The sequence below is a fragment of the Manacus candei genome, unplaced genomic scaffold, assembly GCF_025592945.1.
Source record: "Manacus candei isolate 608988 ecotype Guabito, Panama unplaced genomic scaffold, ASM2559294v1 h1tg000021l, whole genome shotgun sequence".
NCBI lineage: Eukaryota > Metazoa > Chordata > Aves > Passeriformes > Pipridae > Manacus > Manacus candei.
Window position 1 is genome coordinate 556,759 of NW_026138069.1, and position 276,855 is coordinate 833,613.

The 276,855-nt window shown below is 40.7% G+C and overlaps 1 protein-coding gene across 2 annotated transcripts; it reads left to right on the plus strand.

Moving 5' to 3' along the window:
• Positions 1-82,608: 82,608 nt before the first annotated feature.
• RAPGEF5 (Rap guanine nucleotide exchange factor 5) lies at positions 82,609-242,414 on the plus strand. 2 transcript variants are annotated; one of them, XM_051785914.1, is made up of 26 exons: positions 82,609-82,852; positions 111,835-111,885; positions 112,590-112,696; positions 113,706-113,827; positions 115,156-115,324; positions 120,181-120,247; positions 127,500-127,548; positions 144,193-144,269; positions 150,302-150,427; positions 177,249-177,352; positions 177,698-177,786; positions 205,483-205,561; positions 207,522-207,666; positions 209,219-209,316; positions 210,082-210,112; positions 211,053-211,131; positions 214,110-214,259; positions 216,885-216,982; positions 218,731-218,853; positions 219,973-220,151; positions 223,480-223,570; positions 226,212-226,262; positions 227,303-227,390; positions 230,738-230,802; positions 235,332-235,386; positions 238,723-242,414. In XM_051785914.1, the coding sequence occupies exons 1-26, from the start codon at positions 82,673-82,675 to the stop codon at positions 238,839-238,841; spliced, it is 2,592 nt and encodes an 863-aa protein (XP_051641874.1). In that variant the 5' UTR covers positions 82,609-82,672; the 3' UTR covers positions 238,842-242,414. The 2 variants fall into 2 exon arrangements, with proteins under 2 accessions (XP_051641874.1, XP_051641875.1); XM_051785915.1 differs by lacking the exons at positions 82,609-82,852; positions 111,835-111,885; positions 112,590-112,696; ... (2 more) ...; positions 120,181-120,247; positions 177,249-177,352.
• Positions 242,415-276,855: the final 34,441 nt, after the last annotated feature.

Sequence of the window (276,855 nt, forward strand, 5' to 3'; positions counted from 1 at the left end):
AGTCTTGATGATGTGTGTAGTTACATTTTAAGAGTGAAATAAAAGCAAGTTTCAACTGTTGTTCCTCACATAAAAGTCTCTAAGCCTTCAGTTATTATTTTCTCATTTTGGGGTTTTGTTTACTTTTTTATATGAATGTCCATGTGACTTTTCAGAAGTACAAAGTATACTTACATGCTCCAGTGGAAGTTGCTCATTAATGCCTTAGAAACTCCATTTGATAATCTAGGACAAAGCATAGCATTCAAGGGAAGAAGGAACTGGAATTTACACAACAGCATTAAAATACTTCTTCTATTGCTGGGGACAGTTTCTTATGGAAAATCACTTATTTAATTGGTACTGTACATAATAGAAATACTTTGCACTGATCTATCTATAATAATGGTTAAAGTTTGTGGAGTGCTTAAAGGAGGTCAATTAATCCACAGTGTACTACACTGAGTTACACTGATTTATCAGTAGTCACGTTGTTCAAAATGTATTAAGCCCTGAACAAACAGCACTTGCTCATGAGTTAGATACAGGTCAGAAGATCTGCCTGGTATTTGAAATGCATGAGTAGTATTGCTGAGACTCTAAGTTGTAGTTTCTAGATACCAAGGAATTTCTTTCCTGCATAACATCTCTGTAATGCTGCCGATTACTGTTCTTTTTATTTCTATTGCACTTCATTTCACTGTGCAGGTTATTTTTTTCCTTGGCATTTATAGTATCAACCAGATGGCTGCATTCTGACATGTGAAACCTTCCTAAGGTGTGATTTCAGAAATTCTCAGTGTTTATCCAGCTTTTTCTTCTGTCTGAGAAATGAGAATTACTCCTGTAGGTTTCTGTAGGAGCAAAGGGTCCAGTTCTGAATGTTCTAAAAAATCTCTCCTCTCACACTTTCCACACATGAAATCGTTCCTGATTGCAGTCAAATGTGAGTTTATAGCCAGGGAGCCAATCCAGAATCATCCCATGTGTCAGTATCTTGTTTTCTAGGATCAGTGTGCAACTCACTGACCTGTTCTGGAACAGGTACTGTTTCTTCTAGAATTGCTCTGCCCAGGAGCAAGCCCATGCCACTTTTGCTCCTGATAACCTGGGAGAATTGTAGAGAGGAAGCTGTTTTCAGGAGAGATGGTTGACAACAGCATGGAAATGGTAGTGCCACTAAAGAATTCAACAAACTGCAGAGCTGTCACGGTCAAAGCTTGTCTCCCCTCTTCTGTCGGCTGTCAGGCACATGTCTGCAAGGAGCCCTACCGTGGGGCAAGGTAAAACACAGCAGCAGGAGACCTTGCTTGCTGAATGCTGTGAGTCAACTAAATGGCTACATAAATGACATTCCTAAATAGAAAAAAAAGGTATTTTAGTAAAGAGAATTACTAGGGTTACAGTATGTTCCACTTTGATTTGTGTGTTTGCTTTGATTTGTGTGTTTCTCTTTCTAATGATCTCCACTATGCTACAGTATTAAGACAAACCACTGATGCTTATTGGGGGATTATGACTTTAAATAGTACTGTTGATAGTAAGAGATGAAATACAAATGGAAATATGGTGTTCTTCTATGAAAGTGCTAGATTTTGTGTGGAAGAAAATGCCAATTGTCAGAAGACTGTTCAAGAGGGATCATGACAGTGACTGAGCAAATAACTTCCAAATGTCTTGAATGAGGTTGGAAAGCTGATGTCCCCTGACATATTTTTGGTTGAATTCCTCAAAGCTTAAAATGAGGGAACTTGAGTTCCTACAGATCTTGTAAAGAATGTCAGAGTTCTTTGTAGTGTTAAACCAAGCTGCCCTGTGCTGTATTTGAAGTGAACAGGTTGAACAGGTCAGTAATACCCTGTGTTCATGTTTCTCATAAGCAAACATTGCTTTGACAAGCTGCATGTCACTGAAGACCGATGGAGCACTTGACTAACAGCCTGTTGCTTTTGTGGCTTTGCAAGTTCTTTGGTTCTCTGTTGGTTGTTTGCCAGGGAACTGCAGAGCTCTTTGGGGATTTTTTGGTGGAAAACTGGGGATTGCTCATTTTTCTTTCCTTAAGGAAAACATGCATCATTTTTAAACAAGACTAGGTCTTATTACAATAAGACCTAATTTTCTTTCTTTGAGTACATCATATGCAAATACCATGGATTTCCTTGCCTTCAGCTAAATCAGAGGTCTAAAGGAAAAATGCATGCTTACCTTTAAATTATGTCCTGGTTTTCAGCTTTATCTGCTTCATTTCAAGAAGAAGAATCATGCCATGGTCTTCTCTAGTCAACTTCCAGGCATGCAGGCGGGCAGTCCTAGGAGAAAGAGGTCCTAAGGATAACTGTTCTTGGGGAATATCTGAATGGTACAAGTCACTTTAAGTAGACACATCTTCAAGTCAAAATGATTTCAGGCATTTTAATGCTGGAATGGGAACATCGTGACACTTGACAGTGAAACTAGATTTGCACTAGGAGCACTTTGCTGTTGTGACTGCACCAATAAATGGCATCAGGAAGCAATTCCACGAACTTTTCTTATGGAATGAAAGTAACTGTTGCTTTGTCTCTATCACAGTGCTGTGTGTGGTGTGGTGGGTACCTCTTCATAGGGCTACATCAGGCACCAGATCAGAGAACTGGATGAGTTAGGAATACCCCAATGGCCTTTGGTCTTTCACAAGCACACTTTCACAGTACCTGCATGCTGTTATCTGGCTTATTTGTGAGCATTACCCACTGTGGCAACACGCTGTTTTGACAAGGATCCCATTTGATGAGTATTGTGTTTTGAATTTTGTAGGGCTGTACTTCTAAAGAAAATCTCCTTCCCCTTTTAAAAATGAACTGAGTGTAAATTCCACTTGTGTTCAAGGAACCTTTTTGTTCCCTTTGAACTCTCTAAGCATAAAAGATGAAAATTCAAAGAAATTGTATGACGAAGCAGAAAAGTGAGGGGAAGTCACGGGGGAAGATGAAGAAGCTGAAAAGAGAACACAGTGAGGAGCCTGAGTGTATGGGAGGTACTGAATGGTGTAAGTATTTATCTTTATTGTTTGCAATTTTTAACATAGTACATTAGACGTAGATTGTGTTTTACAAAGCATTCAAAAGGCAAGTTCTCCCTCCAAGGAGCTTGCTCAATGCAAAAGGAAACTGAAGGGGTGCCAATGTTTATCCATAATCACACTCATGAAAGCATACCAAGTCTAGTTCAGCTTAGTAAATAGAGGATCTATTCAACTCTTATATAACAGTTCATATGTTGCTCAATGAGATATCTGTATATCTAAATGTGTTTACACTTGTTCATGACCAATGTTTTTGTGCCCATAATCTCATTACCAGACTTGTCTTGCTTGGTTTGACATGTAGCCATGCATCCTCATTTCTTTTACTGGTGATTACCTTTCTGTGACATTGTAAATTACCTACACATAACCCAAGTCACTTAATGAAATTTTTGTGTTTTTTCCTCGATAGCAGCAGTTTCTCTCTGCATTGAGAACAGAAGTTGGGTGGTATCAGCAGTTATTTTTGCCAGTGTATGCATAATGATGCAAGAGAGAGTATTTCTCATCCTTCGGGGAGTTTTATTTCTACCTCAGAGCTTAGAATAGGGAAATAATGCTGAGTGTGGGTATTTGTAACTTATATCCTGTCTAAGTACAATGAGACATGTAGACTGTCCAGCTGGAGGGCTATCTTTTACATAATCTATAACATGGTAGTACTGCTTAACAGGACCACTGACAAAGTAACTCTCCTATCAGAATCAAATGCAAGGCTCCAGTGCATTCCTTTTGGGAGATAACTTTTCAGTAGTACTTTATATGTGTTGAAATTTTGTCTTAGCAGATGTGTAACTAGAAAACCAAAATGCGCTATGCTTGTGCAGTGTTGTGTTGTGTTGTGTGCTTTTATAAAAGTTTTCTAGCTCAAGGGTACAGTGGAGCTGCTGTGGAGTTTGCCACTTTAGTCATATATTTGGCCTTACAATCTTGTTGAGAAACCTGAATATCACTACTCAGTGCTGTACGCATTGGGGGTTTTGGGTCTTTCTTCCTTTCTGGGTGAGTTCCAGCAAATTCCTTTACTCTTCTAAACTGAATTCATGAGCGGGAACCTACTTACTATAGCTGGAGCTCTTTCTAATGACATGCCAGTGCACTATAACAGCATTAGTAGGTTATGCTCAATCTGTGATATTCACTCTTCCCACACTGATGTTATTGAAGCAAAAGTATCCTGGGGGCCAGGTTGGCTATAAAGACTTTGATCTCATCACCAGAGGATTTGTGTGGTCTAGGTCCAACTAGCTTTTTCCTTTGGATGGCCAATTAGGTGGTCTAATGCTTTTTGTTTAGATTGCTCAACCAGGATGTGGGAGATGTTAATCATATCCCTTCCCTATTTAAAGGGATTATGAACCCAGATTTACTCCTTTACAGGAAAGTCCCCCAACTCCAAAGTGTCTTGGCTAAGATGTTCTTCTATCCCTCCTCTTAAGGTGAACCTTTTTTGTCTCAAAGAGGAGATCAGGAGCCTGTGTGCCACCTTGGTAGGTTGACTGGGATTCCAGGGGAAGTTTGCTCAAATATGAAGTACGAGAAATTCGGACCTCAGGCAGAAATAGAAAGTGATTCCCAGGGAGCACTCTGACCTCAGAGCTGTTGAGTAAGCCTGGGCATGGGTAAAGGCTTCGCTTTCTCCATGGACTGCCTTTCGGAAGGAAGAGCTGGTCTGTATGGTGAAACCCAGGAAGATTGGATGTCAGACCCTCCCTGGCAAAGGATCCTGGCTGCCTGACAGAGATGCCTGCTTCCTGAGAGGGAAAAGCTCCTCTCCCTGGAGTTTCTTACAGGCTGGTGCAAGAGCTCCTCATACAACCCACCAGCTCTCGCACACCCCTTCCTTAGCAGTGGCTCTACCCATGCCTGGGAGGGGAACACCACAGCTCTGCCTACTCTGGTCAGGCGCTTCTCTCTGTAAAGTCCCCTGATATCGCTCATCCAAAATGCAGAATGTACTCCATTTCCTCTGCTGATGTTAAAAATACGTGTGAGACCAAAAGTTAAAAATAAAAACCAGAAGCAGTCAAGTTCAACTGCTTTGATACGAAACTAACCCCCAGCCCTTCCCTATGCCTGAAGCTACCTCTGACAATGGCAGTTTTGGTGTGGAGAAGGAACTTGTTGGATATCTCCTTTTGTACTTTAGCTCAGCATCATCAACTGTCACTCCCTGCTGCTCTTACTTTGATTGTCATTGTTACTTACCAGTGCTCAAATCTTGGGATTTCTATGGTCTACTTTTTTCTGATACTTCTTGTCTGGACTTGTCAGCACTTTGAAAGTGCCTAGACTTTCAAAACATGTCTATGTGAAGGCAGCAAAGGGTATTCTCTTTATTCCCTATGAATACAGTAACCATTGGTAAACATGAACAGAGAGCAAAGGCCTCAGTCAGAATTACAGGCATTTTTAAGAAAGGATAAAACTAAACTTTTGTGTTTCATTTCACAGTGTTTTCCTTATGCATTTCCAATAGTTTATGCAGATTTTCTGGTGAGCAGTCGCATATTTTATACATTTTGTAAAATTACTACTTTCTAAAATTGGATTTTCTGCTATTTTTTTCAAAGTAATATAGAAGATATTCCATAGAGACTGCTATGCTGTTACCAGCTGCATGCTAAATCTCCCAAATGGCTATTTAGTAAAATCTACTGCTTTCTGTGTAACATTTAGCATGTGGGTCCATAACTGTTACAAGTCGATATGGAAACACTGGTGTGCTGCCCCCAGGCTTATTTATTATTCAAATCTAGTTAAAACTCTTTCAACGAGACCTGCTAACTCCTGGGAAGTGGGAACACGCTAACAAATGAGTACAAATGTGGGAAAGATGCTACCAAAAAGAGTGTCACTGCCAGTCTGTAGTCCGACTTGTGCCACGAGTCACTTTTTCTCACTGTGTCCCATATGTGTCAGTGCTGGTGTTTGAGCCATTATATCAGACTGGGGAGGGGATCTAGTTGGAAAATTCCACCAAAGGAATTTAATAGTTTTCATTAGGATCTGTTCTGTGATCTGGGTGATGGTCTGTCTGCCCAAACACTTGTGTCAGTATGAAGAAGCAAACTGCAATGCCTGAGTCCTGGGATAGTATTAGTAACAAATAATAAAAATCACTGTGGTTTTGTGTTGAGCATGAAAAATGTTATACCTCATCTCAGCATTCACATTTCACACCTCCAAAGCAGTGCATACTCTTGAAAACATATTAAAAAAAAGAGAAAGTTGTAACACATTGATGTGGTCATCACTTTTTATTAACAGACAAAGCTAGTAGCTAAAGTCAATTTGAATTCATGAAGACTTTTGTCTCCCCGCCTGCTTTCAATTCCATACAATGTTATGGACATTATTATTATTATTGTTATTGTTATTGTTATTGTTATTGTTATTATTCCCTGAGTGGCCTTTTTGTTCAGCTCTGCCCCCTTGCCCATGGAAAGCCATTGCACATGTTTTGAACTGTTGTAACTCCACGGATTTTGACAGGACTTCTCTTGTCTGATGAAAGAGCAAAGAGAGTCATGATGAAGAGTTTTGCAGCCACAGACTATTGTCACTGCATGCTTTGCCATCTGAATAGGTAAGTCCACAGCTGACAATTTTTCTGCTAAGCAATGTGATGGAGTTGCAAGACTCTTTAGACTGCAAAGTTCATGGCTCCTAACCTCCAGAAAGCAGAGCTTTTGAAAGGAATGTTGATTTGTGAATGTCTGGTTTAACCAGAGCTCCCAGTGCCCTTGGGTCTACTGAGAACCTCTGCAGAATAAAAAACCTGCAAACAGTCAGTAAAACAAAGCTGACTTTCCTGGCTTCTGATGATGACAAAAAAATGCATGGAAGGCTTCTTTAACTTCTCTAGAATTCCATTACTTTTTGTTTGGTGTTTGATATCTTCCTTATTATGTCCCTATTGAGAAAATATTTGTAAATCATTGCCAAGAACTAGTCAGAGGGGTAATGAAAATATTTACTTCTCAGAAGGTTAAGATTGGTGTCACACAGATAAAAGCTGTTTTAAAACTTTCTCAAGGGCATGGTAAAATTACTTGTAAGAGAGTGAACTCAATGGCAACATTTCTATGGAATTCATTATGAAACAGGCACTGTCTTATATGTAAAAGGAAAGACCAAAAAAGTGGGAAATTACTTCTACCCTCCCTCCTACTATAAAATGTACAATTATGTATGTGCAAATTCTTCACTCTCTTCTGAGCCTCAGCTCCTTCTTGTCAAGCTTTGAGAAAACGTTTTTAAAAGCAATACCATCGGAACCAAGGCTAGCATAGTAAAAAATAGATCTAATTTTTGGTGATACCACAAGGAGGAAAACAAGTTAGATCTTATCAGAAAAGGAGTAATTTCTAGCTGCAAATATTAGATTAGGAATTTCTAGCTGCTTGAAGTCCTTTGCTTGCTATTGATGCAGGACACTTCTTTTTGCCAGGGCACAAAGTCACTCTGCCTGTTCTGCCACTTCTTCCTTCGAGTTAGTCCCTTAAGCACTAGTAATCTTGACTTAGTTTGGAGTAACTCCTTTTAAGGTGTGAAGATTATTTCTTTTTAATTTCCAAAAAAGGTTGCAACACTTCTAATCTGTTCAATAAGGGTCTTTTCCTGAATAGCTCCTCCTGACATCTTTAGGAATCTGTAACCCCACAGTTCTATGTCTCTTGATACATCTGACGTTTGCTCTTAATTCCCTACTGATGCATATACTTTTTGTAGCCCCAAACCCCTCTCCTGCACTTAGGTTCTATTTCACCAAATGTGTTTCCCCCAAATCAACTTTTGCCTAGGATGTTCCTTTTTGTGGTATTGCATGCGATATGTAAAAAAAGCATGATTTCTTCAGCTATGTCCCATGCCTATATAATAGACAGAGTTGTACTACATTGTGGTATAGTCAGCTGTACTGTGTGTCAACTATACCAACAGTAACAGAAACAAGGGGATACCAGAATTGGTTCACCCACTGGGAGGAGAGAACATTCCCACTCCTTGGATTCAAGCTTCCTTGAGCTGAGTCATAGCAAAGCTGCAGAAAACTCACGTGGTGTTTCAAGGACTCAAACAAAGCGGGAATCAACTCCTCTCCCTGCTGTGGGACAGACAGCAACTATGATCACACTTCACTCTGTAGTGGAGAAACTCTGGCAGAGGGGTGGTCTCTAATGTAAGTTTTACCCTTGGCTCTGAAAGGAGTGTGATAGCTTGGCAGTTGGACATTCAAGAGAGGCCAAGCAAAAACTGAAACATGACTGTGCTTGTACAGAAGAGGAATTCTCAAATGCTTTCTTCCACTTCTCTTAGCTCAAGTTTTTCTTTTCCGCTGTGGTCAAAACAGTAACTGTCTCACAAGCAATAACCCCAATCAGCTGCAGACATTTGCCTCTGATAATGTCTTTATATCGCACACATTTCCTGTCAGGATACACTGTCTTTCTCACCACAGCTATAGTTAGTAGGATTGATACTCTGAGTGGCTAAAAATTTGCTCTGTATCCTCTTATGAACCCTCTGGTCTTTGAGGGTCACCTCTTGAATGCATTCTTACTACTACTACCCCTTCCAATGTCTCCTTTCAGCTTCAGGAGCACTCAGTTGCAAGTGGTCTCTGCATCTATCTCCTGCAGTGTGGTTTCTGTGTCTGTCTCCCGTTTTGGGTCCCAAAGATCTTTCCTTATCTGATCCACCTTTTCTAGGAGGACTGGCTCCCCTCCATTCCTGAGCCATCTGTCTGCAGCTTTTCTGTCTTAGTAGAGGATGCAATGTAGCTTGAAGTCAGTGCTGCTGCAGCATACCCAAAAAACAGTGAAAGCTGTATTATCTCCAAGGTGCCAAGGACTCCTCTGCAGTGGTTTGAATCCCGTGCTGGACCTGACAACCACTACCTTGCAAGGACCAGTGCCGCCACTTCAGGAGGTAAGAGTTGCAACTGGTGCACAGTCCTCTACGGAGAGGAAGAGAGAGGGAAGTGTTTGGTTTGAACTTGGTGTGTGTGGAGGCAGCAAAGGACAGGGAGTGCCTGGGGATTTGTTTGGAAGTAGGCCACAGGGACAGAGGGAGGTTTTGTCCACGAACTATATGAAGAGTCAGTCACTGTCAGCATCACCAGCCTCCTGTGGGATGTGTGGTGGATGCACCCCAGCAGAGACATGGTTACATCACCCTAAGTGCCAGATGCATCCTTCATTGTGTTGTCTCATTGGAGAAGTTATTGTTGGGAAAACACCAGCAGTTCATGGCAGGTTGGTCCTTTCTTTTCCTCTCAGAGGAAGGACTGTCAGTGATGATGGATGCAGGACAGTCTCCTTGCACAAGAAGGCAGGAAACGGTGTAGAGTTTGAAACTTGGCTGCACAGGGCCTTTTCAGGGCAGTCTGATCTGAGATACCATATAGTGAACAAGGTTCTAACCAAAATACCCTCGTGAAAGGAGGTCAGTTGAGGATGCACTGCCAGGTGTGGAAGTTTGAATGGGTGTTAGAACTCCTGGGTCAGATTTTGCTGTCCTGATTTCTGGTTGACAGGTGTTATAATAGAAGCACTAGTTGTTTCAATGTAATTACCTGGGTTATAAGCATAGATTCCAGTAAACACAGACTCCATAGGATCAGGGAAGGTCAGGGAAGATTCTGCTTCATTTAGTCTTTGTTCAAGACAACAATTAAATCCACATAGAAGGTGAAATATATGCTTAAGATCCACTGAAATTGAATCCATGCTTTAAATGTTTTCTTGATACTTCTTAATCCAGTCATTGTTTCATTTATTACCTCATGAAATCCTTTTCTCTAGACTAAGCTGGAATTACAGCCCTGTGATTTAGGGACTAAATTTTATACCTAAGTGTCTAAAAATAACAAATTAGCTGTTATAAACCCAAGTTATACAACTTGGCTTTGCACTGCTGCTGCACACAATGAAGGAACAACAGAAAAAAAAAGAAAGAAAAATTATTAGGAGAGATGTTTGCCCTCCAGCTGGACTATGTTCTTGTAAAAGCGATAATCTGCGTCAAAGTGATCTAAACAGAGCAACCAGCAAAGGGAATTAAAACTGTCATTCTTTTACACAGAATACCACTCAATAAGAATGCAGAACAGCTGTAAGCTAAATGGGCCATATAATGCTTCATTTTTCATGATGTCCTTTTTACAGACTTCACAATAGTGTTACTAGCCTATGGCTCTTGTCTGGTAATTAAATGGTTTGTGCTGGTAAATTATTTCTGCCATTTAAAAATTTATTTTTCATATTTTCTTGAAAAACAAGCAGGATAACCTGTAACTTGTAACTGCTTTTGGAATGTGAATTGCTTTTTAAGTCTTCTGAGAAAAGAAAACACCACTCCAGGCCCCAGTCCTAAAAAAAGGATAAAACTGAAACAAACTTATTTGTTTTTTACATGCATGATTTTAGAGAACAAGTTTTGCTTATTATTCTTTATATATACATATAAAAATATATGTATAAATATGTTAATGTCTATTTTATAAATGAAATTTAAAAAAAAAAAAAAAAAAGATAAAACTTCCCCAAACAATTCAGTCAAAGCCTATTTTCCTTTTGGCCTGGCTGCTTAAGTAGTTTTAGAAAAGATCTTGGCAAGTGAAGAAGGTAAAGTATTTCCATTTTAAAGTGCTTTATCTTTCATCCATTTTCACTATCATTTCAGGGAAGTTTACAGAAACTATTTCCTGTACTTTCTTAGAGTTGTGAAAACACATCCCTCTGACCCTCACTCTGCAAAAAAGATCCTCTTCAGTCCCTGCATTGAATGGATCTTACTTTGACAAAGATTTTAATTGCCTTCTCCTTTGGATTTGAAGATGCAGATAACATACTGGTGCTGCTGTGCAAGATAGATAAGGAAATGCTCTTGTTACTACTGCTCCAAGATGGAAAGAAAATACCCTTCCCATCCCTTTGGACAGAATGGCAGTGGAAGTGCAGGCTGCTGCACCAGCCCGGGTGCTGGTGTGCACGGTGCTACTGAAGGGGCTGTTCGGGAATATTCTGCCTAGAGATGGGAAGAGTGAAAGGATCCTCACCTCTTTTCTCCCCTCTCCACTTGAGCCTCCTCAGACAAACTCACCACCTTTCTACTCTATTTTCCAGCCTCTCAAAGAAGGGAACTCAATTATCCAGTCCCATTTGTCCACTTCTGTTCTGTACTGCAGGTGGTTTCACAGCACGAATCCTGTCAGGAGGATACAACAGCAGTATTGCCACTCTCATACTATGCATTAAACAAACATCCCAGGGAGCAGGAGGCTAATTATATAATGAATGTTTTTTTTCTTCCTACATTTGCTTTACTGTGTTTGAGCCTGTTATTGAGGTTGTTATTCAAACTCCTCTCCATGAACAGAAGCCTTGACAATTGCTTCTTTTTTATAATTATCAGTAGTGTTATTATTAGTGAAAGTCCAGTCAATCTTAAGGTCTCTGAAGTATTATGGCTTTAATAATGGTACCACACATATTAGAACTCTTAATAAAGTACTGGGAGCTCATGAGGCTCTAGAGTGAGTAAGACTTAAACAAATGCTTGCCCTCAGTGTGCCTGTAGTAATTTTCCCTGAAGATAAATTGCCTAAGGAGGAAAATACAACAGAATTAGAACTGCTATTTTATTTCAGAATAAAATATGCAGAGAACATTTCTGTCTCAGCAAAGTTAAACATCCTGTCAAGCAAGTGCAAAGACCTCAGGCCCCACCTCAACTGAGGAAACATCTTTGCTGGCATCAGTCTAGTATAGGTTGGTTTCTCTCTGTAAAATCTCAAATATTTCTTTTATCTTTCTGCCATTGATGGAACTCATGCACAGTAAGGATAAATGAGAGTCACGTAACTTTCAAGAATTGAAAATATCTCAAGAAAACTATAATTTTTCTTGGCTGCATTTAGAGTCCTCGGCTGTGTGAGAGAGTCTGGGATTCTCCATTCAGTAATGTTCCTAGTGTGTTTGGGAATTAGTGATCTATTGGGCAGTGATTTTCAAAAGCATAAATTACAGCACGGGGGCCATCTCCCATGGTTGTTACAACTGGTCCTGATTGGATTTCTGAAGGCAAGGTGTTTCCTTTGCTCTTCTCTGCACTGACGCCCAGACTGATGTGGTGGTCCTGGTGGTAAGAGCCCTGGTCTCCTTAGAGCACTCACTTTGGCACAACCTCACAACCCTCACTGATGAGGAAGTGGGTGAGTATGGGTGATCTGCCCTCTGGGTAAGACCAGGAGCAGACTGGGAGCCTAAACTCACCATGGTGTGTCCTTTTTACACCTGAGCATTTTGACTTGCTGCTTTGCTGTTGTGCCCTTTTGCCAGTGTCTTTCTCCGACTGGACCAAACTGGTTCTTTGGGTGCTGCTGTCACACTTAGGAAAGACCGCAAAGATTTGACCCTCACATCAAGTTGTGAAATAAAAGACTAGAGCTATTTGGGACAACTGGTATAACCTCAGCTCTATGGCATCTTCCAAAAGCAAAGGAATGGCAATGCAAGTGAATTTTGATGTGTGTTCATCCTAACAAAAAACCACCAACAAACAGAAACACATGGTGAGGTATGGATTTCAGATGAAACAGTTTCCAGATCTGGTTCATGTCTGTGCTGCTGAGGAGGCAAAAGAGAGGGGGAAGAAGATGAACAGGGATGGGAATAAGCAATGTGGGACCGGAGGGATTATTGCTATCTTTTAGTTTTGACATAGATCATTCCTTAACATATGGTAAGCTATAACCTCTGTTTTAATTAGCGCTGAAGAAAGGGCTTCTTTTCAGAGCAGACTCATAAGAGCAGAAGATACATGCAGCTTTGAGCTTGCGTGCAGAGCTGTACCAAGGAGAGACTCCAGTGAAGTCACGGTGGTCCGTGTATGACCTCTGGCAGTCTGAGTAGGAAACTATGTTGCTCAGGCAGATCAGAAACCAGGGACTGAGCCAGAGGTCTTACTTTGCTACATCTGTGAGTATGCATGCATGCCTAACGGTTGCAAAGTTGAGTTTAACTCACTCCGGTGATTTCATCTGTAAGGACTGCTGACGCTTCCTGCAACCAGTTTCTTGGCTCATCATCAGTCAGTGGCCCAACACCAAAAGGGTGTTCTAACATGTTGCCGCTGTTTGTCAGCAGAAATTTGGGGAGAAAAACCCACCAGCACTGTCCATTTTAGTTTGAGGAAATGTCAGAATGCTGAACAACAAGGCTTAAAACAAAAAGCAGCAACAAAGAAAGTGATTGTTCGCCATGACTGACTGTAGTGGGTTGACCTTGGCTGGATGCCCAGTGCCACCAAACAGCTCTATCATTCCCCAACTGGACAGGGGAGAGACAGTACGATGGAAAGGGGCTCATAGGTTGAGATAAGGCAGTTTACTAAAGCAAAATGTGAAAGTTTGTGCTCGCACATGTGAAGCAGAAAATAACAAGGTTTATTCTCTACTTCCCATCAGCGGCGATGTCCGGCCATGTCCGGGGAGCACAGGCCCTATGAGAAGTGGCTGAGGGAGCTGAGCTGTTTAGCCTGGAGAAGAGGAGGCTCAGGAGAGACCTTATCACTCTCTACAACTACCTGAAAGGAGGCTGGAAAGAGGTGGTGGTTGGTCTCTTCTCCCAAGCAACCAGCAGTAGGACAAGAGGGCACAGTCTTAAGCTGTGCCAGGGGAGGTTTAGGTTAGACATTAGAAAGAAATTCTTTACAGAGAGAGTGATCGGACATTGGAATGGAGGTAGTAGAGTCACTGTCCCTGGAGGTGTTTAAGAAGAGACTGGATGTGGCACTTAGTGCCATAGTCTAGTTGACATGGTGGTGTTGGGTCATGGGTTGGACTTGATGATCTCAGAGGTCTTTTCCAATACTATTGATTCTGTGATTCTGTAATATGAGTTAAAGGGTTTTTTCAGACTTTTAGCCTGTCCTGCTCACCTTTTAGGAAATGTTGATTTTCCCTAAACCCTTCAGATGGACCTACAGAATGTTTTTGTTTTCACTGTTTGATGTTACACGACGGTCTTGAGAACCCATCCAGAAGTAAATCTCACATCAGTGGCAGTCTATAACTCACTGGGAATTTATATAATTCACCAGAATATCCACCCCCCTACTCCACCCTGGTTTTATAACCCAAGATACAGACAACAGGCAGCAGGTAAATACAAAAAGGAGCCTAAGTAAAATAAACAGCATAAATAAAACCTATATATAATTAAATAAGAGAAAAGGGAAAGGTGGTACACAGTAATGTTGAAGGTAGGTGTCATTACATGACCTAGTCATCTCAGAGATCTGACTAATTGCAGTCTATTTCTGGATCATTTGTGTGACAGGCAGCATGAAATGGTACTTAGGTACCCTTCATTGCTCCCTAGCACCATTTAAGTTAATCACACAGGAGAGAACATTCAGATAGCATCCTATCCTCACAATGTCTTTCTTGAGGATGAGTCTTATTCCTATCTCTTTTTTGACTCCATGAGGTGAAAGGTCAAATTAGGCAATCATCTTGGAAACACACTCCACTGCTCCCGTGCCATTGCTCTAGTTCTCAGAAAAGCTAAGACAGGATTTATTAGAAGGTATATCATATTTTTGGAGGGATCTCCCCCTAAAAATACCACAGAGTATAGAGCTGTGGTGACAGGAGATTTTCTTCCTCACATTTTTTTTTTCTCGTGGAAAAGCTGGTGATTCAGGTCTGCATTACCATGAATTTAAACTACTGTACATATTGAAGGGCTCTTCTGTGGACTTAGGACCATGCCACAGGAGCTGCCATAGAAAGATCAGTGCCAAAAAGCACTTCACAAAAAGAGGAATAATGTCATCTCTACTTCCATTTTTGCTACACAAGACAACATGAGGTATCTCTTTTTAAGCAATCGCCTTATTCCTAGATGCTCAGATTGTTAAATGAAGGCAGGAAGGAAGGTGAAGGCAGCAGCCCAAAGCCCAGATTTTCCTGACTCACAGCTGTGTTCTGGCTGTGTCCTCTAGCTGCTTTCACGGAAGTAACGTTTTCTGCTGAGTCACGGTATGTATGACAAGGCATTTTCCCCTTGTGATTAATCCCTTCTCTAAGAACAAACCTGCTTCTGATTTCTGCTCTCTCCTGCCCTAGGGAAAGTGCCTGGGTCATGGAAAAAGTGGATCTTCCTCTATTTTATATCATTTCCCCCTTTTTCCTGGCTAGTGCTCACACCCTGCCTTATCTGTGGGATATGGGAATAACCACAGCTGCCTTAGGGAACCTCCAGTTATCCCATTTACTATCCATCTTATTAACCAACCTCTGCTGAGGATGTCTGTAAATGTTCTTTATGGGGATTTTCTTTGGCACAAACTGCTATGGTAGCACAGTGCTTGTAGTATTCCTGCTGCCTTTGCTGCTCTTACTGTATGTTGCAACAGCTTGCACAGCCAGTTTCCACACACTGTCACAGGTTAAATCACTCTTGGCATCAGTGGATAAGCTTTCTGGAGCCTGCAGCCCAGCCTCAACCAAGGCAGGACAGGAATCCGGGTCCTGAGCTGTGTTTTCTCACTCAAGTGTTTGGAAACCTTTTGGACTCGACATCTCTGGACTGACCTCACTAGGGCCACTGAGGAGCATATCGACCTCCAAAGTCACAGAGCTAGAGGCACCTATTTTCAGCAAAAGCAAACAGTGTGTGCTGAAGCAGGTTAGGTTCAAAAGTAAACCATGGGGTTCAAATCCTACTTTTAATAAACCAGGTGCCAATATGGGCCAGTGATTTATTTTTCAATTTATTGCATGTTTCAGAGAGCAAAGGGTCAGATTTGTACTTTTTGGATAAGGTTTTTTGAAAAGCCTGTCCAGTGAAATCTGAGAGCTTGCCTGTAATAACGTAGATAATGCTACAGGACAACAGCATGCATCAGGCACAAGAAGGAACCACAACTTGGCCAAACGTTGCAGACTGGAGGCCTGTGTTTGTCAAGAGTGTTGTCATTTCTGACACAGGAGGGGAAAGGCAAAGCTGCTTTCAGTTAGAGACTTGTGGCCAGGGCTTGATTAAAAGTTTAAAAAATGCAGAGCAGTACAAGTGGGAAATCCTAGGGAAAAATAAGCATTTGTATGCACATTGAAGAGCTGTCACAATTTAGCTGTACTTGAAACATAATCTTTAATTTCCTTTGTACAAAGCCAGTGTTACAATATCTCTTTTGTCATATTCCCCTGCTCTCTGCAGCTGGTCAGTCCTGACACAAGGAACAGCTGTCACAACACTGCTACAAACAGAAGGTTAGGATAAATGGATATCTGGATGTGAGCTGAATCTACTCTATCTGAGGTCTGCAGTAAGGCTATCTGGCCAGGAAGGTGGGGAAAATGTAAATGAAATTTGGAGATTGTGAAATTTCCAAATATCCTAAATATTAACAGAAGAAGAAACAGATTGGATTTTTTTCATTTTTTTTTTTTTGACATTAGACCACCCTTGACAAACATTGGATGTCAGACCATCAGAGAACTGTAGAATCATTTAGGTTGGAAAAGATCATCAAGTCCAAGGGCTAACCCAGCACTGCCAAGTCCACCACTAAACCACGTCCCCAAGTGCCACATCTACACATCTTTTAAATACCTCCAGGAATGGTGACTCAACCACTTCCCTGGGCAGCTTGTTCCAACGCCTCACAATCCTTTTGGTGAAGAAATATTTCCTAATATCCAGTTTAAACCTCTGCTGGTGCAACTTGAGGCCATTTCCTCTTGTCCTGTCACTTGTTACTTGGGGGGAAGAGACCAACATCTACCCGGCTACACCCTCCTTTCAGGTAGTTGTAGAAAGCTATAAGGTCCCCACTGAGCCTCCCTTTCTCAGCTGCTCAGCTCCCTCCCTCAGCTGCTCCTCATAGGACATGCAGTCCCTTTACCAGCTCTGTTTCTCTTCTCTGGACACACTCTAGCACCTGCCTTTCTTGTAGTGAGGGGCCCAAAACTGAGCACAAGATTCAAGGTGTGTCCTCACCAGTGCCCTGGTCCTGCTGACCACACTATTTCTGATACAAGCCCAGATGCCATTGATTTTCTTGGTCACCTGGGCACTCTGCTGGCCCGTGTTCAGCTGGCTGTTGACCAGCACCTCAAGGTACTTTTCCAATGGGCAGCTTTCCAGACTACCTCAAGCCTGTAGCGCTATGTGGGGTTGTTGCAACCCAGGTGCAGGACTCAGCACTTCACCCTGTTGAACCTCATATGATTGGCCTTGGCCCATCAATGCCTCCGCAGAGACTTCCTACCCTCCAGCAGATCAACGCTCCTGCCCAACTCATCTGCAAACTTACTGAGGGTGCACTTGATCTCCTCATCCAGGTCATTGATAAATATGTTAAACTGGCCTGGCCCCAACACTGAGCGCTGAGGAACCACTTGTGACTGACCACCAATAACTTCAAGAGGCAACAACTTCAAAGCAATGAACTAGTGTAAAATGTCACTTGAAGAGGTGTGTCAAGTTAACAGAATTCCCCTGGGCAGCCTGTAGAGTTGCAGCAAAATGTGCTGCTGCTGCTGCTGCAGAGGCTTGTGTAGCTCTGCTGAAAGTACTGCTGCTGCTTTCACATCCTGTTAGATTTCAGGAAGCCTCTCTCAGTCTCCCTGAACATGAATGACACAGTTTCAATCTCAGTTCTTTGCAGATGTTTTGTTTCATTTCAGAGTTAAAAGAGAATGAAACAGAGAAGCCAAAAAGGCTGAAATGCCAAAGCTGGCTGAAATGCTGGAGGCACTTACTGTATTTCCTGGAAAGCCAGTGAAGAGAAAAAAGGTAATGTTATCCCCTTATATCCCTTCCCAACTTTCTATTATCTGATTTTTCACAGTTTGAAGATGACTCACAGACCCAAAGGTGTTCAGCGCCTCTTGAGAGCTGTGGCTAGAGAGTATAACAGCAAGGGCACTAAAGGGAAAATGCCAAGAGAACACAGAAGGGGCAAGAGCTGTTAGTCAAAGCTTTCCAGGATTGTGCAGGGTCCTCTCTCACTTCCTTTTTCTGTGAAGGAGACCATGACGAACTTCCCATGTGTGAAGAAATAGCAATGCCCAGCTGACTCTGTGGCTGCTAGCTGTAGAGATATTACAATAATGAATCAAACTGGTAGCGCCTGGAAGTTAGCTACAGCTGGTCTCTTCATTGTACAGGCAGGGAATTGAAAGTACAAGCTGTCTTGTCCAAAGACACACAGCAAATTAGTGTCAAAGCCCACATGAAAATCCTTGAGGCCAAATGATATTTCAAATGCCCACATTACCAATTATATACGTGATCAAAAGTATTTCACTGGCATTTTGCATGCACATGTCTTTCCTGATAATTCAAACCATGCAACAATTTAAATTATGTCTAATGTTAGAAGTAGAGGTAAGAAAACCTTAGGCCTGGAGGTTAATCATAAAATGCAATGAACCTGAACCCAAGGGTAATTTGCTACCTGTTTTCTAGAGATGGTGTTTCAATGACCAGGGCTTCTTAAAGGAATAACCATAACTGATGCTTAATCTGCTGAATGCAAATATGCAGATTTTGCCCTGGTAGCATAGGCTAAGAGAGAGCCCAGATATCTCTAATAAGAAAAGCGGCAGAGCACATTGCAACTACATAGCAGATTTTTCTCAGCATCACCAGAACTCTGTTATAGTTGGTGAACAGATGTTTGGATTTTAAACACATATTCATGAGGATTGTGATAGGTATTTTGTCATAGCACTAAATGCTATGCTAAATTCTTCCAGCTTCAGGGTTTGCTACAAGCCACACTTGTTCCCTACAGCTTTTAAAAGATACTGTTTGTGAATTTTCTCTGGTAACACAGACTGTATCTCAAACTAGTGGGGTTTTAATAGACTTCCAGGTCTTGCAGGCTAGAAATGCAGGTGGTACTGTCTGAAAAAACTTATAGGAATTACAGCTGGAAAATATTTAGCTTGCAAGCACCATCACATTCCTCTCTGCAGTTGTGTATTCAGAAGTCTGTCACTGCAAGTCTAATCTTTCTTTTATTTTGTTTTTAATAATATTTTTTTTTGCTGCAATGTCATAGAGTTATAGACACCAGGCAAAACTGAACAAGACCCTGCAAGTGTTTTGGGTTTGTTTGGAAGAATGTGGAACATGGCTGTTTCTCCCGAGTGTGGCTGACTGCTTTATCCCAGTATCACTTCTTCCAGCTTCCCTCTTATTTCCTTACCATGTACCACACTATGTAACCACAGCTTTTCAGACTGGTTTTGGGGCTTTGGGCCTTTCACTAGAAAAGTTTTTTGATTTCTTCATCTTTTCCCCAAAGCTGTCATCTTTCCTAATTTCCTTGTACATCCAGGAGTGCCTATTTTAACGCTGACTGACTTTGTGTCACACTGTTGATCTTTGCTGCTGAAATGTTAACCTTCCTGTTCTTACGAATAATTTTCACACAGAAAAACTTCCTCTTGGTCGACAACAAGGGTTAATTGAAAAATAAATTCAGTAAGGCATATTCTAGGGAGAGAAGGGAAGGTGCCCCAGCACTGGGAAGTGGTGCAAAACTCCTCCAGTTCTTGGTGAAATTCACTGAGGGTTTTGGCAGCAGGAGAAATTTCCAAGTGAAACTGGCCTGGCTCACTGCCATCTCTTTGGCTGTTGATGTTTTTGCTAGATTTCCTTGGAATCAGTGAGATCATAGCCCCTAAGCACTGCAGCTTCCCAGCAGGGTCTGGTCACTAAGACTTTTATAATATTTAGGTTAATATAATTGAAATAAAAACCAAACTACATATACCAATATCCCCTCTGGAATAGGATGACCTTTTTCTGCAGTGATCTGAAAGCTGTGTACTCCTGCCATGTGTCCCTGTTTGACTGCTTTTTTTGTTTTTCAATAGTGATGGGGGCTATGTCTCAGTGTCCTTAAGATGGTAACCTTAAGAGATAACCAACCCATAGGAATCAAGATTTTGTATAAGATTAATTATATCAAAGAACACAACTCTGGCAGTCAGGACTTCAGTTCTGGTGTCTCATTCAGTGAATCCTACTACTCAGAAACCATGTTTTCAATAGCTTCCGAAATTATTTTGGAGTCACCGTCTTAGGAAAGACTTTCTTACTCCACTCTACAGGAAATGATGCCTTGGAATAATTTGCTGGAAACAGTGGTGTAGCAGAAGCAGAATGTTACTGGGTCACTGTACTGCCCCCCAACAAGCTAGTCTTTCCACTTCTGAATGTGTTATGGTGTTTCTCTGGAATAAATTATACTCAGGTATTTCTAATCAATGTAGCAGACATTAAAATAGCTGGCTAGTTTGCATACAGAAGACATATGGCTATTTCTGTGAGCAGTTAGGAAGTGAACAAATTGCTCCACCAGAGTTTTAGTGAAGCAAGTCATGTACCAAGGCAGCACAGGGCCCTGAAAGGTTACCAAGCATTCCTAGTGTCCTCATCACATCTAAGTCTCAGTTATAGAGAGAAGAAAATGCTCCCTAATAACACGCAGGGGTGTTACCTTAGTCCCTTTCCTTGTGTACTTTTTTCCAGCCTTCTTTTTCTTGTGTGGCAGAATCAAATTGCAGTAAAAAGTCTCTCTGTTCGCCAAAGGTTTACTGGACCAGCAGATGTTGTGATCTTTCTCTCTGACTTACTAAATTTCCCTGGGCTGTACCCCACTGGACAGTACTGACAGCTGGGGAAACACGTGTATGTGAATCACAGAATCAATAGGGTTCGAAAAGACCTCTGAGTTCGGAGTCCAACCCGTGGCTGAACACCTCCATATCAACAAGACCATGGCACTAAGTGCCACGTCCAGTCTTTCCTTAAACACCTCCAGAGATGATGACTCCACCACCTCCCTGGGCAGTACATTCCAATGTCTAATCACTCTTTCTGTGAAGAACTTCTTTCTAATGTCTAACCTAAACTTCCCCTGGCACAGCTTGAGACTGTGTCCTTTTGTCCTATCACTAGTTGCCGGGAGAGGAGGCTGACCCCCACCTGGCTACAACCTCCTTTCAGGTAGTTGTAGAGATTGATGAGGTCACCCCTGAGCCTCATCTTTTCCAGGCTAAACAACCCCAGCTCTCTCAGCTGCTCCTCATAGGACTTACCCACTAGACCCTTCACCAGCTTTGTTGGCTTTCTCTGGACTCTGGGTTTTAACTTGTAATTAGGCTGAATAATACAGCTTTTTTACTCTATTTTTATTCTCTCTTTTGTTGCTCTGAATACTGATGTAACAGTGACATCACGTTGTGTGTTGAGCTACCTGTTGTTCCACCATGATTCACATGCTAACAGCTGTTCTGCTTTGACCCTACTGGCTGTGTCAGGCTGTGAAGGCAGAGATATTTCCCAGGAACAGCTTAATGTGCTTTGAGGAGATCTACATGTTCTATTTGTTAGAAGCCTGACTCATTCATTTCTTTGGCAAAACCCCACCAAACTCCATGGCTTTTGGAAAATGCCTCCCTTGTTTAGAAGGAAAAAAAGCAAAACCCATCAACAGTTGGTGAGTTGCCAAACTATTCCATTACTATGAGATAAAATAGTACAAGTATCACTCTTGGGCTGACTGTGGAAAAAATAATGTCGATAGAATGAAGCACATTTCCAACATGGAATACAGCATTAGTCAGCTACAAGTATGCTGTGTGTTCTGGAAGGGAGTTCAGAGCTTTTTGCAGGGAAACAAAAAGCTACACGTTCACATTAATCTGTGGGCAGGCTAGGAGAAGACCAGCCTGACCTCCTTTAACCTCTACTTAGCAAGGGTAAAAACCTTCCAGTTCTTTGCCTTTGAGGCTCTAGGAAGGAAAGTTACTGGAAATTGAAAGCAGAAGCAAAAGTATTCCACTAGGAACCCATACCAGTGATTTTTGCAGTAAATGTAATGACTGAGGTAATTGCATGGTGAAGAAGCTCTCCTGAACATCTTCTGACAGAACATTCACGGTAGCATGAGATAAAGCAGGAAGTGCAAAACTCCTAGAAATCTGGGGAGTTAATTGAGTACTTATCCTATACTTGGTATTGCCATGACTAGTTCAAAAGCTTAGGTATAGCAGGATACAGCTATCTAAAATATAAAACTTATCTTCTTGGTGTTAAGGTCTGACCGTTGCCCTGTACCTTAGGGTTTAAAAACGTGCTGCTAGAACAGATTTTCAATACTGTGTGTACTCTTTCCATCAGGCAGGGAATGGAGAAGCACATGACAACACTCTCTTTCTTGGAATTTGCAGTTGATCTTTGGTACTAACAGTATTTTGTATTAAATTTCTTGGACAAAATAAAGGGATACGAAATGCACTGAAGACTAAACTGCCTGTGGAAGATTGCCATGAAGAAAGGCTGCCGAGACCAGCATCTGTCTTTGTGTATGGCCTCCCCAGGTTTAATTTATTCCTCTGCTACAGAGCTGGGCAAATGGTCCTTTCAAGCAGCTCAGTTTCAGTTTCCCCACCAAATGTGTATTTTCTCCAGAATGACTTGTTTGTCCTGTATCTCCTGGGAAAGCAGGTGAATTTTCTGGGGGATGGCCGTGATATACTCCCACAGCTTCTGCCTGTGGACTCTGCAAGGCCTCTGCTCTGAGAGAAGGGCACGGGAAACTGGGGAAGGGGACAGCAATGGGGCTGGAGCAAGGGGAGAAGGCTGTAGAAGGCAGCAGTAGATGAAAGGCATGGGGGTACAGCCCCAGTCTGGGGAAATGCTAAAGCATTTGCAAGGTGCTGAGTTTTTTAGCTGCACCAGAGTTATATTAGATAGCGTTTTAGAACCATCTGAAGTACAAGGAACGTGAAATGGTCTCCGATACAATGCAAAACCAATTATCCCCAAATGAGTTACTTGATTTGAAAAATTACTCATTTTTTTGGCAGTGGAAAACAACTTGGGGGAAAACTTTTTTAAAAAAGAAATATATCAATCTCTCAGAATACTTTACATTTCTTAGGAATGGCGTGGAACTTCTGGATCGAATGAAGAGAGTTTTAAAAATAGCAAAATGAACTCCTACTTCTAAAAGCTAATCAGTAGTCTTATGCCAGGAAAGACTTTATCAAACTTACATGAGGTCCTCTCTGGCTGCTGAGTGATAACTGCCTAGGAAGTACTAAGAATAAAGAAAATTTCCCAAGTTCTATTTAAATAGCAGAACTCATGGTTGGCCAAAATGGTTGAAACATTTTTCTTACCTTAAGATACTTCTGAGTTATTTTTACTTTCTTACCTAGCACAATATTGCTACAAAAACTGCCTAGCAAGTTTTTAGAAAGAGTCTTTATTCTATAAATTTACTTTAACATCTTGGGAATTCTCTGGCTACAAATTTTGATGAGCAAAAACAAACAATTGGCACTTAGTCTTTGTGCTGATTCTTGCTTTGTAGTGCAGCATTAGGTTCACTATTTAATAGACCTGTTATTCTTCTTTCTGCTCCAGCACCTGCAAAAGTCCTATGAGGACTCTTGAATAAGACACCCTGTCTGATACACTGTGTTAAGGAGGTACGACACTGTATACAAGAAATGCAACCTGAAGTTTATATTTTGAGAAAGGTTTTGTATGCTTGTTAGAATCTGTATAATATTAACAGCCAGTTTAGGTATATTGTAATTATCTTGAGTTTAATCCCTAAAAATCTTACTAGACTAGCTGTATTAAAGTAATTATTTTGGAAACAACAGAGAAGGAGGGGAAAATTCAACTGTTTTTTGAAAAAGTGTAGTAGCTAGTTAGTGTGGGAAGTTATGCAGAAATCAGTTTAAGAGAGACGTGACGGATGGGAATTGTGGTGCTTGTTACCTATGTTCTCGCATTAGGGCATGCGTTATTGGGCTTGTTCATCAAATTGTAAAATTTATAGCTTGTGCAATCCATGCAATTTGTTCCTTTTAAATTCCCTCCCTTCAAGTCTCAATGATAGTGTGTTCCAGTAAACCAACAGCAGAGATTTTTTTTCCTTCCTGGTATTTGTCTGAAGCTTCAAATAATGTTATTTTAGCCTTTAAAAATTGAAAGCAGCCAATAGTAGTTGGACACATCTCTCATTACAAAGTTGGCAGACTACGCTGTGAAATCCCACGCACATACCTCTGCCAAGTGGAGAGTGAAAGCGAAATGAGGGCAGGAGAGCCACCACTATAATGTAGAGCTGGCTGATGAGAGGTGCGTCAGCAGAATGACTCTCACTTGACACAAGTAGGTGACTGTGGGGGGCCATGTAAAAACAGTTAGGTTTATTTCTCCCCAGGGCTTTATTCACTTCTGGAAATTATATGTAAAAAGGAAGAAGCAGACTTGGAATGAAGTCTGAAGGAACATTGTTTGAAAGTCTCCTTGTGCTGTAACCACCTTCCCTGGAAGAGAGGTCCCCAAGGGTTGATTTGTTTCTGCAGAGTGGTCTTGACCCTTTTAAAAAGAACAAAACAATGTTGAAAAAAAAATTTTTTTTACTTTTTTTTTTCTGTATCTTCTTGTTTAGGCTTAGTCCTTTGAGCATTTTAAAGCATCATCTTCCCTGAAGTATTTTGTAATCATTTAGGTACCAATTATACACTACATATTAAGGATACAGTAGCTGCCCTTCCAGGTTTAGGACATAAAATGAAGGTGTTCAAAAATGACCCTCCTCCCAGTCAAACCCCAAACTTCATACTGAGAGACATGTTTAGTTCAAAATAAAAAATAAATGAAAGAACTTATTTTGAAGAACTTACAGAAACATATTAATTCCTATGATTCCTCAAAGACTTTATTTCCTTGGTGGTTTTTCCTGGAAGTTACCACCACTAAGGAAGGATTTAGTCATGGTCCTTTTGTTACTTTCTGTAGTAAAGAAGGTAAACCATTGGCAGTGTCTTGTCTGAGGAGTCCCTGTAGGCCACTGATAATCACCAGGCTTTAAAAGCTAAAACAACAGTGGTGGTTTTCATTTTTCAGATACCTAGAACCAAAGTCATTGTAGTGTTCAGCACCTTCATGAAGAAACTGTGATATCTGAAGGAACGGAGACATTATCAGAAGAGAGGAGGACATGATTCTTCTGCCATTAATTTATTTGTATCTGAAGCTGTCTTGAAAACATTTTATTTCATGAATGAGGCAACTTTAGTGAATGAAATATATTAAACATTTTATGAAGAATGTTCCTATTTTTGGTCCAGTCTAAGTAAAGCCTCAGTAAAAGCTCTTTGACTTCAGTTTCCCATGGGAATAATATCAGTGCAATAGTTTTCCTCAGACAAATTAATATTTTGAGGTTTTAGAAGGCTATGGTGCAAATCCTGTTGCGGTTAGCACCTCTCCACCATTCCAGGTACAGAAAACTTCAGGAAAGACACGGATGGTGATAGGTGAGAGAGGGATCAGTTGTTAAACAAACAGTGAGAGTGCTGAGCAGCTGTTCCCTCACCCCAGCAGCACTCATCCTGGACTATGCATGAAGTGAGAATCCCTTGGAGAAAACAGCTCATGTTCCTGAGTAAAGGGCTCACAATGTATAAACTCAGGAGGATCCTCATCACCCAGGCCTGCTGATATACTTCTAACCCACTTACCTAAGTGGTATGTAATATTCACCATGGAGAGTAGACATGGTCTTGATGAGGATGAACCTTGATAGCATCTCTATAAAATACTTTTTAGAGGCTTCATACGCATGTGATTTCATTTGAATCAAAATCCTTTTCCAAGTAAAGATAATGCTTTAAAAACAGCTAAGAACCCTTTCTTTAAAAAAGCAGTGATATTGGTTTTCATTTCTTTTCTAATGAATATGGAAAAGCTGATATTTTCATTCAAATACATCCTTTTTTTTCTCATTTCCTACCTTAACCCTGTGGAGTGGGTTGGCCAAGATTCTCCCCATTTAGTGGAGGATCTCTTGGATGACTCTGAGACCAGGATTTGCAAGAACTGATGCCCGAAAGTTAACCAGTTAGTGAAGCTGAAAAGCTGAGAAACTGAAAACTGTAAAAGCAGAAGCAATCTAGCTCAAGAAGTCATAGTTACTCAACTTTCACTTTGCAATGTCAGTCTTTACTTCACTGGTTACTTCTCATTATTATGTATTTTCCTAGAGCAAACAGGCCCTATAATTTTATTTTGGTGACTCCTTTCATTCCAAAGTAAAACTAAAATTTTGGAGAGCAAATTATTAAGAAATTATTATGTATACTGTACTTGGCATAGCACGTAAAATATAACTGAAAAAAATCAATTTATTTTTCAACCTGTTATCATGTTTTTTAGCTAATTTTTGTTACCACTGACAATAGAGCACAGACAGTTAATTGTTAGAAATTTATAAAAAAAGAAAATCACTATACGCCATTAATAGGGTCAAGACAGATCCTTCTCTTTGCCATGGCACTGACTTTCACTGAGTGGAGATTAAAAGAGCACATGAATTGGTTGGACCACCTTTAGGCAGACTAGCCCATTGCCAACCATGCAAAGTAGAAAAATAAACAATAAAATATGGTTATTATTTCTGCTGTTCTTCTCTTAAACAGATGACATCAAAGTAAGGGGAAGTAGGAAGTCTCCCACATTAGTCAATCTTGTAGATCAACAAAAGCTTTATTCTATTTGCAATAGTATTCTATTGCAAATTTCCTTTAACCACAGTGGGATTTGCTAAGTATTTTGCTCTTACCTCATCCAAAGAATGGTATTGCAAAAAGTAGGGCAGAAATTCTGAAAGATGGATATCCTGTTTCACTTGGGGTAAGGAAAAGCATGCTGATATAAAGAAATGAAAGCAAGTTATGTGATGATGGATTCTGCAATTAAGTCAAGAAAACAATAGTGAAGTGAAACCACAAGTTAGCCTGAAAAAAAAGTTTCTGCCTGGTGTTTTGTTTTATTAAGATATGTTATTTTAAAAAATACTCAGTATCTTGTCATATACCTAATTGCTGATCAGTTTTACTGATTTGGAAGACTACTTCAGCTGTCTGTAAGACTCTTCTACTCAAAATTGGATTTCTTGTCAAGAACTTCCATTGTCTTAAACTTTATGTCTTTTTGATTATCTAAAACATTTGATCACAAAACTTTGTTTTAAAGTGCTTTTTTCTCTAGTTTGAACAGTGGCATGATACACTGAAATAAATTTTCTAGTTTAATGAATATATAACTTTTTCAATTGCCCTTCTGAGACATGATTTTGAGGGATCAGCCTTTGTTAGAGGAACAGTCTCTGCCTGCATAAGTGCAAAAATGGTACCCAGTGTGGGGATGTGAAGCCTGTGCAGATACTGGAGACAGCATGTGCTGGTACTGAAGACATTTCTCTGTGTGGCAAATTCACAATGCTGTGACCCTGTTCCTCTGTTGTTTCTGATGTCTGATCTCTGTCTTGTGTGTGCTATGTCCACATTGTCTGTGCAGAGCTTTTGCAGGATCTCTTTCTGGTGCCCTTACCCTGGCTGAGCTCTGCTGCTATGGGAACACACTACCAGCAGAGAAGCAGAATGACCACCACCACTGCAAATACTCTATTTTCCAGGTATTTTCTGATCTGAGATCTTATTATATCATAGAATCATAGAACGTTAAGGGGTTGGAAGAGACCTTAAAGATCATCTAGTCACAACCCTGCCTGCCATGGGCAGGGATACCTCCCACTAGACCAGGCTGCTCAAGACCTTATCCAACCTGGCTTTGAACACTGCCAGGGTTGAGGCATCTACAACCACCCTGGGTAACCTGTTCCAGTGTCTCACTGCCCTCACAGGAAAAAGCTTCCTCCTAATATCTAACCTAAATTTCCCCTCTTTCAATTTGTACCCATTACTCCTTGTCCTATCATGAAGAGTCCCTTTCCAGCTTCCCTGTAGGGCCCCCTGAGACACTGGAAGGCTGCTATGAGGTCTCTACGGAACCTTCTCTTCTCCAGGCTGAACAGCACCAACTTTCTCAGCCTGTCTTCACCAGGGAGGTGCTCCAATCCTTTTATCAACTTGATGGCCCTCCTCTGGACTTGCTCCAACAGTTCCATGTCCTTTTTATGCTGGGGACACCAGAACTGGGTGCAATACTCCAGGTGGGCTCTCACCACAATGGAATAGAGGGGGAGAATCACTGCCTTTGACCTCCTGGCCATGCTCCTTTTGATGCAGCCCGGGATATGGTTCACTTTCTGGGCTGTGAGCGCACACTGCTGGCTCGTTTTGAGTTTTTCATCATCCATCATCCCCAAGTCCTTCTCCACAGGGCTGCTCTCAATCACTTGTCTGCCCAGCCTGTAGGTGTGCCTGGGAATGCCACAATCCAGGTATAGGACCTTGCACTTTGTTTTGCTGAACTTCATGAGGTTTGCATCGGCCAACCTCTCAAACCTGTTGACCGCCCTGGACAGCTTGGTACAGTCAGCAAACTTGCTGAGAGTGCCCTCAATCCCACTGTCCGTGTCACTGACAGAAATGTTGAACAGTATCTGCCCCGGTACTGACCCCTGGGGGACACTGCTCATCACTGGTCTCCACGTGGACAATGAGATCTTACCGCAACTCCTTGCATGTGGCCATCCAGCGAGTTCTTTATGCACAGGGTTGTCCATCCATCAAATCCATGTTTCTCCAATTTAGAGACATGGATGTCACGCAGGACAGTGTCAAATGCTTTGCATAAGTCCAGGTAGATCATGCCAATTGCTCTGCCCCATCCAGCAATGCTGTAACCGTCACAGAAAGTCACCAAATTTTTCAGGCATATTTCCCCTTTGTAAAGCCATGTTGGCTGTTACTAATCACCTTGTTTTCCGTGTGCCTTAGCATAGTTTCCAGGAAAATCTACTCCATGACATTGCCTGGAACAGAGGTGAGACTGACTGGTCTGTAGTTCCCCAGGTCTTCCACTTTCCCCTTTCTAAAAATGGGGTTATTTTTCCTTTTTTCCAGTCATTAGGGACTTCACCTGACTGTACAATTTTTCAAAAATTATACATAGTGGCTTAGGAGCTTCATCTGCCAGTTCACTCAGGATCCGCAGATTAATCTCATCGGGTCCCATGGACTTGTGCACATTCAGGTTCCTTAGATGATCTCAGACCAGATCCTCTCCTACAGTGGGCTTAAGGTCTTCATTCTCCCAGTCCCTGCATTTGCGTTTCCTGACTTGGAGCGTGGGTAGAGCACTTGCCATCGAAGACTGAGGCATAAAAGTCATTGAGAACCTCAGCCTTCTCTTTGTCTAGGGTAGCCAGGTCTCCCATTTCCTTCTGGAGATGGCCCACTTTATACCTAGTCTTTTCTTTTTCTTGCAACATATCTATAGAAGCCCTTCCTGTTATCCTTAATATCCCTGGCCAGACTCAATTCTAACTGGGCCTTGGCTTCCCTAGCCAACTACGGAACCATTGCTCTAATCATTTGTTGACCCACCAGATTCATCTGTCCTGGGATTTGGAGGATTGATGAAAAAATGACTGGAGCTTCAGAGCCCTTTTCTTCTCCCAGGGCTCTGTAGTCCCTCTTCTCACACTGCTGCCAGCTATATTGCCAGCTCCCAACTTGGAACACCAATATTGTATAGTAATCGGTGAGTTTGACTAGACTTGGCAGCTTTTTGGTAAAGTCCCTGATCCAGGCTCCTGGTAGGCAACATACCTCCCCTGAAAGAGGGTCAGGCTGACAGATGAGTGCCTAATATAATATATTTTTTATATATGTAAAATAATAGATTTATTAATTATATGTATAATAATATATAAAGCATATAATGTAACAACAATATATTGTACATGAATATAAATTATATGTTACAATAACTTGTACATATATTAAAAATGTGTATTTCAACAAACCATTTCCTCTTTATACTGTAAGCACATATCCTGCAATTGCAATGAAGGTTTCAGGCATGACTGGCATTTGATGAAACTTTTCATGGAATTATGAAACTGGTACTGGAAAAATTTTAGTTTGGGAATTTCCCTAAACATCAGAGAACAACAGCCTACATCAGATCTCAGTAAAACCCACTGAAGAATTTGCATACAGTTGTAGAGGAAAGAACAGTACAGTGCAACAAGTATGACTCCAATGGCTCTTCCATCATCACAATTTCATTTTTTCCACAACTCATTAAAAAAACCCCAAAGGGCCTCTTTCAGACCACACTAGTCTTAAACATTCATGAAGTTTAAGCAGATGATTGCTCCGGAGAGCGGCAAGAGAAAAGCCTATGTGTAAGGTGTGTTCTGGCACTGGTGAGGGGCACAGATGGATCATGCTTACTAGCAGGTGTCCCCAGGAGTAGTGGTATCTGACCAGAGTCAATTAGGCTACAGCGACCTCTAGTTTTTGTCGGCACTGGTGCCAGCACAGAGGCTGTCCCCAGATCACAGCAGAAACCAAAGGGAGTGCCCATTTGTCATGGTCCCATAATATTAAGGACAGGCATAGTTCTCGGAAGGATATGAGAGAAAGAACATTTTGATGCTAAAAGTGCTCACATGAGTCTGTCTAGGAATCAGACATCCAGTCACAGCTCTGAACCTCGAGTCACTCTTGAACACTCAAGTCACACTTGAACACTTGAGTCACACTTGAGTCACATTTGAACTTTGCAAGGAACAGTGTGTGTGTGTGTGTCTGTTCATTTTTAGATATCACCTGATTATTTTTTTTTCTGCCAAGTACTGTATGCAGGAAACAGTTTTCTTTGATAAGATCCTCATTTAAAAACCTAAATATGACTTTATTTTCAATCCATTGTAATTTCCCCTTTTGTTATTTAAATAATTTGTTACATTGGTATCGTTTGTCTTTCACATTTATGACCCAAATGTAATAAAAATATCATCTGAATGTAAAAGAAGTATTAGACAGAGGAACCTGTTTTCTGTGTTTTAGAGAACATTGAAGGATTACTTAAGAAGTGATAATCTTTAAATTTTGAAAAATAATGTGACTTGGGGAAAAAATCACACTTAAGGAGTTAAATGTCAGTGCACAAAAAAGAAAAATAGTGCCTAAACATTAATATAATTGACTGTGTTTTATTTAATTGATGAAGATCCCATTCCTTTAGCAAAGAGGCCATGCCCACATACACACTTTACAAAGTTTACTTTACTTTTCTCCTCTTTTAACAAGTGGCTTCACAAAAGCTGCTGCAAGTCTAATGTGGAACTGTACTGGCACTAGAAGAACAAGTTAACTGATTCAATGCATTGTTTATCTCACTCAGTTATGGGTCTGGGGTGTACTGGTGAGATTTAGAAATAGGTCTGGGAAAAGCATCAGGACTAAGTGCAAAGCTGTGCACAGCAAAGAGGAATTCTGTATTGCAGGGGGTCCCAGTTGGGCTCATTCCCATGAGTGACCCCTTTGCTCAGCAGTGGACCCTAAAGGAACTATTGTCCCTGCATTCCTGTGACAGCCTATTGTCTTCAGTTGACAAAATATTTAAGGTTGATTCTTACATTTTGTTGAAAGAGAGACTATGTTCTCCTTGAACCTAGCTGTATTGGACTAAAAGAAGACCATCCTGATGCCACATACAGTGTGTGAAACCCAGGGTCTCAGCACTGACTCTTCCCACAAGCTTTCCACTTGGCCCCAGCCAACAATGTCTCCCTCTCTGCTCTGCTGTTCAGGTAAAGGCAATGAAAAGAAAACTGGCAGAAGTAGTTTACTGCATTAAACAAGAAATAAAACCTCTCAATATCTTAATGAGGACACACAGATACAGTTACCTGATGCCTCATCTAATCCAGTTTATTAGTGTATATATCTACCAAAATTGTCTGGGATGGTCTGTAGAAGCAGGCCTAGATAAAGCACCGATGAAGTCTTTCAACTGGTTTATGTGGTGCAAAGGAAACAATCTGTCTTAAAAACGTTTTTGAGACTCAGAGCTTGCTATCTTGCTCTTCTCTTATCCCAGAACTAGGCATCTCATCAGGTGAGTCAGACATGATTTGTCTTTGAACAATCTATGTTCCTAATTATCCATGACTTTCATGTGGCTGGAAATGATTTACAAGAGGACTTACTCTTGTCCTTACCTGGACCTAAGACAAAGCTCTTCAGCCTGCATTTCCCTGGAATGAAGATAACCATGATGTGATTTTTCTAAACATTAGGAATCTCCCCCAGTCACATTGACCTTTCAAAGATGAGAGAGAGGGGCCACACAGGAACAACCTCCTGTCTGATTCTGTGGACTTCTATCTGTGCAATTGGCTCCAATACTCCAGTCCTCAACTGGGAGCATCCGTTTTTCCTGCTGAGGCCCTCAGTGCGTTTATAGGCTGCAATTGCCTTGACCCCTCTCACTGGGACCTCCACCCACACACCCGCTGATCATGGGACCAGGAGAGATCTCTTAAGTGCAGGCCCAGGCTATGAGTCCCTTCCTGAGCTATATTGCAACTGTAGGACCTATTCAGTCCTGTTTTGTGGTGGTCATGAGTAATTATTTGGATTTCCTGAGTTGACCTGGGATCTGAGTTGTTACCTGATGGTCATGGGACAGGACCTGTTGCTGTTAGTGTTCCTGCTCAGGGGCTGCAGGACAGCCCTCCTCTTGCTGCCTCCTGACATACTCCCACAGACTAGGCATTGGGATCAGGGAAATGGGAGACCAGACGGCAGATCTTACTGCTGCAATCTAAGGCCAGAAAGGAAAGTGCAGGATACTTCTGCCTACTCTCTGTCTTGTAACTATGTTCCCTGTCCCACTACACAGCATGGCTGTGTTTTCCTTTGATTCCTTTTTGCTGCCAGTGTGCTTACAGAAGACCTTCTTGCTGACCAACACGACCTCTTATGTGTTCTAACCTAGATGAGCTTTGGCCTTCATAGCTTCAATCCTGTGAATTCAAGCAAAGTTTCAATACTCCTCCTGGGCAGCATGTCTCTGCATCTGCCATCTGTGTGCCTTTCTTTTGCATTTGAGCTCAGCCAGGAGCTGTCTGACTCTTTCATGGCCCCCTTATCCCATGTTTGGTTCCCTCACATCAGAATGGGCTTTAATTAGTTCAGAACTCTCCTCAGTTCTCATCAAGGTTAATTGGGAACTCTGGAGTAATTTCAGTGCAAGCCAAGTTTATTTCCAGCCTTTCCCATAAATTATATGCCCCTTGCTGAGCAGAGACTGGAACATGTGAGAGATCAGTTCACTAAAAAAGATATTATGAGATGGTAAAGGAACTAGTTGTAAACAGAACTATCAGTGCAAAAACATAGTATGGGTTATCAGCGTGATTCCTATGGTTAAAATGCTAGTCTTACCTAATGCTGTCTCTTCTAATCCACAAGCAGAGCTGCAATGTTATTATACACAGGGAATATTGTAGGTTTTCAGTAGTTTCAGTCTCTTCATCCTCTAACATAAACCCAAATGTTGCTAGCCATAGGGCCAGTTCCCATCACACGTCATGGGCTGGGATAGCTCTCTTGAATACAGCTGAGGGTGGTAGGAGCTTGAGCAGGGTTGCATGGTCCCTGCTGCCTGTCTCTGCATGTGGTGGTGGCCAGTTGGCATGCTCAGGATGCAGCTGTGGCTCTGCTGCATGCCAAGTCCCTGCTGGGACAGTACAGTGCTCACTGGGGAGCAAGGGCTTCAAACCCTCTTCTCCCAGGTACAAACCTTGTGCAGCTGCTGTAGCTCATCCTTGGGTGTTTACAGGAGCAGCTGCTTGCTCTTTGCTGGACCGGCCTGTGGACCACGGCAATGTAGTGTTTGCAGGGGCTTCGTCAAAAGCTTGTTACAAGTTACTAACTGATGAGGCAGCTGAGCCTTAGTATAGCTTTACACAAATCCTAACCCATAATCAAGATTTAATGTGAACCTTTATGGGAGAAGCCCTTATTGTTAGAAAGATGAGGTGAGATTGATTTCCTGCCCATCTCCTGTTGCAATGAAGTCCCCCCAGTTCTGAAAACACTGAGCCTGACCCAGTCCTTGTTTTATGGGGAAAAAACCCCCATGTTTTACAGCAATATATATACCACCACATCTTTTCAACAAGAAGTATTTTGACATCAGGGAAATCTAGTGGTTAGAGAAAACATGAACCCTTCCGGTTTGGGAGCAACAGCAGCATGTGATGTGCTTGGCTGTGTTCAGAAGAGGGGATTGGGAAAATGTCTGATTTCACATATTTGCTTTACACTAGTTTATGGGCATGGTGCAGACTAGTGACTCTCACATCCACACAATGGTGTTCTCAGGGATTCCTGGACAATGCCTCAGGTGTCAGCTAAGTAGAACTGGGAATACTAAGAAGTTGCAACAGGCCAAATTTGTGCACAGCTGAAAGATGATAAAGCAACCGGGAATAAGGGCAAAATAGGTTTTATTTAATTGAAATAATGTTGAACAGATGCTTTTGATTGCTTATGGTGAATTCCATGGAAATATTTTTCATTTGTTATTAGCCCAATTTGTGTGAATAACAGCTATTTAAAGAAAAAAATAAAGAATTAAAAAAACCTTCTTATAATCTATTAAAAAATCTCTCAGGGGATTTGAAGAGGTAATATGTACTTAATGGAGGGACTAAAAATACCAGTGCATGTAATTACAGCAGGAAAAAATTCCCAAAGCTGATTTACAGACCATCTCCAAAAGAGTAGGCAGTAAGGCACCCTTACTGAGAGGTGGGAAATGGAGGAGAATAGGTTTTATATTACATCCTTCACATGCCTTCTGACAGGGCCCTTCCAGCCCCACTCCTCATGGGGTCATGGGCTTTCTTTTAACCCCAGCCATCCAGGTAAGAGGACCCATCCTTTGAACAGATGGCTAATACAGCCAGCATTTCCACTTACTGTCAGCATTGGCTCTGTGGCAGCTGCTTCCCAGTCCCACCATACCCGGAGCTCCAGACTTTTTCTCTTTTTTCCCAACCCTGAAGGTCCGTGGTGCCATAGCCAAAGAACCCAGCAACTGTCAGAGGAGCAGTCTTTCAATTATTTGTTTGAGAACTTATTTCTTGAAATATGTTTCTTATGCCTCAGTCTAGAATATTGCTGTGGCTGGAAGGCATCACCCCTGTCTGGTTGTTTCACTTAACCACCAGATGAGTCCTTGGTAGTGCTTGATGGCAGGTGTATTCTGGTGGCAGCTTCTAAATCAGAAGAGAGATTCAGCCACCCAAGCTACAAATCCAAGTTTGAATTGCACGAAACTCCATTTTCTCATTTTCTATAGTCAAAACTCTGTTTTTTATTAAAAAGGTGGGTTTTAAAAATTTATTATTAGAAACCAGGTGTGTGGTGGAATTGCTTGGTTTTTGTTTGTTTGTTTGTTTGTTTGTTTTTCAATTGTGCTTTGGAGCACTGCCTGACTTTTACTTTTTTGTGAATGCTGCTCAGTGGTACCATAGCCAAACACCTGTCTGCATGTCAGAGAAGCAGTCTTTCAATTACCTGTTTGAGGATTTGTAAGTATGTTTCTGATGGCTTAGTTCAGAAATAGGGTGGGGTTTTTTTCATTTTAAAAACCTTGAAGTCAGTTTAATTCTCACTCTTAAAATTTTTTTTTTTTTTTTTTTTTCATAAACATGAAGAGTTTCTCTGTGTTTGGGAAGCTGCACCTCTGTGCTACCCTGTGCTGTTCCCGCTGGAGTGAGGGCGAACTGCGGTCGAGCCAAAGGTTTATCCCCACCCAGTAGCTTCCACTGGACTGACCCCGCTCCCGGTCCCGCTCCGCGGGCACCGCCAGAGCGGCGGCACCAGGGGGCGCCCGCCGGCCGCTCCATCCATCCCGGCTTCTCCATCCATCCCGGCCTCTCCATCCATCCCGGCTTCTCCATCCATCCATCCCGGTCTCTCCATCCATCCCGGCTTCTCCATCCATCCCGGCTTCTCCATCCATCCCGGCCGCTCCATCCATCCCGGCTTCTCCATCCATCCCGGCCTCTCCATCCATCCCGGCCTCTCCATCCGTCCCGGCTTCTCCGTTCATCCTGGCCGCTTCATCCATCCCGGCCGCTCCGCCGCGGCATCCAGCTCTCCCCACGGCAACGGATAGGGATGTCCTCTGTGGGAGCGTCCCCTGCCTTCCAGAGTCTTGTAACCGGGGGGGTTATTTCTCCAGCAGGGTTCAAAGAGAAGACGAAGTTTAGTTTAATGAAAACCAGATCGTGCCACCTAATGCTAAAGATAAACAGGAATAACAAGCATATAGGTTACAAGAAAGCAGACAGTGAGGTTATGGTGAGGAGATAGGAATCTAAATATCGAATAGTTATAAATAATACTTTCAATGGTATAATTTACAAACTAAACATTACTAAAACACCAGCCCAAAATGGCCAAAATTTTCCCAAGTGCCTGATGAATTGTTACTCAGCCAAGCACATCCTCAGGGTTTTATTTGTCACAGGATGACTGATCAGTGGTTAAAGATTTGGCTTCTTTAAGTATTTAAGGTCAGAAAACAAAATCATGCCTCTCATTGGTACAAGTTACCCAAGGTGATGAGTCAGGCACATGGCTTCCCTGAGTGAACAGTGAGCAAGACAGCTCTCCACTCCTGTACTGAAACACAAGGAACTTTAGGAAAAGTTTCCCTCGAAAGATGTGATCCAGTCACAAAATCTAGGCCAAACTTTATAGAACATTACATGAATAAATAGAGGCAAGAGGATTTAAAGGGGGTTGAAAGAAATCTTCTGGATTAATTAAAAAGCTTTTTTTGCCCATTTCTCTTCCAATGAATAGGCTATAAGTGATGGAGGAGGGGAAAAACCTAGAAAGATTTACTTGACAAAAATGCCAAGTAGACTGTATTAACATAGACCAATAGAAAGCCATTGAAAACAAATTAAATTATGCAGAGATAAGTTTAAAGTTAATCTTTTCAGCTATGCCCTTTGGTCAAACGCTGAATCATTTATGATCAGAGTTGGTGCTTTATTGAGCTCTCTGAGGTGCTGAGCTCCCTCCTTAATTTTCAGCTTGGAGAAGTTACTGGAGCTGGTGGGCAAAAGAAAAGACATTCAAGATGTGCAGTATTAAAAATTCTGTATAAAATAATATTTCCGTGTTAAAATTAAAATCAAAATTAAAATGGAAAACTTCCAAAACTTTCCAATGCTATTGGAAATATATCAGGCTTGTTCTTTTTGTGGCTTGATGGCATAATTCCTGTCCAGTTGTTTGGCTCATGTACCAGAGGAATCCTTGGTCATGCTTGATCAGAGGTATGTTCTGTTGGCAGCTTCTATAAAGAGGGGAGATTCAGCCACCCAAGCTACAAATCCAACTTAGTATGGCAGGAAATCACAATTTCTCACTTTTTGTATCCCAAACTTTCGTTTTTATTATAAAACTTTTTTTTAATTGTTCTGTGGAATGTCACCTGAATTTTTAAAAGGGAATAGTTAAAAATTTGCTAGAAATAGAGAAATTTCTCATAAAAAAGTAAAGTATTTCAACTATCCATGAAAAAATTTTAACAAAACTTCTGGCTGCCTCTGGCATTTGCTCCCTTATTTGCCTATTATCCTGTGCAAATTCAAGGAGAAACACAAAATTGCTATATTTTTAAACGTAGATAAAACTGAAACAAAATCTATAGGTGTTAGTGATATGGATGATGTGTTTGGATTTAAATTTTCAAAGCACAAACCAACTACCTGGCTATTTATTGCTGCCAAATTAATATGCAGAAAAAAAAGAAGTGATTCTTAACTCCGGAAGATGGATTAGGAGTATGCAAAGCAGACAGCAAGGCTGGGAGTTAGGCTGCAGGTCCTTGGGTGATCCAAGGCAAGGCTCCATTGCTATCATGACTAATAGAGCTATAAGGCGACTGTTACAGACTGTAGCAGATCCATTGGTTCCAGATATGCTCAACAATCAGTATGCAGATATGCTAATTTACAGTATATTACTCAAATTAAAGGATGTTTCTATGCTCCGCTAATAGTTCCAAAAGATTATTATTTTCTAGTTAGTGAAAAAGACAAAGCCATACCCTGAGTGGTGGAGAAGCTTTATTTCTATGGAGCTTTGTGATTACATTCTTGAACAGTTCTGCATTAATTCAAAATGGTTTATAATCCACCAGGACCAGATTTGAATACCACATGTGCCAAGCCAAAAACACTGTGGTGGAACACAAGCTGGTGAGCAAGCCATATTAGGCAGAAACTATGTGATGAAGATAGAAAAGAAATTAAGGTAGGCCGGAAAGCACAAGGGGGCTGTGGATAGGGATTTAAGTGAACACTTTAAGTGACGATCTGCAACTGGAGCATGGGAAATGCCAGAATGTAACATCATAATGTAGAGTTGCATAGTATACAAATCAGTTCATGTATTATATTGCAGATTATAATTATGCAACATTATGATACCAATTTTATGCATTATAATATTTTGTAATATTGTTGTAATTACATAATTGTAGCAAATTATAATGTTACATTATGCTAATACATAAGTCATTAAGACCCTAGAGCACATGAAGCAGTGCTGCAAAATTCTGGTTTTCCTTTCTGATGTGTTTGATGGCATATTTGAGTGATCCCCACTTAATGGGACCAAAATCACCAACATCAATATATTGTCACTTCACCCTCTCACTTGTGTTTCATAAGCTTCTGCTTAGCTCTGGTTCTAGATGTATATGGAAAAACGATCTGCAGCTGCCAGCAAAAGCCCCTATATATAATATGTGTAATATTTATGGTCCTGAGGTCCCAGCACACAGCTGGCTCTAGGGTGGCTGAAATGGCAGGACAAACCTAGGCATGTTGTTCCTCTGTCCTCATTTTTCTGCATAGCTGGTAAGCCCTCAGCCACCGGCTCCCTGTAAACCTCCTATTAAGGAAGGTACGCTTTGCTCCAGGCACTTGGAATGCATGAATCATTCTTACTCTATGCCTTAAATGCAAGATTATTATTATTTAAATCTAAGATGGCTTATTAGTAAAATTATTCAATAAACACTGCTGCATAATTCATTACATACGCTGGGAGCTTTTAAGTCTAATGTCCCACATAATGTACTGTGTGCCTTCAGTGGAATACAAAAAAATACAGAGAGTTGTGCTTCTTTTAATTAGTGTTGGCCAAATCATTAAATCATCACTGCTATTTCCCTAGTTCTCTTCTACCAGTCAGTGCAGTTTCCCATTTGGGCCCTCAGATTTCTGGAGATAATGCAGGTGGAAGGTTGCAGCAGTCAGTAATGTTTCATCAGTGCTTTGTGATAGTGATGAGAGCCTTGGTCAGATCCCTCTAATGTGTTCACTCTCCATGTTCATCACTGACGTAATCTGCTTACCATAATAGACCCTCATGGTTATATGCTGGGATATTTCAGGGAAGTGTTCAATTTTTAAAATTTTTTTTCCTATGTAAGTTGTGAGTTGCCTCCCCACATAATAAGTTACTTGGAGACTGTTTCAAATGGGAAAACAGATATTGCTACTTCCACCATTTTTTTCTATATTCTTTCAAATAATTTAATTTTTAAAGGTCAGAAGCTCTGAGGATGTGTGATTAGTGCTAGAACTCGTTGAGATGATAATAATATTAAGAGTAAATTAATTTTTAGGTCAGCTATGTTACTGATGGTCGCCATGATACAGTAAGAAGTTGCCATATTCCCAGGACAGAAACTCCGATGATTATGTTCAGAAAACTTAAATTCTACTAACTCTAGTATTTCCTATCAACTAGATGCCTCTGTCCTCAGATCAAAGTAGAAAAGCAATGAAAATAAGAGAATAAGGTCCCTATGGGCTTCCTCTACGGAGGCAGAAGTTGAAACTTCTAAACTGTGGACTGTGTTTAAGCCAACAAAGCTATTAAGATAATCCAAGCACCTCCATAGAGAGACTTCCTCTGGAATAACCTCCTGGTTTACAGCTTGTTTGGTTTCTTCTGTCTGAGTCTTTATGTTTCTTTGACGAGTTCTGGAGAGCTGCATCTAGCCTTGTTTGGCTGGTGTGCTACAGCCAGGGACCCTGGGGCAGAGCCAGAGAGGTGAGAAGGGTGCGACTGTGAATGATAGTTGTGAACTCTTCCTCTAGGGAGGGAGGGCACATGAAGGAAGAAGAAAGACTGTATCTGAAGAGATGAAAACTAACATGATTTGTGAAAGGAATCCATGTCTGAGCTATACATCACTGTTTTGCTTTCTGGTCTCGACTATGTCCTCCTACAGCTTCTGCTGACATACTGTACCGCCAGTCTGAAGAGGAACATACTGATAGGTCAAGTTGCTCAGCCAGCTATTGGATTTCTGACTGACTGCTGTGCTTATGGTTGTGCATCCTGCAGATTGTTACTGGTATGTAATTCACCTGTGTGAGGCAAGCCACAAAGAGAACAAACTCTTTCAGGATATCATGAAAACCAAACTGTAAATAGCATTGAATAAACATCTTTAGTACATTTATGATTTTGCAGTAAAGTTAATAAAAAGTCGGGCCTTAGAAAACCGAGATTTAACTTTGATTAGAATTAAATGAGCAATTTCATGCTGGTGGGTGCAGGTAACAGTTATTAATTATTCATTTGATCCATTTCAGAGTGTTTTGTTCCTTGCAGAAACAGAGTTGTAGTAGCAAGGCCCCAGCCGTCTCTGCATTGGATATTTATGATATTCTGTTGTGTTGGGTAGTTCTGGTTGCACTGCTGAATACTGATTTTATTTTAGGAATGTTGCTGCTTCAACTCCATCCAGGAAAGGAAAGCCAGACTGCAGTCCTTTGTCCCTTGGTTCAATTTCCTTGATTGCCTCTCCTCACCTTTCAGAACAGTGATGCATGAAAGATGCTTTGGCTGAATGACTCATATTTGAAACCTGTCTTTATTATTTTGTCGATAAAGAAGCTGAGCAGTCACTGTGTTGAAACCTGGCAGTCTTATGCTACCATCAGCAGCAACAGCCACAAGGCAATCCAGCGCTTCCAAAAGCCTCATCCAAAATGTGTGATTTGTTTAGCATGGTAGTCATGCATGCAGGCCAGTATAGCAGGACTATGTACAGTCTTCCATCACAGCCACAATGGAGGGAAAAACAGAAACAACTCTTTTCCCTTAGGGAGGCAGCAGTTCATAAATGAAGATGATTTCCTGGACCACATTTTCTTCTTTCTGCCAAATACCACGCTCACTGGAAGGAGCTGTCACAGATTAATTGATGAGATTAGTAGGCTCAGTAACAACAGTCTGGCTACAGGACTGGAAATACTGATGCCAGCATTATGGGAACATATAAATTAAAAAATATTCACAGGAACTTAATGCACCGAACTAGCACTTAAAGAAACACCTAAGCACAGATTCCCTAAGTTCTCACAGAAGGAGCCAGCCCATGGAGCTTGCCACCTGGTAGGACAACCAAATTCAGATAGATTTCACATTTTCTGAATATCTGCTTTTATTCCTAACATCTTATCTCCTCTCACTCCACCTCCCTAAAATTGTTTCTCATTATTTGCTGTTGGGAAGATAAATAAAAAATAATTAATTGTAACCCACAAAGTGCTGAATAAAGATCAAAGAAATATTACTGTGAAAACTGGAGACATCTCTGACACTGGCAAAGGTACAGACTTTGAAGGGAGAGTTAATATTTTTCTTAGACTGGTGGATGGAGTTGAGAGAAGATTTCAGGCAGGCACACAAATGGTTCTTATTTTCTCCTTCTTTATGTAGAGGGGGAAATTACTTTAATCTACTATTTGTTTTTACAGATGTAAATGTATCTGAGAAGGGCTGAAAGAAGAAAATACTATTTTTTTCCCTATGCTTTGATAAACTAATTTGAGTGGAAACACCATTTGGGGGTCAAGCATGACCTGGCTGACCTTGTCTGACTGCCTAAGAAAATGCAAAATAGCAGTTCAGGATTTTTTTTTCTTTCCTCTTTTGTAAGTGAGTTATTTAGAAGCCCTGAGAAACACCTATTATTCTATTTTAGAAGGATAGGAAGAATTGTTGCACTCAGGAAAAAAAATATGCAGGGACCTTCAGGAATATCCTATTCTGTCAGTACTTTTGGTGCATTTTGCCTCCATGTTAATTGTTATTTATTGCACTCTTGTTCTTACTACAGCATTTTCTACTGAATTTATTTTAGACTGTAGAAGTTATTTAGCCCATAAACACAGGTTTTAGGGATGTTTTTAGACATCATTAAGCCTATACTGATGGCTGCTTTCAAGGTAAACATAAAATTCTTGTAGCTGGCTGAATAGCCTCTTGGGAGTCCATTATAGGTAGATTTTCTGCTTAAAATAGGTGTTCTGGGTTTTAATAACCAGAACAGGCTGATCTACAAGAGTCTGGTATTTTTTGTTGTTGGAAGTTTCTTTAAACCTCAATTGTGATAGAACTCATTATTCATTTGAGATGGCATTAGAATACATTAATATTAAAATATTTAAATATAGAACAAAGAGTTTGAAAAGTTACAGAGATTGATCACGCGAGATGCAACACTGGTGCTTCATTAGTTGTGGGTCTCTGCACTGCCAGGCTGAGGTACTTCTCTCACCTAATTAGCAATTTTTTTCTTTAATGCTGACTGGACTGTATTCAGGCTGTGTTCTGTACAATCTATGTAATAATGGCTCCTGTCAATAGCCTGATTTGCACATGTAAAATTGGAGTACTCTTCACCTATAAACTACAGCAATCTAGAATCCTGCAAAAATAAAAAGTCTTCACATGGCTCGATTTTTCTCCTTGCCAGAATTTCATCTTTCCAGGAGGTTTCAAGGTATGTTGGTGACATAGTTCATTCCAATACAAGAAAAAAGGCTTTCCAAAAAATTAAGGTTTTTGGAGTTAGCCTAAAATTTGGGAATCATGGCATCAGTGGAGTGAGAGATGAATGGCATCTTCTCTAACAAGGCCACATTTTTTTGCTTTTTTGGTGTCAGACTCATCTTGTACACAGAGAGAGGAGGTTTCTCAGCTTCCGGAGAAGCTTGACCCATCCTGAATCAATAATCTGTGGCATACCCAGCTCACCTTGTTCACAGCTCTAAGGCAGGGTAGAGAAATCCCTCCTCTCCTGGGGAATGTTCTGCTCCCAGAGCAGCCTGCAGTGGTGGATTCAGGGCAGGAGATGGGTGCTAATGACTCAGCAAATGGCTGGAAGTCTTTAAACCCAGTAGTACTGCTAACATGGCCATATGGTCTAGAGCCATGTGTAGAACCATGTAGGAGAAGCCATTTTTCTAACTGTAGGCAATATCCAGAGTTTTGCCAGGGGAAAAAGAAAGATGAGGTTTCAAGCAGTTAGGCCCTTTGCCGTGTGCAGCATTGAGGAGGACCTGTGTAACTATTCTGAAACATTTACGTGTTGACAAGTGCGAATCAATTAGCTCATTAACAAATGTGCTTTTTGTTCTGAAATCTTGTCCAGCAGATAAGCTAGACAATGGTCATCTCGTAGACTGCTGTCAGAAGCAGATGATATTAGGTGCTGCTCCTGGGATGTGTGAGCTGGACAGGCTTCAGCATCAGTGTACAGGGAGTGACAGAGTCCCATGGGACCACGGTGCCTTAACACTTTCAAGACTGCTCTCACTTAAGCCAGGCACTATTAGAAAGAGACAGAGGAGAACTGAAGCCTGTCAGCAGTGGGCTGGGAGCAGCAGAGGGCAGGGGGTGTCACCACAGAGGTGACAGCTATCTCGTGGTGTAGTAGGCTCACCGTGTAAATGTTGCTCTTACAGTACTTGGAGTTTCCCTTGATTCTCAATTTCGGACCACAAATGTAAATCTGAGCCTGGCATTCTTCCCTGTTTGTAGGGGCTTTCCTCTGGAAAACCTTCTACTTCCCGCCCATGCAATCTTCTTTGGCCTGGAGCCTGCAGGCATGATGCAACACAAACTTTCTGGGTCATTTGGGTTAAATCTACCAGGTCAGAAGGCACATATCCATATGGAGGAACATGAAATACAGTGGCTAGCAAATGGTGGAGGGGATGGGGCAGAGAGATGCCTGCCACTTCCACTCAAGGCCACCCGGAGCACCTGAAGGTCCAGAGAAGGCAAAAGCCATTCACTCACCCGTCTCTCACTGGCAGGCAGAGGCAGTGGTGGCTCCTTCCCTTTGGGGAGGAAAAACAACCATGCAGAAATTTAACTTTGTGTTTCTCTGCCTCCATTTTTTTGTGGTTTTGGACCAGTTTTAGTTTGTGATTGCATGTGATGCTGGCTTCATCTTCAAACCTTATGTGCATTTAAAAAATTGAAGTTATAAAAAGAACATCTCTGAGGTTTTAAAATATTCTTTCTGCTAGCACTTGTCACTTCCATTATAGTTGTGCCCTATTTGCCCTCTTTAAATCCTCAACAGAGTAGCTTGAGTTTTAGCATTTGCAGATGTGTCATGTTGATTCAAAGACAGCTTTAAAATAAACCTAGTGGATTCCATGCAAGCAGAAGGCTGAGTGACTTGTTCATGGCATAGGTACCTGTGAGAAAATTCTCTTCTATCAATTTATAGAAACGGCAAAAAAACTTTCGCAGGACAAGGAAACTTACAGAAAAGGATCCTTTATTTGCAGCGCTGGGTGCAGTCCCAAGCCGCCCGCCTGGAAAAGCACACGCCTCCCAGAGCCCGTGTCTTTTTTATACTCTTCAGCTACCCAATATCTTGAATATTCAGCAGGTAACAAGTATTTTACCTTAAAGGGTACTTTTCAAACCGGCGGGTGGGTGTCACCCTCCCACCTGATTGGTTCCTCACTTGATTGGTCCCACCTGATTGGATCAGGGCATACCCCCTGTACAGCTTGATTGATTGGTGACGTACCCCTCTGTACATGTACAGGGGGACCCCCCTGTACAAAAAGACACGTGGCCGATGTAAATTTTCCATCTATATATTGTATCCTACCTCGGCCGCAATATTCCCTTGGTGTACAGCCCTGACGGGGCCTTTCACCTTACAATCTTCACGAGACGCCTGAAATAAAATTAAATGGGAGGTAAGAAGGAAGTCCCAACACCCCGTTTCCCACTTACATAACTTTACTTATAATAAAACCAGATTATTTTATTTCTCATAGTACCCAAAGTGGGTAGGTGTCAGTGAATGGGCCTGATCTTGATTGCATGGGCCCTGTGGAGTTTGGGATATGACAACATACAGCTCATGCTGCCACTGGGGCCTGTTTTAGTTTTTGCTCGATGTGAGATAGTGAGGATGTTCAAATTTGTAAACATGACAGCACAGCACATTGCCCTTGAAATGCTCATGAGATATTCCCATGGCCTTTCTTTTCTACTGTTCTGGAAAGTGCAATATGCAGCTGGTGCAAATGCAGCAGCTCAGGGGTGTTAGTAGCTTAGTGGTTTACATGGTATGAAGGGTTAAAATGGATGGGAAGGCTCCCTTCTCTGCTTCCAGGCATGTGGTCTCAGATCTCAGATATGGGGAAATAAAACTTCCTGGGAAGTGGAGTCTCATGGGAAAAGTCTTCTGCTCCACAAAGCTCCCAGGTCTAAGGGGAATGGAATCAAGGCTTTTGTGCTACCCACTGCCTAAGAAATATGTGGTTTGATGCTGTCTCAGTGGACTTATCACCCAGACATTAAAAAAACACAACCATGGAACATTTTAAAGTGAGCTTTAACTTCTTTTTTTCCATCCCTTTCCCTGCCGGAGAAAGTTTCTGATTCCCAGGCCTCACTTCAGCCCATGCAGAATTATCTGGGGGATTAACTAACACAGAGAACAGTAGGATTTAGAGAAGACCCATGGGAAGGGAAGGACTGCTGAGAGGAACATTTCCAGGAGGTAGAGTATGTATAAATTTTTGCTTTTATGAGGGAAGTCTAGCACTGGTTGCAGAGGCATGGTGGTGGAGATCAGAGGAGTAGAGGGACTGAGCCAGATTCAAACTGTGCAGCCAAAAGAAACCTTGCTGGCAGGGAGGAGGGAGTCTTCAGATCCTTCCAGCACCATCAGGTCTTCACATATGTTCCCTATCAACCCCCTTCAAGAACAGTATGTGGTCAATACACTCTGCATACACTTATCTATCTTAGGTACTCAGCAGGCTAATTTGATTCAAATACCCTGCTTTTCCCCACCCCTGTGGCAGAGAAAAGGCTTTTTATCTTTTCAGTGTGACAACAACAAATTTCAGAGTCATCTTTTACGTGCCCTTTCTGTGCTGTGGTCTTATCAAAGGCTCATGGGTAACATTTGCTTGGGAAGCAAGTTAAAAAAAATTGTCAGAACATTACTAATTGCTTAAATTAAATCGGTGAAACAAAGAATTTCAAAGCTGAGGGACTCTCAAAGAGCTGCAGGTGTTTCCCTCTGACTGCTGTTTTGTTTCTTCTTTAAATTTATGATAGCTGGCAGAACTAATATCTATAGATTAAAAATCCAGTTGGTTCCTACCTTCCTTTACCCACTCCACCTCACAGTGTACTGGATTTGTCACACCTTTTCACAGGTCCATTGCACTGCACTCATGCCTGCAGAGCTGGGCACTGCTAACCAAAGTCCCGCAGGGTAGAACATGCTGTTACAGGAAAGAAAAGCCCTGGAAAATCTGCAGCTGAATGCTCTTTCTACCTCTTCTTGAGAAGTGGATCAGAAGTGTCTTTAACTGAAATGTTGAAAGCATTCGAGAATTTTTGTGCAATGTCAATTTAAAAGCTTTAGTACCCTATTCCACAGCTTCCATTGGCAGATAAGAGAGGGCTTCCCAGTTGCTTAGGACTGAGACCATATCCTTCCAGCATCTCTAGGGAGTGTGGCAGAAAAACCAGCAGGCTGCTGTAGGACATGGAAAAGTAGGAGCCTGCAGCTCTTGGCAAGATGGCTGCAGCAGAGGAGGGAGCTGCCTGTCTGTGCTGAGCTGCTTCACCTCACCGGGAGAGGAGCATTAAGCAGAGCTCCCACTGGAGTGACAGTGACACTTTTAACAGATACTTAGGCAGAGTCAGGTGCTTGTTAGTGGGGTTATTATCTGTCATGAAGAGGTGTCAGAGCAGTTAATATAGCTTACTGGGGGGAGGTAGGGATATAGCTGCTTGAAGCAACATGCACTTCTGCCTGCGTAGTGTCTGTTCCATCAGTATCTTAGCTATTTGTAGTGATTTGCTTTCTACGTTAAAGATTATACATATGAGGCTGGGCTTCGATACCAAAATAATTGCTTTCTAGCTTATAAAAATGTAGCATTGGCATAATAGAATGCTAATTACTTCAGTCACAAGAAAACCTGGAAATATTTCATTTGGCTCATGCCGATGCTGTGAATGTATTATTTTCTTCTTGACTGGAATGGGCCCAATCTTATCTAATGATAAACTAGATCCATGGGACAACACAGAAGTGCTGCTGCTCAGCAGGTGCCAGAGTTGATTGTGCGGGAACTTAGCTGCCTTCCTCTGTGAGCACAATGCTGAGAAGGTTTCTGGAGTTGCTGGAGGAGTCAAGAGGATCATTGTGACATGCAGACAGGCAATCGCCAAGAATTGCCAGTCATGCCCGGAAATCAGTGTCCTTGGGGAAAAGCAGCACAGGGAAGGCTTGAGCCAGGGGAAGATGTGTGCTTGTGTAGTGTCAGAGACATCAATGTGCAACAGAAGGCTGATGGAAAAGCCTGAAAGTGGAAGCTGGAATAGCACTCATTTTGCAAAAGCGCTTTTCTGAAATAGCATCAAAATTATTTTGCCAAATCTGAAATGTAATCCTCTTAGCAAAACTGTTGTTTGTTTGGTTCTTTTTTCCCCTGTGCAAATTAGTCTTTTTTTTTTTTTAAATAAAGGAAGCTCAGGAAAGAAAAACAATAGTGGAAGAAACTCTCATTTTCCTCCTAAATCTGAGAGTTCTGGGCCATTTTTAGGGTTTCTAAGTATCATCTAAGACAATTTGAGCACAGATGATGATGATTTTTATCTAAATCCATCATGAGGTTTTGATGTATTTTATTGTTGTTTCTTTTTTTATCAATATAATTTTTTAACAATTCTGAAGGAAAACAATTACTTAATCACTGGGTAATAACATCTGTTGAGGTTGTGAGAATAAGTCCTCAAGGATCGTGTACGCTCTTAGTCCTGTGGGTCAAATAATAATCTTTAAGCTGAGGATGCTTTTTATCATAAGATATAGGTTTCTGCTTTTTATTTTTAATCACAGGTCTGAGCTGGAATTAAGGATTTCTGAACCTGGGGACTTTTTCCATCTGAATCTCTAGGCTGAGAAAGGCCTTTGTAACCATTGTTCTACTTCTGGACATAAATCAGCCTTTTAACCTTGGGTCTACAGGTGATTAATTTATAGTGGCATTGGCACTGCTGCTGACACGTCTGCTCAGGAGGTGAACTGAGCTTTCAGGAAAGATCATGCTCTCTTCCTCCAGTGTAAGCAGGTTAATATACTTGTTTTAACAACTGATTTATAGCTTAATTCTTCATAATTTTTGTTTCCTATTGTTACTTTTCCAGATGAGACGTTATTACAGGTAAAGCCTGGGCATTGTGCAAAAAGCATTCAGGTGGGAATCAGCACAAAGTCACTAAATGTGTTTGCGTGTGTGCTTTTAAAGGTATTAAAGCAAAACTGAGTCCTGCATGCAGAAAACAAAGTAGAAGATGTGTGCTCTGCACACGTTTGGCTGAGCTTTTCCAACAACAGTATCTTTTAAGCATCCAGCAACAAGAACACAGATGTGGTTACTCTGTGAGTGTGCAGAGGATGTAACACTGCTGTTTTCTTGTTGTGCAAAGAAAACAATGAGTGTTGCCCTTCAGGTGCTCTGGTAGGGGCTCAGTGTTTGCTGGTATCCCCAGCAATTCTTGTCTTCTGCTGTAAGCTCAGTTCACATGTTCCTTTTGCAGGGCCAGGGCTAGCCCAGGGCATGGAGAAAGCAAGTGGCGCTCTGGTACTGCCAGGGGCAGTTCTGTGCTTGTCTCTTTCTACAGGAACAGTCAGTCTGGGAGAGAACAGTGGGCTTTTCTTCCCATGCTTCAGAGGTGCTAAAGGTTTGGGGTGTTTTGTTATCCAGGCTGCCCAGTGCATTCCTACAAGATGTGTGTTGTCAGACATGGATGTCTCTCCTCATTGTCTCATTTTGCCACAGAAGCAGCACAACCTTTTTTGGCCATTTTCTTTATTATTTTACTGATGAAAGATGTCCCATTATGAGCATGGCGACATCCACAGCTCTTCCTTTGTTCTTGTCCTTGTGGAATCAAATTGTGAAAAGAAAGTTCCAGGAGGTCAAGCTATGCAGTAATTAAACCCATGTTAAAGATTAAATGGAAGTGCTTTGAATGTGCTATTCTAAATTTGAATGTGCTATTCTAAATTTCATGGGGTGAACTCTGTATTTGGGAAGGAAACTTACTGTGTTTGGCTGAAGAAAATGATAAATTTTCTGGATTTTGGGGATGTGTAAGAATAGTACGGATTTGGATCCTGGATCACATAAAGCAACTAAATCTAGGAAAAAAATTCACCACATTTTTGATGGCTCTAATATCTATTAGACCTATTTTTTAAGCAGTACTTAAAAACAAATTTATCATAGCTTGCTTATTAGGATGCATGTCACATGCATCTTCATGCTGATCAGCCTGAAACAGAGGAGTTTCTCAGCTGATAATCTGCTGTGCCACAAGAAGGTCAGGTTAGAAGTCAAGGCTCCAGGGATTAAATTGTGGTCCCTTTGAAATCGATAGGCATCTTGCCAATCACTTTGAGTTCTGCTCTGTTTTACTGTTTCACATGGATTCTATTCTTGATTCTTATCAGTGATTTGCTGTGGGACTTCAGCAAGTTATTTAACTTTTCTTGTTTTGCCTTCTCCAGCAGTTTTTCACAACCATTTATGTTATATATAACACAATAAGATCAACATGTAAATACATTAGATATATGTGTAGTATTAAAACCATTGAGATTCCTCTCACTGCTCTCCTGATTTTCTCTTCAGGATTGTGGGTAGGAAAGGCCAAAGATATTTCCTACACTGAGAAATATTATTTTTGTATAAGAATATTTTTCATTCTCTGGGTAATTTTCTGAACTCCTTTCCATACGTTGAGATTAGCAGCAGGGCTGAATGAGCAGAGCCTAAGAATTTCATTTGGGACTTGGTGCACGTACCAGGATGCTGATGGGAAACATGTGCAGATCAAGCTCTATAGCAGCAAGTTTTCTCCAGGTGCTGCAGGACACAAGTATCACTTGTGCAGAGAGCAGAAGCCATGCTATTCCCTAAGAACTGCTTATTTCTCCAGAGGCACTTCTTGTATCTAAGATAATCAAACTGCTGCCTGCAGTGGAAAGGAGCATTACTTCTGTTTCACACCATCTTTAGCTGCACATCACACTGCTTCTTCTCAAGCCAGGCACCTAGTATGCCCTGGCTTGGTAAGTTGGTTGGTGTGATGGAAAAGAGAGCCATCAAAACTGATGAGAGCATGGTGGAGAGCAGGACCATCCCAGGGGAGCATGGCACTAACATGTGAAATCATGCTCCCAGCGTTATGGTGAAATTCAAACTCTATTTTTTAAGGTGCTTGTGTGCCTGAAATCAAAGGAAGCTAAGCACTTGAATACCTTTGACTACATCTATGCTGCTAGAGGCATCTGCCCTGAGTAGCAATCCTTCATTCCCAGGTGAAGGTGTAAACTGGCTCATGTCCACAGACCAGCATGAGGGGACATCTCCGGGTTTGCGTGGTCCCCCTGAGGAGCAAGTAAAATGGGCCATGTCCTGGTCATCCCACGGGGATGCTGCACTGCTGATGGATGAACTCTTTCTCTACAGAACGAGGTAGCATCACTCATCTTCCCTTAATTACTAGAGCATGGTGTTGCCTGAAATAAGCTTGGGCATTGTCTTGGAAGGCACAATCAGGCCAGGAAGCCTGCTGAAAGTTCAACAATATGGGCTGGGCTCAAGTTCATGTCCTGGCCCTGTTTAGTTCCATAGTATCTGTGTTTTGCTTATGACCTAGGATGTTATTGTTCTGCAGTACCTTTGCAGTTCAGTGCCTCAGTGCTGCATCACAGCCTGCCAGCTGCTGTTGCAGTAGTATGACACCAGGTTGTACAGCTTGTATATCCTATGAAGTGGCAGTCGGGCATACATGGGGTGTTTTCAGGTTGCAAAGCCTGCTAGAGTAGTGTTGGAAGGTTGACATGGAAGGAATGAGCCAAATTAGTAATGATTTCTTTCATGCTTTCAGATTATGGGAAATTATTTCCAGCTGGACTGAGCCAGCTTTTGGTGCATTTATGAAGTGTGGGTCATCAGGGGATCGAGGGACTGAATTAGGAAATTACATTATTTGCAGCATAAGTGCCCATAACTTTGTGTTGTTAGGTCTTTCCATACCCTGGATCCTGGAATAGATGGGAAGTGCTGTGTAAGTGCTACACAAAAAGGGGTGAGGGCAGCAGGACTGCAGGGGAAGCTGGAGAGAGAGCTTGCTCTGCACACTGCTGTAAGGTTCCAGGGATGCCTGTGGCCATCTGCTTGCACATCTGACCCATTTATCTCTCTTTGCTTAAACTGAGCGAGAGCAGCCACACTGCCCCCCTCTCTGACAGGACCTGCAGGTGCTGCTCCACAACCCAGAGAAAGAAGTCCACATTTACGGAAAGTCCTTTTCCCTCCCTTTCCTTTCCCTTTTAAGGCTCTTGGCCAAGATGTGTGATTCTTATCTGGTCTCTGCAGAGCCTTGAAGTGAGGTCATTCAGGAAGTTTAATTAATCCTGTACAATTGTCGCTACATCCTTGGCTGCACATTGTACTAGGGCCCAGCCCACCACTACAATGCATCTTACGACAGCTGAACATCTGTTTAAAAACTGTTTGCCAAGAAGTAGTACTTGCTAAGCCTCATTTTCCCTCTGGCTGTATGTATGCAGCTCATCACAGTATTGTATAAACAATGTTAAGAGAAAAAACAGAATTTCCCCTTGCTCTCCAGATCAACTGGTAAAGCAAGCTAAAATTATCTGGGAAAGGCTGGTTCTGAAATATCGGTGGCAAATAAATGGGCTGCCCTTTTATTTGCCTGCTCAGCTTATTTCTGAGGCTGGCACCATCTGAGACACTGAACTGAGAGCTGGTGCTGCAGGACATCCACAGATGCTGGGGTGGATTCCTCAGGGGCTTCAGTCCCTGACCACTGCTACTCCCCTCAGCAGTGGGACCTTGCATGTGCCCAAGGCTGTGCACTCTTCCACTCCTCACCCTCTGAGTGCAGTGAAGGACAAGGTGTTTCTGTTGCTCCTGAGAGTGGTGGAATGTTGCACACACATGTACACATACACATGTATATAGATACTCACACACAGAGATACCGTCTTAGTTCTTCCCAGCCTCCCAGGACAGCCTTTAAAAATTATACTCTGGAAGAGGAGAAAAGAAGAGAGAGACTGATAATGAAGGGGTGGAGTTGCAAGTCCCTTGCAGGGAGAAAGAGAATAACAGATGCTGGTAGAGGAAGGGTGCCAGGGGTGCAGGAACCAGTGGAAATATGGAGCAAGTAATACCAAATGCCATAGGGGCGGAGTAAAGATGAAGGGGCACATAGAAGGCACCGGGACAGGATGTGCCTTTATCTGACAGAATAGTAAAGTATTCTTGGTGCCATCTTATCTGTCTTTTACCTTTATTTGCTCCTATCCCTCTCAATTTCCACCTAACATCTTAGTGGATGTGTGTAAGAATATGAAGAAGCCTAGGAGAAAATCCTACAAGGAGTTGCATTTTCTAATGGTGGGGAGGTATTGAGGCCTGAAATGATCCAGCTCATCTTTCAAGGAGAAGCAAAACTCATCCCAGCTTCTGCAGGCAGGAGACCTAATGTGCTGTGCCCCAGAGTCCGTTCACTTGAGCTAACTGCTCCAGTTCAAGGAAGGTGGAGGTGGGCTGGTGTGGTCCCTCAGCCCCCCTACACACAACGGTGCCACACCAGCCCTGCTGGCCTCTGGCCCCTCACTGGTACAGAAGAGGTTCGCCTAGAAGTGAATTGACATGAAAATTGTCTAATTTGGCATCTCTGATGAATAATGGATGGGAGAGTTAATGTAGTAAAAGAAAGACTTTATGAATCTCTGGAGGTAATAATCCATGCTTCCAATTTCCCAAATGGTCTTGCCTTTTGAGTCAGTAATGAAATCTATTTTTCATAGTTTGGCCTTTTTGAGTTACCTGATTTGTTTCATTCTTTGCATTTGTTAAAAAAAATCTAAATTGCTTTCTTCGAGGTTTTGCAGAGTGATTGTGCAGTTGAAGGGGCAGAGAGGTGTATTTACATGCAGGCAGAGTCTTCACATTTATTAATCCTGGGATACTAAAATTTAGTTCCACACATGGACAATATTTTATTCTAGAATAATAATGCTGCTTTATCTTGAGATAAGTTCTTCTTCCTCTGATATCATATTGCCCTTTCTTAGACTTATTAAAGAATAAAATTCAAAAATAACAACATATAATAGTTAATTTAATTTTCTTAATTTACAAACTTGTCTTGTAAATACAGGCAAGCTCTAAGCAGTAAATAGTTGACCTAGCCTGCAGTATATAAATGTATCTTCTATAATTATGATAATACATATAATTATGTGTATATCTAATTACCTGTATCATCTTCGAAGAACTGAGATCTGTATTGGCTTCATGCACAGAAAGATGCTTGCCATGCATCAAACAAAACATCAGGGGAGCAGAGCTTTCCAAACGTTCTCTGTGTGCAGATATTAAATGGATGGCTTAGGTGGTTGAATTGCTGGTCTCACCACAGCATAGAGGCATAACTGTGTGGCCAGGGACCACTACTAGGCCAAGATGTTTGCTGGCAAAAGGTGTGTGTCTGCTACCATGTTTACGACACCTCTCTGGAGGACAAACCCAAACCCCATCATCCCTCTAGGGATGCCTCACTTGTTTTGAACTTTAGGCATCTTGCTTTTTAGGTATACTAGAGACCTTTACACTCAGCTTTTTGCGTAAGGAACATGTGAACGCCAATTTAAAGGAAGGTTCGAATACTAAGGAGGACTAGAGGTGATATTTTCCTAGGAGGGTTGATTTATTGGTAGCTTTCTAGCCAGTATTTTCCTGCCACAGCACAATCCTCCCAAGTACACTTACGAGACTGCATGGGTTGCATTTTAGGGTGTTTATATGTCTTACCTTTTGACATTGGCACGGATGTGTCCTGCTCTGATATTTCTGCAGAGCTCTCAGGAGCCAGTGTAGTCTGGGTATGCATCTTTCATAGTGTAATAACTCCCCTGTTGTCCATGCCACTGTTCTGTAGTACTTCTTTTCATGTTTTGTGTGTCTCGGAGCTGCCTAAGCTTGCTTCACTCTGAGTAGCTGGCACTGTTTTATGGCTTGTGTGGAAATTGTAGGCAAGGGAGAACTGCTTTCTGCACGTGTAATGTACCTCTTGTTTGTATAAGAAAACTTTGTTTTCCCTGGTTTGGGGTAGAACTTAAGGTCAGGAAGAGATGGCAGGTGCTAAAAGCAGCATTTTTAAAGTTTAAAGGCCAAATTCTGTCCTGATATTACATCCTGTCTTTATTCAGATCTCACGGTTGAAGCCAAAGGGGATTGTAGTGGCACAGTCAAATACACTAGCCCAGAAATAAATAACAGCTGGCACTGATGTACACAATATCATATTTCTTCAAAGGGCTTACCAGACATTAACTAATTAACTCAACAGTGTTTTTATTTAATGAGTTCTGAGTACCAGTGCACTCACAGAAGAAGTCTATTCTCTAAGCACTGTTCTCTGAAGAACACTGCCTTTTGTATTAAGTGCCACATGCAATAGTATTTTATTGATTACTGTTTTTCTCCTACACTGCCTTAGGGGTTTCGTGTACCAATAGGCTGGAGAATTGGCTTTACCTTTGCATTGTGTTAGGTGCCATGTTGTGGTTTGCTAGTGCTTGACATTTCCATTTAAATAGTGTTTAAAACTCCATGAATTCTCACAGAAATGGAAAAAAGAAAGAAGTAACTAACAAAAATCAGACTTAGGTAAAGGTATCGAGTCTCCTGTCTCAGAATGGCTCAGTCTGCTGCAGTGTGTTGGGTATTTTAGCATAGTGGCTTGTACATTTGAAATAAAGCTGGGTTTAGATGAGCTTTGGCTCCAGGCTGAATCTTTTGTCTTTCCTAGGTGCTGCCTAGGCCTGCCAAGTTTGTTCCTCTCCCTCACCTGACACCAAGAACAACCCCCTAAGGCTGCCTGCTACACTTCAGGGCTCAGCAACCTTATTGCCTTGCTGTTTGCTGCTGTCTGAACAATCCTTGGCCCTGGCAAGAATGATGCAGCTGCCTTGGGGTGGGAGTGGGGGAAATGACCCATGGGGAGTGCCTGCTGGCATCTGTCTGACCTCGGGGCCGACTTCCCATCCTGCTCAGGGCAGTGGTTTTGCAGCTGGGCGAGGGTCAGACGCACCACATGCAGCAGGAAAAGCGTCTCGGTAGGCATCCGTTTTTGCTGATTGCTCAGAGTCACGTTTTTATCTGTGCATGCAGAGCTGTAGTTATCAGCCATTGCCTCCAAATAACTTGGGAACAAGACAGATTGGAGGCTTCCACCAGACAAGTTAAATTGCGCATCAGATCAGTTGAGATTCTGCTCATTTAACAGCTAAGGTTTGGTTTATGTGGTTGCAGTGCCACTGACACACCTCCTGATTTATAGTTACAAAAACCATTGAGCTGCTAAGCTTTCTAAAAGCTTTATAAATGTGTAATATGGAGAAGATTGATCAAAAATGTATTTTGGATTTAAGTGGCATTACATACTCTGGTTGTATATTTTCTAATAATAGTTCGTCCTTATTTCTCCTAACCTCTCATATAAAGAACTCTCTAGCAGGTGTCTTTCTGCTATTCAAATCTACTGTCAGGCCTTGTTTTGGCTTGAGCAGTTTTATGTGATTGGTTTGCCCCAAGCGCCTTAGCACTCCTTTTTCCTATTTTATCTCCCTAATCCCCAGCCCTTTTTGGTTGCTTTTTGCTGAATTTGTACTGACTAAAGGTGGCTGGATAACAGTCACATATATCAAAATTTCTGCTTACATGTATCATACTTACTGCCACTGAGCTCCACCACTTTTAGGTTCTGCAAACTGCCCTTTCCATGTTTTCAAAGCCTTAACTCAAGGCAGAGACAAGGAGAGAAAGGGATTTCTGTCTATTTCCCTCTTCCCTGAATGTCAAATTTGGGTTATATGTGATGAGTAAACCCAAAGGTTGAAGTTGCCCATGCTGCAGCCCCTGCATCTCCACTGTATGAAATTTGCCCTTTTACTCCAAAGCAGAGTTAGCTGGGTTCTTCAGATGAATGCCCCCAGTCATTCATTTGGGCTTTTGCATTCCCAGCAAGGTTTAAAGGACATTTTTATTTTTGCACACTTGGATCACAGCACCTGATTATGTTTCCTCTGAAAGCAACCTAGTCTGTGACCACTATGACCCCTGCAAACACCCCCAAAATGCACCATTCAAAGATGAACGTGGGGCTGTGTGGCTGCTCTGTGGTATGATCACAGTTCAAAAAAAGGATGTGCAGATCCAGCCAAGGGAGCCTAAATGATATTCGGTTTACGCTAGATACAAGCAGCAGGTTTTGTCTCCTGGTCTGGAATCACCAACTCATTTCTTTTGGACTAACCTTCATATCTCCCAACAACCAGACTGCCATTTCCCTTCTTGTAAAGGCATCTTTTTTGAGTGTGAAGCAAGTCTGTTAGGAATATGGAATTTCCAAGCGACTATTTGAGAAGAAACCAAGGGAACTAGAGGAAACACTGAGCTGGTATCTTGTGTGTACTGGAGAGCTGTACCTCCTGCTTCTTTAAGCTATGAGGACAGCCCCTGATTGCAGGGCAGTTTTTCCCTTGTGAACACAACTTTCTCCTTTCCTCTTTCACAGGATGGTGTGTTGGGTGCAACAAATGCCTACGCTGCTTAGCAAAAATGCAGCAGCCCCTCTGCCACCGAGAGGTGTGGGTCCTTCATCATCTCTGTGTTGGTGGCCTTGAAAATCTTAAGACAGCCCGTCTTGTGCTCAGTGAGGGAGACCTGACCTGCCCTGGGAAGGAAATAATCATGCAGTCTGCTCTGCCCTTGTCCGGTTTAGAGCCAGAGATGTCACTTCACCACAAAAGCGAAAAGGAAGAGGAAGGCGGAATGACCTCACCCAGCTGCAGCAGAGAGCACAAAGGGGATAATGACTGGGGATAAGCTCAGCTGCTCTGGGAACTTCCCTTCCTCAGCCTTTCTGGAGACATCATTGGTATTTCCAACCAACCAAGCAATCTTCTGTCTGATGCTTCCTGTCCACGTTGACTCACCCACCCAGCCTGGTCCAGTTCCCACTCTGACAGTGCAGCCTTCCTTTGGCAGTGGGACACCCAGGCCCGTGCACTGTACTTCCCAGGTTCCCCAACACTCCTCTTTCATGTCCTGTCACTGGCCATCTTTGGTGCCTTCTCCTGCACTTGCTGGTGCTCTGCCCAAATACAGTTCAGGGTCTCTCCTTTGGTAGTAGTTTTGGATATAGAGTCATAGAATCAAAGAATAGTTTAGTTTGGAAAAGACCTGTAAAATCATTAAGTTCAACCATTATCCCAGCACTGCCAAGTTCACCACTAAACCATGGTGTAGAAGTGCCATTTCTACACATCTTTTACATACCTCCAGGAATGGTAACTCCACCACTTCCCCTGGGCTGCCTACTCAGGTGTTTGACAACTCTTTCCATGAAGCAAGTTTTCCTAAGATCTAATATACAGCTCCTGTGGCACAACTTGAGGTTGTTTCCTCTTGTCCTAGCACTTGTTACCTGGGAAAAGAGGCTGACCCTCACCTCGCCACAACCTCCTTTCAGATAGTTGTAAAGAGCAATAAGATCTCCCCTGAGCCTCCTTGTCTTCAGGCTAAACACCCCCAGCTCCCTCAGCTGTTCCTCATGAAACCAGACCCTTCACCATCTTTGTTGCCTTTCTTTGGATGTAAAATCCATCACCTCTGTATCATAGCTATGTACTAAAAAAAAAAAAATGCAATGGATCCTACCTCTTCATCTGGGCTGCCTTCATATTCATTCTGGGCAACCAGACCCTAATTTTCATTCAATGATGAAGTATCCTCCAAGATTTTGCTCTTCCTGGGAGTCCCTTTGGTGTGCATTTGGGTGACTGAGTCTTGGTCATGAGTCTGTCCCCCTGTTTTTCACTGGAAGGTGAACACTGTCTTGGGGAAGGGCTGGTACAAGACAGTTTGTATCACACAGACATTACTACAGATAAGACAACTCCCAAAGTATCCAGATGTTTTGTGCCTTTTTTAAAAATTGAATATTAAGTAATGAATTAAAACTAGTCTTATAAAGTTCAATTTTTTCTTATAAAGTTCAATTTTTAAGAACTTCCAATTTCCTTTGATGTAGGAAAAAAAAGAAGCTTGTTTTTGGCAAAAATATCAGAATAATGATTTCTACATCCAAAGGAATTAAAACAACTAACAGGTGAGGTACATGCTCTTCAGTTGAGCATGTAGGTGTATGCTCTTCAGTTGTGAAGGAGTGCATCCCTTTGGATATCTGTTGCCTATTTTATACCCATGGATATCACTGTTTCCTTGATTGTGTTAACCTCCCAGGGTATGTGAATGTTGGCAGACCATTAGGTGTGTAAATACCAAGAGAAGAGATCAGTCTTAATTGGGGAAACTAGGAGTGGGAAATGAAATTACTTTTTGTTTTTTCTTCTCCTCCCCCCAATAGTGAAAAAGATTTCAGTCCCACGTTTGAACTAATTAGCATAGTTAATTAGAGACTTCTTTTGGTCTGTCCTGCTTGTGCATTAGTCCTGTGACAGGAATAGGAGCAGAAAGACTTATCAACTTTTTTTATATTGTCTCAGTTGATTTGCCTTTAACACACGGTGTGAAAAAAGGTATAACAGCAAAAGTATGATGAAGAAGTATGGTCAGTACTGTAACACTCAGCAGTCATTTGCAAATTGCAGTTACTAAATCTGTGGTTGTAGAGGGTTTGGCTTTAGTAAATACTAAGATGCATTCAGGTACAGGTTCTAAGGTATTTTTATACTGTGAGATCAACAACCATGTCTTGCAACATTACCGCTATTTTTTTTACGTCTTCCTTCATCCCTTCCTTGCTGCAGAGGAAAATTCTTTTTGAAGTCTTAGGACATGGTGCTTCAAAGCAAAATTATAACCTGAAACATAAAGTTCTCACAACTTGAATATCCCTGAGTCTTCTCGAGGTGATCAATTCTAATGCTATCATCACAAAGAAGATGATGAAAAAAATAATGAGCTGTCAGTCTCATCAGCTTTTTTAGGGGAGTGATAAGATAAATTGCAGAGTTAAGCAGTTCAAAGTTGGAGTAAAAATACACTTATTACCTTTTTGAAATCAGTGTATATTCCAGAAATGTCCAGCAACAAGCAGTGTGCTTTGAACAGAGCACTCTGCTGATAGATTTCTAAACCTACAGAATCAGAATTTTTATGGGAACATGTATGTGTCAAGCTCCAAAAGGTACCTCTAATAGTGAGAAAGAAATTGGTCAAGTTCATCATCAAACATCACAAAAAACCCACTCTAATCTGGATTTTCCCAAACATGGATCTGGATGTTCTGAGTGGTTTGGTCCAGCATCAGGTGTGGCTTATCCTCTCCTAAGAAGTGGTGAAGTTAAAACAAGCAATGTGTTCATTCATCAGTGAAGTACCTACAAAAATATTTGGAGCATAAGAATCCTTTTCTAAGGTAAACATATTGCAATCAAGAAGTGCTCTGTGGCTGCTGTTTCACTCTCTTGATTTGAATTCCAGCTTTGCCACTTAGATTGTGTCAAAACTTGAAATTCTGTATGGCCTTTTTCCTGGCCACTTATAACTCTCCTTCATCTCACATAAGCTTCATGTAAGAACATATATACTGGCCTAGAAATACTGGAAAGCTTGTGTTTTGTTTCCAATTTCATTTAATCTTATGCTTAATGATGTTGAAAATTCACAGAACCTCTAGAGATCTCTTGGGTTCCAGTTTTTACACTTACAGTTTGCATGGAGGTAAAATCATATGGGAAATACTCAGGAAAATGAGGTATTTTCTCTGCCATAGAAAATACCTTCCTCTGACAGCTGCAGAATCCTTGATGAGTCTTTGTCTTTCACATCCCTTTTTAGGGATGTTATCTGTGCCTGGGTGGTATATTTGTAGCAGGCTCCTGTGAGTGATTTATTTCCTACTGACTGACAAAGAGGAAGGATTATATGAAGATACTGATTGCTGAACTGTCCTGATTGCTTTGTTACTGGCACTTTGGAGAGAGCTGGGAAAGCAAGCCTGGGTAGTGGACTGGTAGCCTCAAGACTGACACTTGCTAAAGACACTAAAAAAGACACGGGGAGAGAGAGGTTTTCTTGCAGCGCATTAGGAATTGGACAGTTCCCCTGGTAACAAACTGCTGTTGAAGTCGAGTTTGCATCATTTGAAGGGTCTGTGCCCTTGAGACCAGGAGACCAGAACTTGTTCCTGCCTCTGTCCTCAGACAGAGCGGTGTGACGCTAGAGAAAGGCTTGGGGGTCACCCAAAGCAGAAACATCCTTCACAAGTTCTGCTGGTGGGCGGAAGGAATGGTTTTGTGGGGTCTGATGCCAACACAAGTTGTGACCAGTGAAGGATGAGGAGACCTTCCCTCTATATCACAATTGTGGATCAGTGCATGAGGCTTTTCACCTGCCATCTGCTGAACATGGGAATCTCTATTCCACCAGCTTTGTGCTGGCTTAAAATCTGCTTCCCCATGTAAAGTCTAGTTTCTCCTCAGTATGCATGTCTGGAAGGAAAAAAGCAGCCATATACCAATTTTGTACTATACTTCTATGCAAATTAATGACACCGTTTTTTGGGTGTCTTCCAGGGCTAAATTCTTGAGATGGATCTAGCCAGTTTGAGGGGCCAGGGATGTGTGGACTGGACTAAGAATAGTTTCTGAAGGTAAGGTCTCTTCCTCAGGACTGGGAAGGTGCGAGAAGAGCTGTCTAACAAGTGCAATGATGGTGAAATTGTTCCCATGACATGGGCAGCCACGGAAGGAAGAGGAGCCTGCTGGGCTTTTGACATCTATTTTGGGAACTGGCTGCAATTTTATCTGCCTTCAGCACAGCCCAAGCTCCTGTCTTGAATGATCTGTTTTTTCACAACAGGAGGAAGGGATTGCTCTGCTTGCTATAATAAATCTAGTGCAGAAATTTTTGGAGGTAGCATTTTGATTAGAGACAACTCCAATGGGTGAATTGTTTTAAAAATTAAGGTGGCAGATGTAGGTGTAATTATTTCTCCCTTTTCTTTGATGTGAAGATATTTAAACGTACATCTCATCCATCTAGAACTGACCTGGGGTCATTCAGATGAGGGTTACTAATGTAGTGCTGTCTCTTTTAAATCTAGCAATACCTGTAGTGACACAGCTGTGGCTCAGTAACAGCAAGCCCTTTCTAAACATGCCTGTTTTCAGGCATGTAACTGCTGCTGGAATTTCCTCCTGACTGGTTGACACTTGTCAGATCTATTGAAACCACCAGGTTTCAGCAAATCAGGAGAAAAAATATTTCCTCTTTCCTAGAATGAAAAAGTGTGGTTTTTTTGAGTAATTAAAATAACACTCCCCCCAAAAAAACACCAGACAAACAAAACCTTAAAACAAACAACAAGAGAAAAACTGAAAAAGGTTATAATTTGAAGAGGTTACCCAGAGAAGCTGTGGCCCCAACTAGGCAAAGCCATAAGTAACCTCAGCAGGAGGCTCTCTGTGTGGCTCCCAAGATCCCCTCAAGACTCAGTGGCTCTGTGATTGTATCAACTGTGAACCTTGGCAATGTGATGGCTATGTGTTCCTGAAAAATTGTTTTAGAAATACAGCATTGGTGAGAACAATGCCTGCTCAGTATTGACAGTAAGTCACATGGGTGAGGTGAGACAGGATGTTTTCTGAAACCTCCACACCATGGTGGAAGGAGCTGTTTTTTTTAATGTCAGTGTTGTACATCTGTCAAAGAAATCCCACCACGTTGTTTACTGTATGTAGTGCATGTGTATATTGCAGTACACCTCTACAATATACATTCGTAGATTATGCTCCTTACAGAGTTCCTTTAAGCACTACCTGAACTCATATTCTGTGATGCTGTGGATGCCTCTACTGGAGGGTGCCACAGAGATGGTCAGGAAATGTTCTCTGTGGGCAAAGTTCTACTTTTTCAGAGGATTGTGCTTAATTTTGCAAGGATTCAGTTTGTCAAAAGCTGTAGTAAACACCAAACACCATGGTGGCTATTTATTAGGTAGTATGTAGAGGGAGATAGTAAGAGCCATGCCCATGATGTGTGCCAGTATAGGGCAGCATATGTACCCATTGTTGATGCTAGTTCAGTGGTTTGGCTCTGTGGACCTTCAGATTTGAGCTACCTCATCTCCCTCTCAAACTCCTTCCTCCCAGAGTGATGCTTGACTGTCCACTAGGAATGAGTTGTGTGGAGAAAAAGCCTGTATTTCTCTGTGCCTGTGTCCTCATTGCAAGGTATCCTACTGTCTTCTTGGCTCCAGCTTCTTTGGAAAGGTGTAATCTTTCTAGTCGTGGCTGCCACTTGGTGGTGATTGCTGCTGGAACACTTGCTCTCCAAGCACCTCTGCAAACAAGATTTCATTTTCATGTATGTTCCTGCAATGTCTGCCTATAATTAAAGCTGAGCAGCCACTGAGCATAAGTGTGTGAATGCCAGTGCTGCAATATTCAGTTGCCTGTGTGTGATGAAGCAATCATTTTAAATATGTGAACCTTTTCCCATGGTTGACTTGACACAGCATCCAGCATCTGTATTGGCTTTTTTTGCTGCTGTTGCCTTCTAACATGATCTTGAAATTATGCAGTTAGGTCCAGAGAGTATGAACTCAGGAGCAGATATTTGAAAGACAGTCCAAACTAAACTATAAAAATTCTCTTTTGTTTCTTGGTTTTCCCTTTCACATGCCACAGCTTCTTCTTGTGTGTACCTTCACTAGGACTGGTTTAACATTTCTTTATTCTATTCTGGTTCTTCTGCCACCCACATCAGTATGGTGTCTAACTATCACATGTAGATTTGAAGGGAGAAGATAAAAAAATGAGAAAAACAGCCCTGCTAATTAACATTCCTCTAGTGATGGGAGAGAAATTGTTCTGTTAGCATTTAATTTTTGAAAAGCACTCAGTGTAAAGGTTTTGGGAGGAACTTTCTAAATAGTTTGCTTAATAAAGCAGCAATTGTGTGAGAATGAGAATAGACAATGATTGCAGAGATAATGGAATATAATTTCTGTTAAAAAAAAAAAGCCCACTATGCAAACTGAAGTCTGCAAGTGTCAAAGAGAGAATGGCATCGGTGCAGCATTGATAAACTACGCTCAGGAAAAGTAAAACAGTGGGCAATAACCATCTGCCAGTCACTGTATATTAAAAGATACATTTTTGCTGTCTTTTGAAGTTGGAACAGAATTAAAGATGTTTTACTGAACAAGATTATAGGAAAGGCCATTCCAGATAGTGGGTTCTTGCTCTGGTAGATGTGGAAATCAAAAGATACATGGGGGGGTTACCCATCCCTCTGCCTATATATATGGTAGTCATTACTCAGCTGTGCAGTCAGAGTCTGCGATAAATTAGCATGAGAAGATGAGTATGGAGAATGACTGCAGGAAGCAGCTATGGCATGTAGCTTCCCAACATTATGTGGCAATTCTTTGTTGTTAATTTTCAGAGAATTCAGTGACTGGGCAGAAACTGTTGTCAAGATCAAATTGTAATTAAAGATGTTCAGTGCCATTTCTAACAGCTTTTCTTGTGTCCTATTGTAAATAGTCCAAATAAACATAGACTGAGAAAGTGAGATAAAACATCTTTTCTCTCACTACAAAATTTTCCTACAGTTATCAGTAGCGAGCCAATTACTTAATTTCAGTAGCACCTCAAAAGCGTGAATGAACTTTGGTCTTAGCTCTTTGCTTCAGCACAAGTCTTCACAAAAACATCCAACATTGATACACATTACCAGTTGCTTCTGAACACAGGCTGAAATAAAATATGATACAGAATGTACAAAGACAGCACAGGAGAAAATGTGGGCATACTGCAACATTATGTTGGAAATATTTTTATCATAGCTGAACATCTAGTTCTCAGAAAAAAAACCAAACACACCAAAACCAAAACCAACCCCAACTTCTAGTGCATATTTTCCTTAACTTTGTATTTAAAAATATGTTTAGATCCAATTACTTCTGGTTCAGACAAAAGGAACTGGAAGAGAAAAAACATAAAAGAATGTGGGGCATTACCTTTTCAGTTTTAATAAACTCACTGGCAGCTTCAAGAAGGAATGATGAAAAATTATTCTAAAGGCAAGTTTTATCTCACATCTGATGCCACGTAAAAATAGATCTACAACAGAGACACTAAACTACACTCCTCAGTTAAAGCATAAGGAAATTCGGACTTTCCCCTGCTCTACCTATCAGTCTAAAGCTGGAGTTTATACCTAAATAATGCAATGAAGGGTGCATTAGAGGTAGCACGAGTATAGAAAAAACTCAAAAATATGTAGGGAAGGATTCCACACTGGAAGTGTATAGTAAAAAAGATGTGACTGAGCAGAGACAGACTTGCCTGTACAGAGATAAAAACAAATATTTGGATGATGGTACTGCAGCTTTTGTATTATTAAACATATACTATTTATAAATAAAATATCCCCTCCATGTTGGAGGAGTCTGCTCTTCCTAGGGAATCCAGCTGAGTCTACTTCAATGTCTTCCTTGAATCTTGTTAGGGCAGATTTTTCTGTTACTATTGTTTGCAGCGAGCACAGGACTTTATGTTGTGGAGGGGGTAGATGTATCCTTTGAAGTCTCCTTTTTTGTTGTTTTTGGGCTTGAGGGGGTTTCTTTGAAGGCTGGTGCTAATACATCTGTGAGTACGCACCCTCGTAGCTGCATTGATCTGAGTTAGCCTTGCCCAGGCAATATGAATGTCAACTTAAGGAAAGAATGATGAAATTCTTTCAACCCTCAGATGTCTGCACAAGGGTGAGAAACTGTAGAGATGCCTCCAAGGTTGTAGAGGTATGTTGGGCAAGAGGGAGGATTTGGGAAAACAAGGTAAGATTCATATACCCTCTGCTTCATGGTTAGTGCAGGGAACTTGTGCAGGCAACAAAGTGGCTGGGGAGAAGCAAGAGAGCTGAGTGAAAAAGGAATATGCCTGGCATCAGAGAATTCAATTCTCCATAGCTGGGTAAATTGGTGCATGTCCATGAACTATCTCATGTCAAAATCCCTATGTGTCCTTAAGTCACGACATGAGTACATTGGAGAGCTGAGGGCACACCAGGAGGATTCACGTGAAAAATTGGAATTCCCATGGGGAATTCCATATGCTGCCTGTGGGAGAATACTGGCATGCAGCTATGTCCCTTGGCAACCCAGAAATGCTGACCTTGGCCACCCTTGCTGGCTTACTTCCCACCTTGGTTTGAGATTTGTATTCCTTAACTATCCCTGTGCTACCACAAGCCCTCTGCAGGATGGGTGACATTGCAGGTCAGGCAACATAGTGTGAGTATGCAGGGGACTATGTATAGGGACCTTATGGATCTCAAAAGCAACATGTTTTCTATCCTTACAGGACTTCAGGGACCTTCAGGTCTTGTGGTCCATGAGGAGGCAGCATAAAGGCACCAAATAAATTCTCTTTACCTTTTGTAGTTCATCCAGCGCATATCCAGCCCAAATACCAGGTGCAGCAGGAAGCACTGTGCCCTAACTGTGGAGTTATTTCCTTCTGCCATTAAAAGAAATCTTAATGCACAGCAAGCTCCACTGAAGTGCAAGTGAAGGGCCCATTTCATAAAAGATTTAGGTACTGTTTCGGTGCACACTTTTGATTTGTACAGCAGGGAGCTTGCACTTGGGAAGAAAAAGGGGAGGGGGGGAGGACTTTGCTTTAAATTATATCTTTTTTCCTTATTCATTTTGCATTCAAAAGCCCAAATATATTTTCTCTTTCTTTCACCTTGATTTATGACCTTATAAAAATGAGATAGAATCAGCCCAGAAAGAAACAAAGGTTAGGTCTTCCCAGAGCCTGAAGCCTTTGTGCAAATCCCTGAAGAACAGCTGTGCAAATTACATTTGCTGCTATCAGATAAAGTGAAGACAGAGAGCAGTTTTTCTAACAGGATCTGGACAAGATTCCATTTTATTTTGTCATTTTGAATGCAGGTTTGATTTTGTTTGCTGGTAATCACAGCCTTTAATGTTACCTTGCCAAAAATGGCTATTCCAGGAGAACTCACATCAATCTGATATCAGTAGAGGCAGAGAGAGAAACATCCTGTTTATGTGAATGTCCCTAACAAAAGAAGTCAAGATCTAAACAGATAGAAGAGAATGCCAGTAACCATGAGACAAGCTATATGCCAGATGTTAAGTCACACTGCTTAGAGCACTACAAGAAGTTTATCAGCTATTACGTTGATGAGTGCAGCTTATGAACCTGTAGAGAAGGGAAGCAATAGTTGTAATTTGCATGATTAAAGTCTTGTGTAGTACACATTAAATCATAAATAATTTCATTTTACCTGAGTGTATAAATTAAAAGGTTACATTTTAAGGAATTAATTTTCCTTTCTTTATAAATTCATATAAAGCATTTAAAAGTAGAAATTAATTTTATTTTACAGATAAAGAGAGCCCCAGAATCACAAATCAAATTATGTTGAAAAGCACTTCTGCTCAGCACAGGGCCAGGTTCAAAGTCACAACAGGTTGCTCAGAGCCTTTAGTTAATTTTGAGTATCTCTATAGAGACAAGAATTTTTTTCCAGACAACCTCTTTATGTTGCTTAACTGTTGTCACAGTGAAATTGTTTTCCATCCAACCAACCAGAATTTCACTTGATGAAAATAGTGTCTGTTGCCTCTCATCCTTTTACTGTGCAACTTTAACAGGAGTCTGGACCCATCTTCTCTCTAGTCCTCCAAAGGCCCCGTCAGGCTGTTGTTAGCCCCCCCCCTGAAGCCATCTCTCTTCCAGGCTGAAAAAGTCCAGTTCCCAGAGCCTTATTTCACTTGGCTGGGGTTCCAGCCCCAGCTGTCTTGGTAGCCCTCTGCTGAACTCATGCAATTTTTTTGATCTCACTTCTGTTCTGGAGGATGCTGATGGAGATGTTTAACAGTGCCAGCACTGCCATTCCCATTCACACAACCAGCTGCTAATTATAATGACCCTTGAATGTTGTCTTTTGAACCCAATGGTCCAGCTTCTCATCCATATAGCATTAGTAATTTCTGAACTATGCTTAAATTCTGCTATTCTCTCTCCTGTGATGGAGATAACTTGGAGCAGAATATTCAGGACTTGCAGAATTTAACCAGTGGTCTGAATAAAATCAGATTTTGATTACTCAGCCAGCTTTCCATCTTGAGATTTTTTTTAGAAAGTAGCTGTGTTTCTCAAAGACTAATAGGGGTTTATTTTTCTTGTGTAAATCTCCTTTGGGTTTCCAGAAATCTTTGAGGAAGAGGAGTGTGGGAAAGACTAAGGCCTAAAGTGAAGGGACTGAAGCCAAGACCAGCAAAGTATGGATTTGTTCAGGGATAAGACCTGTATATACACAAAAGCATTTGTAGCTAGCAGACATTATAAGCACTCTTGCTACTCTTTGTAGTTTCACTGTTTGACTAAGGAAGGAGATATTTCCCATGCAGCAGTGCTTTCTTTCTTCAAATAAAAGATATTCACAGAAGACTTTGGATTTTGATAAAACTCGATCAGGTTGAAAAGAAATACTTGACTTTGCTTGGATTGTTGATATTAGGCAGATGTTTCAATAGTATAAAATAACCTGCTTCACTAAATTAGTAAGCAATCATTGTTTTGGATTGTATTAAAGGACACAGGAAACACTAGCAGCATTATTATAATATAAAATGACAGCATATCTGTTTGATAATCAGGTTGTGTGGTCAAAATGGAAAAATTTCCTACAGTGAACCCCAAATTTACAAAACAGTGTTTCATGTGAGCTTTTGAAATGTCAGTTTTCTATTTCAGGTAGCTTTATTACTTTCTGAAACTGTGAGACCTGTGGTGGACCACACGCTTCCTAAATTCACAATTCATGACACGGCCAGATTTCACTGTTCTGACGATCATTACTCAAAGCAGTATTGGTAGGCACTTCTTGATCCCTGTTCATTTCTGCACCGTAATCTGACAGTAATGAATGACTCTTCTGGCTCTTAATTGCCTGGCATGTAACAGTGGAAGCCTCCAAGCTACACCAAAGTCACAATTAAATCTGCCCTAAGACGTGCTGCAGATTTTAAGCTGGAATAGCCACATTGCATCCTATTGACTGCTTGAGGGTGCAGCACCTTCATGGAGGTTTAAACTAACACATTTTACTTTACAGCTGGAACATCCTAAGAACATGCATGCAGTCAATTATTGTGATTCAGCTGATGGACCACCAGTGTCATAGACACTCAGTTGTTTTCAACCTAATGCCTTTATCCATACTATTCTTATATAAACTTTGCACTGGACACCCTTTAAAAAAATGCCTATAGTGGAGCCAGTGACATAATCCAGATTGATGCATATGTAAATGGTGAGTGTTTATATAGTCTGTAGACTGTTCATAGGGGCAGTAGTGGGAAGACAGCTTAATGATTTAGAGATACCACTACAAAAAACATTTTCTTAATACTATTAAAAACATGTATTGAGATCCACACAAGGACTTAAAGGGACGTGCCAAAGAAAACAAAGTAAGAGTAAATGCAATTTAACACACCTTCAAGATGCATATGTTGTGTGACTACATCCATGCATTATCAATGTGCCCGTTGCATATTTTTCTTAGAAACTTCAGCCTCAAGAGCAAAAGTAAGGTGACATTGTAGAAAGACCTGCTTTTCTAAAAGCCTGTCAACTTGGGGTTAGATTTTAACTCTTCTCCCTACTGAGACCCTCTTGAATATGAAATGGTTTCTGGATGGGCTGTTTAAAAGATGCATAAGGAGAGTCAGATTTGGGTTGGTGATGCATTTGTAAAGTTTCCAGTGAGGGAAACAATAACCTGTAGAGAACTTCCAGTAAAAAAGTGTATGTGGAAGGGTTAGAAAACTATTTCCTATGTGGACCAAAACCTTCTGCATGGCTGAGTGTAAAAACTGCAGCAGTCACACTACACTAACTTCCATGCTGGTGTTTTGCTACTGCCTCTATATGCACTATAGCAGGCAAAAGCAGAACACTGTGAACTGGGTTTTTGAAAGCCAGGATGTAGCATTCAATCTTTCAAAAAGCAAAACATCACCAACAAAAGACAGTGATTGTGCTTTAAACCACCTGGGAGCAGAGGGAGAACACATGCTCAATCATTCAGAAAGCCAAAGCAGCCCTACATTGTTCTGCTCCTGATTTTGCCAGTGAGATGTGAAACTGAAGCAGTTGTATTGATACAGAGAAAAAGCAAATCATCTACCTTGAAGGCCTATTCGCTCCTGAGATAATTCTGTCCAGTCTGTTGTTTCTTCTCCTGAGTCTTATGCTGGGCTAAAACAGGAGAACGACAAGGGTGGGAGATGAGGGGACACAACCAGTGTGGAAGTCTCAGTGGCTTTTGAACACCTCCTGGCACCCTGCCTACACCAGCACAAGCCAGTGTTGTGCTACTAGGAGAAAAGAGCAGCAGTGCATTCTGGACAGCAGCCTGTAGAGTTGCCCCAAAGTTGTACTGCATTGGATATGCTGGAAAACAGCTACTGGAGAAGAACACAGAGCGAGTTTTATGACTGAAGGAGTAGCCACTGAAGTCAGTAGCTGGTAAACAAGGCAAATCTTTTGGAATGCGAAGTTTTGCTGTGGGATAGTAGACAAGAAATGAAGCATAAGAGGGCGTTGTTATCCAGAACTCCTGGTTATTGGTTTACACCCTTTCAGAAATAAAAGAGAAACACCAGTAAAAATGCATGAAGCCACTTGAACCCTTTGCCCTGCTGCACAGGTTGGCAGGGAAATAGGGAAGAAGGCTGTGATGCTTCCAAATGTTCCAGGAAACGAGCAATACTCAAAAAATTGGAGGAGCCGAAGTTCCTTGCATGGATGCGTGCCAGAGACAAAAGCATTGTTATAACAGCTGAAATCTGTTTCTACAGGCCCCACTGAGCAGGGCATAAGTATGTACTCAAGCTTATCCCAAGGCAGCAAGGAGCAGAAGTGTGGGCTGAAGTTCCAGCTGTGCTACTGATTGCATGTTGCAGTGGTACGATTCTCACTACACCCACAAATGGATTTGCTTTGCTTTGACATTTCTTTGCTATATCAAAAGTAATTATGTGAAGGTGACCAACCTGAATGGGAACACGGTTTTAGGTTATCTTAAACCAACGAAGGCAAAGACAGATATTTAGGATTCTACACACCTATTTAGGTGCCCTGAGCCAGCTGGTGCTATCCATATTGGACATGCTTTCCCTTTGGACATGCAGGGAAGTTGGGCTCTCAGGCTCACAAGTTCTGAATCACATTTTAATTAGATGACTAAAATGCCTATTATAAATATCTTTCTAGAAAGCAAAGTTCTTACTGTTGAGCATAATTAAGTGTTGGAATCAATTTCAAAAGTAATTTCAATTTGTCATCACTTGCAGTCTTTCAGCTGAGCATGAACGTTTGTTCTTCCCTGCTTTTGTGGGGTTCTTACACTACACATCCTGGCACTGTGCTGCACAAATTGGGTCAGGTCCATGGTGTTGTTTACTGTGTGTTCCTCCTAAGGGAAAACTGTGTACAACAGGATGGCTTCTTGTAGTGGCAAAATTTGGCATGCGTGTGAGAGCCTGCTTTTCTGAGAAGATGCATGGCAGTATTTTACAGTAATTGCAGTTTCCTGTGAACATACACTGCATGCTATAGTCAGATGATGGATGATCAAAGCATGACTTACTAAAACCAGATTATGATCTAACAGAGACAAGTTTCCTAGCCAGCCAGGAATGACTGCTCGGTGATGCTATGCAATGTCTAGATTTCAGAAAGGTGATACAAGTGACTATCCAAGTAATAACTTGGAACTTAAGTTCTGTTTTTCCAACTGCTGTACCTAGTGATTGCTTGTAGATATTGAAAAAGAGCTGTGTGAAAGTTGCTGATAAAGCTGCAGTTTTCTCTCATTATTCTTTGAGTGCCTTGCTGAAGAAAAAACTCCGACCATTTCAGATGGTATAATTTTTTTTTCTCAGGAAAAGGAACTGAGTCTCTGAGACTGCATCAAATGCTTTAGGCAGTTCCAGGAGTGTGAGTCAGTGTGCCACTGACTAGAGGAGATTTTGCATCCACTAAAATGGTTTCATATCGAAGTCCCAGATCTGAATATGCACATAAAGCCTCATTTATACAAGGCTACACTTCATCCTTGGTTATTTTATTTGTGAACTTGCTTAAGAAGAGTGGAGGACTGTTGATCATAGTTGCAGGTTGTTACCCATGCACCCAGGACACTTTGCATGCCAAATAGTGTCTTTAAAGAACAGAGCCTTCTCCTGTGTGTTCCATGTCAGCTGATTCTGTCCTGTTTACCACGATGGAGGAAAAACAACTGTTGTATTCAAAGTTCTTGGTTCATGCCCTCTCCTCAGTGTGTTAAACTTTGTGCTAGTTGCAGGTAATTGGCTCTGGGAGCCTTGATGGACTGCTGGGTATGGTGACGTCCTTTTATGCTGCTTTGCATTTCTGGTGATTATTTGATTACGAGATTTATCTCTTCAGATACAATCATCTAATTATATCATCTGTGAATCACTGGAAAGTTTGGGGTGAGATTTGTCAGTATCAGTGGAGGGATGCAGGCAGGAAGGTTTTCCAGGAGTGTGGGACAACCTCAGCTTTTATTTTCTGCAACTTAGTACTTCAGTTTCATGCCTCTGACAGGGGAGCGTATACAGTGGCAGAGAGCTGGGGAGGTGTATGCAAATGGTAGGAAGACAGAGCTGTATGGCAGTCTGTGTGCTGATTGTCAGTGGTGTCAGTGCTAATGCCCCACAAGCCCCTCATGTTGTCCTCTGGGGAAGAAGTTTGCATTTTAGCAGACCTTGGTGGTTGCTGAAGTCTTTGCGGCCAAGCCAGAAGCTCTGAACTGGTGTCCTAATGGAAGGATGGTTGTAATGTCCATAATCTTGATAGCTGGGCTGGTGAGAAGTGTCTGGCTAGCTACTTGACCAGAGATTATCTGTGACAGGTCTAAAGAAGAAAAAGGAAAGAATTTGGCAATTTTAGTCCAGCACTCTCACCAGAGTGTTGTTGAAACTGGATGAACTTCCAATTTATTTCACTACTTTCATCATATCAGTGAGTTCTTTTATACATTCTGGAGTTGGTGGCAGAATGCAAACATGATTTTACTCCCCCTTCCTTCACTGCTCCTCTCTTCTGTTGTGCCTACCAACAGGAAAACATAGTGAGGCTGAATGGTGTCCTCAGACTAAGTGCTGTGTATTCATCCATAGCAACACAGCCTCCAGAGAACAGGTTAAGCAACAAATGGCCTGTTTGTATATGGCTTACCTTAAAGTGAGTGTTTTCCCTACAACTTGGGTAGGACAAAGGTTTCAGACATGGAGTCTATCCTGCAGATCCTGAAAAAATGGTTTTAAATCAAGTATTTATAATTTTCTTGTGATGTAGCAAAAGCTAAACACTGTTTATTTAATTAAGGCATGTAGTTGATATCCAAGACAATGAATATGCAGGGCATGTGCGGTATACATTTACCCGAGAGCATTGTTAACTCTGGCTGAAGGATAATGTAAATGTTCTCTCCTGGCTTAGTTACATTTCATGCCCATTTTACAGAGGTGTGAATGAAAACCCAGTGCAAAATTTAGGTGTCTGCAGTGCAGCTGCCTAGATTTCAGCTGCTTGCCTTAATTCACTTTATAGTCAGTGGAGTTAAAAATGTCATTTCTAAGACCTGCCTTATTCAAAACACAGTGGTTGACTTCAAAATACAAACTTCTTTCTCTCCATTGACAAGAAAGGGGGTCTGGTTCTTTGGTTCATCTGTAGCTAGACTATAGATGGATAAAACTCAAAGGTGAAGAATCAATATGAGGAACTGGTTCTGTTACATTTGTCTTCATTTTGAAATGCATTTATTTGGTCTTTAATGAGATCCAATGTGCTTCAAATTTCTAAAAAAGAGTAAGTTCTCAGTCATTTCCCAAGTTGGCTCAGCTTTGTCATCAGACAAACTGTCTGATTTCACATGACCCAATTAGTTTTAATAACTTTCCATTTAGACAGCATTCTCACCTGCCAAAATAGAATTTTCCATGAATTACTAAATTAGTAATCAGTTCTTACTGACTTTCAGCTTCAGTGAAAGCTGATAGGAAGACATTCTTGGATCGTAATACAGGCATAATATAAGCTTTGAGGGACTCACTATATTTCATCCTATTTTTGTCAGCCTTCTCCAGCCACTTACATTCCTCTTTTCCCAGGTGCCTTTTATTAGCTTGTTCAAAATCTGTGGGAAGTAAACACTAACCTTTGAAAGATTCACAGCAGGTGAATCTCTCCTCTTCTGACAAGTCAGAAGGACCAAACAGTATTAGAGTCACTGCAAACCGGTAAGAGTACCTTAATACTCCATTAGTTTACTATTACCAGAAAGATCTTAATTAAACAGCAGATCAGTCTCCCAAGACAAATGCAGTTTGGCAAGAAGTGGGAAGCAGAAACGTAAATATATAATTAAATATTTTTCTCTTCTTTAGTGTCTGTTAGGGTTCCTTTTAAAATTGTTCATGAGGACTGTGTTTAGAAATAAGTACCTAGCTATAAACATCTGATTGTATTGAGGCAGTCATATATAAGGTTGGGGCAATAATGTATGTCCTAATTATTATCCTATAAGTTTGACTATTAATTGTGATATGGGAAGCTGGACTGGCTTTCAAGTTCTATTCTTCACAAATTGTGTTGCAAATGAATGAAAATACTGGAAGAAAAGGGAAGAATTGCTATTGCCTAACCACAACAGTCCAGGCAGGCTGCCATAAGAGCATTATTGAAGCTCTAATTCAATAACTAGATCCAGCTACAAATGTATTAGCTTAGCCAAGTCCTCTAGTTGGCAAAATGTCTTAAATTTCCTTTGATACATGCTGTTGTTCGGGCTGTTAGCTTACTACATCATTAGATAGTTTACGAATTGCTTGTCTGTAAGTTAATATGTTCAATATCAACTTGTTAATTGGTTAATAGGTATTTTGCTAGGAATAGCTTAATTTTTATATGAATTTATAATTTTATTTCATTACAGTTACAGATATAACACTGTTTACAATGGTAGTTTATCTAAGTTTCAGAAAACACTGTAAATATCTTGTATGCAAAGTACAAAAAAAGGTCTTTTTCCAGGGCTTCAGGGAGAGGGAACGTTTTTTCTTGAAGGCAAGGAAAATTCATCTTATGTCTTTTGCAAGTACAATGCTGTGTGTTTACTGTGACTCTTCCAGCAGGTTTTACATGGCTGCTGATGTGGCTTGTTCGGAGACTGGATCATGGGTGTCTTGTTTTACAGTTCTGGGTGCTCCAGGTAACCTAAACACATTTCAGGCAGCTAAATGCATGCAGACTCCAGAGCTAGTAGTGGTCTCATGTAGATGTACACCTTTGTAGTAAGGTTCCACTAAAACCCACCTCTCTACAAGCCAACATCCATTATCCTCCATGGATAGTCTCAACTGGATCTACCAGTTGTCATCCTAGGGCAAACTGGTTTGCTATCCAAATTTCTTTAACTCCCTGACTCCTGTTGCTTTTCAGAAGTCTCCAGGGGTGCTTGTAAACAGTTAGAGGGGACTGAAGTGGGAAGAGATTGGTATGGGCAGGACACAGACAATTTCTTCTTTTCTCCAGGTGTGTTGGATATCTCAGCACAGGGTTTTGGTCAGGCATCTCTCCTTTCCCAACCCTTCCCCTGCAATCTGCTACTTCCTTGAAGACAAGATTGCTTTGATTGTATTTTCCTACAGCCCCTTTGAACAGATGTCCCACAGGATAACTGAACAGTCAGGAATCCAAGGAGGGCTGTTGGAGTGAGACTTGAGGGCTGATCAGGCTGTAACTCTGGACACAGAATTGAAAATGCCCTTGTGTTGATCCCTTCAAAAGCCATTTATTATACCCCAGGCATATGTTTGCTGGCCTTCCTGCAATGGCAGATGTGGATGGCAGTATCTTCCTGGCCTTACACAGGTGTGCTGGAGTGAGCCCTCCCTGCTCTACCACCACCCAAAAGGAAAGGACAAAGTCACCTGGATTTGTCCACAGCCTTATTACCTCTGCTAGTGCTAGTCTGGCTGTACTTCACTCAATTTACTAGAAGGAAGTGTTATTCTTAACAAAACCAAAGAAACCTATCTAGCCACTAAGCAAACCTACACCATCCCTTGCACAGTGGAGACTGTCTACTGACTCCCCAATCAGATGTGATTTTCTCTTCCAGTCATCTGGCTCCCTATTTCTGTTCAACGGCTGTGATGCTCTTATTCAGTGGAAAAAATCAGGCACATTTAAAACAAAGCAAAAACCAGAACAAACACAAAGAAAACAAATTAAAGAAATTGTTTTACATCATTTCAATACTCATAAGATGTTGTGAGATGGTTTCATGTTTAAAATGTTAATATTATTTCTGGCAATCAATCTCATTCTTTTGTTGATTTTTCCAATCTCTCAGGAAATTGGAATGAAAATATTTTACTGATGTTACTATCCCTGGGAAAAGCTTGTCAACATGGATCCAGGTTTATTCTAGACACTCAAAATATTTGGTGTGTGGTTTTGTATTTTTCCTTCATCAGAGATTATGTGAGGCTAGGGTCTGTTCACATGGAGACAGTGAGAGATACTGACACTGTAATTAAAACAAAAGGCGACCTCAAATATCTGTGTGCACATTTATGCAAATATCCCTTTTTGCAAATGATAATACGAGAAAGTCATTGCATTACAGTAGCTCCCTCATTTGAAAGCTGAGTAGACACTAGAGGGATGTATATGCGGTAGAAATGTATCTCTGCCACACACACTTCTGTAGCAGTTCTGTGAGCATTGGGGATCAATGAAGCCTGATTTTGTATGGATTTGTGTCTTGAGGTTGAGACCCTGTCTGGACTTTGAGGTCTCTCATGAAGTGCGGCACTTTTTACCTCAGTGAAGCATTAACTGCAGCGCTTAACCGGCTGCCTATTTTCAGAATACTTTTAAGGGCTTAATAGTTTTTGGATTTCAATACTTCTCAAATGTGCTTGATGAGCTTAAGTATTTGAAGATTCAGAGAGGTCTCAGACATTCAAAGAGGCAGCACAGTGTCTTAAACACAGTTTCTACAAATTGAGGCTAAAGCATCCTCACACACATATGGAGAAGAAACAAAAAATACGAATTAAACCAGAAAACATGAATTTAAACATAAATAGGAAATTTAACAGCTATGGAAGAAAAGATAAATACGCAGATTAACCATCAATCACACAGGAGATCTTTCACTGACTGTGAGAATTTAGCTCCTAATTGCAATTCGTCTTTTTCAAAATCTCCTACATGTTCTCTTCTGTAAATGTATGTAAAGCTTCTCACATTGGACATTAAAAAAAAAAAAAAATTATGCATATGCCCACGTGCCTGGGAGTAAAGAAACTTGAATTTTGCTTGCAGCTGTCAAACTGCCTGATTTCACAGGTCCATTTATGTGTTTCTTTACAATTTTTAATTAAAAGATATTGATTTGGCATTTTGAGATTTCTGTGATTAGTTAAAAAAACAACAAACAAACTGAGCAAACTCCACTGAGGATCTTATTGGCTTTGGAGTTTAATTTTGGCCTGTAAGAGAAAGAGCAATAGCTCAATGACAACATTGTTTTGACAGAAAAGTCCAGACATGAGAGCTTTAAGAGTATTAATTTCCCTGAGAGGTCATAAGGTCCCCAGCTTCCAAGTAGGTTAAAAAGACAAATCAAACTGAAGAGTTGAGTCAGGTTCATTAGCTCTGGCAAATCAGTTACCACAGTGAATGTATTCTTCCTTGGGTTTGTATTAAAGCAAAAGTTTGCTGTGCACCAAACAATGCTTTTGGCTGTATTTACATTTGTTATGCCCTTGTCATCATGGCCCGGTGATTCTTTTAAAAGACCAAATTGCAAATGGAAATGCAAAGAGACCCATTTAGGACTATAAACGCCTGCCTGCACACCTCTCCTCTGACCAGTGCCATAATTCTGGTTCAAAAAATAGCAGCAACAAACTCAGTGGCTCAGGATGCTCCAGAGCTCTCTCATCTTTTGAGTCCTGAAGAGTCAATAGCAGGGATCATGTCCCAGTTCCATGGATGATTCATGGGCAGAACACAGGCCGAGCAGCAATTTGAAGATGCCTCGAACTTTGAAGCTTGGAAGAGGTGCTGGGAGCAGAGGCTGTTAGTGAGGTGCAGTGGGGAAAGGGTCAGACACTGAAGTGAAGAGGTTCATAGGCTGTCAAGAGAAAACTGGAGGTTGAATTAATAAAGGAAGCTTCAGACTTTTCAGCTCTGAGTCACACAAATCATGAAACTACTTGAAATATTTCACCTACTCATACATCTCCTTTATCTTTCAGCTCTTCCCTCTTTTTGGTAGTTATTCTCCTGTTCTGCAGTCTTTCAAGTCACATCCTGCACTGATCTCCTGCTTCCTCATCCCCTGTTCCCATTTTGGTATCTTTCTGTTACTGAGCCTACATTACATTTTGCAGACCTTTCACATCTCGGAAATGCTGCAAGCAGTGCTTCAGAGCTCAAGTCACTGGATATTTGGTCTATGTGATGACACAGTACTAAAACAGCTGGAAATTTTTCTTTAAAAAAAAATTACTTGAGAAACAAAATAAATGATGAGGGTTTTTTTTTTAAGTGTGGGTTACTCACATACATGCCCCTGATGTATATGGGTCTGATAATAAACTTATGCTATTTATATCCATAGCAAGTTGGTAATATTCAACATTTAAAATGCAACTGAGGTGGAAAGGAGCTAACAACTCAAAAATCTGAAGCAAGTTATTCAGCCAAAAGCAGATCCCTAGCAGCTTTGAGGTGTGAACAGGTTGGTTTTGTTTTGAAGTTTGGTGAACCAAATCAGAAAAAGGTGAGAGATGCCCAGACTTCTGCAGTGTACCTCCAGCCCACAGCATGGTGCCTGAACGGTCACCTGCCACACTTGTGCTGTGGGTGAAGTGATGAGGGGCACACATGTCCCTTCTTGGGACTGGAAAACATGCCCTGAGACTGCTGTGAGGCACTGAAGTGGTAGCGTGGTGCAAAGCCTTCCTCAGCCCTTCTCTTTTACAGGGTCACTGCACGTTATGTTTAAAGCCAGAAATAAAAATCTGCCAGGCCAAGCTTCTCCATGTCAGGAGCCTGAGAGCTGCCAGGATCTCAGAGCATGACAGAGGCAGTCTGTGATTCATATGCATTGGGCCTGGAGTAACATTTGGCAAACTAAAATTTGTAGGATACAATTCTCATGAGAGTATGGGACGGGTCCCACAGAAAGGGACCTCCTTTGATGTTCATCTGGATATCATATAGGGCGGTGGCCAGTGGCACAGCTCACCTCCTCCTGAATGGGAGAAGAGATGTTACGAAGAAAAACCTGCTTGCCTGCTTTCTGAATAGATGGGAAGAAGAAAATCAACTCAGTTTCTGAAAGGATAGGAAAGCATCGACCCCCATCCCCACTTCAGCAGGACTGCCTGGGAAGGGGAAGTGATGCTTGGCTGGTTGTACAGTGGGTGTTGTTTTGGAAAAAACTTGCTTTCTTTTAAATGCCTCCGGCCAGGTCAGGGAGAGCAACTATTCCAAACAGACTGCTGCAAGCAGCTGGCTCAGGATCAGTGCTTGTCAATGACATCTGGCTCCTGCACCCCAGTATTCCTCAATTCTACCCCTGCACTGCCTATCTTCATTCCATGCAGGGAAAACCAAAGTGGCATCTATCAGTTATTCCAACAGAGTCAAGAACTTCTAATACTTTAAGTTCAAAATAAGAGTTTATTATGCTTTGTCAGGAAATGGCTGATTCCAGATAACTCTTTTTTGCAATATCTACTTAAAAACTGATTTGAAACACATACAGGCATGAAACAGCTTGTATTGTTTTTACTGCATTTCTTTTGATTGTGGTACACCGTGGAAGAAAAACAAACACATTCAAAAAAGCAGACACTCCCAGGCTCCACATCTGCAAAGTGCAATAGAGTTGTTTAGGTCTCCAGACTCCATCCTGTATCTATTTAAACATAGACATTTCTATATTTATATGAAGGCTCTTGCAAGTGAGGGAACAAAACCTGGTCCAGACTCCACTCTGGAAGGTATATTCAAACTTGGATCTCTTGCTAGAAGCACCAGAGAGAGTGTCTCCTTGGTTTTGATTTATAACAGACCAAATTATAAGTGTTTAATCTGGAGAACTGGAAGTCTCCAATGTCTGCACATGGTCAGTGGACCTGATATTTCTTTTGTGCTACCGTTGCCGTCTGTGAGAGACAGGAAATCCAGTCATGCAGGGGTCAAACCTGTTGCAAATAGGGACTACGTTCCCTCAGAGCCCTGCTCTTTCTTCAGTGACATTTTACTGAAAGCAAGATGCTCTGAACACATTTTGGGTGCAACACACTGTTCTGTTTTTTGTTTTTTTTTTTTTTGTTTTTTTTTGTTTTTTTTTTTTTTTTTGTTTTTTTTTTTGTTTGTTTGTTTGTTTGTTTGTTTTTTTTAATGAAACCATTTTGGCAAATACTTCCTGACCAGCTCTATTTTGCTCTCTGATTCCCATCCCTTGAATGGTACAAACAAGAAATAGAGAGGCCTAGCTACTATCTACTCTTTTTTCCTGACAATTGTTAGTCCAAATTGTGTTATCTGGCAGCTGATAATTTTTAAACACATCACAGGGCATATTTATTTCTCTTCTAACAGTGTTCACAAGTTATCTTGCTTAGTTAAAAAACAAACAAAAAATCTGAGCACTGGCATAATTTTACCCTTTCTTAACATAATCAAATTACTTCTGGTTTTACCCCAGTCTGTCACATTAAGTCCCACTTTATTGAGTTGTCTGACTGCTATTTGTATTGTAGCAGTGCCTAAAGACTCAGACAAGGAACGTGGTCCTTTTGTGAAGCACATACACTAAGGATCCATTATTATTTTGGGTGTAGATACACTTCTCTTCATAATTACATCCTGAGCTGTGACAAAGCGGCTGCCAGGCAACACAACTGTCAAAACTACATTGCAGGGCATTTGGAAAGCACAAATCAAGTGAAATAATAGAAATGTTTGGACCACAAGGTATCACACAGAACAGCCAGTGCTTGTCATATTTCTTATATCTGATCAGCCTTGGCTAAAGCATCCTTATGTCATAATGCCCTTTGTCCTTGCAAAAGGGCTGGTGCTGGTGTTGCCAGTTGGGGCTCCCAGATCTCTCTGGTGTTTTGAGGTCTGCAGCACACTTTTTTGTCTAAGTTAGGGCTGCAATTGTCCTATCCCTTTTCTGTTTTTGTGTCAGCAATAGGCATCATGCAATGGGCCATATCACTCCGCTAAAACAGGTGGTTATTTTTTACACCTAACCTTTCAGATCTGGCTAATGTTATGGACAATGAGTGTTGATACCAGCAGGAAAGAGGTGGTGGCAGACTGTGGCTGGAGCAAACCCTGTCCTTTACAAGAGTACTGTGTTGGCCTGATTCATGCTGCTCATCAAATCACACAGACAGGATGCAGTTAAGCCGATTTAACGACAGACAGCTACTGAAAGGAGCAGTTCTGCTTTACCTCACTTCCAGGTTTCTGCTTTCCTCAACCCTGCAGCTGTGTGGTCACAAGGTGGATCAATTCAGCTGTCTGCCCAATGGAAAATTCATTATTTTCTGAGGTGTTATTTTTCCACCAGATCAATCAACTGAATAGAGTCTGATGGTTACCAGATCCCACGTAAGGGCTGCAAAGGGAGTACACACCATGTGTTGCAGGCAGGATCACCGTTTCACAGCAGCCTGCTGTCAAGTCAGTGTAGCCAAATGGCCAGGCTGCTGCTGCTGCATTCAGATGCCATACTGATGCTGGAAGGGGCTATTCTGTGTCTCAGAACCCCTGACAGGTTGAGCACATCTGCCATCTTTCTACTATGGGTGCCTCTGTAATCCCAGAGAAGCTGGTTTAGGGAGCACATTAGTGATGAAAAAACCTATTCCTTTTTTCCCTCAAGGTTAGTTTCATGGTTAAGCCAGTTCCCTGTGGGGCTGGAGGAGTACTAGGGTCAGTCCTGTAACCAGTGGGACCTCTTGGCTGGGACAAGGTAATGTGGCTGTGAGATTGGCTTGACTATAATGTCATTTCCTGAGACATTCAGGCATTCATGAATTCAACCTGGATGAGCAGGTCAGCCTTATTTGTAGCTCTGAGGCAGAAGATGTAAGGGAGCCCCATATTGCGATCAGCTCTCATCTAATAGAAGAATAGAGTCTGACAGAGAGAAAGCAATACCTGTACCAGAAAGCAATATCGGTATCAGAAAAGGCTGATTCCAGAGACTTAAATAAAGCCCCCATAATTCATGGAACTGAAGGAATTGGTTCCTGGCATCGAGGGCTCTCTTTCAGGGATTAGGATTACCTGAATGACTGGAAGCAAGTCATTGACCTGAACTGCTTGGTTTCTCCAGTATCAATCCTGTCATGGAGGATGAAACACTTCTTTGACTCAAGAATCCACTGCAAAAGGAACTGAGGTGGTCTTCAACCCTTGCAGACATAAACAATGTCTCTGGATCATAGGGTAACCCAGGCATGTGGGAACCCCAGGAGGCTTCCAGCCCAGGCAGGTTGAGCGCTTGGGGGGGTCACACCAGGCTGCTTGGGGCTTCTTCTAGCCTGGTCTTGACAGCCTCCAGGAGGAAGTCGAGGCCACCCGGGTCCTGGAGGAGCCCGAACCCCTCTCGTCTGGGCTCGGACCCGCCGCCTTTGAGCGGGCTGGCCGCTGTCCCCCGTGTTCTCACCGCAGGTGCGGGGTCTGTGCCGGGCGGTGGGGCCACGGCTCAGGCGGCGGTCCCCGAACGCAAAGGAGTTAACAGGACTTTCTGCCTCTTCCCGCCCGCGCCTCCTCCACCCTCCTCATTACCTGCACTTTATCACCGCGGGAGCCGCGGCGTGGAGCGGGAGCGGTGGAGGCCGGCGGGGCTTCCTGCGCCGCCCGGGACGGTGGGGCCGGGGCGTGCGGGGGAAGGTGAGCGGGCGGTGCGTGCGAAGGAGCGCCTGACCGCCCGCCCGCCCGTGTGCCTGCCTGTGGGTGGGAGCGGCGCTGGGGCTGGGGCGACGCGAGGGGAAGGCGGGCAGGCAGAGCGGGAGGGCGAGCGGGTCTGCGCGCCGCAGCCCGGCAGGGATGCGGCATGGCCGTGGGCTCCGTGAAGATGCCGTCGCCGTGTGAGGGCGCGGAGCTGGCCCGAAGCTGGAACCCCGGCGGCGGAGCCCACGAGCCGGTGCAGCTGCGGCAGAAGCTGCGGGAGCTGCCCGCGCTGCTGCGGAGCGGGCTCACGCTGCGGAGGAAGAGCGCGGCCGCCGCCGGCCGGGTGAGTCAGTGAGGGAGTCCGCGGGCGGCCCGGGCAGCGCCCCCGGCGCCTTCCCGGGGGCCGCCCCTGCCCGGCCCTGCCCGCCGGGCCGCCGAGCGGGAGGCCGCGGGCTGTCGGTGCTGGCCCTCCGCGGGGGGCGGGCGGGGACGGAAGAGGGAGAAAGGGAGGAAGGGAGGGAAGGAGGATGCCCGGGAGGCGGCGGGGCGGCACCTTGGCAGTCCCTGGGAGAGGGTGCCCGCGGGTGGCTACGGGCTCGGCCCACCGCTGCCAGCTCTGGTGAAAAATGAAATAACAGGAAGGGTGAGCGCGCGTCCCTGTCCCATCTCCGGGTCCCTCGCGTGCCCTTCCCTCCTTTTCCCCTGCTTTCCGCTGACAGGAGGCACAGCGCGGCTGTGCCCGGACACCAGTGCACACACGTGTTACAGCAGCGAACTCCAGCGTGCCCGGGAGAGTGTGAAGCCGGGATGGACACACCCGGCCCCCCGCCTCGCGTGCCTCGGGAGACCGAGGCCGTGGGATCAGATGGGCATCGCGGAGATGCCTAGCCGAATTTCACTGAAGTTCACACATTTTTCAGAAGGCTGGTGGTGCGGTTTTATAGCTCAGGCAGTGCTCCGGTGAAGTACAGCCTGACATTCCTGTGGCTGGGAACTGTGGTGGTAAGCGGCCACTCGCTCTGAGCTCTCCCTGTTGTGACTGGAGCCGTATCAGGGGAGTGGCATTGCCATCAGGTCAATGACGGGTCGATCAGGTCAAACCTTACTTGCGGGCCAAGGCTGGATTGCAACCCACCGCCTGAACACTCTAAATGAAAGGGTGGGTTTACCTGCATGGGGTTGGGTTTGTCTGTGTGATAATCAGGCGAGCTGCTGTGTGGTTTTGGTGCACTGATAAATACCTGTGCAGGGAATTAGCGGGGGGAGGTCCGCATGGTGTGTGTTTTTACCCTCATCAACTTTGCAGTACTTTGCCCATGTAAATAAATGCTTTCTCTGCATAGGGAAGTTGTAAAATATAGTAGGGTGTGAATTTCAAACTTCCTGGGTGAATGCTTTGTTATGAAAAGGTATACATGCAAGGAAGATTAATTTCTTTCCTCAAGGACATTCAACCCACAGAATAAAGTGATCTGTATGGAGATGCCTAATGATTTTTATTGTCAAGTGAATTAGTAATTTGCCTAACAAGTTGTCCATAAGAACACAGAGCCAAGTGGATTCAGTCAGTTTTAAACAGCCAGGTCTTGTTCTGCTCTAAGAAGATGTTTGCAACAGACATCTTTCTTCCAAGAAAGATGAGTCCTATCCTGAATTGAGAGTAGTTTGTTCCACTTTTAAAGCATACTACCAAAGAAGTGAAGTGTGCAGGGAGGATGAAAGAAGCAGTGCAGAACTGCTGCTGGTAACAGTGTTCATTTGCAGGCAGGTCTGAAACACTGCTTTAGCAAAACAAATTCATGAGGCTTCAGGGAGACACCATGCAGAGCAGCCTCAGCTTTACTCTCATGGCTATTCCTCACCACCACTGAAAGCATTTGACAAGTGAGCGGTACAGCAGTTACTCTGTAAATATTTGCAGTGGGTGAGTTGACATCCTGGTGAGAAGCCTGGGTAGCTCCTGGGTCATGCAGCTCCTCATTTGTGCTTGCTGAAGCCTTGGTCCCCTCTTGTTTCACACAGTCCCAGCTGATGTTCTGTGTTACAGACCAGCAAACACAGTGTGACAGATTTACTGGTGGTATCACCTATGGCTTCTCCTCCCGGTACCCTGTGGGTCATCTTGTAAAGTTTTTCTTGAACTGTCTGTCCTAGTAGGAAGAAGACTGGAGAGAGGATAGTGAGTTTGTAAGGCAGTCTGGAGTCAACTCAGCAGATCTATTAGGAAGAAATGCTTTACTGTGAGGGTGGTGAGGCACTGGAACAGGTTGCCCAGAGAAACTGTGGATGCCCCATCCCTGGAATTGTTGAAGGCCAGGTTGAATGGAGTTTTGAGCAACCTGGCCTAATGGAACATGTCCCTGCTGATGGCAGGGGAGTTGGAACTAGATGATCGTTAAGGTCCTTTCCAACCCAATCCATTCTGTGATTCTGTAATCCTGTATCAGTGGGTGATGCTGCATGGAGGTGCTGTGTGGCACCAGCAGGACCTTCAGACCAGTGTCTTGGTCCTGTGTGGAGAAGGGAAACGCTGTGCTCTGCCTTCTCTGGGTTTGCAGGGACTCTCCTGTGAGTGCCTGGTGGGGTGTTCTGAGAGGTAGATCATACTAAGAGTCCAGCAGTGTTGTCGATTCACTTGTTCCCTTTGGAGACAAAGTGGGCACCTGGAGTGCATGGAGGCTCTCTCCCACATGTGCTATTCTTCAGGGAGCAGTTTGTTTCTGTTAGTAGTACCCTGTGTTGATTCCTGTCTGCTCTATGCATGTATCTTTTCCCCTCAAAAATGGACTTTTAGGGGCATGACACTTTTCCCATATTTCTATTTAATATGAAGAATATGACAGTCATATGAAAATGACAGTATTTGGGAGAGGAAAGGGATATGTTAGAACAGTAAAATATAGCATTTTTTATACACCCCACTCCTATGGACATATTTAAACATAACTCTTAAATTTAAAAAGTCTTAAAATAAGTTTGGGGAAAGGTTGAGTAACATAAATGTGAAACAAAGATTCCTTTTTTTCCCACCTCAACAAAATATTTCAAGTTAATCCAAAGTTAATTTTCCGAGGGTTTTGTTTGCTTATGAAAAAAACATAGTCTGATCTTCCTCTCCAGTGACTTTTTCTTTGTGCTTTTTTTGCTTGTTCAAACACCAAGCTGAGAGTCTTATTTGTCCAGCTGGTTTCACCAGGAGTGTTGCTCACTTAGGTGAGCTGTTTTCAAGTAAATGCTGACCAGCTGAAATTCTGGCTTGTTTAATTTCCTTGAAAAATATTATGACCCCTGAACAGGGGGTCTGCTTCTGATGCTGACTTGCTCAGGGACTGCCTGCAGTGCAGTTTGATTCCACATCTATAAAGCACAGATAATCTACATGTGTGCATGCCTGAGGACTATGGATAATAAAATATAATGGAAGCGTTAAGGGTACTATAATTGTTTTAAGGATGTACTTCACTGCATGCTGTTCAAATACTTCCTGTGCTCCAGGGGGAAGGAAAGCATTGGGTAGTAGAGGGTAGTATACATTTAAAGAACTGATTACATTTTGCAAAGCAGTATGGGGTGGAATAAATTTTTTAATCTGTTTGGATCTCTCAGTCCTTGGCCCTTGGCACTAGACTATCTGAAAATTGTGACCGGAGATGGGGATAATTGAAAATACAGTGTGACAAAATAAGATTTCCTTCTCGGTTCAGTGACCCCAAAACTGGAGAGCAGGTAGTTGTTTTTTGCTTTCTGTGTTGGGATACATCCAATACTAATACATATAAAGAACTTGGAGGTGGAAAAACAGCTTGTAGAAAAAGTTGTAGCAACCATCCTACCTGGACATTTCTATGCTGTGTACTGAATACACTCCGGTACACTCCACTGCTTCAGTCATTTAGATTAAACTGACCTCCAGTTCCTTGGCTAGGGAAGCCCAATATTTTTTTTAAAGCTCCTGAACTTCTACCTGGATGTTGGTCTTGTCCTTGAGGATGTTTTTTTCTTAAATTCAGTCTTAGGGCAGGCACAGCACAGAGACCCAAGATGGCACCAGTGATCAGACTGCACTTGTACAGTGAGCTGTGAGGTCTAGGTTTTACTTGTCATCATCTGCTTGGAGGTTCTTTATTTCTGCTGCAGAAAATAGCAGAAAATGACCCAGTCTTTTGCTGTGGGAGTCGAGTGTGTGTCAGAGTTTGTGCAGAGGCAGAGGAGGGATCTGTTGTAGAGGGTCATTGTGCCCTGTGGGACTGTTCCCCTCTGCCACGTCCTTTCTCAAAATCTTTGGAAAGACCCTTCTGTTTTCCAGTTGGCCTCCTTGAGTTATGTGTTAAGTGTACATGTAGTAAGCATGAGTACTTTGCTTGTGAACTGTCTTTACTGCTTTTCCTGGTGCCTGCTAAAGACATTTTCTTCTCCTCCCCTTTTTTTTGTAATTAGTGATGAAATACAGTTCCCTGCCTCTGGAAGCACCAGCAGTGAGGTCCTGCAGGCACATTAGTGTAGCAGTCACTCCATCATGCCAAAAGTCCTTTTCACCACACTCAGTTGCACTCTTAATGGAGCTAATGCTGCTCCTGAGAGAGCAGAGAAGTGCTCAGAAGGAGGAGGAATTGCCTTGCACATACACAGACACACACATTTTTAATCACCTCTTCTACTTTCTGGGCTCATATTTACACACAGATAAATACTGTTATATGTGAGCAGTGATGTTGCTCTTTGTCACAGTAGTGGACCTGGAAAACCTTTTGGTTTTGGTGTCAAACCCCATTACTCTGATAGTGTGAAAGATCTTGCTGTTCGGTGCAAACCTTCGCCATGGCATGTACCTTTTGGCTTGATGGAAGTTGAAGAGATACTATGACTATTTTCTCTTCTGAGACCCTGTAATTACTTTTGTGAAGTTCCTAGAGGTCTTCAGCCAGGCAGGTGTTCTCAGACTGTCTTCACCTTAGCTCTGCTTTGAGCAACTACTTTGCTGTATGTTTATGTCAGGATGTAAACTGACTGTAGGGTTAACGGGTTGAAAATAAACCACAGGAGTTAGGGTACAGCTGCTAAAAGTCTTCATGAGTTCAGGGTGAGACTGGAGAAGTTCATGGAAGAGAAATGTGTTGAGCATACATAATCCTCATCAGGCACAGAAGGTTCCTGAGCTGAAAATAGCTGGAGGGTTGGAGAGTATTAGAGATATCTATCCTATATTCTGGCACTAGCAGTTGTTATGCTGTTGGAGACAACTCTTCTTTGGCAGGGGAAAAAAATCAAACTATATGCAATCTGTTTTAATTAAATGAAGTATCCGATCCTCTCAACCTACATTCTGCTAAGCTTTTCCTCATTTCTTGTTAGAAACTTTCAATTACAAATGTCATTCATGTAGCTGTTCTCTAATCAGTTCATTTGGCGATTGGGGAAACTCTAGTGTTGTCAATGAGGTTTTTGCCACGACATTGGAAATTGCCTGCTGGAAATACTCAGAATTTCCAGTCCTTCTTTCCATGGCTACAGTGTGGTGGTAGTTGACAGTTACGTTTTGATTGAGCCAAGCATATAGATCTGCCTGGTACCCAGGTAATCTCACAAATGACTGGCATTTATGGCAGCCCATATCCTTGTTGGCAGCTTCTCATCTTCATAGTGCCTGAGTGACCTTGTATTTCATGCTGCTGAATTACACTCTTTCCCTAATATTCCAGTTCTTGAAGTCACCTAATCTTCCTGTATGACGTTCTATTTACATAGGTTTTGACAATACCTCAAATTTTGTGCCATCAACACATTTTAGTAGCACTTTTATGCTCTTTTGACCAGTGCTGTTAATGAGAAGATAGGAAAAAAATCATGAGAACAATTTCTCTATGTTTGCCTATGTTTATATATACTATAGAGGCTTTAAATTTGACATTTCTTCTGCATTAAAAAGATGCAGTGTTGTTTTGTGTAGATGCTGTACTGACTGAAATCAGCACACAAAAATGCTAGATTGGCTCAGTGGATTGAAAGTTTTACTGTCAGGAGTATTATCAAAGTTGGCTGTTTGATATTGGTGACATTTTGATTTCAAATCTGCCATAGAGGTTCTACTCAGTAACTTAATACCCCCATCACTTTGCAGTTATTATGTGACTAAAAATAGTCATGGTAAGTAGTCTTGAATTTTTCCTATTGTAATCAGGGTTATTATGTATTCCTGTTAAATGTACTCGATTAAAGTAATTGTCTTTCACATATCATATGTAGTATCCTTAAACTTGTCAGGTCTGTGACTGGTGACATATGAAATATTAAGCAACGAGTAAAACAGCTTTAGCAACAGTGACCATGATAGATGATGGGGAATTTCAGTGTCTCTTGTGTTTATTTGCATAATTTACTTCATAGTCAGTGTTCAGGGAATTACTAAAATGAGAATACTTCTTAATTAGACCATATGTTATGACATCTGAAAAATTGTGCCTGAGTTTGATTAACTACAGTAGAATGAAATGGAAGGCAAACACACATTTGTGTCCTAGAAAGTAACCTAGTATGTTTTGCAGAACGCAAAGTTATTTTTCTTCCTGAGGCTGGGGATTAGTCTGATTGCCAGGATGATGCCCACTACCTGTGGTCTTACACTGGCAATGGGAGTGAGGCTGGCAATGCCTGGACTGACATCTCAGCTGCTTTCTAGCAGCCTTGGGAAGGCCCAGATGCAGCACTAGCTGGTGCTGCTGCCAATGTATGGGCAATAGATACCATTATGTGGCAAGTGTTCATGGAAGCTGAACACTGATCCCTTGAAACATAAAAAATGCAGCAGCTTGCTTTAAACTATGGGAGAGGTTCTGTTTCTTTTCTCTGTTTTGATCCAGAGCATATCCTGTCCCTCTTTGACCCACAGTTGCCTACCATAAACCACAGACTTGACTGCAAATTGAGCTCAGGCTGAAAATACCTTGAGCTCATTTTGCCTATGTGCTTCTTGTCTTGTATTGGTAGTAATGCCTTCAGTTAAGGACTCCAAAGGAAAGTATTGATCAACCCTGTATGTTTTTTGTAATTCTGGTTGGACAAGGATCTCACTATTTTCACTTTTGGTTTTGCTTCTGTTTCTAAGGGATATAGTCTGCTGATCCTCAGATGTGGTGCTGCTCTGTGTGGCTTGGAAACCTATCAGAGAAATCTATGTAGGAAATAATATCAACTCCATTGGAATTAAAAGGAATGTATTTGCACATTTGCAAAACTTCTGCTAGTGTTACATCTTGTTGAAAGTTTTGATTTAAATGTGAGCTGATTGTCCCCTTAGTTACATACTTACAGGGAAATAAACAAAATTTACTTTGGAAACTGTATACTTTAATTTGCTTGGTTGCAAACCTGTATTATTGGTTAATTCACTCTAGATTTCCCAGCTTCCAGGATGAATGAACAACTCTGTATTGTACAATTATGACGAACTCCATTAAGATTTGTATTCAGCTGTTATTTGTATGTCCCCAGTGGTTTGAATTCCGTTCGCACTGTGAGGAAATTGCAAAACAAGCTGTGCATTTTTATGCTGATGAAAATGCTGAAAATAGACAGTGATAGCTTTTCAAAAGGGGAAAAGAAAAAAAAAAAGAAAGCAGAATATGCCATCTTTTCAACCTAACTCACAGAAACCATTGTAATAAAACAGATTTATGTTAATTATGTAACAATTAAAGTAACATTTTACATATAGGAGAGGAAGGTCCTTGTTCTTTATACTTATGCTATGTAACTTCATACTTGTAAAATATAACTTTATACTTATACTATGTAACTTTATATTTATATTATATAACTTGCTTATTCAGTTCCAGATGAAGTGTTCCTGCCCACCCGTGGTTTCTGACCTTGTCCCAGGTGGGTGCTGGGTGTAGCAGCCAGTGTATGAAGTGATGATGTTCAGTATGCAGACTTTTGGTCTGACTCTGCTTAAGTGCTCGAGACTTCAGATGGGTTTTGCCGCGTTTCTGTGCCTGATCACCGGGCACCCAGATGCTGTAGGTCTGGTCATACAGTCATCTCCTTGGGATGTCAGTCATTTTCTGTTAGGGGTTCGTATTAATGCCCAAAAAAAGAACCTTAATGTTGGTTGGGGCTCAGTATGGTGAAAATAAAATGGGACACCTTTTAACTCTGGACAGAGTGACAGTGCCCTGTTCTTCTGTAGTCTTTTAGGGCTGTCTTAGCTGGGCCACACGTACATTGCTCTGCTCCCATCCACAAACTCCTAAACATCTTTTTCCCCAAATCAGGCTATGCAGGTCCTGTAGGGTTCATATGAATGGATCCATTTCAGTGGAATATTTTAGTTTGCTTTTTATTATCTGCTGTATAAACTTAATCCATGACTTTATCCTTTTGATTTAAACAATTTTCGTTATATCTGTGCTTTTGACATGAGTTTAAGGATAAAAAAGAAGTAATTGGGGCTCTAAAGTTAAAAGCCGTGGAAACAGGATTTGAATATTTTGAAATTCTAAGTATAAAAGGTAGTAGCTATTCATAATTGTCACTGTGTCTTTTATCTCAGTTAACTTATGGCTTGGCTAGTCTGACCTTGCAAAATGGTCTTGTATTAAGCTAGGGTCAATTATTTATTTAATAATTTTAATCCTATGGTATACCATTTTCTCTGATCATTTCCTTTTTCACAAGATATTTTCCTGGAGAGAATATTAGAGAGAGGCAAACTGATTAAAAGTCAATATATTTTTTATGGTGCAAAAAGAAAATATTCTGCTGATTGGAGGAGAAGAAAACTCTTCAATCTATAAATACCAGTGGAGCTGTATTCATAGTATCAGTAAGGATCTTTTACCTTCAGTTTTGGAACTGAATTAACCCATTAAATCTTAAAATACCAGATGATTTCTGGTTTTCCTTTTTTTAAAGATTGATTGTGAGGAATGCATCTTTCTTTTTTTTCCCCCTTGTTGGTGAGGAGGTGACCTTTCTTTCCTTCCTTCCTGAACCTCATACCTAAGTCTTTATGTGACTGAGATGTACGTGTGCTACATGAATCACAGAATCCCAGAATATGCCAACTTGGAAGGGACTCACAAGGATCATTGAGTCTAACCCTTATCCCTGCACAGGACCATCCCTAAGAGTCACACCATGTGCCTCAGAGTATCATCCAAATGCTCCTTGAACTCTGTCAGGCTGGTGCTGTGACCACTTCCCTGGGGAACCTCTTCCAGTGCCCAGCCACCCTGTGGGTGAAGAACCTTTTTCTAATATCCAATCTCAACCTCCCCTGACACAACTTAGGCCATTCCCTCAGGTCCTGTCACTGGTCATCACAGAGAAGAGATCAATGTCTGTCTCTCCTGTTCCACTCACGAGGAAGTTGTAACTGCAGTGAGGTCTCCCCTCAGTCTCTTCTTGTCCAAGCTGAACCGACCAAGTGCCCTCAGCCATTCCTCATACAGCTTCCCCTCAAGACCCTTCACCATCTTTGTTGCCCTCCTTTGGACACTCTCTAAGAGCTGAATATCTTTCTTATATTGCAGTGACCAAAACCCCACACAGTGTTCAAGATGAGGCTGCCCCAGTGCAGAGCAGAGTGTTACAATCCCCTCCCTCTACTGGCTGGCGATGCTTTGCCTGATGCCCCCCAGGACATGGTTGGCCCTCCTGGCTGCCAAGGCACTCCTTTCTGGCATCTCATTCACCAGTCTGTGTGTACATCCGGGCTTGGAGCATCCCAGGTGCAGAATCTGGCACTTCCTCTTGTTGAACTTCGATCTGGTTGTTTAACCATAGAGTGGGTTTTATATGTGTGTGTTTTACTGTGATCTGCTGGTAGCTTTTCCTGCAGCTGCCCCTTCTGAGCCTCTCTGCAGGTCATTCATGTGTCAGCATCAGAACTCTGACTGTGAAACAAGCAGCATCAAGAAAAGAGCAGTGGCTGCTTGAAATGATACCACTGGCAGGAGAAATGCTTGTCAAACTATGCCCTTCATGGTGAAGTAGACAGTATGCAGTTTGTAGGTCAGCATTGAAGAGCAGGAAATACTGCATTTTGGGTTGGAAAAAACCCTAAAAAACTCCCACAAAACTAAAAAACCCCACTAAAATCAAAACAAACAGAAAAAACAAACCTAAAAAAACCCCCCAAACACCCCCCCAAAAAAACCCCTAACCAACAAACAACTCCACAAAACAAACAAACAAACAAACAAACAAAACCCGAAAACCAACAGAAAATTGAGGTCCAGACCACTTGTGAGCATTAAGAATTTATGATGTGGCTTTGCGGAGGGAGAGGAAAGAACAGCATGTGTTTGGGGTTTGTTTATTTTTTTTTTTTTAAGATGATAAGCTTTTAGTTGTGGTTTCCTGGCCAAGTTCTGGCGAAGAGAGCTAGACCCAGTGGTCCTAAAACACTTTGTAAATACAGATGGATGTGGTAATCATTTGCTGTCATAGGCTGCTACTGTACACTGCTCCATTTCATCCCATAGGTGAATGCACTTCAGTGATATGTCAATTGATTTTTAAAATATGGAAAGAAGGGGAGAAAAACAATGCACATGCACGGTTAGCTCTGAAAGTTGCAAAGCTGTTGTTTATTGGATGGCTGAAGGAATGAGCCGAAAGTATCCTTTAGATCTGCTCTGAGTCCCAGCTCACATACAGTCCAGTGCTTTGTTGTGGTTTGTTATTTCTGCAGTGCCTGAAACCTCTTGGCCGTGAAAGCAAATCTGGGGGTATGGGCTGAGAGTCTGCTGCTGAATCAATGTTTCAGGACCAACGAAGTTGTGTGGTGTTTGTTAAGGAAAGCCAGACTCATGGGAGATGCAAGCCCTAAAGGAAAAAGAGCAGAATCTAGTAGTTAGCTGCCAAAGAAGAAAGGGGAGGACACAACCTATCCCAAGCTTAAGTATGTTTTGGCTTGAGCAGGATAAACTGTAACATCTGTCAGGGCTAGCACTGATTTGTGCATGGGAATACTTTAAAGTACTCTTCCTCGCATTTTGTTGGAAAAAAAGTAGTTAAGAAACAAAATTTATTAATCCTTTTGGATTTTACAGTTATGAACACTTTTGAAAACTTAGAATTTAATTTCTATTCACAAAGAACAGCATAATCATGTTCAAAGTTGGAATTTTGGTACTTTAAAAACTTGTATTGTGCATGCCATCTTAAGGTTATACTCTGTCATCTTGAAGAGTGTTTGCAAATGGTTAAAAGACCTCTTTATTCTTCAGTATCCACATGTATATAAGAGATTGATAAAACTGCTCAGCCTGTTAGAGCAGAGTAATTCATAAATAGTGTCTTTGTAATTGTCTTTGACAGCAATTGCTGCAGCAAAATACATAAAATGCAAAAAATAATAATAGTAGTTAAATTAATACCTCTTTATTTATATTTTTACTATTATGTTGAAGGATATAAAGAGGAACATTCAGCAGATATTTAATTTCTTGTTTTATCTCATTAAACAGACAGTCCCAAAACAAATGAGTTTCAGATTAGTTTTACCAAAGCTATTTATCTAATTATGGCTTTCTCTGCACTTGAATGAATGGCTGCAAATCAATAGGTCTCTTAGGTTGCCAGGACATGCATTAATATTGGTGAATCTCCAAGCTAAATAGCAGGAGTGATGTGTCTTGTTTTTTTCCATTGAGATGTCTGTCCTCAGTTCATACAGTGTATGCATAAACTGAGAAATTATCTGAAGGCCTGCTTAAAGAGTTTAATTTTTAAGTTCATCATTTGCAATTTAATGTGGCAATAAATATTTATGTTGTACTGGTAGAGGTTTTATTAAAAAAAACCCAAAAAACCCAAAGAAATTATTTAAGAGGAAGCTGGTGTAAATAAAAACATGTTGTAGTGGGTCAAGATGATGGTTAATCTAGTCCTATATCCATAAGTTTTAGGTTAATCTAACAGGTAATAGTTTTAGCCACAAATATAAAGTTTTTTGTGCTTTCAAAGGAGTGTGTGGGGAAATGTTGTATAGCCTGCCTCCCACACTGTTTTTTTTTTCTAGTTTCAAATAGTCAGGTACTTTATACTCTGGGGGCTTGTATATACTTGGACTTGGTTAACAGTAACCGTTCTGCTTAAAGCTTTTCATGTTACGCCTATACCAATCCAGTCTTTTAATGAATCTGGATAGTATTTTGTCTTCAGATTCACCTTGGAACAGAAATTTACGTAGCTTGTCTCTGGGGTTTGGTGAGAATGACTTTACAGGAGAAGGAAAATGAAGTTTTTTGATTTATTCTGTTGTTAGTGAGAGGCTTATTTTTTATCAGTTTTGAATATCCTGCCTTTAATTTAAGTGACCCTTCTACTGTTCCTATGAGTCAGGGAACTTTGTGTACTGTTTTATTTTTTTTTTACAGCTGTTTTTAAAGCAAGTAAGCCCAGTCTCTCTAGATGACTCTTTCCATTCTGTAATAATTTTTGTCACCTGGCTTTGAACTCTATCTGGTTCTGCAGTGTCCCTTTGAACTTGTGATGGCTTGTGCTGAATGTAATATTCTAGGTGACACTGCACCGCTGTTTTATATGAATCATGCAATTTCCTCCCTCTATCCCTCATGTAGGCTTTTCATCCTATCAGTCTGCTATCTTTTTTAGAGCTCCTGGTGGCTCTGATTACTTTTTCACTGAAATGTCTTCACAGCCATTCAGGTTGCTTTCTTTAAGTTGATATAGTTAATTTAAAGCCATATAAATTGTCAGCATTTTTGCCTTGCATGGGCATTACTTTGCATTTGATGTGCATAAACAAAATTTAGCATAGAGTTCTTTACTCACCTACCTCGACTAGGTCCATCTGAAGTTGTTTATTGACTTCTGATTGTGACTAACCAAAATCATATAAGCAAAATTTGCTTATCTTGATGCTGACATCACAAATATGTTTCATTAAACAGCATTCAGCCTAGAATACAATGTTGTAGCATCTTTGCATTTTCCTTTTCCCTGAAAACAACCTTTTTAATCCTGCTTTTGTCCTTCATTACTTCGCTGTTCCTTGATCAACTAAAATGTTTTGTCTGCACATGAAAGACTGCTTCAGCTTCCTCTGAGGAATGTTATGTGTTAGGGTGAATGCATACTATCCTTGTTGAAGCTGGAGGTACAACTGTAGAGTATTACTGTGTAAGTGGTCCCTGAACATACAAGAAAACCAGCTAATACCACATCAGTTTTGACCTTGTTACAACACACCGTGTCAAAGGCTTTCCTGTTCTTCTAAGGGATGTAGGAATATTCATGACCAGTGAAGCTCCTGTTTGGTGGGTGGATAAGCGTTTGGAAGGCTCTCCACAGACTAGTAACCAGTAACTTTTTCAAATACTCTTACAGAGCTCTGCTCAGAGATTATCTCTTGACTCTGCTACTATCAGTATTTTCTTTAAAAACTCTACTGGTGGAGCAGAGTTATTAAGATGTAGCTACCTGTCCAGTACATCAAAGAAGAAAGAGAAGAGAGGGAAAGTGCATGTTTTATTCTTTATTTTTCTGCTTAGGCAACTTTATGGCCAAACTGCTATTAGGAGCAAAACTATCTAACAGGTAAACCATCAAAGATTTTTGAAGAATGTCGCATTGCAGGCAGCTGTTCTCTATTCTTGTAAAGTTCTTCACTGAAAACAGAGACACAAAATGTCCCAATAGTGAGTGATCTTTTGCATTTAAGCAGAAAGTGTAGCTAATAGAGCAACCCTGCTATTGAATCAAAGTTGTGGTCTTATTAAAAACAATGTAAACTTATGCTCTTTGAGAATCCATTTATGCTTTGATAATCATTTATTTATTGTAGAAAAGTACCTACTTCAATTGTTTATTAGTAGTAAAAGAAGTTACAGGAAAATCTATGGTAGGATGGTGGGAGTGGATAAGGAAACATTACATTTGTCCATTCTGTAAATAAAAATAGTTCCAAAGAACTTATCCAGAGACAATAATCTCTTTTTATAAACCTGAGTTAAAAACAGTTCCCTGTCACTGAAGAGATAATGGTAAATTTTGTGAAACTTCCAAAACTGGAAACCTGATTTTAAATTTTTTTATTTGAGTTAAGCAAGAAAACAGACTGAATCTTCATCCCTTGCTTTAGCAGTTCTTGGTGTTATCTGACTTTCAGAAACAAAGCTAAATGCTGAGGGTCTGTGAGTCATCTTATTTTTGGCCAGAGCCAACTCCAGTTTCAGTGTGTGTATGCTTGTTTCTTTATACCATGACTTTTTCCCTCCTAAGTTAGTCATTGTTATCTCTTGGCACGGATAGAGAGATTAAAAACATCAGTAAGCATGAGGCATGCTAAAAACATGCAAACAAGCTTCCCATCTAATCTTCCAAACCCCAGAGTGTTCCCATTCCTATTCCTTTGTTGTTCATGAACCCATCTGATCTTTTGATCGTATCCTGATGGAGGGAGCAGGGAGGCGAATTGCAAGGCAAGGGTTTACTGACCAGGAATAGTATCCTAGAGGCCCTCTTCACCTAACTTCTGCTGCTGTGTCCAGTGTCCACAATAAACATTGTGGCATTGCACAGAGAAAAACCAGCAAACAGATTAGATAGAGGTGAAAACCCTCTTGTTTTAATATTTTTTGGAAGCTTTGCTTTTTGAAGAAGTCTCTGTGTATCTACATACCAAAAAGGTTTGTAAACTCCATTTAATTTTGCTACAGTTATTTTTGGTGGTGGAGAAGTGACCAAATAGATAGATACCCTGTAGGCTTAGGCTGGTTTGGATGAAGCTGGCAAAGCCCTTGTGGCTTTTGGTAGTGGTTCCACTGAGACAAGGACTGGTTTGAGGACACCTCTAAAAAGCTGGTGTGGGAAAGGATGGAGCAGTGAGCACGGTGATTGGGGTGAGTATCAACTGGTTCTTGAAGACAGTGTATCTCAGAATGAAGGTCTCTTACAGGAAGTGATGGTTTGCCATCAGTTTGCTCTGGTGCCAGAGTTTAACCCATGGCTCGGGTGTCCTTGCTGCAGAGTGAGCTATCAAGGTGGACAGCCTTTTGAGATTGTCATGGTGAAGGGGTTGGAAGAGTCTAAACAGATACTGCCTACTTTGGTAGGGCATCCAGGCTGCCCCAGGCTTCTTTAGTGAATTGATGAGAGCAAACTGAGTGTCCAAGCAGACTAAGATGTCACTGACATCTTGCTTTTTGTTAGTGTTTGTGGAAACACAGGTAGACCACCTCTGCTAGTCTTTGACATATCAGTCACTGTGTTGAGGAATAATGTCATAAATTAATCTTTTGGATAATTTTATTTCCCTGATTCAGTCTAAATTCTCTAACAAATTAGTGTTTTCCATGGGCACATTGCTTGAACCAGCTTTTCAAGACAGCAGTTCCCCATGTCTTCCACCTCCTACTTTGCGTAGGTCAAAAAACATTTGCTGACTTAAAATGATATTTATTAATGACTTTTAAATCTGAGTAGGCTGGTAACCAGGATACAGTGTGCAAGTGGAAGGAGGATAACAGCATACTGAAGGGATTGATGCTGCAAGCATTGGCTATGATGGAGAATATTAAAGAATAAGAAAGTTAATTCTCTTTGCCCCTAGACCTGAAAAAATGCTGTCAGTCTTTACCACTGTCCTTTTATTCCCATGGCACAAAGCACTCCTTCAAGGATCTTGGGGCTATCTCAATATCTTCTCAAGAATATTGAGAAGACTCAGTATGGTGAAGAAGAACGTGATGTGTGGTAGGTCAGGGAAGATGCAGCTTCAAGTGGCACACAGAATGCGTGAGCTGCTCCTTCATCTGGTACTCGGAAGCTCCTCAAATGTACTGTTTCATAGCACTGACTGCCAGGCCTGGCTGTCCTCGGGTGGTGGAAACGTGACCCGGTAGAAAGGCAGTGATGTGAGTCCTTTCCTCTGATTGTACTACGACATCAGCAGACTGTTCTGCTGGCTCTTTGGTTGCTTTGTTCAGGATACATTCAGCTATACTTTGGCTGTGAGTAATGCAGAGGCTATTCTACTTTTCTTTTGTATGCCCCAGTTCACACAGCTGATAAGCACACTTATGTTCACATTGTGTATTTCTGCTTCTCTCTTACATGTTCTAGTGAGTATTTCTTTAAAAATAGTTATAGTGCCACTGGTGCTGTCTTCAGTGAGGGATGAGGTACACTCCTGGGTTGTTATCTCAGATTCTGCAGGTACAGGCTGTGGATACTGCCTCATGTATGTTTTGAAACAACCTTAAAAAGGTCATCCACAACTTTCAAGCCAAAAGACTTCTGTTTCAAAATGAAAGTTTATAATCAGTTGTGTAGGAAGGCTGCTTAACAGAATTTCCCTAGACTTCAAGAACTACAGTTAAGCTTTAGCATGACCTTCTGATACGTATTTTTCTGGACTATGTCTGGTGGATGTCTGGCCTGCTCCACAGAGAGAGATGTAACCCCTAAACAGTTCCGCTGGAGGAGTAATTTTCTTTACAGCACCTGATGTACAGAGATCTTGTTGAAATCTTAGAGAATTCAATGTCTTTATCAAGAGACACATCTTACACAGACATATATGTTCAACTTCATAACATACAATTCACCTCAGATCCCTGCACTGCTATGGACTTCTTTTTTCCACTGCACAAATGTTTTTCATGCAAATTTAGACTCTAGCTTTTTTTTTTTTCTTTTACATATGACTTTGAGTATGGGAATAAGATTGACTAGGATATAGACATCATATGGTTGGACTTCTGTTGGGATGAAAAACTAGATAATAGTTGCAAAAAAAAAAATGCAATTAAAGGTTAATTAATTCAGATAATTTAATCAGATGTAAAAAGCAGAAAAAGTTTCTAATCCTTTGACTCAAATTATGAGTTGGTTTTTTTTTTCTGTCAGTGGAGTGGTATCTTTCTTGTAAAGGCAAAAATGTGCCTTTTAAGTTGTTAAAAGTCTTCATAACGCATGTAAGAAATGAAACAAAGGGATAGGAACTTTATGCTTTAAATGCCAGGTCTACTTTTGCTGGAGGGAAATTAATGACATAGTGGGGGATAAGAGACTGGTGTGGAACAAATTGAAGTAAGATTTATTTGTTTGTTTGTTTAGTTAGTTAGGCTGCCTAAAATAGTTTCTTCATATGTACTTTCTCCATGAAAGGTTTAGTGCAACACAGTTTAATACATCCTTTTTCTATGAATTTGGGTGGGGTTATCATCTCAGAGGGTGTTAGTCTTGGAGTAGTATCTTGTCAAATTTTGTGGCTTTTTGCTTAAACTTCATTTTGTTGAACATCTGAACATGTTCTAAACCTGAGGAGAGGTGCAGGGATCACCTCTGAAGGCCCATGCTGTCTTGAAAATAAATGATGATTGCGGAGAATCCTAATAATGGCAGGTTCTATTAGTGAAATTTTCAAAAATCTCTTGTTGGACCAAGGCTTTACCCTTCAAAACTGGAGGTAAAAATGAGAAAATTCCCTGGCACCTGCTGGAAAATCTCAAGAGATAAAGAATGTAATTTATATTATTTGGTTTTGATTTTACCGTACTAAGTAAAATTTGTATATGTTGGCTACCTGGCACTCGAGCAATTTTACTGTGTCAAAAAAAATTTACAAGACACTCATCTCTGTCTTACACATGTATTTTCTGATTCTGTAAGTTCTCAGTCTAGTGAAAGCTAAATTTGCCTAAGCTCCTTTAAGTGGTTGTTCATATATGCTAGACTCTTCTTCAATTTCTAATCCTATTCCATATCTAATGATTATTGTACACTAATTCCCATGTTACTCTATGTGCTAAGCAGTCAGGATTGAATTATAGGTGTGCAGTGGTTTCCAGTACACCAGCAGAGACTTTTGAACTGCCTTGTTTTTCAGGTCTCTCCCCATCTCAGAGATAACAAACCTCCCTTTGGATGTGGAGTGCACTTGAATTTTCATTTGTTCCTGCTTCAATGACCAGACTAAGGGCTTGCAAGCACAAAAAAGATGTTATCAGAGTTAGTGCAATCCCAGCCTGCAGACAGTTTGAAGGTGCTGGTAACTGAGCTCCAAGTAGTGCTGAGGCTCTGCTGAGAGCAGGTGAGAAGTTCCAGGATCTTCAATTGCTTATGTAATCCAAGTGAAAACTTTTTCTTTCTTTGCATATTGAGTGCTTTTTAGCTCTGTATAGTGAGGCCTTGACTGCTTCATGAAACTAGGATAGTTAAGCTTTAATAGTTTTCTTACAGAAAAGTAAATTACCACTGTTCTTCTGGAAGTGGTTAAGAACTCCCACTCTCCAGTCCATAGTAGGTTGGCATTGGCTTGTGCCAAGAGCTACTGTCAGTGAAATTAATATTGTTCCCAAGAGGTCACATAACAAAGTGCTGCCAATACAAACTACAGCACTGCAGATTCTCAAACTGTTAAGGCTGTAATGCAAACTCCTTTGACCAGAGCCTGTTCACCCACCCTGGGGGCCACTCCTGCTCTCTGAAAACCTCGAAAGCAAGAAAAGCAGAAGTCTGCAGTTTTACTCAAGATTTATTGCATTTTAAACGTCCTGTAGGTATACCTTCAGGCTACTCTGGGTATATAGCAGAGAGCTTGTGTGCTTCTAGCCCCTAGCTGAGAGCAGATCTTTACCAGTTGGTCTCAAAGTGCTTTAAAAGAGTGGTCACCATCATTCCCGTTGCATGGGAAGAGAAACAACTTGCTGAAGGTTGGACCACGCCATGTTCAGGAATAAAACTGAGGTACACTGAACAGTTTGGTGCTTTTCCCTGTAGGTCACTTGGTCTCTGCAAAATCAGAAAATCAGTTTCTCAGAAACAAAGAGGAAAGAATTTCAGTGTCTTGTGCCAGAAGGGATTAACTGTGCTTTAGTACTAGGAATAAGATTTGGTAAATTACTGGGTGACCTACCTTTTCTGCAGGTAGTTGTGAATTTGGCGCTCACTGGGAGCAGGGGTGTTAAATAACAGGCATATTAAAAACATACCTTGTAAAGCAATCCATGGACTGTTTGTATGCTGCCTATTAAAAAAAAAGTTGTCAGAAATATAGGCATTTTTCAAATACTAAACTAAATTGATGCTATTTACTGTGACATATTTTCATAAATCATAATCAAAGCACTGAATTTTAACTTTGTCTTTTTTGTACTTGAACATTAAATATACTGTATTTATTGAAAACTATAGAACTGGTTCTTTAACTTCAAATTGCTTCTGAATGAATTAAGATTTTAATGCATTTTCTTATTCAATAATAGATGCACTCCATATTGACATTTTTAGCTATTTGTCAGCATTGTTCACAGCTGATTTGCTGAATATTTGCTAATAGTTGAGAGGGTTTTTCCTGCGTCTGTGTTCACTGAAATATCTGCAGCAGTACTGGATATTTTTTTCCCTTCTGTTGCTTGTTAGGATTCTTGTGGCAGAGATGAGCATCCTTACAGCTGGCTTATGGGGGCAGTTCACAAGAAGGCCCTTGAGCCTGTACTGGGGAAAACTAAGTACCTTACCAATACCAATGCTGGTTTTTGCCTGACACCAGAGAGAGGGAACATTTGAACTTACATCTGTGTGATGGGTGGTTCGTAGTGACAGGTGAGATGAATCACTTAATTGATTGTCTGCTTTAAAATTTTTAATATATTTAATCTCTGACAAATGTGGATTGCTGAAGGCCAAGGTCTGGCACCATTATCTGCAGTAATGTTGACAGCTCAGGTACATCAAGTCATCAGCAATCTACACCTGGCACACTGGGTAATGTGATGGGGAAAAGTTTTGGTGGAAAGCTAACATGAAATGTGTGATTTTAAAAGCTTTTTTTAATACACAAGATGCATCTAGTAAAGTGCTTCTGGTTGCCCTGAAGCTTCACAGACTTTGTCTTTCATGCCCGATGCCGCTCATTGGAGAAGCAGAATTAAATTTTGTCTGGGAGTGATGGAGCCAGAGGGAATTACAGAATGCTTTGGCTTCTGAGGGACCTTTAGGATATTGTTTGATCGATCTCCTGGTCTGTGGAGGGCAAACTTCAAAGCCAGAGCAATTGTGCAGAATCTTGTCTGGTGAAGTTGTGAAAACTCCAGAAAGAAGATTTTATGGCCTGAGCATTTATTCTTGTGTGTGACACACAATTTCCTAATGAAATTTCTTTTTACTAATGCATGCTTTTGAGTTAGGCTGCCTAGCTTTCAGAATGCCTTTGCCAAGTTGATGTGCTATGCTGCTTCCTTTTTTTTTTAATTTGGAAATGAGAAGGTATTTTGCTGGCAACACAAGAAATATGACAACAGAGGTACTTTGAAAAGCTTTTAAGTATGCAGACAATCTGTGTTTTCCTACTCCTGATCTCTCTTTTAACTGTTTTGTTGATGTCTTCATTTAGATTTAGCTGAAAAGAAATGGTAACCTGTCACTGGGAACATCTTTTTAATTCTAGTGTGAAATATTCAGTATGCATTCCTTTGAAAGCTCCAAATAATGTACTTTTAAATTTGAACTTGCATTATTAGAAATATTGTTACATAAAATTTTAATAATGACTTAGAAACCCATCTGTTCTTATGTACTGCCCTTCAGATCAAAACCAAACCACATGCTGGTGGCCAGGGACAAAATGATAGATTGCAAAGACCATCTACTGTATTTATTAGGTGCTGAGTTTTAAAGAGAAATAAGGACAGCAGTATTGCTAAATGTTTATAGTGACAGTCTGTACAGTGCCTATTTTGTACTGAAAAAAAGGGAGAATACTACTTTCCTATGAAATGTTGCTGGCAACCAGGAACAGTAAAATGCACTGGGAAGCTTTTAAGGTGGCATTAGGAAAGGTATGGCTGAAATGGCAAACTAGAGCACAAATGCTGCGATAAAGTTTGGTTAATGAAGGAACATGAATAGACAATTAAGTGTACTCTGCGTATTTTAATGTTATATAAAGCATGATAAAAAGCAGTAAAATTTAGATTCTTCCTTTTTTCCATATTTACTGAACTGTCATTGCAAACATTGTATTAGCATATAAGTTAAAAATGTCCATTATCTTTTTATAAGACAGAGAAGAGAAAACTTATTTAAACTCTTTTTCTATATTGTAAATGATGTCTGTAGCCCGTGTAGTCTACATTTGATCTATGGAGTTAAATGAGATGGGAATCCTGTTTTGTTTAAGCTGATGCACTTAATGTGAACATGGAGTTGGAGGTGAAGTTCCCCATTACTGACACCACTGAATTTTGTATTGTCATTTTTTGTGAGCACAGTTAACTTACTTTTATGTTGACAGAGCAGAGACACTACTCTGTCAACATAAAAAGGATTTATTAGGCATGTTTTATGCCATCATTCCTTAGATAGTTTTAATTCAGCACAAACAAGTGCTTCCTCTGAGCACAGCTGTTCCTTCCTGCCTCCCTCCACGTCCCACTGCTTTTGCCCGTGCCCCTGCTGCTCGCCTTGCTGGATTGTGTTTGCATGGCTCCCCGGTGACCTGGAGGAGGGAAATAATCTGGGTTAAAATTAATCGTTATTAAATGAGTCTTTCAGCTTGGTTCAGGACATGGACACATGTGGAAGCACAAAGGAGAAAACGGTGGGAATGGGAAGTTGAATCAGGAGGTGTAGAGAGGATATGACCTACTTGTCAGCAGCCTGATTTTATGGTACTTTAATCTGATCATGGGAACTCATCATTAGCAGGAGGGTGGCCGTCTTCTTCTTTTAGTAATGTACAGTTTCTAACAAAGGCATCCCCCTCTGCCAGTTTACCACTCTTCCCTTTCTCTCAATTTGAGTAGGTGTCAGGATGCTGTAGCTTTATTTGAGACACCAGATGCACACAGAGGAGGTTTGGGGCTGTGTTGGTGCCTTCCTGGAGCTAGATTTATCCTGGGCTTTTCTCCATGGTAGGATGGAGGGAGATGGAGGAGAGACACCAACCAGCCCTACCATATTGTCTTCTGTGATATTCTTTTCTATTAACTTTTTTTGGGCACTGCAAATAAATTTTGCTCTTGGACACTAAATTATGCTAGGCTGTTGAGACTTTGAAAGTGGCTGGTTTGTGCCAGATTAACTAAAAAAGAGTTTTATTTGTAGCATAAACCCATTCAGCCATATTTAGTTTGCTAGGTTCTGGAAAATAGAGAAATGCTCCTAAATGCATAGCTTTCCTGACCGTTGCTGTCTCAGAAATAAGTCTTTAAACATAAAGAGCACTGCTTGTCTGTATAAAAAGCATCCATTTTCTTCCCACATACCTTTTTTGGGGGGGGGGGAAGTGAGAATGAACCATGAGTTGTTGATTTCCCCTTTGTGAAATAAGTTATTTTGTAAGTTCTTTTAATACAGAAAACAGATGAGACTATACTTCTTGGTTTTCTTTTATTAATGACCCATTCGGGTTTCTCCAGAGAGCTTTGCAAACTCATCTGGGAACCCTACATTGCAAGCTCTGCTGAATACAGATTTCTCTTTTTACAGCTTTTTGACCTTTTTATGCTACACATAAGTATATGAAGTTTAAGATGATCAGGAGAAGGTCTTTCCTTTATAAAGAAGATCCTTTATAAAGGGTTTTATATTTAATCTTAAATAAATATTAACGGAGAGAACTTTTCCATTGGTTGTTCTTCATTACCCGTGAATTCTGACGGTGGGTTTCCTAAGGAGCAGTGGGGGAAGGTTGTTTGTTATGAATATTGTTTGGCAAAAAGTCAGGCGTATTCTATGGTTTCATATGAATTATATCTGCTGAAATTCATCTAGTTTCCCAACCAACTCTGCTTGCTGTGCCTTAGCAACAAGAAAAAAATCTGTTGCCACGTGGAAACGGATTGGGGATTCATGACAGCACTCCCTATATCCAGCCACCCTCAAACAATGGTAGTGTTTCATCTACTAAACGCAACACCCATGTCTTATTTCTGCTTAGAACACCTATAATTTAGACAGTAGCAAGTGATGTCAAATACAAAAAATTAAAGGGTGGCAAAGTGATAAGTCATATTGTTCAGTAATTTTTTTCCCTTCCCCCACTCCTTGCCTGGCATGAGTAAGCACTGGGAATAAATGAGCGTTTACTCCTGCAGAAATTGCTGCCTTCTTGTGTTGCAGGTTGTGGAGGGTGTGCCAGGCAGGTACAGCCCAGCTTTGTTTCAGGATTCATGTTCAGATCAGGGATGAAGTGGAAACTCCCTAATTATTATAGCTGCTTGCTTTGAGCAACTCCAGCAAATCTCTTTGATGAAAAAAACCCACAGAATTTTATCAGTTGTAACAGTTGCAGTGGTTTCTGTTGCTGTTATGGCATTATCATTGTCATGGTTCATAATAAGAGAAAGAAATCTGGTTAGGATAAAAATAATTACTTTTTGATTTGTGTATGGAGTGGGAGAGAAGTGAGGGAAATTAAATAAAAACCTCTGGTGGCTTTTTAAATTTTTCCTGAGCCACTGTATTGTTAAAGCCAAATGATCAGTAAAGATAGAAAAGCATAAACAGATGATTGTTTTTGAAGGTGAATTTGGATTCAGCTTTGTTTGTGATCTTTTTCCATACGCTCTCGTGGTTGGAATGTGAGAAGTTTCCAACATGAATACTTGTGAAAGTGTATTTTAGGCTTGGATGCTAAATGCTTGCTGGATATGTGTCTGAATAAATGATTTCCTTTGTGGTCACATTAGCCAATTTAGGATTCAGGTGTTGAGTAGTTGCAAAAATCCCCCTGTCAGGGAATAGAAATGATCTCATTACCAGGTAGTCTGTGCTACACCATGTGCATTTCAAAATGAGATTTTTTTATTTAAGCTATTTATATTTAGGAAATAAAAGCACAGAAGCATTTGCTTAATTTTAAGTATATTGAGTAATCCAATTTGAAATGCACAAGTGTTACACTGAATTCTTTAGGGACATAGTGATAGTTCCCTGAAACTATGGATGATTATTTTCTTATATTTGTATATAACAAAAATGTTCCTAGAACTGCTTAACACTGTGGAGTTGATCATAGGCATGTTCGTAAAATATTTGTCCTGATCAAACAGGCAGATATTGATGAGTACGTTGTAACTGAAAACAGGTAAAGTTTGATTGCACATTGCAAACTCCTAAGCACAGACTATTGTGCTCGTATTTTAGAAACACAACCAGTTAAAAACCTAGATATTTGAAAAACATGGAGTGGAAGTTTGAACACTTTGTTAGGGAAGAAGATCCATAATTCTACCTTTTCTTATTTCTTTTAGTTTTAATGTAAATCCCACTCTAGAAGATTTCTGTCAAAGTTTTTTTTCCTTGCTAACTGCACATGAATATCAGAAGCTCTGAGAAGAAAGGCAAAACATTTCCGTTCCATATTTGAAATTATTATTTTCATGCAATTTCTGCAGCCTCTTTTGAGGTGTTACAGCATGACTTCTAGTGTAGACAGGTTGCTGGCTGCTACCACCATACTAAATCCCAGCTGAGGAAAGCACTTGAACTGGAACTCCAAGCACTCTTGCTTTCTTTCTTTCTGAGCATCATGGCAATTAAATTGCTAGCAGATGTATGGAGCATTGCTGATGCTACTGTGACTGCAGTGCTGGCAGTGGCAGAAATATCAGCAGTTGTTGGAACAGCTTGGGCAAGAGGCAAAGCACAAGCAACTTGTAGGCAAATCGTTCTCTCGATTTGAGATGAGGCCAAAGCAAAATCCCGGGTTAAAAATGAGTAGAAAATTTAAATGTATCTCTATAAGGTATGACTAAAAACATACTCTGTAGTACCATTAGCCCTTGAATAGAACATTAAGCAGGCTGTAGTAAATACACAGGGAGTTGCTATAGTGGAGCCAGTTCAGTACTCTCCTGAGTAAAGAACTAAGTCAGCATCTTACAGTAAGATAGGACTTGTTCTTTCCAGTGGAAACCAAAATGTGCTTCATTAGTATGTACACTTTACTTGTTGTGTCGTATGTCTTGGGGGCACTGCTTTCCAAACCTTTCAAAAATCAGTTTATGCTCACAAATCAGAATATTATCATCAATACCTTTGCATGTTTAGCTTTAAGTAATGTCAGAATTTCTTAACTTGTTTAAAAATAACTATCCAGTTGAAGCAATACTAATTTAAACTCAGATATAGACCTTGCATAGTAGCATCAGTCATTGATACTGTGCTTTTAGCAATCTAGCTAGAATATTTGATTCTTTGGCTGATAATTCCATTGTCATATGGAGTGTAAAGAAGTATTTCCTTCTGGTTGTTTTAATTTCTTGCTGGTCATTTTATTTTAATCCTCCCATTCTTTTCACACCATTTCTTACTCCATGTGCTTACCACAGTAAACACCTCTATAATTTTTCCCAATTTCAGGCTAAATTCTGTGATGTGTTCAGATTTGGATCCTAGCAGTCCTATCCCAAAACCTTCTCCTGGGCATCCTGTCCCAGCTGTCCTCTCCTGCCGCATATAAGTCGTGTTCCCAACCTAGAACAATGCCATCCCTGTGCCACGTTCATAGTTCAGGCTTCTGATTGTCCAGCCCAAAGCACCAACTCCCTGCTTCTTTATTCCTGCATCCCTAGCAGGGAAGCTGAAGCCACTTATGCACAGCTACTCATGTATGATGGGATAGCCCTTCTGGAGGACACCAGGTGCTCTGGATCTCCTCCACATATGATCTTGTCCCAGGACCAAACATGCTGCCACATCCCCATCCTCTCCCTGACATGGTTTGGCAAAGCTTCTCCTCAAGCTCGTGAAGAGGCACAGGGGGATGCCAGGGTGGCTGTAGCTAGAAAGCAACACTTGGCATGGGCAGTAATAACTGTTCCAAGGTAGTTTTTATGAGAGATGAGTTGTTTGCTTGATGACTAATTAATTTGCTTTAAAAGCACAGTTTGGCTCGTTTTTAGTTATTTGCAAATGTATTTTGAATCACCGTGTGTGTCAAAATAATTTGGGAGGAGCAGCCTATATTTGCTAGATACCTTCAGGGAGGAATGATGCTTTTCCCACACAGCCACCCAAAGGCTGGGGTTTTCAAAAAAGCCTGGACCCCTAATCCACTACCTCTTCCTCTCTCTTAGAGGGGACTGTCCAGTTTGTCACCAGCAGCCAAAGTAGAGTCTAATGAACAGAGGTGAACTAAATATTTATTGAGGCATGTTAAAAAAAAAAAAAAAAGGAAAAGAAACAGGTCTGTATCATGGTAGCTAGGATGTAAACTCCTAAAATTCGCTATCAATTTCAGCCTAACTGCAGTGAGTGTTTCAACATTACACAGGCTGCACTAGTATCAACAGGAAAGATAATTTTTTCTATTCCAGAAATCCACTTCCACTTTTGTTTTATTTTCTTGTAATTAGCTTCTATTTTCTTATGTTTGTAGAAATTTTGGGTGTTTGGTTTCCTGCATGACAGGCTAAATGTACTTGACCTTGCTTCCACTGGGCATACACCTTCGTTTTTGCCTTATTTCCAAGGGAAGATTCCTGTTCAGCCAAGCCAGCCTTCTGCCTTTCTTGCTTGATTTCTGACATTTGGGAGTTGCCTGCTCTTAGAAGTTTGTGTTTGAAAAGTGACCAGCACTGATGGGCACTGGCACCTGCAAAAACATTTTCCCAAGGGACCTTAATTCCCTGAGCAGCCTGAAGTCTGCTCTCCTCATGTGCAGAGTTGAGGTTTTGCTGGCACTTTTCCTCCTGTCAACAGAGATTTTAAACTGAATGGCTTTGTGGTCACTGTGGCCAAAATGGCCATCCATCTCTACTTCACTCACGAGATCCATTCTGTTGACATGCAGCAGATCAAGGAGAGCATTTTTCTGAGTCAACTCCCTTACGACCTGTTCCATAAAGTTGTCATCCAAATTTTTTAGGAATCTTCTGGCCGGGGTTGTATCTGCTGTGTGATGCTCCCAGTTAATTTCTGGCAAGTTGGAGTTCCCCATAAGGACAAGGGCAGTTGAATTGGAGGTGTCCCTTAGTTCCTCAGAGAATAATTTGTCAGTGTCATTGTCTTGGCTGTGAGGTCTGTAGCAGACTCCCATGATGACATCTGCATTATTTGTTTGCCCCTTGATTCTTACTCAGAGACTCTCAACTGCATCATTGCTAACTGTGAGCTCCATACATTCCAACCCTTCTATTATATACAGTGCCCCCCCTCTGTCTCTTCTTCCCTGCCTGTCCCTCCAGAAGACCCTGTAGCCATCCAGCAGGGTGCTCCAGTCACAGGACTCATCCCAGTAGGTTTCACGTATGCCAATGATGTCAAATCTCTGGGACTGGGCCCAAGCTTTGAGTTCCTCTTGTTTTTCCTCATACTGTGTGCGTTGGTATAGAATCATTTCAGGTGTGGTACATTGTAGTCATTACCTCGTCTGAAATGTTTTGCACAAGTCCAGGTAGGTAGCATCAGTCACTCTTCCCTTGTCTATCACTATTATAACCCTGTTGTAGAAGGCAACCAAATTTGTCCTTTTTGCTGAGTTTCATCTGATACTGTCATGTAACTTCACACTGCAGTAGCAGTATTTTCCCCGGCTGAGGCTCAACTGTCCTCTGTTAGTGCCAGTCTGGGAAAGGAGCAGGAAGGGGGGAAATCGATGTATCAGCTTTGACTGTGCTGCTGCAGGGAGTGAGGCTTGTTGAATGAAAGACTTGGACAGAAACCAAGTGAAGTGCTGGTATGTCGGGCTGCTGCAGAACAAAGATGTTAATGACATGCCGGCTAGGAAAAGTAAGTGGGATCTGAGGCAATGTTGCACACTTACAGTGTCTTTGTTGGTTATGGGAGATGGGAATTAAGCTTGTATGTTGTAATATTTCTGTATGGAGCTACTGTTATGCATGGAACTACACTACGCATTTGGGATGAGCATGGAAGGGTAAAGAGCGTTAGATGCTTCTGTGTTCCTTGTCCCTTCCCTTTCTAAAAATATAGTAACAAAAATACAGGGGGAAAAAAGCAGATGGTGCTACTGAAATATGGATTCTGTAATTCTTACAAGGTGTGAAGGATGAGGGCTTTTTTATGATTGCAATATACCAAGTGAGAATTGGATCCTTCTCAAAACGAGGAATTAATTATGCTGCTTACAAGTTGGAATAATGTGAGGGAGCACTGCATGATCTTCCGATTGTGATGCCAGTGCACCTGCATAACATCTTCTGTTCCGCTTCCAGGTTTATTTAGGCAATGTTTATTTATGTCGTATGTGGCTTGTAGTAACATAGAAGTTGCAAGTAAGCGTTCAGCATAGACAATATCTTGTCTTTTAACAGTGACAGTGAGTATCGTTGTGAGTAAAGGTTGGGTGACCTGAAGATGTTTGTCTTCTCTCTGCCTTCCAAAGTTCTGGTTCACTGTTAATTTTATAACTTTAAATCCTAGTCTTTATTGATCAGTGGTAAGGTTTTGGCATTTGCGTTTTCCTCCTCTGAAGACTTATTTATCACTTTCTGTCTCCTCAAATATGAATCCTCTCTAATTTCATTGAGTGATTTTTTTATTCTCATGTAATGTAAAGCAGAGCACAGAAACCCCGTCTTTGTCTTTTCTCTGCATAATTTTGATATTTTGTATAATTGCATTATGTCTCTTGTAATCTCTCCTTTGTAAGGTAGACACAGTCTTTTCTGTCTCTTCTCACATTAAAATTTATCCAAATCCTTTATTATTCCTACTGCTAATATTGTCTGAATCCCTTCTAATATTGGAGTATTCATTTTTTGAGATGCTGTTACCAGTGCAACATGTGGCACGTCAGAGATAACGCTGATCTACATTAGTTATCTCCCTGCTGATCACCATTTTATTCATCATTTATCCTAATTTCTTTAAACTACAGTTAAGAATTTAATTTAGAAGAGTGGTCTTCCTTGAGAAGTGTTCTGTGACCCTGAGGTGTCTTTACTGAATTGATAAAGTTTTCCTTAAGAGGATGTGTAATTACATTTTCTCCCTCTAGTACGTGCTGATTTCGATGTTGAGCTCATCATGATACTGTCTTTTCACCCAGCATTTTTCAGGTTTATCTTGAGATTCTTCACTGTCATTTCTGGTCTTTCCTTACCCAAATAATTATGTGTTGTCTACAGACTTTACCACTTCATTGCTCATCTTTTCCAGATCAAGAATAAATGTAACAAACAACACAGGATAGAGTTTACCAAACCTTTTTCCCGATGTGAAAAAAAATATTATTTGGAGATGTCAGTTAGACTACTCAGATGATTTGATAAATTCTTTTTTATTTAGATTTCAATAGCTAAAAGACTAGATTGCTGCTACTTTTTTTTTTCCTATGCAAAATCCAGAACAAAACTAATGGTCTACCAAATTATCTTACAGACCCTGTCCAGAAGAATTTCAAATCCCTATTTGGAAACTCCTTCAAATAAGGTACTTTTCAAGCTTCTTTTTAATTCCGTTTCATCAAACAGCATATTAGGAATGTGTTTGCTTTGGTTCAACCTCTTAATCATAGCTTTGAAGACACTTGTAAATGTGACCTGCAGTTAAATCCAGTTAAGAAGTTGTCATTTTGTGTGTGTGTTTATACGAATCACTTCTTTCTGTTACTGAGTTTGCAAACTGAATTGTTGTGAATTCCAATGTGCACTTGCTTCTCAGTCATTTAAATGATTGCCACTGTTTAGCTTAGTTTTACAATATTTAAGAACTTTGTTTTTGCATGTCACAAAACTTTACTTTCTCAGGACTATTTTATATGCCTTGAAAGATTCCTAAACATGGGAAACAAACAAACAAAAAAAGAAACCAGATAACATTGTTTTCCTTTCAGTTTAGTTATTTGTGTTACTAATGTGTTTGTTGGAATGTGAGGAAACATCACAATAAAAGCCCAAGGTAAATTCATCAGTAAGGAGTGGTATACAGAGTACAGGTGGAACAGAGTTTTACAGAAGATCAAGTTGGGTTCTGTTTTGATAGGCACATGTGCAGCCTTGAGGTGTAAGGTAGACATCAGGTGTGAGGAAGTAAAAAGCGTGTCCATTCTGAAAGACCATATCCTCCTGGCAATGCATGGATGAACTGATCTGTAGCTATCATAGATTCAGTTTTCAATTTCTCTTTTCATTCAGATTTATGGAGAAAGTTCTTCCTGTGCTGGGAGAGCTCTCAGGAATATTTTTACCCTACAAGCATCTGACCTGATTAAAGACAGGGTGTACCTTACTGGCATTTGCAGGTAACTCAAAATCATTTCTTTTAATCAACTTTATGGGTTTTATTTGCATTTATCTATGACCTGAGTTGACAAGAGAGTAAATTCTTCTCTGAGTGTGAGATTTTGTGTATCTTAGAAAGAATTAAAAACATTTTCTCTAAAAAATTCTTTAAAATCTCATGTGTCTTAATATCTTTTCTTATGTTACAGTGTTAGCTGTCAGAAATCAATTAATTAATTGAATTAATTATGCATTAATTAAATTGCTTATGATTTCATATACAATAGTGTTTGTCAGTTATTTTGTTGAAAAGAAAGACTATTAAATTGAGCTGTGGTCTAGAGTTATCAAAGAGATTAACTGGATTCCTAAGATTTAGTGACACAGTGATTTTGGCATGTAATTTATGGAATATTTTTGTAATGAAGTGATTTTCTATTTGTGTTGCATTACAGCATAAATGCTTCCTCCTTTTTTCAGTTATACCAAAATGTGCATTTCTCTATTATAGCACTGTTCATTCATAACTGTATTTAAGAAAAATCCACTACTTTTTAAAAAAATTATTTAAATATCTACGTTTACTAATAATGTGAAAGATTAAGTACATCCTGTAGCAGCACTCAAGGTCTTACATGTATTGTGTAGCTGTATTGCTTATGCTCAGAAAAGAAATAAAATCCTGGGGCTAAAAGTTGTATTTTGTTTAGCTCTTATGCATCTTTGGATGACCATATGCAGCACAAACTGATAAAAATATTACATATTGCAAAGTGTGCTACGTGAATTAGGGAACTTGCTCATCTGACATGAGTTCCCTCATTGTAGCTAGGGGTATCCCCTGAGACTTACCAGAGTAATTTCTTCCCTTGAAATGAGTAGGATTACAAAAATTAGCAATTGAGACAAAGGGTTTGCTCTGCTGAACAAAAAGGTTCACTTTCAATAGCTTTAAAAAGTAGCTCTTTATCATAAAAGAACATTTTAACATTACTGTAGTGTAAGAAGTGATGTTTTGCTTATTTTCAGGAGAAGCTGTGTTGGATCAGAACTGGTAGACTGGCTTTTGGAGCAATGCCCTTTTGTTAAGAGCAGATCTACAGCAGTTGGAGTGTGGCAGCTCCTTCTGGATATGGGCATTATATTATCAGGTCAGTCTTGACAGTAATTCTAGCATGAGGAAGGCTATGCATTTCTCTTGCATAGGACAAGACTCATGTTTTTGATAGGAGGAGGAAAAGAGTAAAAGCACAGATTGATCCAATTTTCTTGTCAGTTCTTTAGTTTACTATCTTTTTGGCAGGCTTACCTCTGTGACCTTTCATTTCATAAGTACCAAAGATGAATCCCTACTTTTCAGCAATTTCCTTACTTTTGCTTTTACTGAATTAGTTACCTATTACCAAGTTGCAGACTGTGTGTGTGTCTTTCTCAGCCGTTTTTTTTTTTCCTCTACAATCTAATTTAGGTTTTTCATAAGATAGCAGCTATTTAGTCACTGCAGATTGTGGTTTCACCAGATCACTTCTCTAGCTATTAGTGATTTTCCTTTCCTCTCTGTTTTCCATTATTTTAGATTACAATAGGTTGAGAGAGGATCCAGATCCTTGAGATGCTGGTGAGGTCAGGTTCTACCCTGCTGTTCCCACCTTCCCCACCAAAGTGATTGGTCCAGCTAATGTGGTTGGTGATAACTACACTGGTAACCAGCCTCTGGAAATCTGATGATTATTTTGAGGCTGGGACTACTTAGGTAGCTCAACTCAGATCATACCCCACCCTGGGGTCTGTGCTAGACGTTAACTTCTTTCTTGTGAAAAGGTGAGGTGTTATAGAAGATTTCTGCCTATGTACACTGACAGTGTACTTAAAGGTTTTCTTCAATTACACTGACGATATGTCTGGTCATGCACCCTCAACAAAGGCTGAATGATTCACTTATGCAGGAACTTATGCTTTTGGCTTTGGACTCTGTCCTTGGTTCCCAGTTCAATCCCATTTTTTTCAGGGAAGACGACTGGCACATCATCTTACCCAGGTCTAGTCTACAAATTCAGTAGCCCTGAATAGGAAGCTGGTATAATGATCCTCATTATTGAGCTTTGTTTACTCCTGCCTGACCATTAGTGACAACAGTTTAGAAACCAATGGAGATCAAGACTCAGAAGTCTAATAAGAGGAAGGTTTTTATCCCCTAATCCTGAACTGATTCTAAAATTGATTAAATAGTCAGCAGTCTTAATACTCAAATTTCAGGAGCTTGGAGATCTTCAGATTGAGGTTTTGGAGGTTTTCTGTTTGGATGTGCTGAGTTAATATGAGAGGGCAGGATTGTTCCTATGCTGAAGTTTTGGTCCTTTTGACCCGTGTGGTGGTGCAACTTGGCATTAAAGTCAAGTGCAATGCAGAATGTGGTGGGGACATGGAATCTTTACATGGTGAAGGATTAAACAGTATCTAATGTTATCTTTTCTAACAGTGGACAGACAACTCTATTTTCAAGACACTCATGCTTTCTACCAGTTCTCAGCGGATGAATGTACCTATCTTTTCTGTGAATTTGAGAAAGAGGAGGAATGGAAAAATGGAGTAAAGCTCCTACTTCAACTGCTGCCATTGTCTCCCCCCAGGATTGACATGTGTAATCTGTAAGTGTGCATATGCAGCTGTTTACAACTTTTGCTGACTATTTTATAAGTGTCTGGCCTTATAATGACACTGTTTATTCCGAAATCACCTTACAAATAAGCCGGCTTTAAAACCTTTAAAATCTTTAAAATCAACCCCAAGTTTTGCAGAGATGTGCTTTTCATCTGAGAAGATTAGTCTGGATAAATAAATGAAGGCACTTGACTTGGGGTTTTTGGCATATTGTAGTTCTTAAGCACTGGCTTACTGCCTCTAGCTTGCTGTATTATTTAGGCACATGATTTTTTTGTCTCCTCTTACGTTTGGAGCTTTGGCATGATTTTGGCAGCAGGTGTGCTGTGGAACTGATTGACTAGCAGATCAGATGCTCCTGTGATGTGTCAGGATCGGCTTTCAGAAAGATAGAGTAGATGGGTGGAAATGCAGTAGCTTCTGTCTTCTTGTTTTAGTTTTCTACTGCATGTTTGCCAGAGCTCTGTAGTATCACAGTATTATTCCTTTTTCAGAATATGCCTTTTAAGATTTTTGCTGCCCATATGTGTCCTCTTTCATGTAACTATTGGATGTTATCATATGCTCTGTGGTGATATGACTGTGCTCTTTAGAGGAGATGTTGGCTATTTAGAGGAGATAAAAGGAAATCATAGCTATTTGTGTCACAGGATAAGGCCAAAAGATAGGAAAAAGGGTGTTAGTGAGAACTTTGGAGGCTCATGACCCTTCATGCCTGAGCAAATCTGCAGGAGTAGGCCTGGATAGACAAGCTGGGTTAAATTCTTTCGTTGTCCCTAGCATGATGAATCCTCAAACCCAATATTTATACTTTAAAATGCTTTAGTTTCGTCAGCTTGAGTGAGTGTAGACAAGTGACAAGGACCCCAAGTTGGCTAGAACAGGGGACTGAGTGTAATCTTCTAAGCAGATGATTCATATAGGAGAAAACCTTTGACTATTTTTGCAAATAGAAACTCTTGTCTTCCAGCTGACTCTGTTGCTAAACAGTTTGTCTATCCCTTAAATATCAGGGAAATTTCATCTTCATTTCAATGGGAATTAGAGTTTTCCTCATTATCAATGCAAGTCAGGCCACTTTTCATGGTTCATGACTACTTGTACAAAGGCTTCAAATCAAAAAGACAAACCAGATAGGTCATATTGATGTGTTACCTGAAGGATGCTGGGTAGGAAAATGGATTGAAGACTTTTTGGGTTTGAGTTTACAGTCTACTTCGCAGTTTTATCGTTTCAGTACAACTGTCATTTCCAGTGGAGGATGATCCCTGTCACATGAATTGAACAATTATTCATTAATGTACTATTCCAGCTCCTCCTTGCTCCCATTATTCAAATTTTAGTTGAAGCTGAATTCCTTTTGGGAATATTTTCACAGAAGAATTGTTTTCTGGAGGTTTTACCTGTCAGATTGTGAAGGTGCTTTTTAAAAAAGCATATATTGAAGGAATTGAATTTTAAATAACAGTATAGTCTTGAGGGAGTGTGATATTAAAGGGGAAGGAGGGTTTTCCAGGTTCAAAATTCTTCATGCTTGATGCAAATAATACACTACTAAAACACAGTCTGAAAAGGAATAGGTGTGATGAGGTGTTTGTTAAGTTTTCTGACCAGGTTAAATAAACCCATATGCTTATTTTCATGAAGAAAGACAGCAATTCTAAAAACTCCTTCCTGCAGTGAGTGCTTGTCTTTTTTCAAATATATAAGTCATTTTACATACCATTAGAAGCATAGGATTTTTTGTAATTTGGTATTTTTATTCTCATTTTTCTGTCCTGGCTTTTTTCCTAATTTGTACTGATGGCATTCTGCATGTACATAGGGATAGAGAAATTCTTACCTTATTAATTGGATTCCCTGCTTTTGAAGAAATCAGAAGTTACTGCTTGTGGTTGTACACCAGAAGGCAACACTGGATGTCTCCTGGTGGTCCCAGAGGCTAGATGATCTCTGTCTCCTCTGCAGCTGGTGGGCAGCAGCCTTGCCTTGCCTGGACTGCTGGGTACCTCAGTGGATCTCTGAGCAGAACCATGGTACTGCTCTCCCAGAAGGAGTCTGTACACTTGAGTAGGCAGTAACAACTCTGGGGACTTCCTTTAGCAGCTGTTCTGGAAACGCCATTAAATAAACATGGCTCAGGTTTGACTTGCTGTAGGGATTCTTGATGGATTTGTATTTGTTTCTGGTCAGTTTTAGGGGTGTTACCAAATAATACTGTAGTAAGATTTACAATGAAAACACCATTCTGAAGTCTGAGATGTACTTATGTTTCCTGAATAAATGCTCCCTATATTTTGACTGTGGCAAATTCCCTACACTGGGGGGAATCCACCATGGAAAAAAATTGGGACATAGCAGATTTTCAGCATCTCACACTAATCTGAAGGCTAATGTTGTTGTAGTCCTAAGTAGGATTTAGGACTACAAGTAGTAGTAGGACTAAGACCCTGAGATCCTGTAAAATCAGATGAGATGGGACTGATGCAGAGGCCTCTTGGAGTCATTCAACACTTGATGTTAATCACAGTCAATTCTACTTGAGTAGAAAAGAAGTGAATATTGCAATAATCTAGGAACAAAAAAATCTGTATTGAAAGCTGTGCCATGGACTTCTTTACAACCATAAGTGATCACTTAGGCTCTAATCCGATGCTTCCTAAATTCTTTTCCAGTTACTGCAATGGTGTTGTACCAGGTGTTTAATCCTTGTGTGCTTCTTTTTCCTTCCTTGCAAATGGGGGTGTCTATAACAACACCTAATTCCCAAAACCACTGATGAGACTCAATTAAAGAATTCACATTTTATTCATTTCAGAAAAGTAATCATTTTTAAAAGTAATTTGGTTTTAATGCAAATAGACAGGATGAGATATTTGTTTAGTGTCTGCCTTATGGAGTTCCTGGAAAGCTTTTGCTGAACACAAACAGCTCTCAGGTATTGCATGAAGACTGATTTGTGTGCGTGCAAATCTAGGGCAAGCATCCCCACATCTCTGTCTGCTTAGCAGACTGAGCTCACAGGCCACTGAACTGTATAAGCATTAGACTGGTTTGCCTGGGCTTTGAGCTCCTGTGTGGTACCAGCCCTACTAGATCCTGGCTGTCTACTTTTGAAAAAATTAGAATGATAAATGTTGCTTTTTTCCACTGACTTGGGTGTCATAATACACTCTTCCCCTCTGATTCCGTAGAGCTCATACTAATTTTTAGTATATTAATGATTTCAGAAGTATTTGATACTTATATGCAGATGAATACTGGGAGTATTTTTAAATAGAAGATGAAGTGATAAAGGCCCAAGATGGAAATAGCTAGGCTATGTGCTGTTGTGGGTTTATAGATTGCATCTGTGTCTGTGTCTACTGAATTGCTATCTTCTGCTTCCAGTGTAGAAGAATCAGGTCCTAGTCTGGTTCTGGGAGATCAGAAGAGATCAGATGTGTAGAGAAACTTAGGCATCTAAATAGATCAGCTGTTTTAATCTTATTCCAAATTATAAGGAGAAAACCTGAATAAATCAGTCGTTGTAAATGAAAATGCATTCATTTATTTCTTTCAGGCTATTTATAACACTTAAAATATTAAATCACATTTTTTCTTTGAATACAGAAGCAGTTGTGAAAATAATTGTGATTTCTCTGAATTACCATTTTAGTCTGAATATGCTTGCCCCAAAATGAATGCATGTGTCATTCTGTGCTTTCTGACCTTAATTTTTTAATCAAGGAATGGAATTTTTGGACATGGGGTGTAAAAACCACAATATACCAGCTGAGTATTCCAAATGTGTTGCCAACTCTCTCCCTGAGGACATCAAGGCACATAAGCAATTAAATAATTTAGTCAAAGACAGAAGCTTCTACTAATACCTGGGATTTATGTTTATTACAGCAGCTGCAGTTTTGTGTATCTGCTCAGCTTGCTGACATGCCACTGCTTCTTGAATACCATGAAAAATAAAGATCTCAAGGGCATTTTCTTTTCTTCCTTCCATAGTAATAACCTATATATGCACACCTATATTGGTATCTTTCTCCCAGTTTTCAGTAAAGCTTCTGTAAGAAGCTAAAACACAGATGTTTTGGTTATGGGAATTAGACTCTTTTAAAGAAAAACACAGTGCTATCCTGTGCTGCCCATAGCAGCTTTTGTGTGGCCAGACTGTCCGTGTGGGTCAGACTTCTGAGACAGTTTCTGGCAGGGTTCTTCCTGCACTGCCCCTCTTTTGCAAAGACATGTGAAGTCTCTCTCTCTCGTGAGTAACTGTCAAGACAACCTAATAATGTTCTCAACTGTTGCTTTAGTTTGTTAATATATCTTCTTAAATGTATTATTTTCACTTTCAGTTATTCTTTCTAAATATCAAACCATACATGTCATATAGTTATTTTGATGTTGTCTGTTTTCATCTACATGAGCTTACATTCCTTAGGTGCTGCTCCACATCTTAGCAAAGCTGGGTGGTGGGCAGATGGAAAACTCTTTGCTCCGTTGATAGAGTATGTTTTTAGCAAAGCGAAATATGCAGTCTCATAAAAAACTCTGATCTAAAGGGTCCTGCATTCTTCAGTTCTTCATCATATTTTAGTAGCTGAAGAATTCTCTCACTGCTTTATGTTGGTCTGATCAAAAGAGTTCTTGACAGCAAGGGACAAAGAGTGTACTCTGTCGTTAGTGACACGATTAATTATTGTCATGTTGCAGTCATCATTTTGATGTGGAATCTCAAAGGCCCTTTTACATTAGTGCCTGTGGCTGCATAGTTCCTTACTTTCCAGGAATCAAAAGATGTTGAAACAAAATGAAAGACATGATAAAAATCTTATTTTTATTTTTTAAGGCCTGATCAAAAAATAGAAGATACGGCAGAAACCAACGCTGAAATTCTTGCTCGTCTCACTTCTGCGGTAAGGTCATTGCATCAAAGTTTGTACTGATCATGTTTGAAATATTGTCATGTTTTTGATCCCTTCAAATTAAAGACTTAGTGAATGGATGTTTGTCTATGCAGACTACTTTTTTTTGGTCTGTGGAAGGGGAAAGTTTTACTGAGGCCTTAGTGTGCAATTCCAAAGCTATTAAAATCAATCCAAGCAAGGACTGCTGCAGCCTTCTCTCTTCGAATACATGCTGTTCATAGTCCAGGACATACCAGTTTGGAGGATCATGGTAATTTTTGTGCCATGTGCTTTACACTCAGACCCTCTTGGTCAACTGTATGTCAATGTGAAGGCAATGATGGGATGGGAGGCAAAGGGAGAGAGAAGATTTCAGCAATCCTGGTGTAGATTATCATAAAATTATGAGGAGACCCACCTGGAAAAACTGAGTATCTGTCTTTCTGACTATGTTTAGCCTCAGTAAACTTCACCGTAATAAACAACAGCTTATCCTGTCTCTGCTAGAAGTTTGTACATCTTGTTTATCTTTTTGTAAGATCATTGTTCTAAGATGCAGACAGACAGGACTTCAGAAAGTTAGGCTAGATTCACTCAATTTAATGAAATCTGTATAATTTCAGTGTACTCTCAGCAGGTTTGCAGGTGATGCAAAACTTAGAGGAATAGTTGGATCGCCATCTCCAGAGGCCTTTCAAAGATGTGTAGATGGGGCACTTAAGGACATGGTTTAGTGGTGGACTTGGCAGTGCTGGGTTAACGGTTGGACTCTATGATCTCACAGGTCTTTTCAAACCTAAATAATTCTGTTGTTGTGCTGCCATTTAGAGGGACCTTTGACAGTCTGGAGAGATGGGCCAACAGGATTCTCAGGAAGATCAACAAAGGGCAATGCCATATCCTGAATCTGGGAGAAATAACCTCAGGCTTCTATACAAGCTGCTCAAAGCAACTTTGCAGAAAAGGAGTGAGGGTCCTGGTGGACAGCAGATTGAACCAGAAATGTGCCCTTGTGGCAGAGGAAGCAAGTGCCTCCTGGGCTGTGTTAGTAAGAGTGTTATCCTTAAGCTAAGGGAGATGATTGTTCTCCTCTACTCTGCACTGGTGTGCCACATGTGGAGTGTTGGGTCCAGTTCTGAACTCCAGGTACAAAAAATGGATGTACTGGAGTGTATGCAAATGACCATGAAGATGATCAGGGGATTAGAGTATCTGACTTACAGGGAGAGTCTGAGAGAACTGGGAGTGGAGCTTGGAGAACGGAAGGCCATGGAACCATGGAACAATGTGTACAAATACCTGATGGAAGGGAATGAAGAAGATGGAACCAGGCTCTTCTCGGTGACATCTTGTGACAGGAGTGGCACAAACTAAAAGAAATTCTACTTAAACATAAGCAAAAAACTTACTTACTGTGAGGGTGATCAAACAGTAGAACAGATTACAGGAGAGTGGTAGTGGAGTCTCCTCTCCATCCTTGATCCTTGGAGATGTTGAGAACTCAAATGGACACAGTTCTGAGCAACTTGCTCTGGCTGACCCTGCTTTGAGCAGTGGTTTGAATCAGATGATCTCCAGAGGTGCTTTCCTACCTCAGCCATTCTGTGATTGTATGGTTCTGTGAATGTCACACATAAATCATGGAATTAGGGTTAGTTCTGTTTTGGGTATGTGAGAAAGTGCAGAAACGAAAGTGAAAGAAGCCGTTGTTATGAAAAAGGCATGAGGACAAGAGCTATTTTAAGAAAAGTAAGTGAAGTACTATCTTGCAATTGCTGAAAAATGGAAGGGAGGGAGAATTTATCTTATATTTTTTAAAGACAAATGTCTTCACAAAAGACATTTTGTAATGTGTTTGAAAAGCCAATGGTTCTGTATACTCAACCTTACTCAAAAATAATTTAAAATGTATGACATGAGAAAAGGCTGTGTTTTAATTTTTTTATATTTTTCAATTTTTCTCTATATTCAAACTCCTTGTTTTCTTTACCTTTTGTTCTTAACTGAAAATGAAAGGTGAGCTCAAAACCTCAATATCCCCCATTTTTAGTTCCTAAGAAATAAAAAATAGAAAAACACTAAATAGTTTATGCAAAGTTATGTCTTTTGAAAAACTCAAAATCTACCAACTCTATAAAACACTGCCAGTATCCCTCAAAAGCTTTACCTCTCAAAAATAGAATAATGGGGATTTTTTCAGTTAAGAAAAAGAGAAGCACTGAACAAAACAAAGTGACTTTCTGAGTTTAAGAACTAGATCTAACTGCTGCTGGATACACTTGAGTACCATGCATATCCTCAAACACCTAATTGACAGTGAATTCAGAGTATTTCACATCTAACTTGCAAGGTCAGACCTTTGAACTACATGCTGAATTATTCCAGCAGTAGAGCACATGGACAGGGTTTTTTTTAAATGAACCATTTTATTACTGTAGCTAACTAGCTAAAGAAAAATTAGGCAGTTGCAACTCCAGATGGCCTGACCCCATCTATTGCCATGGTGATTTCAAGAAGTCTGATCTTTTCTCCTGCATTTTCTGATTTTCCACAGAACTTTGAGGGCTCTCTGTAATGATTTTCTAGTCCACCCTGGAGAGAAGGCACAAGACCAGAGCAGGATCCTCCAAACATTAACATCTGTATATGAACTTTTCCCTTTCATCCCTCTAGAATATTGCTTTTCCTCCATAGAGTAGATATGGATCTAAGGCACTCACTGCAACTTTATGGAGAGCCTTTTTACGTCCAAGGAGATTTGAACCCTCAGCTTACACCATTCAACAGTATTGAACTCCCTAGTATAAAGGTTCACATTTTTTTTTCTTTACAGACAACTTCAGAATTTATATGGGAAAAAAGGGTTCTGTAAGCAGGATCTGGAAACAAAAAGTGAAGGTATTAGCCATGGCTGGAAATGTGTTTACTATGGCTTTTTGGCTTACTGGATGTTTATGTATTTTGTACACCATCAAACCAGTCTTCCTTGAAGAATTCGTGATTCAGAATCCTGTTCATGATACCCTCCACACCAGTATTTCAGAAGTGGAAAAAAACCCCCAAACCCCTACTTCCAGACAACACTTAAGCAGTCCAAGATTACAGTTGACTTTGGAGGTTTAGAGATACAAATCCCACTGCCGTCTCTTCTGTTTTTCGTTTTGCTTTTCTTGGAATAAAACATTCTTCTCATGTCACAAGAAAGTTTCTGTGTCAGCTTTTCTTTTTAGGGGATGAAAGTCCCAAATTTTCAAACCTAAACTGATTGTGAAGATCCAGCCCAAGCAACACTGGAGGAATCTGTGTGCCTAAAATATAAATCACTCTTTTAACCTATCAAATTATATGCTGATAGCATATGCTTCATTACAACGAGGCATCGACAACACCATCAAACTTAAATTTTAAAGGCAGCTGACATGCATGCAGTGCAAAGTGCCCTTGGAAATACATTTGCATCACATAATCTCTTTGGTCATGAATTTTTAAGAAAATGCAATGATTACTCACAGGTTTAAAAAAGCATTCCAGAGCTGTCATATATCCCCTGTCATGTCCCGAAGAGCAGCTTCATATTCAATGTTTTATCTGCTAAAACCAGAGCATGGAGGGATAACTATGAGTGTTTCCGCTGCAAAGCTTTTACCTTACCTTGTGATAAAACAGAAAAGAGTGTCAGGATGTTAATGAAGTGTATCTTGAAAATGGTTTTCTGGTACTTTAAGGCATCAGCCAATACTACTTTTATTTAGAGCACATCAAACTATTGTAATTTGAGATGCAAAAATATGAACTATACTCTTCTCATTTTTCAAAACCCTGCTGTTTTAGAGACTTCTGTTGCAGGATTTAATTTTGAAATTCTGTGAGGTTTGGCACTTTGTCTTGAGATCTGAGGTCCTGTTTGGCACATTGATATCTGGAATACTGTTTCACTAAGGACTATTAAGGGCAGAAAAAAGAGAAGGGAAAAAAGTAAAGGTGGTATGCACTGTCTGCTAGATGAACAGCTATGCTTTCTATGATAAATGACCAGATTTGTGGATAAGAGAAGAGCATCAGTTGTGATTTACTTTTCAAAAATCTCTACCTCTATTCTTTGAAGACAAGACTCCCCATGTAAATATACCTTTTGTATTTAATCACGCAGAAGTATACCTGGGTACCACTCTGTATGCACACTCTTTCTGTTCAGATTGCAAAAAAACCCTGATTGAGATGTGATAACATACCAACAACACACTCAAAATGTTCTCTTTCAGATTTTCATAATATTTATGTAAATACTGTGTGCTAAGCTGACCTTTAAACTGAATCAGTTTTGACATCTGCAATGCTACTCAAAATGGGATAGTATTTAAATAGTGGTAGCTTTGTAGTAACAAGCTGTATGTATAAACCAATTTTTTTTTAATTTAGTATCTCAATATGGTAGGTGTGGTTCTTATTTGAACATATATTTTACTTTGAGTCTGCATTATTGTCTTCAATGTAATGTGCAACTATTGATCTTTTCAAACAGGCAGTAACTGAAATCCTATTAGGAAGAAGTATGATAATGTGTAGCATCTGTGCAGTGAGGAATGAATGTTGTGCATGGATTTCCATTGGTGTGATGATGCATAGGAACTGCATGTCCAACAGAGATGTCAAGTGCATTTATGCTAAAATAGACAAAAACCTATTGATTATGAAATCTGGGGACACCAATCAAATCCAGAAGGATGCTCAGCAGTACCAATTCTTTGTGATTGGAGTGAATCCTGTGAGAGAGAGCATCAAGTTGTCAGGATGGAACCCTTTGATGAAGAAACTTTTGCTTAATAATAGCACTAGAGAAATATATTTTCTCCTGCTGAAGGGTTTTGCTCAAGTTAAGTAATATTCCCGCTGCATTCCTGGCACACAGCAAGCAATGGGATATTTTGTTTAATATAGACAAAATATAGAAAAACAGCCTTTTGTGATTTTAGCACTGTCTTTCAAACTTGACAAGTGCCACCTTATATGCAAGAGTAATACTGCAAATATAACTGCAGGATGCCACAATGCTGCCTTTTCTTCTCAGCAGATGGGTTTTTCTTCACACTCATGGAGAGATTTGCATTTTTCAATTGTTTAATTGGGTTAAGTGATATGTTTACAATTGTTGCAGGTTGTAGTGTCTTCTAAGGCTAATCTTGGGATAATGTATTTATTAAATGCTAAAAGATAAAGATGAGACATCAGTGCACTGTTTCTTACTGTCAGTAACCAGTGAGAATAGACCAGAATCGAAGCATCAACATTGGTATCTCCTGCTGAGCTTAATGAGGAGAGAAGCTCTGAGCAGTGTAGTCATGAAAAGTTGTGATGGTGCTATTCAGAAACAACTTCAGCTTTTATTGAAAATCCCCCTCTCACTCTGGATAGCTTGTATGTATTATTACTAGAGTATAGTAATTGCTGCAAGCAAGCACACAAGTTGTTTTTCCATGGAAGAACTGTTCATTCCCATTTTACTTTCAGTTTATGCTTACATTAGCCATGAATAACGTTTCTCCAGACATGGGAATGGGTGTACAGGAAGGAAGGAAGGGATGGTAATACTGCCATCTTGCACAATTGTGCTGGAAACAGAATGACATTTAAGAAAACCGGGGCACTGCCTTCATATTTTCCTGCTTGGAGTGGCAGAAAACTCTTGTCCCTCTCAGTAGGGCAACATCAAGGAATAGAAAAGATCCTTGTACCTTGCAAGGACAGCAAAAAAAATCTCCTTGGTCCTTTGCCACAAGGGAAGGAAGGATGCAAGCAGAGGATGTGGCCTCTGGTATGACTGCCTTCTGACACATGTAGAGCGTACTGCTGGGTGGCTGCTGAGTGTCTGATCAGTGGGTGCTGGAGTTATCATCGTACTGAGGTGCCCTGAGTGTTTTTGTCTGTCTTTCTACACAGACCAATATAATATTAACTATTCTTCTTTCACATTTTCAAACTTTTCTTCAGAGTCATAAGAGTGGGATGTTGACAGTTAGTAGTAATTGTATTACTTGGGGGATCCTTTGTGAGCTTTGTGCCTTATTCCGACCAAACCACGTCTTGTGAATGATGTTTGAAATTTTACATGCTTTCAGAAGCTGGATGTGAAAACTCCCACTGCAGAATAACCTCGAGCTTTGCATAGGTCTGTTAGACAAGATGGCTAGTATGTGCTGTTGGAGACTTTGTACAGAGGGGTCAGACAATCCCTACAAAAAACAGTTGAAATGTCCCATTTATTTATTTATTTATTTATTTTTGATACTAGAGGCAGGCTGCCTTAGGAAAATTTGGGAAACTGGAAGAAGATGAGAGGTGTTCAGAGGATCTGAGAGTGTGGATGAGGCAGAGGAGGGAAAGAGCTGAGATGTATGCAGGAGAAAGTGTCTGGGGTGCTGTAGGCCACGTGCAAGCAGTGAGACAGATGATGGTGAAGAAATCTGAAGCATAAGAATAATGCATAGGAAAATGATAGAAAAAGAAATTATGTAAGAAGGAATAGACCTATGCAGAAAAGTGGATGTAGAGTCAAGCTGGCTAAAGAGGCAGTAGCTGGCCTTGTAGACAGTATAGGGAAAATATGAAGCATGCAGAGACAAGAGGGTGAGGAATGGAGCTGGCTAGTGTGGCAGGGCTCTGTCATCACAGACCAGTGAGATAGCCTGTAAAACTGAAAATCAGATACCTCTGACTTCTGCATGTTCATCTCAAGTGAAATTTTGGATCTGAAACAATCAGCCATGCTATTAGGAGAGGTTGTTTCCTCCTGAAAGATCCAAAAAGTTAATATCAATTATATACGTGAACCTCAGACAAACCTCAGCATGGAGAACTTGCTTATCCTGGAGTCACACGTTAAATCAGCATTACAGTGTTCTCATCAGAGGCAAACCAAATATGTAACAAGGAAAGGGAGAAACTTCAAGTGTGTACTTGTGAAACAGATATACTGTGCAAATAAATTGCAGGTCGGGCTACTGAATTGCCTGCTCCCTAAGGAATGTGTGGTATTTACATTAAATTAAATTAAAAATGAAAAAGTTGTCACAGAATGCCCAGCTGAAAAGGAAATAGATTTGCTAGGAAAACTGACTGTAGTTTCAAAACCAGATACTTGCATAATTCCACATGCAGCTGACTGCTCCAAAGAATTGACAGCTGGTATTTTGCCAGTGTTGAACTTTGTTTTGCTTGACTGTGCTAGGGACTATAACCATCCTTTCTTTTCCTGATGTTTCAGGTACAGAGAGAACTGGCTGCTGTCATTGCCTTGAAAGCAAGGAAGTCAGGTGAGTCAGGCTGAACTTTAGAGGGGGTTTTGTAACACTGCTCCCTTTTATCATCTATTGAAGTACTTGAATTGTCATTGCTGTCTTATTAACATGGGGAAAGAAAGACAGTGATGGAGAATCTGTGTATAAGCACAATGCAATTACAGTCAAGCTTCCTTTCCTCTAGCTTATCCTACACATCTAATAACCTAGCTGATAAAGTCAGTGTTTTGTGGTAAAATCATGTGACTCTGAACTTGGGTCTCTTTCTCACAAAAATCACCATTTTATCTGGGCTGGCACTTCAGGAAAGAAGCTGATGTCTTTATTTCAGTTACATTTAAGACAATAAGTTGGTAAGTTCCCTATTATTTTTTTTTATGGCTCAGTATCTCATATATTATCTTTTCCTTACACCAGTGTTTTACCTGCCCATCCAGGTGTTTTTCTTTATGCTGGAGCAAAAGGACAGCTTCATGCACAAAGGTGTCCTTTCCTGTCTAGACATTTGTATGGCTGTAAAGGAAATCTTTGTGATTGGGGCAGTAGAAGAGGAAAGATAAATGGATAATTGAAAGTCTCTGACAGTAAAAGCATTTATAGCAAATGCTGCTGTTACAATGCAAAGGCACTGAAATATGTGGTCATCTCAGCTCTGTCAGGGTTTGCTTGCACAGATGCTTCAGGAGGTGGTGTCTGCATTGCTGAGCTGGAGAGGAAGCAAGGGAGCTGTGTTTTCCGAGCACTCCATGGGAACTAACAAAACCTACTTGGCCAGACTTGACTCTATACAGGGTTAACTCTCTGATATCTTCATGTATAGAGCAGCTAATCTGCAGCAAATTGAATGTATTTCTAGAGTAAAACAGAGGTGGAGTTGCCTTAAGTTTTTTAGCAGGTTCCCAAAGCCATTCAGGTCTTCAGGAGTATTTTCACTAAGCATCTCTTGTGATCTTCAGTGATTTTTTGAGAAACCACTGGTCATGGATCTTGCACTTCTTGAGCTATTTTTTGATGTGTTAATAATACTGTGTCATAATATCTGTATATGTTTATCTGTGGCTTACAAGTACAGCACAAAATTTATAACACACAACACATGCACAACATACAACATGGTGTTTTAAATTGGAGGCATCAAGATGTGGCAGGTGATTCTGCAATATCTTTTCTTGTGAAAATGTAAGTGTGATAAAAATATTCAATACATGGTTGGATGCATTTTTGTCCAGAAATAGTAGTACCCATAGGTTACATCCACAGTCATCTGCAGATGTAAATCTGCAGAAAGAGAACACAAACATAAGTGTGAATTCAGACCTGAATTGCTTTTGTGTAGTAGCTTTGCCTCTGAAAGTGGTGTAGTAGTTGATGTTAACACCTCTCAGCTACTTGCCCTTACCTGGTATCACCCCAGTCCCACCTGATTTATAATGGCTGAACAGGGAAATCCTTCTGCCCTGATTGAGTGAAGAGAAAACCAGGCTATTTTAAATAAGGGCTCAAGGTAGTATTTTCTTTTCCTGTCAAATGGGCTAAGAGTGTAGTGCCATGTACTTTCTACTTGCTGCTTATACAGGTATAAGAAATCTCCCTGCTTCTCAGCAGGTGGGTCAGCAAATGTTATTGCTGCTACTAGCAATAAATAAGACTCTTTTCCCAAAATGAGTTGTTTTTAACCTGAATTAGCCTCTCATTTCCTTTTGCTGGATTGTTACATAAAAGGTTGTTTTAGTAGAAAATGGGCTGGGGGTTGGATTAGGAATGAGGTGCAGGAGATGAAAATGGGAGAGGAGGATATGTCTTAGAGTCTCCTTTATACTAGTGTACAACCCACATTGAGCAGGTAAAAATATTTTAGTTAAAAACCATAGCTTTAAATAAACAAAGCTCCCTATAGACTTTTGCAGTGCTGTCCAGCCTTTCCTAATACATTAATGTAAACACTTTAAATATCATTTTAGATCTGAACAAAAGATACCTCTTTAGACAGTTTAACTAGTGCATGCTTGTTGTTGAAATTTGCATTTCTTTATACCTCATCTTGGATGACTATAAAAAATGGGTACGTGATCAGGCATAACTGTAAGGTCTAAGTTAAGTTAATGCCTTTAGTACAGTAGGTACAGAGTAAATTAGGTAGTTGATTATGCTTATTTTATTGCTGATGGTTAAATTCACAGCATAGCAGTTACTGTTAGCAATCAAGCTGTGGTATGCTGTGCCTAGTGAACTGAAGCATATTTCAGAGAAAGTAATTCTGGAGCTGAAAGCCACAGCATCTTTCAAAGATATTGTTCCTCTAACCCTCTCCAAGACTCCATATAATTCCAGGAAATAAGCCTCAAAGATCAGACAAATAGTTTATTTTGGCATGAAAAGATCGAAACATGGGTAGTGGGCCAGCTGCCCTGGGTAGCTTCCAGACTGGTGTGTGAAGGCGTGGGTGCTTGGCTCATCCACCCTGGAATTCATGAGTGGGGAGGACAGGTGACAGGCATGGTCCTAACCTGCTACCTGCAGTGGATAATGCAGGTAGCATTATCCACTGCAGTTCATTAACCAAAACCTTTCCTAGAGACCAGCAGCCCAAAACTCAAAGCTGTTGTGCAGTGGTTTGGTGGTTTTTAAATTGTGGTGTTTCAAAATATTTCATCTAGATAGCTGGTTAGCGCTACCAGTAGGAGGAAAAAAAAAGAAAAAAGGTATTTTTTGTTAATGCAAAGACTATGTAATTTGTTCCTGAATTGCTTTAATTTCTGGATATTGTGCTAGAAAAACTGGCTGATTAAAGCCTTTGTCTTACTTGTCTAGGACTGCTGTAGTAATCACTATGTTGCATTGCATGGAAAGTGCTATCTATACATGCACACAAACACCACAGATCCAGCTGCAAGAGGTGAAGAGGTTCCAAGTAGGAAGGTTTGCTATGTTTGGAGGGGGGACAATATTGCCTGTGGTTACCTGTGTGAAACTGTTTTTGTTTTAAATGAAGCTGGGGTTTGCTACCTAGTATATGCATAGGTGAAGTAGTAATTACAACTGTTAGAGTTCTGGCTGTTTCAGAGATTTAAACACTGTATCTACTGACAAAAAGTTTTGAAAACCAAGGTAGACACCTGAGCCTACTGTGGAGTAGGGCAGAATATCAAGTTCTTGCTAGTACAGGATCTGACTTGATGGAGAATGTCAGCTACCAGTAAATAAAAAGCCAGTGCAGTGTGGGGTAAAATGCCTTTCCCCAACAGGCATTCTTCTGTTTTTACTGTGGGGTAGAAGAATAGGAGAAACTCATAAAGCTGACAGATGCTGAAGGAAAAATGAGGAACCTGAAAAAAACAAAAACTTCTGTGCTGTGGAAAAAGGCTCAGTGTTCGTGTTCCAGATGTGTACTGCAAGTATACCACTCTGATAGCAAGGCTGACAGAGAGGTCCTTGAGAGCCCTCATGCAGAGGGAGCTCAGCATTTTTAGCTTCTTTGCAAATAAAACTAAAACAGGGTAAAATAAAGGTCTGTAATTCGGAAGATTTGATGGACCTCAGTAACACTGTTGACTTGAAAGCACATTTATATTTAATTAGAATAAAACTCTCATGATAAAGGTGACCTAAGAGGTGGAAACGAGCTTGTGCACTTCTCTGTGGCTTATAAAAATGCATTGAAATTGTTCTTGCCTAACCTTAGAAATAAATAGATGAAATGATGTCTTCTGTGGTTTGGTAAAAGGTCTGGCGAAGCAAGTAACTGGAGCAGAAGGGAATTTTTGTCTTTAATTGCAGGCACTTGGCATTAAATTGTTGTGTTTGTTTATACCTTGCTGGCTTCTGATGGCTTCTGCAAATGTGCTGAAACATAACAGAAATGCAACCTCTAGTCTAAAGGTTTACAGAGGTTGGCATTTATCTCAATTTCTCATCATGGCTCATGACATGTTTCTTATGCGTTAGAGATGGTAGCTAAACAAGGATGAAAAGCAGCAAATAGCCTAAGGCTGAAGGCTTTAGCCAGTGGCATAGCTACACAGGTACATCTGAACTGATCAAAACCTGTCAGGTAGATGCTTTGTACTGGTGTTAATCCCCTCTACAAACAAGATGCCGAGCATTTCTGTGCATGAACCTGGCTGCACCCCATGGCATCACCCAGCAAATCCCTTTATACCTGAAAGAATTTCTATAGCTTTATTAGTGCAAAGGATCAACTGATAAGGGCATGGCTCTAGTCTTTGTATTTATGAACACAGAGGCTAATTAAGATAATAGCTGACAAAGTATGGATGAGGTAGGAAGAGGGTGACTGCAGCTTCTCCGCAGGCATTGCTGCGGCAGGGCTGTGGGTACTTTTTCCTTCCACTGTGGAGGGCAGGGCAGCCACAAAAGCCCTAGCACTTTTGTGTTGTTTTGGTCCCTCTTAAGAATGACATTCAGGTTTCCATTCTATAATTAGATACATTTTAGTCATGCCATTCTTGAATTGACTACCTCTATTGATTTTTTCAGTGACTCATTTACATTTTATTTATAATAGTTTATAATAAGGTGACTTTTGCAATGTATTAACTTCATATTTGAGATCTTCTGGATTGCCTCTACCGTATTCTGACATATATATGCATATCCACCCTTCCCCTTTTCTTTTGAATTGCTTCTGTCAGAACCTAACTGCCTATATGATTTGCTTAGTATTTTTATTTCCGTGCAGACAATTCAATATGAAGCAGTCACTGGGGCTTGAGCTTTGCCGACATGAATGAAAAGCAAGCTGTGAACAGCTATTCCTTTCCCAGTGACTGCACCACCTCTACAGCACGGCTGTCAGAGCTGATTGCGTGACTCGACTCAAACACACTCCAGGCAATGTCAGCCCGGTTAAACACATGAGAACAGTCAGACTGGGTCAGGTTAAAAGTCCATCCAGCTACGATCCTACTGTGAGTGATGAGTAGCGGATGCTTAAAGTAGAGAAACAGAGCAAGTACAAACAGTCCTTCTGATGTGTGTACTCAGCATCTACCAGCCTGTGATAGAGGGATTTTGCTGTACCCACACTGTTGTGTTAGGTAGACCTTACTGGACCTTTTCTCCATTAATTTATCAAATTGCTTTCTGAGCCTGCTTATACTCCTGACCTTCATCATCTCTTACGTCAGCAAGTCCTACAACTCACATGTGTAGTATGTGAAAGCGTATTTTTTCTTGTTTGTTTTCAACACGTACCCCACAACCCTCACTCTGTTGTGATATAGCTCTTTGGTGACAGCAAGTGGTGAATAATCCTTTCCCTGTTCATCATCATACTATTCAAGATTTTGTCCACATCTGTCATACCCCTGTGAGTTGTCTCATTTCCAAGCTATATTGGTAGTCATTCCTCATACCAAATCTAGTCCATTAAGTCTGATCATCTTTGCTATACCTATTGAATTATTTTTGAGATGGGGCAGCCAGAGCATCTTATAGTATGGCAGCAGCATGTGCTAGAGTTGACACAAAGTGAGGGTGTCAGCTTCTTATTAGGGTGGAGAGGCGGAGAGTTGTGGGAAGGAGCCCAGCAAGACTCTTTTGACAGTATTAAGCTATTTTATCATCTTAGTTAACTCAGGAAACTGCATCTTTACCATTCAGACCATTTCCCCAATCAGCACAGATCCTTGTGAGACTTCTTTATTCCACAATAATTAGCAAAAACTTTGTCATTTGGCTATCTGAATGTCTTATGTTATGTCATTTGTTTTATTTACTTGTAGAGGTGTTGTTATATAGAAAATGGACATTACAAACTTGAATTACATTTGTACACATACTTGAAAAATGAGGTTTCAAATGCATGATCAAAGGTCATTCAAGAATGGAGCAGTTCGGCATTGTGTTTAAATTTCAGACATATTAAGTACCATTGAATTTGCAGGTTTTATGAACAAGCAGATGTACAATATCTCTCACTCAAATAAGACCTTATTTTGTTACAACTTCTAATTCCTCCAAGCATCCACTTATTTAAAGCAAAAGTCACAATTAGCAAAATGTGTGAAATGAGAGTTCTTCCTCAAATGGTACTAATAGCATTCACCCTGGAGAAATGGCCACTCAAAGTGAAGGTGCAGGAGTATCGTGCTTCTGTTAGGTCATATATCTTTATATATATCTATATATATCTTTACTTTTCCTCTGCCCACTGAAATGTGGTTCAAAATAAAAGCTTCACCCAAAAACATAGCTAGCAATATTTTAAAAGTTACACTGTGCTTTAAGGATTTCATGTCTTGAAGTAAGGGAGGTAATCTTGTTTTGTTCAGCCTGGAGGAGACTGAGGGGAGACCTCATTGCAGCCTTCAATACCCTCATGAGGGGAAGTGGAGGGGCAAGTACTGATCTCCTCATTCTTGTGACCAGTGACAGGGCTCAAGGGAATGGCATGAAACTGAGTCAGGGGAGGTTTAGGTTGGATATCAGGAAAAGGTTTTTCACCTAGAGGATGGTTGAGCACTGGAACAGGCTCCCCAGGGAGGTGGTCACATCACCAAGCCTGTCTGAGTTCAAGAAGCTTTGGACAGTGCTCTCATGTACATGGTGGTGATTCTTGTGGTGTCCTGCTCAGGGCCAGGAGTTAGACTTGATGATCCTGATGGGTCCCTTCCAACTCTGCGTATTCTATGAGTCTATGATTCTAATAACATTACCTTCTTTAAGTAATCCTTTTTAAACATTTAGGCCTTATTGAAGGGAATCCCTACTTCTAGGGACCAATGTCTTGTTGCATCACATGGGATTCTTCCATTACTCCTGAGATCAAGCACACCAAGAAAATGACAACACTTAAAAAAGGCAGGGTCAGACCCCTTCTAGCCCTGGGGAATGGTGCTCCTGGTGTTGGCTGCTCAGGGACCCTATGTGTGACACAGAGCTCTGCTGTGCTGTGGCTGAATCTGTGACCACCTGCTTTGTGCCCACCCTGGGCAATGTTGGGGGTGGGAAGTGTCCTGGACAAAATCAGTGAAAGGACTACACAGTAATACTTGACAGCCTATGGGTATTCAGTAGCTGATATAAAGCAGAATGGACTCTGAGTCTTGGAAAAAGAAAGAAAAGAGATCTCTGGTGGGAATTATGATGAGAGGGATTTTGGCAGTTTTTGATTTTGTTTTTGCAGTTGTTGTAGAACTTTGTGTGTAGTTTTTTCTGTGTGATCTATAAGGTCCTCACATAGAAGAAATAGGCAATGCAGAATAGCTGCATAGGTGAAAGATATTTTGCACATATGCAAAAAGAGTTAGCACAGTACGGTGGGAAAGACGGCAGTTGTGCAAAAAAAAAAGCCATCCTCTAGGTGAGTGGGTTTTTTGCTAGGGTTTTTCTGAGAGGCATTTACAGTGAGTTCACAGAATTTGTTTATTCAAAGTCCTCTTTGTTTCCTGCTCCTTTCCTGGCAATGCCTGGGGGATGTTTCCATGGAATACAGAGCAATGTTTCACTTTGCACCAGCCTGCTCAGCAACTGCCCTTACCCTCCTGGTTTGATCTGTTCCCAGCAATCATTCTCTGATCACATAATGGGCTTTTCTCCATCCTTCCATCATCTTGTTTCAGGCAACACTGCTATAGATACATTCACTGCCATGTGATGTTTTAAAAAAATTTTTAAATATCATGCACATGAGAACAAATGTCTAAAAGTACTGGGTAAAATTAAAACTTTCTACATTCAGCCATTAAATGGTTTTCCATTTAATGGGCTACTATTTCCATTGGGCTGCTATTGGTACAAAAAAAATGCTTTTATCTGTTCCTGTAGTAATCCTAGAGTGATTGCATGTAGTTTTCAATTTTTTTTCCCTTGATAAAAAATAGGACTTCATATGTTCACAAAGTGGGCGTAAAATGTGGCTTCATCTTTGTATGCATCACAAAGGGTCAGGCATTGGAAACCAAACCTCCTCTGGCCACATGAATCAACAGTAGTTGATTATCTATTAAAAAATACCTCCCTTGTTTAGCCAGAGGTGTTTTACAAATTATGTTCTTCTAATGCACCACTACCTTGGATGAAATATGGCCCTTCAAAGCCAGATGAAAGTCTTCAGTTCTGATAAATTAAATAAATAGAAGTTCCTAACAAAACCAGTTGTACAATATTGTGAAAAGAATAGCGACCGTTATACGACTGAGCTGGGAAATACAGGTGGCTTTATTTGGTACACTAATTTTTTAATTTGCCATATCTATATACTGTAGGCAGACCTGAGCCTCGTTTAAACTGAGGTTTGTCCTTCCTGTGGTCATACAGCTGCAGTGGGAAGGAATGACGCCTTGATGGTATGTGGGTCAGCAAGACCAAATCTACGTCTGTCAGCCTCCTTTCTTACCACACTGGCTTTGCTCTGCTTAGATGGCAGATTCTGACCCTTACTGTTATCTGTCCCTTTTGATAAACTTTTCAATGAGAGGAAATGGTTTTGCATCATTTTTGGGAGTCCTGTTTCCTCTTTGAGATCTGAGAAATGGCCTGTAGCACTGAGACCCTTGGGAACTTATTTTTCTGCGTGGAAACTAAACCAGCATAATGAGTTCCTCTGTGCAAATTCAATATTAGTTCTGCATCTAAGGTCAAGCAGAAGTTAATGACCATTCTTTACATACAGAAATCAGTTATGAGACCAACATTACACTTCACTCTTTTGTAATTGTAAAATAAAATGCTGGAGTAATTTATGTTAAATTGATTTAAACCACAAAGCATAAATATTGTAGAATCCCAGATCAGTGTTTGAGGGAAAATGTCATCATTGTCACTTGTGCAATAGTTCATTCACCGATTGCATCTTTATTCTGTCCTGTGCTTGGTGCTTGCTGTGCTTTTTTAGATACAGAGGTGCTGAACAATGATGTAAGCCAGAGTCTGTCTTTAATAATTTTTGCATTTTCTTTGTTTCTTTAATTAGCTGATTTACTCAGCTGATTGCACAGCTGTCTGGGCAACACCCCCCAGGGGTCTGCCAACTGTTTCAGAGATATGTAGTGTACTCAGTGAAGGGGAATCTGTATGATAATTTGCATATATATATGCAGAAATAGTGGGAAGGAATGAGAAAGCTCAAAGGCAAATTTTGTATTACTAATAAAGGGAAACATGTAAAGGATGAGCTTAAAAAGCTTTCTCTTTTCAGTAGTTTCTGACAAAAGACTACAGTTTCATGGTAAATAAGGAACCAATTCTCAGTTGGAGGGTTTTGTTCTTGGGATTATCGCTGTCTTTTATATGCAGCTTTTGGGGTTTTCAGAGATACTCCGTGCTTGTTAGTTTTCCCCCTTTAATTTGGAAACAGAACTTGGAAAATACAGGAGCATGCACGAGGACATGGTCTGGTCTAAAATGGTCCCCAAATCTGAGGTTTGCAAAGCGTTTACTGGCTGCTCATCTTCCTTTCCATTGCTCAGCACTAGTGCTTTATGTAGCCTAGAGGATCTGGCTTTTAGTTTCCCCAGTGGTGTCAGTATGAGCTATTCATTTTTTTCCACTCTGATAAATTAATAAGCATCAGCAAACATTATAACACTGTCAAACAGCTCAGAGCTGCCATAGTAACCAGTCTCTCTAGAGCTTGCTGTATACCCTCCACAAAGAATAACAACAGATACCACAAGCTCCATTGTTCAAAATAATAGTAAAGTTTTCAAAACTCATGAAATTAGCTTAGAGTTATGTGACTTAAAAAAACGGGGGGGTGTTACTGTTTTTTTTTCTTTAAGCTTCATGTCAACAACTTCCTTTGGAAAAAACAACAACAAACCAAACCAAACCAAACAACCAAGCAAACAAACAACCCCCCAAAAACCCAGAAAACAAACCAGAAGAGAAGCATGCCTCTCAAAAAATTCGGGAGATAAGAATGCTAGAAATTGTGAGGTTCCTAGCAGCTGACAATAAATCAACTGGTGCAGGCTGCTGGCAATTCTGGAGCCTTCCCCAGGGGAATATTCTTGCAGATTCCTACAGTCTTTTCAACAGTGTTGGTTTGACAGGGACAGAAAAAAAAACCAGGGTATAATCATCCTGCAGGGATGAGGCAATGAAAATCGGTTGCCTTGTCAAATAAGCAAAGTTCTCCTGTTCAGAAGTAGGCTCTTTACCTCTTCCAAGGTGGTATGCTCTCTTATCTGTAGAGGGCATGTAGATGCCTTTTACTTACTGGCTAGAAAAAAGAGATTCTTATATGAATTTTGATCACGGTGTACTGAGAGGATTGAAATCTTAGAAAGGCCAGAGTGGTTTGATGTTCTAGGATGTTAGCAGGTTAAAGAACAACACTAGATAATAAATTAACATCCTCATTTGAAATGAAGTAGCATCACTGAGAAATGAGTGATGTAGCCTAAGGGATGACCAAGCTTTGTATGTCGAGCAGAGCTAGCTCTGGAGCAGCTGTGGGGGCAGGTGAGCCTGGCAGTGTTGGTACAGCTGGGATCCCTCATGATCAGGCTGCTACCAAGGCTATGCCTGAGGATTTGCAATGGGCTAAGCAAGTTAAGACTTAGGAGCAGCCTAGGGTAGTGCAGAGGCAAAATGCGTGTCTGCCAAGGGGGTTTATGGGCTCATTGTCCCCAAAAGGCAGTCAGTCCTGGTTGTGCAGTGGGCTTCACAGCAAGCTCAAGGGCTGAAGCTGGAAGTTGTGTGGCACAAGGGTTCTGGCAGCAACTGTAGCTTGAGGGGTGCCCTGTCCCCTGCCTGCTGCCTATTTTCTGTTCTCAACCAGTTCATCAAACCGAGGCAGATCAATAGTAATCCTTTGCCAATCCACAAGTCCCAAATGCCATATGGTAGCACAGAGAGGGAGTAGTCAGTACTGGAGGTGTGGGACAGCCAGCAGTGATGGGTGGCCAAGTTGGCTTTCTGGAATGACCATGTGGGTGCCACCCAGTTGCTTGGAGATGGACAGATGTCCCTGCCTGCTGTTCAGCAGCAAAATGGTTAACTGTGATGATAGTCCTCTCTTAAACATTTAAATAATTATCTTTCACAGTTAACACCCTATTAAGCCAAAGGGAGGAAGTTCACACCTCTCCTGGTGTTATTGTTCCAGTCTGGCTGGCTGCAGTAGCAGAATGACGCTAGTACCTTGGTTTGTGCTGTGAAGGTTATCTTTGCAGCCAGAAGGGTAGAAAGGAGAAATTTCATTTATAGAAAAGGAAGAAAGCACAATACAGCAAAGCCTCTGGGAAGACTGCAATACTGTGGGTTCCAGGAGTTGGTTTGTGTGTGGATTTTTTTTTAACTGTCCTTTCCACTTTCAGTTAGGTAAATGATTCTGCTATGTTGAGCAAGACAAAGTATTAAAATTAATTAATGTGCATTGTATTATTTTGTGACTTTAAAATCTTACTTATCAATGCGATTAATTTACCTTTGATTTGGTGGCATACAGAACAGTGTATCATGGAGGCACTGCTCTGCGGGTAGCCCTGGCCCCCTTGGCAGATTCTTCCATAGGCAGGAGAAGGTCCGCAGTGCTGCCAGTGGTTGTTGTGACCCTCACTGCATGCCAGTCTGCCTAGCATGTTTAACATGCCTGTAATGCTCCATGTTGCTGAGGAAGACAAAGTCTTTCCAATGCCTTAAATCTACATTAAATTTGTGGCGCGGCTGTAAAAGCCAGGGAGCACCGTTTGTTGGTTCCAGTGTGAGCAATGGTTGCTTTCCCTTTCCTTTAACACTCCCAGGTGATGGCTGATTCTGCTGATATAGCTGGTATAAAATGATTTACTTTTGTTTCTTATTTCTTCGTTATTTTTTTCTGCTGATTTATTGAGATGAAATGGGATTACTAAAGGATAAGGCTCTCCCCCAGAAGAACTCTCTGTTCCAACATTAGTTTACAGAAGAATCTGCTAGCAAAATCTCATCTCTGGTCTGTGGGGGCACAAGGAACTTAGATTGGATGATGGCCCTGGTGATCCTTAAGTGACCTTAAAAAGTCAACATCCTGAATTCCCTTGGCTGATTTGCAAAAGGATACATTTGAACTGCACATTAGCAAGCTGTTGCTCATTTGACATCTTTTTCTTTCTTACATGGTGACCTTTCTTCCAAAGAAGGAGAAATGCTGCAGGTAGAAAGGGAATTGGTCACTCTATTTGTTTGCATTTTTTTCCCCGTCTCTGGTCTCAAGCCTGAACCCAAACATAACATTTAATAGATACATATAGATCAGGGTAAACCATCTTTGCCTTTCCCTGTTGCTGCTGCTTTGTAAAACATGCTGGGATGTTTGTATCAGGGAGCAAAGCTGGATTTATGCTGGCAGAGAAGGAAACGTTTGGCTCAGCTCCAAAGTTCACAAGTTTTTTGTATGAACAGTTCCAGAATCAACACTTGCCTGAGAAATACTTTCCCATCCCACCCTAAATTTCCGCTCACTTTTCCTATGCTTGAATTTGCGATGGCAGAACTTTTTTATTAAAACAATAAATGGCCAACTAAGAGTAAGTGGGAAATTATCCTTGAATTCTTGTATTTTATGACAGAACTTGTGTTGCATGCACAATAGCCTGTGAGGGCAGCACCTGGGCCAACTCAAGGGGTGTCTATGAGTTGTTGTGGGGTTAGGAGGCACAACGGGTATAGAAATACTGCAGTCAATTTCTCACGCAGTACCATAAATTTCTAAATACACCAGAATATTTCAGGGAATGTGTTCTTCCTATTTTATAGATGAAGCATATAAGAAGCTTTTCCTACAGAAGCCAAGAGAATATAATTAAGGGTTGTTTCTTGTTGGTGTGGCCACTTCAGCCTTCAAGGGACCGTGTTCTTATGATGGAAAAAAAGTGTGAAGTGGTGTGACTCCTTGAGTATTGCTCTCTGGGTGTAGTTAAATGGTTCAGTTGTGGCTGGTTCTTATGGGTTTGGATAAGAGGCAAGGATGTCACAAAAATCAAGTTTACGATGGAAATTTCATAAGAAAGACACCAACTGCTCCCACTTTCCCAAGAGCTGCAAGGACATCAGTGTGACGTCTGGGACATTTTTCTTTCCTTTAAGAAAATATTTACTGATTCTTTTCTACATTCCTTACACAGTCTAAACAACATTGAAGCCAAGGAGAGCTGGGTTAAGAAAGCTGGATTAGGAACTTCTTCAGGTTTTTTAGAATCGAGCTATTAAATTGGTGATATAAACCATTATTTCTTTTTTTTTTTTAAGGTATTCTCTTAGGGTACACCCCAAACTGGGGTAATTTTCTCTTCATCTTTAAAATTGCTCATGCTAAAATTGTTCAACACCCAAAGATACCTTTGTTCACTGGGAGTCGTGAACATGTACCCTCTTTCCCTTTGTGCCGGGTAAGAGCTATTACTGCCCTCAATTCTGGGTGTTTGCTGCTTGTCATTCTTGTCATTAGCTCCTCTGCGAGATACCACCGTCCCCTCAGCACGGTGCTGCTCCTTGAATGTCTGCCTGTTTACTTTGGTCGTAGATATTCTGGGGTGTTTGCATTGGCCCTGGGCAGGGAAGGGGACACTTGTAACAGAGGCCTGTGGCAAGAAGCCAATTGGCAGCCACTAACCTTTTCCCCTGGCACAGCTGTTTGCAGAGCGCCCATCTGCTCAGCCTTGTTGGAAAAGCTGGCTGGATCAATGTAAATCACTTAAACCTGGATGCTGGTCTTGTTACTAGCAAGGTGCCACTCCTTTAAATGCTGTGATTAATAGCCAGAGTCTGTGGGGATATTTTGCCCATCATGACTACAGCAAATTGATTTTAGGAGAAATCAGAAAATTGAAAGGAGAGCTGGGGAAATGTGTTCCTGCTAATGTAGCCACAGACTTAACATTTTGAGCAATTGCTCAACCAACCAATTTTTAGCTTTTGTTAGTGCCTTCTGGCATTGCAACATTCCTCTCTCATGCAGGTTGTTCTGACTAGCATTCAGCAAAGGGATGTCTTGAACACTTTGTATTTCTCGCAGTGTCAGTGGGTAGAACAGGGTCATGCACATGTGGGAGTGTGCAAGAGGATGAGGCAGCTCTTGGGGAGGATGGCTGGGAGGTGGGTTACAAGGGAAGGGAGTGCACAGAGCCCCTACCCTGGTTGGATGGAGCATGTTGCCTTTGGAAACCCTGACCTGCACTAGGAAAGCAGGGGCCACACATGACTGTTCAGGCCATCCCACTAGTTATTGTGTCATTAGGTTGTTCCTTTTCCAAGCTGGTGTGAGAAAAAATTCCTCTTTTAAATTTAGAAAGATGGCTTAAACTCATGAAGGAAAGGATTTATTCAGTGCGCTGGATCTTTCTCTCACCGAGTTTCTGGGGAAAAAGACCCTTTGGGTTTAAATTCCATACATTTTATAGTTTCTCAAAATCCCACCCTTTTCAGATAAGTTTAATATATTCATTTTTGCCTAAAAAGGTTTCTTTTTTCTGAAAAGGGGCTTTCCCTTCCTTCCGATTGGCTGCAAGGCATGCTCTGTCAAAAATGATGGATCTTCCTTTGTTCTTAGCCCAAAGAGAGAGAAGAAACCCCTGTGTACAAAATTTCCACATGACCCTGAAAGATTTTAATTTTTAGGAACTTTTTTATTTCCCTTATCTGGCTGAAAAAGACCCTGACACCCAGTCCCATTTGGAACTTGGATATCTTACAACTCCACGATACACCTATATATAAAAACCCGTATTTTATCTCTCATACTGGGGCACGGATATGCCACAACATCTCAAGCACATTTTGATTTTGCCTAGCTTTAAATGCTTCTGGGATCTAATACCCATTATACGAGCTTTCTGTTATAGCTGTAGTCTGACCCTGTGTTTTCAACAACCACCTTGAATTTCAGAGGTTAGCTGGTAAAGTGATATGTGCAAACCCACTGGTGAAGGTTTATGTCAGAGCTCTGTTTTCCTTTGATAATGGATTTAAAAAGATCTCTGCATGGAATAAACTGTATTGACAAAATTACTTATTTACCCTTTTATAATTACATTTTTATTACTTTTTTTTTTTTGGACAGCATAACTGTGGGGGAAGAAAGAAAAATTATATCCTATATGGCATTGCAGTATCAGCAGAAATCCACAGAAAAAGAAAATAAATCCATATGCTTTATTTTGGAGGTCAAGAACACTCCAAAGTTACTTTTCTTCTAAGTTGCTGGATACTGCGTAAATGTTAGGCTGGTTTTTGTCTGCAGCAGCCCCAGAGCACCCAAGCAGACACACCAAACTGGACCTCAAGGTTCACCTTACATGTATTATCTAGGCCATGGTAAGCTGTTTGCATGTCTAAAGATTCAGTCTGAGGGCTTAGAAGAGTGTAGCTGAGGGTGCCTGCCAGCCTGCCAGCCCTTCTCCTGCTCCCTCAAGAGCTGATTTGTTCATCAATCAAATCCTGGGCTGCCTCAGCTCACAGACATAGTTTTAAGGCAAAACCCCACTCGTGATCCTTGTCTGAAAACACTGTGCTGTGGGCTGTGGCTGTTCACACACAGTGACAACCACCTCAGGTGCGTAGGGGTGAAGGAGAGAGGAGATAGGCAGGAGGAGACATACTAGCTCAGTCTTCCTACTCATCCCTCAAAGCCATGAGCCTGGTGTTTTTTTAGTAAGTGGATTTGGCAGCTCTACCACTTCAAGGACACTTTTGGTGTCACAACTGCTGTGGCTACACCAGGAAATCATTCGATGTGTACTCAAGATTGACAATATTTAAGTATGGTTCTTCTAAGTAAATGAGTACAGTGTAAAGTAAAGTTGCTTTTCATGTGTTTCATTGGCTCTTACACTCCTAACCTACCACGTGTCACATTTCAGAGTGTCTGAGGGCTTAATGTCCCACAAAATACAGCATGTGGGTGTGTTGACTGAAAGGGTATCATGGGATATAGGTAGCAAAAATGTTAATAGATGCAGCTGTTTGCAATACAGAAGACTGAGTGGTCCCTTCAAAAGAGGTTCCTTGTTTTTCTAGCTAGGTGAACTCCTCAGTCTGGTTTTGACCCTTCTGGGGATTACAAGTTTGATACAAAACTTTTTTTTTTAAAGTCTGGCAAAACTTGCTGATGTTAAGTGGTTTAAGTTATGTTAATTGAGCGAGGTTACTGGTTTCTCCTATTATGCCAGCAGCAAAGAACTTTCAATAGAACATCTTCTGCTACCATTTATTTCTGGAGATGACTCTCATGGGTAGTTGTGGTGTTTGTTGAGATTGAGATCACTTTGCTTACAAAGAATTTTCCAAGTTTGAGGTGAGGGATAAATCTGCTTATTTTGTTTAGTCTGAATTGATGTTGTGCAATATAATGGAAGTAAAGGGAGACCTGATTTTTTTATTCCTTATGAGTCATGAGGTCTTGTTAAAATGTGTGGAAAAGTGGAGTTTCCTTAAATGTCATAGTTTTATCAGGACTAACAGTAGCATGAATATAACTATTTAGTGCTGGATTTTACTACCTGGGGAAAAATAGAGTATACTGTATTTAGCATTTGTCTAAATAAGGTGCACCTTAACAGGATCTGTCCAAAATCGCTCAAGGAGTTAACTAGAATGCTGAAGATTGAACAAGGTTTCTTGAATGGTCACCCTCTTTGATCTAAACTGGGCCATGCTGCTTTGCTGCTTCTTATGATTTAAATCTGCCTGCTTCCAATGTATTCTTTCTTATTTTAGCTATCTGCCAAAATGAGGAAAACAGCAGTCAAGAAATAAGAGGACTAGAAGAGCTCAAGGATACCTCTGATGCACAGGTAAATGTGTAAGGTTAATGGAGTCTTGGGAATGTTTTTAGATCTACAAACTGAAGAACTGTTCGGTACAGCAAGCATGTAGGAAGGAGAAAGTCTGCTGGATCTCATTTTATGTGGCTATTTAGAATAAGATTGATGATTATTCTGGGAATTAATCCCATCATGTTGCAATTGGACAGCATTCTTCAGCTATCTTTCTGCTCTTTTTAGATAATACACATAGCATATACCAGATGTGAAAGTAAAATGAGATGTGTTTTAGGAGGCGAGGGCATATGACATTTTGATTGAATTTTAATCACTGTAAGTAGACATGCAATGAAATGAGGATACTTATTAGTCATTCAAGTGCAAGCAACAACCTTCTTCTTTCCTTGCCTAACTGCCCTCATTTACAACCAAAGCACACTTCTAGATATTGCTCAGAAGAAACTTAACTGCTTTTTAGAGTACTTTATTGTGGAATTGCTTACCCTTTTTAATTCTGTGAATATTATTTGATTAATCTGCAATTCATTCAGTCATTTAGTTCATGCATTCAAGCTGTGCAAGGGTAACTGCATTGCTTATTGTACTGGTACTGATTATTGCTTTTAATTTAAAACTGATTTTTCACAGTCGGGCTGTTTTTTTCTTCTTCTATTCCTCTTGCAAATGTTATGTTCCCTTGCCACCTTTTCTCCTTCCCCTACATGCAACGTGCAGTTCCTGCCACTGGTTTATCTCCCTAACATCCTGCCAAACTGAAAAGTTGTGTGCAAGAAAGACAGAATTTACACTGATGTTTGTGATCAAGCCTAGCTGAAGGGGTACAAGCCGTGTAGCCAAGTGAGTAGTACCTATTTCTTTCTAAAGGTAGGGGCTGGCTCGACCACAGTGAGCCCAGTCAGCTCTGGTAGCAGACATGGGCCATGGCAGACACCTGGAGAGTGCAGGCAGAAGGGCTTGGGACCATGTGGACATGCCAATTGCACCAGTGTGTACTTGGGCTTTTCTAGCACACTCTCAGAGTCGCGTTCAGACATGATTTTTGGAAATGACCTGCTCTTTTCTTAATTGCACACAGTTTCAAATCTACTAAAAAATAAAAGGGTAGTAGGAGCCCTAATATGTGAAAAATTTGTTACCCAACTTTGATTCCTAATTCACATCAGTGTAGGGTTGAGGATCAGTTTTGTAGAAGTCGGGTGTGCATTACAGAGATATAGAAAAGACCCAGGGGGAAATACTGACCTCACTGCCCCAAAAATCTGACTTCCTGGGTTTTTTTCTGGGGGATTTCATGTATACTTAGTTCTACTTGATTATTGTACTTACGGTTTTTTGAAAATGTTTGTTCCCATTTGTGACATTGACAACACATGCTCAAAGCTCTTAATAGCCAGCTAATAAAAATACATGGACTGATTATAAAAGCCCATAAAAATTTATTATTGGGATATTGATTCACCCAGCTTTTATTTGACTGGAAACCAGCTTCTAAAATTTGAAAGAATATGAAACATTTAAAATTTAACAGTTACTAAATGACCAGTTAACACAAGTATTCATGTGCTCTACTGGGAGGAGAGCAGAAGTGTTATCAGAGTAGTATTTGCTCAGATTTGTTTGTTAGTGCCATAAAAATGACATCCAGTGAAGAACAAATACAGTTTGTTTCAAGGGAGTGAATAATTTTTTTCACTTTAGTCAGACTGTATATGGTACTAGAGCAAAACAAGCAATCCTATCTTTTGAGGCAGTGGCATATGGTTTTAAGTTTTCAGGTTGATCAGAGGTGAAGCCAGTAATAATTATGTTGTTTTCACCAGCCACAGAAGGAGATAGAGGTACGGTGGAAAAAACCAAATCACCATAAACCTTTAACAGAGTTGAAGTGTGTGGTGTCCACTCTCAACACTTCTCTGGGACAGAGGCTTGATTTACATGGGAGTTAGCTGACAAAACTGGTAGAAGTGTGGAAAAAATTTGGTTTGGGGATTTTTAAAAGCAAGTGTGCTGTAAACAATGTCAATAAAAGATCCCATCCTGTCTGCCTAGGGATGTCTTAATTCACCTCCATGTCATTGTTACCATGTTCATTTATGACCTTTGCAGAGGGAATATTTTCCAATGGATGTGCTGAGACAGAAGTGTTGTCAGCATCTTCACTTTTTCAACCTCAGTAGTGACTAATTTGATTTAATTTCCATTAAAATTTTTTATTTCATTTCAAATATTGCATAAACACATTTAATTATAGTAATTTTGAGCCATGAATGGTAGTAAAGCCTTACTATAAAGTTCCTACATTCTTTTATCATTCATTAAATTAAAACCAGTTAAACTATGCAACTTTGTGATTTTCACCTTCACATAGGTTTGTACTTGTATCTCTAGTCTACATGACTTACAGGACTAAGCAAGGACATCTGGGCATGCAGGGTTTTAGAGAGGATGTTCCTGCACAAAATAAAATCAAAGTTGCACTTTGCAAGTAGGGTGACTTGACTTTACCCTTTTGTCTAACAGCTTCAAAAGTTTTGCTTGAAAATTAAATTTATATTGACAAGTGAAAATGACCAGTAATCAGAGACTGTCAACATCTTACAAACCAGTTTTTAGAAACTGTCATCAATTATTTAATTGACCTGGAGGTTTTCTTAGGAGTATTTAGCAGAAAGATTTGTAGTGGAAAGTCAGCATAAGTGAGGAAATCAGAATTAAAAGGGAAGGATTCATAACTTTCTTCTTAATTATGAAAAAACATGTTTAGCCTTTTGTATTTCAAATGCATTCTTTACTCCCAGAGGCAAGCATGTACAATTAATTTAATAATACCTTAACCCTCTGAGAAATTTTTTATCCTCTTGAAACCCAATAACATAATTTCTTTTTCTCTTCTCTTCAATTCTTTCAATTAATGAACTATTAGCAGAGAAGGGGACATGTTAAAATGTAATATCTCTGCTTGGTGGTTATTTGAAATAGGACAATATGATTCTTCAATGAAATTGCCAATTTGAATACAGACCATATTTGTGGCAGGGCTGGCTCACTGGGGAGGTCCCAGATGATTGGAAGTTGGTGAATGTCATGCCTATCTGCAAAAAGGGCCAGAAGGAGGACTGGGGAAACTACAGGCCCGTCAGCCTGACCTCAGTGCCTGGCAAGGTTATGGAGCAGATCATCCTCAGTGCAATCACACAGCACCTACAGGATAGACAAGGGATCAGACCCAGCCAGCAGGGGTTTAGGAAGGGCGGGTCCTGTCTGACCAACCTGATCTCCTTTTATGATCAGGTGACCCGTCTGGTGGATGAGGGTAAGGCTGTGGATGTGTCTACCTGGACTTCAGCAAAGCCTTTGACACCATCTCCCACAGCATTCTCCTGAAAAAGCTGCAGCCCACGGCTTGGACAGGGGCACCCTGTGCTGGGTTAGGAACTGGCTGGAGGGCCGGGCCCAGAGAGTGGTGGTGAACGGGGCTGCATCCAGTTGGCAGCCGGTCACTAGTGGTGTCCCCCAGGGATCAGTGTTGGGCCCAGTTCTGTTTAATATCTTTATTGATGATTTAGATGAGGGGATTGAGTTCACCATCAGCAAATTTGCAGATGACACCAAGCTAGGGGGGAGTGTCGATCACCTGGAAGGCAGGAGGGCTCTGCAGAGGGACCTGGATAGGTTGGAGAGCTGGGCTGATTCCAGCGGGATGAGGTTCAACAAGGCCAAGTGCCGAGTCCTCCACTTTGGCCACAACAACCTCATGCAGCGTTACAGGCTGGGAACAGAGTGGCTGGAGAGCAGCCAGGCAGAAAGGGACCTGGGAGTTTGGATTGACAGGAAGCTAAACATGAGCCAGCAGTGTGCCCAGGTGGCCAAGAAGGCCAATGACATCCTGACCTGGATCAGGAACAGTGTGGCCAGAAGGAGCAGGGAAGTGATTCTTCCCCTGTACTCAGCACTGGTGAGGCCACACCTCGAGTACTGTGTTCAGTTCTGGGCCCCTCAATTCAGGAAGGATATTGAGGTGCTGGAGCAGATCCAGAGAAGAGCAACGAGGCTGGTGAAGGGACTGGAGCACAAGTCCTGTGAGGAGAGGCTGAGGGAGCTGGGGTTGTTCAGCCTGGAGAAGAGGAGACTTGGGGGAGACCTCATCACTCTCTACAGCTACCTGAAAGGAGGTTGAAGCCAGGTGGAGGTTGGTCTCTTCTCCCAGGCAACTATCAGTAAGACAAGAGCGTACGGTCTTAAGCTCGTCCAGGGGAGGCTTAGGTTAGATATTAGAAAGAAATTTTTTACAGAGAGGGTAATCAGGCATTGGAATGGGCTGCCCAGGGAAGTGGTGGATTCTCCGTCCCTGGAGGTTTTTAAGATGAGACTGGATGTGGCACTTAGTGCCGTGGTCTGGTAACCACGGCGGTTTTGGATCAAGGCTTGGACTTGATGATCTCAGAGGTCTTTTCCAACCTGGCTGATTCTATGATTCTATTCTGTGATTCTATGATTAGGCAATGCAATTCCTTCTGTTCTCAGTGGGTTTCTGACCTTCAAACCAGTCACATGGGAAAGCTGGGTTCCTCAGGAGGCTGGATTCAGGAAGAGCAGAGGACATGCAGGGTACAGGCTGTATAGGCTGTATCTGAAATCCTTTCCTTCACCAGAGCTGAAGTATATGATACAGGCTTGTGAGGAGATGTCTTCATCCAGACTGGAAGAATGTAGGCATGTACAAATTTATTTCAATGAATTCAGTAAGGATGACTCTTTGTACTTGGTTGTGAGGCCTATTTTTTCCATCAGTGTTAAAGCACTTATTCGTAAACTGGATTTGTTTTCTTCTTCAGCTGAAGAAGTCTTAACCCCCACTTCCCTCTTCCTTGGAGAAACCAGTAGTCTGTTTGAGTGGGCACTCTCATACCTTCATGGGCAGGAATTTCTTAAGGCCAAAGAATTGGAGCCTGCATGGCACTATGGGTTAGCAGTCAGGGCATCAGTAGCTTTTAGGCCTGACTCACAAGATGTGTTGTGAATTTTGGAGTAGATAGCTATTCGTTTAAACTCAAGATGAATAGTAGCAAGAAAATGGTGAAGGAAGTGGGGAAAATTGTTTATTTGCAGATTGTCTTTGAAGTCTAATACCGTAGCTGTGCCATATGATGGGCCCTCCCAAAGCATATGCTGTTCCCACAGGAAACACCTGGGCTAATAAAAGCTGTGTGGTATCATCGCACCAGGTCTCAGTTATGCAGAGGCTGTTATCTATAAGCAAAGCATGGACAGTGCTATTAGCCACTGACTTTTCAGGGAGCAATTTAGCCCATATCAACTAACTTTGCAAAGGGTCTCTGTTACGCCTGCGTGCAAGCATGAATCCATCTTTATATATATATATATATGGCATTTTTAGAAAACAACCAGTGCTCAATGTTTTGGCAAAACACTACAAGCATAACTTGAATAACTGTCAGAATATTAGCCAAAAAAATAACTTTTAAAGCAAATATAATTTTTTTCCCTAAACAAAATCAAGAGAGACTGATTTGTTATTTACGGAATAAATAAAAGTGACACAACTTATCTTTTGAGTCTTGCATACGTGAAAAATGGTTGGGGTGGGAGCAGAGGGAGTTGTAGCCTGTTATTTTTAGGGTTGCCTTTTGTTGCACTTCAGTCTTTTTCCAGAGCTGTTCCTGGCTAACTTTCCCATGAGTTTTTAACCTCTTGCTCTTGTTCTCTTATGTAACAGGAAACAGGCTGACAGGAACAAATAAAACACAGCATATCTGATAGTTGCACTCAGAGGAGCGGTTGATTTAGTTAGCCCTGCCTTCTTCCCTCCAAAGTAGATACATTTGGAGATTCAGATGTGCCTCCACTCCTCTCCAGTTGTTTCCTGGGAAGCAGCGGCTTGTTTGTGTTCAGCAAGCAGCACTGAAGTACCGCAAATATGAGAAAACAGATGCATTTCTTTTAAGGTTGAAATTTGTGGCGGTGTCATGTCCTGGGATTGTGGATTTAAGTATTTGTTTGCTCTTTCTCCCACCCTTAAGGCAGGAGTTTTATGCAAGCTTCAGGGAAGAGATGACATCGGACGGATTGAGCTGGTCCAGAAGCTGGCGAGAGAGAACTGCCAGTTTTTGCAGGCGGATAGAAAATCACTGGAGAAGGCAGAACAAGTAAGACATTTCTTGTTTGGTTTTTTTTTTGTTTTCTTCTGACTGGGGAGGGAGATTTAGGTCACAAAACTGAAATAGCAAAGCTGATGGTCAGAATCCAGGGCACACATTATTCATGGAGCTGTAACTGCTCTCCTCTGGCATTTACATTTCTCTGAAGTGCGTTCAGGTCAATAATTGTCAACGCACTTAAATTATTATGTTGTCATTAGCTGTCAGTTGCTGTTATTAATATCTTAGACACATAGGATGTAGCAGATGACTTCAGGATGCTTTTTACCAAATTGTTGGGTTTTAGGGCATATTTAAATAATGTATAAGGTATATGAGTACATCAAGTACTTACTTTAAATTGTCTTAAAATTACTTTATTGCTGGTATATTTGGATGTAAGTATTGGCCGGAACTTTTCAGTGTGAATTAAAAAGAATGGTCTGGATAGGGAATTCAATGTTGTTTTTTTTCTTTTAAATTGTGTTTTCAATCAAAAGTTACACTGAAGAAAGCAGCATTCCATTGAATGCTTCTGAAAGTATTTATTCAGATGTTAATAACTGGATTGAAAATGCACTGAAACTTGACTGCTCTGCTTATAGCATGTCTCCTAATATTGTTCTCTTAGTAAAGATTTCTATTCTGATTGCATATTAATCTAAAGCTGCAGAGGATAATAACAGCAAGAAACAAAAAAAATCCCACCTAGTCCTCGTGTCTCTTGCCATTTTGTGTATATAATTTATTCCATATTCTGTTCACTGGACAGGAGAAAAAAGGCACGTGCTTTAGAAAAGAAATACTTTTCAGCTCATCTGCAAGCTCATTCCTACTGAAATAAAGCTGCACAAAGGAAAAGAGAATGATGAAATCTTATTTCAGAGCTTCATGCTGTTCTGTTCAGCAACGTATAAGGTCTGGTTTGGTGTAGTTAAATATGTAATTGTATCAGTAGGTGTGCAGAAGCAAGAAAGGTCATTAGCCAGGCTAAGTCCTCTAGATTGAATTGTTCCTCAGCTGACCCGCTAGTCATGGACATCTGGCAGAATTTCCATATATCTTTAAACTCTATCTACAAAGCACAATTAAAGGTTTAGGTACTTAAATAAAGAAGATTTTTAAACCAGGGAATGTTTCTGTTGTGTTTCAGGATTTGGAAGCAAGATTACAGATACGTGGGCATAGAGGAGAGGGGAATGTCGGGACTGATACTCCAAAAATTCAGTGGATATTTTTGCTGCTTAGTCCAGTCATTGCAAAGGGTGCTGTGGTGTCAGCTGCAGTTCTGTAGCTGCACAGATTACAGTACAGTTCCAAAAATGGAAAGGAAAAAAGCACTCAGCTTTTCTTCTCCTTTTGAAAAGTGTGGTACTTAGCAATTGCTGCTATTTAGGAGATGAGTGACTTCAGTTTAGCAGGAGCTAGAGCAATCTGCTCATATCCATCCTGAGCAGTATAATGCAGCAGTTACTGCTCTGAGGCAAGGATATGCCTTTAGACTTTGAGGATATGCTTTTAGAGGTGACAGCAAAGAGAAATGTTGTCTGAGAGACTGCAGAAGCCCAGGTCATTCCTCATCTGCCCTTTATTTCTGGGTAGGGAATGTCTTACAGCTAGTGCAGGCAATAATAAATCACGGTGTGCTTCCTCTCCCAGTCTACAATTTACTGGTTATTGTAGGGTGAGAGTGTCTCTTCCCTTCAGTCCAGGCAGCCCATGCCCAGATCTAAGAGAGATCTACAGTCCACAGTGTGGATGTATTTGCTAAGCCCCCAGCTAGACTATTGATTTCATTAGGAATAGTCTCCAAGAAGGCACTTATGAACATGGGTAAGGCTTGTCATAGCTTCTCAGTTTAGCTGACTCAGGTAAGTAGCTTTCCCTGGGAAAAATGCACACATTGCTGTGGAGGGGCGGTGGATTGCATACGTTCAGGAAGCTGTGAGCTTCCATCCCTTCCTCTCCCTCCCTTCCTCCCATGTGGTCTGAGAGCTGATCCGACGCACGTGCAGGTGTCAGGATTTGACTGGCTGGGCAGAGTTCACTGTTCCAGGCAGCGATTCCCCCTCCTTTCAAAGGAGAAAAGCAGCAGGCTGAATTGTAGTGAGTACTGCTTGGACCAGGGCTTTCAGACCTTCCCATCTCATCCTGCTGCTACAAAAGTGATGGCAGATTCATTGGCATTGGCTTACTACCCAGTCCCTTGGGCTCACTGTAAATGTTAGAGGAACAACATGTTCAGGGTGTGGTGTTCTTATTATGTGTTACATGTCCATGTGCTACACGTCTTTTTTTATTATTTTTAAAAGCATAGCTTACCTTGCTTTCTTAGAAACACGGGGTGATGGGCACTCAATGTAGGAGTGAAATGGGTATGCTCTGCATGTTTTCCACAGGACCCTCATTTCTCAGCAAGTACTCTTGCGCTAAAGCTTTCACCAGCTTTCCCTCCTGGGGAGCTCAAACTGTGTTTTCTTGGATGATCTGTCCTCCTCAAAGGGATGGCATGCAGTCTGTAAATCAGATGCCTGAACACCCTGCCAGGCTGCTCTCCCTGCACTTGGAGAGCTTGCTAGCTGGATTGGCCTCCTGGCAGCCCACGTCGAAAGCAGAAATGCTGCTGGTTTGCAGGGCTGTGTGTTTCTTTCAGCCTGGGCCAGTGTCACTGTTCAAAGCTGGGGGCTTCATAACCTGCCTGGAAGTAAAGCTGCTCTTTCTGAGATGACCAATGGGGAATTTTGCCTAAAGCAGAGTTCTAGGTTGTCCTCCTCTAGAATTATGAAAAAACCCCAAAACCCCAGCTTGAATGTGCATATGCATAATTCCTCTCTACATATACTCTGTCCCAGGCATGTGATGGTAAATGGAGTAGGGGCTACCTACTGTGGTGCTACCCACTGTGTTTCTAAAGAAGGTCTCTTCAGATTAGTACAACCTCACATGGATTTCCAACATCAGTAGCAAAAATAAATGTAGTTTAATTGTGTTTTGATGATTCTCGTACTTTCCTGTAAAGAAGGAAGTGTTCTCAGCCTAATCACAGAATTTGGTACTAACTACCCCAATAACTCTTTTTCCTGTACAGTGAATGAGGTGTGGAGTGTGATGGGGAGCTAGACTGGATGCCTAAGAGAACTGATGAGCTCTCCTGCCATTCAAGTATATAGTCATTATCTTAATCTGAGTTTGAGGACAGAAGTCAGTGATTCACTTAGAGAAGGTTGATGACATGTGGATGCAGAAGAGATTTTTGGGCAGATAAAGTAGCTAAAAGTATTCTTTAAGGTGTGGTTGTTGGAGGTCTGTGGTCCACAGAGGGCAGGCGAGGCATGGATTGATTTGGATTGACAGTTCAGAAGGAGATGAAAAATAATTATTTTTTCCCAGAAAAAGCAGATGGTCTGGAAGAGGGAAAATACGTGACAGCTGGGTGGTTCACTGGAGAAAAGCTCAGTTTGGAACTATTGTGGGTAAGAGAAGGGATTCCTTTAGTCTGGCTGTGTTCTGGAGGGTGTAAAATTGGGGTGTGTGTACGTGATGTACATGCATATATTTTTACTTCATACTTTAAGTACCCTTATCAGAAAGTCCATACTGCTTTTGTTTCAGTTTTCTGGTGTGCTCTCATTTCTCTTCAGATTTGTGGTCTGAATGAAAAAAAGAGCTTTGAAAAAGTCATATAATTTAAAAAGTTCTGTGCTCAAACTCTGTTATATGTGAGCTGCTTAATTGATTTTGGCAGTGGAAGCTGACAATGACCAGGTTAGACTGGTATATTGGAACTGGTGTTTCTCAGTAGCTCACAGTGCCAACTTCTTCTGTGGTGAATATAGTGTTTGCAAAGTGCTCTAATCATATTGGTACTGTCAGACTCATAAAGAAAAACAAAAACTAAATTACAGTGATTTTTTCCCCCCATTCCTGCTTGATAATGTGTTAGAATAAGGTGCTTAATTAAGGCACTGAACCTACCATAGGTGTTAGGTTTCCTAAACCTCAGCTTTGCTAGGGAGTAGAAAGTAAATAGTACTAAATAAGATTCTAAATAGGAAGGTAAACTTCTTCTCTTGCTGTTGAATTCCTACAATGAGATACAATGTACTGACAAATAAAGAAAACGAGATGGTTGTCTAAAACACACAGAAATTATTTTAGTATCAAATGTGGGCTAGAGTAAAAATAACTGTGCAAGCTTGCAATTCTAATTTTATCATTGCATGCAAATCACACACATAAGTCTAGGGAAAAGTAAAACTGGATATTTGTATTTTTATGTAATTTAAGTATTTCATTCCCTTTCAAAAGTTGCTTTGACAGAAAATAGATGAAAAATCTGTATTGAAATATTCAGCTATAAAATGCACCTGCTTTTTTTGAGAAGTTTGCTTATTAGTAGCATTAATTATAATATAGAAAGCAAGTTCCGTATGTAAAGCCATTTGAAGTAATTTATCATAGCTTTTTTTCCTCCAGCATACTTTTGAGATGCATTTGAGGCACATTTGCACTAAACCATAGTTTTTGAAACTCCTCTTAAGCAACTACAACTCAATTGAATAATGTATTTATAGTAGATGTGAAACTGTTTGTACAGTGTTTCCAGTTATTATTTCAATGAAGTGTTGCACTCATTAAGAAAATCACATCTGTTTATAGTGTCATTGTCTTAGTAGAGTTGGAAAAGTGCTTTTCATCCCAGCAACATGGGGAGAATATTCTTTAGATTATATTATCATTTTCATGGTCAGATCAACTGAATAAGCTGTCTACAAATTGACGGTAATGTTCAAAGGAAATTTAAGATTCTCTAAGGTGCTCATAAGAGAACTAAAGAATATTAATTTCTTTATTCAACTATATAAATTATGTTCTAGGCTGAGGCTCTTCCAGTACTTCCCTGCATTGGTGGGGAGGGGAACATTTCCTAAATCCACCCTGTAATCCCTTTACAGATTAATGTATATATTAATTAGAGTTACATACTGTTTGAAAGTATATATGTACATACAGCTTGAGTGTATTGATTCTGTGAGAGTTCAATATGAAAGAGATATATTATAGGAGGCAGGTATGTTTTCAGAAGGACAACAGATACTGAAGAACAGTTTTGTTAATTTACTGGGTACTAACTTTTGTAATCAGTGGTCTCATTAAGAAGACAGATGATTTGCTCATTGAAGCAGGTTAGTGGTTGAGCTGAAGCTGTTAAAAGGCTTACAACAACAGAAGATTAACGACTTAGAGCCTTGGGTTGTATAGATTACTCACGACCAAGGAATTTCATAAGGAAATTCCAGCTGTGACACACCAAGGTTATTTTAGGGTGCATCTACCTGTCCAACTGGAGACAAGAATGAATGTCAGGACATGTCCAGAGCTGCTGTTTTTGTTAGCTTTTGTTAGACAAAGCTGTGGCACTATACTGATATGCTGTTGGATTGATGGTCAATAATCAGGGCTCTGATGGAAAAATATTCTTTAAAACATTGATATCAAATGACATCTGAATACAGGCAGTGACTGAAATTTTACTTTCTAAAAAATTCATCACTTTTGTTGTATCTGCTCCATCTGGGACAGATCTATTGTGTATCTTGAGTGCGGATTTGCTGCTTTTCACTCTTGGCCACTACTCTACATCTCGGGCAGAACTGTGAATCAAGTGGACACAACTATACACAGTTTAGCACAACTAAACAACTACACACAACTATAGCACAACTACAGCACAGTTTTGCAGGAACTTTCATGGCTTGAATATCTATGAAGTGGTATAGATGTCTAAAGTCTTTTAAGCAGAATGGGTTTAGCTTGTTAGCCCAGGAGTTTGCTATTTCTCTTTATACCTCTTAGATCTGCCAGTATTAGCAGAGAGAGCTGTACCAGGGTAAGATGAGAGTTGGCAATTTTGTTTAAGTCTTCAACTACAAGCCAAGAAAAAAATGGATCTATCAATGAGGCTGTCAGTTTATATCTCTGTATTGAGTAAGAGTGACTAAGAGGTATGTACATGCTTGCTGCGGAGGTAAGCTGAAGTTCAAGACTCTGGTCTAAATCAGGGGAACAGGGACTTGAATCTAGTTCTGTCTTGTTCTGGAGAGAGTGTCCTATTCCAGATGGTCGATCTGTCATCTGCTGGAATGAATGCATAGCCCAAGGTGATCACCTGTTCTTTGTAAGCCAACCTCTTTATCTTCTGAGAAGAAAAGACTTCTGCAGGTCCTAGGCTTTTTTTTTTTTGGGTGCAGAACAGGCACAGGCATCTTTTTGAAATGGAAAAAGTTTCCCAGAGTTAAGGCTCCTTCTGCTCAGATGTAGGACTGGGATCATTTGCACGCTAGCAAAAGCTTTGTTTCAGTCTTTTGCAGCACTTCTATTAAAATAATGAGAAAAGTATTTTTATTTGCTATATACTTTTCAGAGGACTTACTATTCCCTTTGTTAAGTCTAATGTGGCCAGAGTTTTGGAGGAGAACGTCCTCTTGTCAGGGATGCAAAACAGTGGTGAAATTATATGGTCCTTCTCCCTGTAAAATAAAAGCTCTGCAGTCATGCTTGTGCTCGCATGATATGTTGTGAGCTTAGTGTAGGAACGCATTTACTGGAAACCTCCCTGTTTTCCTTTGAGTCAAGTTACATATTCCCACAATACTTTCCTCCAGATGCTTGACCTAGTGTTTGAAAGAAAAGAAAGCCTAATTTGCTCCTCTTTGATTTATTCAGTAACATTAAACTACTTTGTATAGAAGGAAATTCCACATACACATTTTGCACGCTGGGCTTTCTTTGGTGTGGAATGGTGACTCATTCTTGTATGGGACAATACCTTAGCTCCTGGGCTGAAAGGGGTAAAAAGGGCACATGGTATTTAGCAAGCTAAAACCTGAGACCCAGAACTTTGAATTTTTATTTTTAATAAATAACCTTCTTCAAATCTTGCTGCTTCTCTGCACCTTTGTTTACCAGGTATAAAATGGGGTCTTCAACATGTGGGACCTTGAAGGGTGCCATAAAACCTGCAGTGGTTAATGAATGTTGATGAATTGCTTTGGTATCCCTTTTAGGTGATTTGGGGATCCCAAGGAAGCTGGAAGTGGGTTGGACTTTGAACTGCTGAGGGCCAGGGAGATATTTTTTTAAATTCTTAGCATAGCTGAGGCAAGGCCAAGCGGTTTCAGTCACTATGCAGCCTCTGGGTCCTTGGGCATTGCTACAGTGGCTGTACTGCCCCAAATGCTTGTCCCCAGCCCTGGGCTGTCCCATGTAGTGCAGCTTTATGAAGAGATACAGGGAATAATGAAGCTGAAAAATAAAATAAATACACCTTTCTTGTGGGGTTATTTTCCAACTGGTTCAGTTTCCTTCACATTATGGGGATATGGATATGGGGTGAGAATGAGATATGGTGTGAGGGATGACCCATGCAGGCTCCTGATGAAATACAGCCATCCTCCTTCATTCACAAAAGCCTTGTGACTTACAAAATCCAGAAACTGAACTGTGTCAAATGAAATTTCCTTGCATTTTTTCGGCAGCCAGTATTTTAATCTAGGTCCTGTGCTTCACCATGTGGCTTCATGAAGGCATGCATGCACAAAGAAGGGTGTGAATGATGAGTGGAGGTCAGCATCCAGGAGCAGGGAAGAGGACAGGAGTGCTGTTTTTCATGGGAAGTTGGACTACACAGTTCTGGTGTGGTGGTACTCTAGTCCTGGGAACTCTGAGTAATAAAGGTGCCTAGATCTCTCTGTCAAGTTAGGGAATTTGTTACCTAAATTCAGGAAGATTAAAAAGAAAAGTTGATAATACTCTGAATATGTATCATGCAAAAGTATATTTTTTCTGAATTCTGAAATTCAAGAGAAGTAATTTTGTCCTTCACCTTTCAGTAGTGCAGATCTTTTAAGTAATTAATTGTTTTACTAGACTCTTCTCTTAGAATTGAAAACAATCAAGGATATCTGGCTTTGGCTTGTACTGTGGACCTGGCTGAGGAGAAACATACAAAACAACTGGAAAATTTTTTGATAAACTAGAAGCTGATGGCTGTCCACTACAGCATCCTCTTTGGAAGTTGTCTGAGATTTGGTAGCTGGCCCAGAGGTCAGTCATGTTAAAAGGATTCAGTGCAAAATGAAGATTTGGGCCAGTAACACAGAAGATACATGGTTAGTGTTATTACATAGGTGAACATATTTCTACATGTCAAGCTTTGCTCTTGTTTGGAGTAGAAACTACAGTGGAGCAAATTCTTTAGTACCATCTGCTTTCTATGCTAAGGTCAGCGTGGTTCCAATGGCAGGATGCTCTGAAGTCAATGAGGCCTGCGTTAGGACCTCACTGGACTAAATGCTGCCAGCATTTGTTGGTATTTGTTCCTGCAGGCATGCTCTGGAGACCACCTGGAGCATGCTGGTGTGAAGACTTAGCCTTTTCCTTATGTTCAGCTGTCTTTCCTGTACCAGAGTGGGGCTATCTGCAGTGAGGGCTTTTTGGAAAAAGGGCAGCTGTAAAGTGTTTATCTCTTCCTCCATTGCTGAAGCCACATCCACAGCAGGAATGTATTTCTTGTAGGCTTCTTCCCCCCGCCCCCCCCCCCGGATTTATTTATTTTAATCATGAGACATCTCTAAAATCTCAAAAAATTGTCCTTTTGCTATGGCCATTCTGTCACTCACTGTGCCTGCTTTTCAAAATTTAATTCAGCTCCTGCTGATGTTAATAGATATTTTTTTGTGAGAGCAGGGTATAGCCCTTAGGGTCTAATACTTTTGTCACACTGTAGCCATGGAAGGTGGTGGCATTTTGCAAGATGTGCTTGACACATGGTCACCCGTGGAGAACGCTGATTTGGTAGCAGTTAATACACCACTCGCATTCATTTTTCTTGGTTGTATGTGGCAGCTCAAAGAGCAAAGGAATGAAAACCCAGGTGATTAGTGGTATTTTTGCTGACTGTCTTCCTCTGAATCAAAGCAGGTATTCCCCTCTCCTTCCTCGATTAGTGTTCCTACTGCTGTGTGCAGCACCTCCTATGTTCTAATTCACAGCACATGAAAATGAGGTCTCAAGTGCATATGCATGGATTTTGTTTTAACTACCTAGTGAAAAGTTTTAATTAGATGTTTCATGTGGAAACATGAAACAGGGTTTGAAATTAGCAATGACCTTGTGGCCTTCCTTGAATATATTTTCTACTACCATGTGGCAGGCAGTTCCCGGTTCTTTCTGTCACTGGCTGGAACGTGAGCATCCAAGCAGGGAAGGCTCTGACATGGGGGAGCAGCAGCAGCTGCTGGTTGCAGGAAAAAGTACTTTAGCCTCATTTGGTGACTGGGAAAATAATAGGATGACCTAACTCAGGAAGAGCATGAATAGTAGCTGGTATTTCCTTTAACAGCTTGCTGAAGGTCAAATCTTCGATGGATTTCCAAGCTCTGAACCAGAATAAGCCCTGAACAGGGGGTGATGCTGAACTACATAGCCCTGTTTGATCAAGGGAAGAGCCTACAGCTCACATGCCTTTGTAGGTTGCTGTGTGTCAGCTCTGTCCCCTGGCTGATGCTGCTGTCTCACCTGGAGTGGCTGGACTGAGAGCACCATCCCTTATTTCATCTCCATTTTCCCTGGGAGGTGAGGGGAGTAGACCTGTGTGTGGTATATCAGGAGCAGCATTTCTACTTAATCTGGTGCTAGGAGAAACAAAGGAAAACCTGCTCTTTTTAGTAGAGGAGGAGACAAGCACAGAATGCAAACGTGCATCAGCTTTATAGGTTGGTTCCAATATCACAGTGTCTATTCTGTTTTTAGAGGCACTAATATTTGTTCAGTGAATACAATAACAGTTGAGGCCTTTTTACAAAATACTTTTGATATTGCAAGTAGGGGATTATTCACCACAGAAAAATTTAAAACATATATGTGGATACAAATACAGCTGTTAAATTGATTTGCTGTTTATAATATATACTGTTTGGCCACACTTAGCAAGTTAATAGAGACCTGATGTGTTCAGGGTCAGAGAAGACACTAATCAGAGCTGACTGAAGAGACAATAATTTTGGTTCTCATATGCAAAGCCTGGTTGTTCAAGCTTTGAGCTAAAAACCAGACATATTCAGGTCTGGGCTTCCTTGTGTGGATGGCAAACAGCTGGAAAGTGTACCAACACTCTGGCTTTGTCTCCTCATGTGAGAAACCTGAATCTTTTAAGTGAAATCCACACATTAGTTCAGTCTGTCTAAATAATATGCAGTACCTATATTGAGCTAATAATTTGGCTATATTGATTTCTTTTCTGTTTCTTAGATTTGATGAAGTTGTGTAAAAGAAGCATGTGGCTTCTAAACAGAACTCTATTTGCAGTGAGTTCTTTACTCCTATTTCATGCAGAGGCAGAAGAAGTAGATTAAACCTGGGCAGAAGATTTTCCTGCCTGCTTTATCATTGGCATCACAAGATTCTTCCAGTAGAGTTTGAGCAGTGCCCAGTGCCCCACTGGGAACCTATCAAATCCTGCACATTGTAGGGGATGGCCTCCTGCATCTGGGGCCTTTCTCAGGATTTCACCAAGGACATGGCAGAATCCTTCTCCACCAAGGAAGTTCTGGCACTAATGGTCCACCAGTTCTGTTTCTGTAGATATATCTGCCTATGTGTGCATATGCTGTATTTATTTATTCATTAAACAGACTGCAAATCTTGCTAAAAGCAAAGATGATCACTTACAAGGACTACTTATGGAACCTTTTTTCACTCTGAAGAAAGAACCAGTCATTTACACACAGTCTCAGTTGTTAACGTAAAGAAGGTGCTTTCTCCTGGTGACCCATCTGTTCTGACACTCCTTTCCTTCTCCTCCTCTTTTCAGATTGCATCAGGTTTTCATCTAGCAGATTCTGAAAAGTTTCAACCTCCTTTTCAGTTGTTCAGATTAAAACCTAAGTCTTGGTCATCACATTCGAGACCTATACAAACTTCTGTGCCCCTACCTTGGGGACGTCAGGCTGTGAATGTCACCTTTCCCCCTCTCCATCTAGTGCCTGCTGACAGAAAAAGCAATAGATGCAGGCTGTCTGCTCCCTGGCTTATCTTGCAGGTAACTCCATGTAGGTACACACTACCTGCCTTTCTGAAGAGGAGGGGTGAGTGGTGAAGCTGAGGTGTCAGATGGGGGCTCAGGAGCTCCCCATCCTGCACGGGCTTCCTCCAAGACCTTGGGTTAATGACCAAACATATGTGTCTCAGATCCTTGTTTGTATATGGAAGTGCCACTTCCCTGTTTTCAGGAGCACTGTGAACGTTGGCTCTCAGGATGCTTTCCCACACTGATGTGGCGTTTGAGTAGTCAGAGTGCACTGGCTGGCTGAGTGATACTATAGATAGGTTGAAGCAGCTTCCCATTTTATGTCTGAACACCTAAACCACATGAAAGTGGCTTCAGGTGGCAGATTTTTGTTGTGGGACACCCAAGTCAGGTACTTTCTTAAAAATGGCCCCTATCAATTTTTTTTTTCAGAGTGTCAGCTACAGTTTTAGTTTCAGGAGACCTCTAAAAATCTGCCTCTCTTATTTCATTTTAGAAATTTCCTTGTAGAAACGTGTGCAGAAACTGAAGGAACATGTTCCAATTTTACAAAAGAACTGTGGGTATATGTGCTAATTTGTGTGGGATCCGCAGCCATCCTTAGAACAGAGTTGCTCTGTTCTTGCACTGGGTGGCCGTATGCTCCCTGTAATTCATCTGTTCGCACTCTCCCACCCTCAGCTGTCACACAGACACACATATGTATATGTACAGATATGACTGTCTCTTCCCTGGTGCAAAACTTAGTTTTGTACTGTGTAGAGAAAAAGGCTACAGTTTCACTACACCATTTTCCTTTTCAACTGTTGTAGCAATGCACTCAAATTCTATCTCATATTTACTGGTTCATCAATTGACACATACTGTTTTCATTGCAGTGACATATAAATAGTAAATATTTGCATTAGACAAAAGCCATACAATAAATCATGCATATAACTGTTGTTTTAAAATGTATTAGTTTTTAATCCATGTGATGTTCAATATGTATTAAGGATCTCCTAAGAATAGAAACAGAAAAAAAATAGCAATTTACTCACTTAATTATGTTAGAAATTCATGTCTTACCTGCTGTAAGAAGAAATAAAGGTTTAGCATTCCAGTAAAAGTATCAAAAAGCTGTAAAAGTTGCTTGACCATGATAATGTGAAAATTGACTACAAAATCACAGGCATTTGCAATTTTCCTTGCAATTCATTAATGCTGCAGTTTCCAGTGTTCCAGTGCTCTCGTGCGTGGAAAAGATCTGCATCAAATGGTTGGATGCCCAGCCTGTTTGAAAAAAATCCTATTGATTAAGGTCTAATAATACTTCCCATCCTGGAGATTCTTCATTTGTGCAATTTTGCGAATGCAGCAGAACATGCAATAACAATATGTCCATATTGCTTTTGCGTTTATGACAAATACTTTGCTCCAATCCTTTTACTTTTCTTTCCCCATGCACAGGTTAAGTGCTTGCTATGGCAAAACTTCTTCATTTTTCTACCTTAGACAATATATTTAATGAACTTTATCTGTATTGCATTGTTAAGGGCAAGGAGCTAGGAGCTAGTTCTAGTTAGACAAGGGCTTTTACGAAAATGAAATCCTCAAAGAGTTGCTTCATCATGGGAAATCACTGCCAAATGTCATGTGAGCTCTTGCTTTCCTGGCACACACAATATAGAGAAACATTTTCATTTTTAGCATCTTGACATTCAACTTTTTGACTTCTAATGCTCCACTTTTTAGTATATGAATTTTTTAATTTCCCATTAAAATGCATTGTTATGAATTTGCTTATATTGAAATAACAATTGAGATAATATAGAGATATAGATAATTAGAGGCTTAGATCATGTTGTACAGAAGCATCTTAATAAGATCAAATAAAAAGCTGTCTTTTATTTTTAGCATAGTCTAATGTTTAATAATCTAAAGCTTAAAATCTGATGAATTGGCAGTGATTTTGTGATTTGATATTCAGAAAGAATGCATCCTGAATACCAAATGAATGAAAGTTACTGTGGACTATAATTGCTACATTTTTTCTTTTGACCTTGAAAACTGTGTTAGTTTAGTGTTTTTACACTGTTAACCTTGAAACACATTACTTGGAAAAACAGTGCTGAATGTTAGCAGGGCTTTTACTTGAGTTATCATAGGGGAGCAGTTTGAAGTTTATGGAGAGAAATTGTCTTCAAAATCTTCAAATAGCCTGAAAGTTTTGGTGATGACAACCCTTTAAATTATCATTATCCTAAAAATGTCCTGTGCTAGTGAAGCCTCATATAGCTAAAAGGAAAAGTGACTGCAGAAAGGAGTGTAAGTAATACCAGGAGGATGGGGATGCCTAAGAAGCTGCTTACCGACCCCTTCTGTTGCTGTGCAAACATGTCCTCACAAAATATCCTTGGTGCAGCATCATTTTGGTAGGTCAGGTAATCAGCTATGTGTAAAGATCATACTTTTTATGTCAAGTAAATGCTCATGAGCCCAAATCTTATCCCCCTCTTTTCTAGTTGTTAGCAGGCAGCCAATGCACCAGTACAGAGTAAGGGTATATGAAAAAACATGCTTTGCACAGGGAGATTTTTCTCTGGAATAGACAGAGGTATAAGTCAGAGACAACAGCCTAGTGTTTTCATTTTTTGTCTTTACTGAGTGGGTAGTTACACTGTAAACTGCACACTCATTACTCGCACTGGAAAAAAAATCCTAACAGATTTCAGGAACGTTAGATTCTGATCATTTGTATTTTAAGGGAGCAGATGAATACGTAAGCAACTTCTGCTTAGGATCATCTGAAAATATAATTAATTTTATGAAAAATCTAACAGAAACCTAATGTTTTAGATAGGATTTTAAAGACTTTGGCTTCACTCATCCCCTTCAAATCATTGTGGTCTCTGTTTCAGATTGCCTCCAATGCCTGTGTTAAAATTCAAGGCATCCATAAGGCACATATCCTCCTGACCTAGTGCTGTAGTTATGATGATGCATAAAATAAATCATTGCAATTACTGAGGCAGTCTCAAGCACTTAGTAACTCAGGCAATTGCTTCTTGAAACATGACTGAACTGAAGAAAGGATCATTAGTTATTTCCCTGGAGTACTTGGATATTATAACCCTCTCCACAGGGTTCTATTAAGGAGTTAAGGCCTGGCCATTTGTTCACACATCTCATTTTGTCTTTCTGTTACTCAAATGCTCTGTGACATCTGGTGAATTCCAGAGCATCTCTCTTCTTCACCCATGGCATCTCCTTACCTGTCAAAGTTCAGGTCAAATAGCAAGTGGCCAACCATGTGGAAAGGAAGAGCCCAGCAATGACAAAGTAAACAGGTTTAAGAAGTCATTTCTGGAAGGACTTACGAGATAGGGTGAATTTATGAGACGCATGACACAAAAATAGTTTCCTGAGTAAGGAGAAAGAAGTTGGTTAGATGAGATCTCGAAGTTATACATGAAAAACAGTACAAACCTGCAGAAAGCTATATAAATCATTTAAAGCCATGAAGGTCAGGAAGGAATTAAAGCTGGAAACGGGGGAAGGGAGGCCAGGATCAGAGATATGGGAGAGTTTCCATATATCTTGGGTGGCATAATAGGTGTTGGCAGTGTCTAGATAGTCTGTACTATGCAATCTGAAAGTAATGGGATGTGATGAGAGGAAGAGAATGGGATCAGAAGATATGTGTCAGTGGACAGTTGTATCCCCCAGTGGAGCCTTTGTTGGCTGAAGAAACCCCTGGGCATACAAGGGTGTATCAGAAGCTGTCAAGTGGCATCACAGTGTGGCTCTCACTCTCTCTAGGTAACACCAGGTTGCTCAAGAGGTCAAGAAGGAGGAGATACTTTGAAGGAGGAAAAAGGGAGCGACCCAAGGGAGATTTTTGGGGAACCTGGTGTCGGTGCTGCTCCTCATGGTGAATTAAAGGGATAGGGAATGAGCCTTACGTGGGCATGATAGTGGGCTGAAGAAGAGCTAGAAAAGGGTAGCAGGGAAGTACAGTAAAAGCCCAATGACTGATGGATGGGCTGAGACTTTATGGATGGGACTGGCAGTAGAGCAATATGGTTTGAGGGGGTTGTTCTGGAGAGAGCCGTCCTCTCTCCTGGGGAGGAAGAGAGGCCCTCTCAGGGAGAGGTGGTGTGTTAGATGATAGTATCAGAGCCCAGCAAGACATGCAGCAGCCTGGTTCAGGGTTGATTCAAGGGTAGATCAGATGTCCTTGTTTTGGAGGCAGCAACATCCCTCAGAAGGGAGGGGCAGATGGCTGGAGGCAGTAACAGCTCCCACGGCCCCAGCAAGATGTGCTGCTGCATGTTTGGCAGCCTTCATGCTGTCAGGAAGGCTTTTTTCCTAGTGCTGTTGTGAATGGTCTTCTGATGCAAGGGTACAAAGTGAGTTTGAGAGGCACGCTGTCATTTGCAAGGTTTCATGGTATTGATTGAGGCAAATCCTAGCAAAACATTCAACATTTGATCTTTTTTTTTCTCAATATTTCTTCCTATTCTAATGGTTAGATCTGGTTAAATCTCCCTGAGCAAAAATAACATTTTGGATTACTTCCATTAACTTTTTTGCAGAAGAGACAGTGAAATCTGGACTATGCCACACTTCTGCGCATGTTCCTCCCCAAAGGAACTGTTCCTTGTGGAGGAGACCACACAAGCACACAGATGAGTGTTTACTCAAGATGCCCTGCATCTCATTGCAGATACCATGTGATTTAACAGTTGCCATGGTAACGATGCATTTTTCATTCCATAACTTGAATAAATGTTGAGATTGTCCTTGGTTTAACTAACTTATCTCCCTTTTAAAGTTGGCCATGATTGTATTATCTAAAGAAAGCAGAGAAGAGACTCCCAACATTCATGCTGAATTTTTAGAGCATGTAGGCAGTTAAGAAGTAGGTACATGACTCCATCTGGAACAAAATAAAAGTAAAGCAATATGTGATTATTTAAAATCATAAAATGGGAGAAATATTAAATTGTACTTCATTATATGGTGTCATTGTATATGTTTCTGTAATTTTTATTTTTTGTGACACTTTTCTTCAATACATGAAATTTTAATTAAATTTATCATTTTATAGGATTATTCTTTATGTAGGCATGCAACAAAGCACTTTTCTTCTTTTTCCTTACTGTAATCTTGCAATAAAATTTCTTTATTTCTTGTGTGCTATAACCATCACTTTTGAATTGTTGCTGAAAACAGCTGGTTGTTAACCCCTCTTTCCTACCTGCCTTATTCTTTAACGTTTTCCTTTTGCTAAACGTGGACAACAAATATTTTACCAAACCAAAAAATCCTGTAATTTTCTCCTGTGCGTGTAGTGTTAGAAAATAGCATCCGTATAGAAGCAGCCTGATTTTTCTCATTTCTATAGTTGATTATTTGTTGACATCAGTGAGTATTTTGTCCTGCATGATAAATGCAGAATCAACTCTCCTGCTATTAGGTGGAAGAAGTAAGTTTTATTTTTCATTCTAACTCCTTTTTCCTTTCCTTTTTGGCAGCTTTATTGCATGTTCTATGCATTGCTATCTACCTAGGATCTGTTATCAAGACTGTGAGTGATTAGTGGCTTATCTATCTGTGAATGATTTAGATTCATGAATTAATTAGCAAGGAAAGAACCATTAGAAAGCGTTAATAGAAAGACTGGTGATCTCAGACTATTTTGGAGTGAGTTAAAACTGTCATCCAAACCCAAGAAAATTGGAGCCATTGTGATTCATGCTTTTTTCAAAAGAAATCGCTGCGTTATATCTAACTTAGCTGAAAACAACCACCAAGCCACAAGATATAAATTCTACTTTGTGACAACTACTGTTGGTCTATAAGTTAAATAAATTGTTTTGATTTTAAACATTAGCTTTGGATTTTTTTTTTACTCCTTTACTCAGTGCTTTTTCACACTAGCTGTTTGAAGACCGTGTTAAATGTCAGTGCATTTGAGAAAGTTTGATTCTGGAGTTCTTGAGAACGAGATTGAGCTTTATATAGTATTCCCAGTTTTAAGGGTTTATCTTAAGCCTTTTGTGAGACCAGAACCAGCTCCTGACCTTTGCTGAGTACTTAGCTGCATCCTTCTGTGAGCATAATGCTTCCACAAAAAGATATATGCCTTACAGTGATAAATGTAATGAGCAGCACCTCAGTTTAATAGGCAAGTTTTAATCTTCCTAGTTTGTAATTATGGCTTATAATGTGAATAGCATACATATTTTAATTTTATTTTTATTAGAGTGGTGGCATTGGCAGCACTGAGAGGTCCTATGGACATAAGTTAAGAGACAAAGGTTTCTCTAATAGACAGTAAGTGGATAAGTCAGTTTTTTTAAATAATGTTTTGCTACACACCAAGTATAAATTGGAGTGAAAGGTAAAGAAAGGAATCAGCAATCTTGTCTGTTTGACTTAGAAGTTGTATGCATCCAGAACTGGTAATTAGAGCAATATAAGGCTGACAGTGTCATATATTTACTGCCATCTGTCCTCAATTCCTTCAGGAGACCTTATTTATCGCTGCTTCCATTATAAAGGTTCTAAGGCCTTTGTACATGTGTCCTTACCAAGGTGAATATTAGTCTACATTAATAAATTAAATCCATTAATGTTAGTGAGCTGTATTCTGCAGTTTTCATTCTTGAGTGAAAGCTGTATGGGGGCTGCCAGAGAAATCAAGTTCCAGCCCTGTTAGATGTTAATCAAGTTGTTATCTATTTCCTCTTATATTCCAGTAATTTCTAGAATTTCACCCTTTTGATGTTAAGATTATTCTCAAGTATAACTTCTGTATATCTACACAATCATCTTCAATTTTATTTTCCCTGACCTATATGGTAATAGTAATATGGTTTTTCAGTCCTGGGGTATTTGGGTTAAGTCTGCAATCCTTCTTGAATCCTTGGCACTCCTCCCTCCCCTTCCTGGACAAAACATAAGTCCTGCAATTTTTATATCATCTCCCTCTTGCTTTTCACTGTAGTTAAGGCTTGACCTACTGTCACTGACATCATGGAAGACACTGTTTCAGTGTTTTCCAGTGTATCCCCCAGGTAACTGGAGTATTGAACTGTTGTTTCATCTACATACTCCTATTCTATTCTTTTCTATGCTATGCTATGCTATGCTATGCTATTAACAAAGGAGATACTTGCATCTAGTGTTTGCATTTTTGTCCTGTAGGAAACTTTACATTCTTGGGAAGAAAAAAGTTGCAATTCTGATTCTGGTGAAAATAATACAGTTGCAAAACTCTCTTAGGGCAGAAATACAGATTGAATTTTCCTGACACTTACCTTGAGACCTGGACCTCCAGGCCTGTGGAGCTCCTGGGTGGCAGGGGATGCAGAAGCCCTGCCAGCCTGGGGTGGGCAGTATGTCCAGGCAGTGGGGGAAGCCCAGCAGGCTGCTTTCTGTTCAAACTGACATGTTCTGGCATGGTTTCAGTGAATGTAGTAGTGAATCCGTATTTTTTCAGTAAAAGAAAAAAAGTTACATTGGAAAATTTGCAATCAGCTTCACATCCCACCACATTAATTGCAAGGCCACTGGAAGGGACGGTTGGCATCTGCCCCTTTTGTTCTACAGTCATGTTAATTTGCCCCGGTGTGGTGCAGGTTTTTCTAGAAATACAGATGCTCTGAGCCTGCAATTCTTCCATATACTGGTATTTTTCAAGTAAGTGCTTTCCTGCCAGCTGTGAGAGAATGATAACAATATTAATACCATCCTCACGTCTTTTCTCTCTCTCTCTCTCTCTCTCTCTCTCTGTCTCTCTCTCTCCACTCCCTCTTCCTTTTTTTTCCTTCTGCTTTTGTACTGTTACAGAGAGAAGGCCTCCTCAGTTGTCCTTGCCAAGGTGGTAGCTCTCTGTCAGGCTGTCAAACTTACCCACTAATAGCTATGAAGAGTGTGTGCTCCAAGAAAAGGAAAACCAAAATGCATAGCCTTCAATTGTTTTAAGAAGACATTTTTCATTATCCAACAGAATTGTGGAGTGTTAAGGTTATGATAACGTTGCTTCAGTGGCTGTGATACCAGTAATGGGGTTTTTTACATTGTTTTAGAAAGTGTGCCCTTTTCCCTGTGTTAAAAGTATTACTTCCTTTCATTAAAGCCCTATCCTTAAAGTGTTCTCGCCCTAAATACATTTGGAGGAAATTTGGGGGCCAATCAGGGGTATGGTCCATTTGTTCTCCATTTAGGGCATTCTTGCAGCTAACCTGCTATGACATGGCCAACACTGTGTCTTCATCTGTACTGCAACATGGCACTATCGAAGTGTGCCAAAGGAAGTGTAAACCAGGATTCCCATTTCAGTTGAGGATTTTATGCTTCTGTTGTTTTCCAAAGAACATTAAAGGTTTTTTCCTTTTTAACTGTAAACTTTCCGGTGGTTGTATTCAAAGGTCTTTTCCAACATAAATGATTCTATGATTCTGTGAAAAGCTGCATGAGGTTCCTCTTTTCTCACTTCCTTTGTCTTTCTGTAACTACACAAACTTTTTTCACGTTTTTAAGTGCCTGCACAATGAATCCCTAACCTCACTTGCCGTGGGACCCTTGCTTGGGAACCTCACACAACTGAGCTTTATTTTTTTGCCCTAGGACCTAACTGCAGCCTTTCTGCTCACATAGGGACCCGTATTTAGCAGTGCCCTATTCTCATGAGCGGTTTCTTTCTTCTTAGTAATAGGGAAAGCAGAAATAATCCTACTCTCAGCAGTTTTGGGATTACAGGCAAAAATTGAGTTCCTTGATGTATGACTGTGTAGGGATATTAATCTTTTCCCTGATGCCTGTTGTCTGTCATCTCTGTCTTACCAGCACTGTCCTTTTGACCCCTCTACAAGGATAACTCGTTATTAATGTTGCCTTTGCTGCGTATACTCAATATGCAGATGACAGCACCAACAGTTTTTCTAAAAGGGCTTGTTCTGTGCATTATGAGATGCAATATTCAAAATTGGCTTCAGCAACAAAGGATTTTGATTCTTTTTTCCATGTTGTGGCTTGTGCTCATTTCACCGCAATTTGCAAAGTTGATAAATGCAGGGAAGGTTGTGTTGAGCCGAATGTCGGCTTTTTGTTGTGCATCTCTGAGAGTGATAGCTCAGTGTGAGACCACTAGGAAGTTTCAGTACAATCCCTGGGTGCCTTTTGCTGAAGGAGGTGGTGGTCAAAAAATTTAGAGTGTTTTATGGTTTTACAGCCCAGTCAGAAGTTAGTGAGAAATCACTGTGTGAGGCATTAGTTGATTTTTGTTTCTACCAATATACTGTGAATTAGCCCATGTTTATGAAAGTGGATTTAACAACTGAAGAGAAAACCAAAAATATTAGAGTACAAAAACGAACTGGACAAAAGATGACATGAGAAAAAATAATAAAATATGTCTGTCCTATGAGCTGTATTTTATAGTGGAATAAAATAACACAGTCTTCTGTAAGATTTTTTTTTTATTCTTAAGAAAAGCTGCTCTTGATGGTCTTGCAGTCCTGTAAGGTAATTTTTCCCTTGAAATTTGGAAAAAGTGGTGATCATGCAACTACAAAACAGGCAGCTCACTGAAAACATTTTGTGTTGTGATATTTTAAATAGAGGTAGAGTAGTAAATATTTTTTTATTTTCATTTTTCTGAAATAAAAAGAGAGTAACCACTGCAGAAAAAAAATACCAGTCTCCTCTTTATATAGTTGGATTAAGCTGTGCTGGTGACTATGAAATGCTTTTGTCCTCTTGTAGTTGAAAGAAAATCAAACATCTTAATGCAGGTTTTGGTTTCTCTTGCAACGCTGTGAAATACAGTAACATATTCTGAGATGGATTATCCACAGAGATCAGAGATATTGTTGTCCATCTCCACGTTAATTGTGATCTGTTCCTTTCCATCTTCTTGTCAAATGAGGAGGAATAGCCTGCAAAGAATAGAGTAATTTTTGTATATCTGTTTGTACTTTGGTGACTTTAAATCTAATTTTGCAATTTCCACAATAATGGATTCCAGGGAAAAAGCATAGTGAAGTGTAAGCAGGTCTTTAGTCCTGATGGATGCAGTCTGGATGAGTATCTTATAGAAAGAGCTGTTAATAGAATGTTGCATTTTGTTATTTTTTTTAACTTTCTATCATGTTTGCAATATAAATATGTTTATATTTTATAGCCAGGGCTCATCTCTATTGCTAGCATTGGCAAATATCTCACATCATAAGACTTAATTTTCCATTGCTTCTAAGAGTTGTTGCATCTTATCTGTTCATTCTGAAAGGTGTCTGCTTCAGCCTATTTAATTTTCTAATGAAAAATGAAGCCAACATGGTTCAGACGCAGCTAGGAGGGAAGTTAGGGGTAAATATGTTTTGCTATGTTAAAAAAATTTCTGGCAGCAGTTCTCTGAGAAGCTCTAATGCCCTTATATTTCTGAAGTAGGATCTGAAATCCCTTTGGGGAAGAGTCTTTGGTTTTTTGCCATCTTCATAAATATTTGCCCAAATCTGACCCAAGTTGGAGGCCAAAAAATGCAGTTTGTACAAGCTCTCTAAAGAGTTTCTAGAGCTTTGAGGTTAATAGTTGAAGGCTCTGTAAGCTCTGAGCATGCTTCAGCCTGAGCTGCAAAGGGTTTTCTTTACAGCTGTACCTCTTGGCTGTTACAACCAGATGTGCTTGTAGGATATAATGAGCCTGGATGGAGGTGTAACTATCACTTTTGGTGTGTCCAATCTAGTTCTCATTCTCTCAGTGTCACACCTCAGAGGCAGGTGCTTCCAGCCTTTGCAATCGGTACAGCAGGGTCCCAACAGACAAGCACCTTTTTTTCTTAGCTTGGACCCAGTCTCAGAATGAAGTTTTAACATAGGCTGAACAAGGCAGAGGTGTTTGGGCAAAGCAGCAAGACATAGCAAAAAAAACAAAAACCAAGAAACCCCCTAAAAATTAGAAGTGGTTTTTTTTAAGAAACTACATAAAGAATACCAGCCATTTTTTTCCGGGTTTTGGGCTTGACCTTTCTGTCTTCTTCATGTTCTTGTAATTCTTCTTTTGCATGGGTAATATACACCAGAGATTGATTATAACATCCAAGCAAAAAGACACCTGCCCAGCAAAACAATCAGTCTTTGGAAATGAGGATCTTGTTATTTTGAGGCTTTTGTCCAGCTTTGTCACCTATTGGAGCACTTTCCCTGCACAGCAGTGGAAGCTTCTCTACGCTTGTACTTCTGAGCCCTCTTCCCAACTCTGCTCATGTATTTTACACCATTTGCATGGAAATATTCGTGTGCACAGGGAAACTCCATGGATTCATTGAAGGGAGCAGTCTTCTCTTTAGAACACAAACAACCCTTAGAATCATTTTCCCATACCTCTCAAGGGCATGACCTGGCACCAGCATGAAAAGACATAGAGGCAGAAGTGATCAGCCTTATCTGATTGTGTTGAGTCAGTTTTACCAAATTATGCTATGAAAACAAAATGTTCCTGCCCTCCATAGCTCATAGATGAGGCAACTTCTTTGTTATTTGATGTGATTTTGAAGCAGTTAGCCTGTGTGCAGTTGGCTTTGTTGCATGTTGTCCAAAGAAGATTCTCTTTGCCTTTGCTTTGCTTGGTTGTTTGGCAGCAGGAAAATCTGTCTGCAGACTGGATTTTCCATGCTCCATTAAGTTTATAGGTGCCTTATAGGTTATCTCTTAGTTGTTGTATTACTTTTTTATCCATTGAAACCAGAAATATGGGAGTCTCTCTGGATGTGGGGTTTGCTGGATTAGCTCTGTGTCTGGTCTCTTTTTTAAAAAAAGCAGGTGAAGAGATATTGGACAAAAGTTCTGTCATTGGGAAATGCATAGTGTGCATTGGTGCTTAGGGGTGTTCCAACTTACGTACTTCAGTAATGGGTAAGACAGATAAAGAAATAAATCCTTGCACAGGTGTTCTGTCCTTTGAAGAAATTACGTGAAAATGTGTTTTCTTTTCAGTGAAGCAGGCTTATGAATATACTGTCTGTTGCAGACCATACTGGTTTTTTTTCTATTGGAAAGCTGTTGGAAAATACAACATTTTTCAATGCTATTTTGAGCAGTGGAGGTTTCTCATAGGAAGAGGAGAGGCAGTGCATTCTGGATGTCCATTCCTCTTTTAATTACTTAAAAGGCCAAACTCAAGAATTCAAGGAACACAGAAATATCCCTGACTGATACCAAAGTTACTGGTTGCTTTGGCCAGAGATTGGATTCTTCCCTGCCAATTGCAAATAACCCTGAAAGCTAATGCCTTCCATAAGGAAGCTGGCACGCTGTGGCTGTTTTCAACACTGCATATGTACCTCTGCTTTCTTACACCCCTGTGGTAATTCAGAGGGTCATATTCCTGCTCATGCAAAGCATAACTTCCACAAGTTGAGGCCCGCTAAGCAAGGACTTCCAGCTGTTTCATTCCTATAAGCATATAAATATTTATACCACCCCAGGGTTCCTTTCATGCTGAAAATAAAGGTAGCACTTGTCTTCTGTTAAAATATATTACCCAGGAGATAAATGGCTTACCTCAGTGTTAGGAAGATGGATGAGAGGAGTGGAAAATTGGCCATAATATTGGTTGGAAGATCCACAGAGTCCAGAGGGCCTTGCTGTTTACTTGAAACTCCTGCTGGGAACTGACATAGAGGTTGATAGTGCTGTGTTTAGCTATCAACAGATGATTAATTAAAAGCTGTAATAAATGTGAAATATAATGGTTGACAGATGCAGAGCTAGCTAAATTTCCTAGTGATGGGTAATGTGCACCAGGGATTGATTACAACATCCAAGCAGGATGTGAATGGTGCTTTTGAAGGGACAGCTGAGACAGGGAGAGTCTGCACAAGGCCACATGCAAAGTGAGACAGCGATTCAACTCTGTGGTGTCTCTGGTGCTCTGCCCCTTCCTGTACTACCTCTGTGAAAGCACAAGTCCAAATGTATTCTGATCCAGGCTACTGAGAGTCATTTCCTACCCTCTGCACTGGAGTGAAATAAATGTCAGATAGGCAGTGTGGGGGGCTCAAAGCTGAGGTGCTGGTGTAGCATCACCTGAGTGAACTGTGATTCTGCTGTTGATCTGGAGCGTGACCAGTGGTAGCCTCTCTGCCTCAATTCATCTGCCCAGCCATGAAATGAGAGAGGTGGTAAGGCTGAGCTGCTGTGACCCCGCGTGGCCAGCACAGGTTGCAGATGTAAGGGTCTGAAAAAGTGATGTGAGGCTTCATTATTAATTGAAAATGTGATGAGAATGTCTCGAGTCAGTGTGCTGACTTCTAGGGACTTAGCTAGGATGCTGCCTTGCTCTTCAGTACGCGCTGCTTATCACTTGGGGGCCCCTTGCATCCTCCTTCTCATCTGCTACTGTATTTAGATGGAGCATGCTGAGAGCAGCCTGGTTTTCTTACAGCAAGAATTAATTATTTCACAGACCATTCCAGATTCTGATAAATGAAGCGTGCCTTGATGTCATTTTAGAGTAATATCTGTAGTGAAATCAGAACTTGTGAAAATACATAGGACATGTCTTTGTGTTTTGCTTTGTTCAGGTTAGTTGTTGTGGTTTGTGATATGACTAAAGGGCCTGACAACATAAAAATAACTCCTGCAGAAGTGGGAGTTTAATGAAATAATAATTATTCCCTTAAATTATTTTCAATATAAGATAGCAAAATTAAGAAATTCTCTATCCCTCTCCTTTTTTTCGCAAGTATTTATTATAGGTAATGAAAATCCAAATTGAACCCGACTGGCCTTAGTTTTGCACAATTTTTGTCTTTCCTGATAAAATAGGTTGATTTTTCTCTTCTTTGAAATTGCTAAAACAGGCAAGGACAAGAGGAAGAGCCTTATGAAAATCTCACCATTGGGGCACTTTATGCTGTTAATTCACAAAGAAGTACCCAAAAGGTTTTTTGAAAATGTTTCTGCTTAGTGAAATGCTGAAGGGGAAACACCATCATCCAGAACAACCATTGTTAATGTCCTTTCAGTGTGAGAGAGCTTTCACCCTCCCAGTGCTCCCTGTTGACTTGCTGCCAGCTGCTCATGTATGTAATGTATATGGGTGTGCTTAAAATCCATTCCCATCTATGTGGAAATAGATGGTTTGTACGAATACAGCACCATACATCACATATATGCTCCATATGTGCTGCAGTTTGGAATGTCAGTGAGCACAGGGCTATTTTAGAGGATGCCAGAGAAAGGAAAGAGAAATGGAGCAATTTATTTGTTTGGATAAATCTCTCTGTTACTGAATTGTTTTAATGCTGCGCCTGTTTCTTGTTCTTCCTCTCCTTCTCTTTTGCTGCTTCTTTCATTGCAGTTTTTCAAATATGTAGGCAACAAAAAACCATGGCCAGTGGAATGGAAGGTTACAATTATGTATCTGTATTCCTGTAATGCGGCTGCTCAGTAATGTCTCCTGGGAGTGTTACAATGAATAGCTGACATTAATTGGCTCAGTACCTGTACGTCTGACCTTGTAGAAATTTAGTAGATCAATTCTACATTGTTGTTTACTGATAAAGAAAACTTTTTCAGGGCAGAGACTGCGTCTTCACATGTCTGCCACAGTGACAACCAGAAGTAGCAGTCAGATTTACCGGGTCTTAGAATAAGAAATGAAAGAATAGAAAAAGGAGTCATAAAGCGATTTCTCTCCCTTGTTTTGTCAAGACAGATCTGTTCCTCATCAATTTTTAGCCCACTTGAAGTCTTTCTCACTGCTGGACCTACTCTTGATGCACAAATGCTGTTTTCTGTCCTTTGAGTAGTACACCTATTTTGCTTTCATAGGTGTGTTTGACATACTGAACGATATAACTAAACCAGGTCAGAATTAGAGGAACAGCACCTGGATTTACTCGCACTGCAACAGCTGCCTCTTTTGTTTCGCTCACCCTCCGGTGACTAAATCTGCCAGGAGGATCTAGCAGAGCGCTGGGAGCCGCTATTTGGCAGCCGCCGAGTTTCAATGCGCCCTGCTCAGTCAGCAACAACCTCTCATCTCCCGCACTGCTCAGTCAGCTGGCTTTGGCTGCACTGGGGATGCGGGCTGCGTGTGCACAAATGGATGATGGTTCAGCTCCATTCTGTTTGAGGGAGCACGGAGGGAGAAAGTTAGTGCCCAAACTGCAGCTTAGCCAAGATTCACACCCGGGACAGTCACTGGGCTGACCTTTCTGTGAGGGTGTTTGTTTCCCGAGTTAAAAAGTTGTTGAAAAGAAGGGAGATCTGTACACGGAGTATTTTAGGAGATGCTCAGAGGAACACATTGCACGCCTGTTCCGCTGGTTTTATTGCCTTTATTGAAGTACAGAAGGTGTATTCTGCCTCTGTGCTACTGGCGTGCTCGGGAGCACTTACCACTTTCAGACTATTGTTACCTGTCCTCTGCTTTATTTGATCGGAAGGGAATTAAAAAAGCCACCACGCTGGGGACACAGAAACCCGCACAGTCAAAGACCCTCTCCCATCCCCACTGGCTTCTGTGAATTAAAATCCAACACAGGGAGCCCAGTGCTGCTCACAAAGGGGAGCCCGTTCCTCCTCTCTGCCCCGCGGTGTAAAGAGCCCCCTCCCCAGTTTAGGCCTCCGGCAGCGGTTCCCCCCGGTTGGAGCCCGCGGCGGGACAGCAGCCGCAGCCCCAGCCCCGACCCCGGCGGGCACTGACCGCGCTCTCTCTGTCGCTTTCCCCCCCTGCGCACGGAAGGCGGACGATGGAGGCGGCGGCGAGCGGGCGCGGGAGGCGGCCGGCGCGGCGCTGGTGCTGCGGAAGGTGTGGTCACGCAGCCCGGCCCCCGAGCGGCGCGGGAGGTAAGGCTTCCGCGGCTCCGGGCGTGCGGGGCTGGGCCGGCCGGGCCGGGCTCGGCGGCGGCGGCGGCGGGCGGGGCGGTGGCCCGCGGCCCCCGGCAGGGCGATGGCCCCCGGGGGGCGCGCCTAGGGCACGGGGCGGCGGGCGCGGCGGGAGCGGGGCGCCATGGGCAGCGGCAGGGTGCGGGTGCCTGAGGCGCTGGGGGGTCGCGGCGGGGAGCGGCCGCTGCCCACCTTCGACGTGCCTTACTTCAAGTACATCGACGAGGAGGACGAGGAGGATGAGTGGAGCAGCCGCTCGCAGTCCTCTACCGAGGATGACTCCGGGGACTCTCTGCTTTCTGACAGATACGTGGTGGTGTCGGGGACGCCGGAGAAGATTTTGGAGCATCTCCTCAGCGACCTGCACTTGGAAGCCGCCCAGGACAAAGAGACGGGTAAGGAGCGAGCCTGGCGGGGAGGCGGAGGAGGCCGGGGAGCGTGTGTCCCCGGCCCCGGGCGGGAATGGGGGAGAGGTGCCGGTGCCGGTGCTGGCAGAGCGGGGCGGGCCGAGGGTCGCTGCCGGGCACCGCCGGCCGCAAGCCGCTGCCAGCCTGATGTGCAGCCCGGGGCGATGCGAGGAACCCGAGAGCGCGGCGCGGCAGCCGGGAGGTGGCGGAGCGAGGCGCCGGCCCCGGGGCAGGAGCACCGTCGTTACCGGAGCCACTCGGCAGATGCGAGCACAGCAGCAACTGGGGCCGGTCTGCGTTCGGCTTTGGCTGCCGCCTGGGTAGCGCAAGCTGTGGCGGGCTTTGTACAGCACCCATGTCTCTGCAGGCAGGGCTGCCATCCCTCGTAGCCTGCAGCTATTGATCAGGATACTTGCAGTGCACCTCATCTACTGACAAGCTACTCGTATTGACATCGCCTCAGTACTTTGACACAACTGCTTCATAGAAACGGCTTATAGCCCAGGGCACAGCGTATCGCCCGATGCTCTACTTGCATGTCTTCAATCAGAGAGTGTAGTTTATTCCAGCCTCGAGCAATTATTCTATAAGGTCGGGCTACTTGACATGCAGTTTAATTTTCAGCTGGATTTCTTGGCAGTATGCGCAGCCTGCTGTCACCAAGAGCTCATGGAGTTTATCAGAAGTGCCTGTAACCTGCAATTCATAGGTGGTTTTAATGAAAGCACCCAGGCTGGTGAGACTTTTGGAGGTCCCAAATACCGAAGAGGAGGGCAGATGGCTGTCTGTGGAGCTGTGCATTTGGTCGTCCCCAATAGGGTTAAAATGCATACTCCTGCTGCCTGTATATATCTTTCTCTACAAATGAGATTACTGAGAATAAACACACTTTAATCCTTTTAAGTGTCTGAAATTATAAATAACATCTGCGATTCCCAGAGGAACGTCTCAGAACAAGTCATTAGTTTAATGTGGGACAATAGGCATATTCCTAGTGCTAATGTGTCAATGCCCTGAAGAAACATATAGAGTGTCTGCTGGTGATATTATTACGGTGTTCCTACTGCCGCTTTTGTCTGCCTAGACATTAATATTTAGTGCTGAGAGAGGCTGTGGTTGTTTTCCTTTCACAGATGCACTCAAACTAGTTCGGAGTATAATTTACTTGAACCAGCTCATAGGTAGTGTAGTGAGGATCCTTCATTGGCCTTTTAAGGTCAAATATTGAATCCAGAATAAGTTTACCCATTAATGTTTATCACACACAGACTGGGGGACATCAGCTGCCAGTCTTTATATTCTGTTTCATCTTATTTTATAAGCTCACAATCTTGCTGGAAAACAGTGAGAATTTCACTGGTGATATTCATTATATTTTAGTGTTTGTAAATGCAAAGCCCTCCTGACATAAAGCATTAGATACATCCTCCCGTGTGCTGCCTATTCTTTTTTTCTCTTTGGTCTCTCTCCCTCCCAAAGGCTGTTCGTAAGCCTGGTCTTATTGTTAGTGAGAGGGGCTGGTAAACTGTTCTCAAAACAAATGCTAAACCACTGCCTGGTTGTCAGCAGATGGTAAAGTATTTAAAGGTTGATTAGCTTCCACTCACCTCTTCTGCCTTATCCTAACTCCTTTTAGAAAGAAACAATTAGGCTCTGCCCTGTAGCCGGGGTTAACTGGATCCCAGGGACAGAAAAAAGTAGCTGTGCCTTCATTTTTTTGCCATCACAGAGATGTGTGCTAAACCTTGCCCGGCAGCTCTTCACCCCCTCAAGGGTAGCTTCTCATGCCATTTTCTTCTGATTTTATTAATCTGGTAATATAGAACTTCATCAGAATAAAAGACTTTGGGAGTTATGTTTCCCAGTGGTTTATGAGGAGGAGGCTCCTGTAATGGTTTTTATCAGTTTGTTTTGCAGACTCAGTGACATTTGTCATGAGGAAGTATGGGATGTTGACTGTGCATATGTACCTCTTTGTGTGTGCACCTGACGGCATCCTTCTGCCATCCTTGTGTGCTTGGATTTACTGGTTTTTGTATTTTTTTCTAGTTCCAATCTGGCCCATCTTATATCAAGTTGCAGAGTTCCACAGGCTTTTATTTTAGCAGACCTAGCTTTGTGGAACAGAAAAGGACGATGTTGTACTCAGCTGCTGCTCCTGCTGTCTCTTTGCCAGTTCCAGGGTGAATTCCGTGGCCTCTCGCTTTCCCTGCAGCCCCCAATGCAGTTTGTTTATTTGTGTCTGTAAAGAACACGAGAAAGGGCTGTTCTTACATATGCTGACGCACAAGGGGCTGTTGTTCCGTTTGACCTTTTGCACTGTTTCCCAAGGAGGGATGCTCTGCATGTTATCATTCCCACCTTTTGTATACCAAATCATAACTGCAGCCCTCTATGGTTGTTAACAAAAAACTCCGCTGTCCTGGGGCTAGCATGGTCATGGAGCTTCTTATAAACGCTGACATGACTGAATGATACACCATGCATTGCTTCCAGCTATCCTCCCTTTTCTAGCCCAAGTCAGCAGGTACTGCTTGCACTTGGAAGAGTAAAGGAAGCTTTGGGGCTGGTCTGGAATAAATTTAACTAGGGACCAGCCCAGGCCTTAAGACTTCCTACAACTGCTGCTAAACCTGTAGCAAGGTACCTTAAGCACTCAGCTTAATAAACTCTGCTATAATAAACAGGTAGGGACCCAACCTGAAGATTTGTGCCATTGCCTGTGACATGATAAAGCACTGTTATAGCAGCTGAGGACACTTGAAGAAGATGCTGCAATCTGCACAGCTAGACTAGTCTGTTGCTCAGGTGACTTCTGTAGGCAGGATGTCTTGAAAGCCTGAGGTTTGCAAGACTCTTTAGGCTTAACTCAATAGCTGTTTAATGACTGAGGGCTTTTTGTGATGACTGTGTCAGGGAGTATGTGCAAGATCTTGAGACATCAGCTTAAATTTGGGCTTGCCACTAACAAAGGGTTGCTAGCTTCCATCTCGAAGTAAGTTTTTGTCTCACTGAGTTACATATAATCGGTAATGTACCAATTCCCAAGAACACTGTTCTTGTTCCCTACCATGAGATGGATGGAAATTTTAAATTTCTGTAATGAACTACTTTTCTGAGTCATCTCTCAGGTTGTTGAAATCAGTGGGGAATGTCTACTGAGTGTGTATTTTAGAGTGCAGTTTGAAGTTTTGAGAACTGAACAGAGTGAGATACTTCAAATATGTCAATATCGAGGCAGAAAAGGCAAGGCATACCTCCTGGGCTAATCCTCATCAAGGATGGGGATTTGAACAAGTAATCTCCAAGAGGCCAAATCTTAGTGTCTTAAGATCTCTAATCCCTTCCCATTGACTACAACATTTCTTTCAGATTTTCTGCAAAATCTTTTATTTCTTGGGCGTTAGCAGCATTTTCTTCTCTGGATATTATTCTGATGTAGTCTTCGGAGTATATTCTGCCTGGTCTCTATTCAAACATACTGTGTTGGCATGTGGTGATTGCATTCAACATTTGGCAGCCTCTGGAATGACATAGTGATGATCACATTCACTGCTACTTCTCCAGGCCTGTCTGGATCCCTCAGATAGTTTCCTTCCATCCACTGGGCCACCTCTCTCAGGCAGCTTAAACAGAACACTGCTGAAGTAGAACATAATCTCCCTCGTTGCATCTGCTGGCACCACCTGTCTTTTATCTCCCTGCTGCGGGATTCATTTTAGAGAATGAGTAGAGAGAAGAAGAGATTGATTTGTGAAGGTCTTTGAGAGCAAGAAGCAGTGGGAAATGGAGATCTAGAGAAAGGAAATGAGGAATGGTATGGCTGGAGCAACGTGACAGTGTCAGTCTTAACTGATGTATCTTTGTAGTGGACTGGGTGAAAGGGATTGTGGCAAGGAGGAGGCATGATATTTTTGTTAGGCTGTTGCAGACATTAGGATGGCAAATGATGGAATGCCTGGAGAAGGATTAAGGGTACAGAAAAAGAACAAATTCTCATGATGTAGCTAGAAGAGGTACAGAATATGGTCTGGATATCTTCAGAATAGGAAAAGAAAGGAGTAATGACCTTTGTGTCATGCTGTGTCATCTTATCTGAGACTGTGCATGATCCCTGGATTACTGGGAACTCTCCTCTGTCCCACAGAAGCAGTGTGGCAGCTTATGATCCTAGGTTTAGGATCATAACATAGGCCCCTCCCCCTAGGAGGGGCCTTCAGACCGTGTCCATTTGTCCTAGAAGTGCTAGGGTTACTAGTGTAAGGGTTACTTTTGTTTAGTACATTCTGTTTCTACACTTGCATCAATGACACTGCTTTGGTGTTGGACCATGACACCTCTGTGGAACTGTACATAACCTTGTATGAGAATGGTACTATCTTGCATGAACTGATCATAGTCAGCTGCTAAATGATGATGCAAAAAAAAATGGATATAGCTCTGCCTTTTCCAGGTGGCTGTATTTTATTTAATGATCCAAGAAAAAAAATCTGGTTGTTTTTTTTTTATCTTTTGTTTCTTAGCTATGATGGTTGTTGTTAGGTCTTTTGCTCACTACGCTATTTACTGATGATTAAAAGGTATTAAAAAATGTACTCCTGTGACTGACTGCCACATAGTCAATATAGGTGTATCTGATGCATGTGGACTGATGTCAACAGGAATAAATATTTGCTCAACACTTTGTGATCCTACCTTCCAGCTTTTAGGATAGATAGAACAAATGCCTGCTAACCCTTCCTCTTACCAGTCCTTTATAATGAAATGTTGTCGGTCATAATTTTGAGGGATTTTATAAACTTTCCCACAAAGTTTTAGGAAAATTTGGTGAACTGAGTGGGCTAAATGCATATTACTGCCGTGTCCATAGGAGTGGATCAAAAGTTTACTGGAGTACATGAGTGTAAGCATTGCAGAAAAGCTAAAATAATAATATATCTCAATGATCAATGTGAGAGAACCTGAGGAGGTTCTTGCAGAGGACCATTGCTTTGTGCAGTATGAGTCTAAGCTATCTCAAATTGGAGTGTCAGTAGAAGTAGGTTTAGAATAAATCAATAAAATAAATAGTAACAAATCACGAGGATCGCATATTATTCCCCAAAGACTTCTAAAGGAACTCTGATATGAAATTGCTGAACTCCTAACAGTGGTGTGTAATCTATCATATAAATCAGCTTGAGTGGCAGGGGAAGGTGGAAAATGTGATGCCAATTAAAAGAAATGGTTCTATTTGGGGAACATCTAAGTAATAAGGTTGTCATTTTACCAATACATTATTCCAGCATCAACTGGCGCTGTAGTCAAAAGAAGCAACTCAGCCTTTCCTGGCCACTCACTCTTGCCACTGTACTGTTGTTAGTGTTTAAAATGGAGGGAATTCGCCATTGGAGACTGGGTTGTGGAATGAAAATCTGAGGTAACATGATGTTCTGATGTTATTAAACAGTTGAGACTCTTGTGATAAATAAAGCCTGGTTTCACCTTTGGTAGCCATGCAAGGTTATATTCTTGTACACCCTGTTATCCCCACCTCTGTCTGTTTGAGTTGTGATAGATCAGGAAGCTGATCCAACTCAAAAATAGCCTCATGAAAGTAGTAAGAATAGGGCAGTGTAGAACTGGGAAAATAAGTTGGGAGTGGGTCCCTGCAAACTAGCCCTGTGGCTGAAGAAAGATGAAAGGAATAAAAATCTGCATGACTGCAGGATAAAATTGCAGATGGGATCCAAGTTTGAAAAATGCAAAGTAATGCGTTTTCTACCATGGAGAAGAGGAAATCCTTATTATACATATTCAACAGAAGTGCCAAATTGGCTATTATCATGCAGAAAATAGGTCTTTGGAGGTAGTGTGGGTAGTTCTTGGAAATTTTTTGATCAGCATTGGTAAAAAAGCAAATGGTATTTGGGCTAATTAGGACAGAAGACAAGCAAGAACCATAGTTATAATATTGCATAAATGTGTAATATGGTACGTATAATGTGATTCCTTCTTCTCCCCCAGCTCAGAAAGGTTGAAAATGAAGTAAAGGGAAGCAGGGGTGATTAGAGTTATAGATTAAATACATCTAAGAATAAATAGTCTAGGTCTGGTCTTCATAGGAAGGCAACTTTGGTAAAGGAGGCATATAAGATCTATAGGACTGAATTGTGTGGGGAAGGTGACATGGAAAGATTGTTCATTGTTTCTTATAATATACCAAGTGTTTTGTAACACAGTGAAATTATTTGGTTTATAAATCTTGAAGAGAAGTAATTTTCTGATATAATGGACAGCTAAACTGTGAAAGTCATTGTTGTGAGGATTTTGGGGAGGCCAAAGATCGGAAGGGTTTAAAAACAAATTAGGCAAAATCCTGGCAAAAACTTCATCACTGCAGTAATGTCGATACAACTTCCCATTTGGAAAATCTGCGCTGCCAGTTGCTGGAAGCTAAGAGGGTGTATCCTGGAAAGATAACTGTCTTTTTCTTAGTTTATTTCTTCCCCTGGGCATCCTCTTTTGGCTGCTGTCAAAGACCTGGTTCTTTTTTATTGGGGGTCTTTGATCTGACCTGGTCTATCACATGCAGCACATTGCAGTTTGAAAGGAATTAATCAGAATCCAAGATTATAATAAGATACTAGTTCTTTCAGGTAGGACAACTGAGTGAGTTATCAGTTCAGCTGGCAGCAGAGTGTGAAGAGTTTTCTGCTGAATGGCTTTGCAAATGACATTGTGGGACCTGAAGCTGGGATAAGAGAAGCAGGAGCTCTAGGGATATCATGAAGTTGGGACCAAAGCTGCCGGCGCTGAACTGGCTTCTGCTCAAATGGGAAGATCTGACATCCTGTAGTTTTCTGCCTGTACATTGCCGTGTAACCCCTTCTCCTCAGCTATACTTGGTTTGACCTTGTTCCAAGCAGGTTTAGGTATCTTAGTAGGAATCTATGTTTTCCTCTTTGATAGGATTATTTTCTGTCACAGTAGTGAGCTGAATCAGTTTGCAGAAGGAGCATCGTGTCTGGGTCTCGCTGCAGACAGTGTGTCACACGCTGCGGTGCCTAAGCTAATGGGAAATGCCAGTGAGGGGAATCTGTCTAAGGTGCAGTCTTGCGTCAGGAGCTCAGACAGTTTTTCTGAGAAATGAGGATGCAGAGCCTGAAAAGGGTTTACTTGCACTTGGGCAATAAAACTTGTTTGGGCAAACTTTCAGAAAGGCAAAGTCTGGCAATGCTGCTCCTGAATTGTCTCACCATTATGTCCAATGACTGGGTAACCAGAGTCAGCACGGGGAATGATAAACATCCTTAGTGATCGGGACTGTGTCTTCATGATCAGGACTGACTCTGTAGATACTGATGGCATTTTTTCAGTTCATCACCACAAATACTTTTATGCTGTAGAAACACCTAGCAATTTAGACCCTTTCAGGGAGAGAAAGGAACTGAGGTAACCATCAGACAAACACATGGTTTCGGGATGCCCAGCAGCACCTAGGCACCTAAATAAATGTTTTTGTACTCTGTGTAAGAATAGCTGGTAGAGCCCAAGTGTTTAGTGTTTTGTGTTTGAGTAAAATTTGCAGAAGAAAAAGCTACCTATTCTATATGACAGTCAATTAGATCATAGTATTCTTAGTTTCTCAGTCCTTTCTCTGTAATTCTATGATATATTATAGCTAGTTTGTCACCTTTTGCTATGTGAGAAAGTGATGAGGAGCTGTCATGAAAGCCTGGTGTGAAACCATTTAGTATGAAGATGTGCATTGTAGATGATATCAGGGATTTTGATGATCTTAGTTGTTTAAGCAGAAAAGAATTGGAAAGTGTAGGTCTATCAGGAGAATATTTTTAGGGGTAAGAATAATTTTCTTTTCACAGTGGAAAAGGCTTTTAACTTTTTTTTTTTGAAGTCAAAAAAGGCAGAATGTGTTCATTTGTTGTACTGCAAAATAGGTTTGGGTCATATAAGCATTTTGATGAGGTACTTGGAAGATAAGACGTTATGATACTGGGAATTTGGTAAGGTTTCTGGAAACGTGACCTTAAAGAGGTTTAATCAGTTATTTGTAACATCCATTTTCCCTAATGATATTGGAAATATAGGTGATATGAATTATCAGATCAATGGATTAAGTATTTCAAATATATGAAATTATATGTGGTGGTAGATATATCTAAATTAACAGATAAATTACTGAGATTATAAAGATACATGTTGGTATATTTGAGAAGCATTTATATAGAACTTTTTTCAGAATGGTGCTTTCAATAATTCCTAATTGTCTGGTGCTGCTAAGCAAGGAAGTATATGAAAGGGATAAAAAATACTTGCAAGATATAAAAATGCTTGTATTTTAGTGGTGAAAGGAGTAGCAGAGTTGCCTCTTAGTTTCTACCTTAGTCTGAATCCTTTCCTAATCACTCAAGTGGGGCTGGTCAGTGTCAGATGTAGCAGAAATAACTTGTGTTCCCAGGTCAGAAGGTTGGGACTGAGGGCCATAAAGTCAAAGGGGAAAACTGAGTCACTGCACAGTGGTCATGCCAAAGAGATCGCTCTCATCAAGGGAGATGTCATCTTAGAAATATGCCAGCCACTTGGGTTGATTCCCCATCTGGCTCAAATGCTACGCTGGAGGTTGGGTCAGTTCCACAGCTGCAGGTCTGAAGAATGAAGCAGGCCAGGTCCCTTCTGTTGCAACTGATGTCATACCGGCTCTAGTGAGCCATAAAGAAAGACATCAAAGACAAAGCAAGTCAACATCATCTTGGAAAAAACTCATAGCCAAATTCTGAAGTGAATCTAAACTGTGGTAACTCTTGCTGACTTCTGTCTACTAGAGATCCATTCCCAAGTGTGAAATGTATGAAGGGAGAGGACAACCCCTACTGCGAAGGTGAAATAACTTCCAGATCCTCTCAGCCCCCAGATACAGCCCTGTCTTCATGTTTTCCCAGAATAAAACATATACAGTTATCTCAAAAGTGCTGTTTCTAGTAGATGAAAAGTGAGACCTGATTTGTAAGAGGGTAGCATAAGAGGAATAGCAACAGATGGTGTGTGGGCTGGCAGGGCAGTTATCTGTGAGAGTAGGAACTGGAAATGCAAAACTGAAATATCAGTGCTGCTGCTTCTTATGAAGTGTCCACATGTCCTACTCCTTCAGCTGGATCCACAGAGTACACTGTCCTTCAGAAACCCCAACCATAGAGCCTTTCACCACAGGTCCCCCATCTTTCCTGCCTGCTTATCATTCTTACTGCTTACTCATTGCTCTCCTTTCCTTCCTTCTAAAGGCTGATCTGCAAACTTGAAAAACTGGGCACTGTCTTCAATACTCTTTTTGTGTTCCTCTTCAATCACACAGGGATTCCCCACCTGCTGTTTTAAGTAGGTGTGTTTGTACATTAATGACTCCTGTGTTGCTGTTGGCACTTAATGCAATGGCTGTTAAGATGGGAACTTGTTCTCAGGACACAGCAAAGCAGTCTTTCCTAAAAGCAGAATCTGTAATGTTATAAAACTGGGAGATGGTGCTCTGAAATTCTTTTTTTTTTTTTTTTAGAAAGCCTTTATGGAGTGGGGAAGTTTTTATGTAAGAATACTGAAAACATAAAACTGAATCTTGGCATACTTGGTGCATCTCTGAGTCCAAGAATACAGTTCACACACTGTCTTTGGGGTTTGAGTTCCAGTGCTCCAAGTTGCTATAATACAATGATTTTTTTGTGAGATTAACATTTTCTGAGAAATATAAAGAGTGCCTTCATTCCCCGCCCACAGAGTGGAAGGATGGATTCACTGCAGACCTGTGCTTTGAGGTTGTGTATTAAGAATCTGAAAGAAATCTGCTCTTCAAAGCAGCTTTTTTCCCCCTTGTGAACTAAATTTACTCTCATGCTCTTAATTCCTCCTTCCCCCACAATCCTTCTTAACATGTCCTGAGTTCAAACAGTTTCACGATACTATGGAAGTAGCAGCCTTGGTTTTTTTGTGAGCAAGAGTGGGACTGGTTTTGGCTGTAGCCAAACTACAATTATTGTTTCTTTATTAAGCTCGCTGTCGTACTGCCTGTTACTACCGTTAGGTGATGCTTGGTTGTACAGTGTACTGATGCAGTCCTTTTCTTTCCCATTTTACTACTTTCTATAAATCCCTAAGCTCAGGGGTCACCTGGGGAGATTAAGAACAAAAAGCCACAACCCAAGACCTATTTGTGAACCATTAATTAGTATAGATTTCTGCCTATTTCCCAGTGGGTAGTGCCTGATGAGGGTTTTTGTGGGCTGTTAAGCTTTCCCTTAATAGCTGCAGACTTGGAGCTGCATTACTGCATCAAATGCCTCTGCTTGCTGTATAGCTGAATAAACACCATTGCTTGAGAAAGCCTGTCTGGGGCATTGGCAAACTGGTGCCAACACACTCTGAATTATCAGGTGCAGCAGAGCTCTGCTCTGCCTTGCCCTAGTACTGGCTGCTACCTTCTCTAGCATGTCCGAGGAAATAAGAGGGGAAAGAGCAGATGTGACAACAGCTGCTGAAGGCCAGATTTGTTGTGTGCTGGAAGAGGTTTGCGGGGCATTCTGCTGTGGTTTGTGATATCTTGCTAGGTTTTGATTTTAGTGGGCAAGTCAGAAGATCAGCTTTTGGACGTAGGAATAGATGGTTGTAGTAGGAATACTTCAGTGAGAGAGGAGGGGCCTGTCTGAAAAGGAGATAATAGAGCAGAATGAGCTGAGCATAAATTCAGAAGACCTGTGTATTAATTGCAATTAGTAAACTCATAATGCAGGCTTTAAATTGCTGTTGCTTTTTTAGAGGGAAAGGTTTGATCTAGTTTGGTATAATTTTGAGGTACATAATACCTTTTAGGAGACTCTATGTGGTTGGCATTGGAGACAGTCCTGCTTGTTTTTTTAAAGTCAATTTTGATCCTTTCAGAGATTGAAGTAGGAGTGGAATTACAGCACTTTGACAGCCAAAGGTTTTTCATGAGATGTCAGTTACCCTCATGGAGTATAGCTGGCTCTGGCAGAAAGAGCTTTTCAGAATAGCATCAGTTACTGCAATAAAGTAAATTACTTGTCCTGTCTTTTAGACAAGGTGAAAACCACCAATGTGAGCTGTAGCTGTGGCAGCAGCTCATATCACTATCTCCCAAGCCAGGCTGAGATTGTGAGATGACCTTGTCTTAGTTCAGAAGTGCTTGTGAGATCCTTCCAAAACCCAACCAGTGCTCTCTCTCTGAAGTGAAAATGTAATGTTTTCAAGGACATTGAGAGCAAAAATATTCTAGGGTGAGAGTTTGGGGAAAATAGATGAATGTAAATAAAATGGCAGCATTGATGGATCTAATTTTGATGGTAGCTAATAATAAAAAACTTTGGCTTTCTTGTGGCAGCATTTGGCATGAACTGTGATTTTATTCCTTTGCTTGAACTTGAGGTTTTGATGGAGATATAAATTGCCAGAATCAGGAATGTAATCATGGAGAAATCATGCTGTCTGACTTGGGACTGCTAGAGGCTTTTATACCTCACGTTTTATTGCTTTTCAGTTTCTTCCCTCTTTTTTTTTTCCTACACCCTGCATCCCCCTCCTGCCATTATCCTTCCTCTTCCCACTGCCCACAAGGTTCTACCAATTCCACAAGCAGCCTTTCTTTAACCCTCTCCACCCCCATTTCTTAGGATTTAGGGCTGGTTGACCTCTCTCTAGGAACCACTGCAGTTAAAACCAGAAAGCCAGATCCCGGTTTTGTTCTTTTTCAGCCATGAATGTAGAGCCCTGGCATCAATACAATAATGAAACCCTTGTGTGGTTTCATTCCCTGTCCCACAGGAGCCTTGTCCATGGGATTTTGTTTGTTGTTACTGTTAGTACATCATGGGGGATACACAGCCACAAGCTGGAAGCAAACAAACAACAGTGAAAAGCAACCACAAACAAATAGCATTTGTCAGATCCTGGTTGTCAAAGGGTTTTCATTCAAAATCTTAAAGTGGCAGTGACCATGTAGCATTGCTCCAAAGTATGAAAACCACCAATAATGGGCAAATGCAAACATTTTGCCTATTAAGATGACTACAGCTTCTACTCTTAGTGTCTGTAGAGGTTAACTGCCTTCATTGCTGTCTGTAGAATTTAACTCTGTAACAGGAAGTGGGAAATTTCCATCCTGGTATGTGGCAGCAAGCAGTAGCAGAGAGGCAACAACTGTATGACTTAGCAATTAGCACACACAGGTGCATCCCACTTCCCAGCAGGTGAAACACATCCTCACCTCCACCTTCAGCTACGCAGGCATTGAACAAAGAGGCTGCTTAGAGGTGGCCAGGTAATTCTTAGGACAGACAAACAGGTGCAGACCTCTGGCCTGCCAGAGCCCGGCCTGATTGCAAGGAGGCAGCCCTAGCCCTGCTGCAGCCTCCTTGCTGTCCTCTTCCCCGACCCAGAGAAAGGATGTCCCCCAGAGCAGGGCCACAGAAAGCAAAGGGACACTATCTGTTCCCTGCTTGCTCTCCTTGTTTCTGCACTGTAGGGCTCCTGGGCCACACACAGCTTGCAAACACCTAGAAGACACCATCTGTGCTGGGGCTACAGTGCTCTGTGCAGCAGGGATGCTTGGTGGGCAGGGAGCCCTCCCCCAGGGCAGTGTGAGATCCTGAGAAGCCATTGCCATCATGGGGCCTTCTGGAACCCCGAAGTTTGCTGTGGACAGAAGCCCAAAGCACACACAAGGAGATTTTGGGATGTGGTCATTAGGGAAACCTAGGCACGCTGGGCAAGCTAAGTCTAAACTTGGGCAAAGGAAGATCTCTGCCAGCTGAAACTGGGCTTCTCCTTTTGCAAAGCCACAAGGAGACATTTTCCTGAGGTCTGTCCTGTTATGGTATCACTGGGTTGAGGGAAATTTTGTTAGGATCTCCAGCATGATGGCCCATCTCTCCAGGCAAACATCTCGTGGGTTACTTGTGCAGCTTATGTAAATATTTTGGACAGGTTTTTTTCTTCGATGTGTGAATACAGATCTTGTTAGTATTAATGAGAATCTAATCTCCCTGCTGGGGTGAGGGTTTTGACATGCAGATGGGCCATAGGGCATTTGATTTAACATCATAGTTTAAAGTATTGGAAATTTGTTCAGGGAATCGAGGTTAGTAAGATGTAATTTGGGAAGTTACAACTATGTTCTTGATTACAAAGAATGATAAATATTTAATAACAATTTTCTAAAAGCATCTGAAAAACATGAAAATGCCATCAACTTTCCAAGAAGCTGCTGTAATGGGTTTTCTTGACAAATGGAGAGCGTTCAGATCCTCCTGGAGGGTATGGTCATGTAGATCTGGGATGAGGGAGTTTACAGCAAAGCAGTTGACCAAAGTGCTGCTGTTCATAGCGTTAGAAGAAAGCCAGGGGTCCTTTGAAGAATCACAAGGGTCCTTTGAACCCCTGAGGTGAAAACTCCACTGAGGTGAATGTTTGGCAGGATTTTGTGTTCCCTAATGCAGAGAACATCAGCTCTGTATGATCAAGCTCCAAACTGAACAAAAAATTTAAAATGGAAAGTGATTGCACCACTTCCCCTGCTAATCTGTGAATCCAGAGATTCACAGCATTTGGCTTGACTATTCATGATCTATTTACTTTTTAAAATTCAGACATAGGCATGTGTGTGATGATTTATTCCTCCTTGTAATTGGATGCAGTGATTAAATGAGCTTGTGTATTATACTTCATTGTCCTTCTGGGATGTGGGCTACTGTGTGCTCAGCACAGCAGCTCCTAATGGAATTGATTCCAGCTTTTATAAATTTACTGTAATCAGTGATGTGTTTCTAAAAACTGATTTGGAAAATTGCTTTTAAATATACGTTTTTATATATGAAGCATTCATCTAGCTGTAGGGTGGTATGCAATCCTCAGAGTCTTCCTTTAAGATGCTTTGTTACCTTCTCTGACAGGCACTCTTTAAGAAATATAAATATATGCTCACTATTTTGTAACCTGAAAGCTATAGGAAGTGTTACACCTAGCAGAAGTGTTAACTGGGCTGCAGCCAAGGACAAGTGATTGCAGTCTGAGACTGTCATCACATAATTTATGATTTTCCATGGGCTAACCAGTGGTGATATAGAAAGGATACTGCTTCTTAGCAAGGAAAAAAACCCCTTTTTTAATAATTGCATTTAACAACTAATTGAATAAGCAAAGCAGTTTAATTAAAAAAAACTCAACCAAACAAACCCCAAATACCCTTTTGCAGAAAAAATGCAGAAAGGTAATGAATTGTCATTTTATATATAGAGAGAGTAATTCAGAAGCCACAGTGTTGTGCAAACACAGAGACAGTGATCTGCTCTGGGAATTTATAGTCCACTAAGAGAAAACTCAGCAACCTGGTGCAGCAGAGTGATGGGAACAGCACTGATAGGAAGCCTTGTTAGAGAAACAGGGTATGGACACAATTTGCAGAATTTTAAATAAGGAAGATATCTCAGTGATGCTAGTAGTCCCAGTGTTTGAGATTATATCCTTTAATAAAATAAAATAAAAAAACATTCCTGCCAGATGCAGCTTAAGGCACTATCACTGCATCTCCTTTGGCTGAGTTCTTTTATGTCTACAGCCATAGCTGTGCTTAATGGCAGCCTTTACTTCAGGCGCACCTGTGGAAGAGACACTATTGTCTCCCTGAAATAAAGGCTACCAGCTGTGTCTGGAGAAAGTGTCAGATACACTATGTTCCTGTGAGCAATGAGAGTAAGTTTACTCATTGCTTACAGGAACATAGTGTCTTTGACAATTTGCTGCTCTGTCTCAAATTTGGTTGAAATTTGTCAACAGATTCAAAGTTTACAGAGTTAAGGGAGAGCAAGATTGACAGACAGTTGGACAGACAATTCAGTTGCAAAAGTCACTTTCCTTTGGGGAACAAGAAAGAAAAAGAAATGCTGAGGGAAAGTAGAAAGTATGCTGTTAGCCTATTTAATTTGAAGAGGATTTGAAAAATTGTTAGGGAAAGGCAATTTGTAGAGGGATCGCCATCTGACTCACATTTGATGGTGTTGGCCAAATGCACTGGTATTGTCTGCATGGGACTGTGGAAAGATGAGCAGAAAAGGAGTGAGGGCACTGGATTTGTGCACTCAGCCTTGGCAGGTACCTCCCACCTCTCCTGAGCCCATATCTGCCTCCTTTTCTTTGCACACTGAAAAAATAAAGCACATTTTATGAAAACTGTGTTGGCACTTATGGCCTAAAAGAGCTATAGAAATGAAAGATGGCAGTGAGCACTAGTTACAGCCAGATGCTGTTACATGTAGTGGTGAAACATGGTTGTGGAGCAGATAATCCAAGAGGCACAGTTTAACACATTGTCTTGTGCGTTATTACAGTTTGTGATTTTTACCTTTATCCTTAGTATTGCATCAGACTCATATACGCTTGTACAGAAAGGTAAGGTTTACCTGTCAGCCAAGGAGATTCTTCTGTGCCCCAAGGAAATCCAGGAGACAGCTGGCTGTCTTGATGAAGAGCTAAAAACTGAACAAACAATTTCCATGAGATACAGATGCATCTCTTGCATTAAATGCTTTCCAGTGTCTGCATGAAAAGTACAGTATTTCATAAGACTTGTAAAAGAAAGATACAAAGGAAGAAAGGCATAATTTTGGACTGGTATAGTCCTGCAATCTAAGAGTTGTGTTTTGGATCTTTTTTTTTTTTGGTGACTAAATCAATAAAGAATACTAAAAATCCAAAATAATGAGAAAAGTGAGTATACACCTTTAGCAAATTACCCCAAAAGGCTTTCATCCAAAATTGCTTAGTATCTCCACTTTATTTAACTGAAATAAGTAAGGCCATCAACTACAATCTCTGAGTAATTACGGTACAGCTGAATCCAGGATCTAATGCTGAGGTCCCTAGTGAGTAAAAATAGTTTGAAAATTATCAAAATAAAGGTGTTCATTCTTAAAAGTCTAGCATTGAGCTACTGTGTATTACAAGCAGCCAAAATGCACACAAACACAGTTCTGCTACCATGGGGAAATATGCCCAAGAAGGTGTTTTACTCCCAAGCAGCTGAACTCTGGATAATATCTGTTCCTCATGTCTTACCCCTGAATGATCTTTAAACAGGGCAAGCAAGAAGCTTTGTTATTTCTTTCATTCAGCTGTCAGCACAGGGTTGTACTGACAAACACAATAGTTTGAAGTTATTAGATGTTCTTAATACAGACTATGTGCAAGACATTTTTTATTACTGTCTTACATTAAGATGTAATAGTAAGGAAAAAAGCTATCTTTAATTACATGTTAACCTGTCACTAGAATGATTTGAGTGTCTCAGTATAGCAAGTACAATTTCAGGTTTATAATTTAAGGACGTATATCATGTAAATAAGTCTACAATTAGTGTAACAATGTATTTTAACACCACTATCATGAAACTTATCAGGTTTTTTTCTTGGAACCTGTTCACCGCAAGAGGAAGCAAAATGTAGCTGCCTTATGAGCGCTCTGATGCTCTTTGTTCTGGTTTTAAGCTGTGAAGCCATGCTTCGCTGCCCTGGGTAGGGGGGAGGAAGGCAGGTGTGGAAATGTGAGATGCACGTATGGCCCTGTTTGGTTTTTGGATGTTGTGTCTCTTGTGCCATCCCTCTCCCAGCACAAGGAGGTCTCTGCTGTGTGTTATAGCTCTTTAGATAATGCATAAGTTATTTCAGAGGTGTCTGAGAAGTGTGTGCCCATCAGCCTGAAGTATTGTACACCGTGGGCAAAATGCTGGAAGTGGCATCCTTCAGTGCAGCAGGGACTCTGCAGTATGCTAATGTCTGTCTGGGTCTCCTGTGGGTTTGCAAGATGTATTCCCTCCTTCCCCATGCCCCCTGCCCAGCAGGGCCTGTAACACATGGCAGCCATGCAGCTTCTTTGCTGGGCCTTTTGCCTCCATGTGTCAGAAGATACTGGCAGGTGACTCTCTGCTTAGGAGGTTACATGACAGTGAGCCACAGCTGTGTATATGCAAGACCCTAACCTAGTGTGTGTGACCCCATACACCAAAAATATCCCACCACTTGACCTTTCATGTGCTGAATGAAGTGCACGGTCTGTTCATTAGTCTAGTGCGTGCTATTCCCATCTTCTACAGACATTTGGACCAAATCCAACAGTTCTTGCTCAGATGAAAATGCCATCATTCCCTTTATAGGCAGTTCTGCCAAATCTACAGAAGCCAGGAGTGTTTTGTCAGTGGAGGTTTTGTTGTGCTAGGCTTCCCTGAAGAGATGCTGTGATGTTTACTGCACATGTTCTAGTGCCACATGTTGGAGAGCTTGCACTGCTTAGCATATTTATGATAATTTGGCTCCCAGGGGCAAGCAAGATTCTCCTTATATCTGTTTCCCCAGGCTGAAGCACAAAGAAATTTCCCCTTGTTGCTTTGTAGGGGGAAAATAATAGATTAAACCTTCTTGCTAAACACTTTTAAAAAACATACAACACAGATCCGTACATTTCTATTCCCTTAAGGGACCAGTCCCTCTGGTCAGTATGGAAAGCAGTTAGGAGCAGGAGATGGGGATAACACTGCACACTGAAGTCTAGGCATTATACCTGACCTGCAGAGCTCTAGATGGTGCACTGCCATATATAGTTTGATCTGTCCTTTATCCATGTCATGTACCAGCATGGAATGTATTCTGGTCACTATACTGACTACAGCATAGTCATAATCTGCTGGACTGGATATTGTCCAAATACACTGGATTTTGATGCCTGTAAGTAGGTACTGAAATTAAAAATGTTTAGTCATATATATATATATATGTTATTTTTATGTTGCTAACAGAAAATTTGGGTTCATGTTCTTAGAAATGTCTCTGAAAGGTAGGCTGTTTTAAAGCATTTCACTTTGATAATCCTGAAATTAAGAACTCACAATCTTTGAAGATGTGTTGATTTTTTATATTTATATATAATATTAGATTTGAAGATTACTGTTTCCTAGGAGTGGATTTTCCAGTTCAGCAATGAGAAGGACATGCTGAATTTGAAACTTGGCTATTCTTAAATGCCATATAAGTGTTGGACAGCAAAGACAAAAAGAGTAGAGATTAAATGCACATGCCTTAGTGTTAACTTTCTGAAAGTTGAATGTCTAATTTTTTAAAGTTCCCTTTTGACTCAAATGTCTGCTGAGCTGGTACACCTGGCAAAAGACTTGAGCAGCCATGGGCACCTTAGAGTACCCACTTGGTAGGACCAGGCTTGCAGTGGCAGAGGGGACAGATGATACAGCCCCTTTCTGTGTGCTGCTGTCTGTTGCTGGCTGTGTGCTGTGCTGCCACCAGGTAACAAAAGAAGGCACAGAGGCAGTGACAGCTCTCGGTGGCACCTGGAACTTGTGCCATTGGGCTAGAGAGACTGCACCTCTTTGGGTGCTTGGGGAGGAACATGATGGCAGAGATGCAAAGATGTTAGGTGCAAGACAGAAGCAGAAAAGTAGAAGCTTGCCTTGCACTTGTTCTTGCAACTTTCACTGAGCCACAATAGTGCCTGGGGTGCCAGGCAGCGTGCAGGCTGGAGTTGCAAACCCATGAGGGCAGATCACAGCGTGCTGTGCTAAGGCAGCTGGACTCCAGGCTGAAGGATGAAAGGGAACCATTAAATCTTTTATCCTCTGTCCTGCTGCTACAGGCAATCCTGGTCTGGCTGTCTTATTTTAAGCAATCAATGGAAAGAGAGGATGGGTTTTTCTCCTAAAGTACTTTGGGAGGTGCCTGATGCAAACAAGGAATGGCTGCCTTCTGCAGCAAGACTTGTGTGAGGACTTCACATTTCACATGTGCATTAAAATACCTCCATTTACTGTCAAGTTTTACTGCACGGAAAGCTTGAGTGTTTTAGTTACAGCAGTCAAAGGCACTTTTTTAACAAAAATTGTCAATATCTTAGGGTGACTGCTATAGGCAGCGTTTTCTAATGCTTCAAAATGTGTAAGGCGTAGAGGATTTGTTCAATAATTTCAAGTAACCCCAGCCATTATAGCTGCACATTAATCACCAGGTCTCCCTCCTACCTGGAGGAAAAAGGGAGCTTCAGATTTCTATGTGGAAAAATTAGTGTCTCATTAAAGCTGGACAAGTTTGACATTTGCTCTCTGCCTGTGGCTTCAGGGCTTTCTGTCCCTCAGACAAAATAAGAAACTGCTCCAATACATGTGATAGCAGCAACTGGAATGCAACTTTAGGAGGATCTTTGACCTTACCAGACAGACTGTGTTTGATTCATTTTGCAGATGTTAAAATACTGCCAGAAGTTTCTGGGAGATGACCTTAGAAATCATTCCTAGTTCTGACTTCTGTCCTCTAATAAAAAATGTGGTTGTACAAGTTAAATATCTTGCCCTTATGTATTTTCATTTTCTAACCTAATGCCAGAAATAAATGGCTTGCTCTTTAGTCCTTTTTGAATTGATTTTTCGGTGCTTTGGTGGTTAGGTGACATAACTACTATAATTGTTTTAATACATTAGCAGCAAATTATATATTGATGTTCTTTTTTTTCATTGACCTTTCTTTCTCAACATCATTTTCATTTTTTGCTTCATGCTGTGTCCATGGTGGCATAGCACTATTAGAGGATTTGATTTTGAATTAAGGGCTAATTCTGCAAGGTCCTGAGCACCATTGCTATCTGCTAAATGCAAGGGAGGTCTGGGACCGCTCAGCACCCTCTCAGACATGAGCAATATCTTGCTAGATCAGATAGTAATGATAGCAATTTGCATTTACTGTTTGTACTCTGAGATATCTCGACATTTTTAGTAAATTGCTGTGAAATTACAGATTATTGAGAAACTCCTATCTTTGAAAAGAGTTGCCATCAAATCGTTTTTCCGTTTCTGCAGAATAAGCAATTTTCTGATTACAATTAGAACTCACAGGACCTGTGTTTGCATTGCTGAAAGGTTTCAGAGCATTGCATAGTATTATGTGAACCAAACCACACAAAGAATCTGCATGTAGCATTGTCTGCCTTGAGGTGTGGTTATAATTTTTCTCATTTTGCAGAAAGGAGTAAGAGGTGTGACAAGAATTTATTGAGCCTACAAGCCTTCAGCACCGAGAGGCTGAAAAACTTGAAAATGCTTTGCTGTAGCCGTCATTTTGTTTAATTTGAACCCAGTGACTGAATATTTAAAATAGCAAAAGTGTTTATTCCCTATAGAATAGTAAGCAATCAACATCCATTTTACTCATGCACAGGGAACTCATCTGTCTGTTTGCCCAGCTGTAACCCCATCTCATAGGGCTGCTTTTCTTGATGATTGTGAGACATGCAAGTTTTAACTATTTCTGATCAGTATGGTGTTGCTAACCCCATCAGTGAATATTTTCTGTAAAAAAAAATGATTTCCAATATGTGTGATGAGGTCAGAGGTGCATTAGTATTATTGATCCCAGCTTTTCAGTCATAGATAGGAAGATAAAAATTCCAAAGGATTCAGTTGGTTTAGCTGTTTGGGTTTTTTCCCCAAATATACTCTGAAGGATGAACCTCACAAAATAGATAGAAGTGGCTGTTCCTGAAAGGTAGGGATGATGCAGAGAGCAAATTTTGGGGTTGTTGGTGATAATTAAATTTGTAACTCTGGGTAATACTGGTAAGTGTATTAGCATAAGGGGATGTCAGGACCTGACCACATGGTCATCTCATCATCTTTGCCATAATCACAAATGGGAAATGGCATAGCTGAAGGGTTTTAGAATTTATTTTATATTGTTTAAAATACAGTTATTTCCCTCTTCATCTTTGTCAAAAATATGCTCCCCAAACACCAAAGAGACATCATTGTCACACAAAACAAAACTCAGAGTTTGCATCGATGTTTGAAAAATGCCTGTGTAGCCCCCCTTCGTATTTCATGCTGCTGGAGTTTCTACATGCTGACCATCAGTACATTGTACTCAGGTTCTAACATGCTGCAGAATGAAGAAGATCTCATGATCTCCTCCTATTTATTATATTTCTGAAAGGTAAATTGAGCAGGAAGGGCACTTAGTGATTTCCTTGGCTTGGAAAGCAGAGACTTTAGAGTGTCATATTTTTAATTCAGTGCATGAGTTTTCATCCTTTTACTGAGTTTAATTCTCTCATACACATAGTGAAAATCACAACTGCTGTGTAACATGACTAAGGGTTGCCACTACAATGCCGAGAATAGTTTTAACGTATGAGTTAACTGAATTCCAGTGGCTTGTTCATTCAAGCAATTTTTTCTCCTTTTTTTTGTTGTTGTTTTGTTTTCCCTTCAATCTCCATACATGTTTGGCCTCCACCAGCAAATCCTTGGAGAAGGCTGAATCACTACTTTGCATAAAATGGAAAAAGACTTGCATTCCAGTGCTTTATCTATATTTTCTTATAATCCGATTTAGTGTGGAATACAAGCCTGAAAAACCCTTAAATCTTTCTGTAATTCTTGCACAGCCATTCACAATGGATTTGTACTGTGCAAAGTCGAAGAGATTTGGGTTCAGAATGGTGATAAGTTTTAAAAAAAAAAGGAACAAACCCAAGATTACTTGTTTTTCTTTGCAGTTTAGCAGATTTCGCTATCAGTACCCTCTTCCCAACTAACAGTACATGAGAGACAGTCTGCAGATAAAGGAATATAGAGTCTGTATGCATGGAGTATATATGCTTATACTCCTCTGTATAGAGGAAGTTACCTTTTATAAACCACACAATTGTAAGAAAAAAGCTCAATATGTTGCATATTTTAAATCCTTTCTGTTGCCTTGTTTTGCATAGCTTCATTTTTTTTTTCTTAACAATTAAATAAGCATGTACCAGACAGAACATGGAAACAGAAATGCTATAGAGTGGAAAGAACAGTGTCTGAAAAGTTGCTCTGTAAATGAAAAAGAGAATAGTTCTTGTCATTTTAGCAGTCACAGGTTGTCACTGAGAGTGGGGAGACTAGTTTGTCTTATCTGTCAGTAGGTTTGGTTTTCTGTTTAGTTTTTTGCTTGTTTGTTTGTTGGATTTTTGTTGTTAGCCATTGAGAAACAGCATACCAAAAACTATTCAGGATGTAATAGTGTGATCAGAAAACCAGGACAAACTGGAATTTGTCTTCAAGTTGTCTCTTCTTGTGGGTATAAAGGGATTAATGACTCAGGCATTAGGAATAATTATATCTGGCATAGCTGGACAGTGAGTCTAATATTAACAATAGAGCAATAGGTGTATTCTGAATATAGTCTAAGCTGTTGGATGTGTTTGTAATGTAAATGTATATGCAGTATTGATTTAGCTGTGATGGTCTAAAGATGCTGGTTGATGCACATGCATGCTAGTAAATAATATCCAGACATACAAATTGCTGAGTGAGTAGTTAAAGAGATGTATCTATCTGTAACACTGGAATATTTCCCTACTTTTCCTTCTTTACTCATTCTATGTGATAGCTTTTTAAACATTTTCTTTTTAAAGCTGTCCTCAAATGTATTTAATCAAAAGAATTTAACTTTTAGTCCATTTGACAAAGGCATTTCCTTTAAATTAAGTCTCTTTTCGTGTTTACATTACAAGTTATTCATGTGAGGCTGCTCCACTGATGCCTTTTACCACCGTGGTAGTTAAGGAAAATGCTCAATTTTGAGAAGAGGTTACAGGTGTTGGACATGGCAATGTCCAACCGTGAAGTGTACCACCTGTCCTGATTTGTTAAATGTGTACCATGGACAATTTCTCTTTCCATATCTGTATTAATTTCTGTCCTAAGCCTTAGTAATTGATACCTTGCCTAGAGAAGAGGGTGAAGAAAGGAGAAAAGAAACTATTGGAGAATAATATTTGGTGTGTAAACCCATGTAGGAAACCCATTCTTTCCTCCTGGCATTTACAATTGCACCATCACCTTGAGTTAGTATTTGAAGAGTTGTTTTCTTGGAGAGAAAGGGTATGATCTGGTTAGAGGGGTAAGTGGACACATGAAAAGCAGCAGGGAATACTCTTGATTTTTTTTTTTAAGTAGGTGGGAACATATGATGTGTTGTTCATCCAAATATATTACCATTTACTGTCTCTGGGACCCTAGATCCTCCTGTCCCCCAAATACACCATTGTTGCTGTTGGCTATCATCACCCTATACATGCAACACAGTTCTTCTCACATAGATGTATTGCTGAGTCCTTTAGTTACCAGCTGAAAGCAAATGTTCCCTGGATATTTCACAGATGTGAGAACATCCCATATCTATATGCTGTGCTTTTCATCCCTCAGCCACCCTGAATGTGTTTTGCAGAAGAACTTGTACATCACAGAAAAGTGGGATGAGCAGTACTAACTGCTCCTGGTAAAGCTGGTGTCCATGATGCTTTATTTCACTTGGGGAAAGGAGGGGACACACAGCCTGGGAGAAACTGTCTCAGCAGAAGCTGATGTATCTTGATTATTTAATAACAAACAAGCACAGTGCCTGCTTTTTTATTATTTTTATGCCTATGGAACTCGCACTCAATTGGTGTGGTGAGATTACTGCCTAAGGCTGCCCCCAAAGAACTGCAAGAGCAGGAGCCCATTGGACACATGCTGCTCTGTTGCATGTCTTAATGAAGCTTTAAAATGCTTGAAATTGTTTTTGAAATGAATTATTGCATGGCTGCAAGTTAACTGCATACTTTGTAATAATTGCTTAGCCAAATAAAGGAAAATTGTGAGGAACAAGGAAAAGTTAGATTGATGGCTAGAAGAAAAAGATTATATAAAAAAATCATAAAGAAGAGAAATTAAAAAAAAACCCCATAGCATCACAGACTTTTACACAAAGACTTTCCTTCCAAAAGGAGCTTTTCTTTTCCAGTAATTACTGTTCATTTTATTCTGCCTGTTTGCTGCAAATCCCAGAAAAACTTTTTCTATGGGAACAATAGGGAAAATGGTCACAAATTTAGGCAGAAACTGGAACACAGTGTAAAATTTAAAAGCAGGGCTATGCGTTTCACTGCCATTCTGAGTGGGGTTATGATGGACTGTAAATTATTAATGATTTGACTGGAATTGCCTTTTTTTAACTCTTAAATCAACTGTGACTAAACAGGAAAAAGCACAAAAAGCCTTCTGTGTGTAATTGTCAGCTCAACTTGTACATTTAGAGCCCTTCCTCATTCAAATTTACTGCTCTTAGTGGCCATTAGTAACAGAATGAATAATATGCTGTGAATAAATCCTCTCATGGTTACCCTTTCTCTCAGTAGATTAAGAGCAGAAATTATAATTTGTGGACATGTGTTAGTGTCCAAAAGCATCTGACAAGTGTGCAGTTGTTTGTTTTGAACAAATTATTTTTGAAAGATTAGTACACCCTTAAGTTTTGTGTTCCTGCTATGGCATGAAAAACCATTCTGGCATGATTTTAAATTACGGGGTATTTAGGAAGAAAATACAGAAGGTAGTTACAGTGAACAGTAGGACTTTAGGGAAATACCTACAAGCTAGTGCAGGCATTTAAAAATACGAATATTATTGTAAAGTCTTTAGGTGACGTCTGGTAATAGATATTTAATCTAGCAAAAGCACTTTCATTGCTTACTTGTTAAAGTAATTTAACGGATGAGTGATGCTATTAATGGACCACATGTATAATCCAGACTTTTTTTGTTCAGAACATTCCTTTAGGGTTTAAATTTCTAAACAAGTTCAGAAGCAATTTGAAGAAATTTATCCTATATACAAGTCATGGGAAACATAATTTATGAACTTTTCTTAGCATTTCCACTGCATTTAGAGGATAAGAGAAACCACTATGTATACATGTGTGCAATTTCCAGTCAGCTGAGTGATATACCTTTTTTTGTTAGAAACTGTGACTGGAGGGATGTATGATTGAGCATGAGAGAGAGAGATGAACAGAGGGCTTAAAAACAATTGTAAGTTATCTGAACAAACATAAAATGTTAGGCTTCCCTTCACTATTTTTTGAGAGAATTGCATTAATAATGTCTGTAGCATAGTTCTTGCAAGAAGTTGTAGCAAAAAAGCAAAAAACCTCATATCATAGCAAAACCATCCTTTCTTTCCATCCTGACACTTTGGGATGCTGGAAGAATTGAAGAATTGAAGATAGACATCTGGAAAACAGATAATTGTGTAATAAAAATAAACCTATACATTGTTTTTTTATCACCTGTTAGTATGATCAAGTCATGCTATTTCGAACAATTGCAGAAGTTCATTGATAAGCATTGCAGTTTTGTTCAACTAGGACTTAATTTCTTTTCTGAACACATGGCTATGTATTGCTGAAACTCAGATATCACCTACATAGAGTAGCAAGTTAGGGAAATAATCTGTTGTAAATGTCTCTGACTTTGTGAGGATCACTGCTCAGTCACATGGTTCAAGAAAGAACTAAAATGTAGTTGTTGACTCCAAGCTCAGCTGTTTCCAAATAAATGTTTGTGAAACCTCCAACTTTAATAGTTGCATTGTATCATCCAAAAGACGTGCAACAGAATGAATAGATGACCTTTCAGATAGAGAACAAGCTGTTCACCATGTCTTTTCATTTACTGAGACAAAATACCCTTTTTATGCAGAGATAATACTTTCCATCACTTTTAACAATGTTGATGAAATATAAAGAATTTAATTGTTTTGTTTCTGAGTGAAAGGGGGATTTGCTATGCGTCTTTAGATCAGGACTCTTTCTAGACCAACTGTGTTAAATGCATTGATCTAGATAGATCTATTTTAATTTTTTAAAAAGACAATGGAGGTATTTTGAATCCCATGCTCACAGGGTGGTCTGTCATTAGCTATCCATCCATGTGATATCCGCATGATATCTGTTCTTTGAATGATTTATGGATGAATTCTTATTGCCATCCTGCACCACAGCTATAGGATCAATAATTTGCTGACAAGGAGATCCAAGGCAGCTGTAATGGAAATTGGTGTAAAGTATTGTGAAATTGCAGCCTTAGCATGAAAAGCTGCTGGGATGCCCTCGACTGCACACTCCTACACAAGCACTAACTTGGACTGGAACACATTGTAAACAAATAGTGAGTAAATCAAGATACAGAAATCAGGTCTCAGCCTCGTCTGTCCCGTATGAGGTGTGGTTTGGCCCTTAGTCTTTGTAGTTGTAAGTCCACCAGTTAAATCACAACTGAGTATAATTGGTGCTAGCTGGTACCAACTAGTTATACCGCTAGAGTGTTTTTGCTTTGCAACATAACCAGAATCACTTCTGTTATTGTTTAGCCTCTGTCCATGTTTCTATTCTTGTAGGGAAAAGCAAACCTGTTCTCTTGTGTAAAGGAACACAGTGTGGTTGCTGAAATTAAAAGAAATACACAGAACAGGAACCCCTCAAAACTTGGAAATCTTACCATTTGGGGAAGAAAAAATAAAACCAAACAGAAACATTTTAAATTTGTGGTTAAAAAGACCAATATAATTGTCTGTTTGCAGAAAAGAAAGGATTTCGTCGTGTGAACCAGATACGGATTCACTCCTAGACCATGCATCATATCTGAGTAGTTTACTAAAATTGGAAGCAAATTTGTTTCAGAATTGTATAATAATTTGAGTTGGAAGGGATCTGTGAAAGCGTTGGGTCCAACTTGTGCTGGAAATAGGTCCAGTAAGACCAGGATGCTTAGAGATTTGCACAAGCAAGCCCTGAATATACTGATGTTGGAGATTGTGCAGGTAACCTGTTGACCCTCCTCACAGAAGGAAAAGAGTGATCTAGACAATTTTTCTTTGTTGCCATCTCTGATGGTTGCCCCTTGTCATTTTGTAGCACAACTCCAGGAAAATCTGGCTCGGTTTTATCTCCAGTCTGCCATTGGATTGTTGAAGATCACCATGAGATTACTCCTGCACCCTGGCATCCTAGACCAAACCCAGTGCTTTCAGCCTCCTGCTGTGTGCAGTCAATGCTTGGAAAAATCCTAAAAATAGTGTGACATGGGAATGAGGAATGAGAAACATACACTGACATCCAAACTGACCATTCGTCCTGACAATCTGAGGTGCTTACAGCTGCAGTGTGTAGGGATGGTCTATTAGCAAGTACCTTTATAACAACGACAGAAACCAGGGGAAGAAAAAGCCCTTCTGTAATGTGATTAAATGAACCTTAGAGAAAACTTCTCAACACTTAAGTGATGCCCACAAGACTAACCAGCTAAAGATTTGAATATATTTATTTCATGGTTCTCAACTACTTGCATAGATATTAATCACAGTACATGGCAATCACAGTTTTCTCTCTCCTACTACTAAAAGCTGTTCTTCTGAATTTACAGAACAAGTTAGTGTATGGAAAAGTTGCTTTTTGTACAGCTCAGCTAACTGGGATGGTGGTGTTTGCGATAAGGACTCTTTCTTACTGATCCCTGAACTGTGACTTATTTGTGCATACCTGTGCCTGTTGGGGCTTTGGGAGCTGAGAATGTGCTTGTTAAATGAAGAGACTGATCTCTGCAGTGGCAACATATTGTTAACTTTTTGAAACTTAGTTTCATATATTCTGTATTCCTTGGACCTTATTTTTTTTTTCTTAGGGTTCCCAATTCCTGCCATGCACAGTAGCAGGAATAGATACTCTCTTCCTGCTCTCACTAATGTATTGTACCTTGGGCTTTTTTTGTCTTCCTCTGCAGAAACTCTGCTGGATGACTTCCTGCTCACATACACAGTCTTCATGACGACCGATGACTTGTGCCAGGCACTTCTGAGGCAATATCCTTTTACTGAGTGTTGTGGTCACTGGGGTCACACACTTTCTCCTAGTTTTATCTGTCGTTGAACCTTATATCAAAATTGCATGCCTGGTTTTGTTCTTTGCATAACATGATTGAGTCCTGCATGATTATTTTGAGGTTGCATGAAAAATTAGTAAGAAAAGAGAAAAATTGTCAAATATTTACTATAGCATGCTTAGAAAGTGGACTGCACTTGAGATTTTGACATCACAGCCCAAGAAATGCATGAACAAACTGGAGAAACTTCAGAAGAGAGCAATGGGAATTACCAGTATTCTAGAAAAAAGATCTACAAAGAAGACGTGAAAGAATCAGGATTGTTTTACTGAAAAAAGGGAATCTATATGTAACTGAGACAGTCTTTCAGGTACCTAAAGAGGAATAGAAGAATCTGTTCCCATATCAGTGCCAGATGGGACAAAAGGCGGTGAGAATAAATTGCTGTAAGACATTTTCATGTTAGATACTAGGAAATATTTTGGATATTTTTTTTTCCTTAAGAAAATAAATGGTGGAGTGGAAAATGTGTAAGACAGTAGAATCTTTTATATTGGAGAGTATTAAGAAGAAGAAACCAGAAAATATATTCCAGTGGTATATTTGAGCCTCTCTTAAGGTGGACTACTTGGGGTGGATTTGGATGGACTAATTTAGCTGATTTTTCAAAGTCTCTTTTTCTCCAGTCCAGTTTTCATAAGGTTTATGATACTTGGAATTTGACTCAAATCTATAGCTTCCCAGAGTTTAGGTTATATTGTATTCTTAACTCAAATGGGTTGAGGATGAAGAGATTCAAACTGGAAACATTAAATTCAAATTTGGATATGAGTTCCCCTAATTTGCACGTGCCTGTAACTAGGTATACACACACACGTACACTTATTAAAATATTTAGAATTTGCATAGCTGGGGAATCAATAAACAGAAAATTCTTGCACTGAAGTCAAATATACAAAGATAAAGCTGCCTCTGAATAAACCTGTATTGAAGCAGATGCCTAACTCATAACAACGATGCAATTTTTGTTTTTGTTTAAAGATAAATAAACTTTTATAACTGTGATGAAGTAACATTAAAGTGGGGTTAAAACCTCTCCAAGTTATGTTCATTCTTAGAATACCTACAAAGAGAAAAAGTATTTTCCAATCTCTGCTCCTTTTATCATGCAATACAGGATGTAAGTCTTAACTCATTCTGAGATAGAATTATTTTAATGTATTTCCAATGATTTCCATAAGCTATGGAGCATTGCTTAAATAAACTTGTGGCTCTAAAATAAACTTTCTTTGCTTTTTTTCCCCCCTTCTTTACCTTTTGAGATGAAAACATCATCTTTTTACCTCTTAAATGAAAGAATAGAGAAGGGATAGGAACAATGTACAAGTGGGTATTGTCTGTCATTTGGCATTTCTGCTTTGTGAATAGAGAACAGTGGTAGAAATAGTTGTTCACTCTTTTTTTATTTTAATAGTGTTATTTTTGCAGATACTGTAATTTGTGCAGACAAAAAGAAACTGACTTCCTTTGCCTGGTTTTTTTGTTATTGTTAACGATGCATTGCCCTCCTTCCCACAGACACTCACGTAGCTATCGATGTGCAGGACAAAGGTTCATTCTCAGTTCTGCAGAAAAGATATGACTCATCATTGTATAATTCCTTTTGAATTGATTTTATTTTTATAGAATCACCTCTCTAATTTGTAATGAAGAAAAATCCTGTTGGCACAGAGGATTAATTGGCGCATCTATTACTGAGAATTTCATTCCAAAAACTCGATGAAACTCCTGAAGCTCCAGACAGGATAAAACATTTAAAACTGAGCAATGTACTGAAAAAAAATCTTTCATTAGCAAATGAGATGATTGCAAAGTCTTTGCCATCAGTTAATTTTTAAGTTTATGTGAGACCTTATTATTCATTCCTTAACCTACTGCACCTATTGTGCTAAGAACCACCAAGGGAAAGAAGATGACTCTGATGTGTCCTGTAGGAAGCGGAAAGTCTTGCATTTGGTATCTCAGTGGACTTCTCTCTACAAAGACTGGTTACATGAAGATGAGCATTTAAAACAGTTTTTAAAGGTATTGAAACACTTTCTGATGCACTTCAGCACTGTCTAATTACTTACTGTGTCTAAAAAGCCACAGCAGAAAAATCTATAAAACATCTTTTTTCATACTTACATTTTTCCATGAAATCTATAATATAAAATGATTTGCATGTGGCTTCCATAAATGCTTTAAAGATGGTCAGTTTGAACAGAAAACCTGTATTATCAATACATTCAATGTCAAAAACATTAACATATGAAACTTATAGAAATCCCATGATCTCTAGAAAATGGGAAAAGTTAAGAAGATAAGAAATAAAACTACAAAGATTTGGAGGTTCCTTGGACACACTGATCATGTCTGTCAGAACAGGATCTACAGTCAGTATCCAGAGGATCACAGACTAAGAATTCTCAGGTCTCTGTAAGAAATGCTACTTTGATTGAGGAGTGAAATTGTATTCCACAGTGTTTTGCTGAGTGCACATGGAGAGCAGCACAAATTTATGTCTTTTAATAAATAAAATTTTGTCCTTACTTGTTAGCAAAGATATTCTGATATTTCTGTATAAATTCCAAAAGCTCTTGTAATTCCCTTGTAAATTTGCAAATAGCCCATTGTTGCTGACCAACATCCATCTGGTTGTTGATTTTTTAAAAAATGTATTTTTTTTCCCTGCTGGTTAAAGATGACAGTATTTTAGGAGACTTTGCAGGATCTTCCACTTTTCCTGATGAGGCTCTTTCTATGCAGATGGAGATCTTCCTAAGGGCCATGGAGGTGTGACTGTGCACTGTCACACAATTTCTCTTCTTGAAGCTTCTGTGCAATATTAATCAGCAGTAATGTTAACAATGGTTGCAGTTATACATGCAAAAACAGCGTCTAGGGTTGTAGGCTAAAATCATTCATGCAGAAATCTGTGAATATAGGAGTGTTAATTGGGCGATAGCAAACCTGATGACTCAGCTCATACATATTTGTCATTTTCTTAGAAGAGAAAGAGAAGGATCTGTGTGCAAATTCTGAAAAAGTGTAGAGAAAATATTTCCTACAATTTCAATCATGACAATGCCTTCCCCCAAAATTAGAAGAGGAGAGTTATTGGAGTTTGTGGAAAACATAACTCAATTTAAAATGTATGCAAATGTGAGGAAAGGTGACATAAAACATTTACCATTTTAAAAGTCTTAATCCAAGGAACCTGTTTATTGTCATTTTGGATAAGTGAAGATGGTGTGGTGTGTTGTCTTGCTTCAGAATGTGTTCTTCTGACCTAACCTAGATTTTATGTAACAGCCACAAGTGGTCTTTTAAATTTTGCCATTTGTAGAGAAAAGAGGATAAACATTTTGGACTCTCACTTGGTGACAGTACTAAGAGTGTTTCTCCAAAGACAAGCTGAATATTGACCAGTCTGGAAATTTAAACAGGAACATTCTCTTCTTACGGGTTTTGCATAAATATAATGATGAAAGTTGTTTTAGTAGGCTAGTGCCTGAATTGATTTAGACTGCTGATGTGATGCCTTAGATTTATGTTTGAATTGTCAGACATTTGCAGATACTGTTTTATTTTGTAGACAATATACAGAAATGTGCTAGATGATGTGTATGAATATCCCATTCTTGAGAAGGACCTGAAAGAATTTCAGAAGATACTTGGGATGCATCGCCGTCAGTAAGTATTGATTATATTTGTGATCAAGTCTCCTTTTATTTAGAGTGTAATTTATTTTTGTCACCATCTTGCTGTAATTTAGTAAAGTGATGAGTGATACAAGTAACACATTCATTTTTATGAATAATCTCTTTTTTAAACTAAAGATAAATTATTCAGTTTTCTCTGATGTTTGTTGGGCTTCACTTCCATCAATTTTATTTGCGATTACTTTCAAGAAGAGCAATACTTTGTGGAGAAGCTGGCAAAAATTCCCTCAGAAGCTGCAGTCTGTGTCTTCAGATGGTACCTTCATTTTCATTCTCTCTCTCTGCAGTTGGCAGTACTGAGAAGCAAATATCTTGTAATAGTCATCTCAGGGTTATTATTTTACTAATAATTATGGTATTTATAATAGATCTTTCCTTGGCATTTTTTTTCAACAAAGGAGTTTGTTTCCATGGTTTGACCATTGGGAAAGCAGAAGGATCTGTGTCCTTGAGGGTGACCCTGACTGCTTACCTTGGGGCCTGAGCTGTGTTTGTCTACTCCAACAGCTCGTGGGCTGACAGCATTGCTTTTCACTGTATCAATTGTGCAAGTCAAAGAAAAGCTTTCTGGCTGAGCCAGATGCCTTTAGTTTTTTCTGAAGGAGCTCTGCAGCCCTTCTGCAGTGACCATTTAGTGTTAAAAACTTTCTGATGTTGTAAACTTTGTTATAGCTAAAACTTCCTTTTCCTAAGCTTTGGCTGGAAAGAATAATTTGGATTTTCCTTTTTGTTTCAGCACTGTAGATGAGTATTCACCTCATCGAAAGGTAATGCCAACCTGATTGTTGCTGGTTGCTAGATAACTTACCATCTCACTTTCTTCCCCTTTGCCCACTTCCCTCTCTTTTCTTGGCTTCTTAACTGAAAATGACTAGTGGCCAAAAACATGACAGGACACATCAGTGAGGTTAGACCTGCAATGCTGCTTAAGGAACTTTTTTTCTTGTGAGTGCATCCTGGATATCAACTGTGTGAGCTAACCTGCAGTGGCTGTGGCAATGTTAGCATCTTAACAAGATGCTTTGAGATGTCTAAATTCAGGAGAGGTCCAGGAGTGTGTCCCCACCAAGCTGGAGAGATGTAGCAACCTGGGCAAACCAGGCTGAGCACAGGCACTGTCACACATCCATTGACATGGATGCCAGGTAAACAGAGCAAAGGGCAGACTTGTGACAGGGACAGAGAAAAAAGGAGGAACATGAATCTGTCCATTTAACTGAAGGAAGGAGATGCAGCCAAAGTTGGTGTACAAACTTCTCAGAGGTGAATTGCTGTGCTTGTCAATTTTACTGCACTGAGGCTGAAGTGTGTAATAAGCTTAAAATGTTACTGCAAAAATGTGGAAGGCAGAACATGAGATTGTAGTGAAATTGCTAAGTAGGCTGATTGGTACATGAGAAACATATATAAGAATAAGTGTATTAGAAACAGGCTTTGAACATGAGTACAGAAAATCTTGAATTGTGCAGGCTGCTTAGCCTTAGCATGTCCTGCTTCCTGCAAAATCTCCACCTTGGTCATTATTTAGTAAGGCAACTCCCAGTTTACTGGTCCAAGAAGGGGTGGGTGGATTTCCTATATGGGAACCTTTTGGCCAGACATATGGGTTGCATGCTGTGTTCTGTGAATTACTGCTTTGTAAAGGGCAGGGATGCAAAAAGTCACTGTTGTGATTTTTTTCTTTCTTTCTTTCCTACTCCCTCACAGAATAAAACCTTTTTCCACCAGTTCAGTGTAAAGGAGAACTGGCTGCAGCACAGAGGAACCCTGAATGAAATAGAAGAGAGTGAGTATAAATGAAAAAGTGGAGGACAAACTCAAAAACTATGAAATTGTTTCTCAAGGGCCTCAATGTAAATATTTTTTAACTGACAGACAGCTTTTCTACTGGACCTTAGGGACACAAAAGAAGAAATATTATGACTGTGTAAGTTTAACTTTCTGCCTCCTGCTTTGCAGTGGTAAACAGTGCTATGGTATCTCAAGGGGGTTTTGCTCTGTCTGGTTCCTCCAGCACCCCTGTTCCAGAGCTGTGTGCCTCCCAGGCTTGCTGGCAGCCCGTCCAGGTGTTATTTCTGCTCCATTTCATGCTCTCGGTCCCTTGACCTATATCTTGGTTGTGAAAGGTGCATGTATAAGCCTGTCACATGTAATGGGCCAGGATCTACTAACTCTGGGAACGTCCCTTAGTTCCTTCTCTCCTTGAAAACATCTCTGATTGGAGTGCAAGGTGCCACTTCACTTTATTGTCAGCCATTTCCATCCATCACTACTAATACTATAACACAGAGAGGCTGTCACCCTCCTGTAATGCCTGTATGAGGAAGAAGGCAGAGAGGAGAACACTCTGTACATGAGCAGGGAACAGGCAGAAGGACCTCCTACCTGGCAGTCTCACCCTTTGACAGTATATCTTTGTTTCCTACTGGGAACAAAACCCTGGAAGTTCACTTGAAGTCAGTATATTTTTAGTGCTCATTTGTAACAGAATAAAAACTGAGCTCCTTCAATGCCAAGTCTTTCTGCACAGTGCGTGTTGCTGATAGATAATTCTCTTTTTCTGTTTCAAATATAGGGGGTTTTGAGGTTTATGTTATCAAGGCTGCTTCTAAAAATGTTATTTCTGGATGAGAACCCCCACAGTCATTCTTCTTAAAAGTTGGACGTATCTTTGGGGTGATTGGGAAGGAGAGTGTACTGGCTCCAGAGAGGGGACAGGCTGTGGGACTGGGGACAAGAAAGGCAGGGCCCAACAAAGCCAGTTGTGACTGGTTAAATTGCTTTTGTCTCAGTCCTCTGAGTCCTTGAGTCCTTGAGAACAGTCCTTGAGATCATGGACTATGATGGGAGTGAAGGAATGAAATAGCAAACATGAAGTTGGAGAAGGGAGAGACAGATGCTGAGGTTGGACATCCAAGCCTGTGTGGTGGAGCGCTGCCCGACCAATGGTGCTTGTGGAGGATGGGTGTGTCCAAGCCACACCATGCCACTTGACCAGTCATTTTATCCCCTAATGAAATCATTACCAGGGAGGCTTGCAGTGGGAGCCACTTCCTCCCACTCGCATTCCCTCCTTCTCACAGAGGAGCAGCATAGGCTCCTGAAAAAGATGGCATGGTCCATCCCAGATAGAACTGGTCCATACCACAGATAGAACTTTGGAAAGGTGTGAGGGGACAATCATTATGGTGGTTGTGCTCAAGGACCTGACCTGTGGGTTGATTTAGTTCAATATTGAAGAAAGGATAGATCAATAGCCCTTTTATAAATTAACACCGCTGTCATTGTCCCTGTGCAAATGAAAGAGAAGGACATTTCAAACAAATTAACTGTAAGCAAGTTGTGTCTCTTTCTGCATAGGAGTCCAAATATTCCTGACAGATTTTTTAAAATTTATTTTTCTACCTAGTAATTTAAAGTGCAATTGGATGTCTCTGTCTTCATGAGTTGCATCCACTCTGAAGAGAGATTCTGCTGCAGGATGAGCATCCAATTCACTGTTGCCAGAGACAAACTAAAAGAGAATTATAAAATCAAATGACTTTTCTTCCCCAAGGCTCAATGTTAAGTTCCTCCTTCATTCTCATCTTCATTTTTGTTTTACTACAACAGAAAAAAAAGGTATTTTTGAGGATAGAGTTCTTAACTGCTTCTGGCATGGCTTCCTTTAATGAAGGTACCCTGAAGCCATGAAGATTTGTAGGACAAGCAAAGAGCTATTGCTCCATACATCTGTCAATAAAACTAATTTTAAAAAATACAGCATTTCTGGCGAAGAAAAGTTTTATCCTATACTGGCATGGTATCGGACTATTTACAATAAGAAGTGCTAGAGTAGAAGGAAATGGCAAGTTTAATTAAGCACCGAAGTGAGTATGAAACCAAGAGCTGTGATGATTCTGATTAGCAGATGTTGTAATTTTTGAAATATTTATGCAAGTCTGCAGGTCTGTTTCTTCCCCTTTAAGCATGGCAGCTGTATTTCAAAGAACTAGCTACAGCAAATTTGGCAAAATACGTAAACCTAAAATTCTGGCAAGCAGAGAGAGAGTACTTCCCTTTTGTAGCAGAAAAAAAACACTAGCTGAGCTGAACACTGTATTACTGCTAGGAATCTCCCTCTCAGAGCCAAACTAACTCATGGACCTCAGTGGAAGTGATGAGCCCGGGGATTTTCTGCAAACCAGTCGCTTTTATGTGTGCTGCAAGTGATTCAGGAAAAGAATTGTCAGAATTAAATGCATTGCTGTTTGGGCAGCCTCTGCTGCTGCTACCATATTCTGGCAATGCAAGTAGTTTAGATGTGTAGACAGATAAGCTATGAGGAGTGGTTGAATACCGGGGAGCACTGTTCTTGCTAAGCCTCCTGTTCCAGGTGGAAGTGGAGGTCCAAAATAATTTCTGCAGCAGATATGAAATGTACTGAAAGGACAGTGTTTTATCTGAACTGAAAAGGAAGGGGGAAAAGATGGTGACAGCTGGGTTTACAAGGAAGATAGGCAGTGATGGAGGTTGTCTGTGACAAATCCTCACAGTAGGAGGTCTTAAATAGATATTGCTGTGGGAGTCTAGGTTTCCATCTGTTTGACTCTCTCATTTCCCAGGGAGAGGAGGTGGGAAGGGGAAAAATGGTGGCGTTTATTCTTAGTTTCATGTCCTGCATCTCAGGGTGCAGCAGCTGCCCTTCCTGCAGCTGCAGCAGCCACACAGCTGAGGCATTGCCATGGTCGGGTCTGCTGAGCATGTCTTTCTTCCTTTGTGCAGTTTTCTGCCGTGTGTATATAACGGAGCACTCCTATGTCAGTGTGAAAGCTCAAGTATGCACTTCAGCTCAGGAGATACTGAAGATTGTGGCAGAAAAGATCCAGTACCCGGAGGAGGAGTTGGCACTGGTGACTGTCGCGTTCTCTGGTGGTAAATAGCTTCCCTTCATCTGATTAATTACTTTTTAGTGCATCACGTAAGGGAGAGCTGACATTTTCTGATGCAAGGATGCAGCTGTTTCTGTATGGGCCCACAGCTGGATGACCATGATGAACAATGAGGAACTCCTTCCCAGAGACTTGTTTCCATGGCAACAGCTCATTCTTGGGTACCGTGGGATACGCATCTCCTGACTGGGAAAGGGAGTGTAAAGAACTCTGTCTCCAGCAGTATTGCAAGGTTTTATTTTTTCTCCACAGATGAATCTCCTACTTTGGACTTTAAATTAATTTTAAAGGCAATGAGCATGGTTTGCTTTAAAAATATGAAAGGGAATAGCAAATACTGTATGCGTGTCTGTTTCCTCATTTACAGCATGAGTGACAAATATTATCCAGCAGAAAGGAGGAAGACATAGATTTGCATAGTTGAGATGCTGAAAGCAATCTCAGCAATATTTTGTAAGCAGTGTTGCTTACAACTGACATCTTTTACCTATTGTTTTAGTGTTAGTTGAACAGATGGACTTATTGTCTTTTTTAAGGAAGACTAGACTGATCATGGGCTGATACTAGGGGCCAGAGAAACCCCCAAGATTTTCTTTGGTGATTGACAAGTCTCAATCTCATTGGACATATTGTTTTACTTATTGTGGTGTCTTTCAGAAGCACTTTAAGTAGGTACATAGAAATGCGAAGCTGTATCTATAAAAGGGATTAGGAGTGTAGAATATCCTGACCATATTCTCAGCTAACATTAGCTGGTGTTGATCCCCTGAGACAAAGGATGCACCTTTAGATTTCTAGCACTCATTGCTACTTCTTTGTCAGTCTAGTTAAATGAAATACACTCAAATACTGGCTTGTCCTGTTTATTTATTCAACTCAGAAGTGGAAGGTCACATTTTTCTCCCCCATGCTGAGCTCAATTAAATAATCATATTTTTGAGGGCACTGATGTGGGTGGCAGGGAGCTGGTGCCCTGCTCTGGGTATTGAGAGCCTTGGCATGGAGCAGCCATATGGGAGCATTACACATAGGTGTTGTGGTCAGCCAGGCTACATTATTTCCAGGCATACTCTTTTTACCCTCGTGTGTACCCAAACTTGCCTCCAGTGCATTTCCCAGCACTGCAAAATCACTGTGCTGCTGTTGTTTTTCAGGTCTTGCTCTCCTGTTCAAGAGCAGGGCAAGTTTTGCTCTGATAGCAATAGATCTGGTGCTAACTGTTTGCTTAGCTAAAGAAAACCAACAGTTCATAAATAATGAAACACACTATTCTCTTTAGACCACATTGGTTCCTAGAAAACAATAATTAAAATGAAGGTACAGTTGGACTGTCATTTGTACATGACCACTGTAACCCCTAAAATGTTATTTAGTCACGTTGCCTGAATTAATTTGAAATGCAACAATTTCAGTCTCTTTCTTCTTATGTGTTGTGACTCCTGTGCTGTGAGTAACAAACACCAACCTGGCACTTTTTTTTTTTTTTGCTTTGTTTTTTTTGCTATTTGTGTGACTCAGAACTCTTGTCTTCAGTCCACTTAGAGGGTAGCAGTGTGAGCATTGGAGAACTCATTTTTTTTGTACTCCACTAATGGATGAGCAAGCTCTTTATTCGAAATTACCTTGAAAAATATAATGGTAATTCAACATCAATGTATCTGTTTATCAATGTGAGCATTGATAAGGGCAATAAGAGGGCAATAAGAGGGCAAACTATATGAAATTGTGTTTGGCACTCAGACTCCTCCTAGTCCTACTGCTCCCTCATGGGCAATGGAAAGTCCAAGGTAGCTGTCAACATGTTTTTAGTGTTGATGGGTCTACCATGTGTCAGGTCTCCAGAGTATTATTTGGAGCCCTCAGGAGGAGACAGTTTTCCTAGGGCAGTTTTTAAGCAGTGTTTTGGGTTTTGCTTTATTTTCCCCCATATCTTTCTCCAGTGCATCCAAGATAGCCCAGAGCTAAATCAGTACTCTGAGGTGGAGAAAAAGAAGTCCTTTCTCTTTGCTATCAGTGTGGTGTGTCCGGCTCTTTTATTCATGTTTCCCACATTAATTATTCTGGGTCTAGAAGAATTTCTGTCAATACTGAGTTATAAAAGACTCTTCAGCTGTGCTCCGTGGGGTGAATTTAATGGTGTTGGTATCCTTTAAAGTTCTTTTCCTGTTGATGAGCTGTGGCTACTGCTGACATCTCCACCTCTGGTTTTGTCTGCCAGTGACATGCAACAGCTCAGTCTCTGGAGGCTGAGACGCTCTGCTCAAAAAAAATTACTATATTTACAGTAGATACACTGTGTTGCAATGAAATGTTCTATAAGACACAGGAGGTTAGACTAGATGATTTAAGGGTTTATTTCTGTTCTATCCTGTGTGAAGTGCAGGTTGAAAGCAGAAGCAGGAAGTTTTTGTGCTCTAGTCTATCAGAGACATCTTGCCTTTATTGTGACCGAACAGGGTGGAGGTGATGGCTCCCACTGGGACTGAATTTGATGCTGTTACCTTCTTAGAAATTGATGTGGTTTTACAAATATAATTGTACCTTTTTTCTCACTTATAGCTTTTACTGCTGTTCTGAAACTTTTGTGTTTTGTTTGCCGTTTTTACAGAAAAACAAGAACTACAACCAAATGACTTGGCTATCTCAAAATCTTTGGAGTCATCCAGTCGTATGTTTGTCTACCGAAAAGATCTAACTGATTCTTTGGTAAGGATCAGTATTCTATACTTCCCATTTTTTATTTGTCTGACTCCAAATTATGAACTTAATATTCCTCTCAGAGGGCTTTTTCAATGCAGAATTTATTTCTTGCTTCCTTAGTAAAGCTTACTGAGCTGTTCTACACCTAAAAAAAAAAAATCTGTCATTGACAGAAGTTATTTGACTGAACAGTAATGGAATTTGTTCATCAGTTTCAAATAGACCAAAGCTTCTGTACAGCTTAAATCTTTCAATCTACATCAGCCTGGAAAAGCTGACCTGTGTTTGTACAGAAATGGATGGGATGAGGATTATTCAGAGCTCTTGTGACTTTTCCCCCCCACCCCGCCTGTGCCTCTGTAACACTTAAAGTGGCTGGTAGACAATCATACAAAGTGGTGGGCAAAGTCCATGGAATTACATGTAGAAATGGATGCTGTGTGAGTTCCACCAAAATTACTAGGTGTTAGTGTGACCCCAGTGTTGCGGCAGCTACATGGTCAGTCTGTGGCTGGCATATATTGCTGGTGGTGTGTCCTCTTCCTTCTGTCTGTCTGTCTCTCCATCCTCTCACTGGGGCTGGGGAGGGGAATGGACTGGGAGGAAGCAGGTCTCTTTCATCCTTCCCTCTGTCTTCAGAAACAGGGATTGCAAACTCTCTCTCTGCTGTGATTTCCCAAAACCCTAGTGAGGCAGGCACAGTCGGGCACTGAGAGAATTGCTCTTTCAATAGCTTTCTGCTAATTATGCAGACATTTCAAGGGAAGAGCAGGAACTGTATCACAACTGACTGTTATGTGTTGTCAGTAGCTCTAGGATCTGTGCATTCATCCTCAGGATGAGAAATGTCTATTTACATTTTGTTGGATCAATGTGCCCCGAAGAGCTGACATTCCGCTATCATTGTAATCTGTCATCCCCATTATCACCAGCGTTCAAGCCACTTCTGAAAATGTGAATATTAAGGGAACGTTTCCAGTGCAGACAGGTGACAGCCAACCTAGTTTCATTAGCTATGTAATAAAAATTGCAAAACTTGCTGTAACTGTCAGAAATGTAGCACCAAAGTAATGGCTTAACCGATAAGAACAATTTTTCATGTTGGCAGATGGTTCGTGTGCCAAGTTTCAGCCCGATGAGGTTAAAAAACCCAAGAGAAATGCAAAACTTTGAAAATCCAAGCTAATAGTGGAAATGTCAAATGACCCTGAGCACCAGTAGTACCACTGCTCTCCACAGTAATACACTAAGTAACTTTGATGAATCAGGACACACAGTGTTTTTATTCTTTGTTGATTATATTTGGCATAGATTAATCATAAAATGTATGGATTTATGTTATTTGTAAAAGTGGATTGGAGGGCAAGTTGTGTGTATTTATTCTAAATCTGATGTGTTTGCAGAATGATTCTTTTATCTTATAATTCAAAATTTCCTGGTGTCTGAATTCAGATTTTATTTTCTGATGTTTTCAGGGATTTTACTTTCATTATGCTGTCTGCTTGGTCAGTGTTTTATATTCAAGGTTTAGAGAAAGAGGGAGAAGGAGAATGCCTTCCTCTCCAATAGCAAACCATTGATCCTATTGACCCATTTCCCAAGCTGTTTTTGATTAGTGGGAAAAAAAACCCCTTAAAGTGTACTTAGAGAAGATGACTTATTCGGCTCTGTTTGGTACCTTAGTCCAATAGCAATTTCATTGCAGAACTTTTGGCATTTCCTGAGGATTTTTTTGCTCTTGGCTGTTTATTTAGAATCCATTTGCTGAAAATGAGGAATTGCAGCAAAGGTCTGTGAGGATTTTGGGAATCAACACCTGGGATCTTGCATTAGAATTGACAAATTTTGACTGGAGCCTCTTCAATGCAATTCATGAGGTAAGAAGCACCTCATCCACTTCCAGGTATATTACTCTCATAACAACATGATTTGGCAGCTGTCAGTAGTGGTGGGTGGTCCAAGAGATGTGTTGCAATCCTTGATACTGAAGAAAATTGTCAAAGGTTTTTAACTTTCCTGTATTGGGGCATTTCATATATCCACTGGTATACCTGGTGCATTTTATTGGATTTGCCTCAAGAGAGTAAAAGACCATGATTATTCTTCAAAAAACGGTCTGTCTGAATATGTTGTATAAGCAAAATGTCTTATGCACTTCATAGTGTTTCAGTACATACAGGACTCCACAAATAGTTGTCTTAGATACCACTTTATCCACAAAAGAATTGACAGTTTCAGCATTTTAGATGGTCATGTCACTGTTCTTGTTAGGCTTCAGTGAGATGAAAAATACTGGGCAGGCTTTACTGAGCTAATGGCCCACTTCAGGGCTCATTGGATTGTTTCAATGACTTCGATAGGTTTTGGTGTGAGCTGCTGAGTAAAATGCACAGTTAACAGTAAAAAATGTCACTTGAAAATATCATTCACTGAAAAGTATGTGGGTTTTCTGACAAAATGAATGGAAAATTCCCTTGCTTCTCATCAGATGCTTTCCATGATCTTTTATTTCAGGTTCTTTTATTCAGGTTAGACACTTCAAATTTGGAGCAGGCCAAATCTGGGGGTTTTTTGCACAGAAATGAATACCCCCACCTCTGTTGATGAAAAATTGGCTAATTTGGAAAAAAATTTGAATGGAAATTTTTCAGATTCTACAATGATCTGATATGGATACTTTTTCATACTGTAACAGAAGTAGTGAAATACAGAAAAAGATTGTTTATGTCTTATACCTGCCTGTAGCCAGAAGTGGAATTGCAGGAAATCTTACAAGAAAAGCGTATATTGCAGGACTTCCAGTCCACCTGCCATCTGTAATAGGTCTCTAGACTTTGCTAAGACAAACCTTAATCATTTGTGATTGGCTCATGGATAATGAAAAAATAGTCATTTGTGACCAGATCTTGTTTCAAAAACGTGCTTCTAAATAATTTATAGTTCATTTACATTTAAATTGTTTTTATATCCCTAATAATGCTGTCAATATCTTCCAGCAAGAGCTGATATACTTCACATTCAGCAGACAGGGCAATGCTGAAAACACTGAGAATCTCAGTCTTCTGCTTCAAAGATGCAACGAGGTCCAGCTTTGGGTTGCCACCGAGATACTCCTCTGTAACCAGCTCTGCAAACGTGTGCAGCTAGTCAAAAAGTTCATCAAGATTGCTGCCCAGTAAGTTACTAAAGCTGCAACAAAAATCCTTGAATCCACATGCTTTATTTGGGGAGGGGTAGGTGCAAAAGCAATGAAAGAAAACTAATTTGTCATCCTGTGTTTTGTTAGTGTAGTAAGCATACCTAGATAAAACAGTCCATAAATAACAATAGCAATCACTGGCCAAAACTAGACCTGGTAGAGTATATGCTGCTCAAAGCTTTCCCTGCAGTTCAGCTGCTGTATCTGCAGTGTCAACTGCAACATCCCTGGTGGTGCAGAGATAGCTCCTTTCTTAGCAGAGATAACCTGAGGACCATTTGACAGAACTATTTGAGCTGCAAAACAGTCATTTACCAAAAACTACCTGGAAACAAAAAAAAACTACTATCAACTTGAAAGCCCTACCTCTAAACTTAACTGCAGTAAGCTGGCTGCTACAAAGAGGCATTCCCTTCATAACCCTTCTAATCTTCTCTGGAATACTTTTATATATTGGAGGGGTGGGTTTCTTTATTGATTAGATTTGACAGTCTATTCTTCCACTATTCTTCCATAGTATTGAATAGTACTATACCTTGCAACAGAATACAAATATATACTATTCACAGAGAGTTCTTTTCTCTGTAATCACTCTGTCTTAGTAACCAAGGAAATGGAGCAATTTAACTGTGTGCAACCATCCTCACTTCTCTCTCCACTTGCTGGACTTCTACAATATTTGAGTATGCATGTTCATGGAAAATGTATAATTTGTTCCCTTCATCAACTGGTTTGATTTAATTTGCAAGGCACTTACATACAAAGGACTGTTCTCTGCTGAAGCAGTGCCATTGGAGAAATTAATTCTTCTAATCTAATCTAGTGTAACTCATAAATGTGATCTGATTTAGTTTGCAAGTTGTATAGTATCCAGTAATATGTTCATTTTCTGCCATATCGATGGGCAAGTTTGATCCAATTACATCAAAAGCCAGTTGGTTCTGTGTGCCTTGCTTGCACCACAGTAGCATTAATTTGCATCCCAGGAAAAATTTCATGTCTGTCCCACATGAACAAGGACATATTTGTCACCAGACTAATATGTTCCTCTATTTGAATTGATTCCATCCGGTTATGTGAAAAGCCAAAGTTATGGATACTAGATACAGTTGTCAGTAAATGGTAGACAGGGTCTCCCAGTGTATAGCAGAAGCAGCCATCATTGTAGCATGTAGATGATAAAATGAGTGTGTAGTTTTCTTGAGATTTTTTTTTAATCAGAAAAGCTGCTTTCTAAAAGAACACATTATCATATCTCATCAGTTCTGGAAGAGCTGATGAAAGAGGAACAATTAGGGTGGAAGGATGGTGTGCTGAGCACAGGACTCTCATCCTGAGGCACAAGCCAAGCAGCCCTGCTGTTTTGTTTATGACTTAAGGCAGAGAGGTAGGGAGCTGTGAACAGCTTTGGCTGCTCCCTAATCTCTGCTCCTCCATTCAGCCAGGAAGCTTTGTCTATGATTTTCCTCCTGTCAGGAGAGCACCAGGACTAAGATTTCATGTTCAACATCTGTGTGTTTCGCTGTTCAGGAATGCCTGAAGAAAATGGAAGGCTTTTACTCGAGTGTGTCAATATATAAAAGGAAGACAAAGTTTTTGAAACACAAATACATATGCTTCTGTTGATGAGTAGTCTAAAAGAGAAAACAAATGATTCATTAAAGAAAATTAATTAGCATGTTATTAGAAATTAATATCCTGAGGAGTTACAGAAACAAGTCAATGTAGGGTCAGAATAAACAGATGACAACAGCAGCCTTCTTACTCCCCACGCAGTGTCTCACTGTAAAAGACATACCTTCTCTCTACAGCCTGCTATGAGAACTGGGCCCACCCAACAGACAGTTTATGCAGGCTGCATTGGACACCTTCCTTGTTTTGAAATGAATTGTCTTTGGGAGCTGTGTGACTTTAATGATAAAAGGACTCTAAGCAACAAAGTTAGGATTAACTTTAAGACAGCTGAAGTGAAGTGAGAAATACACCATCTCAAGATAGTACACAGTGATAAGTGCAGGCTTTATAAAACTTGTAACAAGTGCTGGTGATTTTCCAGGCTAAGGCCTTGGCATGCACTTTTCCCTAATGATAAATCCCAGTGGAGACAGTGAATTCATTGGTACTTAAAATTATCCTAAAAGAGGATTCTCACTCTCACGTGCAAATGCGCATGTATATTTATAGTGGTCTTGAAAAATCTGCACGAGAAGGGGGAATCTTTTTGTTTGAAAAGAACTCAATGCTTCAGGATTTCAAATTTCCTAATGGACACTAAAATGGACTAGAAATAAGCATGGTCAAATTGTATATAGTAAAATGTCAAAGAATAGAGGTATCAAGCAAATTCCGTAGGGACCTGTACTGGAACCAGTACTAGCCACAACTAGTTTAGAGGGATATGTAAATTGAACATTAATCAGATTTTCAGACAATAAAAATGATGAAGGATTGCAAATGCACTGGAGGATAGGAAAAAAAAAAGAATTATCTAAGGAGTCTAGTGGCATGTGCAAACAACAGTAGGATAAGATTTAATTTAGATAGATGCCAAGTAATTCAGCTACGGAATGCTAATACTGAGCTGAATAAATAAATGCATGATTGTAAAGAACAGTACTCTGACAGAGGTCCTTGGGTGATAATAGATGACAAATTAAAAGGACAAAATGTGATGGTGTTTCAAATAAATAATTTGCTGTTTGTTTTATGCTTGCATAAGAGAAAGGTGTAAGAACTTCGAGCCGAAACAGTAATTATGTTTCTCCTTCCCTTCCCACTGTCTCATTACATGAGAAAGTAGTGAAGAAGGAAACACATAAGTTAAAATAAATTACAAAGAATTCAATGAAGGATAATAACAATATGGAAAAGCAGATTGCAGGCCAAGACCACAAAGAGAAATCAAATGAACCAGTAATGTACAATTTACAGAAAAGATTAAAAAGGGGAGGAAAATATTTATTATACAACAGAATAGAGGTCAGGGAATTATTCTGTATGGTAAAGGACAGCTGGGAGTAACTTGAACATTGAAAAGGGAAAATTACTTTTGACAGCAAAGGGAAAAAAATAACCTGCCAACAACAGGGTTGATGAAACACTAGAATGTTTTCTAAAAAACTTCCTAGAGACCCCATCACCTAGACTGCAGGTGGTTATGAGAGGACATTTAATGACTTTGTTATGTGGAAGATGATTGTATGTTAGTGCTGAGGGTTGAAATGAGACTCAGTAACCTAGGATACCTGTGCATTCCATTTATCTCTGATTCTGAGTACAAAAAAATCATATTTTTATTCCTCAGCTGTAAAGCCCAAAGAAATCTGAATTCATTCTTCGCTATTGTTATGGGTCTCAACACTGCATCTGTCAGCCGGCTGTCTCAGACCTGGGAGGTAAGACGCATCTTTATGTCTTTTAGACACCATCAAAACCATTTCTCACAAAGGTTGCATACTGGAGAATTACCTTCTCTTTCTAATTATTGGTTTTTCATGAGGAAATCAAACATGGAGTGAGTGTTGCTGGAAAAAATTCTCTGTGAACTGAAACCTTAGATATTAAAAAAAACCCTAAATGTGTCCTTCCAGAGTTTTAAATAAGAATAGAGCATGGAGATATTATCCTTTTAAAACAAAATAAGTCATGTAAATTATCTTAGCATTTTAAGTATGTGTCAGAAGTATATGCAAAACAGAAAGTCTTGCAAAGGTGGCTCCAAACAAACAATACTTTCTTATGGAATAATTTAATTTAAAAAATCCACTGACGTTGAAATAAACCTTCTTTAATTCTCCTATATCAGCTCTTTTGCAGCTGCTCATCTTGAACAACAAAGTTAGGAAATGGGCCATGAATAAGGAGCATACTGGAGAACAGAGATTATTTGCTAAAGAAACTACCATTACTAGACAGGGCATGGGTGTGTTTAGAGGAGGATCCCACTGAGATCTGTATTTATATTGTGGCTTTTTCATTTCCATCCAAGTGGTATCCATATTGAGTCACGGTATCCATATTGAGTCATAGTATCTGCAGGCTTACTGTGTATCTGCTGATGAACCAAAATTGGGAAAGGAGTAATTGAGTGTAATGGGATGAAGCCTTATCCCTCCTTCATGCCCCCAACACTACAAGTGGGCAGTATTGAAAAAAAAATCAATCTGTAATACAAAGTGAAGAGAAGGGCTGTGATCTTCTGCCTCAAAGACACTCTTGAGCACCAAAGACTGAAACCAAATAGAAACCTAACACTGTCCAGAGCAGAGTCTTCCCCTTTAGCTGAAACTATGCCTATGGAAACATAACTCTGTGGCTTCAACACACAGAGAAACAAGGACAGTGGCTGTTTACAGGAACTCAGATAGGCAAGTAAGAGCTAACTTTAAATAAGAGATAAAGTAAAAGTTTTAGAGAAAAATACATACCTGAGAACGATGATACAGAAACTCCTTGTCTCTGATATTTCTGAAACACCTCTCTAGGGAACATTTGCCCTGGCCTGCTGTTACAGGTTGCCTTCATCCCATTTCTCTGGGCTTTGGTAGGAGAGTGGAAGACACCAAATATCGTATCAAAGGCACTGAGTGGCAACAGTATAGATCTCTCCAGCACAGAGAAATGCAAAATTTGCTGTGTGCTGAGACCTCTGGAGCTCGTGCGCTACCGGTGGACTTCTCTCAGGAAGAACAGAATATGTTGCTTGTCGGAACAAAGAGTGCATCTGCATATGTGTCATTGTAAATATGTCATGTTTCTGTGCGTAAAATATTTATGAAGTCATGCTTTTTTTTTTATTATTCGTAAAACTTCATTGCACTGGAAATTTCAAAAGCAGAAGGTTATTTGCATTAGTAATGTGACTTCTAGAAAGTAGAGCAATGTTTATAAATTAATTATAATTACTTACACATGTAAATGAAACAACCTAAATTTAAGCAGCCATTAAGATACTAAATTACATTGGCTCCACACTTGAATTCTTAAACAAGTAGTATGCTCCCAAGCATTTTCTTCAACTTTTCTTTTTTACTGAAGAAAAGTTGACTGACTGAAGATATAAAAAAATGCAATTGCGATTCCATATGCAGTTATTTTAGCATTTTAGTCATACAGCACATCCACTTAATCTAATTGTTCTAAATCTCTTTTCTCTTGGTAGTGTTACTGGGGCTGTCAGGATCTCAGGACAAAGACTAGGCAGGATTTGTACTAAGAGGGGATATTTTTACTAGACTACCTAATATGGTTGGAAAAAAATAAACAGATTTTAAGGTACACACACCATTGTTCAAGTCCGAAATACTAGTTGCAAAATTCAAATTGTAGAACATTGTAGTGTGTAATAAGGTGAATCCGTTAAAACATCTTATAGAGAAAGGAAGTGGATGTTTGTGGAGTAGAGCAGGTGTTGGCATGTGGGGCAAGATGGTACTTTGTGTCTGGGCTCCCTTAGAAAGTGCTTTATGCACCTCCCTGTGAGATTAGGATGAGATACCAGAGGTAATCAGTTTGTTAAGGAAAGTTCTCTCTCTTTGGCACTAGCATGTGGCAGTAACCCTGGTCAGCACTGGGGTGGTGTATCAAACAGCACTGAGCGTGATGCCTGTTAATTTCTAGAACCCATATTTTAGGGGAAGATTGATTACAGCAAATTATTTAACCTGGATGTGATCACAGTTCCTGAATTCTCAGCCTGTGTTACTGCTTCCAAGTAGATACGGATATTCAGATAACTGCAGCAGGCGTGGAAGGTAGGGAAGAAAATAAAACCGGATGCTAACAAGCAGTTTCCATAAAAGAAGGATGCAGGGTCCCCGAGGCAAAGCTGTGGGGCTCAGTGCCTCACTGGCATTGCACTGAACATGGTCTGTAATTAGGGCTCTGGGAGCTGAGGAGCAGAGGTTAACTGCCTGTTGGTACTTTTAGCAGGCACTTCAGCCATGGCGGTCTCATGGAAAAAAAATGCCTCAGCATTTTTCTGCCTAAATCAACTTCTCTTTTTTTTTTTTCCCTTATCTGTTTTTCCCACTTCAGAAAATTCCTGGGAAGTTCAAGAAACTTTTCACTGAACTTGAAAGTTTGACAGTAAGTACCGCGCTGACAGCAGAAGAGCATTGCTTGCTTTACTTGCCTTCTTTCTTCCTAATTTATTGTCTTGAGCTGGAACTTGTCTTGTCAGATCCATGATTTGCCCAAGGCCACGTGGCTCTCCAGAGCTCAGAGGTGGTCTCCAAACACAAAAAGGAAGGAGGCTGTATTCCTGACAGTTGGAGGAAGGGCAGAGAGAGGCAAATGTAGTATCAGTTCCCCAGCATCAATTTGGAAGCTCTTCTTTTACTCTGGTAGTTTATTAGCCTTTATCTGAAGCAACATGCTGCAAATCAGGAGAAAAAGAGGACAGCTGAAGTTTAAAAAAAAAAAAGTCAAAATCTGAGGTAGAGGATCTTTGTCAGCGTTATCAAAGCTAAATAAACAAATGTTTCCTCTGGCTGTCATGGAAGTGGGTGGGTGGTGAGATCCCTGCCTGGAATGGGGAACATGAGATCTGGCCCTTAACAGCTGTCATGCTTCTATACTTGTAGTTTGTAGTAAATGACTGTGTTTTTAAGCTTCTGTGTGAGCTAGTGTGCAGAAATATTAATTTATATGGGAAATTTAGATGAATTTTGGAATTTGAATTGCCTACATAATGCCACTGACACACACTCCCTTATTTTTTTATTTTATTTTTTTTGTTGCTGTTTGGGGTTTATTTTGGGGGTTTTTTTAAGAAGAAATTAATCAGCAATACATTCTGGGATACCTTTCATGCTAGATATTAAGAGATTTTGCTAATAGAAATTTGTGGGGAAATTAGAGAGCAGTCCAAGTGAATCTGTTCTGCAGCTTACTCCCATTTTAGCACTGCTTCATCTAGAGGAACATAATTGCTTTTGTTCCTTTCACTGTTTATGTTTCCTGTTCAGTTTAGCATGTCACCTAGCTTAGAAAACCTTGAGCTACCTTGTTTCCCAAAGAGATCTTTTATATCTAAATCATGTTCAGATCATAAGCCCATAATGGATTTAGAATTGCTCTTTTATAGCCTATTGATTTTTCTCTCTATTACTCAAATGGTTTTGTAGGACCCTTCTCTGAATCACAAAGCTTACAGAGATGCATTCAAGAAAATGAAATCTCCGAAAATCCCCTTCATGCCCTTACTTCTGAAAGGTAATGTTAAAGCTTGGCTGCTCTCTGTTGTCATTAATTAAAATAAGTGAAAGGTGATTTTTCCTTCAGGTGGTCTTAAGATACGTATGTGACAGATATAGTGGTATCTACAGGATAGCACTTGGTCTGGATAATAAACAACTTCCTTTTAAGACAGGAGGAAGATGGCAATTTTCACACAGGTTTTTAAACTTCATGTTGTCCTGTCAGGTGTGGATAGAGCTGTGTGCCACTGCTTTGGCCACATCTTCTTCAGTGGAGAAGTGAGACCCTACAAGCCCCCGAGCGGAGCTGCACTGGGTGCACCTGCACCAGTGGCTTCGGTCATGCTCCTACTCTGACATGCCTGTTCAGAGGTACTTCCCTGCTTCTCTTGAATGAACCTACCTGGTGTCACCCAGAAGGCAGAACCTGCCCTGTCTGTCTGTCCTGAGAGGAGGGGATTTTCAAGTCTCTTGTAGATATGAAAGAGATAAATAAAAATCTTACTATCTAAAGTTATTTTTAAAAACAAAAATCTATTAAAAGAAGCTGCAACTACTTGCTAATGCAGTGAGGTGGGCAGCTAATTAAGTAGCAAGTGTTTAAAATTTTCCATTGTCTTAGGGTCATTAATTATTAACTGCCTTGTCTTTGAACATGGCAAATTCATTTGTTTATTCCTGTATTCTGAAAGCATTCTCTTTAGGCCGTGTATCCAACCTGCTGTTGCTGCTGCTGTAAAATGTTTGCAGGCAGTTCTCCAGATCAGTCGGTGACAGTTCGGGAGCCATCAGACACTTCCCCTCTTTGCACACATCAAAGCAGTTTGCATTAATTCAGATGGATACAATTATTAAGGCTTCAAAATCAATATTTTCCTGGTGTTCGGGAGTATGTCTTGACTGCAAACAAGCGCAGCAAACATAAACAAGTCACTTGTAGCAATGATGTCTGCACAGCACTACAATATGGTGTATAAGAACATGCACCTAAGCAACTTCTCTGTTTTAGCATGTACTGGAGATAGCAAGGAGACTTTGAAATTATTGCAGTAATTTCCTTCAATACAGTGGTCCATAAGGAGGTGTTGCCAAGGTTGGTAATTCCCAAAGTATTGCACAGTACAAAGGACTTTACTCCATATCAAACATCTTTGTATTAAGGTCATTTCCAAGACCAGTAAAATAGGCATGGATAGAAAACATTAGTAACTCAACAAATTACTCTATTTCAACACAAGAGGAACAAAAGTAGTTTCAATTAAAAAAATGAAGATTCTTCAATTACGAAAAATAACATCAGAGTGTCCTTTTAAAAGTTAATTAAATTTAAATGCAGAACTCTCATAGCATACAGATACAGCTTTTGAAAATCAGGCAGATTTCTCAAATGTGTAATAAAATACTGTGATATACCCTTACAACCTAGTTCAGACGCAATTTTCTGCTCCACTGAATTTATCTAGACTCTTAGTTGTTGGCTGCAAAGCAAATTTCTGTTCCTTCTGCCCTCAGAGATATACACGTTGCTTTCATTGACTTAAAAAGCTGTGTGGAATTTTCTACTTCCAGTATAAGTTTTTCATTAGAAGTGATGGACAGTTTTTAACTGCATTGATATAGAGACAAGTAATGCCTGTGTCCTGAAATCGTATCCTTTCTGTGTCCCTTTCCCTGGGTGCCCCAAAGCAGCCCAGCAGAGGAGGTGTAGAGGGTCCTGCTCCCTCCTTTCCCCCCGATTTTTAGGATGCTGCACAGGGACAGAGAGGTGCTGGAGGCATCACCAGCATACGCTGTGCTTTCTGCATTTGCTCAGGAGGGCCGGCTGGACTCTCGTGTCCAGGCTGGCATCTTACCTGCCCCAGGCAGACCCCAGTCCAGCTGCCCTGGGGGCACAGGAGCTCTCCATCACCCCTGGGAAGAGTCCCAGCCCTGGGTTTCCACCAGCACATGAAGCCGTTAGCATTCCAATTCCAAGCAATTACAAAATGCCCTTCAGGCACAGAGTGAGTCTTTGAAACCCAAGGAAATAAATTAGGTGGGCTGTTTTGGGGGAGGGTGAAGGTAGGGGTGGGTGAAGAGTGTGTGTGTGTGTGTAGGGAGAGAGGAGGTGACAAAGCATCTTCCAGCATTTGCTGTGGGTTTCCAGTCCTAAAATCCCCCAAACCCACAAGGTCCATGTGGGCATCAGAGGGAGTACTGGGGATGAGCACAGAAGAAATGCTGCGATGCACAGACTGGTGGGCTGGAGGTTGGCACCTCTGCGCAGAAGGAGATGTCCTGTTTACTGTGTGCAATTCTTCTGCTGGCAGACACAGCTGTGACTTTTAAGAAGTAGTGATATTTGAGTGCCATCTCATTACAAGAGTGCTGACTCCTCCTGGCACTCCTGGATACCCACACATCCAGGAGAGAGCTGATAGGTGGTGGTGCTCCTGCTAGTATTTTCAGTAATCTGGAGATGTACTATTGGAGTCAGACCTTCCGTCCCCATGGGAGATCTATTCATGTTCTTTGTATTTCATGCCCAAGATAGTTCTGATTTCTGTCCTAATATGCATTAGAAAAATAGAGAAAATGACCTCCAGCTACTGTTGTAATTGTAGTGTTAACTTGGCAACATTTATTTTACCTGATATTCCCCCCCCTCCAGTTCATTACACTGTGTTCAGTTCTCTTCCTGGAGTCAAATATAGACCTTTTCCTCTGACCTTTTTGTTGCCTTCGCAAATTCTCTCCCAACAACACTGCATACAAGTGTTTTTTCCTAGCCATAACACTTTGGTTTAGTGCCTTGTGTTTAACCTCTCTGGCTACCCATTGCTGTAGGGGGAGGACTTCAGAGTCAGTGTCCCACAGAGAGAGATGAAGGGGTGTCAGAGCCAGCTCCAGCATCTGGTAGCTCTGCCCCCATGGAGCTCTCTGCCTCCATGGAGCTCTGGGCTCAGGGACTGACCAATTCCAGCCCAGGCACAGTCATGGGCAGCATATCTGGACCAGTACCGCGGTGTGTGGAGAGCAGCCATGCCCCCCTGCAGGGCCATCCCTCTGGATGCCCTCCTGTGCTCCCAACCATCCCCTGTATGTTATGCACCCTGGAAGTAACACAGACCAGGTTTAATAAGAAATCCATGCTCCCTTTTGAAAATACTCTTGTTGCAATGTGTACCTAGTGTTGTTTCTAATAATCTCTGCATGTCATCATTAAAACAGACTTTTGTTCCACTGTTATAAGGTATTGTGTCAATCTTTAATGGGATACTTTCCTTTTTTTTTCCTTTTTGTTGCTGTTTAGTCATTTTATTTCTTTGCATTAAACAACAAAACCATGAAAAGTAATTATTTTTCCTTTATTTTATTTTTCAGATGTAACATTCATCCATGAAGGAAATAAAACATTTCTGGATAACCTTGTTAATTTTGAAAAGCTGGTAAGCTAATTTTGTCCTTCCTGTTTTCAAAAGACTCACGTCCTATTCTTCCCTTTCCCTTCCTTATCTTGTAAGACTAAAAGGTTTTCTTTTGGATGAATCAGGAATAAAAACGGGTAAAAAAGAACAAGCATGAGAAAACAGTCAACAGTCTATCTCCCCTGCCCTTTTCCTCTGCTCCTCTCTCTTCTCATTCCTTCCTCCTCCACTTCTCTGTAAAATGTCTAAGCCAGTAATGGCCATCACACACTCCACTCATTTTTTACTGAGTGAGATCAATTCCTTTGCACCACCTCGTGGACTATTTCTTATCAGTTAAGTTCTCCTGCTTCAGCTTTCTCTGAATTATGTTTCATTCCTTTTTTTTTCTCAAGGCTTCTCTAGTCTCTCACTTAAGAAAAGGTTCCTCTGCTTTATCCCCTGCCACTGATATGGTAATTCCAGGGATTTTGAATGAAAGAGAAGTTTTTTGATCTAGGTTAGGTGATGAAGAAAATAATGCCTGAAATTTGAATTAAACTGACTGTAAATACCACTATTTTAACTTTTATGCATAAGGGCACTTACTGACATTGTATCTTTGGCCACATTCACTCTAGACATCATATGACATCTACTCTGGCATAATATTACTGATAGAGGTTTGATTTCCCTAGTTTGCCTTTTTTTTTTATATAATATTTTCACAGCACAAAGCCAAAATTTGTATATCTGAACAGTGATGGAGTAGAGAAGTTTGGATTATTTTGGTGGTGAAGATGGTGGTGGTTTGTTTGGTTTGGTTTTTTTTTGTTGGCCCGTAGTATTTGATCAAGAAACCAAAATGTTTTTTCCCAATTGCTCTAGACATGCCACAGGACAGATGGCTGTGCCTGGTGAATTCTTCCCAACTATTTTCTCCATGTGTTTACGCTTGTTTGAGAATGAACATGCAACCATGGAGTTATTAATGAACCAGATGTTGAACTTTTTTTCACATCCTATCATAATGTACATTGTCTTTCAACTTACAACCAGATGTAGAGTTTGACTTTTGAACCTGAGCTCCTTTTTTTTGTGTTTTCTATTTGATTTCTGTACCTTTTCTTGTTGCAGAATTTAGGAGAACACTGATTTGCATTTAACGAAGGGTTTTCTTGTCCCAAGTCCATTAACTATTTGACCTTTAGGTGTTTGCATAAAACTCATTAGCATGTTCTTCTTCATTGCCTCTTGGAAGTACATCCAATTAACATGTAAATTAAACTAGCCCTTGATGCACAATAATTGTTACTAAAATCCCCCCACTGGCCCATATATTTGTTTAGTGAATATGTAGGATCTAATTCTTGTTTCAGTCTTAGCAGACCTTGTTTGTTTGTTTGTTGTTTGATCATGTATATGGTTAATGTATGCTGGGCTTGCTGGGTGAGAATTCCAGTCCTTCCTGTCACCATTGTGTCTCCAGAGGCAGTGAGAGCTTTGCTAATTGACTTCAGTGAGCCAGGATTTCACCTTTTCCATTCAAATGGATAATGGGCATTTTAAATGGCAGGGGGGAGAGTCTGAGGTGATGGTCGTGGGGTAAGGGTTATTCAGATTGACACTTCCTCCAAATTATTAGTCAGATCACGCTCTCAGAAACGAGCTGTCTCCTGCAGCCCTGTGTACATATGAATGAAGGCAATAGTGCAAGCTTAGGAAGTAAGGGCTTAGGAGAGATTTAAATATCAGTGTAGTGGAAACTCAGGCAGTGCACTGGTATTACACTGGCTCATTTGAATGTTAAGGGATTTAGTCAGTGGGCATGAACTAACAAGATGCATCACACATTATCACATATACATCAGGCCATGTTTCTTTTCTAATTATAAGGGCTTTGTCCCAAAGAACAATGTCTTCCTTGGTATTCTGCACTGAACACTGAAGTGCTGAGCACTTTCTGGCCTTTGCTGAGAAAAATTACTATTGACATTGACTCCTGCTGGGTTTGGATCAAGCCACTGAACCTCACCTGCAAATTTGCTGTTGCAGAAAAAGAATAAAAGAATTATTCTACCATAGCAGATTACTGCTTTGGGGAAGGAACTTACTGTTATAAATGAGTAGAGTTTCTACTTATGAATATCAACACAAAGATGGTTTCTTGTGTCTCTGTTTGGATCAGTATTTTGAAATATTTCATTTTTGCATTGAACATCTCGTCTGAAGGAGGACTTGTCAGTTTGAGCCATTATTTTTTCCAACTATGTTAGTTGGTTTAATAAAAGATCTTATTTCTCCCTACAGTCCCCGCTTCTTTTATATTCTTGGACCTCAACAACCCTACCATGACTGAATTTGATTTGACATGATGTGATTGCAGTGGAGACAAAGTTAATTCAAAATATAAAGAAGGAAATTTGCAAAGAGAAGAAAGTGAAATGATCTTTTGTCTCAGGAATGTTACCTAGCTTTAGCAAAAAGTGAAGGGATTGTTGTGGCTTATTTAACTCCATTTTGGGTAAAATCTAGTCTACAGGAGCATTAGGTTGATTTTTGGTACCATACTTACTTCCTCAACTGAATCTGAAGGAATAAATGAAAATATGATCTTATGCTGTTACATCTCAAGGTATTTCCATGGTATTTTCTGAGCTGCTTGGTCAGAAACCACCAAAAGGTTTTTTTCTCCAGTCAGCCACCAGCTATATCTTAGCAATGACATATCTTATCCACACTTCAGCAAACTCTAATACAGGTCAGTAGCCATTACCATTTTTGATAGCACCAGCTTACCTAGCACCTTCATCTGTAAGGACTGTGTGCTGCAGCTGAGGGTTCTCAACCCCCACCCCCCGAATATCTATGCAACCCTCAAGCCTGAGTTTTTGCAGTTAAAGGTGTGTTACTCATCACACTAACAGTATGCACGCACCTGTTTAAACAGCCAGGAGATAGCATTTGCTTTGCAGATAAATTGGCTGATTTTCTGTATTGCTTTTGGATCCCAGAGAGCTGAAAACAGAGAGAAATTCCTAATTAGGCTACTAAAGCCGGGAGATTTGGGATTCTGCTTGAAGTGTTCCACAAAGAGGTTCTTCCCTTACCAGAGCATCACCTCCAGAAGCTGATCTTGGGATGGACCCTCACACTGACTGACTACAAAGAAGAAACAGCAAAAAGTTACAGTGTCTGTGATAGTAGGGCCTCTCTTACTTCTAAAATCCAAATGCGAAGGGAAATGCTGGAAAACATCACAGTAGCAGCATTGGTGGAAGTTGTAGCTCTCCCAGTACTCACACTATTGATCAGGAAATCTAGATCATCTCATTAGAACTTCATTATAAACAGTGCAAGGACATCAGCACAAGAGATTCATGATTTCATGGCAAATGAATCACAGCGGGTAACAAGAAAAATTATTTTGATTCACTGATGAAAGGAATATGAAGTTTCCATTAAACGTGCTCTTGTGATAAGCTTTTCTGTGGAGAAGCCTTGTAAACCTCTCCCGGGGGTTGAGAGATGAGCTGTTCTGCATCGTTCTGGTCTTAAACATAGTCTGCTCAAGAGAGTTAATCCTTTCCACCTCTGATGATTTTTGAGGGAGATATGAGAAGAGCATTAGCTGTTTGCATGAGCTATCAGATCATGCCTGATAACTGCAATTTGCTTCAATTAATTACTAGATTTGGTGAAGACTTGCCACAGAAGCAGTGAAATTAGGAAAAGTAATGGTTTAAGAACTTTATGGGTAGTATCTAGGGAAAATGAACTCACTCCACTGATTTGTAGTGAACAGTCCCAGTTTTTGTAAGTCGAAGACCTGAGCCTGAATGACAAACTGAACTTAAATCCTTTATTTCTTCTGCGTAATCTAAGTGAAGATCCAATATCCCTGTTAGCACCAGCTTTTGTTAAAATAGCATACCTACAGGATAGTCTTATTTGGTACATGCCTGCGGAGATGTCAGGGTGCTTGCTCTGCAGCACTTAGGTTACGGGCTGCTTTTTTTTTGTGCTGGTTATACTGCAGAAAACTGCCTAGCTGATACTGGTACCTGATTGTGCTAGGCATTATACAAGTATATGCCAAGGGGTGTAGTCTGTGCCACAAAGAGGCTTATAGTCTAATTATACAACATGTGGAGACAGACGGAGAGGTTGCAGACTACAGAATATCCTGGATAATGCACTAAAGCTGGGGTTGAGCTCTGAGGACTCACCCAGTCCACAGGACTTCCTTGCTGTAGGCTTTCAGTTTAATAAAAGTCACTGGAACAAAAATGAGCAATTGTTTGATTATTTTCCATGACCACTTCCCATGGGCTCTTAAGGAATTGTTCTCATTTAATCAGGGTGGTACCAAGAAGACATCTAGAGTAACCCTGTTTCATCAAATGGTATCACTAAGATAAAGAGCAAAGTTTCTCCTGCTGTCTTCATTTTCTACCTTATTACAGTTTCTTTTTGCTGTACAGTGTAGGGCAAGGAGATTTCTCAGGCTTTTCTAATGACAGAATCTGTCTCAGGTTTTCGCACTAATATTTTTTGCCTTTTCTTTGCAGCACATGATTGCAGACACTGTTCGGTCTTTGAGACATTGCAGAAATAACCAATTTGGTGAGTAGCCAAAACTTCCTACTTATTTTGCATTTGTATGCCCTTGAGGGTTTGTTGGTTGTTTTGTTTTGTTTTGGTATTTTTCCTCTGTTTCTTTTTCAGTTGCTCATGTTTACTACAGCAGCAAAATGTGGACAACAATTATTTAACCAATTGGCAAGAGAGGGCATAGTTGTTGGAAGATCAGCATAACAGAAATGGATGCAGTTTTACTTTACAAAATGTTTGTAGAAACAGCTTCCAAACTTTAATAAATTATTTTCCTACAAAAATTACTACCTCTTAAAAACCCTGTGTAAGATCTGTGCCAGCTGTACTTAATAATGGAGGCCTCTGGTGTATGCTGCTGTTTCTCCCTTTCCCAGCTATGACCAAGTTAACTCAATCTCCTGCCAGTCTGTGTGTTTTGGTAATGGATTCACAGCTGTCTTGGCTTCCAGTAGCTAAAAGATGGCATTAATCACCACAGCTTTTCACTTGGCTTTTCACCAAGAACAACTGTTTGCTTATTTTGGGTTCCTAATGTCATTTCACAAAATTGGAGAAGTCCAGAAGGTATGAAGATTCTGTGGGTTTCACAAAAGTGGAGTAGAAAGAAATGGGGGGTGTTGTGTTAGTACCTGTGCTAGGGGAAGCTGCAAATAAAAGTCTGTCTGCTTTAGACACTGGAGGATCTATGCTGATGGGAACAGTTGTGAGTGCCTCAGCTGCATAGAAGACTTCTTTTTATTTGCTTTGTTTGTTTGTTTGTTTTGTTTTGTTTCATTTTGTTTCTGCCTTGCTGGCCTCCAGAGAATCCAACCCTAAGGGACCAAGTCAGAAGAACCCAGCTTGCTGTGTTCCACTGCTCACAGAGGAGAAACCTCACTTTCTCCTTCTCAGAGTTTCTTATTCTCTGTGGAGAGGTTAAATACAGGAAGGGGACAAAAGCAACACTACTTTAGGAAGTGGTTAGTTTTTAAGCCAAACCTAGTAAACATGTCATTTATTGAGGCCACTAAAACCTCTTTTTCAAAGACGAGTTCAGAACTGTGCTGCAGCCTTGGGGAAAACAGAGTCTGAATCATTTTTTTTTTCCAGCTGAATTTTCAACAGCTGTCAGTATGGGCAGCAGCAAAAAGAATAATAATCATTTTGTGTATAAATACAGGGACCTTTGAGAATTATGGTTCCTGTATTATTTTGAGATATATGTATAAGAGAGGGAGAGGGAGAGAAGGAGCAAGATGTGCCTTGAGCCTTTTATCTTTTTTTCAGATAATGAAGGAAATATTGGTTAATCCAAACCATGCCTGTAAATGAAAATATCTCTTATTTGGCATTATAAAATGTAGCACTGGTTCCTTCTAATGGTGTGAGGGTTTTTTTGCACCTTCTCTGCACATCTTTCATCACATTTTTGCCTTTTCTTTTTCCAAGTGGTTTTCTAAGTCTTGCAACAGAAATCCAAGGTTAATACCTGAGATTTACCATATAATCTGGTAGTTTGAAGTACGTGATTGTTATTTTATTTTGCTACAGACTTGATTTATTGTGAAGCTGGCATTTAAAAAGCAGTTTATACAGACATCCCTGTAGGCACTTTTTTTCCTTAAATTCATTTAGGCATGAAATGAATTCACTGAATATTTATTGAGACTTTATGGACAGTTTCCTTTTCTAGTGGGCTTATTTTGCTCTCAGAAATGTGAGTCTTTCTACTGCATCAATTCCCAGATTGGCTTAAGAGCAGCAGGCATCTCACTGTAGGAAAGAATTCAAACAAAACTAAGCAAGGAATATTATTATTGTTTATGAACTGTATCATGTGTATTAAGCTTGCAGGCCAAAGTGTTTCTGGATTAGAAACTGGTTAGGTTCCAAGTAAGACTGAAATGCCTTCTTAATGGAAATAACATGTTTATGTCCTAAATGCTGAAAACAAATAATAGCATTTCCAAAGTGAGAAAAAACAGCCCTAGAAAATAACGTAATTCAAGCTTTTGTCATTTGAGGTGTTAATGAGAAATACAAATGTTTTTCAGTATGTTCAGCACAGCTGCTGAGATCCTGTTCCCTCAGAACAAAAAGGTCATTTCTGTGTTCTGACACAGATTTATTGCATTGTCCTGTTCTCTCTGACATTGCTCAAGTTAGATGGCTGCTCCAAAATAGCTCTTTAAAATAGTTGCCCAGGAACCCTGTTAGCAGCCACATGCAGAACTGGCTGCATTCACATCCCACGTTACCCACACAGCATCATGCAGTGATCTTCAGAAACAAGGGATGGTTGATTCCTGGAAACCTCGTATAGCTGGAGAGTGTGGAGAAAAGGGTGATAATAAAACAAAGGAGAAGGAAGAAGTGTGTGAGTTAAGCTAATTGGTTCAGGGAATTTTGAGGAGTTTTCTTTGTCCATTTATGGTAATATTAAAAATTCCTTGAGGACATGGACTAGAAGCGAGCTTTCCACCTTTGCTCATTTGTCAGCAGTCATCAGTGTTGCTTTCTCTGCCTGTCTTGATGGATCTCGTGGCCATGGGCTTAGTTTTTCCTTTTCCACTTCTGCTAGTACCAGCCATGGTGGAGCATTTCACAGACAACGGGTTCCCACAAGCCCATGATGGGCATAAAGCTTGTAACAGAAAACATCTGCCATTGAAGCCACCCTTCAGTTTGTCTGTTACACAGCTAATTCCTCTTGCTGTGTAAACTCCCATGAAATGACAGCATGACTCTTACCTCTGTTACTAGATCAGAAATCAAAAGCATAACAGATCAAAACGTGAGAGCCTGTCAGAGCAGCTTTGAAGAGCTTTCGTATCCGTCTGCTGTGCTGTCACCTTTCACCGGCTCTGAAGACACTCATCCAGGGCCTGCTGTCTTCTCAACTTGTGTTAAGATTTTTTAAAAGTTAGAGTCCCATGCATGCCCACCCATGCTTAAGGCCCTGTTAAGCATGCCCACCCATGCTTAAGGCTCCGCTGTGCTGCAAGAGCAGCACAAAGGAAACCCTTAACAGAGAATTGGACTGCCTGTACTGCCAGCAGGAGTAAGTCTTCCTCTTGGGAAGAGTCAGCTTCTTGCTGTCCACTTGTCCCTTCTTTGTGCATGCTGGCTGCTCAGCACTGCATATGTATTTCTTCTCTTTTCTCTATCAAGCTGTTACCTTATGTATTGCCCTTAAACAGCATTACTGTTGAAGTGCAATGCATAAGGTTTTGCATAAGATTACTGTCTGTCTTTCTTGTGACTGTCTAGCACCTGACACATGGCACACCAGTGACTTTGCAACACAGGACAGAGAAGCAGGCAAGGCACAGCTTTCTGATCCATCCTCTTTCTCCTGTCTTGCAGGCAATGAAGTTCCTTCGAAAGAGCATCATGAGCTGAAGCCATATGTCCATCACCTGCATGTCATCGACAACCAGCAAGCTCTGTTTGAGCTTTCTCACAGGATAGAGCCACGAGTGTGAGCGTACACAGCTTCCTAAACCTTGTAACTGCAGCACTTTGAATTAAGTGAATGTTTATGCCAAGCATGTTGCTTCCCTATATAAGAACAGTTTACTGAGTTTTATCAGTAGCTCACACAACATGCGCAGGAAAATCAGGCAAGAGCCAGCAAAGGAGCTGCTCACAGAGTTGCAGGGCAAGCTTGGTGCCATTCCCACTGGTCACTGGGATGTGAGGGAGCGGAGCAGTGTCCTTTGAACTCAGGAGCTTGGTTTCTGTGAAAATATTGTTTGGTCCTGTGTAGCTTTCAATGCAGATTCTGCCAGTATTAGAATGAAAGGAATCATCATGTCACAGCAGCAAAACATTTCAGCAAGCAACATGCCGCAAGGGGATTGATTCCCAGTTCACCACATATGTACCTCACTAATTCAAGGCTGCCAAAGTATTGTTGCCAAAAATAATGTGCAATCTCTGCAGTTCCTCTGAGTCCACTGGAGCATCATATTTGAGATAAGTGCAAACAACCAAGGATGGGAATATAACAAGGCAGCGCAACCAGATGAAACTCAAGTGTGTGTCGTGTTGTGGAGATCAGCAGTAAACAGTCCATGCTGTTACGGTCCCTTTAAGAACCTGTTCATCCACACTGTAAGAGCCAATCCACTTTCATTGCAATCCATGGACACAGTTGTTTGTATACTGAAAACATGTTATTTTCTTCCTTTTCAGTTATCTCAGATTTAGCACTGGGTCCTGCAGTTAACACGTTATAAATTATTATAGCAGAAGCTTTGTTTTCTGCTTGGATTACAGCCTCTTTGATGTCTATTCAGAGGCAATGCCTACATCCACCTATATTCCTAACTCATCTCCTGGAAATACCATTTCAGCAGGTAAAACTTCACCTAACTTGCACATGCTTCTAGTTTTTAAAGAACAGAAAGGTGCACCTTACAGGGTACCACTGTAATTGCCTGCATACACACTGAGCTCTCAGCATCAGGGTCCCTTTACTGCTTTTGTCCCTCTCATACCCTTCTCCTAGCCAGTTCTCATGTAGCTACAAGTACTACATCTGGGCATGTACTGAGGCAGCATTTCTAAAGTCTTGTCTACAGTTGACCTACATCTCAAGCACCATCATAACCATAGCTCTGGTTTTCAGTGCTAAGAAGTTGCCCTGAAATAACCTAGTGAATGCTGCAGGCAGTGTGCAGAGTGCTGCACGGTCTGGCACGTGTTTGTACACTGACTCATGGCAACAGTCCTTTTGCACAGCAGGGAGGATACATAGCATCGCTTGCCCATCTCTATTGTATGTTTTCCACATGAGGAAGACTTCCAAGAAAATGCTCATTTACTAAAATATGGGAATACTGAAGTAGCATGCTCTTCATCATTGTGTTATCTCTGGTTTAAAGGGATTTTAAAAAAGCAGCTTTAACAAGTAGTCCGTGGGGGAATCTGTAGAATGCATTCAGTTTTCCCATCTGTGAAATATTGTATAGATCTATTGTAAAGGAAACAGATGTTTCAGAAATGTATTTGCTTGTACTTTGTTATTATTATCAAATACTATATGATTTTTTTTTTTTTTTAGAAAAAAAAGTCTTCTTTTTACCCAGTAAAAAGAAAAAAAAATAAACTCTTGCTGGCCATGGAGTAAAAATTTCCTATGTTCTTCTGTAGATGTGACTGCACATATTGTAAATAACTCTTTAGTGCAAACAGACCAAAACTGTTCAGATGAAGATACTAGCTGTGGTGGGCACCTTTTTGCAATGTAAGAACAAAAACCAGATGCAATTTGTTGCTTGTGTTATTGCAGTTCTTCCTCTGGCTACAACACTCAGAATTCCCACCCTAACTGCATTACCTGGGTGGTTTCCTGAGTTTTGAGCTCCCCCTTGTGAATTGTTTTTTAGTGTGGCATTATTTTTAGGAGCCTGTACGTAGACCATGCTTCTGCTCATGTGGTGTAACTCTTTAGTCCACAAATTGTTCTCTTGAAATCTGTGGGAGAGGGAGGATTAGAAGGTATTCAGGGTGAGAAAGTGACACTGTTTCTCAGTTCACTGCATTTGGCTCTGTGATAGTTTTGGGTAGTTACTGCTGATGAAGCAACAGTGATGCCAGAGAAGAATAAAAGACAAGGAAACAAAAGGGGGGGGGAATAACAATGACTCTGTGCTGTGGCTTTGATTTGAAAGCCTGCTAGAGTGACCTTGAAGGCTCCTCACTCTGCCAATTCAAAATGAAGTAAAGGGATGGGTTAACTTGTACCAGTAGGCTTCAAGCCAGCTGAGGTGTTGGCTATCTGCACCACTGTAATTTCACGCTAAATCAGCTGTTGTCTACCCCTTGCAGCTGGCATAAAATCGGTTTGAAGGCATATAGCCAGAATTAACCTTGTTATCTATGTTAGACTACTAATTAGCTAATTAGACTACTGTTTGTAACTTTAAAAACTAGTTTTTATAGTGGCCTGTATAACTTGGATACAAATTTCTGGTCGCAGGGTCCAACATGTCTGCATCAATTTCACGTTGAAAATATGGACCTTTTAACTGTTACCATAAAAGAAAGGCAAATAGCCTTAACCTGTAGCTAATGTCTAATTTAAAAAAAGGCTCTTCAGAGACTTCTTTCAACAGGTGAAGTATTGCAGAGCTTTGCTGCAGACTGGCAAGCAGTTTGAAGGTAAGGTGGCTGGGAGAAGAACTACGAGTAAACCCTGTGAAAGGGAAGGATAATACTATAGAGCCTCTGCCAGGGTCCAGCACTGGTGATATTGTGATTTATTTTTTTTTTACATCCTTCAATAATGCAATTAGGTTACATAGGATAAAATCTAATAAATCTTGTAAATTTGGTTTATCACAGTCACACCTAGGCTTAAATACTCTGCAATTTTTTTATAGTAGCTAGGAGGATCAGTTATACATAACAAAGGAAGGAGCTATGTCACTTTTTACCTCTTTGATGTGGGATTTTGTTGCAACAAATTTAGATGTTTCTATGACACAGCTTGTTGATTCCAGCACCATCTTGGATAGTAATAAATTTCATTTGCATAACAGTGGCAAAAAAAAAGAAATATGTAAATACTAAACATTTTAGCAGAGTAATATTTATTTGCATAGCCTATTTATTGTCATCTTATACACTGTTAAACACTGGGATGAAGTCAATGAGCTGAGGTAAGAACACCTGCCTGTTCTCTCTGAGTGCCATAATGGTGTCAGCTTGCATTAAAAGTAATAAAATAGAAGCCCCCAAATCAAGGTATTTACCTGACTTCTCAGGGACTACAGCTAGTAGTTATCCACCATTATGAGACCTGGTATGTATGAAATAATCTGATTTGCCAGAATCAATGTTGCCAATGTTTTCCTTTGCATATTTCATGCTTGTTTGCCTGTACATATTATTGTGTCGTGTATTTATGAGAGCTAGTAAGCAATAATTTATATGTCAAAATGGCCAAGCAATACAAGGTTAAAACTTGTAGAAGCAACTGTTATGTTTATCTTGCATTTTCCAGTGTTTTTTAATATTGCTTTTCAAAATATAAAAACTACCTTAATGAAGTCTGGGCTCTGTGCCTTCATGCCTACCACACATACTTATTGTTCCTATATGGAATATTTTACTTCCAGTCATTCAGTTCCACAAACCCTCACTGCTTTTTTTGAGGTGGATGCAGACTCACATAGAGGCTCAGGAGCCTGACCCCATTCAGAGCTGCTCGTATATCTCTGGTCAGTCAGATTTGCTGGTACCAATGTTTCAAAGCAGGAATGATGTTAATGGGGTCTCAGCTGTGCCCTGTCATCACAGTGCAGTCAAAGAGGGGCCTCGAGCTGCCATGAGAAGTCCCTGTGGGGGAGGGGAGGAGTAAATCTGTCTTCATATCCTCTGGAGGCTGCTTATTGGCACTTGATCCTCTCACTGAGGACAGCAAATGCTTTCCCTGTCATCAGTCATCCCTGATGGTGCTGTTTCCTCTCCTTCCTCTGGGCTCGTCTGCAGCAGGGAATGCAAAGCTCAAGATGGGCTACAAGTGCACTGTAACACAGCTGAGGCTTGCCCTGTCCTTCCATCCTTTCCCCTTGCAAACCCTAGGAACCAGTAAGCCAAACCTGGCTATTTCAAACAGAAATAACACCTGGTACTTAGTAGTGTGATGTCTGTTGAAAGTGCTTTACAAATTGGCAGTACTTAATCCTCTGAGTGCCTGCACCTTAAGGAGTCTTAAGCCTGACCTACAAAGTGCCAGCGTTAATATACAGATAGGGTGAATTTTAATATTAGTATTTAAAACAAGCCTAAATTGTTGACACTTCTCTGTAATGATGTTTAAAGAAACATTACAGACAGACATCCTTTTCTAGATCCAGTTGCACAAGCTGAAGAATTTACAGTCCCAGCTGTTTATCACTCCCCTTTTTTGTATATCATTGCTCTCCACAATGTAGCCCAGAAGATCAGAGGAGAGTCTCCTTAACCTATTGCCACATGTGGCTACATGCAAGCAACTAACTTTGCACCAAAGGGCTCTCCTTCCATCCATCAGCCGTGCTGGGAGATTTTCATAAGAAGCTAGAGTGATGGTATCTTTAAGATGATTTGCAAATGGGAGAGTGTAGAGCTGAGGATAGCTGCCTTACAGCTCCAGCTGTGCTAGAAGAACCACAAGATGAGGCTGCTGCACTGCAGATGTTGTCCCTTCAGACCATCTTGCTAAACTATTCAAACAAGGGTTCCTCTATCCCTGTCCACCAAAAAGATCTTGATTGGCAAAGGGCTGCCATTTAGTCTGCTCAGTGGTCTCTGAATTTTAACTGAAGTATTCGGAGAGGCTTGTGCTGAGTCATTCCTTTAGGAGCTGTATGACTGTGATAGACAGCAGGTGGGAGCAGTTTGCTTGGGGGCCAGCACTGCCCTCTGTGCAGAGCAGGACTGACCTGCATGGGGACAACTGCTCTACACTGTGTAAAAGTGACTTCCTCTTCTCAGTAGGAGGAAGCATTCAACTGGAAAAACAAACCTCCTGAATATTTGCTGTGTTTCACACACCAACAGACTTTCATGCCACCCAGAGCATATGCCCCTGAGTCCTGGTGTCTTTTGCCGTGGGTGTGGCAGCTGAGTTGCACACATAACAAAACCCAAAAAAAGGTAAGTCTTCTTCTGGCTCCACAGCTACAATGTTCACCATTTCACACTGGAGACTTGTGTGATGGCACCCTCCATGCATGGCTACAATAATACTGTGAAATGCTTGTAGTTGTATCAGAGTTAAAAGAATCAAGCAGGATAATTAATAAAGTCCAGAGAACTGAGGAGGCCTGTAATGGTGGGCCAAATGAACAACTGTTGAAGCAAGGAGAGAAGTGTTCTGCATTCCCTCTTGTCTAGAAGAAGATCTTTGGACCTTCAACATGTTTTTCTCCATTCCTTTCCTATGCCAGGGAGAGAAAGGGGCATGATCTTGAAAGCCTTGGAAAACTTCCTTTACTCTGAAGGGTGCTGATGACTTTTTTCAGGTCTGATATCCCCAGGGAAAATCCTCAGGGTAGAGTCAATCTTCCCCATTTAGAAAAACACAACAATCCTAGGGAAACCAGGCAGTTAAAACCCAGGGAAAACCTCCTTTTGGGGTTAGGAAAGAGAAGAGTCATTCAGGGGGTCACCCAAATGCAGCAGGTGAGAGGGAAGCTCTTCTTTTGTGTTGTCTGCATGGGTCTGTTTGATAGCACCTGGATATTTGGCTCCTTGGTTACATTGCAGGGAGAGGTGGGTTGTGCAGGGTTGGCTTGTAAGTAGGACTTAGAGTGTCGTTTCCTAACAAGAGGTCTTTGTGGGCTGCCTTTAGTGCTCTTTACAATCCTAGTGCCTCTAGTTCCTATTCGTAAGGTTTCAGCTCTCATCTCTGTGGTAAGAAGTCAGAGCAGTCCTGGAGGTGCTAAGAAATAGGGGATCAACATAGTTTAGTATAAAATTTGATTGGAAACCTGAACTTATCCTTTTTACCTGAAAATGTGATTCAGTAGCATAATTTGGAGGAGTATACAAGCAAGATATGAAGATGTCTTTAAGCAGAATCAGGTGAGCTAAACCACACTGAAGGACAGCCTGCCTTGATTAGATGGGTCTTAAATGATGGTTTGTGCAATAGACATAGGTTATAGATTGCTTGATCTTTCAAAGAGATTGGCTTGCAGAAAGTTGTCAGGGCTTCTAAAACTTGCAGCTTTTTGTTTTGTTCTCCTGCTGTTGCTGATACCAATGCAAGTCCTTTCCTGCCTGCAGCGTAGGAAGAGCTTTTTCAGAACAACTGTTAGTGCTCCAGGTAAGGTTATAAAGAAAAATAAAGGGAAGGAAAAATCTTGCCATTGTCTGAGCTAATCATGGAGCTGCCTCTGCAGGGAAATGGTTTAGATGAGAGTGTTACTTAGCAGTGAAAAACAGCACTGGCAGTGCTTGTCCATTTAACCTAAGTGGTGAAGTGTCCCTTGGGAAAGGTACAGCCAGCTGTGACAGATGGCTTGAAAGCAAAGAGCTGTGTTTTGCTGGAGGGAATTTACTAGCAAATGTAAACAGAGATGATTCAGACCTAGAAATGACAAAGGATGGTTGAGGATCAAGCCCCAGATCAAGCACTTCCTTGGTAAGTTATAGAGGCTTCTGACAAATGTTTGTGAGAGCTCTCTGTAACACTAGGCAAAGGTTTTGTTGCTTCACAGTGAAGCTGCTACTGAGGTCATGTGGACTTGATTCCTGCGTGGGCTTGCCCCCAGCCAAATGTGCCTGTCAATGGGAGCGACTCTGGTACAGGCAAGGGTCTGCTGAGAAAGTTGGCTCAGCAGCTCCACATGACTATCCTTCAGCCGTAAAGCCCTCAAAAGTTTGAAGTCTTCAAATTATGTCAAGCAGCTTGGAAAAACTTTCATGAAAACAAGGCCAGCTGCTGTGATAAGGATGTCTCTCCCTTTCATTTAGAAAGGCTGTGTGAAATCAAGTTGAGCTTTGGTTGATTTCCATTGGGTTTTTAAAACTCTGGATGCTCAAACTTCTGTTGCCAGGCTGAGTCTCTGGCTACACTATAAAGCAGAATATAGTCTCTCTGTCCAAACTGAAACACTTTAAAGCCGCAAATAACTGTGAACTGCTACTAAAGCTGGGCTTCGTACAAGGTCAGTCCCCTGGTTATGGTGCAGCATCAGAGACCAGCAGAGCTACTGGGTGTTGGGTGCCCTGTCATACTTACAGGGATGAAAACTGTTGTGGCTGACACCAGTTGCCAGCACTGACCTTGGCTCAAGGCTATAGCTACATGCTCCAGATTCAGGGCACACTGTTGGTTGGAGGCCACTTTCTAAGGCCAAGTAGGTGATGATGTAATAGTAGAAACTAGAGGAGAGGTATAAGACAGGATGGTAAATGAATTGAACAAGTCCAACATAGTAGAGGTAGAACAGGGGAGGACTGCTAAGGGAAAATAACATGCAAATCTGAAAACTCACACGTGTCTGAAATTCATTTAGACCCTAATTTACTGCTTATTTGATGAGGTTATTTAATATTAAGTGAGGTAATTCACTTTACTTTTAAATAAGAGTTTCTGCTGAAGACTATAATGTAGTTTAGTCAATCAAATTTAATTCTGTGCATTTTGCTAACTTGAGTTATTTCTCAAAGCAATTTGAGTGACTCCAGGGAACTTGGTCTGGCTTTATACAAGTGCAAATGAGGAAAGACTTAGGCTAAATGTTAAGGTTTTCAGAGGACACTGAGAGATACTAACATGGTGAAGGTAGGTATCATTTCCCAGAAATAAACAGACAAAAAACTGCTGGAGCCATGTGTTACTACAAGACAGGCAGAGTTTTTATTGGGGGCATCTCTGCAAAGACCACATCACCATCCTGTCCAAGAAAAGGGCTTGACTGTGGTTGGTTGAAGCAAAAACTGGTGTCAGCTGGAACAAACTTTTCCAGCAGTTAACCTGCTTTTAGCAGTATTTCCCTTTCAAAAGCTCAGATACCATTGACATCTAGTGGTGAAATCCTGTGTCTGGAGAGCCAGTTTATTGCATCAAAACTGCCAGTGTGACCTCAAGGGACTGCAGGATGTAATGCAGCGGTGAGGCTCCTCTATCATCTGCCTGGTCCACTGACCCCAGTTTATTAGATTTGTTGACTCAGATGCCCATTTAAGTGGACTGATGGGATTATCTGTTCAGCTCTTCTGTGCACGTTTCCCCATGGATTTAACTTTCAGGCTTTATGATGAGAGTGCACATTCACTTAGGATAGATGCTAATAGGAATAAAGTCTGCTGCCTTCTCGTCTGTCGGTAGCCCCTGGAGTCAGCGTCTCATCCAAAGCTGTTGGCTGCAGTGTGAGCATTTGGTCTGGGGCAGCTTCTCCAAACATGCCGCAGAGCTGTCTGGGTGTGTTTGTCAAAAGCAAGCAAATCCCCTGCCTGCTGGTTTAATGGCATGAGGCTGAATTCCCTGTTTAACCAAAGGACCAGTTTTGTGAGCCCAAGGAGTAGATTTTCTCTGGAAGGTGCTGTTGTGTAAGTGCTCCTGGCACTCTGGTGATAGTGTGTGGCTGTGTTCTCCACGTCAGTGGTACCCCCATGAGCACAGCTGTGGCCAGCCAACTGCAGCTGCCACGTGATGTCACAGGGAAGCTGTGGAATAGGAATAGATAAGACAGGGAGGCATTTTGGAGTAATTTGTGTTATAAGTTGTTGGTTGATAAGCCAATGACTGCTAAAGTGAGCAAAATTCAGAAAGGCTGAACATGTCTGGTGTTAGTCAGGGACAGCTGCAGGCTGTAGGGTCTATGGAGAGAGTCAAGATTAATCAGATTTTGTTGTGACCTGGCAAATAGGAGGACTGTGAATTAACCACATACGTATCATATAGTTGTGAAGAAGTTTACAAAAGAGTAAAATACTTGTTTAAGCTGTAGTGTTTGATAAATGTTGCCCACTCAACAAAAGCCTCCAAACATCTAATATGGAAGCGCTTTAGGAAATGCCTTCGTGAAGAGCTGACTTCAGCTGTGAGTTGGGACTAGGGAGAGCCCCAGTCAGTCATTCCCACCACTGTGTTGATGCAACTGCTCCTGAGCCTGTGCATCAAGCTGAATCATGCACCTGGGAAATGGTCATATCCAAGGCAAGTCTCCTCTACATAATAAACCTCCTATTTCAGATGCACACACAACTTGGAAATTGTGCTTTACCCTACCACTGGGCTTAATGAGTGCAGCTCATTGTGGGTTTCCCCAGAGACTAGTCACTGTGATATTGCATCTATGGTCACAGTGACAGTCTGGGGTCATAACAGGGACTGCTGACACTTGCTCTTTCCTGGACTGGGGAATAAAAGTGCTCCTGAACAGCAGCTAAAAGAAATGTCAACAGAACTTATTCATTTAGTGTCACTCAGAGGGCTTTGAAGGCAAATAGAAAATGCTCACCAATTAAGGACACCAGGAGGCAGAGAGCAGTTGCCGTTTCACAGGTGATGAAACTTCAGAGAGATGCAGAGAGAGTTGGCTAAGGTCACACAGTGCTAGGACACCACGAAGATTGATCTTCAGCCATCTCTTAGCACTTCTCTTGCTCACTAAACCAGTTATGTGCTGAACAATAGCCAATGAAGGCAGAAGAGGCAAGAGGCTGATAGACATAACTGGGAGCTGAACTGTGGCAGGGCACAGACTCCTCCTGGACGGCTGCACATGGTCTCTCTGTCTCCAGTGAATTGCCCAATTTTCTGATTGGCAGAGCAGCTGAGGTGTTGCTCACACAAGCTGTTTATTCTGTGGACTTTAAGGCTTTTCATACTTTCTTTTGAGGAAATTAGTGTGACTTAGAAAATCTTCCCCTTCTTAAGTAGAGTGTCTGTCCCAGCTGCTGAACTTTCTACAGCTCCTGCTTATCTGCTTCCCCACCCATTCCCCATGCTGGCTGATGACTGCTGGATAAGCATACTCTGAAATGGCTTTATGCATAGGGAATATGACGTGTGTGGAGATAGATGCCACAATCTGCAACTGCGAGCATGGAGGGGGCATTTTGGAAGCTGGAGAAAGGTGCAGCACCTTTCTCAGGCCCCTTGGAGCAACCTGCTTCAGCAGACACATCCCCCTCTTTCTGGGGGCTGTTTCCTCTGCGGGGCCTCCTCACTTGCTACAGGTAGGCACATCTCCAGCCTTACTGTTTTCATCTTCCTCAATGGCTTGCCAATGACAGTGGCTTATTCACTGGGTCTCTTATTCTGCCAAGATACCAACCAGCTCTTAATGGTTTGGGCTTTACCAGCATGTAGCTTGTTTGGTTTAGTTTTTCTATGAATCACTTCACTGAAAGAAGAGGGCTACTTTTTTATTCCTAGTTTGCAGAATCTCAGATTGAATTCCAACAAGCGCATACTATGGCTGAAAAACAGGTAACTTGACCTAGAAAATTATGTCCTGTCTTGTGCACAGGGTTGCACTGTCGGTTGATTGATAGATTTTTCTTTTGAGCTTTTTTCTCCTTTATGGCAGCAGTCACTTCTGGAGTCACGGGCAGTACCTGTGGGAGCAAGAACTCACTAGTGATACAGTTGAGGGAAAAGAAGTTGTTTTAACCTAGTTTCTAAAGAAAAATGTCCAATTTTTTTGCCCTTTCTTAAATTTTATTAGGTTTCCACATACTTGAGACATTTTTTACCAAATCTGGAAGAGTCATGAAAGGCTCAGAAATAATTAAGTCTGTGAGAGAACTCAACAGGCAACTGGGAGAGATGAGGGGAGGTAAAACAGGAGGCTGCAGCACTGCTCCTCATCGCTGTGGTGCTCTGCAGCCAGCAGGAAGCTAAGTCTTGCATGACGCATGTCAGTTCTTGCCCAGTGGAAATTTTGCTGGTCAAAGGAATCAACTTGTGGGCACACTTGACTTTTTGTACACCCTGCAAAGGTGATGAATTGTCTTTCAGTGTCTCAGGCAGGAGACTGACCATTTGGGAGTTCTGTAAATGACACCGATATCCTATTGTTCCTGCTACCCCGTTCCTAACTGATTGCTGCCAGTAAAACAGCAGTATCATTTTCTATATTTAATTGGAGGTGGGAGAGGGAGTAATTTTTGCTTTCTTCCTCCTTGCTTTTTATGTCTTCAGCCACTGTATGGAGAAAAGAGCAATTAGGGGAACAGAAATAGAATATCAGTCCTATTTCTACTCTGGATATTTTGCAATGTAAAGGCTAATGGACTACCTTACAGCATCTTTTCTGAAGCTCTCTTAAGGAGTGTAAGCAAAGTGCTCTAGGAAGAAAGGAGCTATGGTGGTCCTAAATGTTGTTTGACCAGGCAAAACAACTTCAATATACCATACAGGCACAAACCCGAGGCAGAGCTGCTATTGCACAAACTGGTACAAGTGTACTTTTTGAGAAAGACGTATTGGCTTGGCTTTTAAGCAAAGTGATGGTTCTAGCTGGAGCAAGTTGGGAAGGAATCATATAAAATTTTCTGTCTTGAGTTCAAATACATAACATTGAAGTAAGTTCAAATAATGTGAACTGAAATTTGTGTAGTGATCATTTTGGTTTTGGGTTTTTTTTTTGTACAAAAAGAAATAGGTAAGAAAAATCCCATCTCAGCTCAGTGTTGGTGAGTGAAAGAGGAGTCTCTCAATGCCATCTAGGGGCTCCCTTGCTTGAGAGAGTACCATCTATACTGAAGTTCCCTTTGACTGGGAGCTGGCAGTGCATTTTAGCTGCTCTTACCTTGGCAAGAGCAGTTCCAAAAATGTATATGTTCAACCTCTCTCAGATGGGAGAGCGCAATACAATATTATAGTTATGCTGTCAAAAGTTATAGGCACTTATGCCCAGTCCATGGGAGATCTCAGGTAAATCCTGTATTTGAAAACCATGTGGATCAGTATTTACTATTTCCTTAATCTAGCTGCAAACAAGGGAAGAGAAATCTTAGTTCTGGCAGGGAACTGGATCAGCATTTTCTATTTCTTCATGCGGTAGCTGGGTCTTGAACAGCCCATTCTCCCCGGTAAAATTAGTCCTCACCTCATTCTGCTCCTCTTCTATGGCCTGGCTCCACATTTGCTTTGCTGAAAGCACATGGAGAGTCAAAAAACATTTATTTGTGAGGTGGCTGTCTATGGAAGAATTCGATTTGGGGAAGTGGCATCATCATAATCATTTGAAGCAAAAGTACTGGAACAAAGGCATCATATCAGATACAACTACAGCAACACTAGTGGCAGAGGTGTCTGTGGGTTGTGATGGTTAAACTAGAAGTGTGCAACATCACAGTAAGATGTGGGTATTTGGCATCCTGGGCAATCATAGCAGAAGCTATTTTAGGCTATCTTTATTTTTATACATTAATGATTTTCCCTACTCTAATTCTGTGAGTAAGATGTAAGGCATTCTTCAGAGAGGCATCATTTTTGGGGTATTTGTGATAACCACTGTGATGTCTCTGAATAGGGGTAACCAGCAGGCTCCTACTGGCTGCTAAACATGTTCCCAGGACCACGTTTGTTCCCGGGAGTCTCTGTATGTCAAGAACCTGTGTTGTGATCAAAGCACATGTGTGCTGGACATGGCAAAAGAGTGCAGATAACATTCTATAATGAGTGTCACACTCTTTCCAACATGCTTTTTATTGATACTTTGTTAAAACAGAGATTTACTTTTATTACCAGAGACTTAAGGTTAGATTCTGTGAGATTACACACACACACAGGATTAATCTTTTACAGGGAAATGGAGTGGAGAAGTAGCCTGTGATATTTATGTATATGTATAGTTAAATTCTGTGACAGGAAATATTTAACCTTGAGCTTAGTATGGGATACACTGTAGCTGAATGAGAATGAGAGAAGATTAATTTTCTGAAGTGACTTGCAGCATGCTGAACACTGGAAACAAATTTGTCAAATGGAACAGCACAACAATGACACCTTCTGTAAAACACTAGAAATGTCATGTCTTACCGTTTCAGATTCTTCCCTTGGAAATTCCTAATTTATATGCTGCCAGAGAGCTGAAGCAGGGATTTCTGAAGAGAAGTGGTTCCTATTGGGCTGTGCAAATGCACCCCAGGCTGACAGGTCACAAGCTGCAGCTTGTCAGTAATAGAAAGTCTTTTGCAAAAAGATTAGAAATGTGAAAACCAATCCATTCCACATCTTTTTTTTTTTTTTTTTTTGGTCCAAATGGGTGCTTGCCCAAATGAGTGAGAAGCTGAATTCCTTACCTGAGTGACTTCAAATTCACAGCAGAGTGCATGAGGGGCCCAGGCTTAGGTTAGACGTGCTTTTAAACCACATGGTAAAAATATTCCACTGTGTCATATTTCCTAAATTAATTTGTTAAAAGGAGAGAGCACAAGAGGGAGCCAGACTCTGCATCCTGGTAAGGCTCTTGGCTGTGTGTTGGGAGGGGGTAAGGGGAGCCTGGGGCTTGGTCCCTGTGTTCCAAGCGCTGTCTGTATTTGTTCAGCGGCTGCAGCCTGAGGCTCACAAAGTCCTGTGGATGCCAGGTCTAGCCTCTGGGACTCCCCAGCCCGAGGTAGTGCCCAGGGACTTGGACCTGGGTTTAAAAAGTCAAATTAGTTGGGTTTACAAAGCCAAATTTTGTGTCTTTCCCACTGGCATCAAGGGAACTGGCAGAAGAGCTTCATTCTCAGGCAAGCTGCAAGGAGGTGTCAGATACGGCTTTGATCTTCTTCCCACGGAGAAGGAATCTCCCATTTCACACCTCTAGGCACTCTATTCTCGTGGTACAGGTGCCAAATGGAGAGCACTGGCCCTGCTGGATCAGGTTTATTAATTTGATAAGAGGAGTACAGGTTCTGTGGGGTGTGTGGAGTGCAGGTGCTGTGGGGTGTGTGGGGTGGCAATGGCGCTCGCTTTTCAGCAGGGTGCCCAGCTGCTTGTTCCTGAGCCCTCTGCCTCCTGCTCTGCATGTGGTCAGCACCCACATTGCTCAGGAGATGCCCTCCCCAATGTCTGGTGCTGCATAGGTGGCCTGGCTGACAGCCAGCACTGATTTTTGGGGCAAACCCCAACTTTAAAGCCTCTGGAATTTTTAATGGTACTAGTTTTAGCTAATGTGTCTCAAATATCTCTTGCAGGGTATGACACAATTGGGAGTTGGATTTCTGCACCCTGACCCTCAGACCAGGGTCTTTACCACAGGTCAGCCCTTCAGTTGCCACACTGCATCCTGAAATAATCCACTGCAGCTTCTGCTTTCTGCATGTGTGGCTTTACTGAAAAAGGCATGAAGAGCTCTGGTTAAGAATGGAAAATCATTCAGATTCCTTCACATTTGGTTCAGTAGTTATTGAGGTACAATGATCTTAAACCAAGGTTCCAGAACTTTAACAACTACCCACAGGATGTTACAGGGTAAATACACACCAGGGTAAAATACAGGGTGGTTGTATAATGGAAATATGGGGTGTATAATTCAGTGTACACAACCCATATCATACATCTCTTCCAGCACACGGGCATCAGAGTGGCAGGGGCAGCTTTGCTCTGTTAACACAGAGCAAAGCTCTGTTTCTTCCATTTGAAACTGGTCAAAAGATTTAGATCAGAGTTCCTAAAATTTCTTGCAAAGCTAAGAACTTGGGGTCTGCTCCATATCATATATCCTCAGGAATTTGTTTTCAGTGTAATTTGACTGACTACAGCAGTGCTAGTTCAGATAATTTTTTTCTGTTTACTTTCAAGATAATACTCCTACAACTGACAGGCTTGCACAGTTAAAATATAGATTACTTAATTATTTTATTAATATGTATTAGAATTCTTGAAGACTCTGCACCATAGTGCCCCAGGTAAAGTGTCTCCTTGCACATCAAGCAGCATTAGTTGTGTTTTACCTCTGTCTCGGTGACATGCACCCTCTTGAGTCTACAGGTATGATGAGAATTAAGCTGAAAGAAAGTTGAGAAGAAAGCATTGTTTGAATGGTCTGTCATGTTAACATATCAGATGCAGTGTCAGGAGAAAATTACTGCTGGGACTGCTGTCTGAAACCTAATATGGTGTTAGCTTTAAGTACCAATCCATATAAATTTGTGTAGGTGACTTAGCTGTTGACCAAGTCTCCGTTGACATCAGCAACACATTTGTATTCCTCAGCCTTTTGGATTTTAACCTTTTACTGCAGAAATTTACTTTTTGAAACTTAGACTCTTTCTGCATAGCCCTGGCTACACAGCCACACACTATTGGTCCATTGCCTCTGAGGTTACTGCTTTCCCACAGCCAGTGGTGGATGCCAGACCAGCCCTAAGGGCAGGCAAGGTCCTGGGCAGCAGGTCCCACACCTCTTTGGCATTTTCTGTTCATTTTGTTTTGCTGTGGTGGCGCCTTGGTTGAGAAACATTGATAGCCTTTGCATGCGAGCTTTCAGACAAGGATAATGACCCATCTGGGGCTAAGCAACATCTATAACATTCTGAATTTTCCTGTAAATAGACTGTATTTGCATCTATCTGTATTTGCATATCTCCTCCCTCTCCTAAACCAGCACACACAGGTGCTCACACATCTCTTATCTTAATAAAGAAAGGGTGAGCTATTCATAGGAGCCCAGCCGGGCATCGGGGCTTTTTGTTGGTGCTCCACAGGGTGCCTCATCCCTCAGCAGGGGTGGGCATCCACTCAGCCACACAAACATAGTGTGCAGTGTCACCTCAAAAAGAACATTAATTAAAGGGTGTCAGGAAAGGAAAAAAGAAAGGGTATTTTTTGAGGGGAGGGGGAAAGCAAGGACAATATATTGTTTTTAAGAGAAGAAAATAAGGAGAGATTTTGCTGCCACCTCTAATTTTTGGAGGGAATTTTTCTCTTAGTATTGCATATCAAACCTTCTGCCCATTTCCATGTAATTTAGCAGGGCGCTGTTTGCAGACAACATTGAAAATTGAACTGCTTCTTTTGGTTTATTTTTCATACTTAATGCAGTACAAATCCTGCTGGGTGCTTTCAGATCCAAACTGCTGCTCACTTAAAATGTCGCACACCAGAAGACAGAGATTCTCCAGTATTTATAAAAATGACGTCTGTTTTCAGTAGAGATTATTGATTTTTGTTAATTAGATGCTATGATGAAAAACCTATACATATGTGCAACACAAATACATGTATACATCTTTAAGGGAAAAAAATAATCAAATAAACAAGTACTTTCTTTTTGTGAAGGGCCAGGAACTGGATTGTTAACACAGTACAGCAAGCTTGCTAAAGAATAGTGTCCACTCTATAAATTAGATTATCTGCTAGTAAATCAGAAAGTCAAAACTCCTGGGATTAATGACCCTTTTGAGCAGTGACAAAAGGGAGTGCTCTGCACCAAATTACTCATTGGTGCTGTGCTTATCTCATCCAAGCAAGCTGTAAGGGCAACCCTCTGGATGCCCTTCCTCTGTTTTGGGGAAAGGAGGGCAACAGTGAGAGTGTTTGTTTTCCTCTTCTGTTTCTTCTTTTCCTTCCGCTTCTTTGTGTGGTGCCTCTCACAGCTCCCTGAAACAGCAGGTTTTTGCAAAGTAACTTCAATATGTTCTGCTGGAGTGCATCAGGATCACAACCAGTTCTGCAGTTTTTTCAGAACTTTTCAGATTAGTTCCTTGTTCCTGCTTCCAAGACTTTAATTTTAACAAAATACCTACAGTACTGACTACTGGGGTTAAAGCTAGCCAGCAGTTGCCTGCAGTTTCTGCATGAGGACATGGTTTCCTTAATAAATGTGACTGCAAATGTCAATGCTGCCAATAAGGCTAAAGCTAGATTTCCATTAGCAAAATACAGTATTTTTAAGTAAAATTCACTTCTGTACATTTCTCCTCAACCCACCATTATAAAACCATTCAGTTGCTGAATACTAATTTCTTTATTAAATACTTTGTTCTGTGAACAGTGAAATTACTGAAACCTGGTTTTCAGTTAATTAAACTGGCAATTTCTATGTTAATTTCTATACTTTCAATCCCTTCATGTCCACTACGACAGAGCCTGCATCTTCTCCTCATGTTCCATTTTATTCTCAACCTCCCTCCCCTCTGTCCTTGGCCCTGACTTTCCCTGATGCCAGCCTTCCCTAGGGCTCAGCACCCTCAGCCCTGTGCTGAAGACCATCAGGCTATGGCCATAATGACTCATCCTTAGGTTGGCACATGCTGGACAGGCTCTCTGGTTGGACTCTGGCTAGGACAAGCCTAATGAACAACGTTGGTGGATTTCACTCAACAAATTTTCAGGGCAAGAGGGAAGATGCTAACCTGGGTCTCTCCTTCTCTCCAGCTATAACTTTTCAGAAAATGTATGACAAACTTATATATCAAATTTAATTGCAGTTGGCTGAAGAATTCATGGGTTAAAATTTGAGGATTGAGCAGTAAATGAATAATACGATTGGATCAGTCCCCTTTCTTTAGAAAAACAGGATAAAATGGCTTAGGAAACCTGAGCCCTGCATGTACATGAGCATGAGAAGAGCATTCGGAGATCTGCTGGTGCCACACTGACTGAAGAAAATAGATAAGTAAACTGGGGGGTTGCCAATGTGACACATTGGTAACATGAGGAAAGCTTAAGATAAAGCTCCACATAACTTTCATGGAACTTGGGGCCATTCATTCTGGAGAAGACAAGGCTCTGGGTAGACCTTGTAGAAGCCTTCCAATACCTAGAGAAAGCTGGAGAGAGACATTTTACAAGGGTATGCAGTGATAGTACAAGGGGTAATGGCTTCAAACTGAAAGAGGGAAGGTTTAGGTAAGATATTAGGAAGAAATTCTTTACTGTAAAGATGATGAGGCACTGGAACAGGTTACTCAGAGAAGTTGTGGATGCTTCATCCCTGGAAGTGTTCAAGGCCACGTTGGATGGGGCTTTGAGCAACCTAGTCTAGAGGAAGGTGTCTCTGCCTGTGTCAGGGTGCTTGGAACTAGGCAATGTTTAAGGTCCCTTCCAACCCAAACCATTCTAGTATTCTGTGATTCTATAAGTACATTTGTGAAGCTGGTTTTTTTTCTCCTCAAACAGCAGCCCCGATGAAAGTGTTTCTCTTGGGTATAGCACTGAACTTTTTGGTGGTAGATGACAGCGAGATACCTGGCACAGCAAGAGAGTGGAAAAAATGTGTGAACTGCACATCAGAGACAAGGTCTTCCTGGTATTTATGTCTATGCTAGAATATTTCTGCTTTTCCCTTTTGTTGCTTCCCCTGTGAGGTACCTGGACTCAGGGAGGTACTCCTTGGGTGTGAATTTGGGTTCTGATGGCTCTGAGCTCTGGGCATATAAAAACAGGCAGAATTTCTGTATCTTTGGAGAGACATAGTCCCAAATGTGTGAGCAGAGCAGAATGCATGGTGGGAAAGTAAATGAAGATAGGCTGTGTTGGATAGTGACAGACACATATGCAAGCGCTGCTTGACTTCAAAACAGTTGCCTTTGTAGGGAAACTGTTGCATAGGCTGTCTCCTATGCAACCTGAGATCAAAGTTGGCCATCAGGTAAAAATAGCTAAGGTCTTCATCTCTGTTTCCACTGACTGTGTGGGGACATTTTTGTATAATCCTTCTTATCACTGCTAACAAGTTCTGTCTATAAAGATTTTGGGGAAGACACTTTCATGCAGCAGTTTTTTGGCTATCTGGAGGAGGCACATGCCCTGTTCAACATTCCCTGTTGAACTCACCATAAGAGGAGGATGTCTTCTGTGTTGACCAGTTAAATTTCATCCTTGAACCTCCTGGCACAGAAAGACAGCATACATTGAGAGGCAAATCAAATAACCTGTCACTTCCTTTCCTATCTGTTTGCAGGATTAGTGCAGTAGTAACTCTGTAGCAAATCGTGCCATAGCAACTCTGCATTCAAACCCTCCTAAAAACCTCTATGGGGACTGAAAGGTTTCATGACAGTTAGGAACAGGCAATCTGACATTTCCAGTCCCAGGTGTACAGTCTGATATGATCCTTTTTCAACCCTCTTGCTTATAACCTCAGTTTTGTACAGCACGCTCCAAGGATGCTTGTACAAAACCAGCCGCAAGATAGCTGTATATTTCATTAGAGTAGATGGAAGGGCTGAAGGTGTAATACCAAATGGACAAGACCAGTGGGGCTGAAATGTTGAAAGCTTTCCTACTAAAGCAGCAATTTATTACTTGCTTACACAATTTGATGTTGGTAGGGCTTTTGCAGAAAATATTTCTTTAAACCCTAACTCCCCCCCCCAAATGTTTCATATTATATGTGTTTGTTAATAATAAAAAAACCCCAAAACCTGAAAATCCAAGAAAGTGTGGCAGACCTCTTTATGCACTTAATTATGTAGCTGATGCAAGTTTCTTTAATTTCCAAATCTCATCTGCATAGATACAAAGATCACAGAACAATTTGGAGACTTGTTCTTTAACCAAGGGGGAAAATAACAACAAAGGGAGTAATTAAACCACAAAAAGTATTTACAAATAAGATAGTATCTGACAGAAAGCCATGGGGGGCATCTTCCTTTGTAATTCTTCTTTTTAATGGCAGTATTTAAAAGAGAAGAGAGAAAGAAACAAAAGTCACTAGGAAGTATCCCAGCATTGATTTTTAGTTCACAGTGCTAGGAAGGTTTTGTAACATATTTTTACCTTGTATCGTCCCATTTTACCATTCTTTATTCTATAAAAGGTTAAAACGATTCTTCAGAGATGCAATATGTGGAAAAGGTACATCATTAATATGTACTTCTGGCATACTCTCTGAATCTGTACCAGATATCAATATATGTCTGGATAAACATGTACTCAGATAAGCTTTAATTTATTGAATGACACATGCGACATTTGTTGCTATTGGGTTATTTGTGCCTTTATTTTCCCTGAGGAAAAAGGGTCTGAATGAGACATCTTGTGTCAGAAGTTTCTGGTATGATAAGGTAAAATTGCAGTAGAAACAGCCAATATATATTATTTTTTCCTGTTGCAATGGCTTAAACAATGAACAGCAAGCCTGGGAAAAACCTCACCAAACTCTTCCCGAAATGTTTGATTCTTGAAAGGCATCTTTACAAACAGTAGCAGTAGCTAAATACCATGTGGAAATTGTAGAATTAGAGTGACGTCAATAAATAGAACCAAGTCAGTGTGTCTTTAGTTCACGTGGAGACTACTGAGGTTATAATAATATGGTAAGCTACAATATTTTTTGTATTTTTCCTGCTCTTTGGGATGCAATAATTTATGCCACTGAAGACAGAGTGTTTTAAATTTCTATAGAAGAATAGTAGCAAGGTATCTCACATCTGTAAAATTAATGAATTAGAAGGTTGTTGGCTGGAACGTGTATTGATTTTTTTTCTGATATCTGCAACAGTACATGGTGAATTGGTTGCCTAAACAGCCCTTTGAGTTAGAGCAAATTTTTGCACGTATTAGTCAAATTGATGTAAGATTTATTAGTGGCCCACAACCCTCATTACATCATTGTAATTGTTAGTTTTCCTGACAGCAAAATCCATACCCTAAATATGTTGGGTTTCCATTTCCAGCTTTTAGATGTTATTATTGTCTTTGATTGCTAGTTTGTTGCCACTATTCTGCAGGGCTTTGGGCACTTTCATGAAAGAGAAATGCACGGATGATTGTTAAATGCATTGAGAGAGTCAACATGAGGTCCTGGAAAGTCCCTGAAATAAATATGGTTTTGGGACAGGAGAGTTTAGAGAGAAAGATCACAAATTTCCTCTGTCCTCATACCCTCTTTTCCAAATGTCTGTGTCTGGTACTGTTAGAGAGGTATTTGTCTAAACTGATGTTTGTTTTGATCTGTAACATTAGGATTTTATCTGCTATTTGAATATGTAGATTGTGGTCTCTGGCAGATTTGATTGCACGGTGGTTTGTTTGATCATTATGAATGCATGGGTCTTAAACTGTAAAAGAACTGTAGGAAGTGTTTCAGTAAGAAAAACAATATAAGTTTTCTACAGCTCTGTTACAGCCCTTTCTTGAAATACACACAGGTCACATTAGTCTTTTGCCAATGATAGTATGCTGAGAAGACATGTACATTTTCGCTGTCCACCAGGACTCCAAGGTTTTACTCTAAGTTAGTGTTCTGTTGAATCCTATCCCCATTCAGTAAAGATATACTGTATATTTTGTTTCATATTTATTAATACAAATGCATATTTCTTGCTTGTGCCTGTATCGCAAACCACTCAAAATGCTCTGTCTTGAGAAGCACAACTTTGTACTACGTTTGTCTCAGAAGGATGCTGTGGAAGGTGGTCATCCACTGTGATATGCAAAAAGTACCACCTGCTCCTGCTTTGTGTTTTTACTGTTAGATGATTGATATGTAAGTATTCATGATCTTCCCCCTCTAAATTGTCAATGGCTCAGAAAACTGCAAAGCTACTTTGACAAAGAAGGTAAAAAGAGGGTACCCTTTGACTGTTTGATCCTCATTAAGAATTAGTTTTGCATTCTAATTATGCAAATATTTCCATGAAGTTTGAGAAATGGTTGTGGGGTGACATATATGCTGGCAGATGAATGAGTCCAGTTCTTTCTTATCTAGGCTCCTGACAATGGTACAGGAGCAACTTCAGAAATTCTTCTTGTGTCTTCTCATTAACTATGATTGCAACTTCTCAAAGCCATGGTTTGGGTTAATGGAATGCATTTATATTCTACCTTTTACCATGTTCTTGGATTTTCTTGATTTCTGACTTAAAACCAATAAATTGGTTTTAGTTCTTTTTATTCTTGTGGGTTTTTTCAACTCTGAAAAGGACAGGTAGAATTCAGGAGAGAGGACCCTTCATGTCCATGCTGAAGAAGTTAACATAGTAAGCTCAGAATTCTTTTTTGTTATCTTCTCAGTGAGATGTGGACAGCATGTAACTCTGAACTAGCATATTACTACAACAAAAATAAAACCATTCAGCTAGCCAGTTAGGGAATGGCTTTAGCTACAAAGGGCCTTTATTTAATATTATCAAAATTTTAATGATAGCAGATGACATTATTTTGTACATTTGACTTTAATTTTAAACTTTCATATATTTTTAAAATTTTTATACTTTTTAATGCAAGTGTTGAATACTATTAATATTAAATATGTTGATACTAGTGTTGCTGCAAAAAATAGCATTAAAATCAGTTGAAGACATTTTGGGCACAGAGAAAAGAAAGATGTAAGTCTTATTTTTGCATCTGTATGTCTTCCCACTGTAACTATCAGAGATAATTTTGCTTAGATCTGCATAAAATATGCATCTTTGGGGAACTTTTAGTTAAAGAGCTGTGTATTCTGTCTCAACAAGCATTGGGTATGTTATGTATATTTTGGCGTTGGTGATCCAGTAGTCATTTCTGTGATCCATACAAACAAAATACCCAAACCAATAAGGTTTAATTAAAAACCTTTAATTACTGTAATGTATGTACCGAGCATTTCTCCTCCTCTCTACTTCCCTTCACCCAAACCATCCTTCGTTCCCCTGGGCATCGTCTGGTTGCTAAAGCATCGAATCCGTCACAGCGCACTTAAACTGCTGCGGGAAATTTGTTTTACAAGGCTGGTTTTAACTGAACTACCTGCTGTGCACCACATTGCTACTGTTTGTGAAATGAATGATGGGAAAAGCAAGTCTGTGATTTCATTTGTTCAGACCGATTAGTCACACGTTGCATATGGTATCATTTGCTTGTCACTTAATGACTGACCAGCCTGCCTGAATCATTAGTGCGGCAGTGCAATGAAAGGAAGACATAAACATAATGATGAGCTCAAGGAAGTGGAGTGCTGTTTTACCTAAAAGAAATGGTGCGCAGAAATCCAGCACAGCTGCAGGTGCTCCGACGACAATGTGGGAAGCAGTTAGCTTCCAATTTAGCAGAAAATTAAGAGCGAAAAAACTGTTATTTGTGAGAGAAGATACTCATGGCAAGCAATCATCCATGCTCTATACCCACAAGATGAGCATTCAGCTGTCTTTGTCGTGACTTAAAACAATTGGTATCTTGGGCAGCATTCAACACCAGATTGGTGCTTATTATCTGCAGTTTATTCTTTCTTGGGATATTTTGTAAAAACCCCCCTTTATTTTATGGTTAATTTGCTTGCTTGAATGTAAAGCCATTTAAGCTGAAAAATCTGGATTGGGGTTCATCATTGTGCCGGTGCTCTGAGCTGTGTGATGCAACATAATTGGCAATTTTCAAATTCATAATCCATTTTGTTTCATGCATATACACACACACACACACACATATGCACACACATACCCTGCCACCCCCTCTCTTCAAACTGGTAAAAAAGTAAGATTAGAGCATGTGGATTCCTTCAGTCAAATAACAAGAATCAACAAGAGGTGAGTTTTTATAAAGTTAAATAATGGATTTCCATTAGCTAGGAGAACATAATTTCCTAAGAAGAACTATGTAAGTATAAATGGATATCAAAATATCCTCATCCTTAGCTAGGCAAGGCTTCTACTGCTTCAGCAGAGCTTCACAATGTACAAAAATACTGGAAAAGCTGAAATATTTAATTATGTCATTTTTAGTGATTTTGGTAGCAGGCTGCAGAGAAAAAACATGTTGGGGGGAGGGACTGGAACTTTTCACTGAAAAGAAAAAAGCAATAATTTCTTTAACACATGGCTTTTTATACCAATACACATTGCTATTGGTTCAGCAGAACTTGACATTCACCTTTTCTAATTGATGATAAAATGCAAAAAAGGGAAAATGCAGACCCAGAGTCTGAAAAAACCATTTTGTTTTTTCTCTCCTGTTTCATGTCTGGTTTTTGTTCCTGGAGAAGCTTTAATTTCTCTGCATTTGCTTACAAGCCTTGGAGGCCAAGGGATTCATGTCTTACCATCTTACCATAACGTATGGCTCTGGCAGGGTTAGTTATTTTTTTAAGGTTTATTGCTTCAAGAGTAACTTGTGTTTCTACATCAAATTTTGTCCTGCTTGAGCTTGTGATTTTAGTACTTCCTTGTGCTCCCTTTCTGTTCTCACCAGCTGGCCATAGCCAACACTCAGCTCCACTCTATTTCCCCCTGGCCAATGGCCAGCAGCCTCGCCTGCCAACTCTGCCTGTGATCCTCTGGTTCCTCTCCACCCATTTCCAACATTCCTGTCAGCTTGCGTCCTCTACTTCATTAAGCATATCCTCTGGTTTCTCAGAAATGAAGGATTCCTTACAATACTGGGACAGAAATTATCCTAGTCCACCAACACCAAAGCAGTAGGTACCTGGTCTGCAGGATTTTTACCATGTTGCACCTACATGGGAGGAGATCACACTGAACTGTTCTCCTACTAGAACCTGTTACCCCAGCATGAAAACCTTTATATCTGAGGAGGTTAATTTCACCTGCACTTGGTAAAAACATTATAAATTTTGAGTAAAAATTTTTCAGTGGGTATTGTATATCCCTTGTTTGAAGACTTACAGGATTTCCTTGTTCTAGTCAGTTCAAATTCACTAGGCCTACATGCTGTGAATTTCTCTGTTTTCTAGGAATCCATCAATCTATTTTTCAACGGGAAAGCGCTGCAGCCTTTAGACAAGTGACCTCATGTGAAATGTCTTTCAGCAGCTGAGCACTCAGAAGGTAAATCCAAAGCTGGCAATTACTGGGAAAATCCAAAGCTGGCAATTACTGGGAGAGGAGCTACGAGCAAGACAGAAACCACCATCTTGCTCCTCTGTAAACTGCAGCTGTGGTCATACCTTGGACACCATTTACCCACATAATTGGTCCATTACAGACAGGGCAACAGAAGGTGTAGAGAGGGGCAGCAGAAATCCCAGACTTGAGACCAGGATTTCCATTTGGGAAAAGAGACACCAGGGTGAAAAACAAGAGACCCATATGATCATAAACAATGCAGTTACACTGCATTTCTCACCACACAGGAGCAATATGAAACAGCACTTTTGAAACAAATAAAAGGTAGTGGCACAGTTTCACCTGGAACAGGGAACTCTTCTCCAGTAGTTGCTGTGGAGGGCAAAACAGAAATACTAATGAAAAAGGAGAGTCTTTTGTTCTTATGTGTTCATTGGGATTTGGAGAACATGAGTGATGGGGGTAATAATGGTCTGCCTAGAGAGTTTTAGCTCGCTGCTTTAAGAAGTTCTGTATAACCTTTCACATATATTTGCAACTGGTTGTGTCTTCAATTGGCAGTGGAGCAGCATCTCGCCAGCACAGCATTGAAAAAGGAAAAGTTCAGCTTTCCAAGTTAAATGAAAAAATTATGATGATGCTGAAAGTCTGTCGTTGAGACAGGCATTTGTAAGTACTGCAAGATGAACTCTATAAAGTCTAACTGAACACTTGTTTAACCCAAATGTTAAAATTGTGAAAGTTGTAAAATATTTAATAGACACTGGCTCGTGTTGAGTTTGTGAGTTTCAGGCATTCAGATGGTGAGGTGCAGTCTCTGCATCCTAATTGATGGCAACAAACCCGCACTGACAGCTGTCTGCGTATAATGACTCATATTTAAGAAATGTGTTTATAGCTGATTTATTTACTCATCGAATTGAGAATATATTTGGTGGCAGAGTGCCTTTTAAAAAAAAGTTTTTTTTAAAAAAGCAGTGGACTAAGCAAAAGAAACATTGCAGGATGTACAGACCATTTTCAAAATCCTAATGAGAGATCTGTCTGGTTTCCTCCAACATTTTTTGTAGTTAACAAAATTCATGAAGGAATCAAACAAAGCTATCTGCAAGCTTCCCCCTCCAAAAAACCCCCCAACCCCTCAAAAAAACCTGAAAAACCCAAGGAAAATTATTTTGATATTTTTGTTTCAAACTTCATTAAGAAATAAATCTGAATTTAATTCAAAATAAGTCAGTGCACCATCCACATTTTTCAAGTCTAATGGTCTGAATTAAAAATATTTCTGTTTAACTCCTTTTTACTTTCCTAACCAAGGAACTATAAATAACATTCTTTTCCCCTACCAGCAAATAGAAGCCGAATAGTTTAAGATCAACTTTCAGTATATTACATATCACTCCATAACCCATCCTCCTCTTGCATTTAGACAAAGAAATGAGTAAAACCAGTGTGTACATCCAGAGCCTTGTTTTTCTTTTATTTACTTGGTTTCAGAAAAAAGAGTCATACGGAGATTAACACTGTGAGCCAGCATGGGGACCAACAAAAACTAGAAAAAGCAATTATGCTGCTGTTGCTGCTGGCACTCCTGCACAATGCTCAAATTGCAAGGCTGTCAGTGCTTCCTGCCACATTTTGGTTTTTTTATAAGCTACTTCTGTCTTCAGCTAAAAGCATTAGAGTATTTTGCATCTATTCCATATTCTGCACCCTTATAATTTAGAAAAAAAATCAGGTATTTGAATAAGTCTCTTAACCATTGAAAGTACTATATAATATGAAATAACTACAGACATGTTTTTCTATATCCAGCCTAATTCTATAGCTATATGAATATATTCTACTGTGGGTAACTCAAGGAGTCCACCAGACATTGGATAAATATCAGCATTGCCAAAGCTATTCACTCCATAACTCCATAAAGTTGCTGAGAGAAGTTGTGGATGCCCCATTCCTGGAAGTGTTCAAGGCCAGGTTGGATGAGGCTCTGAGCAACCTGGTCTAGTGGAAGCTGTCCCTGCGATGGCAGGGGAGTTAGAACTACATGGTCTTTAAAATCCTTCCCAACCCAAACCATTCTGTGATTTTGTGATAGCATAGGAAAGTCCTTAATAATTGTGCAGTTTGGTGAGTAAGCCATCCACTGAGACCCTGCATGGCACAAACTGCTTATGATCAAGGTGTTGGGAGGCAGCTGAGCCACTCTGCCCTTGGAGCCCGGATGCCCACACAGTAGCATACAGTGGACCAAGATAGTCAACATGGCCATAGTGGCCATTAATCATGCCTCTTTTTAGTTCAGAAAACTAAATGAAGAATAAGAAAAATCTGGGAGATGAAGAAGGATTGTCTAGCAGAGTGTGGCTGTCCATCCATATTGCTGGAACCAAACCAGAAAGAAATAACAAATTTGTCTGGAACACTGGAATGCTCTCTTAGATACCTGAAGGAAGTTCTCCAAGTCTGATAAAACACTCATTATTGGTGTTCTTCCTTCGACCTCACCGGTGTAAAGGTCAAAGCTGCTCATTCATTTCTCTGACTTGTCTTTGCTAATGGGTTACAGCTACAGAGCCCCGTGGGAGTGGGGAGTGGGACTGCCACACTCTACACAGATGTGTTGTGCTCTGCCCCAGTGTCCTTTCTGGGATGATGGGATATCTGTATTTCAGTGCCTGCACTCCAGCAGGTAGGTGACAAGAAAGACTGATTATACCTCTTTAGTAGGTCACACTAACACTTGCCTTCATTTTCCTGGTAATAACATGAAACAGCCACAACCTCTGGGGAAAAAACTTAAAGCCACAAAACCTCTGATCTCCCTAAGACTGCAGCCTTAGGCCACAGGTAATTGGGCTGGAAGCCAAATTAACATTTGTCATTGTTTTACTCACAGAAGTAGTTTTTAATTATTTTTTTTTATTAAAAATATAAATGTGCACTTTCAAAGTGGTACAAAATGTTATGAAGTTTGCATACTTCCAGCATAGTGCTTAAGGCACAAGGATGAGAAAGGAAGGGTAAAATCCTAAAGAGACAAGAAGGGATTTAAACTCAAGTTTTCTTTGTTCTGGGGTTAGTGCATCAGTGCTTGAGCTTCTGAGAAAACAGGATTCCTTGTTTCCTCCTCTTTTGAGAATCCAGTCATTCTTTTCTTTCAGGAGCCTTCAAAGTATTCCATGAAGAACTGAAAGGAATGTTTACAGCCAGGTGAATTTTTGTTTTGTTTGTTTTAGTGAGAGGAAAGTAAAAAACTTGATCCAAGCAAAGGTGATCTATTTTCACTGTCGCAATCCTGCATTTGTTCAGCCGAATCAGTTTCCCTTTCTTCTCTCTACAATGTCTCCAGGAATCTCCTTATATATTCACTGTGGTGAAAATGTAATGGCAGAAAGTAAGTTCAGTCCACATGGCCACCCTTTCTGTGCTGGAGAGTGATAGCATCTGTGGCCTCCTCTGCAGCCAGTCTCTCCATTTTCACAGGCAGAGTTTCAGTGAAGGAATTGAGAGGAAAAAAGTTGCCCCTGCTGTGATAATGAAAAGTCAAATGAGGCTCCAGGAAAGAATAGTAGTTCCAAGACGGGATTTTCCCACAGAGTAAATTGTTCGTAGGAGTCCCAAGGTTTCATTGTTATGGTCCCTGAGGCAGCACTCTTCTGGCGGATTGCTGTTGTGAGTAAGCCTAGCAGGAAAGCAAGCCTTGCAAGGAGGCAAGCAGTCATTAAACTTAACTCTCGCTCATTAGTCAGAGCTATGCTGATTTAACAAGGCCTTCTTCTGTAGCTGTCTAAATTCTCACCTTTAAGAGTCTGTTGAAAGAAAATCTCCCTCCACCCTCCTCCTCCCTAAGGTCGTTTAGAGTCACCAAATATCAGAGAAAAAAGCCTTTGTTCAGCTCTAATGTAGCTGCCCTGTGTAGCGTCAATACTGATTTTGATACCAGTGTCTTCATCTCCTGCTTGGGCACTGAAGGAATCAGCAAGATTCTGGTTCTGTCTGCACTCACAGGAGCATAAATTCAAGCTAGCTTTTACACCTGTGAAGCCGCCTCAGATTTAAAGCAGGGCCTTTTAAAGAAGACCATAATGACAGATCTTTTATTCCTGCTGCAGATCCTAAGGGATGAGCTGCAAGCTATGTGGAGGGCTAAGTGTCCCAGTAAGTATGGCTGGGAAACTTTCCTTCTGTACATAGCTCTGCCACCAGCCTTCTAAGGGTCCGGTTAGTGCAGTCTCATGGGCCACTGCCTGTGGAAATAACAATACTTGTCTTTTCTCTGAGGAATTTTTAGATCTACATTAAAAATGCATATTATGCAAGTGTTGCTAAAATATTTGAAATTAGGAGGATAATGTGACTTTTTTTTAGTAAGAAATTCAGTGTAAATTTTGATTGTTTTAAACTTTTATGTCAGATGTCAAAGTGGAAGAAAAAAAGTAGATTAACTAAACTATTACATAAAATAAATTTAGTTTACCTGCTTATTTAGTTTACCTACATTTTTGGTTATTGTTACCTATCTATCATATATAGACATATTATTTTATCTATCCTATCGGCCAGTCTATCTATCTATATGTAGTTATATACCTACTATTTCCCTACCTCAATGGTGAAGAACTGCAGTAGCACCAATATTGTTTCAGGATGCTGTCATCTGGCACACTGCATAGCTTTCCACGGAAAAAACCAAATCTGACAGCAATTGCATGAAAGAATGTGTTTTGTGCAGAGTCCTGACCTGGAGAGCTTGATTACAAAAATAAAATTAGGCAATGTGTCCAATGTATGTTATGCAACAGCAATATGAAGAATTAGACGTGACTGATGAATTAAATAACTGAAAATTGCGTTGTCTTCCATTTGACTGGATGAAAACACCTAAAAATTGCACTGAATTGAGAGAAAAATTAGTGAAGTTGCTAAAACTTCTGAGGACAGCAAAAGGCAAGGATACCTGTGAAGCAACAGTGCAAATGAAAATTTGAAATTGAATATTGTTACATCAAACACTGTATATGTTGTAACAGATGGTGCACACCAACTGTATTTGATGTGAATGTAGGGTTAATTACAGTATTTGAAAAAGCATTTGGACACCCGTTTTTGGCATCAACAGACACTGAGGATGAAAATAATTGAGCAAAGCCTGAAGAAATGAGAAAATTGCAACAAAAATATTAAACTTCAATATCTCATGCACTGAGCATTCACCATTTCCAAATATGTTGGAAATAATCATTATACTCTATTCTGATTGGTGAAGCATAACAATATATGGTGGTTTAGCTACTGGTGGGCAGATTGATATGTCATCTATTGTTCAGAGAAAGAGAGATTGCACATGGCCTCCAAAAATCAGAATAATCCACAACTGACTTATTGGCAAAGGCTCATGACCTAGTGGTTTTGTTTATTTTGATTTGCATTTGAAACACATTCCAAACTGCTCGAGGAATTATAGATTTCTGAGTACAGATGTACTTTCCAATACCCAGCTGCATTTAAGAAGCATGGAGTATTTCAGGACAGTGTTATCACTAAAGAAATATTTCAGAAGATAACAGATCATTTAATTCAGCCTCTTACAATATATTTAATTATTTTTAAAAGCAAATAATCTAGCTAACTACAAATCTAAGCACATATTCAAAACATTTCAGAGCTTCTTTCTACTGAACACCTACAAGACAAAAATGTCTTCAATTCTAAGTCAAATTCCATTTGACAAACAAATTAATCAAATTCAGCATACAAAAATGAGTGATCTGAGAACTTGGTTAGGAATTCTTGAATGTGAAGAACTGGTAGTAAATAGGGTCAATCTTGAAAATAAAATTCAGAGCCTGAAAATACTTGACGACTTGCTCAAAGACAATAAGGTGCTTATAACTACATATGTCATTATTTGTATAGCAACACATCCTTGAGAAGTTCTTTTCACCTATGCAGTACATGGAAGTTAGACACAAGAAACTTCTTCAAGTGAAATGTGCGTTGTATATGCTGAACCAAAAACAAGTCAGGATCAAAAAATAAGTACATTAATTACCACAGAAATGTGAAAAGGAAAAACATTCTCAGCCAGGGAGGGTCTCACAGCATCTTCATATGAGTGCACAAACTGCAAGAACAAAACAGTTGCCATTTGTCAGGAGCAAAACCAGTTGCACCAATAGCATCTACAAGTGAACCTGCACTCCTAAGGGACATCCCGAGCAGTGATATGTGGTTTAGAGACCCATGCTCTCCCTGTTGGCCAGGCTGGTTTTACAAAAAAAATCAAGCAGTGAAAAAGAATTCACAAATGTTGAACACACCTGCTGATCTCTTCCTGGTAGGTGACAATGAATAAACCAGGTAAAACAGCCCAGATTTAGATTCACAAGCTGAAACAATCTCAAACATCATGTCCATTTATGGCCCTGAAGTAATCCAGGGCTTTAGCTTTGATGGTGTTTCTATTTTTAGATGACAAAATATATCAAATTTATATGATTTCTTAAAAAGAAAAAGAGGATTGGCCTTTTATAGCTACAGCAATGGCTCTTCCAGTGCAAAAAAAACCCCAAACAACCCCCAAAACCTTGAAGTACTTGTTCATACAACTGTGTTTATATAATCCATGGTGCAGCATAGGCTACTTTGTATTCAAGCAGGTGATTTGGCTTCCAGGCAAGCAAATAGAGTAAGCCAATACAACTTTCAGAGTGGTGGGGCAATGAGGAAGACATATTTCAGAGAGACATTTGGCTAGATTTTTTTTCTGGAAAAGTGAGTGACTATAAAATATTTTTTTTTAATCCTGAAGTCCCTACTTTACTCGGGATGATAATAATGATGTGTCAGCTTGGAATTACAGCTGAAGAAACTGTTGTATCATGGAAAAAGAGCACTGTGGAGTGCTGCTCCACTCTCTTCTGCAGCTCTTGGGACAATAGTGTAGTCCCAGTCATATCTATGGGCCAATGCAGCTTTGCTGTAACTGGTGACCATGCAGTCACCACATGTGGCTTTGTGACTCTAATGCTGGGGACAGACGTAGCACTGTCCATCTGGGTGAATCTGACAATGGAAACCTGCATGAAGCAAGAGATCTTGAGAAATCTCTATCTCCAAGTATTTTGCTTTTATGGTGGTCTTTATCTTATTTCCTTTATGTCACTGTTTCCTTTATGTCATTGTTTTCTTTTTGGTGCCAGTCAGAGGCACATAACCTGTCATTATGTTTTGAGGCCATTAAAGCATTTTCAGCAGTACTAGGCAAATCTACCTATGATCAGTGACTTTATTTACCAGAAAATGGTTTCTAGGGAAACCTCTTCTATGTTCAAAGGAGAGAAGAAAAACCTGCTGCTCATTAGAAAGGTTCACAGCATACCTGCTGAAGGTGAGAGTCTCCTGTACATTTTGCTTATCACCTCCCTCTCTGGGGGGGAAGATGGAGCCTTTTCAAAGACTCTTCATCGTTTGAGGAACTAAGCCTCAGTGTATGTTTAGGTGTGCCAGACTGCACATAATCCTCTCTGAAAGTTTTTTTAATACAAGTCTTATCAACAGTGATGAAAAAGATACAGATAAACAGATAGAAAAACAGATAGAAGCATACACTCCATTTACAAATGATTTGACGGTGGATTCAGTAACTACCCTCAGGCTTTTTTATTAGTTCCTATTTGGAAGGCTAAGCAACTCTTCAAAACAATAGGACAACATTTTCTCCTTCCTGCTTCCTTCCCAGATTCCTCACCACCCTTTTCCCCATCAAATAGCTTTCACTATGTACAACTGTGTCCCCAGGAGAAGGGAACAAGATTCTGTCCAAAACTCTGCTGGCTAAAAGCAAGCAGATCATTGTCTCCCCTCTGCAATCAGTTTTCTGTACCAAAGGGACCAAAGGCTGTGTGTGGGGCAGAACACAGTCTCTGTGTTCTTAATATCTGCTCCTGACCATATAGTACCAGCAGCCTTCCTCAGAGGCTTTTACTGCTGAGTGGAAACAGTAGCTGAGGATGGACTTGTGGCTGAGAATGTGGAGTCTACCAAGAAGCTGAGGCCAGTCCCTAGCACAACCACTGCTTTTTGGACTAGTTCTCACAAGCCCAGTCCAAGTGCTCACCTTGGCTGAGCAGGACAGGAATTATAGCACATTGTGGACAGCAGCACAAGGCCCTCCCCAGACCCAGCTCACCAGAAATGGAGAGGCATCCTCCCTAGGCAGAAGCATGACCATAACATCTCCTGGCTTCTGGATTTAAAGGTTAAGAAGATGTTCAGCTGTGTGATCATTGAGGCTCCGGGGCAGCTTCTGGGGGGGCTGTGGGGCTGCCAGGCCTGGATAAGGGCAGAGCTCAAACCCACTGAAAGAAAGAAGGGCTGCAGGTTTGCTAGAAGGTGGCAGAAATCAGTCATCCACAAAGTCCTTTTCAGACCCACAGTGTGTGTCTTCCCCATCCCAGAAAGCTGAAAGCCCTAGGACTCTTCAGCCAGGTTTAGGTGGGTGAGTTAAGGACTGCTAAGCAATCCCCACGGTATTTAGTTTGAGAGAGATTAAATTATGTTTCTCACTTCATTTTAATGTTTTTAATGTTTATTTCTATATGTGCATGAGCACTTAATTTAGCATAATTATTGAGATGAATTGCAGCTAACATTACAAGAAAATTGTAACTTGTCATAAAACAAGTGGGCCATATTGTAACAGAGCTGCTACCACACAGAAACACTCTGATAGAATAGCTTAATAACACAAATAAATCCACACTCCCCAACATGATACTTCTTTGGAGAGTTGATTAATTATTAGGAAGCAAAATGGCTAACAAAGTAGCATATATAAAAACATCTTCTCACATCAATAAGATTGTAAATTTTAAATCTATTGCATGACAGCAAGTGTAAGCAAGAATTACACACAATGGAATGAGCTCAATGAATTAATGCGCTTAGGGCCTTTGTTGCTAGAAATACTTTGCTCTGTATTATAATCAGCCATTGTAAATCTGCTCAGCTGCAATTTAGGTTTCTCCTCACAGTTTATAAGTGACAGACAAGTGTTTGTTGGAAAGAGAGCTTCCAACAGGGTGCATCTTAACAGCCTTCCCCTCATGTCCGAGGCCTGACATTCAGGATGCAGCATCTTTTCAATACATTAGACAACTCTGGATAGAACTGCTGCTTTCATTTCTTTTCCAGTTCTTATCCCTGCCTGCTGAAGCCTGGTCCTTGTTGTCCTTAGCCCCTGTGGTGCTCCTGAGTACAATTTAGCTACTCAGCTACATTTTCTCATGGAGTTGAAGAAATCAGAAGTACTGATCAAGTTGTTAAGATGTAGGGAAGAATTTTCTGCAGGGATTTGCTCACCAACAGGCAGAAAAATTTGAAGCAGATTATGGAAATTCGTCCCAGATCTGCTCACTGCCAGGCAACTACTTGAATTGAGAAGCTCAACTTTCCTCCTCTCACCTAGTAGGAACAGAAGATGAAAGGTCACAGTGCTTCTTTGACTCCTTAGACAACATGTGTTGAAAAACTACTCTGAGGTAAAATCTCTGCAACCACATGGGTTGTATTTTTCCAGGTGGATTATGATTCAAATCAACCCAGGGAATCAGTGACAAAGATTTGTTATCAAATGGTTGTTTATTCAGAGCTTCAGGTTGTTTATTAAGAGCTTAGTCTATAGTGACTTCAGTCACTGTAGAATACACGGTTTTGTGAATGTTAAGGAGATAAACAGAGCATCCATGCAGAGGATTTGCTTGATTGGCTGCTAAGAGTTACTCTTAGCAATATGATAATTTTCCTTAATAGTAAATGTAGCTCTGAATACAAGTTTTGTTATCAAATGTTCAAAAAGATTTCTCAGCCACCAAAAATCAATTACTTTGCTTAAAAGCCATGAATTTAGAAACAAAATATCTTTTAAGCTTTTGTATTTTCCTTCCACTTGGAAAATGTGGGTTTAATTTATTCACAGTTTCAATCTTTTCTCCCCAGAAAGGAGGGCTGGAAGTTTGGTTTTTTGTCTAAATAAGTGTTTTGCAGTGCAGTTACATTAAGCTATTGAGATGCTACATGAAGCAACTTTCTGCTATGGAGTAAACACTGAAATCCCCACAAAGATGAAACACAAACTAATGGAACACATTATAACTTCTTTGCTGTCACCACTATGACTGTAGGCGTACTGCTACTTTCAGATTTTTTTTCTTTTGTGGGCTGATTTTCACTATTATTGAGATGGGCCAAGCACACAAAAACTGTGCTTTTTGCCAGAATAATGGTGCTGTCATATACAGTAGCCACCCAAATTTGCCACCTGAGGCTTTGCTGCTGGGTTCCACTCTCTGTTGAGTTGCTGTCATCAAGGCCCCTGAACTTTCTGCAGACAGGGCTGCCATGGAGTCATTAGACCCAGACATTTGTCCAGGCTGTGGAGGATGCCAGCACTCTGCTTTGGCACTCTATTGCATGGGCATCTGGTCCTAGTGTTGCTAAGTGGCTGATTTCACCAAGCCAGTCATGTGTCTTCTCATCACTCATTTATTCCAGAAGTGGAGAAGGATAAAAAAAGCATTTTATGACAAAAAAAGATACTATTATGCGAAACACAATCTCCTCATTCAGATGCCTTTGTGTTAAAGTAGGAAAGACAGCTATGTTATTAAAAAGATATTTTAAATTAGCTACATTTTATTTCCTACACCTCTGCTATTAGCTTTTTTATCTCCATATGTCTAGCCAAAGTTGCTGGAAATTGTATTTTATGGATGCATCTCCACCTTCATTCCATGACTGCTTGATTTTGCATCTGAGGTGAAAAAAACACTGAAATCCATACTTAATTTCACCTTCATGTTTGGGATGCATATACAAGCTTAATGCTGCGTGTATCGGTCTTTTAACATACTTAATGAAATGGCTGCTTATGCTGACTATTTCTACCACAGCTGTGCTTTCTGTTCCAGCCTTAGGACACATCAATGCCCAGTACTTGCCCCGAAGTGTTTTCAAGCTTAATACACAAGGCTGGAGAGGAGTAGCATGATCCCTGTTTTCAATGTCAGGGCCCAGGGCTGATTTTCTTTAAGCAAAACTGGGGCTTAAGCCCACATCTCCTACCTCTCAGGCTGGATCTCTGATTTTCTGCTACCATACTAACTAGATCTTGATATTCTTAATCAATTCATTGCTGACAGGAAGAAAAGCATGTTGTGTCATAAAATATTGACCCTATCAAGCCTAGTGGGGGTTTGATGCTTCCAAGGCAAACCAAAAGAGACAAGAAAGAGCAACCCAGCTTAGGCAACTGCACATCGACAAGGATTTCTTCAATACTTATCTTTTTTGAATCTGAGATTTACTTCATTATAAATTTTACCCACATCTGATGAGAAAAAAAAGGAATCACAGGTGACCTTGGAGTGACTCTGTTTTTTCTGTGGTTTTGTTTTTTGTTTTTTTTTTAATTTCTGCATTTTGAGACCCACTGGATATTATTCAAGGTACTCCTACTGAAACATTATATGCATCATATTGAAAGTCTTCTATCATAAAACAAAGATTCACTGATGCTTCTTTTCAAAGCAGGGATGACCTTCTTGAGAACAAATAAATAATGACAACTCAGCAAGATTGAAACCAGATGACCTCATGGAAAAATCCAGTGTTTCATGAATTAGGATAGTTCCTCTGGAGTACACAGGATTATATTGGCTACTGCAACAGATACCAAAATATAGACAGCCCTCTGTGACAGTGTTACAACATGAACAAAAGGTTAAGAAAAGGTGCTTTAAAAATAGGTGATCCTCAAGGCAGAGAAGTAAATGACACTCCAGCTTTGCTGGAGCAGTGAGCCATATGAAATGTTGATGTAACACAAAAGACTATGAGTACCTCCTTACCAGCAGCCTAAGTGCCCCTCCATCCTCCCATTCTGCAGTGCTCTGCACAAGTCAAATTCAAAGTCATGGGATTTCATCTTCAAGGCACTCAATAACTCAAATGTCACCCCAAAGCTCAGGATTGTCTTTGACAACTCCTGAGATCCAAATGACAGCTTTTCTATAAGGGTGAAGTCCGCAGTAGAGAGATTTGGGACAAATGTTTTTCAGCCTCAGGTGTAAAACCATGCAAGGAGCTCCTGAGGACCAACCCAAAATTTTGAACTGCAAAGTTGATGAGTGAGGATAAAAAAGAACAAGTAAATGCATGAAACAGTAATCTGTCACATTCAGTCTTAAAACTTCATAGAAATGTGCTTGGGTAAGGGCTTAATGGATCCTTATAAGAACCTGTAAAGCACAGACTTTGGGCACTAGCATGGGCTGAAGCATCATGGATTTCACTGGTCACATGTTTCAGATAACTCATGCTCAAAGAAATGGATTATACTTTTTGAGACATTTGTGGACTTGCAGAAACCTCAGATGAGAATTTAGGCCTAGTGGAATATGGCACAATCTGCTCTGAACCATCAGTCATGAAACAAAAGGATGCAAGTTAAATCCAGACAAGTGCATGGAGAGCATCCAAATAAAAATATTTTGGTCATATTCTCTGAGCTAGAAGGATATCAAATCAACTTCTGCTAAAGCAGAAACTTTGGTTATAATAAAGGACACTACAAAACTGTCTTAAGCTAACAGAAAATGTGTGGTAATGTGATGTGATTTGAGGAGTTTATGTTACCCCTTGCAGAACATATCATACCTATAAGCTAGGTTTTTGAAAAAAATCCCCAAACAGTTGCCCAATCCCCCAGAGATTTCAGCATCCTTCCAGAAAGATCACGCCTTGGTAAAAATCAACAACTCATTTCTAATGCAAGGACACTGGTGTATGCACATAAGTGTAGCTGGTGAAATGAGGTAACCAAAAGTATCTACAGCTTTGCTGGTGCAAGGAAGTAGGGAAGTTTCACATGCCAGAATTACCATCCAAGCAAACAGCTTCAGCAACACACAAATATGTGCAAGTGAGGCCTGAACTTACCTCCTACCTACAGATTTTGCTGGACAATACCAAGCCCAAGCCTTTAGTTGGCCTTTTGCCTCTGGTTCTCTGCACTACTGTTTTCTCCTTGCCGTTACACTGAGCTGCCTTTCCCTTGTCCCCCAACACCGGTTTGCATCAAAAAGATGAGCTGGTTACCCTTCACTGAGTTTTCACTGTTCCAGGTGTCTGTCAGACGCTCTCTGGTTGCAGCTGAGCTGGGTGAAGAGGCCCGAGCTGTAAAAAAATAAGCTTATGAGTCCTTTGAAGCTCTCTGCTATTAGAAGCAGTTAAACTGAAACAGGATGTCTGGTCTCA

Coding starts and splice junctions, on each gene's coding strand:
- RAPGEF5 (XM_051785914.1), top strand. CDS start 82,673: ATGGCCGTGGGCTCCGTGAAGATGCCGTCGCCGTGTGAGGGCGCGGAG. Junction 115,325..120,180: donor AGGATTGACATGTGTAATCT/GTAAGTGTGCAT, acceptor TTATTTTTTAAG/GCCTGATCAAAAAATAGAAG. Junction 227,391..230,737: donor CATGCCCTTACTTCTGAAAG/GTAATGTTAAAG, acceptor TTTATTTTTCAG/ATGTAACATTCATCCATGAA.